The 288,358-nt window shown below is 42.3% G+C and overlaps 3 protein-coding genes across 6 annotated transcripts; 1 reads left to right on the plus strand and 2 right to left on the minus strand.

The window, feature by feature from the left end:
- Positions 1–2,062: 2,062 nt before the first annotated feature.
- ABCC9 (ATP binding cassette subfamily C member 9) lies at positions 2,063–121,778 on the minus strand. 4 transcript variants are annotated; one of them, XM_077807470.1, is made up of 38 exons: positions 121,634–121,778; positions 109,534–109,675; positions 107,763–107,884; positions 106,973–107,139; positions 102,176–102,418; positions 87,541–87,738; positions 82,427–82,582; positions 81,272–81,427; positions 78,198–78,332; positions 76,259–76,421; positions 75,484–75,524; positions 74,675–74,817; positions 70,090–70,198; positions 68,883–68,993; positions 67,791–67,863; positions 66,433–66,538; positions 57,933–57,971; positions 56,215–56,316; positions 54,138–54,222; positions 52,829–52,909; positions 50,115–50,252; positions 49,392–49,517; positions 48,037–48,133; positions 45,211–45,458; positions 43,964–44,112; positions 43,044–43,113; positions 40,180–40,337; positions 35,664–35,756; positions 29,025–29,127; positions 26,523–26,624; positions 13,872–13,992; positions 13,036–13,166; positions 11,485–11,563; positions 8,219–8,327; positions 7,883–7,986; positions 6,885–7,018; positions 6,453–6,515; positions 2,063–2,200 (listed from the first exon to the last, which is right to left on the minus strand). In XM_077807470.1, exons 1-38 carry the CDS (start codon positions 121,776–121,778, stop codon positions 2,063–2,065), a joined length of 4,680 nt encoding a protein of 1,559 aa, XP_077663596.1. The 4 variants fall into 4 exon arrangements, with proteins under 4 accessions (XP_077663596.1, XP_077663595.1, XP_077663593.1 ...); XM_077807469.1 differs by having other exon boundaries at positions 82,427–82,585; XM_077807467.1 differs by having other exon boundaries at positions 82,427–82,591.
- A 40,635-nt stretch (positions 121,779–162,413) lies between these two features.
- Positions 162,414–177,340, plus strand: CMAS (cytidine monophosphate N-acetylneuraminic acid synthetase). The gene is made up of 8 exons (XM_077826380.1): positions 162,414–162,617; positions 164,761–164,903; positions 165,212–165,364; positions 168,329–168,462; positions 170,417–170,511; positions 171,362–171,533; positions 173,337–173,484; positions 174,017–177,340. The coding sequence occupies exons 1-8, from the start codon at positions 162,424–162,426 to the stop codon at positions 174,223–174,225; spliced, it is 1,248 nt and encodes a 415-aa protein (XP_077682506.1). The 5' UTR covers positions 162,414–162,423; the 3' UTR covers positions 174,226–177,340.
- Positions 177,341–188,447: 11,107 nt separating this feature from the next.
- On the minus strand, positions 188,448–200,544 carry LOC144272400 (sulfotransferase 6B1-like). Its single transcript, XM_077830444.1, has 6 exons — positions 200,400–200,544; positions 199,365–199,549; positions 194,816–194,942; positions 191,327–191,421; positions 189,863–190,049; positions 188,448–188,566 (listed from the first exon to the last, which is right to left on the minus strand). Exons 1-6 carry the CDS (start codon positions 200,542–200,544, stop codon positions 188,448–188,450), a joined length of 858 nt encoding a protein of 285 aa, XP_077686570.1.
- Positions 200,545–288,358: the final 87,814 nt, after the last annotated feature.

Genomic DNA, 288,358 nt, shown 5'->3' on the forward strand with positions numbered 1-288,358 from the left:
ACTATTCTCAGTAAGTGCCCAATCAAGAAACACTTAACTGAAGATCTTTGGGAGAGCTTTCCCGGGAACGTTCAAACTAACATGTAAACAATGGCATCGGCCTGCAAAAATCGGAATCATTCATGAACATGTGACTTGCCCAGGTGGTTACAAACTCCATCTTGTTGCTGTGATTTTGCACAGGAGAACAAAGGGGTTTCCGCCCACAAGAGAAATAATATAAAAGGTCCTGGAAACCCCTCCATTTTGTCTTCAGCTGGCTTAATAGATGGCTTCTCCACCCCCAAGAGATGCCTGAAAGAAACTGGAACAAAGACAGTAACTAGAGGGCTGTGAGTGATTGCTGGACCCAGACTAGGAAGGAGTCCAGTCTGTAAAAGAAGCTTATTGGAACATCTCTAACGGTGAGATTTACCTGTATGCAGTTGCTCAATGTATCAGATTTAGACTTGTGTGTTTTGCTTTATTTTGCTTGGTAACTTACTTTGTTCTGTGTTATTACCTGGAACAACTTAAATCCTACTTTTTATACTTAATAAAATCAGTTTTGTTTATTAATTAACTCAGAGTAAGTGATTAATACGTGGGGGAGCAAACAGCTGTGTATATCTCTCAGTATTATAGAGGGCGGACAATTTATGAGTTTATCCTGTATAAGCTTTATACAGAGTAAAACGGATTTATTTGGGGTTTAGGCTCCCAGAAAGACTGAATACTGGGTGCTGGGAAAGTCTCTGTTAACTGAGAAGCCCCTAGGCTAAGTGAATCTTAGTTTCTGTGAACTGCAGGGGGACATGGCCCAGCCTCTTGGTCTATCCTGGAGCTGACTGGTGTGTCTAGGTCAGCAAGACGGGAGCGGAGGGAAGCCTTTTCTGGTAGGGGGTTTATTCTCAGTGATATCCCAGCACATCTAGTGACAGTCTTGAGGGAGTTTCTGTGACCCAACCCGTCACAGGGCCATGATAAGAGAATACCACAAGAAGGTTCAGGTTTATGAATAGCTCCTAATGATTGTCTAATTGCAAGGTCAGGCCTTACATATTAACTGGAATACTTCAGCCAGGCTTCCAAGTCCATAGTTCCCTTAAAATAGAGTCTTTAACATACTGAATGAAATTCATCCCAAGTGCAACCCTACTGAAGCCAATATAATTATACCAGGGATGAGTTTGGCCTTTTGACTTTCAAGAGTCCATAGAACAAACATGGATTTAGGAGCCTAACATGAGGCTTTGAAAATACTGAGCTTCATTTTTACTTTATAACATCCCAGCTCTTCCATTTGACATTGTTTTGCCATTGCCATTAGGAAGAGCAGATTCCTGCCTCATCCTGAGAGTACACCACCCTGTAATGAAAAAAACGCATGTGCATAGGGAAGAGAGTGAGAGCTATTGTAACACGAGGGAAGCTTGCTACAGGCTAAGTATCTTGGATAGGTTTGTGCATGGTAACCACCGCAGCATTTAAAAGACAGCATTGTTCTAACTAGCTCATGTGAATTAAAGTGGAGGAGAGGAGGCTTTCCCTTTTTGGATGCTGCGACATTATGCTTTCAAGGGAAGATTTTTATCCTTGGCTTACAAAGATATTTTGGCAGGCAAAGCTTGTCTGTGGAATGCATCAGATCACACCAAATGTCATGTAGTTATTTTTTTCCTCGGGGAGGATACCCTGGGGGCCCTGTAACTCTCATGATAAATTAAAGCATGTGATCACTGGTTCGAATGTAACACATGCCATTCCTAAAAGCAACAAATGCTTTTGCTCATTACAAGAAAGAAAAATGCAATCGATGACTCCCAAGGAAAATGCCAAACTCCCAAGAAATCAAATTGTTGCAAATGTGTGTGGGGGAAGTTTAATGGCATTTGGTACAGTGACACTTTTATTGCTTTGAGGCATACATGGATTGCAATGGGTTTTATTATTTAAAGATAGACACATGAAGAAAAAAAACCTTTGAAAAGGCTAATGTGATGCTACATTGAATAGAAAATATTTGGATTTCATTTGTTTAAAAATTAGCTATTAAAAATACAGCATGCGATTTAGTGACCCTTCACATGTCAGCCCGGACGAAAGAAGCAAAGATGCCATCTTCTCGAGACAGCAGGTTCTCTGGTGTGTCATTCTCCAAAATATTCCCTCGTTTCATCACAATGACCAGGTCAGCAGTCAAAATAGTGTGAACCCGATGCTGTGGTAAAACAAAAGCATACAGAAATTCTCATTACAATAATAACTTTCATGTAAGACCTGATCCAATGCCCATTAAAGTCAATGGTAGGAGTTCTATTGTCTTCTGTAGGTTTTGGATAAGGCCCTATTCAGCAATTTTAATCCCAAGGGATCTCAAAGGGCTTTATGAACCATGGCCCTAAGCCTGAAAATACATATGCAGATGCTTAACTTTCTGTATGTGAGATGCCCCTTTGACCTCAATAGGACTACTCAGATGTGTAAAGCTAAGCATGTTCATGAGTGTCTGCAAGATTGAGCCCTATGGTGCATGGTGTTGAACAGCTCCTGAGGGGTTTGGAATATACTCAATGCTCATTGACTCAGGAAATTCTCAGCACCCTCCATGATTGGGCTCTATGGAACTGGCCATTTGGAACTAAACTCATGGATGTGGTTCCAGGAATAAGCCCTGCTATATATAGGTACATGATCACTGATATACTCTTGCCTCTTTGGGATGCCTTGATCAAGGACACAGACAAATTATACTCATAGAAAGTACCATTTGTTTTTTCTGTGATCATGCAGATTAGATGAGGCTTTGAGTTTGATGTTTGTATTAAAACCACACACACAGCATGGAATCCAATTTTTGTGCCAGAGAGGGTTGAGGGATGGGTTGATGCTGGTGTGATTTGGACTTGTCATTTCAGGCAAGGCTGAATCTTACACCAGTGGGTCTCAACCAGGGGTACGCAGAGATCTGCCAGGAGGTACATCAACTCATTTAGATATTTGCCTAGTTTTACAACAGGCTACATAAAAAGCACCAGCGAAGTCAATACAAATTAAAATTTCATACAGACAATGACTTATTTATATTGCTCTATATACTATCCATTGAAATCTAAGTATAATATTTACATTCCAATTGATTTATTATAATTATATAGTATAAAATGAGAAAGTCAGCAATGTTTCAGTAATAGTGTGCTGGGGCACTTTTGTATTTCTATGTCTGATTTTGTAAGCAAGTAGTTTTTAAGTGAGGTGTAACTTGGGGGTACACAAGACAAATCAGACTCCTGAAAGGGGTACAGTTGTCTTGAAAGGTTGAGAGCCACTGGCTTATACCACTAATGTGTGTCATCTGGCCGTTTCTAAGGGAACAGCTTGCTTACACTTGGGATGTATCATGTGTCCTGCGCCAAGTCCAAGCGGCAACAGTTGCATTAAGGGAATAAAGAGTTTATGCTTCATTACTTTAAATGCCTGTTTTTGTTTTGTTTTTGTGAATTTAGCACTGGTGCATGAGTGACAATCCTGGAGAATGAATGAACTCTGCCATTTAACCATAGCACACTCAAAATGGTAGTGCAAGTTCTTCCCCATGCTGTCCTACCAGTATAGTTCAACCCCACTCTGGAAGGGCATACTTAGGGGTGAGATCGTAGTTCAGTTTCCAGACTAATTCAGTCCTTGGTCTCTCTTCTGATACTACCAACTAAAGTGTCATTTATGATGAGGACTCATGTCCACCCAGATCTGGACAGACATATGCAACTCATTTCAGATATTATTTTCAAAAGCAATTATTTATTAAGTAGTTAATTATAATTTGTATTACTATGGTATTAGACTGATTATTAAAGATAATTAGTGCCTTCACTCAAGCAGGATTTTGGACTTAAAAAACACAAACACCATTTGAAAGTACCAGAATGCAGCACATGGCCTTTTGTACCTGTCATCTCAGAGCAGCAGAATGATAGCAGAGCTAAGATAATTAAAGAGCTAACGGTAACTACCAGAGAGCCAGAAGTCTTGCGAGCAGTGTGGACTGAGAGAGTCTACTTGTTAGTCTTCACCAAAGTGGTGAACAGGCCATCCTCTTTGAGGAGCAAGTTTGAAGCAGTATCACACTCAGCTAGAACACCATCGGAAAGGACTAACACAATGTCTCCATCCAAGATCTGAGACACTCGGTGCTGAAAAGAAGAACAGGTAGGTGGGGAGAAAAAATAGGAGGAAGGATCAGCCACAAAGGAAGAAAGAACGTGAAGCCAACGGAAGGAAAATGCTTTGTGAAGAACAGGAAAGCCAAATAAGCAAATGCTATTTTTCTTCAAACAGCGATGTGGAAAACAGAAGGCCATAGACAAGTGATATTTTAGTGAGAGAAACAGTATAAATCAGACATGAATTGGAATGACAGTTTTATGAATGGGAATTTGTTTGTTACTGGTGTGTTATGCTTTTATGGATCTGAGGTTCTTAAAGCCCATTATACATGAGCTAGATTAAGTGATTTTCCTACGATATCACAATGACTCACTGCTACAGCTGGAAACAGAACCCAGTAGAGATGACTCCAATCTCACGGGCTAACCACTTGATCACACCCCCGAAAAAGCAAGTGAAACAGCTGTTGAAGCAAAAATTTTTTTCACACACAAAACATCTGACTGCCAACTAAACACATCTCAGGGTTGAATATATTTTGGAGTCATAGAGTTTATGGCCAAAAGGAAGCACCAGATCACGCAGGGCATGTCTACACAACCACTTAATGTATGACAAACTGAGGTGTAAATCTATAGCATTGCAGTGTATCACACGCTAACTGTCCATGTGTGCTCTGCTGCTGCACACTTTATGTTCCCTAGTGAGCACTAATGTACTGGGGTTTATGACAGTATGTCAAAGCGAACTAGGGAATGTTTAGTGCTCATCAACAGGTTCCACATGGACAGTTAGTGCATGGCTGTGATGAAGCAGAGAAACCACCCACCAGCATGGAAAGGGTTAAAGAGAGCCTTTGGGCCAATGCCAGACCTGGAGTGGGGAGAAAAGGAGGGAGCCTGACTCAGTTTGGGGCTGACTGGTGAAGAGGCAGGAGCTGGCTGCCTCCCTGCCTTAAGGGAAGGATCACTAGCTTGCCAGCCAAGGCAGCCACCAGGAACCAAGCACCGTCTTCCTGGCCAAAGGAGAGGGAGAAAGAGGCCTAGGAGCACCTGGCCTGAGAGGAACTGGGTGACTCAAAGTGTGGAGACCTTGTGGGGGTTCCGACCCCGCCAAACTTATGGCTGCCCCTCCCAGAGGAACCTGGGACCGCAGCAGGACTCTGCCCAGGGTCCATGAAGGGGAACTACTAGAGATAAGCCACTACTGCAACTTAGACTATGGGGCCCTGCACCACACGCAAGGGGCAACAGTAGGAAGTAGCCCAGGGCAGTGGATGCAGACTCCCCACCGGGAGAGCCCCGACTTAGGGGTTGATTTACACAGGGCCCTTGGCTGGGACCCAGAGAAGCGGAAAGGCCCAGGTCTCCCTACCCTGTCCTACCTTAAAGACTGAGGCACCTTGATCACAGAAGGAGAGTGCTGGAAGTCCAGTACTCCAACCACTAGGCTGTCTGGCCTTCCAAACCCCCGTTACAATGGCACACTGGCACGCTGTAGATTTATACCCTAGATTGCTGCACGGAAAGTGTGTGTGTACAGACATGCCCATAGTCTGACTTTCTTTTCATCCCAGGGCACTAAACACTACCCTGCCACCTCCACACAAAGCCCAACAACCAGAATTAGACCAAAGTATTACAGCCCAGAAGAGTCACAGGAGGGATCAAGGTACAACAGTGCCTGAGGCTCCTGCAATGGCAGTGGTCTTACATATGTACAGAATCCCTGGCCTATCCATTGGCACCTAGAGCTGATTGAAAAACAAGGGGAGAAGTTACAAACAATTAGCTGAAAACATTTTCTTGGTTGTTGTTGAGATTTGAATATTTTCCACCTCTTCAATTTTTAAAACCACGATAATAAAACAAAGGTGTATGGGAAGAGAATAATCCAATTAGAGACACTACACTGAAAAGCTTTTAAAGTCACAGTTCATGTTACAGTTGTAGAAACTAGCGATGGGTCTAAGCAGCAAATTTCAAATTCGGATTTTGAACTAGCCCCAAACTTTGGTGGTGGTAGAATCCAGTGTTTTAATTTGAGCTGAGTAGCGAGATTAAGCTGAATGGGAAAATTTGTAATGGGATCCAGATTCCAATGCCAAACTCCACTGTAAAGTTCTGGTTGTTCAGATCTGAGGGTTTTCACTTGGCACACCTTACAGATAGAAACTATTTGCAAAACTATGGAACTAGATGCAGGTTTGAGCCTGTGTCTTAGTTTTATTTTCATAGCAATAATTAATTGGTGAAAAGCAAATATGAGGAAAGGAGGGAGGGGCATCTGCTGGAGTCGATACTTACTGCTATCGTTACAACTGTGCGGTCCACAAAGGCAGTCATCACAACCTTCTGCAAAATGTTTTCCTGTCCAGAAAAAGTTTAAACAGTTATTCAGTTCTATTACTCACTATGTGCCCTTCACCATCAAAGACTCAGGACCATACAGTATATTGCATTCTGTCTGTGTGGTAGACGCTCACTGATGTGATGCAACACAGCTTGGTAGCAGGATTCTTCTTTAACCCTTCTCCCCTCACCACAGAAATCAAAATTAAAACCAAAATAACTGAAAAATAACTGAAAGATTAAAAAAACAAGTTATCAGTCTCCCCCGCCTAAGTGTCATGAATGACAGCTAGGGAAGACAGCACCAACTTCTTGGCCTCAACTTCCAATGTGTTTTTGCCTCTTAAAAGGCAAAGCAACTAGCAGCAATGTAACTGATATACTCACTGTGGCCATGTCAATAGAAGCTGTGGCTTCATCCATGATGAGAATGCTGCTCTTGCGAACAAAGGCTCTGGCCAGACAGAAGAGCTGTCTCTGCCCCACACTGAAATTCTCTCCCCCTTCTGTTACTACTGCATCTGTAACATAGTTAGTTTTAAGGATTATGCCATCTAAATGCTGTTGTCTCAGGATTTTATGCAATTGCCCATACAAATGAAAGAGCAAATAAATATCACAAATGACTTTCAATTTACACCATAAAATCTCCATGTAAGAGCTGTTCAAACATCAGTAATACCCCTGAAAAGTACACAGAATATCATCTCTGATGAGTGTTGGAATGCAATGATATGGAGGAAACTGAACGCAGCTGTTGGGACCATCATCATGAGGACAATAGACCATCTCACATGATCATGGAGTAAGGAGTTAACGTGTTTGGGAAGGCCTAGTGTTATGTTTTCATAATATGGACTGTGTATAATTGGTTTTCCTTCATGAACCAGACCTGGAATGCAAAGGGAAATGCTCGATCAGTGACATAATTAGGAGATGCAGCTGTTGGAGCTTCATTTGGCAATCAGAGAGTTGCTGCTGCAAGACTAAAAGCTTTTAACCCTTTGACAATTAGTCCCCCCACCCCACCTGTTGATGTGCCACATCAATATTTCCCTGAATTAAGTAGAAAGCTAAAACATCATTCAGCAGCATAGCATGTACATTATCTCTGGTATACTGTTGGAATATTCATCAGGGCCCAGATCCTGAAAGGTAGGTAGGTATCTAATGTTAAGCATCTAAACACACCTTACAATCTGGGCCCAAGTGCCTGCCTCCATTACAGGGAGGCTCGAAGTATAGAATGCATTGTACAGTACGCTCCCCTTGTCCTACAGAGAGACACTGAAAAGTCAAACTGTTTCTTTGTAGCTATATATGGATATGGCTCTTTTTTAAGGGCTGGAATAGATTCATGGGTACTTGGCCTTGTTCAAACATACCAAGACCTCCTGGCAAAGATTTGACCATGTTCTTCAGCTGAGCAATCTCCAGAGCTTCCCAAAGCCTATCGTCAGTGCATTTGCACTCTGGATCCAAATTAAAGCTGCAGGGGAAAAAGTGACAAAGATCCAGAAATTATTGTTATATGCTAGCATCCTGGCCTATTCCCAGGACACATTGTGGCATTATGTTACTTGAGCTCTCTGAAAAGGTTGTGGAACCAGTAATAGGAATTTAAGGTCCCCGTCCTTGCATATCACCGCATCCCATAGCTACTTCTGTGGTACCCTCTCCCAAGCAACCCTAAAGGTCATACAGTGAGAATGGATACCTACCGAATGGAACCACTGAACAGTATGGGGTCTTGGAGAATAATTGAGAGTCTGGAACGGAGGGTGTGCAAGGGCAGTTTACAAATGTCTATTCCATCAATCACAATCTTCCCTGTTTGAAATGACACACAGAGTGAGGACATCACAAGCATCATACTATTTGTAAGAAGCATATGGAAAGATTAAACATAACTGTCTGAGACTGACTGCATTCCTTCAGCTGTTTATGGCTCTATAAACATGTGGAAGGTGCTCATATATAACACAACCCAGAGGAAAACAGGAGTATTGATGCCCAAACACTGTTCTCTCTCTCTCTCTCTCGCTCTCTCTTTCTCTCTCTCTCTCTCTTTCTTTCTTCTTCTTTTCTTTTTTTTTCTTCTTCCCTTAAAGGACACACTTTGCTTCATGACTGATGATGCCATTAAAAGGATAATTTACTGTGAGCACTCTCGGATCTGCAGCCAAATAGAGGAAGAGAGAACAAAAGCAGCTAATGTAGTTGTCATATTTTGGCCTCTTCTGGGCCCACTGACTTCAGTCTGAGTAGGATTGGGTCCTTTGTTTCAAATTTATGCCAGTTTATTTTGCGCAGTGCATTCAAGTAGCCATAACATGAAATATCAAAGCACACCGAGAACTTTAGAAAGATTTATCTAAATTGAGTGACTTTTTCACAAGAGGTGGCTGAGTAAATGAAGAACATGTCCAGTTTTCAGGCATTTTAATCCCATTAGTGTCAGTTTCCATAGATCAGTGTCCTCTAAGGATAGGGTAAGAGATTAATTACAATGCATATTGTTCAGCTACCATAAGAGTAATGGGAACAATTGCATTAATCACCCTGCAGCCCCGGTAAGTCCTTCCAATAAAGGAAGCTGCATGTAACAGCTGGAATACTCACTAACGTAAAGGAGATTTCATCACCACATCAAGTCAGTAAGTGTGTGGGTTTCACCTGAAAAATTGCCATGTGGTGTGTGAGGTGTGGCAACATTTGGCATTTAGAGAAAAAAAAATTACAGGCCAGATTGTGACCAGCTGCTCTGCCAGTAGGAAAGGATGAGAAGAGCACAAGAAGTCTCTCCCCTTAAGACTATGCACAGGAGCCAGGTACAAGTGCAACTGCTGAGCTTCCCAGAGCACAGGAACTGTGGTGGGCAGGTGTATAGAAGGGACTAAGATGAGGGATGTAGCCATCAGGCTCAGTCCACATTTGCACTGGGAAGCCCCAGCAGGGACACTGCCTCTGTGTGGCACAATTTCTCCTGGAGCTCCTGTGTAGCTCCGTGCTGCTCGCAGCATGAGGATGTGCCTAAACTGAACTTGCTAGCCCTATTGCGAATAATGATTAAACCCAGATCTCACCCAGGCCATGACAAAGGAATGGCAATTCCAAGTGGCCCATCTGTCATTGTCAGTTTTCATCATCTTGTAGTTTGTAAACCATACAAGGCTGTATCCTGCAAGGTGCTGAGTGCTCTGGCCCTGACCCAGAGAAGCAGATAAGCACATGCTTAACTTGACTGCAGTGGGATTACCCACATGCCTGAAGTTCAATGGGGCCAGGATTTCTTCCATACTGTTTAAAATATGATTATCTTACATTTTCACTCAGGCAAAATTAGATCACTGGCCTTCAGCTGTGGCAGCATAAACTTAACTACTTCTGCCTCCCCACATGCAAAGCGGGGAGTCTGGGAAGGAGGAGACAGGACCTTGGGGTGGGGGCGAAAGAGGATTTGGCTTTACTGGTGAGTGGGGGAACATAATCTTGAGGGGAAACCAGGATGATCTGGGGAGGTCTGGGAAGAGAACAGAGGAAATGGGGATGCCTGAGGCCATGTCTACACTACCAGGATCAACGCTGCTGCGATTGATGCAGCGGGGGTTGATTTAGTATGTCTAGTGAAGCCCCACTAAATCGACTGCAGAGCACTCTCTGGTACTCCACCGGAACACGAAGGGTAAGGTAACTCGATGGGAGAGTGTCTTCTGTTGACCCAGCGCGGTGTAGACACCGCAGTAAGTCGACCTAAGCTACGTGAATAACATAGCTGGAGTAGTGTAACTTAAGTCGACTTACCCCTGTAGTGTAGACAAGCCTGAGTGGGACAGGCAGGGAAGAGCAGAGAGGAAATATGGGAAATAGGGAGAGGAAGAAGGGGACATTAGGGCAGGATGCCAAGGAAAAGAGAGAGGGTGGGTGAAAAAAAAGTAAAAGAAGTGAGCTCCCAAAGAGGAACAGAAATCTGGGGATCCTTGGTGGGGAGGAATCACCATGGAATACAGGTGAGTGCAAAGAACTAACAGAATGAGGAAGCAAGATGGACACAGAGGATGAAATCCTGGCTCCACTGAAGTCAATGGGAGCTTTGCCAATGAGTTTAATGAGGCCTGGATTTCAGACAGAGAGCAGAAGAGATGGGAGCAAAGGGACCAGAGACAGTCTAACATGGGAGAGAGGAAGAGAGATGGACAATAGAGAGTTAAAGGGAGACTATGAAAGAATCGAGCAAATATGAGAAGAAAGTCAATGCTTTCCAAAGAAAGAAAAATCAGAGATACAGGAAGAGTGGAGAAATAAGAGAGACAGACAGATAGAAAGGAGATATATGAGAGATGGAGAGGAAAAGATGGACATAAACCAGTGAATTAAACTAAGAGCATCTGATGTATTTATCCTCCCGTATCTGATTGGATTTCACAGGCAGACATTCCAGATATATAATCAGTTCTGGGTGGAAATGATGGAATGCCTTCGGAATAAGAGCACTGCAGGGGCCTCCAAAATCATTGGAATCCTTAGACAGCTTCTATTGTAACAGTGGGGAACCACAATAAAAGAAAAATATCAAGGAACTGCATTTATTGAGCACCTGTTTCTATTTTACTCACATGGAACCACGTTCAGTTATGGCAGATGTCTATTTTGTGGGGAAAAATCTATAGGCACCAGAGAGTTACATATTTTCTCTTCCCATCTAGACACAGTACATTATTCTTTCAGATCATAAAATAGGGACTTAGTACCAGATCCTATGATGAGCTGAGCACTTCCTGCAGAACTGAATGCTGCTGCCAAGAGGTGCTCTGGACTTTGAAGGATTGGGTGTAATACACCTGATCCAAAACAAGTGTTTTGAGAGGACAGAAAGCCTAGACATAAGCCTTAAATCTGCTTGCTTGCTTCTGAAGAACTGGAGTAGGGAATGGGGTAGCAGTTTCACAGATATAATACATGCTAATGGGGATCCTAAGCAACTAACCATCAAATATGTCTACCATTCTGAAGAAAGCCAAAGACAATGATGATTTTCCGCTGCCAGTGCGACCACAGATCCCAACCTGCAAAGCAAAGGAAATTGTTTTGTTCTGAAGTCGATCTTGGGGAGAAGGGAATTGTGAGCAAAACTCACAGACCCAGTAAGGAAATTTGAAATTTAATCCATATTGATAAAAACCCCAAACCAACTTAAAAACTAAGGGATAAACATATTGCTGCACAGGAGTTGGGAGAGGGTTCCACAATGTGCACTCCCACAAGGAGCATTTGTATGAGGGCTGCTACTGATGCTGGGGAGCACAATGATGGGATAATTATGACTGCCTACATTGCTAACAGATCCAGTGGTGATGGGGACATGTATGTAACCATGGTCTCACCCTCTGCTCACCAGTGCATTTCTTAAGGGGACATCAGGAGTTAATGTATGGTTTAAGGACCATGGGTTTAAGGTGCTAGATATGAGCAACGTACTGAGAGCTCAGGGTGTAAATCGGATCAGATGCTTGGCCATGGTGATTCTTGTTCCCACACATACAGGTTAGCCTGCCCACCAAGGCCTTGATTTAGCATTATGCATGCGAGTAGTCCCATTGACTACTCATGTGCTTAAATTTAGAAACATGCTTCAGTTCCTTGCTGCATCAGGGCTCCAGGGACTCCTCTTCTCCCCATCAAAGGCAATTGAAAAAGGCAATATCAAATATTTTATAGCCAATATAAAAGTGAAATATCTAATATCACAATAATTGCTGCTGACAATGCTTCTAGCATTTATAATAATGATTATTATAATATAATTAATAGTTTTTAATATATTATATGGCATTATAATACCATATAATGGTATTTCTATAACACCTTCCACTTCAGGATTTCCAAGTGCTTTACAAATGATCATGAATATTAACATTTGCAAGGTAGGTAAGTCTAAGGGCTTGTCTACATTACCTGCTGGATCGATGGGCAGCGATTGATCCAGCGGGGGTCAATTTATCGTGTCTAGTCTAGACGTGATAAATCGACCACCAAGTGCTCTCCCATCGACTCTGGTACTCCACCAGGGCGAGAGGCGCAGGCGAGAGAGTGTCAGCCGTCAACTTACTGTAGTGAAGACACTGCGGTAAGTAGATCTAAGTACGTCAACTTCAGCTACGCTATTCACGTAGCTGAAGTTGCATAACTTAGATCAATCCCCTCCCCCCCACTCCCTCCCGAGTGTAGACCAGGTCTAACTCATCCTCATTTTACAGATAGAATGTAGTACAGAGCTGTTAAATGACTTGCCCAGAGCCACACAAGAAATCTGTGATGAAGGTGGAAAGACATAGGTTCCCAACTTAGCCCTTTGCTTTCGCCACAAGGCCATCCTTTGGGTGCAGCTAAAAATGTTGGCTCTGTTTGCACAGCTATACATTCAAGTATTTTAGATGCTGTTCTTACTAATGAGCCATCATTAGTAGGGAGTCCTCGTTTCCACAAATGACAGAAGCTGCTATAAAGGTATCAGCCTGAAGTGAGGATGGCACATTACCTTCTGTCCTGGTTTGATGTAAGCCTTGACATGCTTCAGAACAGGCTTCAGGTTATTCTCATACCGGACACACAAATCTTCAATCTTGATTTCCCCCTCTTGTGGCCAGTCTTTCGGGACTTGAGAAGGGTCTGAAATATTTGTAGTAGACAAAGGCAAATGCTATCTTTGAGTCACGCTCATTGCGCTTTCCCCTTTACCATGCATCCATTTGTAAGCACATTTGGAATCCTCTCTTTGTTCTGTTCCAAAGGAGCTAGGGAGGATGGCACCTGCTGAGACTGTGCCCTCCGCTAGTGCTGAAAACTGCAGCACAGAAACATTAGCACTGAGCTTCCTGATCTTGACACACAGGATGAGTGGGTTTGCTTGTGCGGTACTCTCGATGTCATTGAGCGTACACGCAGGTAAACAGTGGTGGATCAGCCACTGGGCCAATGGGGCCTGTGCTCAGAGGCCCAGGACAATTGAGGCACCCTTGCTCCCCGACCCGCTCCAACCACCCAGCACTCCTGCCGGGGAGTCGGATAGGGATGTGGGGGCTTGTTCTGCTCCATCTGCCTCACGCTCCTGCTGGGGAGCAGGGGAAGGCCCCATTTCCCCATCAGGAGCACCGGGGCAGGATGGAGGGGGATGATGCAGGCGGACACATTGGGGAGAAGCCCCCACTTACTCTGGGCCAGGGACCCACAAACCCCTAATCTGCCTCTGTATGTAAATGAGAACAGAATTTGGCCCAAGGTCTCTGTGTTTTTTGCATGATCGTGAATGGAAGAAATGAAATGTGCTTGCTTTTATGGTACCTGCAGAAAATAAAAAGGATTATAGTACAATACCCATAGTGCCTTCGTAGTTCTCAGACTCCATGGTCAGGAAACTGTTCACTTTTTTCACTGCACCCATCTGCACCTCCAAGTCAGCTAAATTTCTTACAACCCAGTTCAAATAGTTGGTTATCTGCATCACATAATGAGAAGGGGAAAAGACCTCAAACACAATTTGTCTGGTAATTGTTACGCTGTTGGATACGGTTTTGATATGTTTGTAGAAGCTTTGGGCCCGATTTACCACAGTGGGCCTGATTTCAATGGAGTTTCTCCAGGCTAAAACTAGTACAGCGGCGTGCTAAATCAGGCCCTTTGTCTCCCTTTTTCCCATCCCACCCTCCGCATTAATGAATCATGTCCCAGTAATGTAGTATTCTGCACTGTTATTCCCATTTTGAGACACAGAAGCACAGAAGCATTTTACCTCCAGCAAACTGGCCATTGATTTGAGGCACCTCGAGTTGTGGGTCCCCAACTTATAGTACCTAAGGCGCCTTAAATTGGACAGCTAAAATTTGAGGAAAACAAAATCAGTGGCTACATCTGAAAATGTTGTTTTTAATAATTTGTCAAAAGCCACACATTAGTGGCAGAGCTAAGAATAATTCAGGATTTCCAGTGCTGGGCTTTAATCACTCAGCCAGAGGTTCTCAACTGGAACTGGTGGAAAAATTAAATTTTTTCCCTCCATTTTTTTTGATGATTTTTTTTTCATTTTTGTCAAATTTTTTCATCAGAATGTTTCAGGTTTTCATCAAAATAAACCAATTTTCATTTTTTTTTTTTGGAAACTGAAAACTGAATTTTTTTTTGGAAGGGGACTGCAATAAAAATCCCACATTTTCAATGAAAATTGAAACTTTTTCATGAAAATTTCCTTACTGTTGAAAAGCCATTTTTTGTCAAAAAATAAGTTTAATTCTTTTTTTTTAAACCAGCTCTGTTATCAACTTTTTTCATACCATAATGCCCGCCTGTAAGAGAAAAATGTTTCAAGCCCCTGCTGCCATAACTTATGGGACCCCTCCACCATCCAGCCATAAAGAAGGGGAATATGGTTGTGAGCTGAGCCCCTGAGAGCTGTTCATGACCCCAACCCATTCATTAGACCATTTTTCCTCTCTTTACCTAAAGCAACATATGGACTGCAGCTCCCTGAGCTGTTTAAGTTGTGGAAGAAAAATATAGAAAGCTGAGGACCATAGAAAATAAAAAGCTTTTCAGTTGAAACTGCAGTGATCCCATTATTTCCAAAAAAACCAGGAGTACTTGTGGCACCTTAGAGACTAACAAACTTATTAGAGCATAAGCTTTCGTGGGCTACAGCCCACTTCATTGGATGCATAGAATGGAACATATAGTAAGAAGATATAAAATATATATATATATATATATATATATATATATATATATACAGAGAAGGTGGAAGTTGCCATACAAACTGTAAGAGGCTAATTAATTAAGATGAGCTATTATCAGCAGGAGAAAAAAACTTTTATAGTGATAATCAAGATGGCCCATTTAGACAGTTGACAAGAGGATGTGAGGATACTTAACCTCAGCCTAGACCAATCATAGAATCATAGAATCATAGAATATCAGGGTTGGAAGGGACCCCTGAAGGTCATCTAGTCCAACCCCCTGCTTGAAGCAGGACCAATTCCCAGTTAAATCATCCCAGCCAGGGCTTTGTCAAGCCTGACCTTAAAAACCTCTAAGGAAGGAGATTCTACCACCTCCCTAGGTAACGCATTCCAGTGTTTCACCACCCTCTTAGTGAAAAAGTTTTTCCTAATATCCAATCTAAACCTCCCCCACTGCAACTTGAGACCATTACTCCTCGTTCTGTCATCTGCTACCATTGAGAACAGTCTAGAGCCATCCTCTTTGGAACCCCCTTTCAGGTAGTTGAAAGCAGCTATCAAATCCCCCCTCATTCTTCTCTTCTGCAGGCTAAACAATCCCAGCTCCCTCAGCCTCTCCTCATAAGTCATGTGTTCCAGACCCCTAATCATTTTTGTTGCCCTTCGCTGGACTCTCTCCAATTTATCCACATCCTTCTTGTAGTTGGGGCCCAAAACTGGACACAGTACTCCAGATGAGGCCTCACCAATGTTGAATAGAGGGGAACGATCACGTCCTTCGATCTGCTCGCTATGCCCCTACTTATACATCCCAAAATGCCATTGGCCTTCTTGGCAACAAGGGCACACTGCTGACTCATATCCAGCTTCTCGTCCACTGTCACCCGTAGGTCCTTTTCCGCAGAACTGCTGCCTAGCCATTCGGTCCCTAGTCTGTAGCGGTGCATTGGATTCTTCCATCCTAAGTGCAGGACCCTGCACTTATCCTTATTGAACCTCATCAGATTTCTTTTGGCCCAAACCTCCAATTTGTCTAGGTCCTTCTGTATCCTATCCCTCCCCTCCAGCGTATCTACCACTCCTCCCAGTTTAGTATCATCCGCCAATTTGCTGAGAGTGCAATCCACACCATCCTCCAGATCATTTATGAAGATATTGAACAAAACCGGCCCCAGGACCGACCCTTGGGGCACTCCACTTGATACCGGCTGCCAACTAGACATGGAGCCATTGATCACTACCCGTTGAGCCCGACAATCTAGCCAGCTTTCTACCCACCTTATAGTGCATTCATCCAGCCCATACTTCCTTAACTTGCTGACAAGAATATTGTGGGAGACCGTGTCAAAAGCTTTGCTAAAGTCAAGAAACAATACATCCACTGCTTTCCCTTCATCCACAGAACCAGTAATCTCATCATAAAAGGCGATTAGATTAGTCAGGCATGACCTTCCCTTGGTGAATCCATGCTGGCTGTTCCTGATCACTTTCCTCTCATGCAAGTGCATCAGGATTGATTCTTTGAGGACCTGCTCCATAATTTTTCCAGGGACTGAGGTGAGGCTGACTGGCCTGTAGTTCCCAGGATCCTCCTTCTTCCCTTTTTTAAAGATTGGCACTACATTAGCCTTCTTCCAGTCATCCGGGACTTCCCCGGTTCGCCACGAGTTTTCAAAGATAATGGCCAATGGTTCTGCAATCACAGCCGCCAATTCCTTCAGCACTCTCGGATGCAACTCGTCCGGCCCCATGGACTTGTGCACGTCCAGCTTTTCTAAATAGTCCCTAACCACCTCTATCTCCACAGCAGTCTGGGAGCTGACCTTGTTAGTGAAGACAGATGCAAAAAAAGCATTGAGTACATTAGCTTTTTCCACATCCTCTGTCACTAGGTTGCCTCCCTCATTCAGTAAGGGGCCCACACTTTCCTTGGCTTTCTTCTTGTTGCCAACATACCTGAAGAAACCCTTCTTGTTACTCTTGACATCTCTCGCTAGCTGCAGCTCCAGGTGCGATTTGGCCCTCCTGATATCATTCCTACATGCCCGAGCAATATTTTTATACTCTTCCCTGGTCATATGTCCAACCTTCCATTTCTTGTAAGCTTCTTTTTTATGTTTAAGATCCGCTAGGATTTCACCATTAAGCCAAGCTGGTCGCCTGCCATATTTACTATTCTTTCGACTCATTGGGATGGTTTGTCCCTGTAACCTCAACAGAGATTCCTTGATTCCAGTCCACACAAGCAGTCCATTTCCTGGACACTACTGTGCTAATAAGTGATGGTCACATAAACACCACCCTATACCAGAAACCTACTGACCGCTATACTTACCTACATGCCTCCAGCTTCCATCCAGGACACACCACACGATCCATTGTCTACAGCCAAGCTCTAAGATACAACCACATTTGCTCCAACCCCTCAGACAGAGACAAACACCTACAAGTTCTCTATCAAACATTCTTACAACTACAACACCCACCTGCTGAAGTGAAAAAACAGATTGACAGAGCCAGAAGGGTACCCAGAAGTCACCTACTACAGGACAGGCCCAACAAAGAAAATAACAGAACGCCACTAGCCATCATCTTCAGCCCCCAACTAAAGCCTCTCCAGCATATCATCAAAGATTTACAACCTATCCTGAAAAATGATCCCTCACTCTCAAAGATCTTGGGAGACAGACCAGCCCTCGCTTACAGACAGCCCCCAACCTGAAGCAAATACTCTCCAGCAACCACACACCACACAACAAAAACACTAACCCAGGAACCTATCCTTGCAACAAAGCCGATGCCAACTCTGTCCACATATTTATTCAAGTGACACCATCATAGGACTTAATCACATTAGCCATGCCATCAGGGGCTCATTCACTGCACATCTATCAATGTGATATATGCCATCATGTGCCAGCAATGCCCCTCTGCCATGTACATTGGCCAGACTGGACAGTCTCTACACAAAAGAATAAATCAACACAAATCTGACATCAGGAATCATAACATTCAGTTTGACCAATGTACATGGCAGAGGGGCATTGCTGGCACATGATGGCATATACATTGGTCAAACTGGACAGTCTCTACGTAAAAGAATAAATGGACACAAATAAGATGTCAAGAATTATAACATTCATAAACCAGTCGGAGAACACTTCAATCTCTCTGGTCACTCGATTACAGACCTAAAAGTCGCAATATTACAATAAAAAGACTTCAAAAACAGACTCCAACGAGAGACTGCTGAATTGGAATTAATTTGCAAACTGGATACAATTAACTTAGGCTTGAATAGAGACTGGGAGTGGATGGGTCATTACACAAAGTAAAACTATTTCCCCATGTTTATTCCCCCCCGCCCCCCGCCCACTGTTCCTCAGACGTTCTTGTCAACTGCTGGAAATGGCCCACCTTGATTATCACTACAAAAGGTTTTCTCCCCCCACCCCTGCTTTCCTGCTGGTATTAGCTCATCTTAAGTGATCACTCTCCTTACAGTGTGTATGGTAACACCCATTGTTTCATGTTCTCTGTGTATATAAATCTCCCCACTGTATTTTCCACTGCATGCATCTGATGAAGTGAGCTGTAGCTCATGAAAGCTTATGCTCAAATAAATTGGTTAGTCTCTAAGGTGCCACAAGTACTCCTTTTCTTTTTGTGAGTATTAGTGTTAGAGTTAACACATTACACACAATACAATATTATGAATTTGCAAAAGCTGTGAGAGAAAGAAGTGACATAACAACAAGTAGTGAGACAAAGTCCACAAACAAGTCCTTGCCTCTGCACTGAAGAGCATTTTACAGTTCTTCCCAACCATAATAGCAACAATATGACAAACCCATTTGACCCTGAATCGCACCCAGAGGTGCTTATCAACATATCTACTGGACCGCATGTAACAGTAGATGTACAAGAGTCTCTATTGAAAATAGCAGATGTTGGTGAAGAACAAATGGAAAGATTTATGAGAAGTGCACTTGATTCGAATGGCACATGTAGCTTCTTCAGTCCAGTCAAGAAATCTGGCATCAAAACATTTGATGACATGGTCAAGAAGACCAAATTTAAGTCTGGCACTGGTAGGGCAATCACAGCGGCTATCAGTCCAGAAATTTTCTGCAGAGCCCTGTCCTTAGCAAGATGCATATTCTTGGTCTCCCAATGGGACCTGTGCCTATATCCCTCTTCCATGCTGATGGAACAAGAAGAACAGACAAAGCTGAGTTAGGGCTGTCACACTGTCTGGAGTGCATGACCGTGAGTGCCAACCTCAGGGCAGACTGTCAAGAAGCAGGGCAGAGAACCCAAACTGATTATATTTTCTATAATTAGATTTCATCAATTCAGTAACAAGTGTGAACTCCTAAAGCTTACCATGGAGTCACAGAGTCCCCTTGGACATTCCAGTCTATCTTGCCACCCAGGCAAGCTGGACTGAATGATAGATGGTTGCTATAAACCAAAGATCACAAAACATTCAGGTTGCTCTCAGTCCCAAGAGACCAATCACTTAGCCCAGATCAGTTTGTACCTTAGAGCACACACCAAAGACAACGCGTATAGCCAATTCTATAGTAAACTATCTAAAGATTTATTAACTGAGAAAAGAAGTGAGATAATTATTACAAGGTTAAAGCAAGCAAACTTATATAGACCAATGAGTTACGGGCTATGGTTTCAAAAGGTGACAGAGTTGTAGTAAACTGTCAGCTCTGAATGTTTTTAGGGGTAACCCAGGTTGACTCTGGGGATCTCTGTCTCTGTTTCATAGGTGCAGCCCTGTGAGAGTCCTTACAGCAAAAGATTAAAACATTTCTTGTTGGCTATTTTTATTTCCTTCTTCCATAATTCAAACTGATGGGATAAGCCCTTTTGCACATAGCCTCTTCCTGGGTGGAAGGGGGCAATTTACAAAGTCTTTGTATTGTGATGTCCCACAATGACCCATTTAGTTCTGATTAAGCCTTCTTGATGGGCAGGAGTTGATCCCTCCTGACTGGGTTCATAGTTTCAGAGCAAACATTTTTACAGTTACAAAGCAAAAACGTATAATATCTTTATCATAGGCTACAAGGTGATATTTAAGTGAGATTAAAGCATGCAGCAATTTACAAACATTTCACATAGTCTAAACACTGAAGATCTTGTTATAAGTTCAATACCCATCTTAACCATACTAACACACAGGTGAAACAGACTGGTTTCCAGCAATGAATTCGTCAGTACTCAGCTGAGGCCTAAAGCCTTGGCAAAAGCTGGCACCTGGTCTGCCAGAGTCACAAGGGCATCAGCTGGAAGCTCAGGCTGAAAGAATCTATGAGCTAGGAGCATGCTACAAGGAAACCATAGTGTATATCACAGATACCATCGCTGTCATACAAATCATGGCTGGAGACAAATTCCACACATTTGATGAATTGGCTGCTGAGTATGTGAGGCAGGTCCTAAAAGGTTTTGACAAAGCTAATTCTGTAATTGAAGTATTTGATGGATATGACAACAGTAACTCTGTGAAACCTGCAGAAAGATGGCACCGGACAGGATCTAAAGTTGGATGCAAGAAATACTAACTGGTGGATGCCCTATTCCTGCATGGAAAAAGTTTCTAAACATGGCATCTGTCATAAATATAAAGGGAAGGGTAAACCCCTTTGAAATCCCTCCTGGCCAGGGGAAAGCTCCTCTCACCTGTAAAGGGTTAAGAAGCTAAAGGTAACCTCGCTGGCACCTGACCAAAATGACCAATGAGGAGACAAGATACTTTCAAAAGCTGGGAGGAGGGAGAGAAACAAAGGGTCTGTGTCTGTCTGTATGCTGGGTCTTGGCCGGGGATAGATCAGGAATGGAGTCTTAGAACTTTTAGTAAGTAATCTAGCTAGGTATGCGTTAGATTATGATTTCTTTAAATGGCTGAGAAAATAATTGTGCTGAATAGAATAACTATTTCTGTCTGTGTATCTTTTTGTAACTTAAGGTTTTGCCTAGAGGGGTTCTCTATGTTTTTGAATCTAATTACCCTGTAAGATATCTACCATCCTGATTTTACAGGGGGGATTTCTTTATTTCTATTTACTTCTATTTTTTATTAAAAGTCTTCTTGTAAGAAACTGAATGCTTTTTCATTGTTCTCAGATCCAAGGGTTTGGGTCTGTGGTCACCTATGCAAATTGGTGAGGCTTTTTATCCAACATTTCCCAGGAAAGGGGGGGGGTGCAAGTGTTGGGAGGATTGTTCATTGTTCTTAAGATCCAAGGGTCTGGGTCTGTAGTCACCTAGGCAAATTGGTGAGGCTTTTTACCAAACCTTGTCCAGGAAGTGGGGTGCAAGGTTTTGGGAAGTATTTTGGGGGGAAGGACGCGTCCAAACAGCTCTTCCCCAGTAACCAGTATTAGTTTGGTGGTGGTAGCGGCCAGTCCAAGGACAACGGGGGGAATATTTTGTACCTTGGGGAAGTTTTTGACCTAAGCTGGTAAAGATAAGCTTAGGAGGTTTTTCATGCAGGTCCCCACATCTGTACCCTAGAGTTCAGAGTGGGGGGGGAACCTTGACAGCATCCAACAAGCAGTCACTTGTAAAATTCCTGTGTGACTATATGGCTCAAAATGCATCTGAGGCTGTAGGAGCATGTTCAACACAGATACTTCTTGCTGGAGGCTTTTCCATCACTGGAAGAGGCGTTGAAGAAGCCCAAGACTTGCGCAGTACTCAAGAGGAAGCAGACACAAGTATGCTTCTGCATGCTATATGTGCCAAAATGGCTTTTGGGTCGCTTGGTATTAAAGGAACTATAGTAATTAGGTCACCTGATACAGATGTTTTGGTCCTTGCTGTTCACTACTTTCCAAAAGTGGAACATACAGATAACATGTGGATTGAAACAGGCACCACGACCAGTCCAACTGACAAGCGTCGCTTCATACCTGTGCATGCAGTTTGTGACACTCTCATGCCAGACTTTTGCAATGTACTTCCTGCTGTACGTGCATTAACAGGATGTGACGCTCTGTCATCCTTATTTGGTATTGAGAAAAAAAAATCTGTGTTAAATGTTGTCAAAACAAAGGGAGCTTACTGCTTAAGAGATCTTGCCACACTGTGAGAGAGTGATGGACAAGCCACAATTTGTGCAGCAAAGAAGTTGGTAGCAATGCTGTATGACCACAGTGAGAAAGAAAGGAGACCCCCAGAGACCTGAATTGCTTGTGCCTCAGTCTAGCCATCATAAAGTACAAGTCACTGGCCAAACTCCCACCATGTGAGGTCAGGTTTGAAGAGCATGTCAAAAGAGCATCTTGGCAAACAAATATTTGGATGTCTTTGCTAATAGGTAAACCACATATTGGCTTATCATTGCAACATGGATGGACAGATGTGGATGATGAACTACTTCCTACAGTCTTCAAGGGCCCAAGGGCATCTGAGCTTTTACAACTCCGTAGCTGTGCCTGTACCAGGAGAGGTTGCTGCACAATCAACTGTGTCTGTTGACAGAACAATCTTCCCTACATAGACCTGTGTATATACCAAGGCAATGAAGACTGTGGTAACTCGTGCACTCTCAGCGCAGATCATATGATGAACAAGATTATGATAATAATGTTGACTAGAAATGTCACCAGTGCTACTACATTTCAATGAGACCTGTACCTATTTATTATTAGATTTTGTTTTACCCTGTAGATTGTTATTGGGATGCTTTAAGGTCACAAAGAAATCTAATTTTATGCCTTGAGATAATACATAGCTATATTAAACTAACAGAGAAATACAAGTATTTCAAAGTGGTCATTTTAACATGTTGATGGTGTCATTTCTTTTTCTTGTTTCTATGGTAATGGCACCATTTGACAGCTCTACATCATACCTCATCTTAAAGAAGACATCATAAGGTTTCAAATGATGTATGATGTGCATGTGTGTACAGAGAATACATTTAATCAATCAAATCTGTGGTGTCTGCTGATCGCCTGCTATAGGAACAGATTGTTGGAGGTACACCACTTCCTATAATATACATGGGTAAAGGGCTTTTTTAGCAATACTGCATATAGTTTTGTATCACTACAATACTACATAGAGTCTTATTTCCTGCAAAGAATGCCAGTAACATACCAATATTGTTCTGTAATACATTATGTTCAGGTAAGATTGCTAATGCAAAAAATAAAAATCAGCAACAGAAATTATAGTTATAAAAGGGAAATAAAACTTAATGTTAAAACTTTGTATTCAATAACACAGCTTTGGAAATTAAAATAAAAATACCAAATCCCTCCAAGATCATCTGGTTTTTTTTTTGGGGGGGGGTATTAAACTTGTTTTTAGAGCTAGTCAGATAAGAAGAATATGTATTGTTCATAGATATGTTTCCAAAAATCTGACTTGCAATTCAGTTTGGCCATATTCAAGCCCTTTTTGTTTGTTTCTCCATCAATATTTAGACAACTAGCTTCTGTTTATGGAGGTGCTATTATTTGTCTGAACGCCTACATTCATGCCTGAGAAAAGAGATTCATTGTTGGCTACATGTTTATGAAGAGGGTGCTGGGCAACAGCAGCTGAGCCAGCGTTCTGGTCACTGTAACTAATTAATTACTCTAGAGTAGACCTCATTACGAAGAGCTGTGCCTAACTGATGGGCTGAGGAAAACGAAGAGGCTAATTAGCCCATCAGGCACAGGAAGGAAGTGAGAGAGGGGAAGCAGAAAGAGTGAGTGTGTATGTACCCGTGAATGCCCATGTGCTGTCTCTCAGAAGTGGAGGCCACTGTAGGTGTAAGGCTGTACAGTGTGTAAGGGTGGTGAAAGCAAATATTGCAAATAAATTGCAGGAGGTGTTTTACCAGTGAAAGATCTCTGAGCCGTTTGTGGGCTTGAACAGAGGCAGGAGCAAGCGAGCCAGGCCACAATGTTATTTGCAAGTTGATTTTTTTTTTTTTTAATTCCCCCATTTACAAAATGTCAGTCATCCAGCCAAGAGTGAGAAAACAATACCATATAATGTAGGTGAATTTATTCTTAACCAAGAATGAATAAATCACAGGCTGCGGTTTATAAAATGGCTGTGTAAGGTTAGGGGGCTAAATCCACACTGAGGTGCTTAAATAAGTAGCTTGACCTCAGCAGGAGCTGCTGAGTGCTAAGTATGTTTGAAAATTAGGCCACTTATTTAGAGGCCTCAATATAGTTTTAGGAACTGAACTTCAGGTGTTCATTTTTATAGTGTTAATTCATAGACAACCCATAGTCTGTGAAATGATCCTATGAACACAGAAAAGTGGGGAAATACTTTGCAGTTTGTTTGCAAAAAGGAAAGAGGGATAAATCTGCCAAATACAAAGTTTGTTATGAATAACAAAATTCCCAGTTCCACTCATTTTCCACTGAACAAGCAGTGTTACAAATAATCAATAGATGGAGTTTAATAGTAAATAATTTGCACTGAAATTCTGAAATAAGTTTTAGTGTCAGTCAAGAGTCTTCAGCGGTATGCAAGAATGACAGAGTAATTCCTAGGAGTAGCATGAAGAAATTCTCTTGCCATTTAGAAACCTAACTCCATGTTCAGCTTTGTAGGCTGGAGGTTTACTGTGTTTACAGAAAATCCTGCTGCTTGGGGAATTACAAACACAGATTTGATATAAAAGCCTGGCATCCAGAGAGCTTGGCATTTCATTTAAATCTGCATCAGGGTTGTGTAACTGCCAGAAACTTGGATGCTTTTATGCGTTGGAGGGGACTGGGTCTATGATTATGAGCTACCAAGGGACAGCAGTATGAGTGCTTTGCTCTCATCCAGTTCCAAATATCATCACATTTGGGCTCCCAAAGAGAAACAAATGAAAACTTGTCAAGAGGGGTAGCCAATGATTGAACCACATCCAAAGTTTTGCAAGTGATGTGCTGGGGCATAAAGAGGGAGGTAACAATGTAGAGATTATTTAAGAGGGTTTTTTTTAAATGTTGTCTCAAACTTTAGTTAACGGCTGACTCTTTCTCATCTGTTTGCAAGCAAACTGCAAATACAAAGTAGCTACAAACCTTGAACGGACATCTCGGAGTTTCCAGATATCTTTGCTAACTAAACAGCATTAGAAGGAATCTTCTGAATGTGCTGTTAACATAACTTATTGGAGCAGATTCTGGGCCACTGATAAGCCCTCTTTGTGCTGATACAGCAATAAAAAGGGATTTAAAGCCATCTTTAAGGCAGCCACTGATAATTCCCCGGCTGACGCTTCAGACTAGCCTACCACCAAGCCCAGTCTTGGTGCTAGACCTATACCCAATTCCTCCCAGCCTCCCTCCCTAGCACTAGTGCTACATAACTGGCACAGTGCAGCCTGCTTTCTACCACCCCATCCATGAGACTCTTCCTCCTCCTCCTGTGGCTTATTTCCTATTACCTCCCTTAATTTATTCAATTATTTTTCTCTCAACAATATAAGAGCACCCATCCTAAGCTCTTGACATACCTTGGGCATCGTTGACAATCTTTTAAAAATACACCTATCAAGAGAACCATCCATCACCCCGATTGAATTAAATAACCAACAATAACATTGCTAAAAAAAATTAATCAACTTCCCCCCTACACACGCCATCAAAATCCCACCCTATTCCTTCCCATTTCCAGCCATCTCTTACCAAGCAAGGAATAAAAGATGGACCTTGTAGTGTGTATTGAAGGCTAACAAACTTTGGTGTCTATGGACCTGGGAAAGGAGTGAGTTTCAAAGATCCAGGGACCTCTTGCTATCCCGCTCAGCAATCTGCACAAACCCACAGCCTTAATCTCCTTCACCAAGACATTTCACAGCTAACTGCTCCATTCCCAACCCTCGAGACTCCGACTCATATTCAGAATTGGATAGATAACAGTACTCAGCATCTGGTTGATCCCAAAAATGTGGAGACATCACCTCTGATTTTGCAAGATCTGTTGGATCATCATTTACAACTGGTTTCACGTTACACAGCCTTAACAACATTGTACAGTGCAAAACAAAGTGCACACAAGGGCCAAGTATGCACTTCTAATTTTCTTTCTATCCTTGGGAACACACGGGGCCTGGGAATTTTTTGGTTTTTAAATTGGCTCACAAGACCTGAAGCAAGTCCAAGTTGTCCTGAACTCACTCAGCTTTGGCCTGAATCCATTATTTGCAAGATTGTTTCTTTCGAGATTAAGGAAGTTGGAAGATAACCATGTATCTATATTTTTAAAACCACCTTAAACCTACTAGATTAGTCTCAAGTGTCTTGATGTTTGTTTTGGTACGTACCGTCAGTGCGTACAGGAGACCCAGTCCCAGAAGTCCAGAATCAGACCCGTGGGTGATGGACGTAACAGCTGCAGTGAGAACTATGCAAGCACCCAAATAGTCCTAAGAAGGAAGGAAGAGAAAAAAAAGACAGATCCTATAATACAAGTTGGATAAAAAATCCAATGACAAAATAAAGCCTTATAATATCACAAAGCATCTTCTATACTTCCCTTGCCCTCAGTTCAGACATTTAAGGTTTCAGAAGGGACCAGTCATTTATAGTGCCCAACATGAGACACTTTGAAGGAGCCTGATATTCAGAGGAAAAGTGATCAGCACTTTCTGGAAAACAGACCCATTTAAGTGCCTCAAATTAGGCACCAAAAAGCAGACATTCAAAATGACTAGTCACTAAAACAACCTTCTTCTTTGAAAAATCCTTTCCATCAAAAAAATGACACTCACAGCACTGACACTCCCATTTGTCCCAACTCCCCAGCAGAGTTTTGATCCCAAACAGGAAGAAGTGCCAGAGACTCCATGAAGTCCACTAGGGACTTTGCTATTGCTATTGGTTGTATGTGGAAGTTGCTCAGTTACTAGAGTGATGGAGACCAGTATAAACCTCACAGATGGATGATGAAATAAAGGAGTTATTTTATATGCATCATTTTAGCCGAAGATTTTACTTGTCCCATTTGGAGGTGAGAATACTTCACCCTAAAGGTGCAGTTTGCGTTCTGTTTTGTAGAACTCTAGCTATTTAAAGATGGATAAAAACCTGATTTTAAAAGAAACCTCAATCCATCCTCTACATTTACTATCCAAATTTTGCATCTAATGTCAGGACTTCAGATAAAAATGATCAACTGTAGATTTCTAGGTACCTGATGTGATTTGTGGACACAGTCAGGTCACTGATACCTAATTTCTATAATTTGCCCCTGCAATTCTCCCATGCATTTCAGAGTCAGCATTTTTTCATCTGATTTTTCTCCTCTTTCCATCCAAGAATCTTTCCCTCTACGATTTGCAACGAATACTGCTCAATTAATCTGCTTGTAGGAAATGCTAAAGTGAAGATGATAGTAGCCTCTAACCCAATCTCTGTAGCAAGAAAGTGCATTAGATATACAGTACGCTTGGGTGTCCATCAGCTGTTGGAATAGGAGCTGTGCAGTCACTCTGAAACCCATACATCTCTGTGTGATAACAATGCCATTGGACACAGCCAAATTAGCTATTTCTTGGCAACACTGCATTCTTCCACATAGTATTTTAAAAATCCCAAAGAGCTGATAGAAGAGATATGTATTTTTGGAGAAGTCCTTGTGGCACTTTAGAGACTAACAAATTTATTTGGACATAAGCTTTCATGGGCTAAAACCCACTTCAGCAGGTCTAACATCAGGAGATTTTTAGAAATTGCAACAGCTTATACCAGGGCTGGATTTTGCCCTTAAACTTCATCTTTCTTTTATTGGGTACAAATGGGGCATCACTGCAGTTCATTGACACTGTACAGGGCTGAACCCTGCGATCTTACTCAGAGCCAGATCCTGTCCAGAGTAGGAAATGGAGCAGAACTGTGCTGCCCCAAGGGAGTCCAAGGAGGCAGAATGCCACATGGAGATCTCAATATGCAGGTGAAGTGTACCTGACACTAAACCATTCCAAGGATGAAGCTTTGGCCCCAGTCTCTGGCACAGAGGGAAAGGACATGGGCCTGCCTACTCCTTGGTCCTTCTTTGAAATGCCGGGTGAGTAGGGAGGGAGCAATAATTCTGCCTGACCCTTGTGAAGACCGTAAACATGGAGGGAGGTTCCTTATGCCCCACTCACTGAGAACTTATATCAAGGCCAAGAATCTGACTCTCTGTTTCGGGGTGTATTGCTGCCAAATCCCCAGCTCTCCCTTACTCAAGGCTCAGTTCTGCCATCTTTACTCAAGTCAAGCAGTATTTTACTCCACAAATGGCCCTATGGACTTTGGAAGGCATCCTGGCAGAATCAGGCTGTGAGGGAGATCCTCAGTCCTGGGTCCATCATTTGGGAAGTGCTTTGGGGTCCTGAGAGATGAAAGGTGACATAAAAACCAAAAGCAGAATTATTGCAAAGTTGGCAAAACTACCAAAGCCCCTTTGAAAATAGTTTCCACTTAGGCAGGGCCTCAGATGTTGCACGGTAGTAGAAGAATTTATTTCTGTGAACAGAGAGTCTTATTTCAAAGTTATGTAGATATTTTCTGTTGCACTCTTTTCAGAACAATCAACATCCCAACACCGAAGTATGAAGGAGCCTTGTATTTTCTTACTTCAAGCCAAGAAAGCCAAAAAATAAATAAAAAACCCTTCTGCTATAACATAAACAACCCTGAGCTATTTTAAGGATCACTGTACACAAAACTGTTATATCTCATTGTGAGATTAATTTAAACTATTATCTAGCCCTGTGCATCAGGCAAAGTCTCTGTTTGCTTCCAAGGTTTCAAAACCATAGCGGGGACTAAACTGTACGTACCGTCCTAACCTCCAGCCATCTGTTGGCAGCTGACAGAAACAAGTAGGCAATGTTGTTTGTGTCCGTCAGTTCCAGCATATGTTGTTTAAACCTGGCTTCATGCCTGCAGACAGCAAAGTGGTTACATTATAACACACACACGCACAAAAGTTTCAATTGTTCTAAAAAACCCGACAGCTTGCTGAACTTATTGTGTCTTTTACCAAACTTAGGACAAAATTCTCCCCTCAGAACCACACCTTACTCACACTAGGCAGTACCTTGTTCTACAAATGGTAGCACTGGGTTGGGTTGTGGGTCAGAGTGCATGTCTGTGAAGCATAGTAAGGGGGAGTGGGAACCCCTTTTACATCCCTGCATAGGTTAACCAGACCAGATGTGAAGCAGTAAGCAGGCATTATTTACCCACAACTACCCGCAAAATCAGGTGGATGGGGAAAGGAAAAGGCAGAGCCTTGGCTCCCCTCTCTCTCCCAAAATGCTAATCAACTGAGATAACCTAACAGCGAGTTACTACACCCTGGAGCAAGGGTGGAACAGAGATTTCATATTTCAGCCAAAATCTGACTGAGAAGCCAACTGCCTGAGTCCTTCAGCACAACCAGTGCCTTTCATGTATTGGGCTGATGGACACACCACCACCATTCAACCCTTTACCTCAGCCATTTCCTCAGACAGCCACAAAATGTCCGAAAAACTGAATAATAAATCATTTCTAAATTACAAAAGCGAATGCGTGTTTCAGCTTCCAGTTGGTTTTCCCTCCTGTGTAATAGTAATGATGTTTAGAAACCAGTAAAATACTCAATAAAAGGCTGGTAGATTATGTAAGCCTCACAACTACTCTTTGGGGGCATGTCCCCACTTGGTGTAAATTGGCCTAGTTCGACTGAATTCAAGGGATTTATCGTGATTTACTACAGCTCATCTGGCCCTTGGTGCTTGCCCAGCCTGGCAGCCATTTCTTGCTTCACATACTACTTAATCAAGTCCTAAGCATTATCACTTAAAGAAATAGCCAAATTTCACTCAACAGCTCATAAACTGTTTTACCACCGCAACCCCTCCAATTTCAAAATAATTGTATTTAAAAGTTCAGGACCTTGCGGTGAGAAGATCATAACATGGATGGCTGAAGGCCATCCTTGATGTTTCCCAGTTGTCCCAGTTTTTTTCTTGGTTATATTTCATATGTTTTGTAGATGTGGTGGGCAAAGAACCTTCTGTCATAGCAGTGAGTGGGAGGGTGAAAATACAGTGAATATTCTGTTAGTGTCTTTCTATTTGGCAGTAACCCCCCTGTTTTCCTAATGGAAACTCTGACACGCTCAATCTGCTTATTTTCATGCAAATCCAACTCATCTTCTGAACATTCCTAGACTTTTATCCTGTCAGATGACGAACAGGAAAGGTCACTGAAATCTCAATCTAATTTAACTGTGGTGCTTTGTGGTAAACTACTTGAGGGAGTTCATTGTTTCATCCCGGTACATAATGAACTCAGAAGGTAGGGGGTGACTAAAAAGATAATAAGTAAACATTAGCTTGCTGAGAAAGCCCTGAGACTCTGGAGATGGAAGGCTGGCTTGACGGGGATAAACAGATGAATGGAATGGAATGGCTTTGATTCTCACCAGGGGCTGTGGAAAATTCGAGTGACCAGATGTGATCCTTCCAACCTGATGCTTCCAGCTTCTCAAGGGCTGCCCCTTGCCCCCTGCCATTCCCAGCCCATTTTGGTTTTCTAAAATAAAAGGACTGATCCTGCCAGGTGCTGAACTCCTCTTGAAAGGCACTAAGCATGCGTACCTTCCATTGATGATAACATGAGGTGAGGGTACTCAGAAATGCTCAGGAGGCACTCAGCACATTGCAGCACTAGGTCCAAATTTTGGGTTAGCAGGTCATCCGGATGGATAAAACTTAGTATTTCATTTTGGATTTAGGGCTTTGGTCGCACTACCTAGCATCTCTTCTGCTGCGAACGCAACAGGACTTTTGCCAGTCCTGCAGCAACCCTCCCCATTTTTCTCCCAATCCACAGCCATGGCAGCAAGAACCTACAGTGAGTGATGGAACAGAGCCAGGAAACACCTCCATTTATTGTGGTGGTTCGAGGATCACTGGTCTCTCCCTGGCTGTGTGCTTGCTTGCCAAGTGCCTGCTCACTTGAAGTTTATAGTGTGGTCTGTTTGGGGGCTGTGTAAGCCTAGCAGCCTGCAAGGCAAGGCTGAGAGCTTTCTAAGGAGGCTCTGGCCTGCCATCCTTTGATCTCAAATCCCTTTAAGCTCTGTTCATGAGGGGGTAGGCTTAACTCAAGGGAAACGTAGCTGCTCAATGTGGAGCTGCAGTCAAAAGAGCTAACTGAACGTCAGGAACCATTAGGAAAGAGATAGACAATAAGACAGAAAATATCAGAATGTCACTATATAAATCTATGGTACACCCATACCTTGAATACTGAGTGCAGTTCTGGTCATCCCATCTCAAAAAAAGATATATTAGAATTGGAAAAAAGTATGGAAAGGGGCAAAAAATGATTAGGGGTATGGAACAGCTTCCATATGAGGAGATATTATTAAAAAGATTGGGACTGTTCGGCTTGGAAAGGAGGCTGAAGGGAGATATTGATAGAGGTCAATAAAAGATGTGGAGAAAGTGAATAGGGAAGTGTTATTTATCCCTTCACATAACACACAAACAAGGGGTCATCCAATGGAATTAATAGACAGCAGTTGTAAAATAAACATAAAGAAGTACTTCTTCACACAATGTATAGTCAACCAGTGGAACTCATTGCCAGGGGATGTTGTGAAGTATAACTGGGTTAAAAAAAGAATTAGATATGTTCATGGAGGATAGGTCCATCAGTGGCTATTAGGCTATATCTACACTGTGCAGCTTACAGCGGTACTGCTGTGCCACTAAAGTCTTGCCACTGTAAGGCACGCAGTGTGGTTGCTCTTTGTCAGCAGGAGACCTCTCTCCCGCCTACAATCTCCCACCAACAAAATTAAAGCACCCTCAACAAGGGGTGGTAGCTTTGTCAGTGGGAGAGAGTGCAGTCCGCATCGTTACTTGTCCACACCGTCACTTGTCATTGGTAAAACTTTTGTCGGTCAGGGGTGTGTTTTTTCATACCCTCAAGCGACAAAAGTTTTACCAATGAAAGTGCAGTGTAGACATACCCTTAGCCAAGATGGCCAGGGACACAATCCCATGCTTTGCGTGTCCCTACATCTCTGACTGCTGGAAGTTGCAACTGGATGACAAAGGGTGGATCACTCAATAAATTGCCCTGTTCTGTTCACTCCTTCTGAAACATCTGGCACCAGTCCCTGTCAGAAGAAAGGATACTGGGCTAGATGGACCATTGGTCTGATCCAGTATCGCCGTTCTTATGTTCACATAGGTTGGAGATCATGGTATTTTGAATCCCACCTACCCAAGTCAGTATTTTGGATGGAGCTCTCCTTAGCTTATCACCTTACCTGGTGGAAACAGATATACTGGGCCAAATTCTGCCTAAAGAATCTCAACTACAATGGAAGTATCTGGGCCAAATTCAGCAGTGATGGAAAAGGTGGTCTAGGTCAGTAGCTCTCAACCTTTGCAGACTGCTGTACCCCTTTCAGGAGTCTGATTTGTCTGGCGTACCCCCAAGTTTCACCACACTTAAAAATTACTTGCTTACAAAATCGGACTTAAAAATACAAAAGTGTCACAGCACACTATTACTGAAAAATGCTGACTTTCTCTTTTTACCATATAATTATAAAATAAATCAATTGGAATATAAATATTGTACTAACGTTTCAGTGTATAGTATTTAGAGCAGTATAAACAAGTCATTGTCTATATGAAATTTTAGTTTGTACTGACTTCACTACTGCATTTTATGTAGCCTGTTGTAAAACTAGGTAAATATCTAGATCAGTTGATGTACCCCCTGGAAGACCTCTGCATACTGACAGGGTTTGTGAACCCCTTGTTGAGAACCATTGGTTTAGGTTACAGATTGGGTCTAATTTGGTCAAAAAGCATGTTTAAGTAGCAATAAATGCAATTGGCACTGATTTGGAATTCCATGGATGTGCAAAATGAGTACAACTTACACTAATTTTGGCAGTCCGTGATAATCAAGTTGGGATTTTGATGGGGTCACTCTGGATTTACACTAGGGCATTTGAGAGTAGAATTTAGCTAAGCACGTTTAATGGAAATTGGAAAACACATATATGCCTTGGAAAGTCTGAACAGTCCTCTTGGAATGAGGTTACATAGTCACTCATTTTCTGTGCCTCTTGTGTATATATTACAGTTTTCTGTCTTAAAAAGAAAAGAGGTCACGTTTCAAACAAAATGATGACATTTTTCTATTTTCCATTGATAAGACCAGTGGCAGTTTGTGTCAATGTCTTGTGCGTGGGAATGACTGCTAACATCATTCAGCTCCTCAAAGTGGCTGTATCTTTTATGATTCTGTGGCTTAATCTCATATGATAATTTAATAATCGTTTCATTATCCAGTCCAGCAGTGACCTTTTCTGCTTTCATGCACATTCTTGATCCCCTAGTGATCCATCTTTTCTTTTATGATTTAACATCTGCTGTTTGTTCTCTTATGATATGACTCACTTCTGGAGCACTTTTGAAGTAAATCCAATTGCAGAGCCAGTGTGCGAAGACATAGCTATCATAAATGTAAGACTTCCTGCCAAGAAAGTCTACAAACCCATAAAATTATCAGAGAGGAGTGATGGTCCAGTGGATAGGGCACTAGTCTGGGACTTAGAAGACCTGGCTTCAGTCCCCTGCACTACTACATACTTCCTTACAAGTCATCTTGTCTCTCTCTGTCTCCATTCCCCATCTGTAAAATGGGTATAATAATGCTTCCCTACCTTGCAGGGGTGTTTAATACATTAAAGAGTGTGAGGTGCTCAGATAATGGGTATCACATAAATACCTAAGGGCTTGTCTACACAGGGACACTCAGGAAAAATAATTTTCAACATTTTTAGTTTAATTCAATTTCAAAGTGAATTAGGCTAAATTGAATTAAGGCCACTTTAATTCTGAGTAAGAGTGTCCATACAAGGTTTTAATTAAGTTTAACTAATCCTCTTTAAATTCACATCTTTTGTTAATTCGGATTAGTTTTCATGAGCGTCCCTGTGTAAAGAAGCCTGTAAGTAACTAGATGGATAGCTCATTCCGTAAAGGGCATGATCCTGCAATGGGAGTTCCGGGTGTACACATAATGCAGGATCAGGACCCAAAATGTGAGCATTCCACGGAAAACAAAGGAATCTTGGCCACACGTGATTTTCTGTTTGAACAAAACCTCTGAAAAGTTTAAGTGTCACACACTGAAAAAACCATCATTCCTAATTCCACAGAAGTCCCACAAGGATTGATACTGCAAATTAGATGGAGGTTTTAAAAATCTCTCCAGGGCACCTAGAGCCATGGATAGTTGCCATTCCATTAGTTGTGTAAATCAAAATAAACAAATAAAATAATATAAATGCTGAGTCCTCCTTTTGCAAGATGATTTAATTATGGCACAGCAAAGACAAATGATATGCCCAGCATCAAACACTGAATTAACAGTAGAGCCCAGCTTGCTCCTCGGTGACCTCACTTATCATGTTAGGCCTGTAGGGTTGCCAACCCTCCTGGTTTCACTGGGACTCGCCTGGAATTGGGCTCTATCTCCCAGAGCCTACTGACACCATAGTGGGAGATTTTAGGGGCTAAAATTCTGGCAGCGCAGTGGGGCTAAGGCAGGCTCCCTGCCTGCCCTGGCTCAGTGCCGCTCCCGGAAGCAGACAGCATGTCCCTGCGGCACCTGGGGGGCTGGGAACTGTGGCCAACGGGAGCTGCACGAGCAGTACCTGCAGGCAGGGGCAGTGCATGGAGCCCCCTGCCCCCGCTAGGGGCCACAGGGATGTGCCGGCTGGGACAGGCAAGGGGCCAGGGTAGGTAGGGAGCCTGCCTTAGCCTTAGCCCCGCTGCACCACTGACTGGGAGCCGCCCAAGGTAAGTGCCACCCAGCAGGAATACACACCCCTCACATCCTCCTGCACCCCAACTCTCTGCCCCAGCCCTGAGCCCCCTCCCAGAGCCAGCACCCCAAACCCCCTCCTGCACCCCAACCCTCTGCCCCAGCCCTGAGCCCCCTCCTGCACCCAAACTCCCTCCCAGATCTTGCACCCTGCACACTCTCCTGCATCCCAACCCCCTGCCCCAGGCTCAGCCCGGATCCCCCTCCCACACTCCGAACCCCTCGGCCCCAGCCCAGAGCCCACACCCCAACCCCTTGCCCCACCCCAGTGAAAGTGAGTGAGGGTGGAGGAGAGTGAGCTACAGAGGGAGGGGGGATGGAGTGAGTGGGGCAGGGCCTCGGAGAAGGGGCTGGCAGGAGCGGAGCCTTGGGGAAGGGGTAGGGCTGGGAGGGGGGCAAGGATGTTTAGATTAGACAGTTGGCAACCCTGTAGGCCTGGTGGTTTTATAAGATGCCAAATAAACCAAGATGGGCTGCTCATTTAAAAAACAAACATCTTGATTTATTTGCAAGACTTGTGCACTGCTCTGAAGGATTAGGCTGTGAAGAGGAAATGCATGTTTACAAACCTAAATGCTCTGATGGTGGTGAGGCCTTCAGCTGTTTCTGAGAAGTGACAGAGTAAAGGTAGTTGGGTGCTGTCATCAAGCTCCTGAAGGTCCCTGTGATCAAGAGAAACAAAACAAGAGGTGTATAAGAAGCAAGAACAGGTTAGGACTAAGAAGCAAATGAAATGCAAACATTTCAATGGATATTTTACTGTAGTTTTTTACTGTACACATTTTTATCAGGACTATACACCAATATATTTATATTAAAGAGGGGCTAGCACAGCAATCTCACATCTGTTAGAATTTTGAGGAAATTCTGGATTTAAGCCATCTTTACCATTCTGGCTTGAGGTCAAATCCAAACCTGGAAGGGATCTGTTTTCTAGTCCTATCTTGTTTCAGCCAAAATTTCACTGTAATGGCTAGTGTCATGATAGTCCCATCGTTCAAGATGGTAGAAATCTTGGAGATTCATGGAATTCTCATGAGAGAAGTTTGTGAGATTCAGATGCCATTGAATCCGAATCCAAACTCTTGCCCTAAGTCTGATTCATCGTTGAACCTGAACCTTGAAACCTTTAGCCTAGCCTAGAAGTAAGCCAGATGTGAATACTGAAGGTAAAGTACATGGGGCTGTTTATCTATAAGAATCCACATCCACTGGCCAATAATTCTTCAGAAATGCCTTACAATGTTTGTTATTACCGCTATATACTGAACATGAAAAACAATGCAGGAGTATAGACTTTTTGTTCTAGCACTGATGCTGCCATTTCAGTTGGGATGTATAGGGCATTTCTACAGAATTAATACCCTCTTCATTAGCCAGGCAGATTTTCTCAATCAGTCATTGAGTAATAATCCACTCAGCTAATCCATTTGAGGATATAGGCCTACAAATCCAATCTCTTGCTACTAGAATGTGTGCTCAAACATAGGGACAAATTTTGTCCTCAGACACACATAAAACTCCCATTGTAGTAAATGGAATAGCATGTGAATGGAAGGACAGACTATGGGTCACAGCATTTGATATTTACCCTCCTTAATAAAATTCTACTGTGTTGGTATATTTTGATATATAATCTATCTCTTACTTACCAGTACTGAATGTTACTCCATGGAGAGATGAATTTGATGCTTGTATTTGGATGATATATATACTGCAGTATGACCAATTTATGATGGAAAATATAAAGTAATTTTTGGGGAATGTAGTGGTAAACATTATACGGGGTGAAAGTGTTATGGGAAATATCAAAAATATTTGTGTTCCTAAAAGTTAATAGAAAAGGAGTACTTGTGGCACCTTAGAGACTAACCAATTTATTTGAGCATAAGCTTTCGTGAGCTACAGCTCACTTCATCGGATGCATACTGTGGAAAGTACAGCAGATCTTTTTATACACACAAACCATGAAAAAATGGGTGTTTACCACTACAAAAGGTTTTCTCTCCCCCCACCCCACTCTCCTGCTGGTAATAGCTTATCTAAAGTGATCACTCTCCTTACAATGTGTATGATAATCAAGTTGGGCCATTTCCAGCACAAATCCAGGTTTTCTTCCCCCCCGCCCCCCCGCCCTACACAAACCCATTCTCCTGTTGGTAATAGCTTATCTAAAGTGATCACTCTCCTTACAATGTGTATGATAATCAAGGTGGGCCATTTCCAGCACAAATCCAGGGTTTAACAAGAATGTCTGGGGGGGGGAAATAAGGAAAAAACAAGGGGAAATAGGTTCCCTTGCATAATGACTTAGCCACTCCCAGTCTCTATTCAAGCCTAAGTTAATTGTATCCAATTTGCAAATGAATTCCAATTCAACAGTCTCTCGCTGGAGTCTGGATTTGAAGTTTTTCTGTTGTAATATCGCAACTTTCATGTCTGTAATCGCGTGACCAGAGAGATTGAAGTGTTCTTCGACTGGTTTATGAATGTTATAATTCTTGACATCTGATTTGAGTCCATTTATTCTTTTACGTAGAGACTGTCCAGTTTGACCAATGTACATGGCAGAGGGGCATTGCTGGCACATGATGGCATATATCACATTGGTGGATGTGCAGGTGAACGAGCCTCTGATAGTGTGGCTGATAGTGTGGTTATTAGGCCCTGTGATGGTGTCCCCTGAATAGATATGTGGGCACAGTTGGCAACGGGCTTTGTTGCAAGGATAGGTTCCTGGGTTAGTGGTTCTGTTGTGTGGTGTGTGGTTGCTGGTGAGTATTTGCTTCAGGTTGGGGGGCTGTCTGTAGGCAAGGACTGGCCTGTCTCCCAAGATTTGTGAGAGTGTTGGGTCATCCTTCAGGATAGGTTGTAGATCCCTAATAATGTGTTGGAGGGGTTTTAGTTGGGGGCTGAAGGTGTTAATGGAGATCTTGTGCCTGGATAGGACTCCAACGTAAGTCCTGTTTGAATACACGCTCAGGCTATTCCTTCATAGTTTGTTTCACATGAATGACTTTTATAGATACAATAGTATTCCTCCAGCCTCATTTCTATTGTAAAGCACAAGAAAACAGATCTTCTAACTTGGGATTAAATGGAGTTCAAAGTATATAATAAAAAATGTCTATTGCTGACCCAAAGTTTCAGAAGTGTGCATGAAAAAGAATGTATAGTTATGTGGATGCCCACCATCTGCACCTGCAATGGCCAGTGAATATGCAAGCGTCAAGAGACTCAGGCACACAGTGTGTGTAACATCTCCCGTGCCTGTGCACAGGAACCAGGAGTGCATGTGGGAAAATTGGGTGCACTCAATATTGAAAATCTGGGCCAGCATGTGGTTTTGCTCCCTTATATAAAACTATGGGAAGAAACCAGAGCTTTGAATTGGACATGCACCATCCCACTTAATCCATTGCTTTATTTTTTTGAGGTAGGAATGGCCGAGTCATATCTTTCTATACTACAATGTTATATATTAATTTGAAACCACTATCACCACTAATTTGCTTGTCATTCTCAGCTAAGAATGCCATTTGAATTTACTGGAATCTTTAAAGAGGCTGGGGCATATCATGGAAAAGCAGTAGCCTCTCTATAGCTAAAGTTGCTATCAAGTTCCATTATAAATTTTTATGGGGGCCTGGTACAAACACACAGTGAGTGACAGCCCTGGCCCAGAAGAGTTTAAATAAGATAAGGCAGACAAAGGGGAAAATGGGCACAGAGAGCTCAAGAGACTACTTCACACTCACACAGCAGGTCAGTGGCAGAGTTAGGAACGGAAGCCAGGTCTCTTTGTCCCCAGTCAAGTGCACTACCCACTAGACCATATGGTCTCCACAATACCTATTTTAGTGCCTTTTACAACTTTGGCTTGGAAAATTGGAAGGGGAAGGGGAATGTTTCTGCAGTGTGTAATGGAAATTCATCAAATTGCTTTTGAATTACAGATCATTATAAATTTACCCTGATTCAAAAATTTGCTTTCAACATTTTCATATTGGTAATTCTCCTTGAAAACTCATGTGCTGCCTAAAACTGAAGAACATAGGTTAAAATTAATCAAAGTTATCATCAGTTTTTGTTGTGGATAATTTTGAGGCCCAGTCCTGCTCCACTGATTTTAGCAGGGGCTATTGGCTCTAAATTATGTCAATAAGAGTGTTTTGCCATTGAAAGAGACTGTTCCAGCTCTGAGTCTGAAATGCCTATGATTATCAACACAACAGGTACAGTATGCACAGTGACAGTTCAAACTTCCCACTACACTTCCCCACTGAGGTGCATAAATCTTGACCTGAAGTGACCATCAGGTCTTCACTTCTGTTCAGCTGTTGGCCATTTTGCTATGACTGACATCAAGGGCTGGAGCTAATCTGTGATTATGGTTTTTGTGACATAGATATCTAGCCACTAAGAAGCAGAGTAAGACAACCAACCAAGCACCTGAGCCCTGATTTGGGAAACTGCTGAAGCACGTGCTTAAAATTAAAGCGTTTTTTTGAGTAAGAATGTTTTCCTAAAATGGGGTTGTAGTCTAGAATTGAAATAATGACTCCAGTGTGAAAAAGTTTCACATTTTATTACCAGTCTCCTGAGCAATTCAATTCTCCAAGCAAGTGTAATTTTAGGAAATTCTCAAAAAGCATACTGACAAGTTTCAGAGTAGCAGCCGCGTTAGTCTGTATCCACAAAAAGAACAAGAGTACTTGTGGCACCTTAGAGACTAACCAATTTATTTGAGCATAAGTATAAGTTTGTTAGTCTCTAAGGTGCCACAAGTACTCTTGTTCTTTTTTCAAAAAGCATAATCTTTAGAGACAGTCAGCATTTTCTGAAATGTATTAAATGTTGCTGAAAAGTGGACAAGGTTTTCTGCGGAAAGTTTTTCCATTTTTCAATCATCTCTATTGCAGGTTAAAAATTTTCAAACATTTAATTGAAAAACAGAAACATTTATCAGTGGAATTTATCAAGGAAATTATTTTCCATTCTTGACTAGCTTTATTTATATTCTAGGATAAATCATAAATACAGGGGTTTTAAAAGAAATGTACATGGCAACTTTCTAATACCTACTTGGAAGCCACTCTGAAGTATTTCTGGATGAAATAAAAGGCTACCCCAAGAGGTACAAGAGCCACAAGGAACCACGGAGTGGCGTACGAGATCATTCCGATAGCCGACAGGCAGAGCAAAGTGGACCGGGTGAGAGACTCCAGAGTAGGGGGAATGTGCTATTCCAGAAATAAGATAAAAACATGTATTAGACCGACCTCAGGAATATGGCAACTATATACTCTCCATGCGTGATGAGTGGGGCTGGTCTGTAGCCATTCTGCTCGCCCTTCCCCACTGGGAATCCCCTTTATGCCAGAGGAATTTCCAAGGGCTTTTTTATTTCTATGAGCCTAGAGCCAGTGTACAGGGACTTCAGTGGAGGCCAGAATTAGGGCCATTGGGACTTGCTGATGCTCAGCATTTCCCAGGATCAAGGAGAAACAGGCAGTCTCTTCCCCTCATTATGAGACAAGAAAGGGAATCTTCTCTGTAAGATCTCAAATAACTTAGTAGAGCTTTGGAGTTCCCTGTTGTTCCATACAGGGTGTCCTGTTCTGAGAACCCTGCAATCACTCTCCTTTGTACATATGCCTCTAGATAAAACATTCACAATCACTTATCATCCAAGCATGTTGGTTCTCAGAAGTAGTGGAAGCTCCGCAAACAACTCTTCTGTTGAAATCTGTCCTTAGTTCACTATTATACACTACAACAGTGGTTCTCAAACTTTTGTACTGGTCACCCCTTTCACACAGCAAGCCTCTGAGTGCAACCCCCCCCGCCCCGCTTATGAATTAAAAACACTTCATAATATATTTAGCACCATTATAAATGCTGGAGGCAATGTGGGTTTGGGATGGAGCTGACAGCTCACGACCCCCCATGTAATAACCTCGCAACCCCCTGAGGGGTCCTGACCCCCACTTTGAGAACCCTTGCACTAAAGCTTTACATAGTCTCATGCAGTTTAAGGCCAGAAGGCACCATTAGGTCTAGTCTGACATTCTGTATATCATAGACTATTAAATTTCACCCAGTTTCCCCTGTATTGAGCCCAATGATTTGAGTTTGGCTAAAGCATAACTTCCAGAAAGCACCCAGTCTTGATTTGAAACACCAAGAGATGGAGAATCCATCACTTTCCTTGTTAGATTATTCCAGCAGTTAATAACCTTCACTGTTAAAAACTTGTGCCTAATCTCTTGTTTGAATTTGTCTGGCTTCAGCTTCCAGCCATTGGTTCTTTTTGTGCCCTTCTCTGCTAGTATTACAGTGTTGCTTGACATTGCCATACACAGAAATAAAATCACTTCCCCACTCCTTCCTTCTCACTTCTCCCCTATTTATGCATCCAAGAATCGCATTAGCTGTTTTTGCCACAGAATCACATTGGCAGTTCACGTTGAGTTGCTTACCCACTGAGCCCTCTATGAGCCCTCTATAAGCCCTTTCCAGAGTCATTGCTTTCCAGGATACAGTTCCCCTCATTCTCCATTCCTTGTTCCTAGATATATAACTTTACATTTGCTGTATTAAAAAGTATTTTGTTTGAATGGGCTCAGTTTACCAAGTGATCAGGATCACTCTGTGACTGCCCTGTTCTCATTATTTACCACTCTGCCAATCTTTGTGTCATTTGCAAGTTTCATCATCAGCGATTTTATCGTTAGTTCTATATCCTTGATGAAAATGGTCAATAGTGTCGGGCCTCATTCTAATCTCTGTAGAAGCCCACTACAAACAGCCCCATTCAGTGATGATTCCCCATTGCAGGGGCGCTGGAACAATTTGTATCATGGGGATGCTGAGAGCCATTGAACCAAACTGTAAACCCTGTATATAATGGAAATCACTTCAAACCAGGGAATGCAGCAGCACCCCCAGGACCACTAGTTCCAGCACCGATGCTCCAGCGACGGCTACTTTTTGAGATGTCAGTTAACCGGTTCTTCAGCATTTAACGTGAACATTATAGATATTGTCTAGTGCTAATTTTTAAGCAGAATGTCATGCAGTACTCAGTCAAATGTCTTACAAAAGTCTATTGCATCTATGCAGTTACTTTTATAAACCAAACTTCTAATCACATTAAAGGATGAAATCAGCTTTGCTAGACAAGAATTATTTTCCATCAAACCTTATTAAGTGGCATTAATTATATTCCTATCTTTTAATTCTTTATCACTTGAATCCAAGGCTTAAATTCAGCCTGAGCCCACCGAAGCAGAGCTCTGGTAAACATTTTCAAACCCGCAGAAGCCCTGGCACCTGCCTCAGGGCAGAAGCCTGAACCCTGGCGCTTCCCTCCCACCACGGGGCTGAAGTCCCTGAGCCCCAGCACCCAACCCCCTGCGGGGCTAAAGACCTTAGACATCCTGCAGCTGAAGACCGGAGCCCAGAATCAGGAGCGGGGCAGCGCCCTGGAAAATAATCTCTGAGAATTTAATCGCTGCTTGAATCTCCTATCAGTTTTTCCATTATTTTGCCCAACATTAATGTCAGGCTAGCCAGCCTATAGTCATGCTGCTAGCCCTTTTTGAATATTAGCACAAAATTAGCAGTATTACATTCTTCTGGAATTCCTTTGGTATTCCAAAATTTATTGAAATTAACCTAATCAAACTAGAAATCTCTTCAGCCCTCTCTTTTAGGACTCTTGAGTGCAAGTTATTTGGGGCTGCAGATTTTAAAATGTTTATGCCTAGTAGATGTTGTTTAGTTAGTAGTGGGCTGAAAGTAGTTAATCATCCTCATGTGATATGAATCCTTCTTTCCAAATATAGAACAGAAGTACTGATTCAATACAAATGGTGTATTTCTTCTCCAAAATGGTGGCATTAATTGGGCAAGACATTATAGAATAAATGGATCAATGTGCTCACCTGATCAATGATATTCGTATCAGCAGAGAAGCGATTTAGAATTAGCCCCAGGGGAGTTGTGTCAAAGAATCTATTGAACAAAACAGAAGCAAAAAACTATGTGAAGAGAAAGTCTGGTTTTGGAGAAATATCAACCTCAGTAAGAACTTAGGGCTACTGTCGAACCCAGTCCCCTAGAACCAGTTAGAAAATATGAAAACTACAATTTAGTCTTATACCTGAATTTGGAATGCCATCTAAATCTTATTTTAACCCCAAACTTTTAAGTCTCCTCTTCCACAACCCCCTGAAAAACTCTCAGTCCCCTTCTCTCAACTCCTCTATCCATCCTCTGGCTCCCTCAACTTGAAAGATTCATTGTAAAGTCCACCCTGCTGTCCTGGGTTAAGTTTCCAACTCCTGGGCTGGACAGGACAGTGTGTAACCTATTCACTCTTTATATGGGAACTGCAGTCACTGCATGCATGCAATCACACCCTGGGCCAACCCACCCTCCGTGCTGGGCTATGTCAAGCTCATGCAGAACCTGTCTCTTTGGAGCATAAGAAATATGGTGTGTGTCCCCCACACACAAACTCCCACCTCTGTGCATTGGAACTGATGCATTTCCACCACACTGGGAACCTTCTGTGGCCCCAAAACCTCTAGATGAATTTCAAACTGTCTGAAAACTTTGTAACTTGAAATTACTTTCAGATGAAAACCACTGGGTATGAAAAGCAGGCAGAATCTGAAATTGTATGTTTTCCAGCCTGAAAGAGGGTAATTTCCTCAGCGTCTCAGCTGGCACTTTCAGATTCTGCGGGACTTGAGGGCTGTAGGGGAATGAGCCATGCTCTTCTCAGCACTAGCTACTGTGTTACACAGCAGGTGTTCTTTGGTAGATTGGCCTCTCAGCAGGAAAATCACTTTTGCTGTACCTGATTGGTCCGAGGATGATCTTATTGAGGAGATTGTGGTGAAGGTTCTTGGCTGCTGTGAGGCCCATCCACTCCACAGTCAGGGATGTGATGAGGCAAAGGACGATCCCTGCTCCACAAAGCATGCTGAACACAGCTACATGATAAGACTAATAATAATAATAAATTAATAATACCATTAATAATAAAAGGAGAAAAAATTAATCTTGGAAATCCCCAAGGCAATGTTCTTCAGAGCTAACATCAGCTGATGTGTCAGACTCCAAAAGACTTCAATAATAATGGAACATGTGCTGCATGTTTAAATTAACGTGATTCTTTTTTTTTTTAAATATTATAAAAGGAGTTTTCAACCTATGGCCCCAATCCTGCAATTCCCTATATTTGGGTGCAGCAGATTTTCAGATTGGGGATTAATTTGGGGGCCTAATTTGTCTCAGGAAGATGCGTAATGAATCAAGTTCACTGCAGCTACTAAAGGTGAATATGCTGCAAGGTCGTGAGTTGAGGATGTTCAGCACGTTGCAGGACTGGGCCCAAGGCTTGTGAATTAGATAGGTGAACAAGTTTGGATAAATGCAAAGGTCCCCAAAACTCAGACTGAAGTAAAACAGAACTTTTCAGGAATTAAGTTTGGATAACGTCAGAAAGAAAAAAAACGTTAATTTCAAGCTCCACTGGAGGTCAGAGGGGCAGCTCCTCAGCTGGTCTAATTGGGTCATAATAATTTAGACCAGCTAAGGATCTGCCCTCTGGATTCTGCCTGGATATGAGAGGTACTGGAAATCTCATGAGAAAACTTTTACTACGTTTTCATAAGCATCTGAACTTTGGGATACTTCTTGAATCCAAATCACTGCCAGATCCTATTTAAATGGCAAAACTTTGGGTTAATTTCTCTGTTAGTATCAACGGGAACTGCTGCGTGATCAGCACTTTTGAAAATCTGGGTATTAATTTAGGTTGCTAAATGTGGATTTAGGAGCCTATTAGGCTCCAATTTTTGAAAATTTGAGTCCAAAGTTCTTCTACACTCAAACAAGTTTTAGTTTTAGTTTGACATTTGGATTAAGATTTATATTGGTTTTTAAATTAGATTAACCAATTCACCCATCTTATTTAACAATTGATGTTATAGTATCTATATTAGCTACATTCCCAATCTAACTGGTTACTAGGTTAACATAGGGTTATTTTTCAATTATTTGAGAATATTTTTGTCTGACAAGCTGTAAATTATGGCCAACCTTGTTTGAGCGTTGAGGGTCTGCGGAATCCCCTGTTTTATTTCCATTCTCCATGGATGTCCATCTTGCCAGCCAGTAATCTATGGCTACAATGACTGAGTGTTTCAAGAGCTTGGAGAAAATCATCAGAAACAGTAAGAAAAATCCTCCAGAGGTAAGATATCTCCAGCAGGTTTTCCACGGCATCTTTGTTCTAAGCCGCATTACTGTTGACATGTTATCATCATCATCTTCCTCCTCTTCTTCCTCTGTGATTCAGAGATTTGACCAAATCAGTTAGATTTTATTCAGTACCACACGGACAATCATTCATGTTGTGAGTGGGGATGGTTGACATTTTTTGAATGTTGACATTTGGATGATAATTTCACATTTTTAATTAAAAAACAGCAACACTTTTAGATATGTTTTGTGACTGTTCTTTCTTTTCTTCCACCAACTCTACAGCTTGTTAACATTTTTTGAATTTTTGAAAATAAGAAAAGGGGAAATGCCCTCACAAAATCATGTTTTTTCCATCCCTTTCAGTTGACTAGCGCTAGTTTTGTTAATAATCCTTAAGGACAGGTCTACACTATGGGGCTAAATTGACCTAAGTTATGCAACTCCAGCTACATGAATAACATAGCTGGAGTCAACGTAGCCTAGGTCAACCACGCTGGGTCGACAGGAGAAACTCTTCTGTCGACTTACCTTACACTGTTTGTTTCGGTGGAGTACCGGATACTCCAGGATAGCAATCTGTAATCGATTTAGTGGGTCTTCACTAGACCTGCTGAATTGAACCCTGATGGATAGATCACCACACCATCGATCCATGGTAAGTGTAGACATGCCCTCAATAAATCATATCTTCAGTATGGAATGCATTCATAGAAATCAGACTAGTTTTAGGATTTCCAAAAGCTTTTCTGGTGTGTTCAGCTTGTCTTTACATTATCAGATGGGGAGTGAAGCTTTTATGGATTGTTTGGGAAGCTACAGACAACTTTGTCAAACATTCCATACAGAAGAGTTGCCTCGTGTTGCTTAGCAGGGCTCTTCCTTAACATTACCTGCAATCACTACAAACTTTATCTTCATAGAAGAGGACACTATCATGTCTAACCACATCACATTGCAACATGAGGTGATGGTTGTGCTCTGTTGTAACATGCTTATGTATCACAATATGCTGCTGTGAAAACATTGCATTGTGGAAATTTGAGACACAACAAGAGTATTGAAGCTCACAGTACTTCTATGCACACTTGAGGGGAATGTAGACCTGGAGTCTTCTGACAGAACTTTCTTTTGACTTGACAGCCCTGAACTGACAGTGTCTGAAGTACTTTAGTAATTCTGAATATTATGGAGAGTCACTAATTTATCTGAAATTTCATATGTTCTGAGGCACAGAGAGTTTAAATACTTTTTCAAGATCATACAGTGAGTGAATGTGAGAACCAGGATAACAAGGAACTAGAGCACAAAGTCCTGTTAAATGTTACCCTTGAAGTTATTAATATGTATTTTACCACCTTAACCAAGTGTTTTGTCTCAGAATTCTGGAGTTGTTGGATGCTGGTGTTCTGTTGGAATGTATAGTCATGTCTCCACAGGGCCTTCAATCCCCATTCTTTATGACTTACTGAAGGAAGAAGATATCTGTACCCAGGTTATAGGACTGGTCTATTGACATGGTATTACTGCTATATCCAAGAACTAGAAGTGTGGGAAGACCTTAGTTTTTCTGCCCTCAAGACCACTGGAGACTGTACATGTTAAAGAAGTGCTATGTTCAGCCTCTGGAGCAAAGCAGTGGAGGGTATCTCTAAACCACCAAGTCATAGTGCCATCATGAGCCTTAGAAAATACCCTATATACCTCAAGTAGCATAGCCAGATGAAACACTCTACAGGGATAAACAGCCCACAAACAGAACTTATTAATTAGATAGTCAATCCAGTCAATAACTCTGCCAGTCTGTGAGTCCTTGACGTAAATCAATACTCCACTAAGCTTATGAAGCATTCAGTTAATCCCTTTATCTCTCTGGCACCATCCCACTGGCTGCCAGAACTGAATATTCCCCTGAGGGGCTCCCCAACATCCCAGAGGTGTTCTTGATAGGTCCTATTGCCAGCAGCCTATAACCCCCCAGGTAACTTTAAAAGTGACTCAGATCTGGATCACTGCCTCAAAAAATGTAGAAATTCGTGGAGACAAAAAGGTAACTTGGATGATGGGGCCACAAATACCTAGACAGATCCAGATCCCAAAATAGCAGACTAGGCTCCAGCTCTAATTTAAAAAAAAAAATCATGTTCTTCTTTAAAAGGATGTGCAAATAACTACAAGCTACTGTCAGGAGCCTGTGGGGGGTATCTCAATAGGCAGAATCAGTGGGGGCATTCATAACCATGTGACAAAACTGGAGCTAGAAGGCTAGATCCTCAGCTGGTGTAAAACAGCATAACAGAGTGACTTCCATGGAGCTACGTCGATTAACACTAGTTGAGGCTCTGGCCCAGAATTTCTCTATATATCTTTTTTTTCCCCATTTCTCTCTTACTATCTCCAGAAAATGCAGCATAGTAAATCTCTAGCTCTCCTCTATCCTTATTCCTGCACATTGTTTGCAAAACTCCATGAAGAATCCATTAAACAGCTCTAATTCTAAATAGCTCAAAGTATTGGACTTTCCACTCCTATTGCCCAAAAGAGTAAATGTCATCAACATCTTCATATCTCGTTGCCAAGAACATTTAGCAATATCTTAAGAGTGTGGCTACATGTGAATGATGCATGTTTATAGTCTACCCAGTGTGAAAAGATATAATGTACCTTCATCCTCATCTTCCAGTTGTGCTTTGGATTCTCTCGGGTACATTGCTCTTCTGAGAGTTTTTCTTTCCAAAGTAGTTTGGTCAGTTTCCATATCCTGTAACATTACATTAACTTGAGAGCCCAACCTACTGTGAGTGTCATTATTTTAGTGTAAGCAAGGTGATGCCAGAGACAATGGAAGTTCATTTGCATCTGAGTCCACAGGAAAAGCAAATTGAGGGAAGCATGAGGAAGACAGGATGGCATCAGCTTCCTGGAGCACAAGCAGCAGGGGAGAAAACATTACTTGGGGATACACTTCAGAAGAATATATTTCAAAGGTTTAATGCACTATAAAAAGAAGGGGAGAGAACCCCTTACCTATCTAACACTTAAGGGACAAAAGAGGAAAGCGCTCTTGAAATCTGTGAAAGGTGAATCCTTCAGCCATATGGGTTGAAGATTCTGAGAAATTGCCTGAAACCGGTATTGTAATCTGTTCAATTTAAGACTCTAAAAAGCATGTTTTACTTTTGTTTTATTTGTAACCATTTCTGTCTCTATTACTCTTGCTTAGTATCACTTAAATCTATGTTCTCCATTAATAAACCTATACTTACTTTTATTATAAACCATCTCAGTGCTGTGTATTAAGGTGAAGAATGTGTCCTCAGCTGGGCTAAGATGTTAGTATGTGTGTAGTGCCTCTCTGGAGATAGCAGACTTAATAATTTGTGTGAGAGTCCACTGAGAGCAGTGGACACTGCAAGGAGATGTCTCGGAGGAACTCAGGACCTGGGGTTCACTAAATGTTACCTGCGAGCACTGTTCCCTCTAAGCTGTGCACGTGTACGCATGCACACAGACCCTAAACCCCGCGCACAAGGCGAAACACCGCGCGCACAAAAATTTGCACAGAAGCACAAAAATTTGCACAGAAGAAATTTTTTGCGCACACAGCCTGTCAAAAATTTGCACAGAAGAAATTTTTTGCGTACGTGGCTTGTCAAAAATTAGAGGGAACATTGCCTGCGAGGCAAGGATTAGACTGGAAGAACCTTGAGGAGTTTGCTGGTGAGGTGGATAGACTGGTATGGCAGAGAGCTGACACAGTTTAAGCTCCAGCAAAACTCTCTCTTGCTGAGACAGAGGGGTAACACAGAAGCCTATGTTTCTGGTCTCCCTGAAGAGCCCAGAACACCGAGTCACTGCACTCAAAATCCTCCCATGAGGTCTACTGATGTGCAGAATTCCACCCATCAATCAACCTGAGAGGAGAATTTCACCATAAGTACATTAGAATGGACTCAGACATGAATCAACATTCAAGATGCTTTGCTACAATGCACCCTCGTCCCACTCTCTGTCATTACCTTTTCTAATTCTTGGTCTTGACGATTCATCAGAGTTTTCCAGTGCTCATACAGTTCAACATCTTTGGTCTGGATGTCCTTCAATGTCCCTTCTCTGAGCACATAACCATCCTTCATAGCTATAATCTAGAAAAGAGGATTATCAATACGTCTACTCAACAACGTGACATAATCACTGCTTTTGGAACAATGCTGAAGATCTCAATGTGAATGAGTTAAAACTCACAACTGGGCTAATTTCAGTGTTCATTGTACCCAATGGCTGCACATTTTATCAATAGCTTTTAAAAGTTATTTTGTCAAGATATATCTTACAATGAAACTATTACAGGAAATAGTTATTTGTGGACATATTGCTTCAAAAGAAAGAGGACAAGGTATAATTAATAATAGAATAATTGTTTGTATAGCACATTTCAATCAAAGATCGTAAGCAGCTTTGATTTATAAGCTATGTGCCAATTACTTGTCCATGGTTAAATGGAAGTAAAGTTCAAATAAAATATTTTTCACTCCATACCAGTCAGTGTTGCAGACCTACAAGTGGAATACAGGGCTAGGACCTCCATGCCCACTGCAAGAACAGATGGTAGGATGGCTCTTAGCAGAACAATCGTTTAAACACTATAGATTCACCTTCAACTATATCCCCACCGAGGGCCCATGGAGGTGACCACAGTCCTTACAATGTGATAAACTGGCAAGTGGTGGCTCCCCTCTTACCCAGTCCGCATGTGGCAGATATTGTAATTTATGTGTCACCAGAATAAGTGTCCTTTTGTCTTCCTGGAGGAACTTCAAGATACCTTCCTGCATCAAGTGATCACTTAAGTGAATGTCCAGTGCAGAGAATGGATCATCCTGCAATTGGATAAAAGAAAAATTGGGGCAGAGAGCTAGGTGTGACATTACACCCTATACTCTTCATAGAAATATGGTTATGATATGAATATGGCATAACTAAGATATACTTTATGCAAGCTGGCTCATGTAAGGTATCATTGGAAAGGTTATAATTTACTGAATGTGATTATCCAATTTGTATGCATGAATCATTTCTGTATCTAAAGTTAGGAATATTGACTATGTAACAGTTGCATCAGACAACAGGCAATCCTCCTGAATGATCCATTTAAGAAGGACAATAGAACTCTGATGATACTAATCTCCCACCTTCCTGAGGTGCTTCCTGGGATGCTGCATTGACACTACAATGTCAGGTGATAATGTCACCTGATGAAAAGTACTCCCTTGGACACTCCTGGTACTTTTCCACTGTAGGGGGTGGGGATAAACAACAAATTATTTTTAAGGGCTGGGAAGGGAGTTGATCTGGTGTCTCTCCTCCATTGCCTACCCAAGAAGAAGGACTGCTGAAAAAACCTGAAGGGACAAAGGAACTAACCTGAAGGGAAAGACAGGGGTGAGTCCAGACTGAGACAGGGGTCCAGTCTGTAAGAAGAAATAACTGGAACTCTGAGCTACAGAAACTCTGCATCCTGCCTAATTCAACATTTAGGGTGAGAAATTACGTTTTGTAACCTTTCAGAGTAGCAGCCGTGTTAGTCTGTATTTGAAAAGGAGTACTAGTGGCACCTTAGAGACTAACCAATTTATTTGAGCATAAGCTTTCGTGAGCTACAGCTCACTTCATCGGATGTAGCTCACGAAAACTTATGCTCAAATAAATTGGTTAGTCTCTAAGGTGCCACTAGTACTCCTTTTCATTTTGTAACCTGTTTCTTTAGTGAATCAAGCTTAGTTTGTGTGTTTTGTTTTGTTTGCTTAGTAATCTATTTTGTTCTGTTTGCTATCTCTTATAATCACTTAAAATCTGTCTTTTGTAGTTAATAAACTTATTTCTTGTTTATAACATTACCCAGTTTGTGCAATTCCTATCTTGGGGGTTGGGGTGGGGGCAATGTGAAGAAGCTGTGCATCTCTCTCTTCACATTGAGGGAGAGGGCAAATTTTATATGAGCTTGTGCTGTGCAGATTTTTCTATACAGTGCAAGACAATATACCTTTGGGTCTGCACTCCAAGAGAGGGGGGCACTTGAGTGCTGGGGCAAGTCCCTTAAGCTGAGTCTTCCTAGAGCTGATCTTAGTGTCTGTATCTTTCTGCAGCTGGGTGTGGTGCTGCCTGGGTGTGTGCTAAAGGAGGCTTAAGAACCTGGCTCAGCAAGACAGGGCAAAGGGGGCCCAGCCTGGTGGAACAGGCAAGCTCAGTGGTATCCCAGTACCTTAGGTGGCATCTTAAAGGGGGGCAACCTGTCACAGTATGTACCAGAGTTTATCTATTTTGTTCTTTTAAACATTTAACCTATTCTAAAAAAAAGCAAACAGCTGAAATTACTAAAGTGCTATCTGTTGCCATAATGCTAATCTGTATCATCTTTAGTGAGAGGGCTAAAGTGGAAAACAATAAGAAAGATAAAACCTTTACTCTTAAGCCTGTAGTAAATCACTCAGATTCTCCTTGTGACTTTTTGGTTTCCCCTCTGAAACACCTGGCACTGGCCACTGTCGTAAGACAGGATACTGGGCTAGATGGATCTTTGGTCTGACCCAGTATGGCTGTTATGTTATGTTCTATTTCTGAGTCAATTTAGTGCTGGTTCCAGACTGACACTCTTGGAAACTAGAGATGGACCTGAACTGGAACACCAGATTTGGAATCCTCCCCCAAAATTTGGGGAAATTCAGATTCAGATTCAAATTTTAGACCTGAGCCTATTTCAACAGCTAACTGATGTCATCTGATACAGCTGAGTACGTGCCAATGCAAGCTTCCTCCAAGCCTGACTCATTAATATGCCTGTAATTCCACCTGGAGAGAGAACCTGGAAGGATGAGAGAGTAGTTCAGACTCCAGTCCTTTGCCTCTCTCCACTGTCTCTACCAGCAAGGATGCCAATTGTGTTGGCAAGTTTTTTATGCAAACACTTTTCCTCTAAGAACTAAGGTGAGTCCACCAATTTTTATTTTGCCTAGGAATCAAACAGCCATCACATGGGTGATGACTTTCAGAAACTGTCAACATACACTGAATTGGGAGTAGTAACAGAGAAGTGAAAGGCCATGTATCCCATTGCTAAACCCTAAGTCCACTTATTCCTCACAAAAGGCTAAATTGTGATACCCTGACTCTTCAAAAAAATCCCATTGATTTCATTGGGATGATGTGTGGTACTCACTGTGAGTATGGGTATCAGAATCCTGTCCAAATCTTTTTACACTGAACTACGTAACAGGGCCTCTTTCACCAACCTCCTAATATATTCTGCTACTGCTTCTGGTCATTGTTTATTTGTTCTTTTTCCTGTCTCTGCATTCTGGATTCAAATGTAGATATAGGTCCCTGTAGGAAAGCTAAATATAAGGGCAACATTTTTATTATGAAGTCTGCATATTTCATATTTAAAAAAAAATCTTACCAAGAAGACAATGTTGGTGTTTTGATAGAGTGCTCGAGCTACACAGATTCTCTGCCGTTGGCCGCCACTTAAGTTAATCCCCTAGTGAATATAACAGGTCATAAAAATGGGTCTTTTGAATAAATGAAATGATTTGTGTATGACAAGACATTGAAAAATGCCAGGTTTTTTTTTAAACCACCCAAAGAAGTTTCCTTAGAATTTTTCTAAGTGTTGGATATAAGGTTAGTCCTGTTGGTAAACAAATACAGTCAGAGAAAGAAACTGTTATTATTAGTGCAATTTCATATAAACTAATCACCAATAACTTAGATGTTATAAAGTTCTTCTCCTAGAAGGGTAGGACTGTCTTTGGCTGTGTGTTTCAAATGATACTGGCATCAAATTATGCCAGGAAAATATGGAAGACTGTGATCAAAAGAGGCTTCTGAATAGCAGCAGGGGAGAACAGCCCCTCTCCACTCTAACCCCTCTACTCTGGTAGATTTAAAAGAATTAAAAAATAAAAATAATGGTGGAGCTATTTAAAAGGTGTTTTATAGGAAAATTGATTGTTTTAGTTTGTCAGTTTAATAATATTTAAGTTTACAGTATCAATATAAGAGCTTGGAAGTAAAACTCCCACTGGATTAAGGTCAGTGGCACAGATCTTGACTTTTTTTCTGTGCTCTTGACACAGGACTTCATTTTTGTTTACACTAAGGGCCATTTTGCCCATTCTAGCCATGTGAAGGGGCTTAGATTGTGTATAAATTACATTTACACCCACTTTAAAGCCCCTTTATCCTTCCAGAGTGCAATAGAGTGGCCACAGTATAAATGAGAATCAGGGTCAGAGCGTAAAATGAACACAGTGGAGTTATATCAGGAGTGAAACCTTCTCTTTGTTTTTCTTGAGTCTGCACAGCATTAGTCTCCTAAATGACTTCATTTTCCATGATGTATCATAAAAAGAATGCAGGGGCTCCACGGCACTTAAGGAAAAAATAAATGCACAGGGCCAGATTCTGACCTGAGAAGCCAACAGAGTTGCTCAGATTTATACCTAGATACCTAAGTTTTGATTCTAGGCTAAGGTGCCTTAGGGAGTACATGATAATGCTGACTAGCATCAGAGCAGCTGGAATTTTTTGATTGCTAGGTTTCATGAATATCTATGATGGCATATAAGTTAATATGGAATTATAATAAATATTAATAAATACAACTATTACTAATGTTTACCAGGCTTGCAGCTCAATACAATCTAGAAATGGGATACCCATCACACAAATCAGGCTGTCATAAAAACTTCCACCTCTTTATTTACCCTCTCTCCAATTTCTGTTTGATCACCAAATGGTAATAGGTCAATGTCCGGCTGCAGAGAGCATGCATCCGTAACAGCTTTGTATCTGCAGAGAAAAAAAGATTATTCTTATGGAAAAGCAACCAGACTGGATAAAACAAAAACCTCCTTCCAAAACTCAGACTTAATCTATTGGTGAAGTTCAAAAGAGTTTAGCTAACTTTAAAAGGGACTCAAGTGAAGCCTTTACAAAAAGCCACCTTTATTAGTGACTTCAATGAAGCTAGGCTAATTTACACCAGCTGAGATTCTGGCCCCCGAATTTGTGGATGCTTATCTGTATTTTGTGAGATCTGCCCATCATTAATTGCTAGCAAGTGAACTGAGTGGCATATCATAGGAAAGCATATGCTGAAATGTGTATTAATGAATTTTTAATAACTTAAAGCAAAGTGCGTGTTGCCAGTAAAAATTCCTAGATTATAGCAATTTGTTTTCCTAAAATCAAGTCACTTTTCCCTCTGCATTTGTTGGCTGACTATTTAAATGAACACAGAAAGTAAGTGTTGGATAAGAGTAGTCAGAACCAGGCACAAAAGAGCTCTGTTTTGATTTTCAGTACCCCTATGCTTCCAGTGGGGCACCAGTTACCACTGGCTTGAGGTAGGCACACAGCAGGTAGGCCTGTCTTCAGCACAGTAATATCAAATGGTATGGTGTTTTGTAATGTGGTGCTCTGATATCCACCAGACCAGGACTGGATTAAGGTATGGACGCAATAGAACCATGCCTAGGTCCCCTGCTCCAGAGTCATATGATGACATCAGAACCTCAGCTTGATTTCAAAAGTAGAAAACATGTTTCTGGTCTCCACAGTTTCCAAGAAAAGCTTGTAAACATGCCCCACATGTAACAGATGCCATGATATTTGTCTAAGGCTTGGTCTATGTTACAGACTTATGTCAGAATAACTGTGTTGCTCAGTTGGAAAGTCCACACCCCTGAGCAATGTAGTTATACTGACCTATCCCCTGGTGTAGCCAAGGCTACGTTGACTGGAGGGCTTCTCCCGCTGACATAGCTACTGCCTCTTGGGGAGGTGGAGTACCTACGCCGACCAGAGAAGCTCTCCCACCAGCGTAGGTAGCATCTTCACAAAGTGCTACAACTGCACCACTGCAGTGCTGTATGTGTAGACGAGCTCTGAGTGTGCAGACAGCCCCCATCAGGAAAAAGGAGCAACAGCCCGTTAGAGCCAAGGAGAAAGCCCCAGACCTGCTGCCAGCGCAGAGTAGTCCTGCTGTTCAGAGAGGGGCCACCCTTCCACTTCTTGGTCAGGGGGAAGAGGTCCTGTTGCTTTTCCCACTCCTGCTCCATGTGTACTCACTGCTGGGATGGTGGCTGTGGAGAGCATCCAGGTTGGGTGTGCCTCAAATTTGGCTTAATCTGGCCCCGCATTTGGCCGTAACCTCAGAGCATTAAGCTACTTCCTCTCGGGACCCAGATGAATAAGCAGCTGCTTTTCTGAAGCAGGAACCCTCTATACCTAACAGCCAGACTATGGCTTTCACCCACCGGTCTACACTGAGGGCAGTGCTGAACTGCAGTGCCCTTTGAGGAGCAATGGAGGCACAATCCCACCCTGATCTCCTCAGTACACAGTGGGAGCACGTAAGCTGCAACGTGCCTTTGGCCAGCCAAATTCAGAAAAATTTACGAAGAGAGCACTTCCTGTGTCCTCAGAGCAGGAACTGCCATTCTCCCTGGCCCTTACAAGGAGTGACCTCCCTACTATGCAAGACCCAGGAACCATAATATATAATAATGGACTTAGAAGCTAAGAGCCCATTCTACCTCCCTTTCTGCCCCACCCATCCTATACCTCTTGCTAGCTCAATACATCAGCAGTTCCCATTGTTACAGTCCACTCCTGGGAGTGAAAGTGTCAGTAATTGCCTCCTATGTCCTCTCCATAAAATCCCTTCAGTGAGTTTAGGGTCTTTTACACCTCTTTATCCACCCCTTTGCTCCCCTCCTCCTCTGTCAGGAAGGGAATCTAGCCCTTAGGTTCCATAACACTAAGAAAATTGATAATTACCTCTGTTTGTTAAAAGGACTTCCAAAGATAATGTTTTCCTCCACCGTAGCATTCAACAGCCATGGCTTCTGTGCTGCATAAGCCACAGAATATCTGTTTCTACTGGAAAAATTAAAACCACACCAATAAAATAGATTATCTTGAAGTGTCTTATGAACAGAGTTAACAATATGCATTAAAAAAAACAGAGGTGAAGGTAATGTACTATAAAAGAAACTGTAACAAAAGAGAAGACAAAAGCTTTAAAGGAAGAGGTTACATCAGAGAAGCATCCACCCTCTATCCTGAAGTAAAGGTCTGTGTTCTAGGTTGTACTATTTAGACACTGCTTTAAATGGCTTGTTACTGGGCCAGAGATGGTATATGGAATGTAAGTCCAATAGCAAACTGCAAATGTCAAAACCACCATTCCGTCCATTGTTAAATATGAGTGTAAATTAAAAGACTAGAAAATGTACCAGAGTGGGATAGTGTTTTCTAACATCAAAACCAGCTACTTGGAAAGTAGTGTAAAAAATGGATGTTACCAGCCCATTTGTCTTATTGCTTTTTAGTATGTTTGTTATTTTAAACTACCGTTTGCTTGCAATACAATTTTTCAGCAGATGCTATTTTTCTTACATGTAGGTCCATGTTAACATTGCAATGGATTGCAATGATACACTAAAGTAGAACAACTCTGTATGAATCAGAAGGAATCACTATGGTCTGTTAAGTAAATATAATGCATACTTTGAAATGTGCCTCAATACATAGTGATATATATAGTGTGTGACTACTTTGCCCTTTACTCTAACTGTTTTGTTTATGTATTCTGGCGGATAAGATTCTGTGATATCAGCCATCTTTCTGAGACTTCTGCAACACTTAGGCAAGCAGATGTGAATTGAGTGATGAAGCGTCCATCTTAACGATCATTGTCTTCGTGTATGTTGCTTCAGATTACAACCTTACTATTAATTTAACATAGTAGGTGTCTGTGATTTGCTGTAGAGAGAGAGAGGGTGCTATGCTATTGGTTAGAAATATGGGTTAGAAGCATTCAGCATCATCCCATAACTTGTAGAAGACCCAGAAATCTGCTCAACTATGTTAATATTTCTCCTTAGGTTATCAGGTATCAGGTAACACAGTGGTTCCCAACCACAAGTATGGGGGCAACTACTGGTATAGTACTTCTGCCATTTGTGACAGGTATTTTTGGCGACATCTCCAAAGTGACTTGAATAGGAACAACACTGGCCCCTTAATGATGAGCTTCCACATAGCGTTGCCGTTCACCCCACATTCACTGTGTGCGCAACTGTGAGACTAGGATTTGGAGCGGCACAGGATTCACTGCTGGTTACAGAACATACAAGCAAATGGGAGGCTGCAGGCTTCAGCGTTACAACTTGACATCTGTGGGCCCCATCCTGCTGGATGCCGAGTGCCCTAAACTCCCAGTGATGTCAACGAAAGTTGAGAGCACTTAACACTTTGCAGGAAAGGCTTAGCGCCTCTCGTGGGCTGGCCTTTAAACAGGTGTTCTGGCATAACTGCCTAAAAACGATTGGGAACCACTGCATTTAACAAAACTGCTAGTTAATCTTTTAGAAAGTTATCACCAATGTGGTGAGGAGACAAGGAAATGACTGAAAAATACAAAGCTGAAGGTTCAAGGAGATTCCGAGGAAACAAATGATTCTGATCAAATACACTGCAAATGGAAATAATACCTTCTGGTTGCTTCACAAGAAGGGTCAGTTTCATTTATGCTGTAAGTTATGGGAAACGATGTTTAGTATTCAGGAAATAGATACAGTAACTTTTTATGTGCACATTTCACATATGGGAAAAATGGGTTGGGTACACATTTGAAAGGCTGAATTCCAACATTGATTTTTCTTTTAAAGGGTAAATACAATAATGCCTCACTTAAAGTCGTCCCGGTTAACATTTTGTTGTTATGTTGCTGATCAATTAGGGAACATGCTCATTTAAAGTTGCGCAATGCTCCCATATAATGTTGTTTGGCAGCTGCCTGCTTTGTCCACTGCTTGCAGGAAGAGCAGCCCGTTGCAGTTAGCTGGTGGGGGCTTGGAACCAGGGTGGACCGGCAGCCCCCCCATCAGCTCCCCACTCCCCTAAGTTCCCTGTGCAGCAGTCGCCAAGCAGGCTACCAATTGCCAGCAGTTCAGCTGTCCCTCCCCCACTGCCATCTGCTGCTCCTGCCCTCTGCCTTGGAGCTGCTCCCGGGAGCCTCCTGCTTGCTGTGCAGGGGAGGGGGGCTAATGTCAGGGTGTCCCCCGCACTCCTTTACCCTATTGGGCCATCTCCACAGAACGGGGCGGGGGAGGGGAGCACGACGGGACTCAGGATGGAAGGAGCTTGCTGGCAGCAGCTGCTGTCTCAACTTGCTGATCTACTTAAAAAGGTAATGTACTTAGAGTGGGGTCAGCATACTGAAAGGGGCAATGACTGTCTCTCTCTCTCTCTCTCACACACACACACGGTGCGTGTCTTTGTCTCTCTCTGCCATGCTGTCTTCCCTCCCTCCATTTGTGCTGCCTTGTAGAGTGTGAGGCTACATTAACAACAACGTGTTAACCTTTGAGGGCTCAGCCAAATGCTAGTTCATCATTTATCAGGAAGGCATTCCCTGGGAAATATCCCACCCTCTTCCACCCTCTAACTTCACCACCTCAACCAAGCTAAGCAACTCCCATTGGCTGCTTCCATGATCAATGATATTAACAGGAACAGGAAGCAGGGAGAGAAGAAACCAGGCAGAGTGCAGTAGAGAAGCCAGGCCGGCTGCATTAAGCAGAAGCAGTTTTTCCCTGAGTACAAGCCTAAACTGATGCAGAGACTTGGGTGTGGACACTAAATTTGGGAGCCTGAGTCTGGGGCCCGATGAAATTATTATGGTAGTGATTTCTGGAATGAGGACCTGTTTGCTGTAATGATTCCTGGGCTGAAGGCTTATTAAAAGGGATATAACCTCTAGTTAATGTGTGTTGACTTCTCCTGGCCCTAAGCTGCTAAACTGACAGCTATTGCTGCTCCACTTGGGGAAATTAAGTTGTGGCACACGTAAGTGGTGTTCTGGGATTGCCTGCACATTTACAGGATCAACAACCAGAGGGTGTTCTGAGGTCACAGATGAAGAACCACTGTTCCCTTTTTGGAAGGGTGGAAGAGCCACAGTTGCTATTTTGGGACCTTGTCTAACCAGAGCTGTCTCTGTATTCAGAAACAGATTCCTATCTTCACTATCATGGAAAAATATTTCCAAGGTACGAGAGAGAGGGAAATAGAGGCCTTTGAGACTAAAAAGAGGGAAGAAGTTAGTCCCACGGAAAAAAGAGAGATTAGAACCTCTCATTTAAAAAAACCCCTCAGATCATCTTCCTTAACAAACAGCGGCGAGTCACAGTAGTGGGAGAAGGACTGAGGAAACACACCCAGCATATACGTCTAGAACTGCCAACAGAAGAATAATTTTTAAAACTTTGGGACCAATGCTATGGTGCTTACTACTAGAGCGAACAGATTGTAATAACTAAATTTCCCATTAGAATCAATGAGATAAGTTGTATGAGTAATGGGACTTTTAAGCCCCCTGTTCAGCAACCCATCCCTCTTCAACTAGGTGCGTAAACACATGCTTAATTTCTACTGACTTCAGTTGGACAAAAGCACATGTTTAAAGTTAAGCATATACTTATGTGCTATGCTGAATCAGGGATTCAATAACGAAGGATTTGATCCTTTACTTTTATACTCATAGAAAGTTTACTTCTCAATGTATCCTAGACTGGACCTTTTTAAACACTAACATATCTCTAACTCTGCCTCTTGTTCTCCTGCAAAACAAATACAGAGGGATGCAAATTAAGGCTACAGCTCTATGATTACAGTGGAAGTATAGAGTTCTCACTTAATCTGCAGGCTCAACAGGGCAATGAAGATTCAGGGCCCCAACCATATGGATGCCCTCCAGCTGCATGAGAAACTTCCACTGAGGACTACCTTCCAGCCTCTCCATATAACCAGGGCAGAACCAGTAGCCATGTTGACACTGGCTATCTACCTATTTATCCCTAAAGGAGGTCTTTATAATACCCATCACGGTGTTATCTAACCTTGTGTGGTAGCCATTAGTAAGGGTTTGCTACCTACTTTAAGTTCGACAACGAAACAAGTACAGTGCGTGGCAGTATTCCAAGTTCTGAAGTGCATGATATTTCCATGAAAAGGGCTTTATTTGGATGCAGGTATTTGTAATCCTTATCTAATTTTGTTCATTTAATGTTTTTTACTCTATTTGAAAAAATATCCACATTTCCCCAGACCGGATCACTGCTAGTTACACCAGAGTTAAGTCTGAAATTATGAAAAGCACTGAATTGATTAGATTGATCAGTCATTTTCCATATGATTACTTTGATTTTGTATGCTAATCTGTTAGCCAAATTTATTTAAAATCAAGGTTTCAAGGGAAAGTTAAAAATAGTCTTAGCTGCAGATTGGACTACTGTCAATAAAAAGGAGTACTTGTGGCACCTTAGAGACTAACAAATTCATTTGAGCATAAGCTTTTGTGAGCTACAGCTCACTTCATTGGATACATAGTGAGCTGTAGCTCATGAAAGCTTATGCTCAAATAAATTTGTTAGTCTCTAAGGTGCACAAGTACTCCTTTTCTTTTTGCGAATACAGACTAACACGGCTGTTACTCTGAAACCTGACTATTGTCAATGTATCCTAGACTGGACCTTTTTAAACACTAACATATCTCTAACTCTGCCTCTTGTTCTCCTGCAAAACAAATACAGAGGGATGCAAATTAAGGCTACAGCTCTATGATTACAGTGGAAGTATAGAGTTCTCACTTAATCTGCAGGCTCAACAGGGCAATGAAGATTCAGGGCCCCAACCATATGGATGCCCTCCAGCTGCATGAGAAACTTCCACTGAGGACTACCTTCCAGCCTCTCCATATAACCAGGGCAGAACCAGTAGCCATGTTGACACTGGCTATCTACCTATTTATCCCTAAAGGAGGTCTTTATAATACCCATCACGGTGTTATCTAACCTTGTGTGGTAGCCATTAGTAAGGGTTTGCTCCAACTTTTGTTTTGTCCCTGTTTTACAGCTGGTTTCTGGGCCCTCACATATTCTTTGCACAGCAGAGGCTTACATACCCTCTACTCTCTGTAGAGCCTATACAGAGGGCAAGGAGCATTCTGCTTAGCTGCTCTCCCCCTCTGCTTGGCTCCTCCATGGCATTTTCTGAGGATTTGGTTCTCTCCACACCACACATCTGTGTGTGGTATGCAAACAGATATGCCTCTGTAAAGTCTGGATGGGAACTTTCCAACTCAGCCCTACAAAAAGGGCTGAACTCTAACAATGATTCTGGATAGCCCCCATGCCCTATTATAGTGGAAGCCTGCCCAGACAGTTACTTATCAGAACAGTTGGAAGCCAGCCTCACACCTCAGGCTTTTGATTGCTGCAAACCCCAGCACATGCAGTGGAAAAGAGCAGCCGTCCCTGGGGCTTACAACCCCAGAACGATGTGGAAGCTGAGCCCCAGAGAAAACCTGGCCCATAACTAGGGCCCTTACCAAATGCACGGCCATGAAAAACAAGTCACGGACCGTGAAATCTTGTCTCCCCCGCATGAACTCTGGTCTTTTGTGTGCTTTTACCCTATACTACACAGATTTCACAGGGGAGACCAGCCTTTCTCAAATGGGGGGTCCTGACCCAAAAGGGAGTTGCAGGGGGTCACAAGGTTATTTTAGGGGGGCGTCATGGTATTGCCACCCTCACTTCTGCGCTGGGTGGCCGGAGAGTGACGACTGCTGGCCGGGCACCCAGCTTTGAAGGCAGTGCCTCCTCAGCGACAGCGCAGAAGTAAGGGTGGCAACACCAGACCAGGCCACGCTTACTGCTGCGCTGCTGCTGGCGGTGGCTCCGCCCTCAGAGCTGGGCTCCCGGCCGGCAGCCGCCGCTCTCCAGCAGCCCAGCTCTGAAGGCAGGGCCGCCACCAGCAGCAGCACAGAAGTAAGGGTAGCAGTACCGCTAATCCCTCCCCCCACACAATAACCTTGAGATCCGCCCCCCCCACCCCACACAACTCCGTTTGGGGTCAGGACCCCTACAATACAACACCCTGAAATTTCAGATTTAAATAGCTGAAATCATGAAATTTACAATTTTTAAAATGACCTATGACCGCGAAATTGACCAAAACGGACCATGAATTTGGTAGCTCCCTTCCCATAAAACCTATCCTGGGCAAGTTCTCTAAAAGGAAGGTGCACAGAAACTCTTTCTCTTTCTTTCCCTAACATACATGCCTAGTTTCATCCCCAGAGGAAGTAGTTACAGCTCTCACTGCTCTCCAAGTTGCACTAGTTTATCCAAGGGCTGATTTTGGCCACAATGGTCCAAAATCTACTTTGACTTGCACCAATATAAATCCAGATGAATTACTTCAGATTTACATCAGTGCAATTGAGGGCAGAATTCAGCCTAGTGGTACTATACCTACATTACTATTGCAGAGGTTTCTAGGGAATTTACCCAGTCTGTATCTCATCCCTTTGCATATTCCTGGATCAGCAGATATAGTAACTCATGTATGCAGAATTACATGGGAAGGAAATTAAGAAAGTAATTAGAACTTTTATTATGATTTTGTAAAATACATCAACAGGATTCATTTAGTCAATACTTCAGGTATCAAAGATGAAATAACTTCCTTAAGATTGCCCAACCTAGATTAAAGTTAGCTCATCTCGAGATGCAGTATTGTAGAACTTGCTTGTTATCAGTAAGAACTGCGACTCATTTGGTATGATTTAACTTTGCTGTCTAGATTTACATAGCGTATCGGAATGTTTATAAGATGACGCTTTTGAGGATGGTTACTGGAATGATGTAAATATGAATTGCTGCCTCCTTTTACCTGCCTCTTACAAAGGAAATGACTAATCTGAAAGGAATATCCTCCTTAAATGTTTTAAATAAATAAATGGCAACCATGCATCCGATGAAATGAGCTGTAGCTCACGAAAGCTTATGCTCAAATAAATTGGTTTGTCTCTAAGGTGCCACAAGTCCTCCTGTTCTTTTTGTGTTATTACTGTAGGTCATGTATTCTAATTGACACCCAACTCTCTACTCCTATTTCTTTAACAAAAGTTATTCTTCCATGGGTTCTAACTATACCAATTATTCCAGTGAGATCACGTGTGTTAGCACAGCAGACAGTGACACACAGCTAAGGAACCAAACCAATTCCACACATCAGAGCCAGTGCTGGGCATAAGCAGACTAAGAAATTGCTTAGGGCTCCGAGCAGCTCAAGGGGGCCCCTATTCACATAATAAAAAGTGATGTTTTTATTATGCCTATTCACTTTTTTTATGCCTATTCACTTTTTTATGCCTATTCACTTTTTATTATGTGTTGGGGGTGGGGGAATATTCCTGCTTAGGGCCCCCAGTGGGCTGGTGCAGCTTCTGCCACACATGGACAGGAAGAGGAGAACTGCCAAGCTTGAAAAAGCTGCTTTTTGGGAAAATGATCAAACAGATAAATATTCAAAGAACGGGCCATGCCATTTTGATCACTGTGGGTGAAAGTCATCCCTCCTTCCACAGACAAAACCCAAGGACGTGAGCTTTGGGTGGGATAGTTGGGGGAACAGAATTCACCTCCAAAATAACAGGCCATGAAGTGGGTTGAAACACATCCCCTCCACATCCACCTTCCCAAACTATGAGCTGCAAGAGTTACAGCTGCCCTACAGAGCTCTCTATACAGGGATTCTCAGACACTAGCTCTGTCTGACTGTGGATCCAGTGTAGGGCCCCCCAGCCTCTCCCATCTGCCCCAGCAGCTTTCTCCTCAGTTGCCTCTTCTCAGCTGGTACAGAGCCCCCCCGCCAACTTAATCACACACACGGGATGTGGGTATCCCATTGTGCTTCCATAGATGTCAGTTCCAAAAAATCCAACCAGGAATATCATCCTCTGCTTACTCTGTGCTGGTGCCCACCACAGGCCCCTGAACAGATCAGATTCTATGAGACTTTGGCATGCCCTCCTCTACATGCTACCTGTAGTACGGGAACGTGAAAACTGTAAATATCAGCCCACTTAGGTTTAGACATTAATCCAAAACTAGAATATGGCTTTGTCCTTTATCTTTGTGAAATACCCCATCCCTTCCATTTATCCTCATTTTCTTTGCTGGAGATGGAGGAATTTTTTCACAACTATTTCATAGGTCTGAGTAGCACCGTGTGAAACGTTATTGGTCAGCAAAGCCATCTGATGAAACACACTTCCAAAGCATGATGCCATTTCAAAGTGTTAAACAATGAATGCAGTTCACAGCTTTTTTCTCCGTTCGAAGATAAGATCAGTAGTCAGTATATAAATGCATATCCCGTACTATGAGAAGATATTTGATTAAAGCATTAGTTAAAAATAAAGATGGGCCAGAGACACGAACTTTATGTCCAGTGCTCTCTGCAAACTTTTCCAACATCTGAGTATGATTGGATCCAGGGTTTAGAATCAGCCTGTTTTAAAATGACAAGGCCATCCACAAATTTTGGATCCAAATCAGGATCTGAACTTTCTTAAATTTGTGTCTATACAGATATGTTTCAAGCCATAACTGGTACTCACCTTAAGGTCTATTCCAACTTTTTGGTGTGGTAAATAATTCAAATACACCCACAAAATTGGAACTATGCATCAACAACCACCACAGCCACAGGATGGAGAAACAAATGCTAAGGACACTTGTATAATAAGCGGAGCTGGTCAAAAAAAATTCACTGAAATTTTGAATTTTCAAAAAATGCATCAGCCTCTAGTAATGCAAAGCCACAAAAATGTAAAGAAGTTTTGAGAAGTGTCTGAAGCAATGCTATTGCCAATGGTGTCACTGTTTGCTAAGGCAAATTATGGACCAATGTACTGGCGTTACGGCAAGTCTGAGATGGAACGGACAGGGAAAGAACGCTCAAAGGATGAAGATCACACACCAGCGGTGAAATCCTGACTCCGCTGAAGTCAATGGTGAAACTCCCATTGGCTTCAGTGGAGCTAGGATTTCACCCCAGATGAATTACACTGTACTGCATAGCACATGTTTTACACATAGAGCCATGGGTGGTGGGTGAACCCCTCATTCAGGGTGGCTAGCCCTCTTCCCACCCCACCCAAGACCCCGCCTCTAACCCACTCCCCCTCACCCAGAGCCAGAATATCCCCGAGACTCCGACTGTGGCCTGAGCCACCCCTGAGCTGCTGGCCAGCCCTAGCCCCAAGCTCCGGGCCACCAGCCCAAGCTGAGCCCCTACCGGCTTCCGTGGAGAGGTGGAGCAAGGGCGAGGACTTGGGATGGAGTGTGGGCTGGGCCATGGCCTGAGGTTGGGAAGGTTTAACCTCCCCGGCTTATTATACCCGCCACCCATGCATAGGGTGATCAATCCTTTCCATTTAGGTCATAAAATAAGGTTAGTGTATTTGAGACTAACTACTCAACTGGTTTTAACTATATTCAGATTCCTTTTCCAACCCTTCCTTCAAGCACCATGCTGTAAATCTGCCACTGGGGCAGGGTGAATTTTTTCAGACTAAGAGCTTATTTGATGAACAATACAGTTTTGATCAGCTCAAGACTATTCATGAATCTGACATGAATAGTTTCAGCCATTCACAAAATGGTTGGAGGAGGAAGAGGAGTGGTGGTAGAGGTGGTAATGATGGTGCTGGTTGCTGTCTCACCTTCCCTTCTTCTCCTAGCACCCCCAATAACATTTAGCCCAGTGGTGAGGGCACTCAGCTGGGATTTCGGACATCTAGGTTTAAATTCACACTCTGGAACAGACCCAAAACAGACTTTCTTGATTCACCAAAAATGCTGAAATATTTCAGATTTGGTTCAACCCAAAGCATTTTTAAAAAAAATTTCAGAACTGCCATGGAACTGCAAAAATCAATTATTTGCCCAGCTCAAGCTCTCACTTTCTGTCGCAAATGAAACATCACTAGCTGCATCACAATAGATCTGGTGTGAATCTACTGGTAAAGGTTTGCAGGGAGGATTTTGGATGATGATTTAACATGCTCTACATTTCTTATTATGAGGTGTCGGTGCTTAAAATTAAAACAGCAATTAGAAGCTATTGGAAACTTACTTGTTCCAGTGAACTTTTCCTTCCAGGGTCTGCATCTCACCGAGTATAGCCAGAAGAAGTGAAGATTTCCCACACCCAACTTGACCCACAATCATTGTCATCTGACCTATAATAATCATAAACCGAATAAAGAAAGGAAAACCAAATGATAGAACACTAATCCAGTTAAAATTAAAAATAGCTCGCTGCAGTTGTTGCTACCCTTTATATTCTGTGAATGACAATTTTGCGCGTGTCCACCTGTGAGCTACTTTTGAAAGGAAAGGTTCAGGCACACAGTATCTCCATGATGTAAGTGTACTGTATAAACCTGCTGGAATATATATAGATTAAAAAAAACAACAACACAGTGATTTATTGAGAGACCCATCTTGGGAACCAAAGTTTTATAGCAATAATTATTAAAATTAATAACAATACCCCAAGTTCCCTTTGTGGGTTTGCACTGCCAAATCGCGCATGTGTGTGTGTGTGTGTGTGTATGTGTGTGTGTAGCGGGTGTATTTTAACACTTCTGGCCCTTTTTAATAACTACTGTTTTAAGGGGTCAGCCTGTTTAAAATTCCTCTCAGTACTGGCCTTAGTTATGCTGTTGTCGGTTTCATTGATGGCCAGGTAGATCTATTATTTTGAAACTGGCAATTCTTTTCATTATTAGCCATATGTTTAAAACAAACACAGGGAAGTGCTTCTTCACATAATGAGCAGTCAACCTGAGGAATTCGTTGCCTGGGGATATTGCGAAGACCAAAACTATAACTGAGTTCAAAACAGGAATTAGGAAAGTTCATGGAGGGTAAGTCCATCAATGTCTATTAGCCAAGATTGTCAGGGATGCAACCCCATGCTCTGGGTGACCCAACGCCTCTGCCTTTCAGATGCTGGGACTGGACAACAGGGGATGGATCACTTGATGATTGCCATGGTCTATTCATTCCCTTTGAAGCATCTGGCATTGGCCACTGTTAGAAGACAGGATACTGGGCTAAATGGATCATTGGTCTGACCCAGTGTGGACATTTTTATTTCTAGCCATTATTTTTTAGTTCTTTGGAGCTATGATATAATTCCTTGAACTAGATTTCTTAACCTTTTACATCCTTCTCTTTACATTTCTTGACACCAATCTGATCACATTTTGGGGGGGGGTAGAGTAGTGGGGGCACACAACCTAACTCGTTCCAAGATGGATCTTGATAAATTTATGCCTGTGACAGCAGGAGACTGGACTCGATGACCCACGAGGTCCCTTCCAGTCCTATGTTTCTTTGTGCTTTGGACTATATATGCAAGGAATTGTCATTACAGCAAATACACAGTCTCACATGTTTAGCATTTAAAGGGCACATTAATCCTACCTGTTGGGATTCTGATGTTTATATTGGATAATGTGGCTAAGCCACTTCCCCATGAAAAATATCCATTGGTAACCTACAAAATAATTTCATATATTAGAAGTGCAAACACCTCAATAAATAATTTACAATTGTCTGTTCTGCATTAAAAAGAAAAGATTGCTTTAAAAAATAAATACACTTTCAAGTACGGTCACGTGAAAAGAAAAAGTCAAGTCAAATTAGGGGAGATGGCAAAACAAAGCAAAGATTGTGAAGGAAAAACAACTCGTACATATATTGTATGAACATCCCTTTATTAAAGGGGTAGTCTTAAGGTAAAACTCATGGGCCCAATCATCTCTTGCAGAGAAAAACCCATACAGCATTAATTTAAGGGAAGAGATTCACTTCCATAAATGGTGATTACAGGTGCTACGTAAGATATGATAGTTTACCAGGGCAGGGATAGTTTGGGTATGTATGATGTCATGGTCTATCAAGGATGGAGCACACAGAGTCTAAACAGGACACTCACAAGGTTTACAGTGGACAAAAGAAAGTGCTCCCAGATAGACACTAGGGGCCATATTTTACGAGGGCTATGGGCTATTCTCCCTCACACAAGAAGGGCATCCATAGACAGAACTTGAACCAAAGGGCATGTTTGAAACCTGTGCATCTATTTAGTATGAATCTAGTCAGAACCTGTGGGAACAGCTAGTGCATGTGCAGACAAAAGCTTTACCCACATCAGCAATGAATGTGGAAAATGACCTTATGGTACAAAAACTTTGAGTTTGGGAGTGGGCTAGCAGGGGGAACCAGAAGAAGAACCTATAGTATACTTGATCATGTAGTTCTTGTTCTTTCAGAATCACAATATCACTTGCTACTGAGAAAAAACAGAGGCATTAAAGGGAACTGATGATTTCCAGCAAATAGTCTGGTATAAGTGTATTTTGAGCACACTTTAATCCAAGTATTTTACACCTGATCTTGCAGTGAAAGATTTGCTTTTGGAAGGACTGCAGGATTTGGGCACTTTGGTACCAGTTTATTCCAGAGCATGAGGCTCCCCTCCATGTGAAGAATGAATCCATGAATTCAAACTACCTTGATTGCAATATCATCTATCTCTAAGGGACGTGGCTGTCTCCTCAGCGGCTGCTCATAGCTGTCCAGCTGATGCCTCAAGGGCTGTTTCCTGTTTATGGCTTTGGTATGCTACATGATAAAGCACAGAAAGAAGAGAAGTTGAAATTCTCATACGACGACGACGTTCAGTTTCCTTTGAAACAAAATAGCCTGTTCCCCTCCCTTCTACCAATCTAGGTCAAGAGAAGAACATGTGAATAGTAACAGGGCATTTCAACTTGTGTTGTAACAAAGGCACAACACCGTGAGGAGCTAAGTGCCTCTCACAAGGGGCTGAACGCCCTCAACTGCCTCTGAAGTCAGTGGAGTTTCTTCAAATCCCCCCATCTTTTATACTATCTAATTTAAACTTCTTGTCAGCATCTGCAGTGCTCTACATAATTCTGCCCCATCCCTCCTTATCCTCCTTTGTTACGTTCAGCGTGGCTCCCTGTGCCCTTCAAATCTATCCAGTCATCCTCCCATTTGCCAGCTTAGCTTCTCAGACAGTCGCCTCTGTAACTTGTTCCACATGGCCACTTAGGCATGATACAACCTTCCTGAGCTTGTCCGCAAAGCTCCTACCCTGTTTCAGTCCCTCTTAAAGACTCACTTTTGCTGGGCTGCTTACAGAGAATCAATCTGACTTCTACATACATTGCTTATTCTTTCCTCTCCCTCCCTCCATAATTTTTGTCTGTCTTTAGATTGTGAGCTCCTCGAAGCAGTGACTGACCCTACTTGAATGTCTGGAAAGAATCGGGCACATCATGGGTGGTAAAGAAAGAAAGAATTCAATCCTCGTAACAATATGAAGGCTACATGGGATATTTAGAACAATAAACTAAGACTGAGAGGGCCAAGTCTGAATGCTACATCTATCAAGTCATTTCTTAAAAGTTTTTCTTTTTAATTAATGCTTAAGTAAGAACAGGGGCCTGCCCCGCTGTAAAAACACATAATGTGAGCCCCTCTCCTGAGGAGCTCACACCCTAAACAGGCAAGATAGGCAAAGGATAGAAAGAAACTGGAAGCACAGAGAGAGAAAATGACGTCCCCAAATTATACAACGAGTGGCAAAGCCAAGTTCAAAACCCAGGTCTCCTGAGTCCCAGGTCAGCATCCGCTCCACTTGGCCATGCTGTCTCCCCATTTTTGTGCTGCCATGTCAGAAAAGAGAACTTACAAGTCCTGTATGCTTCTTACAGGATTCATAGGTCACAGAGCTTTCTGCACTTCTCCAGCTGTCATCTCCAATCTCATCACTTATGAAAAATTCATTCAGCTTCTGTACGCTTAAAAAAAAAAGACAATGAGTGAATGCCAGATTTCAGTGGGTAAGCTGGTAATGATCTATGCTCTGATCACCTGATCAGAATACTCAAACTTCATGATTGGATGGACTACCTCCACTCCCTTTTGGATTGCATAGCATCCTTTTGGCAACTACAGTAATTATTTGCATGGAAAAAAGAACAGTATGAAAGTAGTTAATGCATTTTCAGACTTTATTTTATTGCAATAAGAGCAACTGGAAATGAGGAGAAAAGCTGACACCATGTGACTAACCAGCTCTCTGCAAATCACCAGCAATAGATCTGTGGCTTGCAGAACACTGGTATAAGGGACTATGAGGGACTATGCTATTCTTGATATGTTATTCTTTTAAAAAAAATAATCTGTATAGATACTCATTAGCCTTTTGGGGCTGCCTCAGTCCTCACTTCACCCCAGGGGCATGTAGCAAAGGGGAAAGCCCAACCAACTGGTGAGAGAAGCATGGCTACACAAAGCCCTTTACAGTATATCCAAATCCAGAGTTTATCACCACACAGTGCGACAGGGTCCTCAGGCAGCAGCAGGAAGCTGAGCCAGCTCCATAAGGAATGGACACACTAATCAATGTAACTCTTAGTGTGTGAATGCACTAAAGGAACATGCAATGACATTGACCTACTGCCTTAGAAGGCCTGGGTCAAACATTTATTTCAGCCACAGTCAAAAATCCTTCTGCCACCAGAGCTATGCTAATTCTTAAAGGGAAATAACAGGTCTGGCCAAAGTATAAGCACTTATTCATACCAGGGACAAGCACTTAATCATATCAATTTATATGATTGATGATGGGGGCCATGGAGTGGCCAAGCACACATTCCTTGTGCCTCTGCACTTGGGAGTTTCTAGGTTCATGGGAGAAAGATGATAGGAAATAAATTTTCCAATGGGTGAGGTTTGTTTTGGCAAACAGGGTCTTTCAATAACGTCCTTTGGGGTGGCTAAGGATAGTAAGTGAAACACACACACCATTGGGATATTAGGACAGCACTAAACATAGCACAGAGGGAGGAGGAGTGATGGGGAGGCTAGAGTGATGAAGAAAGGGGCATGAGATTTTCCATGAGTCCAAAATCATTTTAAACCCAGGAAAAATCTCTGATGTATCCCTGCTCCCCGTTCAACAAAAGCAAAACATGGATCATTTAATTTGCTAGTGAACTGAGTGCTGGTGAATGGTGAGGGCGGGCTCAGAAGACTAGTGTCCTGGGGCTTGTTATTTGCTGTTATTGTTACCCACCCAACAGAGGCAGCAGCAACCATACAACCCCTTGCCAGCGTGCCTCAACCTGGACTCGGAGGGGCTATGTATGAGGGTGGGACGTTTAGCTCCGTTTTCAGATCCTGTCGGTGCACGGCATCTCTGTCAGCAAGGGTGTCAATTTGAGCCAGCTGTGGTGGTAGTTTTGTGACACGTACACCTGCGTAACGACACTGAGGCAGCAATTCCTTTCACGTAGGCCACTGCAGAATCAACGGAGGGCAATACATTTCAGCCTCTTCATCAGCAAACTGGAGAGGAATTGCTCAGTCACCCACCACTAGGGGAGCTGTTTTGTCAGGCTATATATTTTGGGAAATGTCATACCTGAATCATGGAAAAGTTTGATAAAATCACATATTTTGTGACTTCTATGATTTTCCATTTGTGCTTCTCCTTGTAGCACAAACGACAGTTTCCTCTTATATCCTGGACAAACCTCATTGAATTAACTTAAACGTATTGAATTAAGTTGAACTATTTTAGGAGTTCTTTGTATTAAAAATGCAAATGTTGATGTATTATTGTGGGATTGTATGTAATGCCTCTGGGGGAAGACATGGCTAATATAATGAGAAGTGTTATGAGCTTCAAAGGACTATTTGAAACAATGGGTTGGACAAGAATGAACTTTTAAAGTTAAGTGGGTTTCCCAGAAAATCTCTTGGAGTTGTTTGCAAATGTACCCCTTGGGTATGCAAGAACTCAGCCTTTTGAATCTTCACCCTGAGGAGGTGACCTTTGTCTGCTGATCACCAGTTAAATGAGGACAAGATCAGAGGGCCAAACTGTATAAAGGAGTAGCCCACAGATTCATGGGAGTGCTTGTTCTGAGCCAATGCTGTCATGAACTTGTAACCACAGAGAAACAGTCTGATGGAGTTTGAAGGGCTGACTCCGACCGGAGCCCTTGTTGGAACTGGGGTGATCTCTGGTCAGCTTATTAGCATTTGCGTAGATTCTTTTTAATATATTTTCTCTGTAATGCTTTCATGTCCAGAATAAATGTTCTTGCTTAGAAAAAGCTGTGTTACCTTGTAACTGTGGGCAATTACACTGCTTATAGCTTCTGAGAAGAAAAGCAAGGCGGGCCTGCTTAGGTAGTCTGACTTATTGGGGAATTCTCCACTCATACCAGTGTCTGATTCTCATACCAGTGCACAGCAGGAGTGACTCCATCGCTGTCCCTGTAACATTAATTACTAGAATGGCTTTCCAGATGAGCAATTGCCCCTCTGTTCATGCCAATGGTCCTTTCCAAAAAGAGACCCAGTGTTATGGATAGAATTCCATTATAAAGCACAGTCACTATTCCACCCCTTGCGATGGGGAGAAATAAGAATGGGCTGCTCTCCCTGAAGTCAAGGGCCAAACCCGTTCACTTTGTTTACCCCCCAGCTTCTCCCTCTCTTCTCCTTCTAGTGTTGCTAGCCAGCTGGGAGCAATTGTGGCTGGCCAGTGCATGATGGGTGAGGATAGGAAGGAAGATAAGAGCTACAATCCAAGTCAGGACAGTCTGGCCTGTAGTCAGGACTTCAAGATTTGCCTCGATTATAATTTTTCCAGCCACTAACTTTATTGACCATTTCCTTGTTCTCATATGATGCAGTAAGATGGAGTGGCTGGTCTGTTTTCTTTATGCCTTTTCACCATTTTGAATGACCAAGTTGAGTCCCCTTCATCCTGTCTCTTTCTCAGAGAAGTGTAAAAGAGATCTCTTTAATATACGAACATAAAAATGGCCGTACTGGGTTAGATCAATGGTCCATCTAGCCCAGTATCCTGTCTTCTGACAGTGGCCTATACCAGAAGCTTCAGAGGGAATGAACAGAAGAGGGCAATTATCCACTGTCATCCAATCCCAGCACCTGGCAGTCAGAGGTTTAGGGACACACAGAGCATGGGGTTGCATCTCTGACCATCTTGGCTAATAGCCACTGATGGAGCCATCTTTCATGAACTTATCTAATTCTTTTTTGAACCCAGTTATACTTTTGGCCTTCACAATATCCCCTCACAATGAGCTCCACGGGTTGACTGTGTACTGTGTGAAGAAGTACTTCCTTTTGTTACTTTTAAATCTGCTGCATAGTTTTCATCAGGTGACCCCTGGTACTTGTGTTACGTGAAAGGGTAAATAATACTTCCTTATTCACTTTCTCCACAATATTCATGATTTTATAGACCTCTATCATATCCCCTTTTAGTTGTCTCTTTTCCAAGCTTAAAAGTCCCAGTCTTTTTAATCTCTCCTCATACAGAAGCTGTTCCATATCCTAATCAGTTTTGTTGCCCTTCTCTGAACTTTTTCCATTTCTAATACATCTTTTTTGAGATGGGGCAACCAGAACTGCATGCAGTATTCAAGGTGTGGGCGTACCATGGCTTCATATAGTGGCATTATGATCTTTTCCGTTTTATTAGCTATCCCTTTCCTAATGGTTTCTAACATTTTCTTCGCTTTTTTGATTGCTGCTGCACATTGAGCAGATGTTTTCAGAGAACTATCCACAGCGACTCCAAGATGTCTTTTGTGAGTAGTAACAGATAATTTAGATCCCATCTTTTCTGTATGTATAGTTGGGATTATGTTTTCTAATGTGCATTACTTTGCATTTATCAACACTAAATTTCATCTGCCATTTTGTCACCCAGTCTTGTGAGATTCTTTTGTAGCTCTTTGCAGTCTATTTGGACTTAACTACCTTGAGTAATATTGTATCATCTGCAAATTTTGCCACCTCACTGCTTACCCTCTTTTCCAGATCATTTATGACTATGTTGAACAGTACTAGTCCCAGTACAGCCCCTTGAGGGACCCTGTTATTTACCTCTCTCCATTTCGAAAACTGACCATTTATTCCTACCCTTTGTTTCCTGTCTTTTAACCAGTTATTGAACCATGAAAGGATCTTCCCTCTTACCCCATGATTGCTTACTTTGCTTAAGAGCTTTTGGTAAGGGACCTTGTCAAAGGCTTTCTGAAAGTCTAAGTACACTGTATCCACTGGATCCCCCTTGTCCACATGCTTGTTGACCCCCCTCCCTGCAAAGAATTTAAATGGACTGGTGAGGCATGATTTCCCTCTATAAAAGCCAAGTTGACTCTTTCCCAACAAATCATGTTCATCTATATGACTGATCATTCAGTTCTTTATTATAGTTTCAACCATACCTTATGATGGCCTTGACTGCAAATCTAACCACGGTGGAGAGCAGGAACAGTGGTGTGACCAGGATGTGAAACAATGACAGTGATGCAAAGGCCTGTGCTGGCTGCAGTGTTGTTTCATTTTGATATTCATAGGTCACAAAGGTCTGTCACATCAAAACAAGGGAAGATTAGTGAAAAGGATGCCATGCTACATAGGCTGGCTCAAAACAGGGGGAAACACACCGATCAAAATATTTTGCCTGAGTAGAGGCTGAGTATGAACTGAATAAGGACCTCGGTGTTTGGTGCATAAACATTTCTTACTGCCCAGCATGAAGGGTAAAGGTATTTCCCCAGTGGATGAGTCATGAAATTCATTTTTGTGCAAAGGGCTAATGCAAACTTATGTCCCACTTAAGTCCAACTTTATGACTTATTTTGAGGATTTAAATTGTCTAGGCCTTGTACTGGGCCCAGAGTGAATTTCACCCATAGACAATGGAACAGCAACACCCCAAAATACAAAGCCCAAAATAAGATATTCTCAAACCTAGTCTGTCCCTTTCCAGTTCAGCCACATTTAGATATTCTGTTTGGTTTCTGCGGGAGACTGAAACTAATGTTGCTTTTTGTTTGCTTCCTCTTTCACAAGTCCAAATCTCAGGTGTTGTAAATTCACATTTGGGAATTGAGATTGATAGTGTAATACTGCTAGGCAGGCAGCAGGGACATACTAATTCACATACAGTTTCTGTGAAAAGTAGGTCCTATATAAACAATCACAGTGTTTTTAATTTATTTTCAGATAAAGGGGAAAAATATTTTCTTACTGCAAGAACAGCTGCTATTGGGATGGCTGCATTCATAAAAACTGTGGAAAGAAATAAAATATGCATTGGACTATTTGAACTGTACAAAAATTATCTTAATATTAATTTGCAATACTTTATACCAAACCCAAGCATAGTCAGTTAAATAATATGTTAGTAGAGGACTTCAACCTCAAACATTGTTTCCTATCATTAAAACTCCCAAAGGAAAACTCCTTAGCAGGAAAAAATTTCCTTCCATTTCTGACTTAGATCTTAAATACACAAACAAACAAACCAAGGAATGTTATAGTTTCTACATTTTAGTGAGTTGAAATAAAATATTTTCATATGAACTGTAAAATTATAACGTATCACAGCAAAAAATTGCTTTGAAAGAACAATTTACTACAAATATTGGGGCCATTTCCCTCACCTCTACCTCATTACAAGGAATGTAATTGATTTTAGTTCGTAATTTATCTCTGTCCCAATCACACCCGCTGATGTTATCTCAGGACTTATTAATGTAAAATCTCATTATTAAGGTTAAAATTTTTTTTTTACAAGTTAAACAATAACAGTAACAAAATCCACCAAATGATGTCAAGCTTCCTGCTGTGTTATTTGTCGTGTCTTTTATTTTCTATCATGTTTCATAACACAATAGCCACTGCCATAAGTACAGGCGTCTTGTTTCAGCTGAAGTCTGAAAAGGAATTTACTATTGAGAGATAAATCCATTATCTAAGAGTTATGTTACAAACGATATTGCCCCTAGAACAGAATTACTTACTGGAAAGAGATGTGTAAAGCGCAAAGGTTTTGAGACTTATGAGCTCCTTGGTTCTTGTTTCCTCTACGCTAGTGCAAAATATGTGCTCCCAGGCATACAACTTTAACAACTTAATGCCTTTCAAGATCTCATTGGTTTTCTTTAATCTCTCAGTAGAATAATCCTTTACATTAAAAAAGTAAGAAATCACAAATTACGAAATTAATATTATTTAAAATTATTTTTATTAAGAATGCTTTTTTCTATCACTTGTGTTCTAAAATTAGCCAAAGTATTGCAACTGGGTTTACTCATGACCTAGGATATACCTCTAAGTACTATACATAATTAAATAGTTTACCATTTCATGTTCCTTGAAGATTTTAGAGACTTTAAAGTCATGAGAAGAAAATAAAAGTGATTTTACATTGAAAAAAATTAAAACTAATATGTCTTGCGGAAAATAACCTGAAGCCTATGTATTTAAATGGAGAATGAAACCTGGGAAGAGATAATACTGAAGAAAAACCTGACAATTAAGATATGAGGGGGAGATGGTAACAGTCTAGGTATTAAGAAAATGTAAACTTAGGGTAAGTATCAAGATAAATTTCCAATGATGATCTTTATTAGACTGTAGCATCATTTCCCATTGATGGAGAGTGTGCAATAGGGACTGATCCAATATGAGTACGGAGGTTATTCAGAAATACAAAAGACTTTTGGGTGGAGTGTTATACAGTAGTTGATGTGATCTATTTCAAAAGGACTTATTCACATGATTTAATATTTCATTTCTATATTTTATCATTTTTATTAATTGCTGAGATTCCATACAGTACATCATTTGAATTAGAAAACAACAGGCTCCATGACATCTAAAGCATAGATGGTCATAGATGTGATCAGGCTATTCAGATGGGGTGAAATTCACCTCTGTAGAAAGAGTCAGCACAAGGTGCATATACCACTTTAAGGCCCAAGTTCAGTACAGTATTTAATCATGTGCTTAAGTGTTTTGCTGACAAGGGATGAACTGCTGAATCAGAACCTAGCCCCAGATCCTCAAAAGGTATTTAGGCTCCTAACTTCCACAGATTTCCATACAAGTTAGGATCCTAAATACATTTGAGGACCAGGGCCTAAGTCCTCATTTTCAAGGCTTAAGAAGGACCTGAGTGGTTCATAAGCTTTGTGCTGGCCCTCAGTGCAGGAGTGAATTTCTTCCATGCAAATTTCACTGAGCAATAAATGGTCTCATGAGTGCCTATCTTGTTAAGGAGCTCCCCATTCTGTACAACTTCAATCACAATTCAGAAGAATTATGCTAAAAGTTAGATATTTCTTTCTCCTTCTTTCCCCAACGCGCTCACTGAACATGCGCAGTGGGGTATCTTTGATGTCATTGTTATAGATGATTATTGGAGAAGAGTGTATTCAAATGATCAGAACTCAGTAGTAATCAGGAATGTCAGCAAGAGTGTAACTCTGTGTATTGGTAACACCAGCTAAAGTGTGTAATATATATTGTATTTAATGCACCTCTTAAAAAACAGTTGAAAATGTTACCATTGTACAGTCACCATTGTATTACATTGAAGTTATTTGTTGGCAACCCAAAAATAAATAAAAATTTAAAAATCAAAATTAATTATGTGGTTAATTTCATTAATAATAAACATTCCCCAAAAATAGTTCTGAGTTTTCTATAATACTTTGTTCTTTTATAGCATCTTTCATCTGAGGATCGCAAATAACTTTGCAAACAACTTGTGAAGTCGGCAAATATTACGACTTTTATTTTACAGATCTGAAAACTGAGGGACAAAAGAGTTAAATGGCTTACCCAAATTTACACAGCAAATTATTTAAAAAACCAGGAATAGAATCCAGAACTCCCAATTCCAGGTTCTCTGCTTTAACTACCGGACCACAGGCATCACTAAAATAAGTTACTTACAAGAGTGCTCTTCTGAGCCTCAGCCAACTTTGTAGCTATGAAATACTGTATTGGAGCGAGCAATACAATAACAGCAGCACCAACCAATGCACTTACTCCAAGTAAGTTATAGAGTAGGATCACGCCCATTATGATCTAAGGAGGAAAAAGACACATAGGAAGAGCAATACATTTCAAGACCCCTACAAGGCGAAAAAAAATCCTCTCAGGCTATATAGTCTAATAATACATAGAATTTGCATTAATTTAAATAAAACCTCACTTCTAATTTACTTTAGAAGTTAAGTTTTGAAATTCTAGGGAAAGTTTCTACAAACCTTTATTATCATTATTTATTTGTATTGTGGCAGCACCTAGCTATCCTAGTCATGGATAAGGACTCCAATGTGCTAGGCACTGTACAAACATAGAATGAAAAGATAGTGCCTGCCCCAAAGAGTCAAGCATGCAGTGACATATTAGCTGTTAAGCCAGTAGTGCTCTGGAGTCAGTGGGCTTGATTCTCATTTGTACAAAAGCCCTTTTACACCACTTAAAGGGGCCTTAAAGTGAGTATAAATTACATTTACATTCAATTTAAGGTACCTTTGCACTGCCAGAGAGAGTCCTACTGTAAAAGAGAATCAGGGCCAGGGGAAGTACTGTTATAAATAAGGGCCACTCATGTCAGAAAGGGCATGCGGGATTGATTCCCTACTTTTATTTGTTTCACCTTTTCAGTTAACTAATGAATTCAATTAACCATGTCTTTCCATTGCATAGTCAAACCACTAACATCCAGTCATGTTTAAGATTTTGCAGAGTATTATTTACATACATAAAAATCCTTTCCTTAGCATAAAGATAAACAAGGTGCCTAGTGGCAACTCGGGCCTGAGGCAAATCCTGCTGTCCTTTCTCAGGGCCCAGTCCGTCCTTTCAGGTGCCTTTGAGGGTGCTCAGCACTTTGTTGGATACACTCAGCTATTTGTAGGCTCAACCCGCAATCTTTATTCAAGACCAGCAGGATATGGTTTGATGATGTTATATTTATGATTAGATTGTAACATCAGCCTCAGCCATAAACTGCCTCGCCCCAGGAGTAGCACTGGAAGTCACTGTTCCTCAGAAACATCCCTCAGGGGTCCAATTCCTCTGCTTCGGGATGAGACGGTACCCATATTCCCCTTCCTGACTGCATTAGGGGGAATCACTTTCTAGCCCATAGTTAGCAAATGTTAATTCCTTGTCTTTTTACAGAGAAAGAAAGAAAGAAAGAAAGAAAGAAAGAAAGAAAGAAAGAAAGAAAGAAAGAAAAGCCAATTGAACTGCTGATGCAGAAATATCTGTTACTCCACCATGTGAATTGTTGATACCAGCAGCTGCCCAATGCTTTGACAATGAAAAAAACTTCAACAATATAATATACACACTTTATCATTTTTACTTTCGTTTTTTTAAGTGCTAGTGTCAGCTACTGGCTTGACAACAGTTCACAGATTTCAAGGCCAGAAGGGGCCATTATGATCATTTAATTTGACTTCCTGCATCACACAGGCCAGAGGAGATCACCCAATAAACTCTGCATCAAACCCATAACTTCTGTGTGAGCAACAGAAGATCTCTGAGAAAGACATCCATATCCCAAGGACATTCATTCAAAGCCTACTGAAGTCAATTAAAATACTGCCAGTTAAGTGTGTTTTCAGTTAGGTCCTGTTGCTCCCTGAGCTGGAGGAACAGCAAAGGAAGTGGCAATAGAAACTTCCTCAGACAGCCCTTTCACCTTCCTGGTGGGATCACCTCCATGGATTAAGAAGATATTTCAGTTTCTATATCTATTCAGTCCTTGTCATTTTCCTGAGATTGATAAAAAGGTGACCATTACGCTACATACAATTTAAGCTACATACAATTGGTCTGAGAGTGACCAGCAGTTCGATTAACAAAGACCAACCGAAAAAACCTTCATATGGTAACCCCCTTTGGACACTTCTAAGACAGCCAATTTGAAGCAGTGATGTATAGGTGAAAATGTCTGTATAGTTACTAATCCCTTATGCCATCCAGGCCCTTTATTGTCTGTTTTTTCAGCATACATTCTCTTTGATGACCCTGCTAAAAATGAACAAATGACAAAAGTGGATGTTCCCTTCATTATTATGGATGACTTATATAGTGTCATGAATTTACAATGTAGATCTAATTTATCAAAGCTTTCATTCCTGTTATTTTTCCTTGACAGCTGTTAATAATGCCTATAAGTTATGACCTACCCATCCCCACTAAGAAGCCCAAGAGTAAATTTTTCAAAAATATCTTAGGAGCCTAAGTCTTATTGAAAGTCAGTGGGACTTAGGCTCCTAAATTGCTTCCTCACATTTGAAAATTCAGCTACCCCAACTCTAATATTTTCTTTCCTTCCTTCTGATTCATCTGTTCTTCTGCTGTACACAACCCAGATTGGATTAGAACCAGATGTTTAGAACTAGAAATTTATGATAACTAGTGTACCTGTTTAGTTCTCAACACTCAAATCAGTGTTCCTTTCTGTCGCTCACCAACCACACTTTCTGACATTATAACACTTGACATACCATACCTTCTTTGCAATACAGGATCACAGAATTAAGGGCCCAGTTCTGACACTCTTCACTCTTGCCCCATGAAACAGCTGCAAATGAATTCTGCAAACCCAGCAATATTTTGGTTCACCATAGCTGCCTGCACAGATTACTTGTGGCAGTTGCGGAACACATATGAGCAGAGAAAGGTAAATATGGGCTGTGGGAAAGACAGGTAATCCACGCTAAAATTCAGACCATTCTCCGGGCTTGTAAATATTACCCAGAAAAATCTCTCCCCACTGGCCTGCAGCGATACTGCTTCATAGCCTTTGGAGGAAACCGTGAACAGCAGTTCTGCCCTTGAGTTCTCCTCCTGGCCACAGCTCTTCATTTGTAACTATAGTCCAATGCTATAATTCCCCCCCTTTTTTTTTGAAAGAGTCTCAAAAATGTACATTGCTTTAAAAATATCTTCTGTTTTCAGGGGGGGGTTCTTCTAAAAATTAGGCCCTTACTTTGATGCTCTACCTGAACGGGCATAGCCCAGAGATTGGGACACAGAAACAAGAACCACATCAGCTGATTTGTTTCGATGGCAACCAAGTTATTGATCTGTCCCAAGGTCATCTCTCCCATTGACAAGTTGGATGTGGAAAGCCTCAGGATCTTATTGTATATCATTGCCTGGAGAGAGGAATAAAGTACAGTATATAAAGTTACAATAGCAACCAGACATTGCAAATGTCAGTAACAGAGATTGTCCATTCCTGCAGCTGCCAAACAGAGAGAGAGATTTTTGAAAATAGAGGTTAAATAGTAGAATTATTGCCTCAATTTTTTGTTACTCCTGCAGCCATTAAAAGCAGTCCCACTGGGCAAAATGTCTCCATGGTGTGACTACACAGACCTCATTCAGCAGCAATGAATTTGGCCTGATGGGACTGCTCTTCTGAGCAAGGGCTGCAGGAGTGGTGCTCCTATGAGAGCAATAACATAACAAAAATGACAGCAGAGTGTAGAGAATAGGGATATGGGATAAGAAGGAATACAGCTTATTTTTGATGAAAAAATATAAATAAAGTTTAACATAAGTTCAGACAAATCTAAAATTAGGAGCAATTACAGTAACTGGCAGGTGGAAACCCTGTCATTATAGAATGAAAAGAAAAATTTCATGAAAAGCTCATGAAAGCTTATGCTCAAATAAATTTGTTGGTCTCTAAGGTGCCACAAGTACTCCTTTTCTTTTTGAGGATACAGACTAACACAGCTGCTACTCTGAAACCTGTCATTATAAAATGAGTTTCTCTCATGTTTTCTATTAAGTTTTCAAGCAGTAAGCAGTAAATAAAGGGAAGCTAGGCTGAAAGTGACCTGGTGGAGAGCATTTCGTATAGCCAAACAGGAGACCTGAGTTCAGGAGAGATTTTGGGACTACACTCCCAGAGCAGAATATAGGGTTTGGAGTAAATCAAAGGTTTTCAATCTACAGCAGAGGCAGTTTAAAACTAGCAGGGTTCAGATCTGCAAAAGCTTTAAGCTCCAGAAGATATTGTGGTACCAATCCTCAACTGTGGTTAAACATCACACAGATAAAGGACAAGATAAATGAAAGAATAAAATGTGAAGCCATTACTAGGGCATTTTACAGCATGCCGATCTCAGAAACAATGTCTTACTCACCAGTAAGGCACCTCGCAGGTTGATGCCGGTTTCTATGGTAACATAGTAGGAAGCCTGCAGAAACGTCCTCTGCAGGATAAGGGCCAGGAAGAGAAGAACTGCTAGGACATAAACATTTCCGAGAAAATCCTGTGAGGAGAGGTATGAATTTGATGTCTCCTTAGACTAAAAAGAAAGAGAGAAAAGAAAAGTTTTTTGGACAACTATATAAAATGTTGGAAAGATGCTCTGTTATTTGGACATTGGAAATCAGAAGATTGTTTTCATGATGGATTAACAATAGGATTAATAATACCGTAGAAAAGCCATGCTACCTATAAAACCACAGTTCTGACTATGTTGCATACTAGGACCACTTGGAACTTCTATGCAACCATAGGGATAGAACCCAGATGTAAAAGTACCCAGGCATTTAACACGTGTGCTGAAGGAGCATTGCTCTTAGCAGAACAGAGACTATGAAAGGCAGTTCTGATTCCAAACTGAGGCCAGCAGTTCAATTACACATCCAGGCAGTTCATTACAATACTTCGCACCACTGATGGAAAAAGCCAGAATACTGAGGTCCAAGATTCTGGCACTCAGGGTCTGGGAGAAGCAGTTCACACCTGCCTTAATGCTGAGTGAATTGGTTGTTGATCTGCTCCTTGGGCCAGAGAACAGGTATAGGGAGATGAGCACCAAATCGGCATGCTCAACACAAAGGCAGTGTTGCCAGCTCTTGAAATTTTATCATGAGTCTTGTGACATTTGGTGCTTTTCTTAGGTTCTTCAAATTCTTCAGTTCTTCAAAATTTTGTGCAAAAATGTGTCTGTAATTTTCAATGAAAAATCAAAACATTTGAAATTTTTTCAACTAGCTCTAGTGGCTCCCTTTTTCTCCCCTTCCTCCAGAGCAGAGATAATTTGCACCAACCTTAGTCCTGGCATGGATCATGTCCCCCTCTGCACCTCTCCAGCTGCATTGGCTGGTGCCCTGGGGAAAGGAAGAGTCAAAGCTCCCCCAGCCTGCCTCCAACCCTCTTCTGTGGGAGGGGAAGTAACATCCCTACAAGGGCTGCTTCCCTCCTCCTCTATACTGTGATCCATGATGTGGGTAGGCCATGCCAGGGAGTAAGGGGGTGCCTTACACCACCTTTTGCCTTGCATGAGCATGCATGTATCACAGAACACACTATGGTCCTACTAGAGGGATTTATTGGGAGGCAGGGAGGAAACTGAGTCTGGCAGCAAGAGTCACAGTGAAAGAATCTGTAGGGTTGAAGCTGAAAAGGAAGGGCAGGGACAAATAGTTTCTTATTCCTCTGTGGAACTTGGTCTAAGTGTTCCATACCTTCGATCCATGGGGCCCAACACTCTGCCCACTGGATGAATGTAGCAGGCACAGGTGACATATTTAGATTTGGCAGATTGCAAGCTTTCCTTTCATAAACACCTCAATGGATCACAGAGCCATGCAGTGGCACAAAAAAAGATGGTTGAATGATATTTTTCACCCAATTTTCTTCAAACCGTTAGCAACACAACTTCAATTTAAAAACAAGCACTAAGGTCTCCTGCGTCTGCTGGATGTGAAACACAGGCCTTTGTCTTCTGGCAGCAATGGGCAAGTCAGGAGTGACAACATTTAGCAGAGAATCAATAACTGCACAACAGGTACTGGCAGGGTTTTATTTTTCTTCTAAGCCCTTGGTTTCATTGAGTGAATATCACTATTCATAGGGGTTGGGTTGACAGTCCTGGAGACTCATGCCTTTTAATTATCCATATCGCAGGTACAGCACAGGCAAACAGCAGTGCAAGCTTTCTTCAACTGTCCCACCAATGCACATCCTAGGAGGTAACAGAGTAGTTTATTCACCTGGCCCATTTTGCCCTTGACTTCTCTGCTGCGTATTTTCCTGGCTGAAGACACCTACCCACTAGAAATAGGAGCTCATTTCACATAGACCACATAGCAGCCGACAGAAGAAAACTTTTATTATCTTGGGATGGTTATTGATATTTTATGTGTTTTTTATGTAATAAATTTCCTTTCAGGAATATAAAACAAGAAATAAAGTCTATACCTACCATCATGCTTTTTTGTGCTGCTCGGTTTCAGCCAGAAGGCAAGTGAAGGTACCAAAATATTGCAAGGAAAGCTGTTCTTGTGGTATTTCTGATCCAGCTGGAAGCAGGATGTACTGGAACTGTTACAAAAAGCCTGTTCTCATGAAATTTCCATCCTGATTTCCAGATGAAAGAGGTTTGGAAAAGTATGAATCCAGACCCTATCTCCAGACCCTTTAAGGTTCTCTCATCAATCATGATTATTGTGCTCTGCTATTAGATTGCTGGCAACAAGTACTCTGCTCTGCCCATGCTGGCTTATTTCAGTCCCCTCACCCACACCCCATTGCATACCCATTCCCCTGACATATGCAGTTTCTCACCAAAAGGGAGGAGGATTTTGTGGGTAAAGCAGTGACTGACCCCCGAAAGATGGGGGTTCAATTCCCAACTCTACCACAAGCTTCCCGTATGACCTTGACCAATCTATTGAGGGCCAGGTTTTCAAATGTATTTAGACATCGAAAGATGCATATAGATGTTTCATGATATTTTCAGAACTGCTTAAGCACATTTGGCACCAAAGTCCCATTGAAGTCAATGACAGTTAGGCACCTAACCTGCTTATACACTTTTGAGAATTCCATTAGGTGCCTATCTACATCTTTAGGAACCTAAATACCTTTGAAAAGTTAGCTCTTAATTTCTGTCTGTGCCTCAGCTCTCTACATGTACAATGGGGATAATAATACTGTCCTACCTCAAGGGGGGATGTGTAGATACACTAATTAATGTTTGTGAAGTTCTCAGATAAGAGGATGATGGGAGGGATAGGAATAAGAGCTTAATTAAAATTGGTAGAGAATTTAAAAGAGAAACAAAATGGCAAGGGCAACGGGGAGTAAGTTTATCAAAATCCATTAATTAAAAGTAACTGCGTTTTGAAAGCAGGCCAAGAGTCACCACGCCAATCTGACTTCTCTGGCAGAAGTTTCAAGTTCTCCATTTATTCTGAGTACCCATTAAATTCACAAACTTCAAAATATGTTTGCCCCAGCCAGCATTAATTAAAATGACAGAAAACGGAGACACTGAAAAGGAGCACAGAGAATGAAAACAGGGGTAAAGACCCTATGGTTTCCCAAATTTAAGAGCTAAAGGTTATCACTTCCAAAGTGAAACACCCCGTTCTTTGATTGTGCAATAAAATCAGAATTTAAGGTTCTGAGGAAGAAAATGTACTTTGACTTTTGTCTCTGTGGCTCTGATCCAATGCATTAAAGTTCAGTGATGACGAAGAGCTTTATTTAGAAGCTCTTCCACTCTTGCAGTGACTGAATGACGGTCTGATGCAAAATGCAAAGTACCAGTCAAAAGCATCATCGTAATTATACAGCCAAGGAGCAAAGTGATGACAATCAAGGGGTATGTTTTAAAGGGAAAATATTATTCCATTACACCTCCATTTTGCCCATCCAAATTCTAAACACAGACTGTGCGAAGTGTGTGGAGATGTTTCCATATTACAAGCAAGATGTAGGAAGATTTCTTCCTTCAGTCTCTTCTACTACCAGTTAATAAGTAATTCTTTTCTTAAAGAAATCTGTCCTTACCTTTCACTAGTTTTCTGGTAGTTGCTATTTGACAGACAGTTGCTATATGATAGGAAATGTTCTACAGAATACATTCATACAGCACTCACAGTGACAACTGAAATTAGATGAGAGCTAGAAGGCAAATTAGACATTTGCCCTTCTATAGCTTTTCAACGGGTATAGTGAAGTACTTTGCACTGCCATAGTCTTCAATCCAAGGATCTCATAATATACACAACAATTAATGGATTATGCTTCAAGCTAATATGAGATTAATAAATACTATTATCCCCTTTTTACCTGTCGGGAAATTAAGGCACACAAGTGTTAAGAGACTGGTTTTTAAATCACCCACCACTGTGAGGGCAATCAGCACCTCTGAAAATCAGGCCCTAAATGGCTTGCCCAAAGTGACAGAGTGAGTCTGTGGCACAGCCAGGCTTAGAACCCAAATTCAAAGCCCGTTAAACTGTCTGCTACAACATTCATGCAAAGAGGGCACACAAGAGGCACAAAGGCCCAGACAAAGTGAATTTGTTTTTAAAATGTGCTAGAATATTTGTGTGTAATTCTTTGCAATGTTTGGGTGTCTCTAGTAATCATCCTTATCTTACCCGCGCTTTCCTAAAATTATTGTATGAGGGCTTGATCTGGATGGGAGCTTGATAGCTACCGAGCTTGGTAAAGCCCTTATCATTTATCGAGATTCATGGAACAGTGTGGCACTGGATATGTACCAGCCCTTAACAGGAGTACTGGTTTACCAAGTCAATAGCTACTAAGTACCTCATTTCCACAGTCTGGACAATGGCTCAACACCATTGCACCAGGCTCCATCGACCAATATACCTCCTTTTGAATGCCACACATTCGTGCAGAAAGGGTATGGACACTAGTGCCAGCTGACCATGCTGAGCTTTGAGTGCCCTTCACTAAACCATTTGGTTGCTTCCTGAACACCTGCTCTGCCTGTTTGCACACATCACTAGGTGCATCTCCCCTCTACAACATGTAAAGGTTTGTAGAATCAAGTCCTTCCACTCCCTTAACTTTCTGTCTCATGCAGAATTCCAGTCATGTGGTCTAACCCTGCAGGTATAGCAGGAATTTCCTCTCCTAGTCCCACAAGCATTTTATCTAATCTCTTCTTACAAGCCTCTAGTAGCTGCCCCTCAGCTACTTAACCAGGAGGTGGGACAGAGCCAGACATCAGCAGAGCAGTATAGGGAAGCTTGCATTGCCACTGCCTCTGCTGTGTTTATACTGTGACAACAGAGCACTTCAACTTCCAAGGCTGATAATCTAGCAGCCCCTTCAACAAACTCCCATTTCACTTGACAGAAATAATGAAAGAAACAAAATGGTAATAATGCGCCAATAAGAATACATAGTCAGAAACACAGACAGCCTCACATATATCAAAAACTGATACCAAACCAATTCTTTTAATTCATGTTGCCAACTTACTTTTCCAGTTGTGTTTGTAGCATTTTGGCTAGTATTTTGGAAGCTCTGGACTATGCCAGAAATGCATAGTGGCCCAGCAAAACCCAACAGGTCAGCCAAGTAACGGAAGGTGCTGCTGAGAAGGATTGGCCGTCCAAAAGCCCTGTACATTGCTAACCATATAGAGGGAATCTGATTCGGCTGGTTTGCCACCTTTTTCTGGAAAACAAAGGAATCAATGCACCAAGAATTAGTCTCACTTGCAGTTAATGGCAGCTTCCATTTTATTGCTCTTACGCCTTGTTGGATGCCCAAGTGTTTCATGGAGGGGTTATAAATTCGATTAGGTAGAAAGACAAGATAGACAGTTCGATCGATTTTCAAATGATCTTCACAACAAACTCACCCCAAAACACATCCATCTTGCTTATTATGTTTTGTCCTCAAAGTCATAACACTATTTTGCTTCTATGAATAGTCAGATGTAGCCACAGACTGCTATTAATCATTGTCATTCGTAGAAGGCCTGATCCATCAAACCCTTGCTCATGATTTAATTGGGGATTGGTCCTGCTTTTGAGCAGGGGGTTAGACTAGATGACCTCCTGAGGTCCCTTCCAACCCTGATATTCTATGATTCTATGATTCTATGTGAGGTCAATAGTTCTTGAAAGAGTAGAGATTATTGACGTGAGTAAGGGGTTGCAGGATCAGACCCAGAAATATATGGGCAACCGTCCTCCAGTATATAATGCACTGAATTGTCCATCTCCTGATGTCTTCAACTCAAAACTGGATGCATTTCTAGAAAATGTTCTTTAGCCATACAGGGGGGAATGGGAACGTGGCTTCAACCGCCCATGATGCAGTTTTATGCCCCCTCCCTGATATCAATGGCAAACAACCCATGTTTTTTCATGCCTTTTTTTGAAAGCCTGGCTTAGCCTCACATACGCCAAGGCCCTCAAAGCAGGGACCCTGCTCAGCTGTGTACTCTTGTTGGGGGCATTACAAACACCTCATGCCTTATCCTGCAGTATTTCCAGAGCCCAGACAGGAGCCACCACGCGGTACATTGTGATGTCATTCAAGCAGCCCTGCTGCAAGCCATAGAATGAAACAATTCCCAGCTGCTGCTGGCAGTCGCGCAGCAGCTGAACATGGTGGAGTTCCATTTCTGATTCCAGGAAACGAGCACTCATGTGTGGGATCACATTGTTAGGCAGCTATGGGATGACAACCAGTGGCTGCAGAACTTTCGAATGTGGAAGACCATTTTCCAGGAAATTTGTGCAGAGCTTTCCCCAGCTCTGAAGTACAGCAACACTAAAAGGAGGCCTTCTCTGACAGTGGAGAAGTGAGTGGCAATCGCTTTGTGGAAGCTTGCAGTGCCAGACTACTACCAGTCAGTTGGGAATCAATTCGGAGTTGGCAAATCCACCGTGGGACCTGTTGTGATCCAAATGTGCAGGGCCATTAATCGACTTCTGCTTAAAAGGGCAGTGACTCTTGGCAATGTGCAGGACATAGTGGATGGTTGTGCCACGATGGGGTTCCCTAACTGCAGTGGGGCGATAGATGGCATGCATGTCCCAATCTTTGCACCAGACCACCTTGCCGAAGAGTACATAAATCAAAAGGGATAGTTTTCAATGGTGTTCCAAGTGTTGGTGGATCACAGGGGGTGTTTCACCAACATCAACATGGGATGATCAGGAAAGGTGCAACCAGGGACTTTCTTTCCAGATTTCAAAATAACCACTGATGATGTTGAAATGCCAACAGTGATCCTGGAAGACCCAGCCTATCCCTTGCTCACATGGCTCATGAAGCTGTATACCAATGTGTCTTTGAAATGTGTCTTTGGACATTTAAAAGGTCGCTGGCATAGTTTGCTTACTAGGTTAGACCTCAGTGAAAACAATATCCCCATTGTTACCACTGTCTGCTGTGTGCTCCATAATATCCCCTCGGCAAAGGAAGAGAAGTTTCTGCAGGGGTGGGATGTGAAGGTGGATAGGCTGGCAGCAAATTTTGAGAAGATAGATACTAAGGCAATAAGAAGAGCCCAGAGAGGAGCTCTGCATCACCGGGAGGCTTTGAAAACCTGTTTCAGTAATGAGTCACAGTAATGTGCGCTGCTTATCTGCATTGTGCCTTCCCATACCATCCCCTTCATTGCACCAGTTTCCCTGAACCTCTCCTTCCCCCCGTCCCCCAAACCCCTATTCTTGGAATAAACAAAGAATATTTCATTCTTGAAATGTTGACTTTTATTTCACAAACATAAAGAAACTGAAAGACCAGGAAAATAATTTAACCTTGGGCAAATGGTGTGATAAAATTGGGAGGAGAGAAACCAAGTCAGCTTGTCTGTGAAAGCACAGAAGTCTTGCTCATCAAAGGTCTTCAAATGGCAGCCTTTTGTTCTTAGTACCTGCCCCTGATGTTGAGTGGAAGGGATACTGCACCTTCCCCCCCCGCCACTGGAACGTTCAGGGGAGGGGGATTGGGAACAGGTTGATGTTTTCAGGCTGTTGTGCAGGGGCTGCAGAGGCAGTCTAGCCTCAAGCTTTTATTCTTGAAGCTCAACCAGACGCCTCAACATGGCTGATTGGTTCTTCATAATCCGCAGCATCCCATCCTGTGTGGCACACTCATACTTCTGGGATGCTCTCCAGCTCTCCACATCCATGCCCAATTTTTCAGACAATGAAATCCTCCAGGCTCTGAGCTCCATATCAGCTGTCCTGGAAGCTGTGGTCAGATGTTCAGCTGTGTGCATGTGTTCTCCCTGTGTGCTGCCCCAGCTCTGTGCAGACAGCTGGCACAGCAGACCTCGAGTGAACCGCCCAGTGACCACAAGATCTGTTAAGGTACGAAGGTGCCAGGACAGGTTTATTGTCGATAAAGCACAGTACTAGCACCTGGCAGACTCTATGAGGATACTAAGACATGTATGCCCATGACAATGGATGCAGCTCAGTGAATGGCAGGACTTTCAGTTCCCCTTTGGCTGGACAAAGATACTTCCTTTGAGAAACATCTTTATACCCTGATACAAACAAGTTAGTATTGCCTCTGACATAGTTAGTTACTGCCCCCTGACGTGGCTAGTTATCACCTTGTACATGTTGGTTCGATCAAAACATCTCTATTATGTACTGTTATCCTGACCTTATCTTTTAGGAGGGGTCAGTGTATTCCTGTTATCCTCAGGGAATGTTTTTGTACCATCCTTGATCAGGATGTTCTGGTACCACTTGATATCAGGATGTGTTTGCGTGAGTACTCTGTAATTAGCACTCCTTAGGAATGTGTATTTCTGCAATATCATCCCGGTTCTTGCCAGATTCTGTGAGCAGGTCCTGCCTCAAACCAGGCCTCTCATTAAAGGGCTTATGTCTCAGGATCTCTTCCCGCTACAGAAGCCTTCATTATCTCATTGAACATGTCACCACGTGTTCTCTTTTTCCACCTTCTAATGTGCTGTAGCCTCTCCGCCAGTGTGGAGGATGTGCTGAAGGCCAAGCTTTCCACTGGGAGGCATGAAAAGTGCAAGGCAACCATTGTCAGTGCATACCCTGGATATCATGCAAGGTTGCTATTGAAAGAAACACTCCCCTTATTACACTCAAGTGCAAGCCAGAACATAATCAGAATCCCTAGCTATTCAATGAACCAGTTTGCTGCTCCAACTACGGTAAGTATGGCCCAGCAGCATGGGCGACGGGCCTTGTGCTGCAACTTGTGGGCAACCTGCGTCGGGAGCACAGATGGGCAGGTGGACATTGCCCCCTCCCCCTAGCAACACGGACATTGCTTTGAGATCAGGGACCAGAATTAAGCCTCTCAAATTTTGGTCTTTGTCCTTGGTGGCTCTCGGGGAGGGGGAGAATGGGGTTTGCAGCCATGGGAGAACACAGGAAGCCCACCCCCCTTCCCTTAATGCTGCTGGTAGCAGTCACCCTGGGCATGCAGATTCTGAGGTCAACGCCAATCTCTGCCACCCAAACCACCAGCGTGCTAGGGAAACTGTGGCTGAGGGACCCGGAAATCACCACAGGTGGGGGAATCACATGCTCTATTGTTTGTGGTATGAGCATTTGTAATGAAAACTTTCCTCGTTTCCCCTAGGTGACCCTAAGTGAAATCAATCTCCTGAAGGTAACAGATGTGGCATGGGAGCAGATGCTGCAAGTGTCTGGTACAGACCTGGTCTTTATGCTGCTGTGCTGTATACTGCAATGATGCCAGCAGATTTAATACAGGAGTGGTGTGGGAAAGTGTCCTACTGTGGTGGAAGAAATAAGGCAGCCCTCCCCAGAAACCTTCTGCAAAGGATTGCAAAGTACCTCCATGGAAGTTTCCTGGAGATCTCCATGGAGGATTCCCGGGCCATCCTTGTGCACCCTCTGCATAGCTGGAGTGGCCATTGGGAAGCAGATGCCCACTGAACTTCACATTTTCTTCATATTAAACATAAAATATAAGAGCATGTAACCCCTACAGTTTGATTGGAATTGCATACTCACCAGAGGTGCCTTCCCCGGCATCAGGCTCGGCCACCATGTTGTCCTGCAAACAGCTGGACTGCTCTGGGATTAAATATGGCTCCTGGCTCTTGAGGAGAATGGATCCCCCACTCTCCTGTCTCCCATTCTCCTCCTCCTCCTACTCTTCCTTGTCCAGAATGTCCTCCTTGTTGTTGCCTGAGGTGGCCTGGGACTCAGACTCCCGGGAGGTATCCATGCTGTGTTTGGGGGTAATGGTGGGATCGCTGATGAGAATTTCATGCAGCTCATTGTAGAAGTGGTATGTCTGTGATGACGTTTGCCTTCTTTGTCTTCTGATACACCTGCCCAAGTTCTTTCATTTTCACATGGCACGGCTGTGTGTCCCTGGTGTAGCCCTTCTCCCCCATGCCCTGCATGATCTTTTCGTAGATGTCTATGTTTCTTCTGCTGGATCAGAGCTGTGCTTCCACAGACTCTTCTCCCCACAGACCAATAAGATGTACCACTTCCTGTGTACTCCCAGCTGGAGCGCGTTTGGGGTGTTGAGTCGCCATGATCAGCTGGGCTGGTGAGCTCTCCATGCTGACCAAACAGGAAGGGGGAATTAAAAAGTTCCCGAGGCTTTAACAGGGGAGGGCCTGTTTCCTGTGTATCTGGCCGCTGTGCAGCAAAGTTGAAAACAATCTCCAGAGCAGTCACAGAGGAGCATTGTGGGATGCCTCCATGCAAGTCTGTCAACTTACACAACCCTGCATCTACACTGCCTCTCTGTCGACCCATCAACATTGAATTAAGCACTATGCCTCTTGCTGAGATGTAGTAATTAAATCGATGTTACAGGTGAATTAGGTCTGTGGAAGGGATCTGGTAGTGTAGACACATGCATTATTAGGTCGCCGTAAGGCAGCTTCTCTCCACCTAAGTTTGTAGTGTAAACTGGACCCAAATGTTGTAAAAAAAAAATCTGGCCCTAGGAGGTTTGGAAGTTCACAGAATGCTGTCTAAGGGTGAAACTCTCCCCTGTGCAGAAGTATAGCACAAGGACTACGCACCATTTGAGTCCCAATTAAGGGCTCAAAATAGGTCTTCAAGATGCATAGATCGTGGGCTGGACTACTTTACTGGAGCTAATTTCACCCTATCATAAGAAGTGGTCCATAATGTAAAAAATGTGTTGAATGTATTCCATATCAGGAGGCAAGCATCGCTGCTGTCTTTTAGCAATAGTACCACCTAATATTCTGTACATTAAATTATTCATTAAAAACCGAACATGTTTTTTGTTGGAACACATCATTTATTGCTCAAAGAGGGGTGGGATCTGAGTTACTACAGAAAATTCTTTCCTGGGTATCTGGCTGGTGAATCTTGCCCATATGCTCAGGGTTTAGCTGATCGCCATATTTGGGGTCGGGAAGGAATTTTCCTCCAGGGCAGATTGGAAGAGGCCCTGGAGGTTTTTCGCCTTCCTCTGTGGCATGGGGCTCGGGTCACTTGCTGGAGGATTCTCTGCTCCTTGAAGTCTTTAAACCACGATTTGAGGACTTCAATAGCTCAGACGTAGGTGGGAGATTTTTTGCAGGAGTGGGTGGGTGGGATTTTGTGGCCTGCGTTGTGCGGGGGGTCGGACTGGATGATCGTGGTGGTCCCTGCTGACCTTAGTACCTATGAATCTATGAATAAGTGTAGAATGGCAATTTTGTACATTTTAGTAATTTTTTAAAGAATTCAATTTTTTTAGCATACTAGTTGCTATTGCCAGTATTACTACAAAATTCACATCACTGCCATCACTACTTGAAATTCGTTCATTTGTACTAGGGCTCAACCCACGATACTAAATCAATTTAATATTCCAATTAAAAGTGACCAATTGTCTTCCTTTGTTTGTCCAGTCTAAGCATTTTAAAGTGATTTAAAAAGACAAAGAGAACTCTTCTCAGACTTATTTCTTCCTCTATTTTATCAGCTTGAAATTGGGTATCACCTAAGGTAAAGCAGGCATCATTCATGCCTTCAATTTGGTTTATAGAAAAATATTCAGAATTAGGTTAATAATTTACACTATTATTACAGTGTTCTATTAAGTCAGGGGTTCTGATCTGAAATTTACTAGCCGAACAAAAAGTCATGGAATTTTTATGTAATTATGATGTCCAAAGTATTGAAGCTCTGTGCTGTTTGGAGCCTAGCTATTTGAGAAACTTCCTCCCTTCTCTATTGTCTGCTACAACAGCTGAGGTCCATAATGGCACTTAAGCAAACAGTTCCTGAATTCAAACGTCTGAGAGATGCTTTACTAAAATTTCCTTTCCCAGTTGGTCCATCAGAGTAAGAGTCTGTCGACACTCACGGTATGTTATAAAGCAATGGTTTTCAATCTGTATTCCATGGACTATGTCTAACGGGTCAGTGAAATTTTGTCGTTACCATAGAACAGTGGTTTTCAATCTGTGTGATCTGTGGATCTCTGGGGGTCCACAGACTAAGTCTAAGATTTCCAAAGTGGTCCGCACCCCCATTCAAACCGTTTTAAGGGTCCGCAAATGAAAAACGGTTGAAAACCTCTGTTATAAAGGCCTCTGGCTGAGGGAATGATCCTACCTTAATCCCTATGTCTTCATTATGAACTGAATGATACACAAGGCATGCATAGCTTGAAAAAATGGACCACATGTGCAAAAGAGAACAACAGCAAAATTTTGTCAAGATATGTGACAATGAGTTCCCACATAGAAGATCTCAGATCAAAAAGGTGGCTGTGAGATTTTGGCTGCATTTCAACATTATGGACTAGGCTATTCTTGATCTGTAGTGAAATCCCCACTGACATCAATGGGAGTTGGAGGACTCATCAAAGGGAATATAGGGCCCTAAAGACATAACCGATGCATGATGTGTGTCATGGCTTGTCTTACAGTATCCAGGGTTAGAATTTGGTGTGGAATACTTTATCTTTTAAACACATTTTAAACACAGCTATAAGATAATGTATTTGAGTTTAAATATCATGCTAGCCAGAAAGGTAACAAAAGATATACCAGTGTGAGTGTCTTTACTAGAGCTGGTTGAAAAATTTCGGAAAAAAAATTCTATCAGAAAATATTTATTCATCTGAATCTAAATGTTCCACTGAAACATGTCAATTATGACAACATTTCATTGTGGAAAAACAACAACAATATGAAGTGTTTTGATTAAGTGGATCTTATCAGAACAGAACATTCTAATTTTTCATTTTGAAACAACTTTTCATTTTCACATTTATTTTATTTTATACAAATTACTGAACTAATTCCCAATTATAATATCAATTACAAATGGCCAGCTACAATATCCATTACCAAAGAGCAACCAATTACCCTTGGAATGCCAATCACCAATGACCAATTATTACCTTACTTTATTATTTTATTTTATAATTTTTTATAATTATATTAAACTCAGTTTTATATAATATAATATAATACAAATTTAACCTATAAATAAAACAACACATAAAAAATAAAAATAATATAAAATAAAATAAAACAGTCAAAATTGAAACTAAACATTTCAGTTGATCTGAAGCAAAAAAACCTGGAAATTTCATTTAATGGAAGATTTCAAAATTTTATCTTTGTTCTAATTCAGAAGAATTCTTTTTCCCAAAATGTCAGAATTTTTCCTGGAATGGAAATTCTGAATTTCAACAAGTTCTAGTTTATATCATCTATGTCTATCTTCTAATATAACTTCATAGTTCTTCATGAAATAATAATAATAATAATAATAATAATATCCAATCTCTTTTAATCAGTGGAACAAAGCACTTTACAAAGCAGAATACCACTATTTCCATTTTGCTAGAGGGAATCACACAAATATTTTTACACATTCTTATAGTGGATTAAAAAAATTAATTCTTCCCATTTGTGCATCATCCAAGCAGAAGAATTAAGTCTGCAAATAGGGTGATGGGCAAGTTAGTTTCTGCCACCTCACAATCTTTATGAACTCAGACAACTGCTGCATATTCAAATGGGATGCAGCCAGAGCCACAGCTTTGTGTTCTGTTAGCTTTTTTAGTAACATATCATCCAGTAACTTCAGTTTGGAAGTTTTACAATCAGGAAATTCAAAATAATACCATGTGATTTAGGTGCCCAACTACACAACTCAAATATGGAATTATGAATAGTGAGTACTCATAGCAACTGACCCATAGCTTGAAATATGTTTGCATAAACTATTTATTAAATATTCTTGAACAGTTAACAAGTACATAAAAAATGAAATCTGTTCAAGGCTAATTTGTGGACACAAAAAGGGCCTACATTTGTGAACTTAAATTCTTCACTGAGAAAAGCTACCCTAGTCCTTAATTAGGCAAAATTCCCGATTACAGGACTCAGTGACAATTTTGCCTGAGTAAAAAATTGAGTAAGGACTTCAAGAATTGGCCCACTGATCTCAAAGGGAATAAGAAAACACTCCAAGTGAAGTTCACAGTCCTGATCCATCACTGTGTCACTGCAATTTTACACTGGCGTAATTCTACTGAGTTCAGAGTAAAACAGGAAAAACGTAACAGTCAGTCAGGCCCCACAAGTCCATATTCCTGTAGTGCTTGAGATATGTGTGATAAGGCCAGAGTTTTTCAGGAAATGGACATTTAAAATTCAACCTGCATCAGCTCTCTAGTTTTATCCTTGGAAAAAGTAACTCACTGCTGGTTTTAATTCCTGTCTTGAACAAAAAGAATAGAAATAAAGATTCATGTAACTGGCTATTTCAAATACACTTTACAACAAGGAACACTACTAGCCTTATGTTCGGTATCTTTCACCAAAGTGTGATAAAATGCTTCAGGAAGGAACAGACTCCTTCATTCTGCATGGGTTTGGAATGCACTGAAGCTCAGCTATATCCAGTTTTAGTAAAAAGAAAAGGAGTACTTGTGGCACCTTAGAGACTAACAAATTTATTTGAGCATAAGCTTTTGTGAGCTACAGCTCACTTCATCGGATGCATTCAGTGGAAAATACAGTGGGGAGATTTATGTACATAGAGAACATGAAACAATGGGTGTTACCATACACACTGTACCGAGAGTGATCACTTAAGGTGAGCTATTACCAGCAGGAGAGCGGGGAAAAAAAAACCTTTTGTAGTGATAATCAAGGTGGGCCATTTCCAGCAGTTGACAAGAACGTCTGAGGAACAGTGGAGATGTTTTAGTTGTGCTACATTGATGACATCTTCATCATCTGGACCGATGGAAAAGAAGCCCTTGAGGAATTCCACCATGATTTCAACAATTTCCATCCCACCATCAACCTCAGCCTAGACCAGTCCACACAAGAGATCCACTTCCTGGACACTACGGTGCTAATAAGTGATGGTCACATAAATACCACCCTATACCAGAAACCTACTGACCGCTATTCCTACCTACATGCCTCCAGCTTTCATCCAGACCACACCACACGATCCATTGTCTACAGCCAAGCTCTATGATACAACCACATTTGCTCCAACCCCTCAGACAGAGACAAACACCTAGAAGATCTCTATCAAGCATTCTTACAACTACAATACCCACCTGCTGAAGTGAAGAAACAGACTGACAGAGCCAGAAGAGTATCCAGAAGTCACCTACTACGGGACAAGCCCAACAAAGAAAATAACAGAACTCCACTAGCCATCACCTTCAGCCCCCAACTAAAACCTCTCCAACGCATCATCAAGGATCTACAACCTATCCTGAAGGACGACCCATCACTCTCACAGATCTTGGGAGACAGGCCAGTCCTTGCTTACAGACAGCCCCCCAACCTGAAGCAAATACTCACCAGCAACCACACACCACACAATAAAAACACTAACCCAGGAACCTATCCTTGCAACAAAGCCCGTTGCCAACTGTGTCCACATATCTATTCAGGGGACACCATCATAGGGCCTAATCATATCAGCCACACTATCAGAGGCTCGTTCACCTGCACATCTACCAATGTGATATATGCCATCATGTGCCAGCCCCCCTGCCATGTACATTGGCCAGACTGGACAGTCTCTTTGTAAAAGAATAAACGGACACAAATCAGACGTCAAGAATTATAACGTTCAAAAACCAGTCGGAGAACACTTCAATCTCTTTGGTCACTCGATTACAGACCTAAAAGTTGCAATTCTTCAACAAAAAAACTTCAAAAACAGACTCCAACGAGAGACTGCTGAATTGGAATTAATTTGCAAACTGGATACAATTAACTTAGGCTTGAATAAAGACTGGGAGTGGATGTGTCATTAAACAAAGTAAAACTATTTCCCCATGTTTATTCTCCCCCTCCCCCCACTGTTCCTCAGACATTCTTGTCAACTGCTGGAAATGGCCCATCTTGATTATCACTACAAAAGGTTCCCCCCCGCCCCCCGCTCTCCTGCTGGTAATAGCTCACCTTAAGTGATCACTCTTGGTACAGTGTGTATGGTAACACCCTTGTTTCATGTTCTCTGTGTATATAAATCTCCCCACTGTATTTTCCACTGAATGCATCCGATGAAGTGAGCTGTACCTCACAAAAGCTTATGCTCAAATAAATTGGTTAGTCTCTAAGGTGCCACAAGTCCTCCTTTTCTTTTTGCTAATACAGACTAACACGGCTGCTACTCTGAAACCAGTTTTAGTAAGGGGCAGCTCAACGTAATCCAATAGATCTCAGGAGCTCTTCTCACCTGGGAAAGATTAATAGCCAATTTCATCCAGTAAAGTATATAATGGCAGCATAAACAATGACATAACATATTTTTTTTTAGATCACAGGTCATGGCACATTTTAACCTAAATCTGCTGCTGTTTTCTAAACCAAGTCTGCACAGAAGCAAAACATTTCCTTTGTGGAAGTGAAACTGCACTAAGCACCACTGGATCGTTGTAAGCCATTTCTCAGATTATATCCATCTGGTTTACTTTAATGTTATCTATGGAGTATCAGTTTGTTTTAGGGTGTAGAAGCACCAGTCACAGCCTGGTTTGGAAACACAGCATGACTGTGGTTGAATCTAAGGCAGTATATAGACTTTAAACAAATTCTGAAACCAAGAGGAGGAAAAGCTAAGTGAAGCAGGTCAAATTTTTAAAATCAAGCTCATTTAATTGTATGCATATATTTGTGCATACTTAATTTATGAATACAGATATTCAATGTGTGCCATGAATCTGATGCTTGTGCAGATCACCAATAAGGCATCTAACTGGCTACATGGCATCCAAATACCTATTTGTGAACACATATCAAGTATCTGCATACATTAGTCCGGCACCCTATGACCGGGTGTAAATTCCACACAGGCACCAGAAGGGTTAAGGGAACCCAAGAGTAACCTCACTGATTGCACCTGGGGAAGGCAGGGGATCGACTTAAAAGAGGAGAGAGCAGGTCAGTTGGGGAACAGACTAGGGGATAGGATGCAATGAGTTCTCTCTCTGGAAAGGGGCCTGACAGACAGGGCCAGATTAACTCTCCTCTGGGCCCGGGGCTATTAGATTTTGTGGGGCCCCTGTACACAAGTCTTTTTCCTGGGAGGGAGTTTGGTGCAGGAGGGGTCTGTGACAGGGGATTGGGATGCAGGAAGGGGTGTGGAGTCTGGGAGGGAGTTTGGTGCAGGAGGGAGCTGGGGCAGGGGTTTGGGGTGCAGAAGGGGGTGTGGGGTCTGGGAGGGAGTTTGGTACAGGAAGGGGCTCCGGGCTGGTGCAGGGTGTTGGGGTGCAGGAGAGGGTAAGGGGTGTGGGCTCTGGGGGGGAGTTTGGATGTAGGCTGGGGTTCTGACCTGGGGCAGGGGGTTGGGGTGCAGGGGGGGTGCGGGGTCTGGGAGGGAGTTTGGGTACAGGATGGGATTCTGAACTGGGGCAGGGGGTTGGGGTGAGGGAGGGGGTGCGAAGTGCAGGCTCCGGCCACGAGGCACTTACCAGAGGCGGCTCCCAGCCGGCAGCACAGCTGGGCTCAGGCAGGCTGCCTGCCTGCCATAGCCCCACGCCACTCCCGGAAGTGGCTGGCTGCTGGCACGTCTCTGCATGCCCCTCAAGGGAAGAGGGGCAGCATGTCTCCATGCGATGCTCACCCCCGCAAGTGCCAACCCCACAGCTCCCATTGGACGGTTCCTGGCCAATGGTATCTGCAGGGATGGTGCTGGGGGTGGGGGCAGGGCACGGAGTCGCCTCCCGCTCCCCCCGCCAGGGGCCGTAGAGACGTGCCAGCATCCAGACGTTTCTGGGAGTGGTGAGGGATCAGGGCAGGTAGCCCGAGTACCCTGGAGATCGCTCCCTATGACATATTTTTGCGGGGCCCCCCTTGAGCCAGGGCCTCGGGCTGCAGACCCTAAAGCCCCTGCCTTAATCTGGCCCTACTGATAGAAGGCTGCAGGGGGAGAGAAGCAGCCAGTCTGCTCCTCGGGTGAGCCTGAAGACTGAGGGAAGATCAGAAGTCGCTGAGGAATAAAGGCCTACCTGAAACCCTAGGAAGGTGGACAACTGTGCCAGACTTAGTCAGTGGGGTGGAGTGAGGCACAGGAGCCTGTGAACAGTTGCAAAAGTATCTCAGTAAAGCACAGGCTCATCTGTGAGGGAGACGGTGGCCAGCTGAACCCAATGGGGTCTGAAGAGTTAGTGGCGTTTATGTTTATGTTGCACTAGTTCAAGGATACTGGCCCCAGAAGCAGTCATACTCTTGAAGGTGATTTGCCCGGATTGTCAGGCCACTTTTAAGGCCAGATTTGGCCAAAGAACACAAGAGGCAAACTGAGGTACTGCAGTGTCACAGCCAGACATTATAGGGCCCACGGAAGCCACAACTCTTCTAGACAGACAAATGTATGTGCACAATTGTGCCCATTATAGAGTCTGGCACTAAATGACAACTCTCTCAGCTGGTACAAATGGGCAGCATTCATTGATGCAGTGCAGTTCTATCCATTTGCACAAGCAGAGAATTTGGCTCTCTGGCTCATTATAAACCAGATACGGTATGCGGATTACTAAAGAAAAGCAGTCTCAAATATATTAAACACAAGCTATTGTACTAAATAAGGACCGTGGGGAAAATATCCATATTTTCTTAAGGCAATTTCTACTACAGGGAAGAGCACTGTTCTGCTGCTGCTATCCAACTCGTTCATGCATTTCCATTCTAAACTGCTGCACGGCATGCAAACCAGTTTACACTGTGTGTTTAGGAAAGTGATTAACACTGATCAACACATGATTTCTATGGACCAAATTTTCCAAAGTGGCTCTTAATGTGTGTTCTCCCGTTTGTATATGTGCACGTGTGCACCTGTGTGTACAAACTGGTGAGACTCACAATCACCTTATCTGCACATGGAAATACCCATCTGTGGGCAGAAATGACTAGGTATTGGAGCAAGCAGAAGGGTGCATGTGCAACTTGGACTGAGCAAGGTTAGGGGCTGCTTTGGGAGTGCTGCTCTCAGGCCACGCTAGGGCAAAGAGTTTCTGTCCAAAACATCCCCTGTCCTTTCCTCTCAGTGCATTTCTGAATGGAAAAGCCAGAATTTAGCCCAAAGTTTCTGAAATCAGTTTATATAACATACATATACTTTAGTAGGTAAAGAATCCACTAATTATGCTCATATCTATGGAAAGGTTAATACATAGTCCTACCTCAGTGCAGGAGACTGGACTAGATGACCTATCGAGGCCCCTTCCAGTCCAAAATACTATGATGCTATGAAAGGGACAGTAACTATTTCACAGTGCACAGTAATAGTCTACAGAAGTTCAGAAGACGTGAAGAAGAGTGTTTCCCGTTGAAACTGGAGAGGATGTTTGTTAATTTAAAACACTGTCATGAGCCCTTAAGACTTAAAGAAAGCTTTGACTTCTAAAATGAAAACTAGCAAGTAATTTGTGCATTAGGGCTTCAGTTCCCAAAGCTTTCAATCTGGCAACTATCCCGAGCCAAGAATTCACTTTAAAAGAAAACAGTACTTTTGGACTGAAACATTATAAGCCAAGTTTCATCTTGGAACAAATTCTTTTAAGTCATAAATTCCTAAAAACAGGGTTTCCTTGTAGAAGTGAAGATACCACATTAACAGTATAAAGTTTGTACAGTACCATGGATATCATTGCTTACCTTTTGCTCTTCATATGCTTCTTTCAGACAAACATAGTTAGTAAGTGCTCGCATTGCTATTGGCAGCTTGCCAATTGCCTTCAGGTCAATCGGTTTCTTGTGAGCTGATATAATAAGTGTATTCATCCACCAGTAAGTTGCCTTTGAGAGCAAATTGACAAATGGCTGAAGAAATCTCACACCCAGATCCTGCAGGTCTTCAGGAGGCTTTACTTTCTGAGGGTTCATGAAGAATACATACCTCTGTAGAGGAAAAATCATAATATGTTCAGCAATTATCTTCTTTCACAGAATTTTTTGTTAAAGTAATAATATATTGTGTAAATTACAGGGCTGTTGCTTAATCACAGTTAACTCATGCGATTAACTTAAAGTTATTAATCGCGATTAAAAAAATGAATTGCAATTAATCGCAGTTTTAATTGCACTGTTAAACAGTAGAATACCAACTGATATTTGTTAAATTTTTGGATGTTTTTCCAAATTTTCATATATATTGTATTCTGTGTTGTAATTGAAATCAAAGTGAACATTATTTTTGATTATCATTTTTACAGTGCAAATATTTGTAAACAAAAGAAATAGTATTTTTCAATTCATATCATTCAAGTACTGTAGTGCAACCTCTTTGTTGTGAAAGTGAAATTTACAAATGTAGTGCAATCTCTTTGTTGTGAAAGTGAAATTTACAAATGTAAATTTGTTTTGTTACATAAGTGCACTCAAAAACAAAACAATGTAAAACTTCAGAGTCTACAATCCTACTTTTTGTTCAACCAATCGGGAAGACAAACAAGTTTATTTACATTTACTGGAGATAATGGTACCCTCTTTTTATTTACAATGTCACCAGAAAGTGAGAACAGGCATTTGCATGGCTCTTTTGTAGCTGGCAATGCAAGGTATTTACGTGCCAGATATGCTATGCCCCTATGCTATGCTATGTGACCAGTTATTGTATGCCCCTTCATGCTTCGGCCACCATTCCAGAGGACATGCTTCCATGCTGATGATGCTTGTTAAAAAAATAATGTGTTAATTAAATTTGTGACTGAACTCCTTGGAGGACAATTGTATGTCCCCTGCTCTGTTTTACCTGCATTTTGCCATATATTTATTGTTATAGCACTCTCGAATGATGACCAGCACATGTTGCTCATTTTAAGAACACTTTCACTGCAGATTTCAAAGAACGCAAAGAAGGTACCAATGTGAGATTTCTAAAGATAGCTACAGCACTTGACCCAGGGTTTAAGACTCTGAAGTGCGTTCCAAAATCTGAGAGGCACTAGGTGTGGAGCATGCTTTCAGAAGTCTTAAAAGAGCAACACTCCAATGCGGAAACTACAGAACCCAAACCACCAAAAAAGAAAATCAACCTTCTTCTGGTGGCATCTGACTCAGATAATGAAAATGAACATGCATCAGTCCGTACTGTTTTGGATTGTTATCAGTCAGAATGCATCATCAGTATGGACACCTGTCCCCTAGAATGGTGGTTGAAGCATGAAGGGACATCTGAATCTTTAGTGTACCTGGCACGTAAATATCTTGCGACACCGGCTACAGCAGTGCCATGAAAATGTCTGGTCTCACTTTCAGGTGACATTGTAAACAAGAATCAGGCAGCAGCATCTCCCTTAAATGTAAACTTGTTTGTCTGAGTGACTGGCTGAACAAGAAGTAGGACTGAGTGGACTTGCAGGCTCTAAAATTTTACATTGTTTTATTTTTGAATGCAGGTTTTTTTGTGCATAAGTCTAAGTTTGTAAGTTCAGCTTTCATGATAAAGAGATTGCATTACGTACTTGTATTAGGTGAATTGAAAAATAATATTTCCTTTGTTTTTTTACAGTGCAAATACTTGTAATCAAAAATAAATAGAAAGTGAGCACTGTACACTTTGTATTCTGTGTTGTAACTGAAATCAATATATTTGAAAATATAGAAAACATCCAAAATATTTAAATAAATGGTATTCTATTTTTGTTTAACAGTGTGATTAATCGCACGATTAATTTTTTTAATTGTGTGATTAATCACGATTAATTTTTTTAATCGCTTGACAGCCCTAGTAAATTCACACATTTGAAATTTTCCCATGGCTGGAGGTATTTCCTCTCTGATTTAGGTCTGTGAATAGGGTGACTTGTGCCGCATGCCAGGGTCTGATTGTGCAGCATTAGCCTGACACATACTAACTCACAGTGTAAGCCCTCCTACCGCACACTACAGGTTCCGTAGTGAGCTTTGATGTACTTTTGTTTGAAACAGGAATAAATCAAAGTGCACTGTGGAACTTTTTGTGTGAGTAGCAGGGTTCACACGGCAAGGTCACAAGCAGCAGGCTAGCTAGTGTGCTATAGAGTCACACCCTGGCTTTCTGTGCACTAGTTTTCTGTGTAGACAAATCTTGAGAGTAACTGACAACATTTTGAGAAAGCTGGGATATAGATACAGGCCTAAACCGTATGGTTCACACCCATCTCTAATTTTAATGTCTAGGAAAAAAACACTATGCCTGGATTACATTTTTCAAAAGAATAAACACATATACTTACATAATACAGAGAATATATATTTTATCTCTATATCTCTGTACCAGGGCCGGGCAAACTTTTTGGCCTAAGGGCCACATCGGGTTTCCAAAATTGTATGGAGGGCTGGTTAGGGGAGGCTGTCTCCCCCCAGACAGCGAGGCGTGGCCTGGCCCCCGCCTCCTATCCGACACCCCCCTGCTTCTCACCCCAACAGCCCGTTGGGACGCCTGCCCCATCCAACCCCCACATCCCCTGACGGCCCCCCCGGAACGCCTACCCCATCCACCACCCCTTGCTCCCTGTCCCCTGACCACCCGCGGACCCCACACCCCTGACTGCCCCCTGCCGCCCCATCCAACCCCCCCTCTCATTCCTGACTTGCCCCCGGGACCCCTGGCCCCATTCAACCCCTCTTTTCCCCGCCCTTTGACCGCCCCGCCCCCTATCCACACCCCCGCCCCCTGACCACCACCCCCAACTCCCCTGCCGGCTATCCAACCCCCCCACCGCTCCCTGCCCCCTAACCGCACTGCCTGGAGCACTGGTGGCTGGCGGCGCTACATCCGTGCCGCCCAGAGCACTGGGTCAGGCCGCGGCTCTGCAACTGCGCTGCCCAGCCGCCCAGAGCACTGTGCTGGCCGCACAGTGCGCTAAGGCTGCGGGGGAGGGGGAGCAGCAGGGGAGGGGCCGGGGACTAGCCTCCCAGGCCAGGAGCTCAGGGGCCAGGCAGGAGGGTCCCACGGGCCAGATGTAGCCCGCAGGCCATAGTTTGCCCACCTCTGCTCTATACAGCATGTGTGCTTCTATCAGTACTTATATAATGTACTAGTTCATATACACACTGACACCTACATCAGTAGTGACACCTAGGCACCGTGGCCTGAACACTCAGCAGTTCCCACTAATTTAAAGTACAGCTTAGCATTTTTGAAAACCAGGCCACGTATTTAGGTTTCTAAATATAAACTAAGGTGCCTAACTTTAGGTACATATGTTTGAAAACTGTGGCCTTAAAGAATACAGGATCGTGGGGTGGAGAGGAAAGCATTTAGGGGCATGAGTTTGGGATGGTCAAATTACTCACACGTGGCCAGAAGTATCAGAATTTTAGTAACATAACACCCAAAGACCCAACTCAGAATTGGGGCTCCATTGTTCTAGGCACTGTACAGAGATATAGTAAAAGACAGTTCCTGCCTCAAAGAGCTTCCAATCTCTATGCAAGCCATCCTAAATCAGTGCCCATACAACCTTTTTACTACACCACACCATTATACCTAGGTTACAGACAAACTAGCTTAAGGAATATTTTAGTGAGTTTTTAAAACTATTTCTTGTATCCCTCCACTTGGGACACCAGGTGCCTTACTTATATAGAGTGTGACTGTATGAAGCTCATAAAGAGAGACAAATTAAAATAAGTAATTACACCAAATAGTTTTGCTATCTACAAAAATGGCACAGTTTTAAAGGCGGCTATATCAGGACCTTTCAGGGCTGCAAGAAAGTGCTGTAGTGTATGTCAGGGGGGAGTAGAGATATCCATGTGATAATTTTCTTTAATTGTGCATCCTCGACCAGCTCACCTGCACTTTGAGGGCAAAATGTAGAAAAATCCTGTCCCCACAAGTGCATTCATGAAGGGACCATTAAGCCTCCATTACTCAACTGGAGAGGAGGATTTTGAGAAGTTACTCATTCCCTTCATAATACAGAGCTCAGCTTCCTTTGCCCTGGAAACTCACTCTAACCTGAGGAGTTCTCCGTAAGCTCAAAAGCTTGTCTCTTCCACCAACAGAAGTTGGTCCAATAAAAGATATTACCTCACCCACCCTGTCTGTCTAAATGCATTGCCAAGCTTACCTTCCCAATGGGCTAAGGACATGTGAAGAAACAAAGAAGAGTGAAAACAATAAATTGGGACTCATGGGCTTCCCAGTACAATTAGCCCCCTAAATCCTAACCAATGAAGCAGAGGAAGGAGAAGAAAACACCAGGTGTTACCCAATGACAGTGGGTGAGAGGGCAATTCCTTCCTGACACTAAGGCCCTGATCTAGCAAACACGTTTAATTTTAATCATGTGACCATTGACTCCAGTGGAACTACTAATATGCTTGAAGTTACACATGTGCTCAGCTGGAGTGAAGGCTAAAGCTGGCAATCCGGGCATGTGAGAAGGAGTCACTTCTATTCCTGTGTTTATCCCAAATACCACTGATGTCTGCCCTGTCAAAGCCTAGTAAAGTGACACATACCCTAACTCGAATGACATTGATCTCCACAGCCATCAGCAGCCCATAGAGAATGACCATAATTCCAGTGATGCAGAAGCGCAGCTGAGAGAGCGGCACACCATCCTCGCAGTATCTGACCAGCTTGATAGTTTTTGTGACAAAGGCCATTATCCAGTAAAGAAAGAGAGCTGTGAAACAAACCAACCAACCCACATCATTTTAAGAAAGTACGTTTTAACTACACCAGTATCACAAGAGTATCACAGTTGACCTAGGCTCTGAGACTCAGGCCGTGAGGTTTCTTTCAGTGTCTCCTGACTGGGACAAACATGGTAAATAGTTGACAGCCATATTCCTTGAGAGCAACCTGACTTCAGTCCTGCTGGAAACAATGGGAGATGGAAGTCATCTTTACTATGAGAAACCTCACTGTCACCTGCAAAGGATGCAGGGAAATGGCTGTCAACTTATCTGAGGGCAGTCTGTGGCCTGAGACCTATTGAAAGTATTGAGAGATAATGACGATTTTGAATGAGTCAAATTCTTCCCAGAAATCATAAGCAGTGTTAAAAAGCCACATTGTAAAACTCATGATAAAATCACAGGAGTTGGCAATTTTCCATTATACTCCAGTCCACCGAGTCAAGTGTGTAATAATGTATCCCAGAGAGAAAAAAAGTAAGCAGAAAATTTCTCCCTGGCTTTTCATGAGTTTCATAAACCTCCTCCGGGTCAGAAAGTTTGTTTTGAAAAATTATGGAACAAACCAGCAGCTTTTTGGAAAACAGCGAAAATAAGATAAGCAACTTACCCAGCAGTAACTTTGGAAAGTTAGACGTTTCGATATTATGGTAATAGACAATAGCTGTGGTGGCAGCCACAAATCCCATCATAGCTGGCAGGAAGAGATGCAAGTGACGAGATTTCATCTGTCTGAAAAGAAACCAGAAATACAGTATAAATGCAACTGGATTTGGTGTCTTTTTTCACTTTCATTTTTTTAAGAGTACATATGAATTGAGAGTTCATGATGGATTGAAGTCCTTTATCCACAGCACTGAGACACTATGGGTGGACGTAATGCAAACTTCCATAACAGCCAGTGACATTTTTTGAATGTCGATTTTTCAATTAAACTTTTTGTTGAAAAAAAAATTTAATTAAAAAAATTGGATGAACGTTATCATTTTTCTTTTGATTTTTTGTTTGTTTGTTTGTTTAGTTTTATGGGGGCTGGACCAGCTATGGAGTGTTTTTTAAAAAAAGTAGAAAAGTTTAAAAAAAAGGTATGAAGTTTTGTATTAGTTTTTGACCAGCTCCAGTAAATAATCAATCGTTATCATCATAATTTCTTCTGGGTCAAAACTGCATGGCTTGTGTGATGGGGTCTACAAAACCTCTGGCTAGACAAGAAAGAGTTAAAGAGCAACTGTGGGTTCAGGTGGCTCCGCCTCACAGGAACCTCTGAAGCATGCCAGACTTGGAGATGGAGCCTTAAAAGGGAGAAGCCCCCAGTGCAGAGGCCCCAAAGTTGGGGCGGTGGAACGACCTCTCACTCTCAGGTTTCAGAGAGAAGCATAGCAGAGAACCAGCTGACTTAGGTGTCTGGGAGCACAGAACAGAAGGATGGCTGGCTGAAGGATTCTGGCAGGACAGAAGGGCAGGTGCTGGTCTTTATTTCTGATAATTAAGTGTTCTTTCCTTCGTTACATGAGGGAACTGGGAATACGGCCTTGACCCAAAGCAGACCCCTCCCAAGAGAGACGGCAGGCTAATGTGGGAAGTAGCACAGGGAAGAAGAAAGTGGTCTGGCAAGACAGATCTCAGCTGCTTGCTACAAGGGTCCCTGGGCTGGAACCCATGGCAGGGGAAGGGACTGAGTTCCCTTACAGCCCTATTAGGGAAACGAGTGTGAAGATCCCAGACACAGGGGATTGGAAGGACTATTGTGCCTTGACCTGATGTGAGGTTCTGGGCCTATTGGGTTAAAACCCGCGTTTACCCTGGAAAGAGTGACACTAAACGTGAGCTGGCCAGATGGCCAAGCCACAGGTGAAGAGGACCACCAGTGGACCTGGACGGCCAGTCGGCAGGACTAGAAAGAGAATAAACAGTGCCATGCTGCACCTAGCCACAAAGCGGTACATCGCTTGGTGAGTCACTTAGTCAGAGAGGTACAAAGGTTCTAGAATATATGATCTAGGATAAATCTAAAAAGTAAACTGTAAAAGGACAGGGGACATAATCACTGGTGATGCCTAAAAGAGAAGAAAGAGCATTGCTACAGCCCTTCGAAATGCTCTGTTACTCTAGTTGAGAGCGCAGTGATGACTTCCTTAGAGACAGAAGATTCTGTATCTATGTGCAATACATTCAGCTATTGTCAGCATTTTCATGCTACAGTAGGTCAAAGGGGGACAATAAAGTGCTAAATAAAACTGCCTCACCTTTATGCCTTTAAAAATTGGGAAGCTTGTTAAGCAGAGCCCCTTCTCTTTAGGAAAATTCTTTACACCTCATTAACAGACCTGTCACTCTATTAATGCAACTAGCTAGACTCTGAAGCAGCCACAGTAACTTACGCATCTGACACTATGCCCTCTGCTATTTCACAGACATGTACGAACAGGAGGGTGAATGTCAGAATCCACCGCAGATTGTGTCCAGGGAAATGCAGCCATGTGTTGTGATGGATCTGGACTTTCGAACTTTGGCTTCCCCAGCCTGCAAAATAAAATTAAAAGAAGAAAACAAGTTCACACAGTAAGTCAGTGGTAGAACTCAGGAGTTCTGGCTCCTACTCCCCATGCCTTGGGGAACAGAGTGGGCAGTACCCCAAAGTGCACTGGGAGGCTGTGACGTAATGCACCCTTGTATTCATACTCCCCACATACCATTGTAATAATCTTTGTACAGAATATATCTTGTGAAAACTAATAGCTTGCTGGTCAATCATATAATGGTGAAATATATGTAGCAAAATTATATGTAAAGTCATAAACAGAAGCTGAAATTACGACTCAAATGTGTTTACTAGACAAGTCTCAGGACTGGGTAAACCTGTTTCTTAAAGACAAAGGACAAGCTGATGCCCCTAGCCAGGTGCCATCAAAACTGATGCGCAATCACCTATAAAGTGGCTATTCTTTGGCAAGGAAGGGGGCAGGAATAAACAGAGCTGCATCTTAGCAAACAACAGCATGGAATGTCTTTCACCAACACACTTTTTGTCTTCATCCTCACAGTGGGCGTGAACTTTATCTAGCGGTAACCCTCGGGAAAATGCAATTTCAAGGGGGGACTGAACTATAAAAGTGAGGGGCAAAAACATCCCGTTATCTTTGCCTATCCATCTCTCTCTTTTCCACCTAAGAACACAGAAGAAACAGCCTATAGACTTTGGGAGCATGTGGTAGGAGTTTCATCTTGAACCTAGTTTGTTAAGTTTAGAAAGGGTTTTTTATCTTTATTTCTCTTGTAACCATTTCTGACTGTAATGCCTTATACTTGTACATTAAAAATCTATCTCTTTGTCATTAAATAAACCTGTTTTATTCTTTAATTAAAACTAATGCAGTGAACTGTGTGGGTAACTCCTTTTATAGCAGCAAACTGTTGTATATAGATCCTCTTAGAGGGGCAATGGACCTAATATATCTGGTCTGTCCAGGAGAGGGCTGGACAGTGCAGAACACACATTTCTGGGGGGAAATCCAGGTTTGGGAGTGTGTTGCGATCACTCTGCAAGTAATAACCTAGGCTGCTGGAAGCCGGACTGTGGCTGGTGTGTTGCTGATGGGCTGTTGGGATCAGAGTTGCTGGACCAGGGCTCTGGCTATACACAGACACTCAGGCTGTGACCTGCATGCTGTTTGTGAGGAGCCCAAGTTAGGAGCTACAGCAGCAAAGCATTGTGAGGCACACCAGGCTGCACAGCAGAGGTGACACAGTCCCTCACTGCTCTGGATTGCACTCCAGAATGTCATGAAGACTGAGATGGAGTCATAGATTCTAAGGCCAGAAGGACCACTGTGATCATCTAGTCTTACTTCTTGTTTAACACAGACCATAGAACTTCCCCAAAATAATTCTTAGAGCAGATCTTACAGAAAACATCCACTCTTGATTTAAAAATTGTCAGTGAGGAGAATCCACCACAACCTTTGGTAAATTGTTGCAATGGTTAATTACCCTCATACTCAAAAATTTATGCTTTATTTCCAGTGTGAATTTGTCTAGCTTCAACTTCCAGCCACTGGATTGTGTTATATGTTTGTCTGTTGGACTGAAGAGCCCCATGTAGGTATGTATAGACTGTAATCAAGTCACCCCTTAACCTTCTCTTTGTTAAGCTAAATAGATGAGCTCCTGGAGTCTATCATGACAAGGCATTCTTGTGGCTATTCTCTTAACCCTCTCCAATTTATCAACATCCTCCATGAACTGTGGGCACAAGAACTGGACACAGTGTTCCAGCACCAAGCGCACCAGTGACAAATTCAGAAATAAAATAACCTCTCTATTACTCACAATTCACCTATTTATGCATCCCAGGATCACATTAGCTTTTTTGGGCACAGCTCATGTTCAGCTGATTATCCACCATGACCCCCAAATCTTTTTCATTCAATGAATAGACTGATAAGTCCTGAATGACCATATCATCTTGTTCCTACTAATCAAAGAATGGGAATGGCAGGAAAGGCAAGAGCAATGGGACAATAAGAAGACACTCAGTAAATTCGCCAAATGCTATAGAATTATCTCTCCCCTCCTGCTCCCCCCCGCCCCCACTCCTTCCCTCACTCTCAAGACCTGGGAAGGATATAATTACCTTAGTCAGACAAAGCTTATTATCCTCATCCAGGCCTGCTGAGGATTATCATATCCTCAATGAGCTCTCAGCAGCTCCAGATCAGTCTCATCCCCCAGCAGAAGTGTCCACAGACTGGGGGAATTGGACTAGGAGAAAGCTGGGCCATCCTGAAGGCCACTCTGTCTGAATGTGAGGATATCCACATGCCCACTGCAATGAAGTAACAGTGAATGTAATCTGCACACAGTACAGTACGCCTGTACGCCTGAGTAGGGCATGGCGGTCAGGAACAAATGCTGCAGGCAGTTCATCTGATATTGCACATCTGCTTTACTGCCATTGCAAATACACCCCTCTCTGCAAACGGAGGGGCTCAGACCTGGAAAGTCTAGTCTTTGTCCCTCACTTCCTTCGTCTGTAAATTAGAGATGCTTATATACCTGACAGAGGCATTCTTAGGCTTACCTTCTTTATGTGTGTAAAGTGCTTTGAGATCCTCAGATGGAAGATGCTATAGAAGTGTGGAGAATTATTAGTGTTAAACAGTGCTTTCTGTTTCACACCAATATCCACTTTTAATAACTTTGTGCAAGACCCTTTTAAATGAAACTGCTTTTAGAAAGAGCGATTTAAAAGAATGAATGACCTTCAGTCACCCTATCAGGCCTGAGAAGGAATGAATGGGATCAAAAGAACGGTTGTACTCCCTTTTGTTATTCAGGGTCTCTGGAAGTCTGTGTCAGTGCAAAGGCCATTACATATAAAAAAGTTGAACATCGTTTGCAGAAGGTATAGGGAGTTCTGCATTGTTTCTGTAGTGGTGAGGAACATGGAGTTGTGCGTGTTAGAACAAAAGATGAGCAAACAGGTTCTGATTAAATAAGAACTAAATTGAAACTGTGGAACTAAGGGCAGGTCTACACTGTGGGGTTAAATCGCCTTGGTTGCTCATTCTAGGGTCCCTGGGATGGAACCCAGTGTAGAGGGTGGGCCTGGGTTCCCCTACCAGCCACTAGGTAGTGGCACAGGATTGTTGGAGATGCCAACCAGACAGCTGGTCTGGAGGGATTTTGTTACTTCAGAAGGGGAGGACTATCTAGTGACCTGGCCGGAGGGCCAAGTCACAAACAGGGAGTACCCTGAGTCATGAAGAGAGAGATGCGGGTCACAGCATGAGTAACTGATGGAAGGGGGTGCCAGACCAGGCAAACACTGATCCCCAGAGGTAGCCACAAGGAGACACCACCAGCAGAGAGTAGAGAACCCCGCGACGGGGCCTAACAGAGCACAACAACACTACACAATACTTTAGGACAAGAATTGAAGACAGAATGTATTTCTGAGCTGGAATTTGGCCAGGACATCTCAGTTAAAAACCTGCCACTTACGAAACATACCATGGAATCTTTAGTGACCAAATTGTGGTTAAGATCTCACTTTTTATATCTCATACACTCAGTGTTAAATCCATCAGCACTGTGCCCTATAATACCAAGCTGGAGCATTGACTCAGTGCTGACTCAAAAGGAAAAGCATCATTCATTGAGACTCCAATGCCATCTTCTTCAGTGCCTAAATATTTTTGAAAAAAATCTCCTCTACCTCCTGATCTGGTCTCTCTCCTTAACTTATGACAGGATCACAACACAATTTTGTGTTCTTCAAACCTCACAATATATGAAAACCAATCAAACTGCTGTTCTTCATAGTAATACAAAAAATAAAACAAAAAAAGTACAATTTGCTTGAACGTAGCCAGTGGCTACCGAAAATATTTAATTAGCACAATGCATTCACAGGTATTAAGGACAGAAAGGACCATTATGATCATCTAGTCAGTCCTCCTGCATAACATAGGATATTAAAATTCATCCAGTATTTCCTGCAATAAGTCCAATAACTTGTGGTTGAACAAGAGCATATCTTTTGAAAAGACTTCCATTCCCGATTTAAAGATTTTAAATGACAGAGAAGATAAAGAAGCAGATCTGCCATTTCCCATGAATTTGGCAGGAGATTCCTTCAAGTTAGACTAATTTTTTGGCAGTTCTGAAGTCTCTCAATCTTATGATGAAGGGTTCTGCAATGTATTTCTTTCATGCAAATTATCATTGTTTGACAGCCCTGCAGAATTTTTTTCAATCTCACTTGCCTCATTAATGACCATCAGTGGTATAAAAACATAGCCCTGGTCTACACTATGAGTTCAGGTCAAATTTAGCAGTGTTAGATCGATTAAACCCTGCACCCGTCCACAAGACGAAGCCATTTTTGTCGACTTAAAGGGCTTTTAAAATCGATTTCTGTACTCCTCCCCGACAAGGGGATTAGCACTGAAATCGACATCGCTGGGTCGAATTTGGGGTAGTGTGAACCCAATTAGACGGGTATTGGACTCCGGGAGCTATCCCAGAGTGCTCCATTGTGACCGCTCTGAACAGCACTCTCAACTCAGATGCACTAGCCAGGTAGATAGAAAAAGCCCCAGGGACTTTTGAATTTCATTTCCTGTTTGGCCTGCGTGGCACAGGTGACCATGCAGAGCTCATCAGGAGAGGTGACCACGGAGTCCCAGAATCGCAAAAGAGCTCCAGCATGGACCGAACGGGAGGTACTGGATCTGATCGTTGTATGGGGAGACAAATCCGTGCTATCAGAACTCCGTTCCAAAAGACGAAATGCCAAAATATTTGAAAAAATCTCCAAGGGCATGGACAGAGGCTATAACAGGGACCCGCAGCACTGCCGTGTGAAACTTAAGGAGCTCAGGCAAGCCTACCAGAAAACCAAAGAGGTAAAGGGCCGCTCCGGTCAGAGCCCCAGACATGCTGCTTTTATGATGAGCTGCATGCAATTCTAGGGGGTGCCCCTACCACTGCCCCACCCCTGTATGTGGACTCCTGCAAGGGGGGAGTCTCACACAACAGGGATGAGGATTTAGGGGATGAGGAAGATGATGATGAGGAGGAGGACGAAACCGTTCTCCCCGACAGCCAGGAACTGTTTATTACCCTGGATCCAATACCCTCCCAACCCGCCCAAGGCGGGCTCCTGGACCTTGAAGGCGGAGAAGGCACCTCTGGTGAGTGTATCTTTATAAATACAATACATGGTTTAAAAGCAAGTGTGTTTAATGATTAATTTTCTCTGAAGACTTGGGATGCATTCGTGGCCAGTACAGCTACTGGAAAAGTCTGTTAACGTGTCTGGGGATGGAGCAGAAATCCTCCAGGGACATCTCAATGAAGCTCTCCTGGATGTACTCCCAAAGCCTTTGCAAAAGGTTTCTGGGGAGGGCAGCCTTATTCCGTCCTCCATGGTAGGACACTTTACCATGCCAGGCCAGTAGCACGTAGCCTGGAATCACTGCAGAACAAAGCATGGCAGTGTATGGTCCCGGTGTTTGCTGGCATTCAAGCAACATCCGTTCTTTATCTCTCTGTGTTAGCCTCAGGAGAGTGATATCATTCATGGTCACCTGGTTGAAACAGGGGAATTTTATTAAGGGGACATTCAGAGGTGGCTGTTCCTGCTGGGCTGTTTGCGGGTGGCTGAAAAGAAATCCTCCCCACAGTTAGCCACGCGGTGGGGGGAGAGGTGAAGCCATCATCCCAGAGAATTGGGTGTGCGGGCGGGGTGGGGCTTAGTTGGGTTTGTGCTGCACATTAACCCGAAAACCGCAGCCCCTCTTTTAAATGCCCAACCCATTTTAAATGGCCAACCCAATGGGTGCTTGGTATGGGAAATGAGGGTGCTGCTGTTTGAAACCATTCCCACATGTTACAAAGGTTAAAGAAGCCAAAAGACCATGGCTGCCTGCAAGCCGAATGTGTGTGATCTCTCACACCAAACCAGCAGGCCCTCAATACAAGAGGCAAAATGCGACCTTATACCAAAAGCACATGTACTATGTAATGTTAACAGCTTGGTTCACCATGAAAAAGTCTACCCATTGTTCTCTAAAATGTGTCTTTTTAAATACTACTCTCCCTTTTTTTTCCTCCCACGGCTGCAAATGTTCCAACGCTCCCCCTAACATCACCGTTCCAGAGGCTAGCGCAGATAAGAAGGTGAAAAAAATGCACTCATGATGAAATGTTCTCTGAGCTCATGCAATCCTCCCGCACTTAAAGAGCTCAGCAAAATACGTAGAGGCAATCAATGTCAGAGTCCAGGAAAGCACAAAATGAACATGAGGACAGGAGGGACACATGAGAGAAGAGGTGGCGTGAGCAAGAGGAGAGGCGGTGGCAGCGTGATGAGAGGAAGCAGGATGCAATGCTGAGGCTACTGGAGGATCACACTGATATGCTCTGGCATATGGCTGAGCTGCAGGAAAGGCCGCAGGAGCATAGACCACCGCTGCAGCCCCTGTGTAACCGCCCACCCTCCTCCCCAAGTTCCATAGCCTCCTCACCCAGACGCCCAAGAACGTGGGGGGAGGGGGGGCCCTCTCTGGGCACCCAACCACCATAGCCCAGAGGACTGCCCAAGCAACAGAAGGCTGGCATTCAATAAGTTTTGAAGTGCAGTGTGGCCTTTTCCTTCCCTCCTCCCCTCCTCCACCACCCTTCCTGGTGCTTCCCTCCTCCTGCACCCCTCCCGGGCTATCTTGGCAGTTATCCCCTATTTGTGTGACAGATTAATAAAGAACGCATGAATTTGAAACCACAATGACTTTATTGCCTCTGCAAGTGGTGATCAAAGGGGGGAGGTTGGTTGGCTTACAGGGAAGTAGAGTGAACCAAGGGGCGGTGGGTTTCATCAAGGAGAAACAAACAGAACTGTCACACCATAGCCTGGCCAGTCATGAAACTGGTTTTCAAAGCTTCTCTGATGCGTACCACGCCCTCCTGTGCTCTTCTAATCGCCCTGGTGTCTGGCTGAGCATAATCAGCGGCCAGGCGATTTGCCTCAACCTCCCACCCCGGCATAAACGTCTCCCCCTTACTCTCACAGATATTGTGGAGCACACAGCAAGCAGTAATAACAATGGGAATATTGGTTTCGCTGAGATCTAACCGAGTAGTAAACTGCGCGAGCGCACTTTTAAATATCCAAATGCACATTCTACCACCATTCTGCACTTGCTCAGCCTGTAGTTGAACAGCTCCTGATTACTGTCCAGGCTGCCTGTGTACGGCTTCATGAGCCATGGCATTAAGGGGTAGGCTGGGTCCACAAGGATAACTATAGGCATTTCAACATCACCAATAGTTATTTTCTGGTCTGGAAAGTAAGTCCCTTGCTGCAGCTGTTCAGACAGACCAGAGTTCCTGAAGATGCAAGCGTCATGTACCTTTCCCAGCCATCCCACATTGATGTTGGTGAAACGTCCCTTGTGATCCGCCAGTGCTTGCAGCACCATTGAAAAGTACACCTTTCAGTTTATGTACTGGCTGCCAAGGTGGTCCGGTCCCAAGATAGGGATATGTGTTCCGTCTATCGCCCCACCACAGTTAGGGAATCCCATTGCAGCAAAACCATTCACTATGACCTGCACATTTCCCAGAGTCACTACCCTTGATAGCAGCAGCTCAATGATTGTGTTGGCTACTTGGATCACAGCAGCCCCCACAGTAGATTTGCCCACTCCAAATTGATTCCCGACTGACCAGTAGCTGTCTGGCATTGCAAGCTTCCAGTGGGCTATTGCCACTCACTTGTGAACTGTGAGAGCTGCTCTCATCTTGGTATTCTTGTGCTTCAGGGCAGGGGAAAGCAAGTCACAAAGTTCCATGAAAGTGCCCTTATGCGTGCGAATCATCCCAGACCTGCAACACTACGCAGTCCCACCAGTCTGTGCTTGTTTCCTGGGCCCTGAATTGGCCTTCCATAGCATGAGCCTGCCCCATTGCCACCAGAATGTCCAAATTGCTGGGGCCTGTACTTTGAGAGAAGTCTGTGTCCATGTCCCATCACTCTCATCACTGCGCTGCTATCGCCTCCTTGCAGGTTCTGGTTCTGAACATACTGCAGGATAATGCGCGAGGTGTTTACAGTGCTCATAACTGCCGTGGTGATCTTAGCGGGCTCCATGCTTGCCATGGTATGGCGTCTGCAGGAGAGCAGAGTTGCAGCGGAAGCGGTGGCTGACGATGGATGCCACGAGAATAGATATTTATAGAGAACAACGAGAGGACCTGCGAGGTGGATTCATGAAAGAAGGAGAGCAGAGTTGCAGCGGAACAAGCAGGAGCCCATGACAGCCAATATGGAAAAACTTGCTATCAACACAAGAGCAGGAGAGCAAAGTTGCAGCGGAAGAGGTGGTTGGATGACCAGTTTTGCAGACCTACTGCACCAGAAAGCATACAAGGAGCGGAAGAAGGGAGGGATCAGCAAGGAAAGCTACCTTATCGAGGTCAAAACATGTAGGGATAAAGTGAGACAGGCTAAAAGTCAAGTAGAGTTGGACCTTGCAAAGGGAATTAAAACCAATAGTAAAAGGTTCTATAGTCATATAAATAAGAAGAAAACAAAGAAAGAAGAAGTGGGACCGCTAAACACTGAGGATGGAATGGAGGTCAAGGATAATCTAGGCATGGCCCAATATCTAAACAAATACTTTGCCTCAGTCTTTAATAAGACTAAAGAGGATCTTAGGGATAATGGTAGCATGACAAATGGGAATGAGGATATGGAGGTAGACATTACCATATTTGAGGTAGAAGCGAAACTCAAACAGCTTAATGGGACTAAATCGGGGGGCCCAGATAATCTTCATCCAAGAATATTAAAGGAATTGGCACATGAAATTGCAAGCCCATTAGCAAGAATTTTTAATGAATCTGTAAACTCAGGGGTTGTACCGTATGATTGGAGAATTGCTAACACAGTTCCTATTTTTAAGAAAGGGGAAAAAAGTGATCCGGGTAATTATAGGCCTGTTAGTTTGACATCTGTAGTATGCAAGGTCTTGGAAAAAATTTTGAAGGAGAAGGTAATTAAGGACATTGAAGTCAATGGTAAATGGGACAAAATACAACATGGTTTTACAAAAGGTAGATCGTGCCAAACAAACCTGATCTCCTTCTTTGAGAAAGTAACAGATTTTTTAGACAAAGGAAACGCAGTGGATCTAATTTACCTAGATTTTAGTAAGGCGTTTGATACCGTGCCACATGGGGAATTATTAGTTAAATTGGATAAGATGGGGATCAATAGGAAAATTGAAAGGTGGATAAGGAATTGGTTAAAGGGGAGACTACAACGGGTGCTACTGAAAGGTGAACTGTCAGGCTGGAAGGAGGTTACCAGTGGAGTTCCTCAAGGATCGGTTTTGGGACCAATCTTATTTAGTCTTTTTATGACTGACCTTGGCACAAAAAGTGGGAGTGTGCTAATAAAGTTTGCGGATGATACAAAGCTGGGAGGTATTGCCAATTTAGAGAAGGACAGGGATATCCTACAGGAGGATCTGGATGACCTTGTAAACTGGAGTAATAGTAATAGGATGAAATTTAATCGTGAGAAGTGTAAGGTCATGCATTTAGGGATTAATATCAAGAATTTTAGTTATAAGCTAGGGACACATCAATTAGAAGTAACGGAGCAGGAAAAGGACCTTGGAGCATTGGTTGATCATAGGATGACTATCAGCTGCCAATGTGATATGGTTGTGAAAAAAGCTAACACGGTCTTGGGATGCATCAGGAGAGGTATTTCCAGTAGGGATAAGGAGGTTTTAGTACCGTTATACAAGGCACTGGTGAGACCTCACCTGGAATACTGTGTGCAGTTCTGGTTTCCCATGTTTAAGAAGGATGAATTCAAACTGGAACAGGTACAGAGAAGGGCTACTAGGATGATCCGAGGAATGGAAAACTTGTCTTATGAAAGGAGACTCAAGGAGCTTGGCTTGTTTAGCCTAACTAAAAGAAGGTTGAGGGGAGATATGATTGCTCTCTATAAACATATCAGAGGGATAAATACTGGAGAGGGAGAGGAATTATTTAAGCTCAGTACCAATGTGGACACAAGAACAAATGGATATAAAACTGGCTACCAGGAAATTTAGACTAGAAATTAGACGAAGGTTTCTAACCATCAGAGGAGTGAAGTTTTGGAATAGCCTTCCAAGGGAAGCAGTGGGGGCAAAAGATCTATCTGGCTTTAAGATTAAACTTGATAAGTTTATAGAGGAGATGGTATGATGGGATAACATGGTTTTGGTAATTAAATATTCATGGTAAATAGGCCCAATGGCCTGTGATGGGATATTAGATGGGGTGAGATCTAAGTTACCCAGGAAAGAATTTTTTGTAGTATCTGGCTGATGAATCTTGCCCATATGCTCAGGGTTTAGCTGATCGCCATATTTGGGGTCGGGAAGGAATTTTCCTCCAGGGCAGATTGGAAGAGGCCCTGGAGGTTTTTCGCCTTCCTCTGTAGCATGGGGCACGGGTCACTTGCTGGAGGATTCTCTGCTCCTTGAAGTCTTTAAACTACGATTTGAGGACTTCAATAGCACAGACATAGGTGAGAGGTTTTTTGCAGGAGTGGTGGGTGAAATTCTGTGGCCTGCGTTGTGCAGGAGGTCAGACTAGATGATCATAATGGTCCCTTCTGTCCTAAATATCTATGAATCTATGAATCTGCTGCCAGCAGCACCAGGACACAACAACAGTGTCAGTGAGCTGAGTGGGCTGCACGCTTGCCGTGGAATGATGAGACAAGAGCAGGAGAGAAGAGTTGCAGCAGAAGCAGTGGATGACAACTGTCATATAGAGGACCTGCAAGGTGGATTCATGGCACCAGGAGAGCAGAGTTGCTGTGGAAGCGGTGGTCCGATGACGACGGTTAGCAGTCCTACTGCACTGTCTGCTGAAAGCAGTATGGCGTCCGCACGGAAAAAAGGCACGAGACGATTGTCTGCTGTTGCCTTCTCGGAGGGAGGGGTGACTGATGACATGTACCCAAGACCACCTGCGACAATGTTTTTGCCCCATCAGGCATTGGGACCTTAACCCAGAACTCCAATGGGTGGCGGAGACTGCGGGAACTGTGGGATAGCTACCCACAGTGCAACACTCCGAAAGTCAACGCTAGCCATGATACTGTGGACGCACTCCGCCGACTTAATGTGCTTAGTGGGGACACACCCAATCGTCTGTATAAAATCGCTTCCTAAAAAATCGACTTCTATAAATTCACCCTAATTCCATAGTGTAGATATACCCACAAATATAAAATCTAAAAGGATAAAGCTCATCAAGCTATTAATGACTCTGTGTACAAGAAGAGCATATAAATTAGGGCCACTGCATTATCAAAATTGTTCAAGGGATGGATTTATCATCTCTTATTTGTGTTTACAAACATTGGCATGAGAATGAATTACCCTTTCTGTAGTGCTTCACATAACTATCATACAGACAGACCCAAGATGTAAATTTTGGAATAGTTCCAAACTCCATCAAAGTTCAAGGACAGACCTTATGTCCTAACTCTTAGAATCTAAAAATAGAGACAGACCCAAGCTGTTCAAACCTGGAGACAAACTTCTCCAAAGGTTGAGATAATTTGGATCTGATTTTCTGGTTAGATTTCATCTTTTAAAGCTCATGTTGTAAAGTTCAGAACGTGTACCCAAAATTCCCATAAATGAAAGAGGGTTGACATTAACTCTTCTGGTTCAGGCCCATCTCTGCATTAACCCCTCTTCAACATGCCCCCTCTTGACAGGATCTCCATTCCGTCTCTTCCTCATGATGCCTAAAGTAATGCAAAATATTTAAGCTGAATGAATTGCACCAGTCCTATAACATAATAAGGCCCCAGGTCTGCAAACATGCATGCGTGCTTGACTTGAAGCATATGCATGATTGTTTTCAGGATTGGGGGCCTATGGCTGTATTACTCACCAATAAACAAAATTGGAAAGGTGATAAATAACAGGAAGACATGGGGAACCAGGTTGAGGGCATCCACGAAGCAGACATTTTTTAGGACTCCAGCACTGATGTCATAGGCAGAAGCGTTGTCATTACCACAAAATGCGACTTTCATTGCTTCCAAACAGCCTGACCGTTGCAAACTAGAGACAAAACACAAGGGGGGGGGGAGAAAAAAAAAAAGTAAAACATCCAAAGTGATCACCAAAGTTTCTTACATTTCTTTTAGCTAAACACAAAATTAAAACAGCATCATTGAGGTCTTTTTAGTTATGACCAGACTAAATAATTCAAAGAGAATAATTTATTAGACGTACGTAAACTCTGATCCTGCAAACTCTTATGCACTTGCTGAAAGTTAACCTAAAGTGTGCATAAGTGTTTCCATGACCAGGGCCTTATTTACTATTAAAAGTATCCACTGAATACATACTGCAAATAAATGTTGGTCTCCATCACATTCATGAACAGCTCATTGCACATATTCAACATTCCAAATACAAAATGGAGATGATCTGGAAACCAAAACATGTTTTAAAACCTTGTTTCCATTTTTCATCAAAAATGTCAATGTGCGTAAAGCTAAGCACATGTGTAATTGTTTGTTGGATTAGAGCTACGGAGTCTCACAAATATCACAGTATGTCTTCTGCAGTCTCACTTCATAGGATTTGTTGTTCCTTAGCTACAGTGTGAGCCCTCTACCTTACTACTCATTACTGTTTATAACAGAATCAAGCAGGACTGAAAATGAAATGCCTCCTTACAGATTTCTTTCCCTCCAGCATATGCACACTAATTTGTTTCTGTAGAATTATTCACAAATGCTTGGTTGCTGACATTGTTAATTCTTTTAAAATATAATTTTTTTTAAAAATAACCCACAGAGTCCCTGATTCAGCCAAGCATATTTGCTTGCACATAAGTACTTCACTATTCAGCAAAGCACATGCCGAGTCCCCATTCAAGTCAATGGGACGTAAGCACGTGCTCATGTGTCTTGCTGAATCGGGATAATAAAAAATTACTCGGACTTCACAAAATGTAAGCAAAAACAAGGTTGGTTCAGTTTGGCGGTTTAACAACAGGCCAAATCCTGCCTGTCTTACTCACACACGTAGGGCTGTTGACTTCAAATGGAATTATTTGTGTGAATAAGGCAAGCATGATTTGGCTCGAGAATCTCCTTAGAATGAACACAAACATAGCATTTTTAAAAAAGAGTACATGCGAGTGTAAACGGACATTGTGAGCCTCAGTGAGACCCGCATTTTAGTTCATGTAATAAAAACAAACAAGGAGCTAAAAGGGTTTTCAAAATTTAATTTGAATAGAAATGGTCATAGTACATAGTACCATTTCATTAAACTTCTAAGAGGTCTTCTGAAAAATGTTTAATAAATTTAATCATTTTTCAAACACAAAATAGCAATGTCCTGGTTGAAGAAAACCAGCAATTGAATGACATAACGGTAATCTGTAGAAAATCTTAAATGCTGTTGCCTAATCTTTATGGAGGGTCAGAAGTTGCATGGGAGTTCTGCTGGGAATTTTCTTCCCTTTCCCACAAGCAATATGACTACATTCTCACACAGCTGACAAGCTGTCATGCTCTGGTTGTTAGATTGAGATTAGAAGGCAGGCAGATCGTGGGTTCTAATGCACATTCAATCACTAACTCTTTGTGGCCGTGAGATCCAATTAGTCGGCTCTAAAAGTGAGTAAAAGGATTGTGACATGAGAAACTGTGTCTCAGAGATCAAATCAGGGAGGGGATATTTGGACTTTTCCTTCACTGGGAAAGAGAGGGATCGTTGGGACCAAAAAATTCCGTAAGAGAGTGGAATGTTAATTGTGTGAAGTGAGTGCCCTCAGCTAGCCTGTATCTATCTACCAGTAGTCTGTATAGTTTTATATCCAATCTCTGCCAGTAGCCAATCTTGGATGTTTCCAAAAAATATGTAAAACAATTGTAATATACATATGTCACACTTCTGGGCAACTGCGTTCATATTTCTCCCTTGTGCTCCACCAAGGGCACCCAATCCAGCCTCCTGGCTCCTCAACCATCACCTCTCTTGGGTAGAGACATGTGTCTCTCTCCCTCCTGACTGGAGTTTTCCAGGCTGCATAGGCCCCTGCCCACATTATGTTATTCCAGAAAGCTAGACTGTCTAAACTTGGCAGTGTCTGCACTTTGCTTTCTCTTTGAAGGCTTATGCACGGCATAACTGCAGAGGTTGCAAGTCACTACACAGCTCTAAGCAAGTACATTTATTCTTAAGGTGGAAGCACTACAGAGGAAATATATAAAACACCATAAAGGTTGCTATGTGCATGCTAAAAGCTTATCAGATGTCACCCATCAGTCTTATGGACCTTAGTAGGCCAAAGTCATTCCAACCCTTTCCAATACGTATTGCCACCCCTGCCCCCACCCTTGCACAGAAGGTCCTGTCCATTTCCTGGATCAGAAAGCAGACTCAGTGTAAACTCAGGCCCTGTGTAAACTCAGTGTAAACTCAGGTTATGTATCCAAAAGGCCTGTCTTTGTCTGTTGGTCTCTGGAGAATCCAGTCTGAACTAGTATATGCGAGCCTCTCCAAGTGGTGGTACTTCTCTGGAGGTGTTAGAACCTGAGAAAATTTACCACATTGTTCTTAGTTCTTGGAGGAGCTGTGGCCCCCTGTGCCCATGGAATTACATACAAGCCCTGGCTCACAATGATACATAAACTTAGTACAGTGAGATCTCCCAAAGATATTGCAGGAAATTGCATATCTGTCTCAGCCTAATTTTGCAACACTATTATAGCAAACCTACAGCCATCTAATACCTTCCCTGGTGTTGTTGCTGCAAACCACAGCCACTTGGCTATCCATGGTGAGAGCAGAGATAGAACTCAGATTCTCCTGCTCCAAAAACGCAGACACATAAAGCCTAAGATTTTCTGTTATTGTATAGGGCCTGTGTCACTCAGTTGAGCCATTCAGGCTCCACCCAGGAAATGGCAATATCATAAATAGACATTAGTAGAGACAGTCAAAATATTTACTGAAAAATTTGAAAGAATTTTTTTTCTATTATATTTGGGAGTTTTTCAAGGAATGTTTTTAATATTTTTTTTTATTTTCCATTTTTTCATTTTTTTCGGAAGTAGGAAAAATGTCAAAAAACACTTTCTCACACTTCCCTCCCCTTTGAAAAAAGGGGATTTTTTTAAAAAAGTCAGATCAGTGGGCATTTTCCCACCTTCTCTCACTTTTTTGCTTTTTGTCCCCTTTTTTTCAATGAAAAGTGTTTGGGGTTTTTTTTTAAAGAAAAAGAACAAGAAGTGGTCTGTTCCCCACTGAAATGAAACAACTATTTTGAAAAATATTTTTGTCGAAATGTTTCAGAAAAAAATTCTCTTTGGTCAAAAAAAAGGCATTTTCTATTAAAAAGAAGTTTTAACAGCACATTTGCAACCAGCTGTAATACTACCGAATGCTCATCACTCTTTTATAAACTCTTTACATTTGTGGCCATGTTGAAAGAGAATTAATCTTATAGGAAATTTTGAGAGTAATCACTTACAAAAGTTTGTACAAACAATTCATTCACAGTGTGAGCTAGATAGATGGGTGTACTGTTCCAAATAAGAAAATGGAACTTCTCTTAGGAAGTGGCAGAGAAAATCTGGGGTTACAGATTGGGTATTATGGGTACTAAACAGGCTAAATAATAAAATAGGAACTCTAACATCTGAGTTTGATGGTCTCAGTCTGGTTCTCAAGTGTTTATGTCACAAAACCCACTGTTTGGCATAAATTAGTACACTTTGTGACCTCAAAGGTACTTGGTTGTGATGTTCATTGATCACACTGCACATATTATTTAATCTTCTCCAGTTGTTTTCCACATTTCTAGAGTTTCAGCTCTGGCGGGGTTTTTAACTGCGTCTATTCAGGTTATTTTCTTAATTTGTTTTACTCCTGGTAACATGTAGTGTTCAGTTCAGCAATCACACAGTGCTTAAGGTGCTTGCAAGAGATCTGCTTTATTTGGTGTCTGCTTCCAATAGACTGTGCATAAAAACAAGAGCTTTATCTCAGCCTTTAAAGGTACAGTTCCCAAAACCACAATGTTTAGCAAAATGTGGCAGTGACAGTGATCAGCAGGCATAACAGCTGCAGTGGCATTAACATCATGGGCACAGGGGATTTTGTGTTTTTCTTTTTAAGAGTTGTACAATATAAATAGAAAGTGTTACCCTATGTTGGAATTCAGCTCTGATTGAGAGTGATGGAGTAATATCTTATGTTTGCTCTTGCACGTCCACCTTCATAGATACTTGCTTTATGGAGTTTCTACTGAAAAGCTACTAGTAGCTGGCTCTAGCCTGAAGAGATGCAAAGATTGCTACATGAAATCATACTGTAAAACACTGGAGCTGCAGGACAGAATTCTCAGCTCCAACTTGCTTCACAAGGACCAGTACACTCACTTAGTCAGTTTGCTACACCAGCTATTGCTGGGTGTGTGTTAGGAAGAAGTGGATGTGTAGGAGTCTTTTGGGATATAACTTCAAACAGAAGGCATTATTTGGTAAATTATCAGTGTTTGGGCAGAACTAGTGGCCCAACTGCTACTTCAAAATAAAATATATAATAAAAATGGCTATATTCAACAGAACACTGAAATAAAGTACGCTGTTTTGAAATTGGACATTCCTTCAAGCCATTCGTGTGATTTCCCATTAAGTAGTATTCTTTAGGATTAGCTGCTGAGATTCTCTAAAATACACCTAAGCATATGACCTTATTTAAAGTTATAAAAAAGCTTATTTTGGTTGCAGATAAAGACAACCGTTGCTCAGTGGCTGGGAGGAAGGGAGCGAATGAATTGCTGTCCTTTGCAAGAACTGTTTTTTTTAAATCAAAAAATCATGAAATACTTTACACAGACTCTACCATCTGATCACACAGTCAGTGACATGTGCCTAACTCTCCTTGAAGTGGATTGAGATTATACATATGCAGCTGGTAAGGATAACTGGATCACACAGAACTCTGAAAAGTTCTAAAGTTTTCACAACACTTATTGTTGCTGACTGTCTCAAACCGCCGAGGACAGTTCCTTCCTTAGAAGCCAGTATTTTGAGGCTACCCAATGTAACCGGCAGATGTGCATTTAAACCACAGTTACATGAGGTTGCTGAGGTTCAATTTGACTGCTACCAAATGTATAATACTAAGTATAGCCAAAGAGAATGCCTCATCTAAGCTGCCACATGTTTCAGGTATGTTCCTGTAGAATTAATTTCTTGTGCTGCTGAATCTACTACACCAAGCCCCCATGCTGTTCTAACTGCACATGGGATACACATAATAGTGCAGCTGCTTTGCTATCAGTTATACCAGGTGTCGTATGTTTCAGAAGAATGCATCTGCTGCACTGCCAGAAGTACTAAGTAGATTCCAGCATTCCAACTTCAGGTAAGGGAATGCATCAGTAAGGTAAAGGAACAAGAGCAAAGGGAGTAATTTGTCAAGTCACTGTTCAGTAAATCAGGTGCATGCTCCCTAGATGTTTCCAGTACATTCATAGTACAACAGGGGTGTTATCACTGCCAGTAATGGCTAAATTATTTGTTTTTAATTAAACATTCTCTTTTAAATATAGGCTGTAAGAAATCTGTCCTTTTAGGCCTATAGTAAACTCTTTTATTTAACTTTTGTTCCTGTGATGCGGTTTCCACCCAACACAAGGCCTGACCAGGCATAATAGGCCAATTAACCGTATATACTGCACCTGGAAGAGAGCCAGGGACTGTCCAGCTGGGGGAGGCTTTTAAAGAGAGGAAGTTGGTGGTAGGAGGAGAGCTGCATGGAGGAGCTCTGCAGTACTCCCTAGAGAGGAAGGGAGCTGGCTAGGTAGAAAGAGGACCTCTGTGGGGAGAGTAGGCCCTGGGCTCCTGCCTTGGACTACAGACTCTAGCAAGAAGCTGACAGGGGTGAAATAACTGCAGGGAGTGGAGGAAGCTCCAGTGGTAAACCCAGAGGTAGGCCAAGAGATAGAGAAGTGTGGTAGGACAGAGCCCAAGAAAACAGCAACAGCGTCAGAGCTTGAGCGGACAGGTTGCTGGGCCCAGGTTTCCTGGGCTGGAACCTGGAGTAATGGGTGTGCCTGGGTTCCCCTACCAGCCAGTTGGAAAGTGGCACTGGCTTGGAGGTAGTTGGTTCCCTATTATGTCCCTCTCTTAGTCAAGTGCTGAGACTGAAGCAATCAACTGTTAGCTGACCAGATGGGCAACACTTCAAAAGACAAAAGGAAATAAGGCTGGAGAGAGGGGTGAAGGCTGGCAGGATTAAAAGGGTGGACCCAAGCCGGTTTCTGGGACGATATGCTTTCAGCTCTCCTTTTATTCATTCTGAAATCTGATGCCTTGTTGGTTTACTTTGATGAAAGTTATCTGGAAGGCAGAGAGACCCTGCAATGCCTAAAAATAAACCTGCAGCCACTAAACATTCAAGATTTTGTTGTAAAACTCCCACTAGCTAGCAAGATGGGCCTCTTTGGTTTTGGACGGTGGTACAAAACTTGATAGTATTGTAGTTAACAGCAATTGCTACAAATGTGATTCAGGATTAAATAGTTGCCATGGATGAAAAGAAGGCTGAGGGAGAAGAAAAGCCAATTCATTACAAAGACATAATAATGAACATGTCATTCTTATCCTAAACTTTGTAATGTACCGTGGAACTTGGTGACTCTGAAAAGAGGCTCCATTTAAGGATCATTGAATGGTGATTCTCAAGGCATGGAGCCAGACATTGAATACCTTTTTCATAAAGGACTGTGAAGATGACAATGAGGAAATGGTGGATAATATTTAAAGACCCCACATATCAAACCACGATGAATGCAAAAGCCCTAGGAATTCTAACTGGGCAACACTTTATACAATGTTTATGAAATCTAAAACTTTTCAAAGAGGGGGAAATACTTCTTTTAAAGTGGCACATAAATGTTGAATATAGTTCTCCATATTCACACATCTTATTTTAACTGGATTATGATTCTGTTCTCTATGAACTGCAAGGCATTTGTAACTATTAAGAAAAGAGTGTTAAATGTGGGCCTAAAGTACTCCTTGTTCCTTGGAGCATGAATCCTTTGAACTTCTATGTCAAAAGTTATATTTCTTTTAATCTTTAACCAAATAGCCAATATGTCTTTACCCCAGGATCAAAATATATCCGTGTATTCATTGCTTTTTCATTTTGTTTTAAACTCTGTTTTCTTCCTTGTCTTGCATATGATGTACATTTTCTGTTTTTTATTATATATACAGGATGAATAGATTAAACAGACAGATATTTTAAAAAGTATTCAATGGTTGATTCTGCTAGCCAGATGATTCATTATAAAAGGCTACACCTTTGCTTGTCATTATAGCATTTCTCAATATTAAGGTGATGGAAAAGCAGAAGAAAAGTCTACGGTGATCTCTAACAAAGAAGGGCAAATCCTGAAATCAATCAGGTTTCATGGGTGTAGCTGTCGGCCTGATCCTGAGTTTTACCATTGATTTCAGTGTGCACAGGATCAATGTGCAGAGAGCAGAGTATTTCCCAGAATCCTTTTCCTTTTCTAACGTAAACTTTTCTTTGTTTGAAAAATTCCCCCCCGCCCACCCCCCCCACACTGCCTGACTCTGCATAACAGAGTCTGAGTTAATCAGAACTGAGATTATCTGTTATTAGTCCTGGTGAGACTAGAAGTAAAGTTCTTACAGTTTGAGATGTATTTGTTTTACCAAAAATGATCCTATATATTATATTTTTCTTATTATTTCAACTAATTTAAAGATATTTGCTAGCCTGATAACCACTGTTCAGATGCTGTTGGGCCCTGAGGGGATAAATTAATTATTCTAGCTACTCTACTGTTTTCAAAGCACTTAGTAATATATACAAAGAGCCTGATTCAAAGTCAATGGAAAGATTTTCATTGACTTTAAGGGGTTTTTGATCAGGCCGCAAATGCACAGAAAATACATTTTTGAATACATTAATGAATGTTCAGGAAAATATAGGAAGCTGAGCTAAACATAAAACTGACACTGAAAAACAATTCACATAAATATTTGCAGTTGTCTCTCAGATACAATTCTCCTGCTTGCTTCTTTTTTTGGAAGGTTCTTACTACAGCAATTTGTGCAGTCTCAAATGCTAGCATGCTACGCTGTCTGCTGTGAAACAAGCTGGGATTTAGACTTCAGACATTAGGATGGGACAATTGTAAAACCAATTTTAAAAAAGAAACATAACCCTATGAACAATAGTGAAAGCATCAGCAGTTGGGAATGTTAAAGTTTGAGCATATTGGTTTGAGAAGGAAAAGTTAAACAGATTTGAACTCTAATCCCTGGGAAAATGCAAAGAGAAGTCTTGTCCCACAGATATAAGGGGAAGGAGAAGGTTAGTGGGAGATAACAGTGGGGGGTGTTGCTGCATGCTCCGTTTCTTTGCTGAATGTTAGATCAAACTCTGTAGCTTACCTTTATATATACACACACAAAATATCAAACCCAGTTTTCCCTTGGTTGTGCTATATGATCAATATCATTCCGATGGCAGGATTCTCCTCCACTTTGTGAAGCAGCTCCAAGCCCTGGAGTGGATTATTTTTAGGCTGATGATGGGAAGATCAGCTGCTGCCTCCTATCGAGTTTCCAAAGTGAACAAACTTTTCTTGTCTTTCTCACACACTCAAGAGGGCAGGAAACTGGGAAGAGACAAGCAAGCAAAAGGCACCAATTTTTAGACCCCTGAAGCTCCAATCCCAGGGCCCCCAGGATTCCTCCAGATTGCATTTATTTTCATTTTCCTGGGCTGAAGTGCTAAAATACAAAGGGGTTGCATCATACGGCACAGATGATCATCAGGTGATTATTCTAAAATAATTAATATGCCCCAGGATGGTCAAAATTCAAAAGGGCATGCATAATGCAGCTTTGGAAAACAGTATTAATATGCTTCAATTTAATATTTTCTTAATAAAGAGCATAGCTCTGCATTTGAGACTGTAATTTTGCACATCATGAGGATATGGGAAAAACTGGATCTACTTGGATCCTACCAAATTTTGGTTTAGAGCTCCCAAATTCTATTGCTAAAATACAGAATAAATCCAGGTTTCAGAGTAACAGCCGTGTTAGTCTGTATTCGCAAAAAGAAAAGGAGTACTTGTGGCACCTTAGAGACTAACCAATTTATTTGAGCATAAGCTTTCGTGAGCTCACGAAAGCTTATGCTCAAATAAATTGGTTAGTCGATTAAGTGAGCTGTAGCTCACGAAAGCTTATGCTCAAATAAATTGGTTAGTCTCTAAGGTGCCACAAGTACTCTTTCACTCTGGAAAGAGATAATCAAAACCTCAGATCCATAGAAGAATACCATGCTTAGTTTCCCTCCATCTACTTATGAACATCAAACCTTCAGCCCCATTGAGTTACTATGACAATTTTCCACCAGGCATTTCCTTGGCATTTCTCTTTTTCTTTTTTTAAAGTCAGAGAAAGTTTTACAAGAAAAATTGTAACATGGGCTTCTGAATTTACATATATCTCCTTTAACAGGATCAAAATAAAACCTCAAAATGTTCTCGTTAGTGTTTAAAATAGTATTGTGATCATGACATTTCCTGGGAGGGCAGATTCTGAGCTAATTTGATATGAAGACATACACGTGTTAATGCACAACAAAAAATTGCTTACATCTTTCATTTCCTATATCACACTCTGTTGAAATGGGAGTCTTTCAGATCTGTTCTTATTGCCCTATCCACTTATTTGCCATTTTGAGATTATGAGAGGGGATATACAATGGGTGGAGAAACTATGTGGTAGCCTCTCTAAAGTAATATTTTTACTAGACCCTTTAAAATGCTTCGGCCAACACCCTCCAGACACTTCAAAAGGTGAAGTTTAGTGCTGGTTTGGAAGTTTTCGATTAAACATTTTTTTTTCCATTGAAAAAGCCAACTTGTTGAAACCAAACTTTTTTTTTTTTTTTTACTGGAAAGGGTCAATTTTACCAAACTTTTCAACTTGAATGAACTTTGAAAAAAGTTCCAAAATTGTCAAAATATTTTGTTTTGGCCTTTTTTTAAATTAAAAATTTTGGTTTTCTAATTTGAAACAACTTTTTGTTTTGAAAGTTAAGCTAATTATTAGGGGAGAGGGTTAATGGTCAGAACTGAAAAGAAACGTTTCAAATGTATTGAAACAAAATATTGACCCACATTTTGTTCCTGATTTTTTTTTTTCAGTTTGTGAAAATTTCCAAGATTTTGACTTTTCGTCCCAATTTGGGCTGGGGAAATATTTTGATATTTTGAGGGATGGGAAAGCCATTTTCTGCCCAGCTCCAGTAAAGTGTTCTGTTCTCAATCATTGCCAAAGTCGGTGCTACTTGTTTTAGACTCAGGAATGGGGGACTAGTTTCAAAGCCGTGCAGGCATTGTCATTTTATTATCATAAACAGCAATCTAAAGAAAAAATCTCTGAAGATCAGTTCAAGACTCTCCACCCCTCCATGCCTGAATGTGTCAGAATAATAATCCCCGTATCAGAACACTCGCTTTCCTACACGGAGACACACATCATGCATGCAGTGAAAATGATTTGAGGTTTTTTCCTTATTTGTGGAGCATTTTAAAACATGCTCTGTTTTAAACACTATCCCCCACGTGGAACTTAGGATGGGGGAGGGAGTTGGAATCAGGAAACAGTAGCATCAAGCTGCCTAAATCCAGGGCTTGTTTTTAGGGGCAGGCGTGGTACAATTGCCTTATGTAATACTGTTCTGAAAAAGAAGGAAAAAAAGCTGCCATTTTCCCATCTCATGTGGGCAGGTTCCCTGTCTCCCCTCACCCCAGCCAATCTGATTCCCCATCCACCTTCCCCTCTCTCCCCACTAGCAGAAGGGACTTACCCGGAGGTAAGGCAGGAGTGTTGGCCGGCGTCTGGCTCCTGGGCATTAATCTTTGGGATGCCAGGTATTTATTACGGCTGTCTGCTAGTGACTCGGTAATGATCAGCCCAGGGGAAGAGACAGACCCAGCAAAGCGAGCGGGCTGCGGCTGCGGCTGCCTGCAGGGCGAGGGAGAAGGAGGCGGATGAGAAGCACACAGACCCTTTATTTTCATTTTTAATGAGCGGTATTACAGCCCGTTTGCGCCCCGGCCCCATTCACCAGCCAGCTGCCCTCGCGGAGGGGCGGCCTGGGGGCACTCCGCAACGCAGCTCCCTCAGTGGAGCCCACGGAGCAGGGGGAGCCCGGCCACCACGCCCTCGGTTTGGCATGCCGCAAAGGGAGCGTGGTCTGGCAGGATCCCCCCCCCCCCCCCGCCCCAGCAGTGAATTGGCGCCAGCTCCTACTAATATTATACCCAGTTGTAAACTCCCTGGTTAGAGCCAATGGGCCAAAGGCAGAGGTGGAGAAGCCACTGGAGCAGCTTGTCTTCATTTCCCCCGTACATCCCCTCTAGCCACATGTGGGGGAGTGAATCGGTGCTGATGTGAATTACACACTGAGCTCCCACCCATGTAACTCGCCCACTGCACCGACTTAATAACGCCACCTCCGTGAGAAGTGTGGCGCTTAGGTCAACGTAGTTAGGTCCATGCAGTGTCGGTGTAAACATGGCATTGCTTACATCGACAGCTGCTGCCGTGCAGAAGCCATCCCAGAATGCCCCACACTGACAGTTAAATTGGTGCAAACGCTCCTAGTGTGGACACACATCACCGACACAAGGAGCATAGTGTAGACATGCAAAAGCAATATAATCACTGTGGTGGCTGTACGTCAACGTAATTTCGGTCCACTTAATTTTGTCGTGTAGGCTTGCCCTGTGTCTACACTACGGGGCAGAGCCATAGTGTAGCCAGCCTAAATGGAAGGAGTTTACTCACTGCTGTAGGAACACCACCTCCGCAAATGACACTAGCTAGGCTGACAGAAGCATTCTTCCATCGACATAGCTCTGTCTATGCTGGGAGTTAGTTCAGCAGAGCTACCCGGGTGTGGACTTTTGATACTCCTGAGCAACACAGTGGCCCACCCACTTAACATCCAGGCCCTCCCACCCCTCAGCCCCAGCTCTGCTCTGGCCCCAGAGCTTGCCCCACTCCGCCCACCTGCCCAGCGCTCCTGCCATGGAAGGAGCAGGGCCCCTGGACCCTCCACTTTTGGCAAGGCTCCGTCACCCCTTGCTCCATCCACATGTGGTTGCTGCTTCCCGAGCCAGCCCCGGAGCTGGGTCCCCCCACCCAGGCGGCTCTAACTGGCTGCGCAAGCTGTCTTACCTGCCCAAGGGGGCTGGTAGCTGAGGAGCAGTCACAGCCCCGGGCACCAGCAGCAGGGGAAGGAGATGGGGAAGTTCCATAGCTGCCCACTCCATGGCACCAGCCAGACTAGCAGCCAGACTGCACTACTCAGCTCCAGCTTCCCACCTCTGACCTGGCCAGGGGGTGGAGTTTCGGGGGGGGGGGAAGAGGAGGAGGTGGAGGGGGTGGAGCTGCCCCTGGAACTGTCCCCGGAACTGCCCCCTTCTGGTTAAAGCACTGCAGTGCCCACCCAACTGTGCCCATGGACTTGGGATTTCTGTGTCAGGATTCACGAATCCCCTGAAACCAGCTCGTGGCCCCATGGCAGGTCCTGGAGCCCCGGTTGAAAACTGCTGTTTTACGTATTTGTTGGAACTGATCTGTGGGGGGGGGGGGGGGAAGGGAGGAGGGAAGAAGAGAGGGGGAGAGAGAGAGAGAGCATTAGAGACAAAATCCAATTTCAAATATTTCCTGCAGCTTTTTTTTTTTTTTAATTTCTTGTTTCTATGGAGAAAATATTGCGGGAAATACGCTATATACAACAAAGGGCACATAGCAATCTAAATAGAGAGGAACTGAATACGGAGCAGCTGTTCTATCCCGGGGCCTCTCCTTCTGCCCCTCCACCCCCACGAACATGATACAGTTCTGTGGTGACCTAGAATCCTATTTTCGACGTCTCCGACTCAAGGAATATTTCCAAAATACCTCTGAACAACATACTAATCCACAGAGGTCTCCCTACCAACACTACAGAAAGAAGGATTCTAGGTGGACTCCTCCTGAAGGTCGAAACAGCAGACTGGACTTCTACATAGAGTGCTTCCGCCGATGTGCACGGGCTGAAATTGTGGAAAAGCAGCATCACTTGCCCCATAACCTCAGCCATGCGGAACGCAATGCTATCCACAGCCTCAGAAACAACTCTGACATCATAATCAAAAAGGCTGACAAAGGAGGTGCTGTTGTCATCATGAATAGGTCGGAATATGAACAAGAGACTGCTCGGCAGCTCTCCAACACGAGTTTCTACAAGCCATTACCCTATGATCCCACTGAGAGTTACCTAAAGCAACTACAGCATTTGCTCAAGAAACTTCCTGAAAAAGCACAAGATCAAATCCGCACAGACACACCCCTGGAACCCCGACCTGGGATATTTTATCTACTACCCAAGATCCATAAACCTGGAACTCCTGGGCGCCCCATCATTTCAGGCATTGGCACCCTGACAGCAGGATTGTCTGGCTATGTAGACTCCCTCCTCAGGCCCTACGCTACCAGCACTCCCAGCTACCTTCGAGACACCACTGACTTCCTGAGGAAACTTCAATCCATCGGTGATCTTCCTGATAACACGATCCTGGCCACTATGGATGTAGAAGCCCTCTACACCAACATTCCACACAAAGATGGACTACAAGCCGTCAGGAACACTATCCCCGATAATGTCACGGCTAACCTGGTGGCTGAACTTTGTGACTTTGTCCTTACCCATAACTATTTCACATTTGGGGACAATGCATACCTTCAGATCAGCGGCACTGCTATGGGTACCCGCATGGCCCCACAGTATGCCAACATTTTTATGGCTGATTTAGAACAACGCTTCCTCAGCTCTCGTCCCCTAAAGCCCCTACTCTACTTGCGCTATATTGATGACATCTTCATCATCTGGACCCATGGAAAAGAAGCCCTTGAGGAATTCCACCATGATTTCAACAATTTCCATCCCACCACCAACCTCAGCCTGGTCCAGTCCACACAAGAGATCCACTTCCTGGACACTACAGTGCTAATAAACAATGGTCACATAAACACCACCCTATACCGGAAACCTACTGACCGCTATTCCTACCTGCATGCCTCCAGCTTTCACCCTGACCACACCACACGATCCATCGTCTACAGCCAAGCTCTGCGATACAACCGCATTTGCTCCAACCCCTCAGACAGAGACAAACACCTACAAGATCTCTGTCAAGCTTTCTTACAACTACAATATCCACCTGCGGAAGTAAAGAAACAGATTGATAGAGCCAGAAGAGTTCCCAGAAGTTACCTACTACAGGACAGGCCTAACAAGGAAAATAACAGAACGCCACTAGCCGTCACCTTCAGCCCCCAACTAAAACCCCTCCAACGCATTATTAAGGATCTACAACCTATCCTAAAGGATGACCCAACACTCTCACAAATCTTGGGAGACAGGCCAGTCCTTGCCTACAGACAGCCCCGCAACCTGAAGCAAATACTCACCAACAACCACATACCACACAACAGAACCACTAACCCAGGAACTTATCCTTGCAACAAAGCCCGTTGCCAATTGTGCCCACATATCTATTCAGGGGACACCATCACAGGGCCTAATAACATCAGCCACACTATCAGAGGCTCGTTCACCTGCACATCCACCAATGTGATTTATGCCATCATGTGCCAGCAATGCCCCTCTGCCATGTACATTGGTCAAACTGGACAGTCTCTACGTAAAAGAATAAATGGACACAAATCAGATGTCAAGAATTATAACATTCATAAACCAGTCGGAGAACACTTCAATCTCTCTGGTCACGCAATCACAGACATGAAGGTCGCTATCTTAAAACAAAAAAACTTCAAATCCAGACTCCAGCGAGAAACTGCTGAATTGGAATTCATTTGCAAATTGGATACTATTAATTTAGGCTTAAATAGAGACTGGGAGTGGCTAAGTCATTATGCAAGGTAGCCTATTTCCTCTTGTTTTTTCCTACCCCCCCCCCCCCCAGATGTTCTGGTTTATCTTGGATTTAAACTTGGAGAGTGGTCAGTTTGGATGAGCTATTACCAGCAGGAGAGTGAGTTTGTGTGTGTATGGGGGTGGGTTTTTGGAGGGGGGTGAGGGAGTGAGAGAACCTGGATTTGTGCAGGAAATGGCCTAACTTCATTATCATGCACATTGTGTAAAGAGTTGTCACTTTGGATGGGCTATCACCAGCAGGAGAGTGAATTTGTGTGGGGGGGTGGAGGGTGAGAAAACCTGGATTTGTGCTGGAAATGGCCTAACCTGACGATTACTTTAGATAAGCTATTACCAGCAGGACAGTGGGGTGGGAGGAGGTATTGTTTCATATTCTCTGTGTATATATAAAGTCTGCTGCAGTTTCCACGGTATGCATCTGATGAAGTGAGCTGTAGCTCACGAAAGCTCATGCTCAAATAAATTGGTTAGTCTCTAAGGTGCCACAAGTACTCCTTTTCTTTTTGTGAATACGGAGAGAATCATGAGAAAATCCCAATCCTCAGAAATCACCAAAAGGAAGTGGCAATGACTAAGAAATAAGACCTTATTTATGTTGGGGATTTGTCCCAATTCCAGCCAGGAATGGACAGCTAATGGTATAGCTGCACCAATGACGCACCTAATGTAACCAGTAAAGTTACTATTTGCATTGTTAAATCTTACCCCTGCTTGAAGATGGGTGCAAAAACTGTGACTTAGAGCAGTTTACCTTGTCTACACTAGTAGTTTGCATTGGTGCAGCAACACTGGTGGATTTCTACTGATGACTAAAATCAGGGCAAATCTGAGCCAAGGCCTAGTGTCCCTGAAAAACCTTCCCTTCCTCTTCATTCCTCACTATAGTTTACAAATCCTAAAACCAATAGAAATGGTTCTATTAATATGAAGATAAAATTATTCCAATAAAGCAGTTTTTAAAAATTCTCCTGCAATATTTACAAATGAAACATTACAGTATCATGCTAATGCATGAGTACCTGAAAGCAAAATTTACTAGAAAGTGACTGTAAACAAAAGTGAAATTGAGTAATCTGGTTTCAGTATCCAAGATCACAGAAATAAAAAAAATAAACAAACTGCATAAATACTGAAAAATTAATTAGACATTTAAAATTCTTTTAAAATTGAAGGTGCTAGGCAAGGACATATATTTGATTTTTAACATGAGGGGAGTTCCTTTAATATTGCAAATTTTTCCAGTTATAAATGTTAAGAACAGTTAAAGGTTTTTAAATCATTCATGTATTCTCTAAGCATTAGAATATTCATCCAAAATAGCATGCATTACCTTTTTTATCCTTTTAAATCTAAACCCTACCAAATGCAATCCACGCAATATCTTTTAAATACATTTATAGCATAGCTGGCATTGCTTTTTTCATTTCTGCTGTATTTATGTCCTGCCTTTTAGACTGTGCTTGGACAATGTTCGGAGTAGGTCCATGCAAGCCCATTGTCCTCTTTTTACACTAGCAAATCAATAACCCCCTCTAGTCTAATTTTACCCTTATCTGGAAAGACAACAGGTAATAACCTTTCAGAGACAGAACTAAGCCCTGATTTTTGATTCCATTGATGTAAATGAATCAAAAAATCACAATGGGGAAAATTTTCAAAATCACCTAAATTACTTAGTAGCTTAAGTCCCATTTTCAGATTTAGGCTCTAGGTCACTTTGGGACTTCTCAGAACTTTACCCTATATCTTTTTGGTTTTTTAAGGCATACAAATAAAATGAACAACATGAGATAATATTACAAGTGCCAGCTGCTGTTACTCTGTAAAGTGACACAGTCTGTATGACTATGACGAAAAATGGAAACAATTTCAAGAATGTAGTTGAGATTACACTTGTTTCCATTAGAACTGGCAGAACACAGCCAAACCCTGCTCCACTGCACTCTACCGTCCTAATGACTGTAACTTTACAACTTGTTTAGAATTTCATATTTTATTACAGAATAAAGTTAAGGAAAGTTGAACCACTAAAACTTAAGGGAATTTCCTTTATTGGAAATGTAGAAATTTGTTGGCATATGTCAGCTCTGAAATTCAACAGTGTAGTGTCCAAAAAGTCGTGCTTTGGTTTGGTATTTCCATGAGTTGTGTCTTATCCTTCAAACAGACAATATTAATGAGGAAACATTAAGAAAATTTATTGATGTCTTATCTTTCTTCATACAAGCCATCTTGTACAATTTTCTTGTTTTTTAACAAAACAAAGTTAACCATGTCGGCAAGGGGCCCAGTACTGTCCTATTGAAGTCAATGATCCAGATCATCAGCTGGTGTAAATCGGCATAATTTTGCTGAAGTCAGTTGAGCTTTGTTGAATAACACCCAAAAAGGAACAAGTGCAATGGGAGCTTTTCTTGAAGTCATGATGCCTGGGCTACCTGCACTCAGGCTGTGTACCTCCATAATGGTGCTGGTGTTATGCGGGGTTCTTTCAAGCTCTTGATAACTTTTACTCTGTGTGAGGTGGTGTCAGGAAATAAATCAGGGGGGACACACGGCCGTCCAACCGATAGATGGCTGGCACAAACAGGACAACACAAGAATGCTTTCACTTAAAACTAAACTTTATGTAGTCTCAAGCACTTACACACGTCTGCAACAGGTTAGTAAAACACCCCCAACCCTCGATAATTACCAAAGCTGAGTGTGGCTCTCGAGTGGCACAGCGGCAGCCCGTCTGCTGCTGGGGACTGCAAGATGTATCCAGAGGGAGAGTCAGAAGAGTCCAACTACCTCAAACTTTCCCCCCTTATTTATACATTAGTAATAGAATGACATGTCCCTTAAAGCAAACTTGTTAAGCAAGCAGTTCCAATGGTCAAGCAAGAGGCTTCCTTCTGATTATTGATTAACCAGGTGTGGGTTTTTCCCAGAGTTTGCACACTTGAGACCCTGTTAGACACATTCCTGAGGGCACTTCCTGCTCTTCTAAGATGCACGTATCAGCAACTTCAACACAATCCTTATCAGAAAGGACACGGGGTCAAGCTGCCCTTTCTGTGGCACCCAAAATCCCCTCCCTTCCTGTCTTGGTCAAGCTGAGGCTGTGACATGGCCAATTTACAGCCTGCTGACTTGGCTGCTTTTAGCAATAAGCCATAGTGGTTTCAGGCACTTTATTGGTTTGCTGACATCTCCCCGTATAGTTCCCCTCCTTAAGGGTCACCTTTCATACAAGGGGGCCTTTACATGGTCGATGCCACACCTTTTCTAGATGCACCTGCGTTGAGATCCAACAAAAGCTCAAGACTCTCAGCCGAGACCAAGCAAATTATCTTCTTGTTGGCATCCCATACTCAGCAAACCAGCATAGCAATCGACAAGCGATTGTTTTAGCCTCATTTCCCATTTGAGGGAGGGGCGACAAGTTCGATATGTTCCTTTCCTGGGGGTAGGAGTGCCAGTGACAGTAACCACTGATTCATCTGTCGAGGGACTTTCAGTTGCTAGATTTTGCACCAGGTCCAGAGTGTAATCAGGCTGGTAACAAAAAACATTACTATTTGGCACCCCAAGATTACTATGATGGGGTGTAGGGCCAAATTCAGGATGCCTGTGCCAATGGGGGACCATCCCAATAACACTTCCCACCAGTGGTGTGACAGGTCTTGGCCAATTCTTGCAAATACCCATTTAATTTCATTGGCATTATGATGCATGGTAACCATGACTCTGCGCCCTTCCTCTTTTGCAGTATGTAGCTGGTTCTGTAAATCAGGGTGTACAAGCAATGTTTGTAAAGCAAGTAAATCCATTCCAAGGGGCACAGGTGTTACAATAGAATACAAAGTATAAGACACTTTTAACTGACTATATTTAAATTCAGGTGCATGAAATTCAAAATCACATCCCCTAATTGCTATATAGCAACCAGCACTCCAACTTCTAATCCAGTTCTACCCAAAGCAGTTCAATACATTTCTTGGGAGCCTTTCTTTAGGCTACCAACCCCTCCTGGTTGCCAGGGAAATCCAATAACCTTCAGTAGTTTACATTGAGATAGTATTAGGGCAGCTATACCTTCACTGGGCCTTTCTTTCCTTACATCCAATTTCATACAACACCCAGGTGCATTCAGCTGGGCTTGCATGCTGGAAGTTGACTAAGAAGTAATAATTGACAAGTCTTATTCTTTTAGTAACCAATGTTTTTACATACCCTTGTTTCCCTTGGTAATTTCACTTTGTGCTTTAAAAACTTTTTATGTCCATCCTTTCATTCCCACCAACAGATAAACCTTGTGTCTCATGCATATTTTGCCTTTAAATGTGCCTTTACCCACCTAAGGATGTTTCCCTGTTAACAGACTGGCTTTTCTGTAAATACAGTTAAAATGGTTGTTCATCCTTTTCTGCCTAATGCAGTATTTCTCTTTTTTTGGTAACACAATACACAACAATGCTAGCAACAAGACAAACAACACAAGACAAAACACAGTATTTGTCACATCAGTAGATCCATGGTATTCTGGGTTGCTCCATACACTGGGAGCTGCTGCCCTCTACTCCCGTGGCAATGGCAATCAGTTCCATCTTCAGTGGAGTCACACTGCTGAATTTCCACCACCACCAGCTACCAGAGGAATCTCCTCATTCTTGAAAGGGGTTTCCATGCTATGCCATTCCCATCTGGATGTCAAAACTCCCTGACAGTCTAGGGCCCGGATACACAGCTCTTGTCTTGTCCCATCTCCTGTGGAGAGGTGGACCATTTTCCCATCCCCTTTCACCTCCTAAAGCCCGCCCTTTCCCTCTGTGCTATAGAAAGCCCTTCAGCAGTGGAGGGATACCATGGGCAGTCATTGATGGATCCAAGCACCCGTGGGAGAAGCATCACCAAAAAGTACTGGAGTAGCTATGGGGTATGGGCAACAGGAAGTAGCCTTGTCAGGAAACCAGCTGTGCCACGAGTACTTTGATTTGTTGTGGGGTACCCTGTGGTTGGAATGGATAGGGATCTCATTTAGGTTTTAATTTTCCAGTGACCCCAGGTCCACTCCTAGCCCATCCCCTCCCAAGCCGCAGATGCCTGACCTTACAAGGGCTTCTGAGAGTGACTGGGGAGGGGGGAGGTACCAAAGAGTTAGTTGAACAATCAAAGGGCAAGTTCCACATGCAGAGAGTCACCATTGGGTGACCGGGCTTAAGGAATGGAACCCAGAAGTCCTGGCTCATAGTTGCCAACTATTGCTAGAAAACATTGCCTCTCATTATATCTTTGTATTGACTACTGTAGTTGAATAGAACTTTCCAAGTGATTCCTAATGCCAACTATAATGCAAAACTGAATTTACACTTACTATGTTTTCTTCTACAATCCTTGATGCCTTCTAGTGTTGAGCTTTGCATTCATTATATTCAGGGCCACAGTGTTCCTCTAAGGAGGAAGTTCTCTAGGTGCTATTTCACTTTAGGTTTCAGGACACAAAAACGAGTTTCCGTTAAAATGAACTGAATAAAAAAGACAGAATGGAAATATTTTAAAATACATTTGGGTATCCATAACTGTGTAATTCAGTTAATGGCAGGTATGTATCCTGAGTAATTTAATTGCCACAATCACAATGAAATGTAGGACTGGAAGGAATGTTGATAGGTCATCTAGCCCTTTCCGCTACACTGAGGCAGAACTAAGTATTATCTAGACCATCCAGGACCGGTGTTCGTCTATGTAACTCTAGTAAAATATAGGGTCTGATTCTCCACTGCCTTGCACTTTGTGTCACCAGTTACATCTGGGCCAGGTGGGTGTACAATGTTCTGATATGTAGCATCGTACACCCACTTTGTATTCACTCTGCACAGGTGCCAATGTGAAAACCAGTGGAGAGTGAAACATAGAGGACCAAAATCTATCCTTTTTTTAGAGTAACAGCCGTGTTAGTCTGTATTCGCAAATACATGCTCAGATAAATTGGTTAGTCTCTAAGGCGCCACAAGTACTCCTTTTCTTTTTATCCTTTTTTTGAAACTGCATTGAATCCAGCAGGGTTCTATGAGCTGAAAGCTAGCACAGAATTTAGCCCAAACTCAGGGGTGAAAGTAAAATGTGTCTCTTGCTGGTACGGGGGGGGGGGGGACCTTCCCCCCCAAAGGGGCGGAGCCTCGGGCGATAAGGGGCGGGGCTGGAGGGGTCAGCATTCCCCAGCCAGCCCGCTCACGCCACCTGGGGCACCAGCCCGGGCCCTTTGAAATCGCAGGCCCCAGGGTAGCTGCTACTTTTGCCCCCCTCCCCCCCCATTGGTGGCCCGGGGGGGCAAAAGGGGCAGGGATGTTAAAGAGCTGCTGCAGCAGTGCTTTAAGCAGGGTCCTTTTGATGCAGCAGCACTTTAAAGGACCCTGCTTAAAGCGCTGCCATGGCAGCGCTTTAACATCTCCCCCCATTTTGCACCCCCCCGTTGGCGGCCCTGTCAGTAGGGACCTGACAAGGCCGCCGACAAGGGGGCGCAAAAGGAGCAGCGACGTTAAAGCACTGCCATGGCAGCAGTACGGGCCGGTACAGGTGGCCACTTTTTACCGCTACGCCATACTGACCCATACCACCTTACTTTCACCCCTGCCCAAAGTTAAAAATGATTGTCCACTCAGTTACATGAGGCTCACACCAGTGTAACTCTTACAAACAGTGTCATAGCTTCTTTTAATACTTCAATTGGGCAAGACCTCAGTATTGCATCTCATCTGAAAGACAGCACTTTGCCCCCAACACCATGCAGAAACCTTGACTCAGAGGGAAAGGTACCACCTACAGAATGTCCAGGACCACTTCCTGAAGCACCTAGGTTTCCCTTGGCTATCTCCTACCCAAATATTGCTTAATCCTGATGGTACTATTGGCACTAAGGACACTGTATCAGGGGATAGCTCACGGGTAATAAATTACTTCAGGGAACTTAGAAGTTATCTTTTCTGAGATCCTTCCTGTCCCATGAGTGAAGGAAGACAGAAGACTGTGGAATTGAACTGCTGGTTAGGCAAGTGGTGTAGGGATGAAGGGTTTTGTGCAACACTGGTCCACTTTCTATGGGGAGAGTGGGCTATGTAGTTTGGATGGCCTCCACCTCAGTAGAACAGGCACCAATCTTCTTGGGGACAGATCAACTAGAGTAGTCAGGAGGGCGTTAAACTAATAACAAAAGGGAGGATAAAAAGAGGGAAGATATGAGCACTCATTTAGTGAAAACTGAGATGTTAGGAACAAAATTAATCAAGGAACCAAAGGACATAACAAGAAGAAATTCTTTAATTGCCTATGCAGCAATGCTAAGAACCTCAGTAACAAACAAGAGAAACTGAAATTGTTCATTTATGAGCATAAATGCCATCTAGTTGGCATTACTGAAACCTGGATGATTTGCAAGATTAGAAGTTAAAATCAATGGTTATGATCTATTTAGGAAGGATCGAGTGGGTAAAAGAGGAGGGGGAGTGACACTCTATGTCAAAAATGGCATTACCTGTTCCTGAGTTACTGATAACTTGCAAGAAAATTATCTTGAATCCTTATGGATCAATACCCTAACAGATAAAGCACAAGATAGGGAACCCAATGGCCATCATCGTACACACTCATTTATAATGCACAGGTTAAAAAAGCTATGTGATCATGGGGGATTTCAGTTTGAGTGACATATGCTAGAGATCTCATGCTGCCAGTACTAAAACATCCTTGGTATATCTAAACATTATAGATAACAATTTCCTAACTCAGAAAGTGTTGCATCCAAGGCAGGGGAATTCTATATTAGACCTCATCCTAACAGGTAAACAGCAACAAATCACAGCACTAAAAATTAATGGTAGCTCAGGTACAAGTGATCATGACTTGATCACATTTATAATGTGCAAGCAGAAAAAATCCAGACCAGTAATATATATACTTGGTGCTTTAAAAGGGTCAATTCCACAAAGCTGAAAACAATTATGAGCCAAATCAGCTGGAAAGAAGAATTTAATCAGAAAAAAATTGAATGATAATTGGAAATTGTTTAAGAATACTTTACTAGCAACAATGCCACAATCAAAAAAGAAAGCTGTATTTTTTTTTTTTTAAAAAGAGCTGGTTTGTAGGGGAAGTGAAGGTAGCATTAAAAATAATATATAACAAATGGAAGGAAGGGGAAGTTGATAGTAATGAATATAGATCAGAAGCTAGGAATTTTGGAACATTAATAAGGGAAACAAAGGGACATCAGGAAAAATGTATGGCTAGCACAGTTAAGGACAGTTAAAAAGGAGATTTTTGAGTATATTAGGAACAAAAATAATCCTAAGAATGGTACTGGCCTTTACTAGATGGAAATGTTAGAATTATCAATAATAATGCAGAAAAGGCAGAAGTGTTCAGTAAATATTTCTATCTGCATTTGGGGAAAAAACATGACGTAGTCATGTCATATGAGGATAACATTCTTTCCATTCCACTAGTATGGCAGGAGGATGTTAAACAGAAACTACTAAAGTTAGACTTTTTTTAAATCAGCAGATCCAGCTACCTTGCATCCAAGTGTTTTAAAAGAGTTGGCTCAGGAGCTTTCTCAACCATTAATGTTGATTTTCAATAAGGCTGGGAACATGGGGGACATTCCAGAAGACTGAAAGAAAGCTAATGTTGTGCCAATATTTTAAAAGGATAAATAGGATGATCCAGGTAATTATAGGCCTGACAGTCTATCATAGAGTCCAAGCAAGATAATGGAGTGGCTGATATGGGTACTTAATACAGAATGAAAGGAGGATAATATAATTAATGCCAATCAACATGAGTTTATGGAAAACAGATCCTGTTCAAACTAACTTGATGTCTTTTCTTAAAGAGATTGCAAGTTTGGTTGATAGAGGTTATAGAGTTAATATAATATACTTAGACTTTTGTAAGGCATTTGACTTGGTACTGCACAACACTTTGATTTAGAAGCTAGAGTGGTATAAAATCAACATGATTCACATTAAATGGGTTAAAATCTGACTAAATGATAGGTCTTAAAATGTAATTGTAAATGGGAAATCATTATTGAGTGGGTGTGTTTCTGGTGGGGTCCCACAGGGATTGTTCTTGACCCTGCACTATTTAGCATTTTGATCAATGACCTGGAAGAAAATATAACATTATCACTGACAGATTTTGCAGATGACACTAAAACTGGAGAAGTGTGTGACACTAAGAGCACCCCAATGCCAGAGAACCAGAGCTTCCCTGGTATCTAGCAGTGATTTTCAGCTGACATGACCATTTCAGTGTACCCCAACTCATCTGTTGTCATAATCTGTATCTAAAAGGGGTCATAGAAAGTATCATATGCAAACTGGTAACATTCTGGGAATTAATATTATTGTATCATGTATGTAGGGATGTTATGTGAAGAATTATCAATATGTGTGGGAAATATGTTCTGAAAAGATGTTTGGCTGACAGGGCTTAAGTCACCCTAGCCTAGACAAAGGAATGTGGTTCTGCTGGCTTGAATGTGTCTCCAATGTACACTGACCAAAGAGAGACATTGCAATTACATTTATAGCAATCAGGCAAACCAGAATGGGGGATGGTCCCTTAACAAGCTCAGGTGCCTCAGATTGGTGAACAGGAGATTAATTTGTTAACACTCTCAGTGGGAGATGAAAAGAAAAGGAGTCCTTGTGGCACCTTAGAGACTAACCAATTTATTTGAGCATGAGCTTTCGTGAGCTACAGCTCACTTCATCAGATGCATACCGTGGAAACTGCAGCAGACTTTATATATACACAGAGAATATGAAACAATACCTCCTCCCACCCCACTGTCCTGCTGGTAATAGCTTATCTAAAGTGAGCATCAGGTTAGGCCATTTCCAGCACAAATCCAGGTTTTCTCACCCTCCACCCCCCACACAAATTCACTCTCCTGCTGGTGATAGCCCATCCAAAGTGACAACTCTTTACACAATGTGCATGATAATGAAGTTAGGCCATTTCCTGCACAAATCCAGGTTCTCTCACTCCCTCACCCCCCTCCAAAAACCCACCCCCATACACACACAGACTCACTCTCCTGCTGGTAATAGCTCATCCAAACTGACCACTCTCCAAGTTTAAAACCAAGTTAAACCAGAACATCTGGGGGGAGGGGGGAGGAAAAAACAAGAGGAAATAGGCTACCTTGCATAATGACTTAGCCACTCCCAGTCTCTATTTAAGCCTAAATTAATAGTATCCAATTTGCAAATGAATTCCAATTCAGCAGTTTCTCGCTGGAGTCTGGATTTGAAGTTTCTTTGTTTTAAGATAGCGACCTTCATGTCTGTGATTGCGTGACCAGAGAGATTGAAGTGTTCTCCGACTGGTTTATGAATGTTATAATTCTTGACATCTGATTTGTGTCCATTTATTCTTTTACGTAGAGACTGCCCAGTTTGACCAATGTACATGGCAGAGGGGCATTGCTGGCACATGATGGCATAAATCACATTGGTGGATGTGCAGGTGAACGAGCCTCTGATAGTGTGGCTGATGTTATTAGGCCCTGTGATGGTGTCCCCTGAATAGATATGTGGGCACAATTGGCAACGGGCTTTGTTGCAAGGATAAGTTCCTGGGTTAGTGGTTCTGTTGTGTGGTATGTGGTTGTTGGTGAGTATTTGCTTCAGGTTGCGGGGCTGTCTGTAGGCAAGGACTGGCCTGTCTCCCAAGATTTGTGAGAGTGTTGGGTCATCCTTTAGGATAGGTTGTAGATCCTTAATAATGCGTTGGAGGGGTTTTAGTTGGGGGCTGAAGGTGACGGCTAGTGGAGTTCTGTTATTTTCTTTGTTAGGCCTGTCCTGTAGTAGGTAACTTCTGGGAACTCTTCTGGCTCTATCAATCTGTTTCTTTACTTCCGCAGGTGGGTATTGTAGTTGTAAGAAAGCTTGACAGAGATCTTGTAGGTGTTTGTCTCTGTCTGAGGGGTTGGAGCAAATGCGGTTGTATCGCAGAGCTTGGCTGTAGACGATGGATCGTGTGGTGTGGTCAGGGTGAAAGCTGGAGGCATGCAGGTAGGAATAGCGGTCAGTAGGTTTCCGGAGATGGGAGCCACAGCTCCAGGAAACTTTCCTGCATCCTGAAGCAAGGACATTACACTTTGGAAGATATGAGCAAGGACAGAAACCATTTTGGCATCCATTACTGGACAGATAGAAGAGGCCAGAGCTCTTGTACATATGAGAAACATAGAACCTTTCAACCAAGGGGGTTGAAAGTCTCTGGAAACTGAATATAGGTGAGAAACCTGCTTGAACACAAGACTCTAGTTTGTTAGGTAAGACTTTAGTCTTAGAAACTTAATTTTACTTTGTTTGTAATCATTTTTATCCCAATTCCTTCCCCTTGATATCACTTTCATATTTTCTCTGTGTAAATAAACTGAATCTTGTTTGATTATATAACCATCTCAGTGCAGTGTTTCAAACCGAAAAGTAAACTCCTCCACCAAATTAAAAGTAGTGTAGTGTCTTTTTTTAAAAAAAACAGTGAACATAATGTTTTATGAGCATTCAAGTGAACAGGACTGGACACGCTAGAAAGAAGTTTTGGGGGAGAACTTGGGGCTGGAAGGGTCATTGAGGTCCCCCTGAGAAAAGTAACTGGGTGGTGAAAGCCAGGGTGAGGCCTGATTGCTTGTATGCTGACTGTTGGTGTCAGGGCTGTGAGCCACAGTAGCGTAGCATGCTAGGCACCCAGAGTTGCAAAGCTGGTGGTGACTGAACTCGTTGCTGGCCTGGATGAACCCCAAAGCATCACAGAGTAGTCTGACAGAGTGCTGGGCCTCAGCAACGGTACCAGCACTCTGATCACTGGATTACCAATTAAATTGCCCCAGAGTAAACTTGAGGGGGAAAACTGTGCCTAACTGAGGGATTGGGATGGGCTGAGGAGAGCCCCAAAGGCTTATTAGCTCAGAAAGTAAAAAAGGGCACAGGAAGGAACTGCTCAGGGTGATCGTCTCTCTGTCTACCTGATAGGTTTTTTGAGAGTCAAATGAGATCTCTCAGAGGGAAGAGACCTCCTGTCTCCCTCCTCCTTAGCTGAGTGAGCTAAGGACTGTATGCTTGTAAATACAGAGATGCACAAGTTTGTAAAGGTGGTGGGGACAACACTGTAAATAAATTGCACAAGGTGTTTGACCACAAGAAGGTCTCCGAGCAGTTTGGGTCTAGAAAGGAGACAGGAGCAGGAGGGTGCCCCTGTCACAAGTGATAAGCAATGAAGAGGATGGGCCACTGAGTCAGAGCTATCTGGATCGCTTGGTAAACGGGGCACAAACAAACAATTTGTGTTTTAATACAGCTCAATGTAAATGTTTACATCTAGGAACAAAGAATGTAGGCCAGGCTTTCAGAATGGGGGACTGTATCCTGAGAAGCAGTGACTCTGAAAAAGATTGGTGGATAATCAGCTGAACATGAGCTCCCATTGCAGTGCTGTGGTCAAAAGGATAATGCATAAAGAGAGATTGTTTTACTTCTGTATTTGGCATTGATGTGACTGCTGCCAGAATACTGTGTCCGGTTCTGGTGTCCACAGTTCAAGAAGGATGTTGATAAATTGGAGAGAGTTCGGAGAAGAGCTACAAGAATTAATAAAGGATTAGAAAACATGCTTTATAGTGATAGATTGAACTACCTGAGTCTATTTAGCTTAACAAAGATAAAGTTAAGGGATGACTTGATTACAGTCTATAAGTACTTACATGGGAAATAAATATTTGATAATGGGCTCTTCAGTCTAGCAGAGAAAGGTATAAAATGATCCAATGGCAGGAAATTGAAGCTAGACAAATTCAGACTGGAAATAAGGCCTACATTTTAATCGTGAGGGTAACTAATCATTGGAACAATTTACCAAGGGTTGTGATTTTCTGTCACTGGCAATTTTAAAATTAAGATTGGATGTTTTTTCTAAAAGATCTGCTCTAAGAATTATTTGGGGGAAGTTCTATTGCCTATGTTATATTGGAGGTCAGACTAATCAGCAGTTCTCAAACTGTGGGTTAGGACCCCAAAGTGGGGGTCCAGAGCTGGCATTAGACTGGCTGGGGCCTGGGGCCCAAGTTCAAGCCCCACTGCCCAGGGCCAAAGCCTGAGCCCCACCACCAGGTTACAGCCCCTCTGCCCAGGCATGAAGCCCTTGGGCTTTGGGGCCCCCCTGCCCAGTGTGGTGGGGTTTGGGCTTTGCCCCACCCCCCCTTGCCAGGAGCAGCAGGGCTCGGGTGGACTCAGGCTTCAGTCCCCCTCTTGGGGCCATTGTGTAGTAATTGTTTTTGTCAGAAGGGGGTCGCGGTGCAATGAAGTTTGAGAATCCCTGGACTAGATTATCACAATTGTCCCTTCTGGCTTTGGAATCTGTGAATCTACTTATCTTGTGAGAGCAGTCAGACCATATCATTATGGGGTTCATATAGATACAGAGAGAATGAGGGCAGTATTATGGTACAAATGGTACAATTCCAAGTCATCTTAATGTGATCGTGTTCAGTATCAGTGACTAGAAAACAAACATACACATTGAGCTAGGAGAAAATAATTGTTCCTATAGTGCAATATTGGGAGATGGGGAGGGTGACATAACAGCGTGAATTGTACAGTGCTCCAAGGCAGACTCTTGGCAGTCATCTAAGATTAATAATACAACTTTAGGGAGACTGACATCATTTTCACCATAATAAAGCAAAGGTTATAAGGAATGTAATGGAAAAATAAGTATACTCTCATCATTGCTGATCTTCTGTTTTACATCTTGTTTCATTAGTGTCATTCTGGGTTGGATTGACAACACTATCTCATCACTAAGGGAGTGAACAGAAAAATGGAATCAACTCTTCCTTACATATGAAACACTGTCATGCTGAGTAAGAAGCAGTCTGGAGATCATTGAACAAACAAATTTGGCCCTATTTGCTGTATGTGAGCCAGTTCACAAAACAATTGCATGTAAGGCTGCATTAGTCTATTACAGTGAATTAGTAGATACCTCCTCCTAACAGTCTCAGAAGAGCCAGGAGCAGATTAGTACATGCTTAGTGTGGGTGTTCAGCCATTTATTTTCTACTAGTTCTATTGCCTGTGTCATATTGGAGCTGGAATTAAAGATGGATTCAGTCTGTAAAATGCATATCCAGATCTGGATTTGAAACAAGCCATAGTTTCAGTGGGTGCTCAGAACTGGAGGTTTAGTTCCCACCTATCTCTAGCTACAATTGACATTGATTACCATGACATAGTACAACAAACTAACAGTCAGACCTTGTCAAAGTGGGACTGAGGTGCTCAAATATTGTGATGGTTGCATAATAAGATCCAGAAAAGAACAAAATGGGGAGGGGGGGGGAAAGGGAGGGAGAGAGAGAGATTGCACCTCACTTTGCTTAGGACTACCCCACGGATGTGCTCACTCCAACAATATATACTGTATTTTTTTTCAGTGTTTCTGTGAAGCCGCATTTCAGGCTATGATTTTTGTCTATTGTTGAATTACATATTAAAGGAGTGGAATATATTTTTTATTTTTTTGAACCATAATTTGACAGTCTGTGATTAGGATAATTTAGCATTGTGCTAGTGGCATCTTTTAAGGTCTGACTCTTGGCCACTTGTAGTCATTAAAGATTGCATGGTGGAGTGCAACTATTGAGGGGGGAGGGATAGCTCAGTGGTTTGAGCAGTGGCCTGCTAGACCCAGGGTTGTGAGTTCAATCCTTGAGGGGGCCATTTACAGATCTGGGGCAAAAACTGGGGATTGGTCTGCTTTAAGCAGGTGGTTGGACTAGATGACCTCCTAAGGTCCCTTCCAACCCTGGTATTCTATGATTACCCACTGTATCTTGGCCAAAATCCAATGTGGTTAATTCTGTTCTTTGTTTCCCTACATTCTCCACTTCATTTTCAATTGGGTATTATATTCTTTTTTGCTTCCTGTTCTGTGTAGTGTTGCTAGGAATTGGGAAATGTTTGCTATGTTTTACAAGAGGCAGTTGCATTTCAGTGATGGACACAGTGTTCTCTACATAGAATCACAGAATCGGAGGACTGGAAGGGACCTTGATAGGTCATCAACTTCAGTCCCCTGCACTAAGGCAGAATGAAGTATTATCTAGACCATCCCTGACAGGTGTTTGTCTAACCTATTCTTAAAAGCCTTCCAATGATGGAGATTCCACAACCTCCCTAGGTAATTTGTTCCAGTGCTTACCTACCCTTACAGTTTTTCCTTCTTGTTCTGTCCTTAGTAGTTAAGGAGAATAATTTATCACCCTCCTCTTTACAACAACCTTTCACATACTTGAAGACGGTTATCATGCTCCCCACCCCAGTCTTCTTTACCAGACTAAACAAACCCATTTTTTTTCAATCTTTCCTCATAGGTCACAGGTTTTCTAGACCTTTTAATCATTTTTGTTGTTCTCCTCTGGAATTTCTCGAATTTAGCCACTTCTTTTCCAAAGTGTGCTGCCCAGAACTGGTCACAGTACTCCAGCTGAGGCCTTATCAGTGTTGAGTAGAATGGAAAATTACTTCTCGTGTCTTGCTTACAACACTCCTACTAATACATCCTAGAACAATGTTCATTATTTTGCATCAGTATTACATTGTTGGCTCATGTTTAGTTTGTGATCCACTAAACACTCAGATCCTTTTCTGCAATTCTCCTTTCTAGGAAGTCATTTCCCATTTTGTATTTGTGCAACTGATTATTTCTTCCAAAGTGTAGTACTTTGCATTTGGCCTTATTGAATTTCACCCTATTTATTTCAGACCATTTCTCCAGTTTATCAAGACCATCTTGAATTCTAATCCTGTCCATCCAAGTGCTTGCAACCCCTCCCAGCTTGGTATCGTCCACAAACTTTATAAGGGTACTCTTTAAGCCATTATCAAAATAATTTATGAAGATATTGAATAGAAGTGATGGTATTAAAAGCCTTACTAAAGTCAAGATATATCATATATACTGCTTCCTCCCATCCACAAGATTTATTACCCTGTCAAAGAAGGATGTTAGGTTGGTTTGACATGATTTGTTCCTGACAAATCCATGTTGACTATTATTTATCACCTCATTATCTAGGGGCTTACAATTGATTGTTAGATTATTTGCTCCATTATCTTTCCCAGTACTGAAGTTAAGCTAACTGGTCTGTAATTCCTTGGGTTGTTCTTATTTCCCTTTCTATTTGTAGGTTCTGTATTTGCCCTTTTCCAGTCCGGTGGGATCTCTTCCATCCTCCACAAGTTCTAAAGATAATTGCTAATGGCTCAGAGAACTCTTCAGCCAGTGCTTTCCTGTGGACAAACATTTGTCACACAATGATCACTCCATATCTGACCTTTCAGTCCTCTTCCTCAAAGGAACCCTGCACAACATCTTCAAAAGGTGAACATAGGAGCTTAAATTCATAATCTTGCTAGACAATAAAAATCATGGACTCAGGACAGATACAGTTTTATGTTTCTTTACAACAATCTGTAATCCACTAACCCTATTTTGTTGTATGACTGCAGAGGTGTAAATGGCCCACTTCATTCTGAATGGTACCTAGCAACATGGGTTAACTGTTATGCTTAACAATCTATTATTATTTAGCTGTGACATTCTGAGTACCTTTCCCAGACCTGAAGAAGAGCTCTGTGTAAGCTTCAAAGCTTGTCTCTGGCACCAACAGAAGTTGGGCCAATAAAAGATATTACCTCACCCACCTTGTCTCTCTCCTATCCTCGGACCAATACAGCTACTACAACACTGCAAACAACAGTGTGAATCATACTGAAAAGCAGTTCCTTTCCCCTGTGACTAATCCCAAAGCTCTCTCTAACTCCATCAGTTCTAGTGTGAGAACCACTTTTGCTAAATTTCCCTTGTAATGAAATGGGAAGATTGTGTGTGCAGATGTGAGTTCTGTATCCGTTTTACTGACACTCAGCAGCTGTCTCAACGCAAATGACCCCTCAGCAAAATGATAGAAAACATCTTTGGGGCTGAGAAAGTTAAACACTGGAGCAGAAGAGAACAGGGAACGTTCTGATGTTATTGGCTATTGCCTAAGCAATGTGGGGGTGGAGTACGGGGGGTAGGGAGAAGAGGAGGAAGTAGATTTTCCCAACAGTGTGCTTTACAAACGTAGTATCAGGAGAATATAATTCCCTTCTGATCTCTTGCGTAGTCTGCAGGGATTCACGTGCTCATAGCGAAGCGATGAAGAGGGCTATTTATATGACCCAGCAAAACTATACTCTGTCTGTGCATGTGCTTTTTATCTAGGGCTTGCTCTGTGGGTCATCATCAGCCGGGGATTAGATGGGAAATAGGAACCAGTCCAAGCAACAGCACTTTATTGTATTCTTTTCCCATCCCTCTTGAGGCCTAAACAAAGGGGGTTACGTGGAAAAGGAGTAGAACAATGGGTGCGCACAACTGAAATCATTGCACTTACAGGGACACTGCTAGCCAGACTATGCCCTGAAATTACCTTCCTTAAAGGATGAGAAATCCCATGCATCCTAACCAGAAAAGAGAAAATACAGCTATGGAAGCATAAAAAATTAATGGGATCTGCAGTTACTGCTCCATAGGTGGTGACTGCAGATGGCTGCTTGGCAACCTACATACAGTAAAAATGAGTTGGTGATTTCAGTTTAGTTCCTAGCAGACAGATTTCCACATCATAGTTGAGACAAAGGGTTTGTCTACACTGCGGTCAGGGCTGTGACGGCGGCACATGTAGACCAGCCTGAGCTAGCTATGATCTAGCTCAGAGGTGGGCAAACTATGGCCCGCAGGCCACATCTGGCCCGCGGGCCCCCTTGCCCAGCCCCTGAGCTCCTGGCCCTGGAGGCTCACCCCCAGCTCCTCCCCCACTGTTCCCCCTCCCCCGCAGCCTCAGCGTGCCGTGCTGCTGGTGTAGTGTATTAAACTGCTCCACGTAGGAATGTGCTACTTGTAGCAGGAACGGGGAGCAATTTACTACACTAGACCGGCACAATGCTCTGGGAGGCCGGGCAAGGCTCTGGGCAGCACGGCTGTAGCGCTGCTAGCCACCGGTGCTCTGTTCTGTGCGGTAAGGGGGCAGGGAGCAAGGCGGGTTGGATAAAGGGCAGGGGAGTTCAGGGTGGTGGTCGGGGGCAGGGGTGTGGATGCGGTCGGGGCGGTCAGAGGACAGGGAATGGGGGCAGAGATTGCGGGGGAGGGGCAGTCAGGAAGGAGGGGGGGTTGCATGGGGTGGTGGGGATAGGGAGTGGGGGGGTGGATGAGACAGGGGTCCTGGGGGGGCCGTCAGGGAGCGAGAATCAATTTCCGAAACCTGATGTGGCCCTCAGGCCAAAAAGTTTGCCTGCCCCTGAGCTAAACCCTGAGCATGTGGGCAAGACACACCAGCCAGACACCCAGGAAAGAATTCTCTGTAGTAACTCAGATCCTACCCCATCTAACATCCCATCACAGGCCATTAGGCATATCTACCGCTAATAGTCAAAGATCAATTAATTGCCAAAATTAGGCTCTCCCATCATACCATCCCCTCCATAAACTTATCAAGCTTAGTCTTGAAGACAGATATGTCTTTTGCCTCCACTGCTCCCCTTGGAAGGCTGTTCCAGAACTTCACTTAGAAACCTTCATCTAATTTCAAGTCTAAACTTCCTGATGGCCAGTTTATATCCATTTGTTCTTGTGTCCACATTGGTAACGAGCTTAAATAATTCCTCTCCCTCCCTAGTATTTATCCCTCTGATATATTTCATAAAACAGATTTTCCATTCCTCGGATTATCCTAGTAGCCCTTCTCTGTACCTGTGCCAGTTTGAATTCATCCTTCTAAACATGGGAGACCAGAACTGCACACACAGTATTCCAGGTGAGATCTCACCAGTGCCTTGTATAACAGTACTAACACCTCCTTATCTCTACTGGAAGTACCTCGTCTGATGCATCCCAAGACCGCATTAGCTTTTTTCACGGCCATATCACATTGGCGGCTCATAGTCATCCTGTGGTCAACCAATACTCCGAGGTCCTTCTCCTCCTCTGTTACTTCAAACTGATGCGTTCCCAGCTCATAACAAAAATTCTTGTTATTAATCCCTAAATGCATGACCTTGCACTTTTCACTATTAAATTTCATCCTATTACTATTACTCCAGTTTACAAGGTCATCCAGATCTTCCTGTATCCCACATCCAGCCCACGACCTCCTGCTGAGGAGTGGGGTCTGGGGCTTGCATCGCTCCTGTGTTCCAGCTGCGGAGCAGGGTTGGGGGCCTCTCCACACGTTCATGCCGCAGCTCTGCGCAGCTCCTGGAAGCAGCAGCATGTCCCCCATCCTGCTCCTATGCTTAGGGCAGTCAGGGGGCTCTGCACGCTGCCCCTGCCCCAGCACTGCACCCTGCAGCTCCCATTGGCCAGGAACTGCAGTCAGTGGGAGCTGCAGGGGTGGCACCTGTAGACGGGGGCAGCATGCAGAGCCGCCTGGCTGCGCCTCTGCGTAGGAGCTGGAGAGGAGATATGCCGCTGCTTCTAGGAGCTGCTTGAGGTAAGCGATGCCCAGAGCCTGCGCCCCGAGCCCCTCCCATTCCCCAACCCCCTGCTCCGGCCATTCTGAACCCCTTGATCCTAACCTAGAGCACCCTCCTGCACCCCAAACCCCTCATCCCGAGCCCCATCCCAGAGCCTGCATCCCCAACAGAAGCCCTCCCCCTTCCCCACCATGCCCCAATCCCTGCCCCAGCCTTGATCCCCCTCCTGCAACCTGAACTCCTCATTTCTGGCCCCACCCTGAGCCCGCACCATCAGCCAGAGCCCTCACCCGCTCCTGTACCCCAACCCCAATTTCATGAGCATTCATGGCCTGCCATACAATTTCCCTACCCAGATGTGGCCCTTGAGACAAAAAGTTTGTCCACCTCTGATATAGAATCTGGCCCTTAGGTTTTATGGAAATTGTGACAGAAAAACTCACTGAGCTTCATCCCCGATGTATTGTAACCAGTGGTGAGCTGGAGCTGGTTCACACTGGTTCGCGTGAACCGGGCCGGGGCTGGGCGGAGGGGTTGGATAAGGAGCAGAGAGTGGCTGGAGGGGGCGGAGGTTCTGGGGGGGCGGTCAAGGGACAGGTAACGGGGAGGGACAGTTGGGTAGGCAGTCGCCTCCCCAGAAAGTCTCAGCCAGGCTGGGGCTCGGCTGGAACAGCCCCCTAGGCCAAGGGGGCCCCGACTCGTGGTGCTAGGGAGGGTGCATGGTGTAGAGCTCAGTGTTATAGAAGGGGGCTGTTGGAGACAGGGCTGGCTCTAGGCACCAGCAAAACAAGAAGGTGATTCGGGCGGCACATTTCTAGGGGCGGCATTCCGGCGCCGGCCATGCCGCCCCTAGAAATGTGCCCCCGCTGCCCCAGCTCGCCTCCGCTCTGCCTCTGCCTGCTCCCCTAAGTGCACTGCCGCTGCTCCGCTTCGCCCCCTTCCCTCCCAGGCTTGCCGTGGGCAAAACAGCTGTTTCACGTAGCAAGTCTGGGAGGGAGGAGAAGCCGAGCGGCAGCACGCTTGGGGGAGGCAGCGGTGGTGGAGCAGAGGTGAGCTGGGGCGGGGAGCGGTTCCTCTACCCCCCACTAGATAAGTTCATGGAGGATAGGTCCATCAATGGCTATTATCCAGGATGGGCAGGGATGGTGTCCCTAGCCTCTGTTTGCCAGAAGCTGGGAATGAGCAACAGGGAATCACTTGATGATTGTCTGTTCTGTTTATTCCCTCTGGGGTACCTGGCATTGGCCACTGTCGGAAGACAAGATACTGAGCTAGATGGATCTTTGGTCTGACCCAACATGGCTGCTCTTATGTTCTTATTCACCTTGAAAGAGGACATGGGGTGTTGCTTGTTATCAAACTCTTTTTTTAGCGGGGGTTAAGTGTGATGGGCAGCCTTTTTTTTTTGGCCAGGCTTGCTAGCAGAGATGGCTATGGGGATGCACTGAATCAACAATTTCCCCACCACCAACACCACCATTTCTCCTCCCTACTATTCTGTTAGGATCCCTTTCTGCCAACATCTCATACTTTTGGGTTTCAGCTGGCCTGGTGGGCAGGAGGATGTATTAACTTTCTGATTCTCTTGTCCCTTCCATTCCCTATACTGCTCAACTTCCTGCCACTGGGGCCCTGTGCATGCATATAATCCTGAGAAACACAACCTAACTCTCATCGTTAGGCCCCAGTCATGAAAATATGTATGCGCCTGCTTAAATTCAGTCTGAGCAGACCCACTGAAGTCATGGGATTACTCACAGTGTATAAAGTTAAGCATGTGAGTTAGTATTTGCAGGATTGAGGCTTTAGTTTGTAAAGTGGATTGGGGTCCTTCCAGGTGAAAACTGCTATTTAAATGTAAGGTAGTTGTTATGATCATTATATAACACCTATCTGTGAAATAGTATAATAGCCTCAATAATGGTATTGAAGGCTAAAGGTCAGCTGCTTTAAAGACATTTCTTTTAAACACACACATTTCAGTGCTCTCTGGTTCCTACTGTATCCATCAGATGGCCAAAAGAACATAAACACAGACTGTCTCCAACTAATTGAATTACTGACACTGCATTTCAACACACTGCCGCTAAGCAACTAGCGCCGTTGCATATTGGTTAGACATAGTCAGTAATACACTGAGAAAGTGTATGTGTGAGCTTTGAATACTATAAATTTGGAGCCCTGGAGCTGTTGCAGCTGGGAGTAGAAATGGGTCATAGGAATTTCTTTGACACATTTTGTTTATTTACAAAGAATGTACAAAGTCCTGTGACTCTGATTGCAGAAGGAATCAAATAGCAGGAAACAGCTTCTTTTTCTCAAACCACCAAGAACATTCTTTTCAGCCAGTACCCCTGGAACAAAAAACTCTCCCAGGTTTCTTCCAGGGTCAGTACCGTGTTTTTATTTGCTCATTCTGGCTCTCTATGTCTCTTCTGCTTTTTGTCTGTTCTGTCTTTCTCCCCCTCCCTTCCCCACATACACCTGTACCCAAAACAATATTCAGCAATGGCTCCAGCATGATTTCTCATATTCCTTTTGTCTTAGCTGGGGGCTTCCCCTACATTTGTGTTCACTGAAGGGTGAGTTTACACTTATCAATTAGATTTAACAAGGTTTCACCCATCTCATCACAATATGCACTACATTCTCTTGTACTTTACATGATTAAGTCTAAAAGAACATAAAGCTGTGAGCCTGAAAAATGCGCATGTGTATGTGCTTCACAACTGCTGTGTGCCCTTGAGAGAGAGAAACTAACCTAGAAGCTTCACATCTTTTGGGTGGAGTTCTGCGAAAGGAATGTGTTTAAGTAATTGGGGCATCTCAGGGATTTGCACTTGTCCTGGGGTCAAGACCAGATGTACTGAGACCCATTTCTGAGAAGGGGTAAGAGACTGTCAGTTCCCAGGAAATGTGCCAGAGAGGCCATAGGAGGAACCAGTTCTGTAGCCTGCTGAGGCTCCAGGAGCTTGAAACACCCATGGATCCAGAGCCTCAGAAGTATGGATTCCCTTCACAGCAGGCCCAGTGAGCAGGGACTGCTTGCTAGGCTCTGTGACAGCTTGAGCTTGGCACTGTATAACAGCTAACAAAGATGGTTCCTGAGGTGTTAATCCCTAAACCAAAGAGTTTACAATCTAAGTAGAAGTACAGTTCCAGACAGAACTTGTTCTACATTTGAGGATCATCTATGGAATATTTCTCTAGGTCCCTGGCTCAAATCCAGCCCAGGTTGGGAGTGTGTGAGACCAAAAGTCATAACCATGGATGAATTGGTGGTCTCAGTCAAGTCCCTTGGGGACAGCTGTCCATTAAAAAAGCAGCATCTTTATGGTCTGATTCACTGGAAGTGTTTCACATTTAGTTGAGAAATGCACCCATTTTCACCCATGTATATTCAAGAGTAAGTTAATTGAAATTGATGGTGTTACTGCAAATTTACATCAGCGTAGTGGATGTCAGCCAATGGGAGCTGCAGGGATGGTGCTGGGGGCTGCAGAGACATGCTAGCAGCTGGCCGCTTCCGGGAATGGCGTGGGGCTATGGCAGGCAGCCTGAGCGCCCCTTTTAGCAGAGCGGAGATCGCTGCCTGTGATTTATGTTTGCGGGGGCCCCCTTGAGCCGGGGTCCTGGGCTGCAGCCCCTTAAACCCCTGCCTTAATCCAGCCCCGTGTACACTGAAGCACTACAGCGGTACAGCTGCAGCTGTGCCACTGTAGCAGTTTGAGTGTAGACATAGCCTAAGGCACATCAGCAAGCTAATCTGAGGGAAGCTTGCAGTGGTACTGCTCGTGCTGCTCCAGCACTGCAGTTAGAGGACTTAAGTCTCCAGGACTGACCCAGCCCATCTCAGTAGCACTGAACTCACTGAAAATGATAAAATAAAAAAAAAAGTACACAGCTAATAGGGAGTACAAATAAATCAGTTGTGCTCATGAAATGGAACATTGGTGGTCCCATGATCATAGGCTGGTATCTTACTTTGTTTCTGCTAGGTGCATTCGGTAAGAAATAAGTTCCCTAGGTCCTCTTCCGTTTCCTAACTCACCAGCGCAAACTGAGGCAGAATTTGTCTTAAATGGCACTTCTCGAAAAGGATTTAGCAGTGTATAGCCTCTGGGTGGAATTTTGCCCCGTTTAAGTCAATGAAAGTTTTGTCATACCAAACTAAGTCCCAAACCCCTAACTCAGGGGTTCTCAAACTTTTCCAGATTGGCCCGGAGCTTAATAAAGAGATCATATTATGGAGACTCCCATTCCTGACAACATAACATGACTGTGGAAAATAAAGCCATTGCTTGCATGGGAAAAATAATACTAGAAAATTGGGTGTTTTTTTCTCGGTATCTTTTAAAGCACTTTAGCAAATGGAAAAAGGAGGAAAGCTAACCTTATGACCAGCCAGCTCTCCACAGACCACAACCAAATGACCCATGGACTAATAGTTCTCATAGACCACAGCCTGGGAACCTCTGCTCTAACTTAAATGAAATGGAAGGCTCAAGGGTCTTTCCTTTCACTGAAGGATATATTCATCATAAAATGATTCCTGTGTGATTAGGCTGCACTCTACTGGAATTCATAACAAATGCAGGAAATAATGAACATGCACTAACAAATACAAAAGGCAACTGCAAGAAAAATACAGAACAGTGTTTCTAAGGGATACAAAGTGCTTTTATCCAAGATATGCAATCATATATTTGTATCACACTGTATCATGCATTACATGAATATAACTTTAAAATATATGCTTTTAAGCGGTTCTTTCTTGGATGCAGGTTTGTAGGATGTTATCCCTTAAAATTCAGGAAAAGTTGTCATGGCATGCGAGAGAGACAAAGGATTTACTTATACCCATTCTGTGGTGCTCCCCGCCTAATACTAAGCCAACAGGCATTTGATTGCTGCAGTTTAATGTTCCCCCAACAATGTTCTTCTACAACAAGAGTGACAACTTGCTGCGGATCAATGTACAACAAGTCAGGCTGCCCCCCCACCCGCCTGCCTGCCTCTTTCCAGTTCTAAAACCTCCTACTTACATTCTGGCTGCATTTTTCCCCACACCTCATCAGTGTCCCCATCAACTCACAAGACCTCCTTGTCAGCCTCCTCCTGGCGCTGGCCAAGAAGGCCATCCACCTGACCAAGAAGCTTGATGGGGATGGGAAAACTCTGCCTCATAGAGCATCAGGGTTGAAAGGGACCTCAGGAGATCATCTAGTCCAACCCCCTGCTCAAAGCAGGACCGATCCCCAATTTTTGCCCCAGATCTGCAGATGGCCCCTTCAAGGATTGAACTCACAATCCTGGGTTTAGCAGGCCACTGCTCAAACCACTGAGCTATCCCTCCCTCCGTCTGTGGGGCTTATTTCTGCTCCCTTATTGTATGACATCTCTGGGCAAAGTGCCTATGGGCATCATCCACTGACTCCTTTGAGGAGCGGCCCTATGACCTTCACACACAGCCCCTTTTTCTCACTTGTTGTCCCCTGTAATCATTTCCCAGCAGGGCTCAATGCTTCCTCCCACACAATTGCAGAGGGGGGACTCTGGTTTTGAGCAGGCCCAGCTTCACATTTCCCAGGATCCATAGTAGGATTAACACTAAGCCAGGCTGGCTCTGAAACTCAGTCCAAAAAGCCATCACTAATGGTAGGCTGACCAGACAGCAAGTGTCAAAAATCAGGACAGGAGGTGTGTGTGGGGGGGTAATAGGTGCCTATGTGAGAAAGAGACCCAAAAATCGGGACTGTCCCTGTAAAATCGGGACATCTGGTCAACCTGTGGGTTTGTTCTTCCTTGAACTCTTCTGAGATGTATTCCCTTCCTCCACCCTGTACTGGACAGGGCACCCCTTGCCCTCCAACCCTACCCTGTGCTGAGCACCAACCCCGCCCCCTCATCCTCTGCAAGGCTTAATTGCCCCCCCCCAGAAGGCTACAGCGCCAGAACTACATTTCCCGGCATGCTCCTGGCTGTGGGGGCCGCCCCGGGGGGCGGGGGCTGACGCGTGGCAGCCGGGGGGGGAGGCGGGGCCGAGGCTCCCCAGAGGAAGATGGATTCGGCCGCTGCTTCAGCCAGCCCCGGACCGGCGGCCCAGGCCGCGCAGCGCCCCCCGCACATGGCTGCATTGGTGCTGGCGCGCGGCGGCAGCAAGGGGATCCCGCTGAAGAACATCAAGCCCCTGGCCGGGGTCCCGCTCATCGGCTGGGTGCTGCGGGCGGCTATCGACGCCGGGGTCTTCCAGAGGTGCGCATGCGCGGGGAGCCCCGCCTCCCTCCCCCCCCCTTTGCAGCCCCATCCCCTCAGGGGGGTTTTAATTAGCGACGTGTCTTGGTTTTAGGTTAACTAAATCATATACTTCTTGAGTGTTTCCACGGTATGCATCTGATGAAGAGAGCTGTAGCTCACGAAAGCTCATGCTCAAATAAATTGGTTAGTCTCTAAGGTGCCACAAGTACTCCATTTCTTTTTTCTTGAGTGTTGTGATTCACATAGTAATATTACTTGTTAAATTTACTGTATATTCATATACTTTGAATGTTATTAATATATTAATGTTAACGGTTACAATTACTCTACATTAATTAATAGACTTCGATTTTCAAATTTAAATTAAGCCACCGCCTCCTGTCCCTTCTGCAGCATCTGAGTGCCGGGGAGCTGAGTTAGCTCCCATGACCAGGAAGTACCCTGAGCCTTGGCTCTTATCCTGCATTTTATGCTGCCTAATGTGGAGATTATAGATACGCCATGATTATAGTGGCCTGCTAATTTTTTTCTTGCTGGCTGCATTCATGAACAGGACAGACACACCCATTTAATCTTTTAACTACAGGAGGTACAGAACTGTTAGACAGAAATGGAATACGTTTTCCAGGTCCCTTTAAATAACTTGAAGGGGAAATGTAAATATGTACAGGAGGAATAGCTCTTTGCTTAATGTAAAGGGCTGTGGGTTTTTTTAAACTGTTTAGTTTGAGATAATTTTATTCCAGAACATGTGGAGATACCTGGAAACTAATATTCACTGCTGTGTAGTGGCTCACACGAGTGTTGTAATTTGTGACCTGGAGCTGCTGTCATCATTATTTTATGTATATATATACACACTGATGATTGAATGGAAAAACTTTTATAAAAGATGAGCACCATTTATTGTGTGTAGTACAGTGAGAAAGATATTAGTATCCCTAAGACAAAACAAGGTTATTTTTTTTTTCTCTCAAGTTTTATTGGATTTGTTACATTTTGGGGTTCTTTAAATTTTAATTCTGATGGCAGTGGTTTCACACTCCGTATGCCTGCATTTTGCAACAGTACACAATTAACCCAACCCTCCTTTTGCAAATATTTATCATTCCTGATAATCTTGCTATATTGGGGCTTATTGTGCCAGAATCTCTGTGGCTGTCATTTGATTAGCAGTCACTCGGGTTGGATTGAACCTATTGCATTTGTTTTACTGTAGTTCCAGAATAAGCTAATTTATAACTGAATCCATGTAAACAGATATGAATGATCATTGCATTAACATCATCATAGCTTCTGAACTATGCAACTATTTCAAATTCAACATTGATTCATCTGAATAGACTGTTACAATGTGCCAAACAAATTAGAACACTCTGAAATAATGCATTTCCTACAGGTATGGAAGCGCAGACATCATAAAGTGTTAGATTACGATACCACTCAGCTTTTGTGGAAAATGGATTTTAATCTAATCTAACTTGGTTGGTTGGTTTCTAGTTTCTTATCCTGCTGGTGACTGCTGTAGTTTTACTAACACAAAATACCTAAACTAGTTTTTTTTCCAGATGCAGGCACTATTAAGATGTGATGATTCTTATAGGTTAGTGAGCATTTGGACACCAGTTACTAGCCTTCACAGCAAGAATAAAAATTGGCCATCACTTTTCATCTCCAAAGAATTGGAGGCAAACTATTTCTTGGTATTCTGTGACAGGTGGTCACAGTTTGATGGCTTCACTTTGATGTCCTTGTGCTTCAAAACCAAGCCTAATACTTCTGTAACTGTATGTGAACCAGTGAGAGTGGCTAGGCTTGTAATTAGTTTGGCTGTCTAATTCAATCAGTGCTTAACTAGAAAAGAGTTTTATCTTGCTAAGTGCTTTCTTATGAGGCATCTACTAAAAAGCAGCATTGACTTTAACTCCCATGATTGTAGTTGCTCCACTGACAATTTAGAAATGGGATGCAGACATCCAATTTAAACATTTGTCTCATTTGGTGATCAGATTTCTACTGTCATGAGTAAGACTAGTAATCAGCCCATTAATGTTATACAGTGCATTTAGAGATTAGTGTTAATTCTTCTCTTGTGTTCTCTCTCTAATCATTCACTCTGTGTGTCTTTGTCTGCCAACAGTGTGTGGGTTTCCACAGATCACGATGAAATTGAGAAAGTGGCAAAGCAGTTTGGTGCGCAAGTCCATCGCAGAAGCTCTGAAGTATCTCAAGACTCTTCTACTTCTTTGGATGCCATCAAAGAGTTTCTTCTTCATCATAAGGGTATATTTGTTGCTATTGATTTAGGTCCCAATGTGTCAGGGTGCTGAATGCCCTTAACTCCCACTGAAATCAGTGAGGAAAGGGGTCTTTAAGAAAAAAATATTAATTAGTAATGCTATAGCAACAATTTTTTTAATGGCTAAAGTGAATCACTTAACCATATAACTTATGTATCTCTCATGGATTTCTTTGGAATTGTATGCGTATGTAAATAATGTTAATAGTCAAGTGGAAATATTTTATTATTTATACGTATTGAATATTTCATACAAAGTTTCTCATTATGTATTTTATTTTTCATTCTTTAGAGGTTGATATTATAGGAAATATTCAGGCAACATCTCCCTGTTTACATCCTGATGATCTTATTAAAGTGGCAAAAATGATCCGAGAGGACGGCTTTGAGTGTGTATTCTCTGTTGTAAGACGGCATCTGTTTAGATGGAGTGAGATAAAAGGAGGTAATATCCTGAAGTTCCTGATTATTACCATGGTTCATAAAGCTTACAGTCTAGCAAGCTTTATGTTCATTATACTTGGAAGTGACATCAAAAGCATACATTTCATAATCAGAGGAACACAAATAGCTTTGTCTTTTTTTAAATAGTGATGTTTTAATGTAGCTGTTAGTCACATTTATATTTTGTTAATGTTCACTCGTTTGTTAGAGATGACCTGAAGCTCAAAGTACAAGTGTCACTAACATATTTAAACATAAAATTACTCTGTCAAAACTCCCTTGGTTTATGTCCCCCCACAGATAATATGTTATGTTATATGTCTATCAGACAGCAAAGGCTTACATCTTCACTAGGAGAAAAAGTAGGTTCTTATCTCATGTTTGCTAACGCATGATAATTAACATGAGGTAAAATCGTAGTGAAGACAAAGTAGTGGTAGTTTTAGTTGATAAAACAAGGGAACCCTAGGCTACCCCATAGTCTTTATCTTAACCTGCTAACTTGTGTTATTTATTTAAATATTTTTCAGTTTTCTACATTTTCAAATAGATTGATTTCAAGTACAACACAGAATACAAAGTGAACAGTGCTCACTTTATATTTTTTATTACAAATATTTGCACTGTAAAAAACAAGAGTATTTTTTAATTCACCTAATCCAAGTACTGCAGTGTAATCTCTTTATCATGAAACTTGAACTTACAAATGTAGAATTATGTACAAAAGAAACCTGCATTCAAAAATAAAACAATGTAAAACTTTAAAGCCTACAAGTCCAATCAGTCCTACTTCTTGGTCAGCCAATTGCTCAGACAAACAAGTTTGTTTACAGTTGCAGAAGATAATGCTGCCTGCTTGTTTACAGTGTCACCTCAAAGTGAGAACAGGTGTTTGCATGGCACTGTTGTAGCTGGCAAGATATTTACGTGCCAGATGTGCTAAAGATTTATATGTCCCTTGATACTTTAACCACTATTCCAGAGGACATGTTCATGGTGATGATGGGTTCTGCTTGAAAATGATCAAAAGCAGTGCGTACTGACATATATTCATTTTCATCATCTTAGTCAGATGCCACCAGCAATAAGTTGATTTTCTTTTTTGGTGGTTTGGGTTCTGTAGTTGCCGCATCAGTGTGTTGCTCTTTTAAGAGTTCTGAAAGCATGCTCCACACCCCGTCCCTCTCAGATTTTGGGAGGCACTTCAGATTCTTAAATCTTGGGCCAAGTGCTGTAGCTATCTTTAGAAATTTCACATTGGTATTTTTTTGCATTTTGTCAAATTTGCAGTGAAGTGTTCTTAAAACGAACAACGTGCTGGGTCATCATCCGAGTCTGCTGTACCATGAAATATATGGCAGAATGTGAGTAAAACAGAGCAGGAGACATACTCTTCTCCCACAAGGAGTTCAGTCACAAATTTAATTAACGCATTATTTTTTAACGAGCATCATCAGCATGGAAGCATGTCCTCTGGAACGATGGCCAAAGCATGAAGAGGCATATAAATCTTTAGCACATCTCGCACGTAAATATCTTGTGACGCCAGCTACAACAGTGCCATGCGAACGCCTGTTCTCACTTTCAGGTGCATTGTAATTAAGAAGCGAGCAGCATTATCTCCCATAAATGTAAACACACTTGTTTCTCCTGGCGATTGGCTGAACAAGAAGTAGGATTGAGTGGACTTGTAGACTGTAAAGTTTTACATTGTTTTGTTCTTGAGTGCAGTATATAACCAAAAAAAACTACATTTGTAAGTTGCACTTTCATGTTAGAGATTGCACTACAGTACTTGTATGAGGTGAATTGAAAAATACTATTTCTTTTGTTTACAAATCTTTTCACTGTAAGAATGATAATCGAAAATAATATAAAATGAGCACTGTACAGTTTGTATTATATGTTGTAATTGAAATAGGTATATTTGAAAATGTAGAAAAACATCCAAAAAGATTTAATACATTTCAATTGGTATTCTATTAACAGCATGATTAATCACAATTAATTTTTTTTAATCGCGATTCATTTTTTTGAGTTAATCGCATGAGTTAACTGCGATTAATTGACAGCCCTACTTAGAATAAAACAAATGATTAGTGAAAAGTATTTATCAGAACAGGAACTCTTGAGTAACATTTTGCAAATTGCTTTTAAAATGTACAATAAAAGCTACAGCTAAATTTTCAAGAGCCATAATACTATCATTTAGTGTACAAGTATCATCATACAGTCAGCTTTGTGTGCTTAATACATGTTCTCAGGCTTTCAGATCTAAGGTGTCATCTCTGTTTCGAGATGCCAGTCCTATACTATGTTGAGCATTCTCAACTCTCATTGCCTTCAGTGAGGGACAAGATTACTTAACATCCCTCCAAGATAGTGTCCTGAGTGCTCCTAAAACTATCTGTCCCCCCCTCCTCCCCCCACGTGGTGCAAGGAATTATTACAGAAGGAATAACATGGCGTGAGGATGTGTGGAAGACATATAAGAAAAAAATACTGTTTTAAGATACATAGATGAATGACTTTTTTCTAATTTCCCTAAAAAGGCAAAAAATACTCGGATTTTTCCATACAAGGTACTAGAAATGGTAATAGGAGAAGAGCAATTTTTCTTTCACAGAGGCAGGGACACTCTAACAGGGTGAGGTGAGGGAAGGGGAAGGGCCATGGGGCAGGTCTGAAGACTTCTAAGATAGATGTATTCTCTGCAAATTTGAATGGGGATCTTTCAGTTTTCTGTACAAGAAATATAGGGCATTCCTACACCTTGGGATCCAAAGTTACCGAGAGGGACAACAGTTCAATGATTCTTACATACCTACCCTTACTGAAACAGGGATCACTAAGTAGCTAGTGACTATTTTGTACCCTTAATTTCCCAGCAGCAAGTTATTTAAACAAGAAAGTGACTCTAAACATAAGCTTTTATTTTTTCATTTTGTCGTGATTTTGTTTACAGTTAACAAAGTGACAACGCCCCAAAACCTGAATCCAGCAAAGCGGCCCCGGCGTCAGGATTGGGATGGAGAACTGTGTGAAAATGGGTCATTTTACTTTGCTAAAAAGCACTTGATTGAAGGAGGCTGCTTACAAGTTAGTGCTTCTATTTTGCAGGGCTTTTTAGAGTAATACTTCTTTTACTCTTTCATTATGGAACTCAAAGCCCTTTGACGCTGGCAGTTGTGAGGCATGTAATTGGCTATAGTAAGTTAAGGGGGGGAAGAAGCAGATGCCAGGCAGAAAGGGTTGAAACCAGGTGTGTTGTAACTTATTATATGTAACCCTTAACTACTGTTTAACCCTCTGGCACTAGTAGGTACAGTTCTTATGATATAGCCTTCTTAAAGAATTTGCACAAGAAGAATGTGTATCCTTAGGCCTATAAAAGTGCAGTATTAGAATTCCTATTGGAACTCCAGGATTCGGTTCTATGACTCTTAATTCAACTGAGTATTCCTTATGCATTGACTTCAGTGGAATTGCTTACTTACGTAAGAATTTTAGGCTCAAGCCCCCAATGTGGCATGTAGATAAAGAGGGCTGTGGCTATATTACCAACTTCCTTGTGACTTTTAGCAAGTACTTAATCTCTCTACCTCAGTTTCCCCATTGGTAAAATGAAGATAATGCTTATCTCACAAGGCTTAATTGACTAACTTTGCAGAGTGCTTTGAATCCTTTAGTTTTAGAAATGCAAAATATTTCCAAAAACTTACAGGACTCAGTCCTGAGTTGTGTTCCACTTCATTTGGAACGGAAAGCAGATGAGTCTCCCGTGCTGGGGGGATCCTTTGAAGTGGGTTAGTTACCAGATGGTGCAGAACTGGTGTATCTGACTCCTACACACCACTCTTCTGTAGCCTGCAACATAAGGGATGTATCTGGGAAGGGGTGTGCTGTAGTCCCACGCTCCTGGAGCTCACAGCCAACTAACACACATTAGTAAAAGCTCCAAGGCTAGTGTAGACCTGGCTCTTGGATGAAGTAGCTGTAATTGGCTCCCCTTGCACAGAAGGTTGTCCCAGCTGAGACTGTTAGCCATGCTGTGTAAGTTTTGTCTTGCAGCCAACTTCATTCAGTGTTGCACTATTATCATGTTAGCTGCAGAGGAAGCAATTAAACATAATAGCTCTTTGGCTTCTTACTAAAGAGATAGTTGAGCCTACTTATTGTCAGCATCCACTTTCTACAATAATATTTTGGCATTATCTGAGATTTTCCACTAAGAGCTGGTCTTTCTGAAGCTGAAAATGAAATCCTTTTTTTTTTATCTTGATTCTTCGATGCTAAGGTGCAGTGTCCAGTCTGCCCATCAGAGTTGTACACAGCAACTATTATTCAGGACATGGTTCCTATGTACTAAACTGGAAATGTACTCTGCAGTAAAGTGAAAAGCCTTTTAGAGCCTTGTGCTGAATAGTGCAACAGAAAAATCAGTGACTTTTTTTCACTTAATATTAATAACTTGCTACTTCTAGAGGGTGCCTTCCATCAGAGGAAGTCAAAATGATTTACAAACATTAAGTATTTCTCATAACAACTCTCTGAGAGGTCAGTAGTCTGAACTCCATTTTACAGATGGGGAAACTGAGGCACAAAAGACTAAGTGACTTGCCCACCATGTTGTAAGAGATCCAGAAATCCTGAGATAAGAGAGCCTGTCTTGCCAGTAAATAGTTGTACTGAGTCAGAGCTAACTGTGCCGCGGTCTCTTTTCCCACTATATGACGTAGTGAAGTCAGTATGGTTTAGTGATGAAAGTCTTTGTGTCTGTTTCCTTGGCTGTAAAATAAGAGTGATAAAATGCTTTACAAAAATGAGTTTGTAAAAGTCTAGGATGAAAAGCACTGTGCAAGTGGAAAGTAGTATTAACAAATGTTTGTTTTTTCCAGCTAAGTAAGTTGATCGCTACTGTATACGGAGTTACAAATATTTAGTCCTCTTCATTTAGTCCTGAAGGGTACACACTTCTGTCTTTAAGTTGCTCTTGTGTTAGCTACTGATATGAAGTATGGGGAATAATACAACTGAAATCAAATTTGTTTAGGGTGGAAAAGTGATCTACTATGAAATGCGTGCTGAACGCAGCGTGGATATAGACATAGACATCGATTGGCCTATTGCAGAGCAAAGAGTGCTGAGGTAAAAAGGAAGGTTTTGAAAGTTCACTGTTATTTATTATAATTGTGATGCATTTTGTCCGTTGATCTTGAATATCAGCCTTTAAGGGTTAGTATGACCAAAATTTGATCGATCTGTTTTTTTTCAGTGTTGATGTTTATTTAAAGAAACAGCTTAGGTCAAAGACATTTGAGTAACTATTTTTCTCCCTATCCCTGCACCACCTTCTAAGGCTGTTGAGATCAGCTGAATTGGCCTTGTTCTCGGTTCTGCGCTTTCAGCCTGGGGGTAGGTGATTCAAAAACCCCATCTTAACATAGCACTTCTTTAGTATGTCCCACTCAGACTCTGTCCAGGGCTTTGTGTAAGATCTGCATGCAGACACCATGCCTACTTCTGTGTTTCTAAAACAGGGCCTACATTAGGATTAGGCACCGCAGACACTACTGTAATGTAAAGGTTAAGTAATACTTTGGTCATTGTATCTGTGACCCCTTTTTCGACATTTTTTTTTCTTAAAATAAGTGCTATAGAACATAACTCGCTGTTCTAAAGAAAATAAAACGGTTGCTATTTAAAAAAAAAAATTAAAATGGACAACATGGGCAACTTGTCTTTCGCCACAGAGCTTTGTTTGTTAGTAAGTTTTTGTTTTTTCAGGTATTGAGAAATACAGATTCATTTATTCTGCATTTATCTTTGGGGGTATATTGTGAAAACTAAGACGTCAGGGAGTCTTTCTTCTTGTGAAAATAACCAAGAATCACAAACTAAGATCCTTTGCTTTGCATTAATGGGTTACTTTTTATTTTAATTATTTTAAATGTAATTCCAAAGAGTTCCATCCTGAAATGATAGCTTCTTTGTCTAGATATGGATATTTTGGTAAAGAGCCGCTAAAGGAAGTGAAGCTACTGGTTTGCAACATTGATGGGTGTCTCACCAATGGTCACATTTATTTGTCAGAAGATCAAAAAGAAATCATCTCTTATGATGTTAGAGATGCTGTTGGGATTTCCTTATTAAAGAAAAGAGGAGTTCAGGTAAGCATCCTTTTTGTTCCTTGTTTAACTTCCACACCGTGAACTTTTAAAAATTAAAATGGAGGTGGGGCAGGGCACTTCTGAGAACAATTTTGATTAAGCCATCTGAGCACCACAATATACTCGGATGGTGGTAACCATAGGATCTCTAGTTCTTGTGTGGTTATGACAAGTTTCTAGATCTCACTCATACTTGTGTTGGCATTTGCGCTAGTTTTCCCAAGACGCGGGGAAGGAATTTGTATAATATTGTGTTGGCACCACTCATGTTGCATGCGCTGCTGATCTGGAGCGCATGCTGAGCAGTAGTCCTTTATCTCAGTAGTTGTGTGGCTCCTACTCACCATAGTATCGAAGTTCCTCATGAACCTTAATGAATTTGTCATCACAAAAGCCCTCTGAGCTACAGAAGCACTATTATCCCCTTGTGATAGATGGGGAGTTGAGACACAAGATTAACTGACTTGCCCAAGGTTACACAAGAAGTGTATAGAGAGAGGAAATTAAGCACAGATCATTGGAGTTCTGGTCTAGTGCTTTTAACCACAAGATCATCCATCCTTCATCTCAGAAGTCCTAAGAGTTCAAGACAAGCGAAAAAACTAAAACCACATTGTTTTAAGTTGCTTTCCTTAATCATTAAATTCTGCCTTAGTGAAGATCTTACACGTGTGTAAGATCTTTAGTTGGTGCAGGATCAGTCCTATAAGTCAAACTTACATTTACTGTACTGCCTGATTGATTCAGCCAGGGAGAACTTCCCAGTGCAGGAACTAAGTAAGATATCTGCATGCTGTTTTATGAGGCCCCTGTTGCAGCTCTTGGGGGACACAACAAAGGTAGGGGTGGGGTGGGATGGGGCGGGGCAGAGACCTAGTAGTTGCTGCTATGGTGATTCTGTGAATCACTGTTGCCTATAGACTGCTTGTCTTGGGCTGCCAAAGTATGTTTGAGTCCATTTCTGTACCCTAGTATTGGGAATTGTGAGGGGGTCCAAAGATGTCACAAAACCCCTGGGTCTGTGAGTTTTGTTCTGCACCTCAGTGTATACCACGGACATATGGTATCTTGCTCTGCGCACAACTCCCATTGATTCTAAATTTAAAATGATGAGTGCAGAGTATTCACTGATCACTTGCAGCACAGACTGGAGAGGAGAATTTTGCCTATACATTTTTTTTTTAAACAAAAACACACGTAAGTAGTTTTAACTTTTGTTTTACCCTACAAAATGCTTTGTTCCTAGCTTTCAAATACAAAGTGTACTTCCAACATTTACTTTCAGTGTTTATGTAGCTCTTTCTTTTAGAATTTTGCTGAAACTCCAGAGCCCTGAGTGCAAATCACAAGAATATTACTAGACGGAGAAATCATGGAAAATATTTCAAATACATGTGTACAAATATTGTGGAAAGATATTTGTATTGCCCTGTGTGGTTTAGATTAGCTGTTGAGACCTTCGGGCATTTGATAGCCAGCACACCACGATTGTGACAACCAATATTTCATTTAACAATGGTGGCATGTGTTGTGTTTAAAGAGAGAAATGAGAATTTGTGTTTTGAGAATTAGAAGGAAACCTATGTATGGATAAATCACTCTTCCTTAATGACTAGAAATGCAAGGTCAATAATGTGTTCTTGCATCCTAATCAGCTCTGTTCTGAGTCCAAAAGAGATACTTCAGCTATGGAATGCTAGTGCCTTTATCAGAGATTTTCTAAAAGCAATTTCCAGTATGATCATTCAAAAGTCACTTTGTGTCTATATATGGAGTTTATTCTAATTTGACTTGATTTTATAGGTATGGCTAATCTCTGAAAGATGTTCCAAGACTATTTCTGCTATGAAATTGGATTGTGAGGTGATAGTGAGTGTGACACACAAACTACGAGTTGTGGAAGACTGGATTAATAAAATGAGTTTATCCTGGAAAGAAGTGGCTTACTTAGGTTAGTTTCTTTTTTTTATAATGAAACTTCATGCAACATACACAGGTCCAGTTAAATAATACATAGTATGGCTTATCTTCAAAGCACTTTGCCCTTAGTTTAATAGGAAAGATTAATAACCAAATTGCTGAAAGCTCTGATTCTACTGTGCAAAGGGTTTTTCAATTAACAGTTAAGAGCCCAATCCTCCAAACACTTGTGTGAAGCTAAACGAGTGCTTGAATAGTTCCATATACTTTAAAGGCACTACTCTTGTGTATAAAGTTATGCATGATCTTAAGTATCTGCAAGATCTGGCCATTAATATTTTTCTCGTCTTGTAGCCACTACCTGTAAATTTTACATCTCTCATTTAGGTTTTGTAAGGGTTGATTGATTCCAGTTTGTGAAGTGCTTTTGATATCCTCGGGTGAAAAATGCTGTAAAAATAAAAATTATTTTTTAAATTTATTAACCAAGTTGCAATTCATCACATTCAAGAGAAAATGCTTAGTTATCTCACTTCAACATATCTAAATTCCCCCTTTGATAGGAAACGAAGAATCCGATGTGGACTGCTTAAAGAAAGCTGGCATGAGTGGTGTTCCTGCAGATGCTTGTGCCACTGCTCAGAAGGCTGCTGGCTATATTTGTAAAAGTAATGGTGGCCGTGGTGCCATTCGGGAGTTTGCAGAACACATATTCCTGCTAATGGAAAAAGTGAATTCACAGGAAAGAAAGCTAAATGATCTGAAGAACTAATGAGGAAAAACCCAATTCCACCCCCTGCCCCCACAGGATAAAGTCTGCCTTTACTTTGCACAATGGCTTGCATTTGTTTGACGTTTCCACAGAGTTAAAAGGGTATTGTCAACAAGTTCAGGTCCCTATATTGGTTTAATTTTAATATAATTATTAATATAAATGCTTTCAGACTTATAAGCATAATGAAAAGGTTTTTGTGTGTGTTTGTGAAACAAAATTGCAGCGTTGTGTTACGGCATGAGAACCACAAAGTAAAACCGGTTATTCTATATTGACTGTCCATGCTGAGTGAAGTGCAAAACATCAGTGGCATAAATGGTGAAAGAGATGTAATTTTAACTCTAGATCCTCTTTCTTACTAACAAAATTTTAGTTCATAAAGAGAAGGAAATTTGGAGTTGGAAATCTCTTCTTCATGACTTTGCCACCTGGGTATAAAATGCTGCTATTCTGAAAGAGCCTGTTCCAATGTTGTTTAAGCATTAGAGTGAGCTTTTAGTGACTGCACAAGGTGTAAGGCAATAGAAAAGCAGTCCTGTGGGGTTTGTTTTGTTTTTAACCTGCTACTAGAGTGAGCTTATTTTGTCTTACAACCATATCTCTTCCAGCATATGCACAAACTTGTGCTTATTAGAACTGATTCACAAAATCATAACTGCTGCTTTCTCATACTATAAGTAGTGCCTAAAATACTGTAAAATGAGTTAATACAATAAAAGCTTTTTTATCTAGCACCCCACCAACCAGCAAGCTCTATAAACCGGCATTTCTGATCTGCACTGAAAGTCTGGTGGATAGTGTGGTTGGTGTGGGGATGGCAGGGGGATGGGATGTGGGAGGGGCTGCGGGGCATGCTCTGGGAGAGAGTTTGGGTCCGGGAGGGGGATTGGGGTCCGGGAAGGGCTCATGGTGCTGGATGGAGGGAGGGGATGCTCACCTCTGGCAGCTCCCCCTAAGCAGCTCCCCATCTCTGCTGTTGCTGGCGGAGGCGTGGCCAGGCTGCTCTGCAGGCACACTACCTCCGTCCCTGTCCCTGACCATTGACTCCGCAGCTCTCAGCCCATTGGCTGGGAACCACAGCCAGAGGGAGCTGTGGCTGGGGTGGGGGGGCAGCGCCTGCAGACAGAGGCAGCGTGCCTGCTTGCAGAGCCATCTGGCTGCACCTCCACCAGGAGCATCAGGGAGGTGAGCCCCCGCGTCCAGCACCTCGAGTCCCTCCCATGCCCCAGCCCTAAGCCCTCCTCCCCCCCGGACCCAAACTCCCCTTCTGAGTCCGTGCCCTGCAGCCCCTCTTACGCCCCTGCCCCACAGCCATCCCCCAGCACTCCAAACCCCTACCTCTGAGTTAACTAGCATTTTTAATTTACCAGCACCCTCCATTTCCCTACCATGCCAGTTAAAGCTTTTATTGTAATGGTATAAAAATATTGCGTGATTAATACAGACTTTTTGTTACTTTTGGCTGAATCCACTAAAATCTCATGCATGGCTTATGATGTCAGATGGGTGAGCACAAAATTTATTTTTTGCTAATCCACCAGACCATGAAATAATGCTTTCTGTGGAGTCTACTCATTTTACAGTATTTGGGCCTAATCCAATTTGGTATTGTACACCTCCTGCAAGGTATTGGTCACTCTTGACTCCTATTGAACGTTATTGGGGATCGATGCTTTGCACCTCTTGCAAATCTGGCACTATGGCCTTAGTCCAGCAAAGCGCTTAGGTACATGCTTAATTTTAAGTATGTGAGTAGTCCTATTGATTTCAGGATTGTGCCTTATATTGTAAAGCTGATGTCACTGGGTCTACTTACATGCTTAAAATTAATCATGTTTTCCAGTGCTTTCTGAACAGGAGGCTAAATTTGCTGGTAACTGGAACTTTTGAGACAGTTCTGTTGCGGAAACTGTTTTTCTCCAAAGGCTGCACTTTCTCATTGTGAATATTCGTGTGGGATCACTGAAAGGAGATGTGTCACCACTTAAAATTTTCAGTATATGAATGTAATTGCTGGAAAAACTATAGTTTGTATCTATATCTCTTGGTATAAATCGTGGCTTTTTTTATATCATGTTAATTTATTGATGATTTATAAATTGGTCTCCTTCACCCCCTCCCCCCCCTTTAAAAATGCCTGGTAATGTATTCATACCTCCATGGATTTGTAAATATAAGGAGTTCTTCAAGAACAGTGCTTAAAAATGCAAATCTGTTTCTAATCTTCTATTTATCAGGGGGTCAAATTCAACCATAGGTTATGCTAAAAAAAAAAAAAAAAATCCCACTAATTTTTAATAGGAGCTGCATGTATATAACTGAAGGCCATATAATAATTATTTACAGTTCGGATAACTTTCAAACGACATGTTAAATTATAGCGGTATCAGTTTTGGAAATTCAGTATGGATGTATTGCCTATCACCTCCTTTTACTGTTCAGTTAATATGGTATATCTAATATTTTTGTTGCTCTTTTATTTTTTATTTACTTTGTTATAACTGGTATAATGCTTAAAACTGACTATTTTTTTTCCAATTTATTTGTTGTAGGGTTCCTTTTGAATTGTTTCCTTATTGCAATAATCACTACAAAATTATAATTGAAGTATTTCTTTGTGGAAAACGTAGAGTTTTGCATAAGATGAGTTACAGGAACTCTGTCAACAGGTATAGGAAAAGCTGGACATATTTTGGACTAAGCAGCAGTCCCTTTGACAGTGTCCCTTTTAACTCATGTAGGCTCAATAGTGGTAAAACTGGCGAAGTTGTACCATTTACGGCCATGACTCAGGAAGGTACTTAAGATGGTGCCTCACTTAAATTAGTCACATGTTTAATTTGCTTGCTTAGTGAAGGTCTATATAGTCATGTTTGAATAAATGTTTATTATGGATGGGTAATTTAAAGCAGGGTGAAGGTCATTGTACTAAATTTGTTTCCTTTCTCCTCTACATTAGAGGCAGCAGACTTAATGTATGAAATTTTTGAATACTTGGAGTTATAAAAACAAAATAGTACTATGTATACACAAGAAATCTGGTATCTCTTTTTGTCTAGTGGGCAGAAGGAATTGGTAGCTGTTAAATAAAATGTTCACATTTCTGCCAAAATACTTCATCATTTTATTTTTGTTGAAAATGTCTTAACATGAGCATCTTGTATACAACATACATAGGAAGTTTACAGCAGCAAGGGTTATCAGAGAAGGTACTTCTAGGGGTAATTTTAAAAAGCCTTATGACTACTTGGGTGTCTGATTTAGGCTCTTACTCAGAAAATACTTAAGCACATGCTTAAAGTTGATGGGACTGCTCCTAGTGCATCAAGTTAAGCATGTGTGTAAGTTGGTGCAGGATCTGAACTTTAGGTGACCTGGGTTCAAATGCTTGCTCTGCCACAGGCGTCTTGTGACTTTGGGCAAGTCACTAAGCCTCTGTGTGCTTCCATTCCTCATCTACAGTTTCCTATATAAGTGTGTGTTGTGAGGATAAATACATTAAGGATTGTGAGACACTTAGGTACCACAGTAACGGCAGCCATGGAAGTATGTTAGATTAATAATGTTGAGATATTTTGTATAGCCATTGAACTTCAAATTAGATGAGGAAAATCCCTGAGCAGTTGTTTCTTGTCATGTAAATTGTCCAAGGTTTTTATTGCAAAGTTTCTTTGGGTAGTAGGGTGTGAAGATGTTTAAAGAATCTTTGACAATGTGGACTTCTCAAGTTTCACCAAACAAATAAAAGATAAGAAGCCTCATGTAATCTATTCATGTATAGATAAAATATGCATGAATATACATTAATTGGTCAACTGGCAGTTAAATAGGCAGGTTTCTTTAACCTTTTAGTATAAAATTATGTATGGGGTTCTATATAGATGAAGAATGAAGTTTCCATGCAAATACTGTACTCTTTCAAATTTGATTATCACAACAATGGAGTATATCCAGTGAAGGTGGATGTTCTTAATGCACAAATTAGAGGGTTTTTTTTTGTTTTTTAATACAAATCTAATAATTTACCCTAATCCTGGGCCTTCATCATGTGTCTCTAAAAGTGGATCTGCACTGCCGAGTGTCCTCCTAACTCGGCTGCTGCCACTCTTTTATATCTGTTTCAGCAATCTGTGCAGGTAAGATTGAACTCTCTGATTTTACTGTGCTTTAAAGGCCAGCCCAGTGGTTCTGTGGTGGCATAACTTCTAAATTGTGCAGAACAGGTTCAGGAATCTGAGGACAGGATACCATTTTCAAATAGTATTCCAACCGTGGATTGGCCTGCAAGAGCAGCGCCATTATTTGTTGATTGATTTCTCTGTAAGTGTGTGTGTGTGTGTGGTGTAAATTGCAGAATACTGTAGCCTACAAGCTAAACACTTTTAAAGCAGTACATGTTGCCATCCACCATTTATTTATACTGAATCTGATCTCTGATTCATCCAGGCCACTATCCTGCCAGTTCAGAGCTATTTCCTGTAGTGCGATCCTAAGAGTGTTTTTTGTCCAGGCCTGTTACTTACACACACACCCTACATCTTTTAGGTGCCCATTCAAGTGATTGACAAAAAAAAGTTTGCATAACAGCAGTGTTCTCCTAACATGGGGGGAGAGAATTATGACCACTACAGGAAGTCTGTAGCAGAGCATAGTATTGAACCCCCGTTTCCTGTGTTTCAGTGCACTGTTTTCCCCACAAGGCTAACCTTGAATTTTGCTGCCATAAATCCTAGATGCTGATGTGGCTAGTAAGTTTTTTTTCAAAGCTTTTAAGATAAAGGATTACATGGTATAACTATTAATAACTAATTGTTGTGTCCCCCTGTGCTGTAGGTAATGTTAATCCCCAGTTTATGGATGGGGAAACTGAAGCAGGGCAGTTATAACTTTCCCATGATTACAGAGGGAGTTGTATCACAGCTGGAATTAGAATTCAGAAGTTCCTGACTCCCAGTCCTCTGCTCAGCCCACAAGACTACACCTCTTCCAATAGCTGCTTCCTGCATTAGCGTAGTACAGAAATAATTTCTAAAGTATTCAAAATGGCACATGAGATCGAGAATCCTAGAAATATAGGGCTGGAAGGGAACTCAAGGGGTCATCTAGTCCAGCTCCCTCATGTTGATTAGTATACATAGACCCTCCTTGTCTGGTGTTTGTATCACCTGTTCTTAAAAACCTGCAAGGATGGGGATTCCACAGCTTCCCTAGGTAAGATGTTTCAGAGCTTAATTACCTTTCTAGTTAATTTTTTATGTAACTTGAATCTCCTTTGCTGCAAATTAAGCCAATTGATTCTAGTACCCTCAGTGGACATGGAGAACATGGAGTCCTCTTTATATCAACTTTTTATATATTTGAAAGCTGTCATCAGGTTCCAACCCCCCACCCCTCAGAATTCTCTGCAGCAGACTAAATATACCTAATATTTTCAGCCTTTCTTCATAGGTCACATTTGCTCTGGACTCTCCAGTTTGTTCAAGTCATTCTTAAAGTGGGCTGCCCAAACTGGATACAATAATCCCACTGAGGCTCACCAGTGCTGACTAGAGCAAAAGAATTACTACATAAAACCTCTGCATGATTTTTGCTGAGCCTAAGATAAAATGTCAGCTAACAAAACTGTGGGTTTGGTTATTTAACTCAGTGATTCTCAACCAGGGGTACGTGTATTCCCTGAGGGTACGCAGAGGTCTTCCAAGGGGTACATCAACTTATCTAGATAGTTGCCTAGTTTTACAACAGGCTACATAAAAAGAACTGGTGAAGTCTACAAACTAAAATTTCATACAATGACTCGTTTATACTGCTCTACGTACTATACACTGAAATGTAAGTATAATATTTATATTTCAATTTATTTTATAGTTATGGTAAAAATGAGAAAGCAATTTTTCAGTAATGGTGTGCTGTGACACTTCTGTATTTTTTATGTCTGATTTTGTAAGCAAGTAGTTTTTAAGTTAGATGAAACTTGGGATACACAAGACAAATCAGACTCCTGAAAGGGGTTACAGTAGTCTGGAAAAGTTGAGAGCTGCTGGTTTAGCTAGTGTTACACATGCTTTCAGATTTTCTCTAGTTTGACCACTAGGTGCCACCACTTATCCACACAGCATAGTTAAGCATCTTCCTGTCGCGAGCGTTAGCATTAATGCAGTATGTGATCGGACAGAAATTGGCTGATCAGCAGGGAGCCTAGAAATCTGTTTGCCACAGAAAAATGTAGAATTTGCTTTTTTACAGAGACTCTTTAGTTTTTTACATCTTGTGAAAAAATTAAAACATATATTTACTAAATTTTACTGAAAGTACCAGTGACACTTATTCAATGCACGCAACCTCTCCCTCTTGTGGTTGATTTTTTAATGCAATTTAAATTTACATAGCTAAACATACGCCAATAAACTGCTTCCAGCATATAGAGGTTACTCAATAGTGTATGGGAATTCATAGAGTCATAGAATAGAATCGTAGAATATCAGGGTTGGAAGGGACCTCAGGAGGTCATCTAGTCCAACCCCCTGCTCAAAGCAGGACCAATCCCCAATTAAATCATCCTAGCCAGAGCTTTGTCAAGCCTGACCTTAAAAACTTCTAAGGAAGGAGATTCTACCACCTCCCTAAGTAACGCATTCCAGTGTTTCACCACCTTCCTAGTGAAAAAGTTTTTCCTAATATCCAACCTAAACCTCCCCCACTGCAACTGGAGACCATTACTCCTTGTCCTGTCATCTTCTACCACTGAGAATAGTCTAGAACCATCCTCTTTGGAACCACCTCTCAGGTAGTTGAAAGCAGCTATCAAATCCTCCCTCATTCTTCTCTTCTGCAGACTAAACAATCCCAGTTCCCTCAGCCTCTCCTCATAAGTCATGTGTTCCAGACCCCTAATCATTTTTGTTGCCCTTCGCTGGACTCTCTCCAATTTATCCACATCCTTCTTGTAGTGTGGGGCCCAAAACTGGACACAGTATTCCAGATGAGGCCTCACCAAATGGTTTAACACATCTCAAATTTCACTTCAGTCTCCAGACGGGAGTAATTAAAGTTATGAAAAGATGCTGAAAACTTTAAAAATCACCCCTAAAGACTATGTCACTGAGTTTGGCAAGGACAAATTGCACGTTGAGGGTAGGTTTCAGACTTGCTTAAAAATTGTAAATATATCATTGTGTTCAACTGATACCTATATATAAGGATAAGATTTTTGTCACAGTGGTCATGGAAGTCATGGATTCCGTGTCTTTCAGAGAGTGACATTTTCTGCTTCAAGTTCAGCCCAGGCCCTGGGGTGGCAGGAACACCCCTGTTCTGAGCCACCGAGGATGGTGGGGGCCAGAGCTGTTAGTGCCTCCCCAGTCAGCCGCCTCCCCTTGCTTTTAGTAAAAGTCACAGAGAGGTTACAAGCATCCGTGATTTTTGTTGTTGTTGTCGCCCACAACCTACCTGTCTGTCTGACTTTTTTACTAAAAATAACCAAGACAAAATCTTAACCTTACCTACATATATTGTGACTAGGGAAGCTGAAGTTCAGCATTTCATTTTAATCATGGAAAACCAAAGACTTTAAAAGCAATGTTTGAATTCTATATTTTGAGAGAAGGCTCTCCTTAGTTAACATAAGTATGGTCTCATTTTGATGCATTATGATTATGCACGTGACTCCTAGTTTATCAAACTGAGAAGATACGCCTACAGATAATTTACATTGTATGGTAGAAGTCACAGCCAAAATATTAAAAATAGGTCCCTAAAGTTTAAGCTCTTTATATCTATGCTTAGGGTACCTACATAAATAGCTTGATTTTTCAAAACTGCAGGATATTTTCCTAGCCTTCAATGAGAGATAGTAAACAACTGGGTGCTCAGCACTCTTGAAAAATCAGGCCACTTATTTAGGCACCTAAATATAGATTTAGGAACATAGCCGTTAGCCGTGTGTGTGTATAAAAATCTTGGTGCACACATTACTCTCAAGCTGTAGGACTGACATCATGTATGTGAGTGAAGTGATAGTCATGGTGCACATCTACTTTTTTAACTGAGCTATCATTCTTGGTAGCGTGGCAGATGATGTACGATTGTCAAGGAGAATGGTCCCTCTTACAGAGATCTTACAAGACATTTAAGCTGAGCCATTTTGTAGGTAGCCAATGTTAATGGCACACTAGCTCATATGCTATTCCACATAGCAAAAACAGGTCATGGATAATTAAGGTATATGTAACAAAATATTGCACCCATTGTGGCATGCTGTATTTTTTATACACTGCTATATTTGTGTTTAAATGCATCTTAGTTATCCTGTGTTAAATACGATTTAAGAAGCACTAGATTAGTGTATTGACAGGTCTTGTTAAGTCTCTTATAACCATAGAGTCACATAATGAAAATCCTAGTCTTCCACAGGAAGGATTTATCTTATTCACTGTTGGCTCATTCAGTGGTATGAAATTTGTCTTTTAGTGTCTTAAACAAAGGAGTTTTAACAGATACTTGTGTCAAACAAGGATGATTTCTCTCACATCTCCTGTTTTGCATTGACTTCATTATGAGAAAAAGTGTAGATAGATACAATACTGTCAAAACATGGTTTAACAAAAGTACACTAGAAAATTTAGCTCTAAGTGACAGCTTAACATGCAAGCAACAATAGAATCTTCCAGTATTGCAAAAAAAGACAGGGTCAAAAATTAATCAGAGCTAATGAGAACCCATCTCAGACACCATCAGAAGGCAAAGAAACGGAAGAGGTGAGTCAATTCACATACTGTGGCAGTAATATGCCAGCCCATAGGGATATCCAGGAGAAAACGTCATGAACCAGCGAAGCGGAAGCTACATTTTCTAGATTAAAAGAGATTTGCTCACTGAAAGTCTACAATTTAAAGACCAAACTATGGCTCTTCAATTCAAATGTTATTTCCACCTTAAATGTAAGGATGAGAACTGGAAATCCACCAAAGCTATGAAAAGACATCCAACTGCCTTCAAAAGCACATGCCTCAGGAAAATACTAGGAATTAAATGGAATGATTTTATAACAAATGTCAAGATTCACTAGAGCATTCAACAGCTTATCTTCAGATTTATCCTGAAAAGAAGACAGAAATATCTGGGACATGTTAGGAATGAAGCCAGAGTGTCTGCCATGGCAGGCTTGCCACTAGGGTGATCAGATGTCCCTTTTTTTAAAGGGACAGTGCCGTTTTTGGGACTTTTTCCTGTATAGGCGCCTATTACCCTCCCACTCCCTGTCCCCTTTTTTCACAGTTGCTATGTGATAACCCTACTTGCTACTGGCAGCTGGAGGAACATGTAAAAGGGCCGACCAAAATAATCCTTCCAGGAAACCATACTTAGAGGAGGGAAACTTATGAGACTCTGCATGTCCTTGGTTAAGAGCGGCCCAGGATAGACAGGGATGTGCACCATCCTTGTGCCTTGTTCGTGTCTTGCACAATGTTTGACAGCACGGGAAGGATTCAGATTGTATATCTGATTATCAGTGGAGAATCTTTTAAAGTCTTTCACTGTCTCTCAGAACTCAGGAAAACACAAACCAATAAATGTTAGCTCTGCCTGGCTAGCATGAGGAACAGACGTGTTAGGGAAGATTGTGGCCATTTTGTGCAGTGGTGGTTAAATATGGTCCTTTAACATTCTTAACCTGCCGACTGATGTGCTGTCAGGTAGTGAAATGGTTGCCTCCTACTGAAATAGACACGTGACTATCAAAGCATACATTCTCTGTAGTTCGCCCAATGCCATTCTCTGACTAAACTCCACCAAGCTCAACGTGGTTATAGGCTCTTCTCTGGAAAAGGGACATAGTATATTGGAGGAGATGTAAAATCAGGGTTACAACCCAGTGTGGTTATTAGAAATCCCACAGAACATTTTACAAAACAAGTGTGCTAACCTCACCCCCATCCTGGCCTAATCAGCCCCATGAGCCAATGGCTCAGAGAAACTTTGTCTCCGACAGCCAGGCCCAATTCCAACATGGATAATTATTTGGCACTTGCAAGAGCTGGTCAAAAATGCAGAAATATTTTCATTGAAATTTCAAATTTTCTGAAAGTTTTGATCGGTCTGTGAACTGAATGAAAAACAGCAAAATGTATGGACACTTTACAAATCTTTAATTGAAATCTTGAAAATGTTCATCCTGCTGTAGTGCCTACCTAAATTTCTCTAGTAATTTCAACTTGTGATTGAGTCACTTCCTGTCTTAAACTGTTGTACGCTACCAGCTGCTGCATTCAACTTCAGAGGTGGCTGCATTTCCCTGGTGAGTAAAATTCTACCTTTTCTATAGTTAAGGTGTGTGGAGATGGAAGGTGGAGTAGTAATGCAAGATATTAATGACCCTCAGAGGAACAGAGATTTTGCTTCCAAGAATAAGCTCTGCGGCAGTGGAGCTCAAGAGGCTAGCAAATCATTAAATTTTTTGTTCTTAATGTTCACTAGTAGCCCATGATCCAAATTGAGAACTAGACAATGTAATTCAATGCCATTCATACTAATGGAATTAACACCCCATACACCAGGTCTGAATTTAGTCCCATAGCTTTAAATACGGTCCTGTTTTGTTTGCTTTTTTTTAAAAAAGCACCACTTTTCCAGTATAACCATATAGAATGCTTCAAAAACAACATCGAAATAATGCGCTTTCTGCTAGTGTATATCAAGATTTATCGAACTGCACTTTCGTGGTTGACATTTATGTATTTTTCCCTCAGCAATTAATTAGTTTTTCTTTCTGACAATAGACAGACAGGCCCTGGTTTTCAAATCAGCATGGGGGTGGTGGAGAGGGAAACCATTTCTCTGCATACTTGACTTTTCCAGTCAGTGGTCCTCACAGTTATCATTTCCAGCTAGTCCCTGTATTTGAGTATTAAATAGCATCCTCTAGCTATGTTCAATTGATATTTTTGCACCCTTTTGTTTGCCCAATTACACTCTCCCCCCCCCCCCCTTAAAAGGTAGGGAGTCTGGAAAAATTAAAAATCTGTGCACAAAACACTCCAGCCTCTTCATTATCTGATCTCTCTTTACCTACTATGGAGCAAGCCTGTGGTGAGAGAAGAAGAAACAAAAGGCATCCAAGGTCACAAGTGTTTCAGGGCTCACTCCCCCCCTTCCACCCCTCCAGGAGCTTTCAGCAAACCAAAGAATAGCAGATGATTTTCTAAATATTATTTGTATAAGAACAATGCTCAGGGCTGCATTTGTGAAATGTATTGGTTGTACACATACAAAGTAAGCAATGCTGAACAATTGCCTGTCGCATCAGCTACGCCGCTTGTGTAAAAAATTTTTTAAAATTTTTTTTATCCTTTTAGCAGAAGCAAAATAAATTAGTATCAACTGTGAAATGAAATGGCTGATGTGAGGTAGGGACATTCCTTTTCACTGTAAATAAGGATAGAAGAGTTCTTTCAGAATTATACACAGGATATGCTTAGGCTACAGATATATTCATCCCCTGGAGCACAAGACTCAAAGCAGAGTTAAGGTGCTTGTCTGCACGAGTTTCTGTTTAGAAAGCTTACGCTATGGTTCTGTTTTCCAAATAGGAGTCAGAACTGGTTGAAAATTTTTTGTCAAAGGCATCTGCTTGAATGAGCACAGAGCACATTCACTCCTCTCTACAACTTTTTCCTATAGACTAGGGTGCAGGCTGGAGGCATGTTGGTTGCATTGTCACTATCTTTGCTGTACATAGATTTGTGCAGCTGATTGTCCTGGTTACAGCTTTGACGCATCTCTGGAGTGCATGCCCCCTCCATTATTAGGCCTCTTGCCTTCACCTGGCCTGGGGTGGAATCCTGTGACTCTCTCTCTCTCAGATGAGCCTCAGGCTACTGCTCCTTTAAACCAACCATGAATACTCAGCCTGTGTGTACTCAGTCTCTGAAAAGCTTCCCTTCAGTAGCTGTGACCAGTGGTTAATGTAGTGACTAGACATATGTCTTAAAATACAATATGGTTTAATCTTAACAGTAAGCACAGCATAAGGGGAAAAAGGATTTAAAAACAATGAAAGGCCTAGATGCTGTTCTGCCTTACCTAAAGCTTACCATCTCCCTGGCAGTTAGGAAGGCTCATGTCCTTTAAACCCATCCTGTGCTGTCTGTGTCAGTGTGTTTCCCTGCAAACAGGTCCTGCAACTCTCTACGCACTCTTTTTCCAGGGAGTCACTTTTTAACTGTTTCTGTCCTTTTGAGCTGTCTGTTCCCAGTCTAGGCAAAACAACTGTGTAACTTTTTGGCTGATGCCTGTAAGTACTGGGTTCACAACTTAATACCATAGGCTTTATTTCTAAAACTCAGCCCTGTTTGCCTGGAGGGGTTTTAGGTAGGCCTATTGTGTTACCTTCCTGCTATTAAACTAGTGCCAATGTGCATACAAAAAGAAAAGGAGTACTTGTGGCACCTTAGTACTCCTTTTTGCGAATACAGACTAACACAGCTGCTACTCTGAAATGTGCATACAGTAAGTATTTTAATATAGTCCTATAATAAACCTTTTCCATGACTTGGTGACATACAGCATTCATGCGTTAATACAGATCAGTGTTCCTAAATTACATAGCAGCCCCATGTCCATCACACTGACATCACCTGTGAGCACCACACAAACATACTAATTGATTTAAAACTGTTATTTTGATGACGAAAAAAGGATGGAAAAACAATGAAGACTGAAGAAAACACTAACCTACTCTTCCTCTTCTGTGCTAAGGGAAACACGATGAGGGAACTGCAGGGACTGTAAGTGGACGAGAAAAATAAGGCTTTGTGAAATATGCCAATACCTGCCTATTAACTATGTCTGTCTGTTAAAATAGGTAACTGAAGCAATTTAGGAGGTTAAAATATTGTCACCGCAGTAAGTGGCTGTATTATTCAGATGCTTCTCAAGACTTTGGACTAAGACTTGGCCAAATAGCCAGTAAAGCAAACAGTCATAAAGCTGAGGTCAGAAAAGCAATAATAGACTGAACCAAAAGAAAAAGCTGCTCCTTTTTCCCCAAGGTGGTCCAATGTACTAGGAGGTTGACAGGTGACTCATGGAAAAAGAGTCTCCTGGGGGAATAAAATGTTCCACATTTACTTTATCACTGTGCAATCGTTTATTTACACAGCTAAAACTGCTGAGTTCTAGTGCACAAGATCTGTAAATTAACACAAGGGAACAAAACATTTTTCATAAGGAAGGCAACAGAAAACATTACCGTTTCCAGAACATATCATGTAAATGTACAAATTGGCATACATTTGACTCGCATTTATGTCACAATCTTTGAGATTGTTCAGTACTTAATTCAAAATAAGTTATTTTTAAGAACTATGTTTCTGAAACTTTGTACAAGACACAAATCTAAAGTGGTGCAATTTATGAACAGGAGGAGCTAAATAGGAAATATTCAGATCAAGAATCCATTAAGAATCCATTTGCTAAGTTTTTGCTTTTACGCCAACTCGGTGCTAGGGTTGAGTTTCAATACATCAAAATTCTGCGAGCTGTTCTTCGGTGATCTCATTCATAAATTACAGAAGTCTCACAAGATCACGTCTTGTGAGTTTCTGCCATCTTGGGTTGAAATCTTGACTGCATTTAAACCAGAACTAGAAAATCAGCCACTTCCAGTTCTGAATATGATCTAGAAACAAAATTGTAAGGGCAGGTTTGGACATGGAAATTTGAATCTGAAACCTAGCACTTTTAAACTATACACCTCTTTACACGGCTAATTCATCTTCAGGTTTTTGTTTTGTTTAAATTGTATTAGGATGTTTCTATCTCCACACCCAATCTTCAAAATTCCAAGGGGCTTGGGGCCATTTCTAACAATTAACAAAGACTTTATTTTTGACTCCTAAAACTACAATTTAGTATTCCCCTTCTTTTTTCTCACACAGTTAAAAAAAAAAATTGGAAACATGTAAAATAATTTTTACAGAAACATTCCTGAGTACCTTTTGGTGTTCAATCAGTACTGTTCCCACACTTAGTTATGTACAATTCTTATGGTCACCTGTAATGTTATAATCAGATTTTTTCTTAATATTTTATTAGGAATTACTACACAGGATCTTTCTGCAAAGTAACTTCAAAAGTACAAACATTGTTTTGACACTATATTAACACATCTCCAGGTTTTTCTGCTCAGTTGTCAACTGACTAGCACTCTTCATTTGATGTCAGCATTCATATATGATACGTTTTGCCAGTTCACTCAATTCCATCTTCTTAGTAAACATTTCCTCAAACATTTTGTTTTCTTTTGGAGTGAAGTGGTTTTTCCAGTCACCAACAGCACCTGGGAGAGTGAGAATGGGAAATGAACAGCTGAGGTTGCTTCGCCATTGGACAGAGAATGATTTACTGTGTTCTCTTAAACAGTCTGGCTTTGTTAGTACAAAAGTTTGCACACATTGTTTTATTATTATTATTTTGCTCCCTTGTCTTAGCATAAAGATGATGCAAATGAGTAACGCTTAGGGTTCAGGTGAGGTTCCGCGTGGAAAGAGGCTGGCTTATCAGGTGCCATATCATAATAACCATTATATCTTCAGACTACTTTATCTTGCTCTAGCTACCTAATTTCCAGTTTAAAGTCACATGCCTACAAAACTGTTTTTTTTCTCTGGGCCAGCTTCCACATTTCCATGCATACCTATAGTGTAGTGGAAATAATAAATAATAATCTCAAAGGACTGTCTGAATAGGAGTAGAAGAGAAGCAGGATCAGTAGTCAGCACTGCTGACTCTCATAATATTTGTGTTTTTCTAAATGCCACAGCTTCTGGAGGCATGCAAGATGGGAGAATCTCAGCTTTCATTTAAAACAAACAACCCTACATTTCTAGCCTTCATGATTGCAGAGCAAAGCTTGAAAATGTGATTCAGGCATCCCTTAAAGGCTCAGAAACACCACAGAAGACAATTATAAAGAATCCAAAATGTACTTTAAAAAAAAAATCTCATTCATTTTAAGCTACTCTTTTGATCCTTGGAGGGCCTAACTCATGATTTTTGAATGCTCGGGGTTGGCAATGCTGAGTGGAGGAACTGGAAGAAGAATATATTACTGGTGATTCATTATCAACAGATTCCCACTCATCCATTTTGATTGTGTCAGCCTATTTCTTTAGCATGTCCACTTTAATAAGACAACAGGTAATATATAAGATAAACACTAACTGCAACCACTCTCAAAAGGAATGTGTTTGTGTGGTTTCTGATAAACTGAGTGACCTTGCCATGCAGTAATGAGGGTACACATTAGCATTTGTGAAGGACAGAGGTAGAGAAATATAGATAAAGAAAGAGACAGTTAAGCTGCATGAATCTTTCCTTTCAGTTCTAAATGCTCATGTAAAACAATATTAGACTTGTAATTTAGACGCTTCCCTGTGTCCAGTGTGGCCAGTCATTACAAACCAAAGAAACTGGAAAGAAAGCATACTAGAAATGGATTCAAGAAGAATTCCTTCGTCACCCTATGGGCATGATCCAAAGCACAAAAAGTCATTGGAAATACACCTAGTGTCCTCAATGAGATTTGGCTCAGGCTTTATATGAGATTTTGTTGGGCCGGTTCCAACCAACGTACCTTTTCGGAATATCAGCTTCCTATTGGATGTGAGTGCACAAACGGTGTGATTTGGGTCACTCTTTTCTTTTTCTACATTGCTTTTCATCTCAGTGAATGACGACTTCTCACAAACCTCTTTGATTTCATTGTCACTGATGTTTACTCCCAGAAATACACTCATTTTCTTCACAACCTTAGGAAGATCCTGAGATATTTGAAGAGTAAGGTATTTGTTTTCTAAGCAGAATATCAGATTTTATTTCTAAACCAAATAAACAAAGATTTTTCCTTCCAAAAGACATTGTTCAAGCAAAACTGTCACATTGGTGTGTACACATGGTATCTATATGGTAGGCCTGATTCATCTCTCGCTTGCACCCATATAAATCAGGAGTAATTCTATTGAAGTCACTGGAGTTACATGTGTGCAAATGATACAAGTGAGAAGATATTCAGGCTCAATGGGTGTACATTCTCATTTAAATGTATTGAAAAAAGTTGCATGGCCAATTTTGGTATCAGTTCAGGAAGGCAGTCAAACATTTCTCTAACTTTCAGCGGGAGTCGTTCTCCTTGCCTTCATTAGGAATATTAACCTGCTTAAAGTTAGGCATATAGTGGAGTATCTAGCTGAACTGGGGTCTGTGGGTAAAATTTTCAGAAGACCTTAAGTGGCTTAGGAGCTAGAACTGGATGGATTTCTATTTCTTCTCCTCCCCCAAAGGAAAATATTGCAAAAGATGAAAAAATACATTTTTATAGAAATTTTCAGAGAAAAATTGGGACTTTTCATCAAAATATCCAAAACCTGACAACCACAGTTTGTTGTCTTGGGCGGGGTGGGGGGGAGGGGAGGGCATTGTTTTTATATTCAAAACTGGAAATTCTTGAGGAGAGCAGACATTTCCCACAAATTTTTTTTGTCAAAAACCCAATTTTGTGGTGTAAAATAGTTAGAATGGAAAAAATTTCACCAGCCTTGTTAGGAGTTCAAATTCCATAGGCTCTGAATGGAACCTATGCTCCTAAATCTTTTCAGCTCTTTTGAAAATTCCGCTCTGTGTTACTAGAAACAGACAGAAGATTCTGGTACAAGAGAAGTTTTTCACAGCCTGGCAGTGTGATCTAGCTGTCTGTGCACAGGAGTAAGAGGCAGGGACTGTATGTTAGTCCTGGTTCTAACCCTGATTCTTGCTGTGGCTTTGTGCAAGTTAATCACTCTGTAACTCAGTTTCTCCATATGTGAAATTAGGATTTACTACCTACCTTACCTATGTTATGAAAATTAAGTAGCTAATACTCGTGAAACCTTTTCAAGATAAAAGTGCAGTACAAATACTAAGTATGTTTGTGTTATGAACTTGTTCTGTCTTGTACCTCTTTCGTTTAATTTGCTCTTTAAATTCCAGTGATACAATTTTGCAACAGCTTTGTTTTGTTTTTGTTTTGTTTTTTGCTGCACGAGATGAGAAATATGTTTACCTTCTTCATGTCTTCATAGAATAAAAATAAGATGTTTCTGTCATTTTTATGCTCTTCCCAGCTTAAGAAATGATCAAACCAGGATCCACAGACAACTGTGAGAAAAACAAAATGGGATTTATATAAACTTCTTTAAGAAATAATTCTAACTATATAGCATACACTAAAACAAATGTTCTCTTCCTCCCGTGCAGTGAGAGTGCACTATACTCCCCTGACTGGTTCAATTCCTTCTGTTTACTGGATCAAACTGAATGCACAAAGTTATTCAACTTCTTTTTTTGCATGCACTTCTGGTTATGGAATTCTGGTGTTCTTTTGAGAAACGCATTTGAAGCTGAACACTGACTACAAATGCAAGGAAATGTGAGTAGTCCCACTGAAATCTATGGCATTATACACTTACAAAAGTTAAGCATGTGAATAAGCATTTGCAGTATTAGTGCCGTCATTTGGGAAGACAGTAATCACTTTACCACAAAATGCAGCCATCTCTGGAGTGAAACACAGTAGCTGTTAATAAGTGCACAGCCATGTGTCAAAAATTTTAGGAGAGGAAGTGAAGAATACCCTATCAATTTAAACTATCGGGGAAAACTGAGGCAGAGTGGATATTAGCCCCCAAACTGGTACTTAGCCACTGCAATGTTGCCAACTCCTATGACTTTATAATGAGTCTCAGGATATGTGCTGGTTTTCTTAAATTGCACCATCACTTTTTGAAATCAAGAGGTTGCAGGAGCACCTCAGCTTTCACTTAAAAAAAAGAAAAGTTTCTGGCCTTTCTGTTTGTAAAGAGGAGATTGAAAATGTTGAGTGAGATCATCCTAAAGGGTTCAGAAACCAGATGACACAAAAGAAGAATCCAACATTTATTATTTTTTTTAAATCATATGATTTTTAAACCAATCTCTTGATTTTTCAGTGGCCAGACTCATGGTGTTTGAGCACTTGGGGTTGGCAATACTGCAATCCCCACTTACTTTGGTGTGTCTAATGCTGCTGGTGGTTCTATGGCCTGTGTAAAGCAGGAGGTTCGACTAATAAACATATTGTTCCCTTCTGACCTTAAAGATGTATGAAATATTACTCCCTTGGGGCTTGTGATCAGCAGGTACAATTTTGCTTCCATTAACAAGTGGCCAAATTAGCTTCAGTAGTGCAGGATCCAGCCTAAGGGGCACAAGCAACAAAACTGTGGCTGACTCCTGTGTATGTGCAGCAGGACAGGGAAAGGACTTCCTTTGCCTTCACCCTTGTCCTGAAGTCAGTGGGACTTCGCACAGGTGCAAGAAGATCTCTTAGCATGTATCTGTAGAAAAACCAAGTTGTGGCTGAACTAATGGTTTTATCCCCACTCCAGGAACACACACAAAGTACTACAAGATAATAGTCCCAGCTATCGACAAGTGGTGGGCTACATTGATTTTTTTTAAATGATCCTTTTTCTTCCATCAGCATTAGGTGCTCAAAACAGATAGTGATAAGGCCCTAGACCCTGCAAATCACTTAAGCATGTGCTCAACTGCTTTTGCTGGGTTGGGAACACAGGAAAGCCTGCTGATGTCAATGGAAAACTACTGACTTCAGTGAGCTTTGGATCAGGCCCCAAATGAGTAGCATTTTGTGTTTCTTTTCAATTTCCTACAGCTGTTTGTTGCTGTATTGATTCTTGTGTAGCATGTGTCCAGCAGAAACAAACTGGTATAAATGAGTAATAAAACACTGAAAATGGGGATGGATAATGGGAACAACGCCACCAGCACAATCTTAACTTCCACATCAGAATCAAAACGGCTACTCATAAAGGACTCATCCATGTCCTTGGGGTTTGGAACTGGCAGCTCAAGATAACCCGCCCGTCACAGGGCAGGGTAGAGTCTGTGGGTGATGGAGACTTCAACAGGTCAAGGCTTACAAATAAAACCTTTGTTTGGATCCAGCCATGCAAAACTATCTACTGGAGTGGGCTGGCAGTGTGGGTTGAAATCAGGATTTGAATTTTGCTGTTTGAACCTATCTATGGCACAAATGTTCCAAAAAGAAGCATCCACATTTATAAAGGGCCCCAGGGAAAAAATACGGGTCATGAATGCAAAATAATAAAAAGAAAAATAATAAAAAATACGCTGATAAATGAAAAACAAAGATAAAATAACAATTTGGAATGAATAAACAGGCTTGATAGCTATAGGGCTCAGAATAACATTCACCTTCACATTCAATAAAGGGAAATGTGTTTTATATGCTCTCTGATATGTCAGTTTAAACACTTGATTTCTTTCTGGTGTGCTCTTAGACGCTAGGGAAAACTCTGCTGAGCATACTCAGAAGAATACCCACGTCTTTAAAAAGGGAGCTTATAAGCACTTTTTCTCCTTTCATTGGAATGGAGGATCCTGTTGCAAATTACCTTATAAGCTGATTTCAAGTCAGAGGGACATTAGTATCTTCAGGTAAGATGTTGTGTGATAGACCCTTTCTTTACCATTTGGTGAAAAAACACTAAATGAACTGTCTCTCCAGATTTTTTTTATCCTAAACCTAAAGGGGAAGCTGGATATTCAAGCTCAGCTGGTCTTGTAGTTAAAGTGGCTGGTCTTCTGGGGGTTGCAAAAACTGGGATAAAGTATTTTTCTGTCAAATCAACAGGGACATTCCTGTTTAGGAGGGACATGTAGCTACCTATGTTTTTGTAAAAGCTGGGATAGTGTTAATTTGCTTTAATATAGAATGGGGATTAGAATCAGCAGGTCAATTTTATTTTGCTTGCTTGTTTTTTGGATGGACCAAGGGTCAGTAACTTGTTTAGGCAAGGGTTGGTCGCAAAATGTTTTTCAGGCATGGGGAAAAAAAAATGCTAATGCCAGTTCTGATAGAGTTTGCTGCCTATGGACTGTTAACTTGTCTGTATGGAGGGCTGACGTGGAGAATTGTGCTTGTTGAACTTTATTTTCAGGATGAATTCTGCTATCAATCTAAGGCCCTGCTCCTGCAGAGTGGCAGCTTGCTGGACCCGTGAGCAGACCCACTGAAGTCAGTGGGAATCATAAGAGTGCAGCAATCAACCCACTCTCCAGGGCTGGGGCTTAAGCAAAGCTTCGCTGACTAAATCATTTACTGTTGACCAGAAGTACATGATGTTTCTGATGTTGCAATAAGGCCATTAAAGAACAGTGTCATTAAAGAGGACAGTAATTAAATTTAAGGGGGCACATGCGGTGTTTCCTATTCCAACTATAGGAAATACTGTAAATACCACACTGAAGGGATAGTAGCTACTGTGGTTAAGTAAACAAATTGTTTTCTTTGATCTCATTTGTACAAAATGTACTGCTGATGTAAAGTAACATGCATGATTTGTGTAAGGGGGGGGGAATGCCCTGTAAATAAGGAATTTTCACACTTATTTATATTTCTCACTTCTTACCATGTGTTATAAGTTTGTAGGCTAGAGAGAGAGAGAGAAAAGATAACACTCATCCTTACCATCTCCCCTTAAGAACAGCTCAAGGAAAATAGTCCATGAATCGATGGTGGGGAGATTTGGGTTATCTCTGTAGTAGTGAAACATAGAAACTGCAATATCTTTTGGATTTCTGATGATGTAGAAGGCCTGTAAAAGAAGACACTATGATTACTAAGGATCACTTTCTTCTTTTAGAGGATCCACTTGCATAGGTGTGAGGTTTTTTTACATGCCTTTTAGATAACGTCAGCCCCAATGTGGTTATGGGTCAGGGTTCTTTTGCTGATCATCTTCCAGTCAAATGTCCTTTACAGTTAAAACAGCATTAAGGTAGAGGAGGGTATTTGTGGGGAAAAATCACTAATTGACGGATTAACAGGCAGTAATGAACCAGTGGCGAAAGCTGGACGTATATGTGCCCCTCCACTAATACAGTATTAGTGGTTGGTACACAATTGCATATGGGTTTCCTATATGTGTGTGAACTGGAATATATGCAAGAGACAGCTTTCATATTAGTTCATGAGTTAATATATGATCTCAATAAATCCCATGAGTTAAACATTTACTACTTGTCATTCTCATATAAGCTGCATATGATCTGTTCCATGAGAACGGTTGCAACTAGAATTGGGCCTGAACCAAAAGCCTGCATCTGAATAACCATGAAGTTTGCGTGTTTGAAATCCAAACTTGGATGCAGAGCTGAATTTTTCCAGTGGCCGCCAATATTGCTATGCGGAAAAGCAAAAACTGTAGGTGAGTGTGTGAGATCTATCAAGACTTGGATTTGTGGCTGAAAACTTACTTTTAGTCCTTTCTTAAGTATGTGCCTTTGGTTTGCATAATTGGTATCCTTGCCTATAACCTTCTTTTGCAAACAATCTATATGTGTCTGAAATTCCACAGTCCTACCAAGTACTTCATCCTAAAGAACATTCCTGAGGAACATTCCAGTCATGTACATTACAGTCAACTTCATGTTTCTGAGAGCAGGGAAAAACTATGAATCTTGAATAGGAATAAAACTCTAGTTTTGCAACACACTAGCTTCAAGAGGATAATTGGAGGCATAGGTTAATGAAACATATAAGCAGATAAGCATGAGCAATGAAACACTATTAGATTAATTATAAAGTGACTCATTAAAAGAAGTGTGATTGTGATAGTAGGGTAGTCATCACATGGCTTTCTTTCACACGTGCGTGTATCCCTTACACTTCATTATGTAATTCTAGCTCCATTGATCATTACACTGAACGGAAATGGTATACAAGGCCTTTCACTCTTGATATATATTTGTGCCTCTCTGACTAAAACTAGATGTATGCAGTGTAGTCATGGCCATGTGGGTCCCAGGATATTAGACACAAGGTGGGTGAGGTAATATCTTTTACTGGACCAACTTCTGTTGGTGAGAGATCAAGCTTTCGAGCCACACACAGCTCATCCTCAAGTTACTTGTCTCTCTTACCAACAGAAGTTCGTGCAATAAAATATATTACCTCACCCACTTTGTCCCACAAAGTAGATGTCATTCTATGATGAAGTCTCATCTGCAAACCCAGAAATTTAAGTTCAGGTTAAGGGGCATATATTGCCCCCATCTGGATATGCAGCATCCATTGATGTCACTGGGAGTTGAGCACATGGTTTAAAGGCAGAATGTAGGTCTAAGTATACTTAGATTAAGAAACTTTTAATTACACGTAGTTAAACTGTTTGCTACTAGCGTTATTTGAGGATGCTCAGGCTCCTGTATGTTTAGTCTTTTAAATCAAGTTATTTGTAGCTGATGCTCAAAGACATCTAAGTGCAAGTGCATTTCCATGCTAGTATATAAGGAAATTTGGCACTTTGATAACTGTGGCCGTTTCAAATCGAGTGTCACAAATGTCTGAAACATAGTCTGAGGACTGTGTTTTGCAGGACAACCGATGTCAGGCAGGTTGTAATGCAAGTGGGGGAGGCATGCTTCAGACCTTTCATTATTTAATTTATACCTTGAACTAGATCAGTGTTGCAGGTCTGATGGCAAGATGTTGGCCCTATGTTATCTCATTATATTTTATGCTAAACAGTACCTGTTTACTGACATGCTATTTTGGAATAAATCTTAACTCAAACAGCTTAATGGGACTAAATCGGGGGGCCCAGATAATCTTCATCCAAGAATATTAAAAGAATTGGCACAAGAAATTGCAAGCCCATTAGCAAGAATTTTTAATGAATCTGTAAACTCAGGGGTTGTACCGTATGATTGGAGGATTGCTAACATAGTTCCTATTTTTAAGAAAGGGAAAAAAAGTGATCCAAGTAATTATAGGCCTGTTAGTTTGACATCTGTAGTATGCAAGGTCTTGGAAAAAAATTTGAAGGAGAAGGTAGTTAAGGACATTGAAGTCAATGGTAAATGGGACAAAATACAACATGGTTTTACAAAAGGTAGATCGTGCCAAACCAACCTGATCTCCTTCTTTGAGAAAGTAACAGATTTTTTAGATAAAGGAAACGCAGTGGATCTAATTTACTTAGATTTTAGTAAGGCGTTTGATACGGTGCCACATGGGGAATTATTAGTTAAATTGGATAAGATGTGCATCAATAGGAATATTGAAAGGTGGATAGGGAATTGGTTAAAGGGGAGACTACAACGGGTCCTACTGAAAGGTGAACTGTCAAGTTGGAGGGAGGTTACCAGTGGAGTTCCTCAGGGATCGGTTTTGGGACCAATCTTATTTAATCTTTTTATTACTGACCTGGGCACAAAAAGTGGGAGTGTGCTAATAAAGTTTGCAGATGATACAAAGCTGGGAGGTATTGCTAATTTAGAGAAGGACAGGGATACCCTACAGGAGGATCTGGATGACCTTGTAAACTGGAGTAATAGGAATAGGATGAAATTTAATAGTGAGAAGTGTAAGGTCATGCATTTAGGGATTAATAACAAGAATTTTAGTTATAAGCTAGGGACGCATCAACTAGAAGTAACGGAGGAGGAAAAGGACCTTGGAGTATTGGTTGATCATAGGATGACTATGAGCTGCCAATGTGATATGGCTGTGAAAAAAGCTAATGTCGTCTTGGGATGCATCAGGAGAGGTATTTCCAGTAGGGATAAGGAGGTTTTAGTACCGTTATATAAGGCACTGGTGAGACCTCACCTGGAGTACTGTGTGCAGTTCTGGTCTCCCATGTTTAAGAAGGATGAATTCAAACTGGAACAGGTACAGAGAAGGGCTACTAGGATGATCCAAGGAATGGAAAACTTGTCTTATGAAAGGAGACTCAGGGAGCTTGGCTTGTTTAGCCTAACTAAAAGAAGGCTGAGGGGAGATATGATTGCTCTCTATAAATATATCAGAGGGATAAATACCAGAGAGGGAGAGGAATTATTTAAACTCAGTACCAATGTGGACACAAGAACAAATGGATATAAACTGGCCACTAGGAAATTTAGATTAGAAATTAGACGAAGGTTTCTAACCATCAGAGGAGTGAAGTTTTGGAATAGCCTTCCGAGGGAAGTAGTGGGGGCAAAAGATCTATCTTGCTTTAAGATTAAACTCGATAAGTTTATGGAGGAGATGGTATGATGGGATAACATGGTTTTGGTAATTAAATATTCATGGTAAATAGGCCCAATGGCCTGTGATGGGTTTTAGATGGGGTAAGATCCAAGTTACCTGGGAAAGAATTTTCTGTAGTATCTGGCTGATGAATCTTGCCCATATGCTCAGGGTTTAGCTGATCGCCATATTTGGGGTCGGGAAGGAATTTTCCTCCAGGGCAGATTGGAAGAGGCCCTGGAGGTTTTTCGCCTTCCTCTGTAGCATGGGGCACGGGTCACTTGCTGGAGGATTCTCTGCTCCTTGAGGTCTTTAAACTACAATTTGAGGACTTCAATAGCACAGATATAGGTGTGAGGTTTTTTTTTTTTGTAGGAGTGGTGGGTGAAATTCTGTGGCCTGCGTTGTGCAGGAGGTCAGACTAGATGATCATAATGGTCCCTTCTGACCTAAATATCTATGAATCTATGAAAAAATCTAATTCTGGTGGAGTAAGTAGAGATGAGTTATTGGCTTTTGCTTAATTGCTGGGAAGTCACTTCCATCATTCATATCTGAAAAACCCAGTGCTTTTGCCATTATGAATCTGTATGATTCTATCATAGGTTATCTGCATCAGTGAAACTTACATATATGTTAATATGTTCTAGCTCAACCAATAAATAGTGATTTAGGAATTACTCCATGAAATTTTAACGCCTGTGTTATGCATGTGGTCAGACTAGATTATAATGAAAATTTTAAACACATCAGATTCAACAAATATTTTACACTATGAAATTTTAAATAACATAAGGCCACCACCAGAATGCTACTCTGGTTAAATTCAGAGTAACCCACTGAAGCTAGAGAGTTATTCCAGATTTACACTGGTGTGTCTGAAAGCAGAATTTGCCACTGTAACTTGATACTGTAAGTACTGTGTGTTTAAAAATGGCTACTTCCAGACAAGATAAAATATATACTTAATTTGAGAGAGTTATAATGCAGCTTATTTTACCTTGCATTGTTTGACCTTAAAATTTGACGGTAACATGTTGTAGTCCAAGTGAGTTGGGATGATTCTCTTGGATGAAAGATTGTTCAGTTCTTCCACTCTGGAGATGTCCCCAAACTCAATAGGTGATGTTAGGGTGACTTTGGGAGTGTAAATCTGCATTATAATTTGTGCAAGCCAGTGAGTGCCTTCAGACAATTATTTTTAAGGAAAAAATGGGGAGAGAGGAGAAAAGGATTTATTACTAGAAAATATACTGATACAGGAAAAGTTTGGAAGTAGCTCACTTGTTTGCAAACTGAAGCTCTGATCCTGCAACACTTAGGCATGTGAGAAATTTTACACCTATGAGCAGTTCTGTTGAGTCCACATATAGAATTAGAGCTGTAGCTGATGTATGAAATACTCAGAACTTTTCCTAGTGGATTTAACACTGATACTAAAACAAACCTTTTTAGAAAATGTGCATATTTTTCAGATAGTTTTATAGAAACTAAAATGTAGTCCTATGCTTCAATTTTCCTAATGAAGCTTGAGCATAAAACTTATATACCCACCACCTAGCTGGCAAACTAACAGGTTAGATTACGTATTTTCAAAAGTAACACTGACTTAATTTTTTTTTGAGGGGGGGGGGGAATGAATTCACAGACAAGCACCATAAAATTACTTAATACAGTTCTGACTAGTTAATGATAACAGTGTAGTAAGTCTTTAGCCAAATCTTTACAGTATGGATTTTACTTACAAGCAAATTACCTATTGATTTCTAGTCATAAAAAGAACCCATCAGCAGGCTCAGACTATTTAAAATTACAAAATCAAAATACACTACACAAATATAGCTGGTTGTTTTTTTTTTACAATTTCACATTTTACGTCTCACTACAGCTCCATAGTTCCAATCTGAATGTAAACATCATCCTCTTTCTGTCTCGCTCTCTCACATACACATCAGGTTTTTCAGTGAGTTTACACCCAGAACGTTCAGCAAACAATTAAGATTCCCCGCAATAAATGCTTAAAGCAGAACTTTACCAGACTTTGGATAGGAAACCAAAAGGACGTCATCTTCTCTAGCATCAAAGGCATCCAAGGATTTTAGAAGATCCGGCGATGACATAGTTGTAAAGGGAATCCCATTGAATCTGTGAATGAGCACTGTCTGACTCTGGGTTGACATATTTGCTAATGTCCTGGATCTCTGTACGTTAGATAACAGCTCAGTGACCAGAGGATTTAGAAGTCACTTGTAAGTCAGATGATTTGCACTGACTAATGAAAATTTAGAATTGAAAACTGCACATTTATATACTTTGTAAAATTCTGTGGAGTCATTTCAGTCCTTTACCTCCTCAGAAAATTAATTATGGCAACTGTAAAATTCTACATAAGTTACCTTGGTTAATCACACAAATACCCTCTATTTCGCTATTATTATATGTTGCAAAGGTTTCCAGATAAACAAATGAGTGACAAAGTATTTTAACAGTGGAAAATAACTAGAACGACAAGTGAATATGCTTACAAAATATGCCTAATATGCTCATTAGCAAATTAGGCCCTGGGGTAAGTGGCTTGTTGCTTCAATATCTAAGAATGTTTCCAGATAAGGAGTATGTATCTTTTAAAATATGCTTTTACATATCTTTTTAAAATGCAGTATTATTTAACTTATGTGAACCCAAATAAATTATTTTGTTTTTTAACATATATACAATGGACTGAATTTTCAAAAGTGACTAAAGGGTCCCCATTTTCAGAAAGTGCTGAGCACCCACTCACAGAAAATCTCACTTCTCAGGTGGTGTCCCAACTTAGACACCTTAAAATCATAGGGACTTGTAGAGCAATTTTCAAAATGACTAATGAAGTTATCTCCACTTACAGGCATTTCCAAGGTGCACGTCACCAAAACTGGAGAACATCAGACTCATGTTAAATATTCCCTTGAATATCACATTTCATAACGAATCATGTTTCAAAATTCTATTGGGTCAAATTCGACCCTTATTGAAGTCAGTGAAAGCTTTGCCATTGACTACAGTGAATGTGATTTCATCTGTTACATCTAACTACGTTTTGGTTCTGTGGTCTTTGTGTACTCAAAGCTAAAATGAAATCACTTAAAACATGGCTGATTAAACAGGAGGAAATTGAACTTCTAACAGAAGTGGATCAACTACTGCCGGTTGTAGTACTGAGCTGTCTCCGCCATTGCCTGCAACAGGAATTCACTGCCAGTTGCCGGATACAGTTAGCATTTCCAAAATACCTCATCAACCATGATTTAAGTTTGCCCTGTGGGTAATTTTGGAAAGAGAGGCTGTTCTGTCTGCTCATTGGTTTGGTGGTTTTCAATGGCTCCATTATTAAGCTAATGAGTGTATTTTTTGTTTCTACAACTGTGCAGCTTTTAGGCAGAAGCTACTTTTATGGAAACTTTCACACAGTCTGGATTCTTTAACTGGAAAGAGGCTTGAGACAAATTTGAAAGGCACTAAGCTGCTTTGTGTCACCAGGAAGCAGCTGATGTTCCTCAAAAGACCACAAGATGCATCGGTGGCATGCTAGATTCACAGTAGTTTCAGAAAAAGGATGAAAGCAGGAAGATCCTAAAGGAAAAACTAAGTAGCATATGTTATCTTGTCAGACAAGGACTTACGCTGCAAGGCTATTATGCTGAGCAAGCTGAAAATGTGCCCTGAAGGGGAGAGGTGGACTGCAATCCTGATATTTCAAAGTGACTGAAAAAGGGTCAAGACAAATTCACAAGTCCAGGTTTTCAAAAATGATATAATGGAAACAGCGGGTCTTAAAATGGTGAGGGATATTTCTGGGAAGATTTTGGATAAGTGGTATACAATTATGGTAAATGAAGCAACAGACTTCTCCAACAAAGAACAAGTGGTTTTATGTTTGCAGTATGTGGATGATGAGTTAAATGGATTGTACAATGTAGCCTATACATCACCGGAGGTAAGCATATGTAATTAAAGTTGTTGTTGCATGTAAGTGTGAATATCAACAGCTGTTCCAGACAATGCTGCAATGGTGCTGTTAGTATGGCAGGCTTAGTATTCGGTGTAGCAAACAGATTGCAACAGGAGGAACCTCGAGCTACTATACTCATTGCTATGAGCCTGCTTTGAATTTGGGGTGCCAGGACTATTACAAATAGCACTCTCCTAAGAGACACGCTTGAAATTGTTTAGGAAATCACAAAATTAATTTAAAAATTCACCTAAATGAGATGCTATATTTTGGACATAAAACATCAAGTGTGAAGTACATCACCATGTCCTCTGTCCAGTGAGACTGACTCTGTGCAAAAACATTGGCTTTAGTTTCTGAGAACTACCTTGCACTGTGTGCAACTTGGAAAGCTGCAAATCACGTACGAAAGACCCTATAATGAGAACTTGAATTGGGGGCATAACAGCAAAAATGGGAAAAATTAACTTCCTCTTTAGTATTGAACTAGCTCAAAAATTTCTAAACATGGCAGACAATCTCTTCAAAACTCTGCAAGGCTTGGACATTTTCAGCAACAGAAGATTCATAGATTCAAGACTCGAAGGGACCATTGTGATCATCTAGTCTGATCTCCTGTATAAACCAGGCCATAGAACTTCCCTGAAATAATTCCTAGAGCAGATCTTTTTGGAAAAACTTCCAGTCTTGATTTTAAAATTGCCAGTTAATGAAGAATCCATCACGACTCATGGTAAATTGTTCCAATGGTTAATTACCCTCACTGGTAAAAATATGTACCTTTTTTTCCCTTCTGAATTTGTCTAGCTTCAATTTCCATCTACTGGATCATGTTATACCTCTGTGTGCTAGATTGCAGAACCCATATATTATTCAAATGTAAATTTTTAATATAATTTTCATAATGTGAGAAAAGAAATTTAGCTTCTATTCCAAACTGGGTGTTTCCTTTTTATCAGTGCAATCCCTAACTTTTTTTGGAGGGGGGCACTAAAGCACCCCCTCCCAAACCCCTAATTTTCTACAATAAACCATGTATAAAAGGTAAATTGTGAGGAATTAAGATATAAATGGAATATTGTTTTACATATCAAAATGTGGTAGGCAATTTAACTGACTACGTAGAAAGTGATTGTTATAGTAAATGGTTTGTTTCCAAACACAAACGCTTAGACAGTTAGAGTAAAGCTGTAATCTAGTTACAATATTTAAATAGTGTATAAATAGCAACATCAATGGTTCCCAGCCTTTTGGGGCAACTCTACCAGATTACTAAGACTTCAGCTGTGCCAGCAAGCTCCTGCTTCTTCTATTTACTACCCACTTCATCTGGGCATGCTCTAATTCACAAAGGACCTTGGGCTGTTTTGAAACCCTGTCTCATAATTGCAAAACTGGGGGGTAGAAGAGCTTGAGTTGTATTGTGGTTTGGAAGGCAGAAGACTGAATGTAAGGCAGGAGCAGTGAGTCAGAAGAAATAAACATAAAATTTGGTGTCCTACACATATCAGATGCTACAACACATTCTCCTACATTTGCTGCCAGCTCCATCAATATGAAGAAGGGGTTGGGAGTGAAGAGCAAAAGGGAACCCTGGTGGGAACCCCACCTCCTGGGGAAGACCAACAATTATCCTATACTGCCCTCTGGGGTCTCTCCTAGAGCAAATCCAATTGAGAGTAACCCCTTCCACTTGTGCTGAGGTTGTCAGCTGAGTCCACCAAGTGTCTGAGGTACCCAAGACAGCTGATAATTGTCCACACTGAAATAATTAAAACTGACCCTCATCCATGTCCAGGAAGTAGGTCAACTAGTGCAATCTCTGTGCCACACCCAGGGTAGTATCTGAATTCACAAAGGTCAAAGAACAATTTAAAAAAAAATAAGTAAGTAACTTTGCCCCCATACTCACTCTATCTAGAATAGGGAATTTCTAGGAAATACTGCAGTGATGTTTTTGTTACGAAGGCCAGATTTTTTTAAAGTGACTTTATTTTTGCATATCTCAATTTTTGGGTGCCCAACATGATACCTTTATAGAGAACTGTTATTATTATTATTATATGTATTGTGGTAGTGCCTAGGAGTCATGGACCAGGACCCCATTGTGTAAGGAGCTGTACAAGCACAGAACACAGTGCCTGCCCCAAAGGGCTTACAATCTAGGTAATAATTCTGATTATGAATATGATGATACCAATTTACACCGCTTTCATTTCCTGTAATGAATCTTGAGGTGTATAGTGCTTTGTAAAGAACAAGAGTAGCTTGTAGATATAAAATTGCACTGAAGAAAAATTAGGGGACAAATATGTTAACATAAGAGTCTGTGGGATACTCTGCCTGGGCAGACATTTATCCCTTGGGTTTCAAAAAGTTTACATTCAAACTGAATATTAAAAATTAGAGCTGAATGGGAAATCGTTTTTCCATCCTGCAAAAATTTAAAATATGTCAACAAATTCCCCATTCTGAACTGACAAAAGTTGACATCTCAGATGTTCACAAACCAAAAATGTTTGTTTATTTCAATAATTTTGAAACATTTTGATTTCAACACTTTTCCATTTTTAATTTTTTCTAATGAGAATTCGCTTAAATTTCTAAATACGACATCATTTCCAACTGGAAAACTGGAAAATATCAATGTTTCACTCTGACAATTTTGCCTTTCTTTTGTACAATTTTTGTTTGAGTCAGTTAGTTGAAACTGACCCTTTCCCACAAACAGTTTCAGTTTTGATGAGTAAGCTTTTTCTGAGGAAAAAGTTGTTTTGTTGAAAAATTCCCAACCAGCTGATCATGCTGTCTGGAGTGACTCAAGACTGCATGTGCCTACCTGAGGGCAGAATGTCAAAACCAGGGAAGACACCACACAGTGGTGTGATGTTCTATAATTAGATTTCACCAACCCAGTACATATGTGAAGTCCTGGGTCACCATATCAGTCTTACCATAGTCACAGACAGTCCCCTCAGGCTCTCCAGTGTATCTTCCATCCAAGCAAGCTGGATTTAGTGATAAATGGTCACTTATGCCCAAAATCACAAAATATTTAGGTTGCTTCCAGTCCCCAGAGACCAGTCACTTACCCCAGATCATTTGGTATCCTAGATCTTACACCAAAAACAACGCCTGTAGGTTATTACAGGATTGGCTTTCTAACGGTTTTATTAACTAGGAAAAAGGAATAAGAGTTATTTACAGGTTAGAGCAAGCAAACACAGACACACAAATGAGTTGCAATCTAAATCCTAAGAGTGACAGAGTTGTACTGATCTGTCAACATCTTTGAGAGCAAACCTCAGGAGAACGTGGGGTGGAGGACCTCTTGCTTCAGTTTAGAGTCTCCTGCCCTCTGAGAGTTCAATAGCTAAGAGAAGAAAATAATTCTTCTGTCCCTGTTTTATCTTTTACCTTTGGCCTTCTAGTCCCTGAGACAAGCTCCCTTGCACATAACATTTCCATGGTGTGATAGGGCCATTCACCAATCATTTGTGGTGTGATGTTTCTTAATGGTCTGCTTAATCTTGATAGGCCTCTTAATGGGCAGGGAGGGGGCGATTCCTGTGGCTAGGTTCACAGGTTCAGAGCAAACATTTTCAAATTTATAAAACAAAATTTACATATTTCCTTAGAACATGGAATAATAACATTACAACTGAGATTAATGCATGCAACAATTTACAAGCATCTCATAGAGTCAAAAATTGAAATACATTCTTATAAGACATATACCTATTTTAAACAAAACTAACACATGGGTGAGCGGGTTTGGTTTCCAGCTATGAGTTTGTCAGTTCTTAGCGAACACCTAGGGCCTTGGCCGGAGCTGGCACTTGGTTTACCAGTGTCACCCCCCTCAAAGCAAAACTGGTGTAGGAAGGGGTATCACTGACTGTGGTGGGATGTGCTCCTACACTAGCCCTGCAAGAGCTGAATTTGGCCAGGTGGGCCCAATCAGCTAATTAGGCTTCAAATAGGGAAGTTTTAGGCTGGAGGCAGCTAAAGAGAGAAGCTCATTTGTGAGGGACAGGCAGGGCTTCCACAAAAGACAGGAAATTAGAAGCAGAGGGAGCTGCAGAGATGAGTTACCTAACGTCCCTCTTTGAGAGGAGGGAGTGAAGAGACCGGCAAACTCAGAGGACTGGGGAGGCCCAGAACGTGTGGTGGAAGCAGCTCCAGGAAAGGCAGCAGCATACAGGGAACGGACCTTGGCTGATGTGTAGAGAGGGTCCCTGAGTCAGAACCCAGGAGTAGAGGGTGGGCCCGGGTTCCCCTGTCAGCCACTGCAGAAGTGGCACCGTCAGGCAGTGAAGTGGAAGACTGCCTGAGACTGCTGAAGGGCAGGAACTCTGATGTGATTTCCCTTTCCAGGGGGGAGTGTAATAGTGATCTGGCTGGAGGGCTGAGTCAAGAAGAGGACGCTGCGGCTCCTGAAAGCGAGAGCGGGGCTGCAAAGGAGAAACTGCTGGGGTGTAACCACTGGAAGGGGTGGTAGCCAGACCGAGCTAATTCTCAGAACTGGTAGGAGGCAGCGCCATCCAGCAGTAAGTAGAGCAACCCCGTGACATCTGGTGGAGAATGTGGGCATGATGGTCACCCAACAGAAGGGGTCAGTAATGGACTGTGCCTGACAAGAATCCCTAGGTGAGGGGCAGAGAGAGACTGTAAGGAGGTTGAACCCCGCCACAAGAGGCCACCAGAGAGGAATAACCCCTAAGGGAAGAAGAAAACGGAAATGCCCACAGTACAGACTTTGCCGAGGGAAGTTGTCCCTTACTAGGGTGGATGCCAGAATTGCCGCTCCCACAGAGGGGAGCTGAGAAGCAACAGGGGTGGATCCATACTATGTGGTGACAGATATTGGAGAACCAGCAAAGACTGTGGGAAGCCCAAGTGTATTTACAAGACTGTGGGATGGGGGTAGCTGGTCAACAGCAGCAGCTGTACAGAATCCTGCAGAAAAGAAGCAGGAGTCGTCATAAGGCCAGGAACGGGAAAGGTGATCCGGAAGTAGGAAGCCACAGACCCAACCCCAAAGGTGCTATGGCTGTGGGAGCAGAGGACACCTGAAGAGGGAGTGCCTCTATATGGAGGGAAGCAAAGAGCTTTACCAGGAGGCAAGGACTGAGGCAAGGGCCCAGGGAGCACCCCCCAGTTAGCGATTGGGTCGGAGAAGGATCTGCTTTTGGTGTGGGGGAAAAGGGCCATAAAAAGAGTCATTGCTCCCAAAGGGGAAAGAAAGAGCCAGGAAATGGGCAAAGGTCCAAGGCAAAAGAAAAGAAGAGCCAGGGCCAATAAGGAGCTCATAAGAAAGGTGGAGAAGCCCAACAGGCAGGTAAAGAAACCTGAGGTGAAACTGGGAGGAGGAGAAAGTTTCTGCATTAATTACTTTCCTCCCTGGGGCTCTAACACAAAGATGAGCCAGAAAACAGTGGTGACTCCTGCATCACAACAGGAGATGTCCACAGCTTTTTGACTTAGCATGCTGGAGATGGGAGCAATTGCTCCCATCTACCTCTTCCTGGATCTGTTTCTGTATTTCCCCTTTAGCACAATATGCCTTGCTAGGAGTAGGGTGGGGCCCTGAAATGTCAATGGAATGTACAATCCTGTCAGTTAAACCTGGCCTTTGGAAAATGTTTGTGGTGCTTTAAAAGGGCTTACATTTCCTGCTTCTGGGAAGGGTTTAGACCCTCACACATCCTCAATGCTTTTCAAAGGAATCTCTTCCCTATTCTCCCTGACGAAATCAGTTAAAGGGGCAGTAAATGTTCCCCCATTAGCACAACAAATCATATTCACTGCCATCTCCCTTTCATGGACATCTTTTAATCTATTGATATGTACAGTTTGTACAGCTCCCCTGCCGTTGGGCTTCTGTACACTGAGTGACTTCATTCACTCTATCACCTCATAAGGCCCTTCACAACAATCCTGCATTTTGTTTTTCCTCACTGGAATTAACACTAACCCCAAATCACCAATATCAAATTATCTTTCTTCAGCATGCTCATCATACCAAGTATTTTGTGATTCCTGGCTTCTTTCAAGGTTCTGTTGCACCAGATCCATCATAGCCTGTAAATTCTCTTTGAAAGGAGTGACATACTTCCCTACAAGTTACTTGCAAAATCAAACACATTAGTCTCTGCATTACAGACCTAGAAATCAAGCTGTTTTCCACAAAATGTTCTGCAGTTTCCTTCAGCGTTGCAGCTGATGTTCTCTTACAGTTGTGCAAATCAATTATTGTAGAGTGAGGAAAAGGGATATAGCTGAGTGATAAAAGCAAAAAAACCCCAAAAGTTAATGGAAGGAAAAGAGCCTATTTATTTCTGTACAGTCACTATCCCACTTGGATTCTTGAAATAAAAAATATAGATGATGAATATGAATATCAAAATATAGATTAAAAAGTTCTCCATATTTCAGGGATTCTTGGAGTCAAGGTTTTGTTTGAATTGGAAAGTATAAATAGAAATCCAAACTTGCACAATTTTAGGGATGTTTAGATCTGGGCTTCTGCTTAAAATCCATTTATTAAAAAGAAAATGTCCTTCACTCTCTCATAGGAGTAAGCAAGGGCTTAATTCTGGACCCACTTCTGTGGTCTTGACCCAGGAGGAAAGCTCCCACTGACTTCCATGGGAACAGTTTTGCTCAAGTGAGGATGGCAGATTTTGGACTGTTTAGTACTACACAATTTAATAGGTTTTACTGACAATGGGTTATCTCTTGAGTTGTTTAAAACTGGCCTGAACTGAACACTACAATGTAATATAAGGGGAAAAAACCCTGCAACATCAGGAGAATTAAAATGACTGAATACTCCATGAGGGTCTTTCCCATTTTATATTTTAGATTCTCTGACCATCTAATGCACTCTGACTTGCTCTGAATAGCATTATGCTTATTGGGACAATTGTCTTCTCAGTTCTGCCTCAGCAACCTCATTGTCTTCATTTGGCCCATTGCACTTGAACAGTGTAAAGAAAGATGGAGAAGTAAACTGATCCCCTAAGCAAAGCTATTTCTGTGGATTTGCCCCCAAGTCTTAATAGTAAATTTGTTTTTTGGAGGATGCTGCAGCTGCTACCTAGTAGATCAATCATTTGACTTTCATTAGATTTGATAGCTATAAATGCTTCTAGATGCAGAGTTCCCTTACAAATGAAATGCCACCCAATAGTCTAGGCTTAGGATAATTGCCTGAGTCAGCACACAAGAAGCCCTAAGAGGAGATAAATATTTCAGTTGGCGAGGTATTCTTGAGAAATGAGAAAGAGGAGAAAAATAAATCTTGGAAAACAAATACTTGCCAGAAATAGATACTTCTGTATATAACAAAACAAGAAATCTCTACACTGAGCTCAGACGCTGAAAAATGGTTCCCCTTTTCTTGAAAGTTATTTTTATTACTAATTTACTTCTTAAAATTCAGTGAAACCTATGCAGGAGACCAGCTTTACAAGGCAAACCTCTAAAATAAGGGCTTGATCCAAAGCTAGTTGAAGTCCATTGGGCATTGGATCATGCTCTACCTGATGCTAATTCTGCTGCACTTTTATTAGAAGATCGTTTCCTTTAAACAACTGACATGTCATTCAATTGAGTGCTCAGCTAAAATGGGTTTCATTTTTCCTTCATAACGTAACACCTTACCATTAAAAAAAGTACAAAATCCAAACTTCCAAAGCCACGCAAATACACATTTGAGACCACTTTGTTTTCTTCATTACATGCCAAATTCTGCAGTCCTTATCCCAGTAACATTCCTATTGAAATGGATGAGAATTTTGACTGAATAAGGATTGCATAATAATAAGGATCTTATTCCAAATTTAAGTCTCCCTAAATTTTGGAGTACATTTCTTTTATGAAATTATGAGCCAGTGAGCCTAATTTCAGTACCAGACAAACTGGTAGAAAGAACAGAGTTATCATACACACACAATTTGTTGCAGAAGAGTCAACACAACTTTTGTAAAGGGAAGTCATGGCTCACCAATCTGTTAAATTCTTTGTGGGTGGCAACAAGCATGTGGGTAAGAGTGATACAGTCAATATAGTTTAATTGTCAAAGGCTTTCTGAAGGTCCCAGGTCCCTCACCAAAGGCTCTAAAGGAAACTAAGTAGTCACAAGATATCTGGGAAGGTCCTCCGTTAAAAGATAGGAAACAAAGGGCAGGAATAAATGGTCAGCTCTCACAAAGGAGAGAGGAAAAGCATCGGATCCCCCAAGATCTGTACTAGGACCTGTGCTGTTCAACATTAATGACCTGGAAAAGGGAGTGAACAGTGAAGTGGCCAAGCTTACACATAATATGAAATTATTCAAGGTAGTTAAATCCAAAGCAGACTGCAGAGAGTTACAGGGGGATTTCACAAAACTGTGTGACTGGGCAACAAAATGGCAGATGAAATTCAACTTTGAGAAGTATAGAGTAATGCATATCGTAAATGTTCATCCCAACTGTACACATATAATGATGGATTCTAAACTAGCTGTTACCACTCAAGAAAGAGCTCTTGGCGTCATTGTGAATATTTCTCTGAAAACTTCAGCTCAAGTGACAGCAATGGTCAAAAAGGCTAACAGAATATTAGGAATTATTAGGAAAGGGATGGAAAATATCATAATGCCACTATATAAATCCATGGTGCACGCACACTTTGAATACTGCATGCAGTTCTGGTTGACACATCTCAAAATCGGTATGATGGAAATGGAAATGTTTCAGAGAAGGGCAGCAAAGATGATCAAGGGTATGGAATGGCTTCCATACCAGGAGAGATTAGGACTGCTCAGTTTAGAAAAGAGAGAACTATAGGCCTCTATCATATCCCACCCCTTAAAGTCATGAATGGTGTGGAAAAAGTAAATAAAGTATTATTTCCCACAATACAAAACCCAGGGATAATCTGATAAAAGTAATAGGCAGCAGGTTTAATACAAAAGAGAGGAAATACTTTTTTGTACAATGCACAATTAACCTGTGGGACTCATTGCCATGGGTGGTTGTGATGGCCAAAATAACACCTGGGTTCAAAAAAGAACTAAATAAGTTCATAGAAGATAGGTCTATCAATGGCTATTGGCCAAGATGGTTAGGATGTGACCCCATGCTCAGTTAAACCTCTGACTGCCAGAAGCTGGGAGTGGAAGACAAGGGTAGATCACTTCAAAATTATCCTGTTCTGAACACTCTCCCTGAAGCTCCGGTACTGGCCACCGTTGAAGACAGGATATTAAGCTAGATTGACCATTGGTCTAACCCAGTACAGCAGCTCTTAAGTTCTGTTGGAAGAACTCAGAAATGTAAGAAGGGTAATAACTCCAGTACTTATGTTATAACACGATACTTACAAAATCACAAACAGAGGGATAGATAAGTAGTAGTAATATTTAGTACTTACTGTGTTCAAAATATTTTGCAAACATTGAAGTTACTGAGAAATGGAGGTGCTCAGGATTTGGTCCATTATCTAATCAACCTTTGTAATGCCCTTAGAAGGTAGGTAAGCAAGTATTGTTAGATTTTTAAAAAAAAATTATTATTGTTGTTGTTATTTCTGTTGGTAGTTAGAGCTGCTAGGAAAATTTTCATCCAAACAGTTTTCTGTCAGAAAATACTGTTTTGATTAAACTGAATTTTTTTGTGAAATCATATTGATTTTGAATACATTTCCCAGGAAAAATATTTTCAATTATTTTGAAATGAAATTTAAAACAAAAATTTTGTTTCACTTGTACATTACATCCACATTACTGCTAACATGTCATGAATTAATAGTACAAAATGAGATTATGATATAATATTTGACTATATTTTATTTTTAAAATAATTAAGGGCAGCTACTACTTAGTACAGATTAAAACATCTTATATTATTTTCTTATTCAAAGTGTCTCCTGTTTGTTCTGATGAAACAGTTTGACACTTTGAACAAAAAACAATTAGCACTCAGTGTACTAATTAGAGGAGTAGCTGTTTTCAATATCCTTGTGTTAGCGTGGAATCATTTTTCTAGGATAATGAAAACAGCTCCTCCTCCAGTTAATACAGAATATGCATATTTTTTCTTGTACTAGCTAACTTGTTTCACTTAAGGCACTAAATGGTCATTAAAGGCAATGTTAATTAGAAGTTTCCATCATAATTAACCTTGGCTAGATTTCAACCATCAATTTAGATATGAAAAACCTTGTATTCTATTATTAATCCCTAAACTACTCAGCCCCCAGGGTGACCTTTTCACAATCACCTTTATTGCTTATGAATTATTCATTTCTACTCGGACTTTTATGTTGTCTGTAATAAGTTAAATCTCTCTCGGCTTTCAGAAGCCTGCTGCATTAGAATCTCCACTGCGGAAAGGGAAAAAAATCCAGTCTATACACTGAAGGATCTTTTAGTAAAATCAGTCCTTTCCATGGGATATAACAACATACTACAGTCCATGTTCTGTATTTCAGGCACTTAGCTCTTACTGATTTCAAGAGGAGTTGTGTATGTGGATCAAGGTCTTGCCATGATCCAAAGGTCTGAACTGCTGAAAGGCACTGCATAGAAGTGTCCCTCTTCACGTGATACTTTTTGCCTTAGTTCAACACTTAGCAGGAATAAAAGTGAGGAAAGACAAAGGGAATTAGTGTAGTCAGCGGACCTTTTTAGTATAGCAGCTACTATTCCATGTCCCTTTCCCTCTCCATTTCCTTCACTAATGTATCCAAGGGGCTGATGTGACTAACAGACTCTGATCGCTGAAATGGTCATTCTATATCCGTAGTAATGGTTGAAAACAGTTATTTGACAAGTGAATGTTATGTTTGGGCCCACCCATTTCACAAGAGGTTAGTTTAATGTGTGTGGGCCTGTTTCTGTGGCTCTTGCTCTGTTTACTCATTCCTTACTCTCATGAACTCCTTCTGGCTTCAATAGGCATTTGACTGAGTAAGGACCACAGGAATTGTCCCCAAACTGTAACAGGTCCATTTAATCCTATTGCAAAAGCTATGCTTTGATCTTAATCTGCAGTGATGAAACCACTGCCATGGCAGTCTCTGCAGTTACACAGAGAAAGCAAGTCAGAGGTTAGAAAACCATCCCTTCCTATCCCCATGAATGAAAATAGTCATCTGCTCTGAATGTGGAAAGGTGACTTCAAGTTTTACTAAATCCAGATTTGCAAAGGTACCTGTGGGATCTTGATGTTCAATTCTTGTTAATTTTAATTGGAATTAGGTGTCTCAATTCCTTAAGGTGGTTTTTGACAGATCTTAGCCATCATTTTTAACAGTAAGATGTTGAAGGGCCCTAAAAATTGTAACTAGAAATGTTTTTTTATTAAATTGTTATTCTGTTGTATGGGGGTGTCCACACCGCACAAGGCAGAGCAGATTGTTAGGTTAATTTACCTGATAGGCTACACCTGGAGAAAGCCAGGGATTGAAAGTCTGATTGATGATGGAGCCCTGCTGAGAAGGAACAGGCAAAACTGCTATAAAGCCAGGAAGTTGGCAGCAGAAAAGGGCTACAGGGGAAGTAGTCCACAGTTACTCCCTGAGTTTGGGCTGGTAAACTCAGAGGGGGAGCCACAAGATATAGGAAGGAGTCTAAGGAAATAGTAACAGTATCTAGGAGTAAGCACACTATAGTTGGTAAACATAGGGCCCCTGGTCTGGAACCCAGAATAGATTGCAGGCTCAGGTTCCCCTACCAGCCACTGAGAGAAGTGGCACAGGCTGGGCAGTGAAGGGAAGACTGCCATTTTGGATGGAGAGACTGACTTGGGATAAGCTATGAAGAAAGAGCACCTTGAGTGAATGAGTGAAAGAGAGAGAGAAAAGACAATATGAGCTGCAGAAGGGGGCGCTGGAACTGGAAGGACTTAATTCCCCAAGAAGCCAGGAGGAGGTGCCCTAGCGATGAGTGTACCCTGTGACATATGGGTTACTGTAGGTTATAGGAATAGGGTAGTATCCCAACTTGTGAACCCTAGAGTGGTGCTTACCATATTCTATGTTTTAGAGCAGCACTTCTCAAACTTTAGTAACCTGAGGACCTCCATTTTGATTTTAAAACTTTTGCAGACCCCTAAGCTGGCTTCTAATTTTCCCTGGGGATTTTCAACCTCCGCTCAGCCCCAGACCCTGCCCCACTCCACCCCTGCGCCTCCTCTTCCCTGCCTCTTTCTGCCCCTTCCCCCTCGCGTACCCTGTCCCCACTCCTCCCCCTCCCTTCCATTGCCTCCTGCACACCACAGAACAGCTGTTCAGCGGTGTGCAGGAGGTGCTGGGAGGGAGAGGAAGGAGTCGATCAGTGGAGCCAGTGGCCCCAAACATGACTTCTGGACCCCTGGAGTACCTTCCTGGATCCCTGTTTGAGAACTGCTGCTTTAGAGTTTAGTATCCTCCAAAAAACAGTCAGAGCAGTGTTATGTATGTAGCTAGGCCCCGTATGTCTGTGGTTAGCAAACCGTTATTGTGGCCTCAGCTATGTCTATGTGTTTTCTTCATGCTATTGTTGTACTGTCTGGTTTCTATTGTCATCAACTCCTTACTTCATTTTCCCCTGAATATTATTCTAGTTAATTCCCTACTCTAAATGCATTTCTGCATGGATTATCATATACAGAAGGGCTTAGAGAAATTATGTAAACCAAACCCATTTTTTTCTTAATGGAAGAGAGGAAAAATTTCTTGACGGAAATAACTGAAAAAAAGAAGCTGCATTGTGATGGAAGGAGGGAGAGAAAAGTATGGACAGTAAAGGAGGAAGGGAAGAGAATAATATGCGGTTGAAGGAGATACATGCAGAGATTAAGTGCACTGAGAAAACAGAACATGAGAGCAGATGTGGAAGAGAAGAGGTTTCTTTTGTTTTTGTTTTTTTTAAGGGACCTTGTAGATACAACAACTGGCAACAGGAATCACCCTGGTCAAGTAGACAGGGTACTGGACTAGGAGACTGAAAACCTCATTCCTATTCCTGTCTCTGACGCTGACCTGCTGTGTGACATTGAACAAGTCTCTTCACCTCTCCGTTTGTGTTTCCATTCTCAGCATTTATCCACCTTGTCTTCAGAAGAGGGACTGTCACTTACTAATTGTTTGTACAGTGCCTAACATAATGGGGTTCTAGTCTTATCTGAGTCCTCTATGCACTGCTGTAATTGAAATAAGGACTGGAAAAGACTTTAGGAGATTTACCAGGAGAGAAGAATACAGGCAGAGCTGGGCAGGTGGAATGAGTCAGAGGACTGAGGTAGGATTAGAATGTTCCCATGGGCACAGATAGGACTTGCAAAATGTCACATAAACAAAAATACAGAAATTTGCTCAACTCTAGCCTCAAGAGGGTCATTTTCAATGATTTATGGAGTCTGATCTGTGATTTCCATTAACTGTATTGAAATTCATGCAACTAAGTCCCCTAATAGGAATTCCAACAGCTGTATCTAACAATTCAGGTAACTTACACATCTTTGTGTATTTTTATTTGCTTGACCTACTAGAAATTGCTAACTCTCCCGTAGGTAGGTGTTGCCCCACAGGGCATAACACTTGAATGTAAATTCTGTGAGCCAGAATCATCCCAGGTATAACTTCATTGTAAGTAGTGGAATTGCACCAGGGTTGAATTGGCCCCAAAAGCAGTAAAAGTCTTATTTATATAGCTATTTCAGGTAGCTGTGTATTATGTAAAACAGGATAACTGATTGCATTACTGACATTGCAATAAAGAATGATCAAGTAGAGGGATATTTGTGTTTAACTGTAGTAATAGCTTTGTCCACCCTTATTAATACAAAGCATTTTGTACTCAAACTACACTGGGATTTTTTTCTGTTTATATGAATAAACAAGGAATCTGATTTCTAGTTCCTGCATTAGCTGCTCAGCTGATTAATTCAGCCCAGCTCTACTAAATTCAGTAGAACAATGTTGATTTATAGTGGCTGAATATCTGAACATTTGCTTTCACTGACTTTAGGTGTGTGGGTTTTTTGGCTAGTTGGGTGCCCTTTTTCACTTCTTGGAAAAAGTGTTATAATATATTTGTAACTCCATAATTCTGAGCCAAAAGTTGTTGGCTGATTAGCTCATGGCTGCGATGAAGTTAATCTCTAAACAATGACCACATTAAAAGAAAAAATGGGACAGGGTGTGGGTCAAGAGGAAAGCACAAGAAATATCCAGAATGGCAGGCAACGTACTTTATGCTGACGCCTCAGAATTGTATTTTGCTGGCTCATCATTATGTTGTATGCTATCATTGACATTAATTAGTGCACATAAGATATATTTAGTAACACATTACTGGATGCAATTTAATTATTATTACTGTACCCTAACTATCATTCATCAATACCCATTAGTTTATGGTAACTCTTTACTGTCCCTGAGTAAAATATTGCCCTGTCTGTAACTTGGATGAAGAGAAGTATGTTTTCACCTATATGCTGGTTCAATTTCACACCTGAATACATGTGCTTTCTTGAGTCATCCTCCTGCAATATTTTAGAAACAGGCATTTATACACTTGCTCCTGTGAGGATGATTTGAAAAGAAAAAAGTCACCAACAGCCTATGCAAACTCCCCCCCCCCCCCAAAAAAAAAATCTGTATCATGCTTTGATATGGAAGTAAACACATTCAAGTCATCTTATAGTAATTGATATGAACTTCTGTTGAAGACCCTGCTCTTACAAACAGGACATACATAGTCCCCTTGAAGTTCCATTCATGCTTAAGTGTTTTGCTAGATTATGGCCTAAGTGAACATCAAAGTTTATTAACCAAGAGGTAAATCTCAGTTTATATTAAAACAAAGGGACAATACATCCTGATGTTCCTCAAAACATTATGTTCAATATAGCATTGCATATATTTTTGAATATATTCATCAGAAATACCTGGAAACGTCACTATTGTGAAGATTTAATTTTATGATGGTAGCTTTCTCCAAAGTAACTTTCTAAATAGAGTATAAAGTGGGAGATCAGGGAGAAAACTGTTCTTGACATTTGATCCAGAAAAGAGGCACAGATTTGCATACTCCGTTGGATTTCTTGAAACATGCATTAAGTGAAAATATGCAGTGATGGTGTAGCTGTGTTGGTCCCAGGTAGGGTGACCATATTTCCCAAAGGGAAAATGGGACACGGTGCGGGGCTGGCCCGAGGCCCCCCCACTGCCTCCAACCAATTGCCTGAGGGACCCTCCCCCTTGCAGGGCTAACCCCAGCCGTTCTCCCAACCCCTTCCCCCACAAGACAGTTGCTGGTAGCCCAAGCCCACCCACCCTCTGCATTAGGCAGTCATTGGTCTCTTGAACCTTGCTGGTCCCCCCTCGAGGCTGTTGCTGGTCACTCGAACCCTGCCAGCCACCCGTGTGCTGGAACCTTTCCTATCCCCCGCACCCGTGCCTCCCCCTGTGCAGGGCTGGCATCTCCGCTTGCCCTTCCCTGCACTTTCCTCCACAATGCACCCCAGCCCACTTTTTTTGACAAACGTGGGCATTTGTCCCGTTTGCTCTTGCCAACTGATCAAATTGGCCAGAGCAAACGTGACAAATGCCCACTTTTGCCCCCCCCCCAAAGTCAGGACAGGGCTTAAAAAAGGGACTACCCCGGCCAAAATGGGATGTATGGTCACCCTAGCCCAGGATATTAGCGAGGCAAGGTGGATAAGGCAATATCTTTCATTGGACCAACTTCTGTTGGTGACAAAGTCAAGTTCTCGAGCTTCCACTGAGCTCTTCTTCAGATGTGGGAAACTTAAGTGAAAATAGTTATTGATTCCTGAGAAGGAAACCAAGCAAGCGTACCAATTTCTCACATATATACCTTCAGCTACTCGTTACTGGATTTTTATCTTGGGTAGGATGATAGTGCAACGGGGGCAGGGGGTTTGTCTGCACAGGTGAACAAAGGATTAATAATAAAAGAAAATGAAAGCTACATGAGAAAGTCCAGCAGCAGGACCCACAAGGGAGAGGGTTAGAATTCATAAAACCATAGAAGATTAGGTTTGGAAGAGACCTCAGGAGGTCATCTAGTCCAACCCCCTGCTCAAAGCAGGACCAACTCCAACTAAATCATCCCAGCCAGGGCTTTGTCAAACCAGGCCTTAAAAACCTCTAATGATGGAGATTCCACCACCTCTATAGGTAACCCATTCCAGTGCTTCACCACCCTCCTAGTGAAATAGTTTTTCCTAATATGCAACCTAGACCCCCCCACTGCAACTTGAGACCATTGCTCCTTGTTCTGGCATCTGCCACCACTGAGAACAGCTTAGCTCCATCCTATTTGGAACCCCCCTTCAGGTATTTGAAGGCTGCTATCAAATCCCCCCTCACTCTTCTCTTCTGCAGACTAAATAAGCCCAGTTCCCTCAGCTTCTCCTCATAAGTCATGTGCCCCAGGCTTCTAATCATTTTCGTTGCCCTCCGCTGGACTCTCTACAATTTGTCCACATCCCTTCTGTAGTGGAGGGCTGAAAACTGGATGCAGTACTCCAGATGTGGCCTCACCTGTGCCGAATAGAGGGGAATAATCACTTCACTCGATCTGTTGGCAATGCAGCCCAATATGCTGTTAGCCTTCTTGGCAACAAGGCCACACTGTTGAATCATATCCAGCTTCTCGTCCACTATAATCCTCAGGTCCTTTTCTGCAGAACTGCCACTTAGCTAGCTGGTCCATAGCCTGTAGCGGTGCATAGGATTCTTCCATCCTAAGTGCAGGACTCTGCACTTGTCCTTGTTGAACCTCCTCAGATTTCTTTTGGCCCAATCCTCCAATTTGTCTAGGTCACCCTGGGCCCTATCCCTACTCTCCAGCCTATTTACCTTTCTCACAAGCTTAGTGTCATCTGCAAACTTGCTGAGGGTGCAATCCATCCCATCATCCAGATAATTAACGAAGATGTTGAACAAAATCTGCCCCAGGACTGACCCCTGGGGCACTCCACTTGATACTGGCTGCCAACTAGACAGCAAGCCGCTGATCACTACCCATTGGGTCTGACAATCTAGCCAGTTTTCTATCCACCTTATAGTCCATTCATCCAATCCATACGTCTTTAACTTGCTGGCAAGAATACTGTGGGAGACCATATAAAAAGCTTTGCTATAGTTAAGGAATATCATGTCCATCATTTCCCCCATATCCACAGAGCCATTTAGCTCATCATAGAAGGCAATCAGGTTGGTCAGGCATGACTTGCCCCTGGTGAATCCATGTTGACTGTTCCTGATCACATTCCTCTTGTCCACCGTGCTTTAAAATGGAGTCCTTGAGGACCTGCTCCATGATTTTTCCAGGGAGTGAGGTGAGGCTGACCTATCTGTCACTTCCCCGGATTCTCCTTCATCCCTTTTTTAAAGATGGGCACTATATATGCCTTTTTCCAATAGTCTGCGACCTCCCCAGGTCACCACAAGTTTTCAAAGATAATGGCCAATGGCTCTGCAATCACATCAGCCAACTCCTTCAGCACCTTCAGATGCATTGCATCCAGCCCCATGGACTTGTGCATGTCCAACTTTTCTAAATAGTCCTTAACCTGTTCTTTCACCACTGAGGGCTGCTTACCTCCTCCCCATACTGTGCTGCCCAGTGCAGCAGTTTGGGAGCTGATCTTGTCTGTGAAGAATTCCCACACTCTAGGAGATCCACAGGAAACTGTAGGAGAGGAGCTAGTCCCCAGGGGTAGGCCCTGGAAAAGGGACAAGGCTCCAGGGAAGCAACCTTGGGAGTTGGTGTTACACAACAGGAACAAGGAGCATGGGAGAACCTAGTGGGGCTTAAAAGCACTAGCCTGGCTGGGCAGAGATTACTTTAACTGGGCTTGATTTGTTTTGGATTTTCTGTGTTCTGCTGGGGGAAGTCTGGGAGACTGCTACTCTGAAAGAAGAGTGGGACTACAGAGCACCCCAGGATGGACAGATGATGCTGTGTGGGACACTTGTTGTACAGGATATTGGTACCCCAGAAGGCATGAGACTTTAAAGTGACCTGGCTAGAGGGCTGAGTCATGAGAAGGAGCAGATCACCATAGGCACCATAAATGGAGAAGATGAAAAGTATCTCAGATGCCATGAGGACAGTAGGATGTTCAGCTCTTCTCTACAGTCCTAGAGAGCACTCCAATGTCAGAGCCTTTTATGGTGAAGTTAAGTGGGCTGACTCCCTGATGAGTGGGGGCAGGGCCTAGCTCCTGGCCAGTCAGACTCTAGAGTCTTGGAGGAGGGACTTGAGACACTTCCTCTTGAGCAGCTCCACTCAAGTGTGGTGTGGGACGGAGGAGTGCAGTTTGCAGACTGCGGGTGTTCAGCTCTGTTGCCACACATCTGTTCTGGGATGATAGCTTGCTTTAACTCGCCCAGTCCCTGCTCTACCCAATTTTCCCTCTCTGACTGGTTGATGACGAGCGAGCTCTTGGGATCTGCAAGGAGTAAGCTTCCTCTCTGCATCTGCAAAGCATCTCCCTACATTCTGAGGGTACTGAGCAACTTCTACCACCCCCACATGCTGCTGCATCTGTAACCAGAGACTTAGGCAGGCAGTATTGGTAGCAGGAGCTACTCTGAGTTGTCTGTCAGCAGGGAGCAGATAAAGGTTTTTCAGGGGCTGGAGAGAACTTACTCCCTGCAGATCCAAGAGTTGGCACCCAGGCTTACCTGTGAGGGGGATGATGATGATGTATGTATTTAGATGGAATAAGGGGCCCAAATATTTTAACATAAACAGTGTTAAACAAGGATGAGGGTGTGGTATACGGAGACCTCAGCCTGCTTATTACCATGGCAAACATACTATTAAAAATTCTTTTAACCTTCGTTTAGTAAAGATAAGGAAAATGAGTTAAAGCATTTGAAATGTGAAGTATTAAGTAAGGCTTTCATCTCAGCCACAGTCCTTGTTCTCTTTCTCTTTAGCTGGAGAGAGATTTTAGACAGAGACCCCCCCACACACATCTTTCCTTCTTTGACTGTCTCAGAGACCCCAAAGATGGTAATAGCTGTTCTTTGGGGGGTAAAGAGAAGAAGTTAGTTGAGATTAGATGAAGCTGTTGCTGCTGCTGTTGAAGTCTGTCCCATTTTATTTCAGATGGTGGTTGGAATTGAGCTGGAACTGGTAGGGGTGGGGAAGTCATCTGGATCACTCTCTCTCTCTGACCCAGTTGGTCAGGATGTCCTTCAGGATTAGGATGAAGAAGGTCTGGGGTCCCAGGAGATGGTGGGAGTGGCAGCCATGATGGTGAAGCTCACTCCACTAACCTCTGTCTGTCCTCCCCCAACCTCACCCCCTCAGTGTTTTTCTTTTGGATTTCAGAAAGGGAGTGGTGGGTAGAATAGCTCATTCCCTCATTATTTTGTCCACCAATTAGACCTGTCATAGATCGCCGGTTCCACATCTGCTATTTTTACCAAGCATGATTTTTAATATAGTCCTTGAATTATATCAGCATGACTTTTTGTTTGGACTAATTTAGTCTCTGTTTTGTTCTTTTGCACCTGTTGATAACATTCTCTGATGAAAAGAAATTGACCTACTTTCTGTGGTAAATTCCTAAGCAGGCAAAAGTTATAGATTGTTACAACACTACCTCTTAGGCTCCTAAGCACTTTAGAAAAGGTGTGTCATTATCCCCATTTTATACACGAGTCCTAGGGAGGTGAAGTGACTCACCCAAGGTCATGCTGCAAGATCATACCAGAGCCATGAATTGAACCTACGTCTCCTGAGTTTTGGTCCAGTTCTCTAGCCACTACACGACACTGTCCCTGCTAAATAAATTATACATTGCATGATGGTATAAGAGGAGAAGAAGAGAAAGGGGGTTAATCATAAACACTATCAAGTCCTTCCTGATCTGTAAGAGCATGAGGAGGATGAAGATGGGGTGGTGGTGGCATCCATCTCCTCCAAATATTAAAAGCTTGATATACAGGATAAGAAATTATGCTGATTGGAAAGGAACGTCATGGAAGTCCCATTGCTTGAATCACCAAATACTGGACTGAATGAATTATTAGAACAGCAGCCACAGGGACTGGCATAAAGAAAGATGTGTCTCTCTCCACCCCTTCCTTGCCAGTCTTTTACCCTTTGTTGATGTCCCTCTCAAAATGGCTGCAGATCTTACACATGTGCACTTCTAGTTCTCCCCCACTCCCCAGATTTACTTATGTGGTTGCACCTTGACTAGAGCATATGCTGTAGGAACCGTCTGTCCTAGTAGGAGGAGGGAATGACCTAATTTCTAGGGTTCTATTACATTTCAATCAATTGAACAGATAATTTAATAGTGGGATTTACACAGTACTAATGCTGGGTTTTAAAAATGTTGTTCTAAAATGAAGCCTAAATTTTCATGAAGGGAGAGATCATATTCCATGTATCCAAGCTGTCATTTCATTTAATCGGTGTTTCTTCCTAAGGGCACCCAAATACTCATTTCCATAGCCAAGTCAATTCTCTCAAGAACTGCCAGAGGTGTCTGGTTTTTAAATAATTTATTTTCTTGGCTACCATTATAGCCCTTAAAATACATTTACTTATGTTACAGCCCAGGTTCCTCCCAAATGAAAATACAATATTACTTAAAATGTCTGGTATAACAAAGGATCATATGGACAGAGATGTTCTGTTGAAGACATCTTCCTAAAATCAATTGCTTTTACTGCATTCCCAGATTGTAAATACAAATGTGGCACCTCCAGCATTTATAATACAGAGCTGTGTGAAAAATGAAAAACATCACTTACAGATAATTTAATCAAAAATATTATGAAGTTAATCAAATAAATTATGCAGTGACTGACTATTATTCAGCCAGCTCTAGTTATTAACTTAAATGCCAGCAGCAGCTATGTCTCGCTGCAGTCGAACTCATCTGGAGGACTTATATGGCAAATCGGCTGTAGCATTAAACTCGAGAGGCTCATCTCAAATCCCTTGATCTCTCTGTTTTATGAACGTTGGTGAAATATAGATATGGATCCAGATTTTGTAGCTCAGGCCCTTACTCAGCTGTAGGTCAACGGGAGTTTGCCTGAATAAAAACTGAGAGTCCAATCTGGCAAAGACGGATGTATATGTTGGGACTGCACTCCTGTTTAAAGCTGGGGCCTCAGTCTCTGCAGGATTTGCTTGTTAAAGAAAGTAAGATGGGGCTGTCATAAAGGGTTTATCAGCACAAGTTTGCTCAGAAATGAGAAGCCCTTAGGGTGTTAAGGTGATCCCAAGACGGTGTCAATAAATCCTTTATACAATAGCACACTACACCATGTATACAGTATGTCCCACAATTTACAAACAACTATTTTGCAAATATTTAGAGAATTTGAACATTTGTATTGGCAATTTTTTGTAGCCATCCACTTGAAAACCAGGTGCCTTAGTTGTCATGAGTCCAACTGTACGGACTTTAAATTGAGAGGGAAAGAAAGCTATCAGTCACACATTTTAAACCTCAAAAATAGCTTTTCTGTACAAAATAATACCTAGATCTTGTATAGCACTTTTCATCAGTACATTTCAAAGCAATTTACAAGAAGGTCAGTAACATTATCTCCATTTTGATATAATGAATTTAAGGACATATATTTGGTAAACTGCCATTATTAGCTTATAATCTTTTTGGGGGCAGGGAATATCTTACTATCTCTGCACAATGTAGTGAGACCTGATCCTATTTGGGGCCTTCAACTGTGGTATTCCCAGAATATTAAATAATAGTATTTTCTGTATATCACTTAGATTTTCCTTTTCCTTTATTTAATTTTCTAGTTAATTTTAATGTTGAATCTAGTGTTCATGAAAAGAGCAGGAATGACAACTCTGAAATCTTCTTTTTAGCTAAAGGACATACATAACAACTTTTCTTCATTACACTGTAGCCTGGCTTTGACGCATTTATCTAAAAACTGAATCCTCTCTATCCATTCATTAACCCCCTAAACCATCCATTCACCCACAATTGCATTTAAATAATTCTTCCCAGTCTGTCACTAGCTAGGCTCAGATTGTTTATCTATACACTGTCCCCAAAGATGTTTTCTATTCTCTCCATTTAGGAATTTTTTCCATGCTTTTCAACCAGGGTTTTCTGGCCACATGGTCAAAATGTCACTTGCAACTTTTTCTAGTTTTCAAAATCGGTGTTTAAAGAATTTTTTTTGCTCACTTTGCTGCAATACATAAAATCCTCCTTTGTATATCCAGCAGCTAACAACATTATAGCTTCATAATAATCTCTGCAGCCAAAGGCTACTTCAGTATTTTGCAAGTAGGGATTAAAATAATTGGTATGACAATTCTATTGCTTTGTGTACTGTTGTGATCATGGATAGAGATGTTAAAGGCATTTCAAGTTGTCTGGCTTTACATCAATTTTTAATGCTAGGTAGACCGCACAATTAGTGGATTTATATATTTAATTTTCTCTTTGAAGAATAGCTTTTAAACTGCTTTTAATTCTGTGCATCTGGGTAATAAATTATTCATGCAACACCTGAAATTAACTACTATGTTCCCAAATAAGTGCAAACAAATATGTTTTGCAAATAAAATAAATCCTATTTAGTTATTAGAACAATAGAAATTAGAGCTGGGAAAGACCTATTAAATTTTCTTGTCCATCCTATTAGGAATGTTGAAGGATTGTTTTTACCTTTCATATATCAGTTTTTCTTGATGGTCAGCTCAAATGATCCTGTTTGTTTTCCAGTTTAATTTAACATACCAAGAGAGAGAAGGAGACTTTGGATGAACATCTGAAGTTTGGAGGTCTTAACAAAACAACCCTCCAAAGTCCATGGGAGCTGCTGAGAGCTCATTACTCTTGAAAAATGAGTGGTGAAATGCTGGTCCATTGAACTCAATGGCAAAAATTACATTGATTCCCATGGGCCAGCATTTCACCCCATGTGCCCAAATATGGGGGTTTGAGCTTCATTTTAGTCTCACATTTAAAAAAAAAAAATCTTGACCTGTGAGTCCTGCCACAGCTCTCTCACAGCAATGAGGGCTGGCTTCAAAGTCCAGAAGTTCTGTTAACAGTTAGCAGATACCACTGGCTTGAGCCCCCACCCAGAAACCTGGAAAAACTAAATATCTCCCTGGGAGTCCTTAGTAGGCAAAATTCCCCACTTGTCAGTCTGTGTACAAAACAAGTAAAATTTTACTTGGGGTTGGGGGAAAGAGGTCACAGAATATATTTGGGAAAGCCAGGGTGCTCTGTGTGTGTGTGTGTGTGTGTGTGTGTGAGACAGAGAGAGAGAGAGAGAGAGACTCCCACCCACACCCTGGGAGTGTCTTAGATGACTGAGTTTATTCATGATTTGAGCATCCAGTAAAGTACTATGTCCCTGCAATAACTACTTCCCTCTGACACTACACCCCTCCCTGTTTGTTGCATGGGGTTGGTGGAGTCCAGAGTTTGGGCAGGTCAGTCTCCAGCCCCTATGGGAAGTGCTGCTGGTTCTGCTCCATGGTCTTTACCACTTAACCCATCTGTAGCTTTATTGGTTGCTGGATAGAGAGGTCCTCACTGGAGTTCCTCAGCTTTGCTGGTTCCCTCTGCAGCTTCAGGTAAAAAGCCATCTCTGCTGTATCCTGCCTCCATGCCACCTCTTGTTTGAGAAAGCTGCCTCTGCACCCTTTCTGTGCAAAGTGTTCAGGGATCAGTGTCACATAGCATCTGGCGCAGAGCCCTTATGACCTGGGACCCCACCAGGAGACATGAGCCCCTTTCCTTCCTAACAAGAGACAGTGCGGCAGCTCTTGCAGAGGACTAGCTGGGTTAGTCAGTGGCACCTCCAGAGGAGACGAGGCAAATGGCTCCCTTGAGACTGGAGACAGAGAATGAGAAGAAAAGAAACTTGGATGACTGCTACTTGCTGCCCAGCCATGAGTGGGGTTTGGTGCATGGGCAAGGTGGTACAATCAAGGGACTGTAACCTGTGGGACAGTCTCACTGGCAGAAAGAAGGGAGTTAGACTGCTGCTACAGTTACTGGACATGGTGTGTGTGTGTGTGTGCAATGGTATTTTAATCTTTATTTGCATATATATATTCTGTTGCTGTGTGTTCCCGAGTTGGTCATTGTGTTCCTTTCCCCTAATACAGCTTTCCTTATTTGTGCACAATCTAAGTGCTTAATAGTGTGGAAGTTCTGCCTGTTATGGACATCTAGAGAGGGTGTATTCAGTTTTCCCAGGTTTCTCCGGGATGTGGGGGAGGCTCACGCTAGTGTAGTTATTTGTCCGGGGGGGGCGGCCTACTTATGCTGAATCTGGCCCTTTTTGCTTCCATTAACCACCTGGCAGAAGGGTTACACCAACATATAGTCTCTCGCTAACTGTGGGATAGAGTTCAGCCATGTTCGTGTCCTTGTTGGTGATGCCCTATTTCAATGCAATAGAAAAGGTAAGCAGACTTTGTGCCATGCACGACTAGCAGCTGAGATAAATAACACAAACCACCCCTGTCATAAAAATAAAGGGAAGGGTAACCACCTTTCTGTATACAGTGTTATAAAATCCCTCCTGGCCAGAGACAAAACCCTTTCACCTGTAAAGGGTTAAGAAGCTAAGATAACCTCGCTGGCACCTGACCAAAATGACCAATGAGGAGACAAGATGCTTTCAAATCGGGAAGGGGGGGGAACAAAGGGTTCATCTGTCTGTGTGGTGCTTTTGGTTCAAAATGATCTCTGGTTCAAAAAAATCCCACCTGTGCCACCATGTCAAGGTTCCTTCCCCATTCTGAACTCTAGGGTACAGATGTGGGGACCTGCATGAAAGACCCCCTAAGCTTATTCTTACCAGCTTAGGTTAAAAACTTCCTCAAGGTACAAATCTTGCCTTGTCCTTGAACCGTATGCTGCCACCACCAAGCGTTTTAAACAAAGAACAGGGAAAGAGCCCACTTGGAGACGTCTTCCCCCAAAATATCCCCCCAAGCCATACACCCCCTTTCCTGGGAAAGGCTTGATAAAAATCCTCACCAATTTGTACAGGTGAACACAGACCCAAACCCTTGGATCTTAAGAACAATGAAAAATCAATCAGGTTCTTAAAAGAAGAATTTTAATTAAAGAAAAGATAAAAGAATCACCTCTGTAAAATCAGGATGGTAAATACCTTACAAGGTAATCAGATTCAAAACATAGAGAACCTCTCTAGGCAAAACCTTAAGTTACAAAAAGACACAAAAACAGGAATATACATTCCATCCAGCACAGCTTATTTTACCAGCCATTAAACAAAAGGAAATCTAATGCATTTCTAGCTGGATTACTTACTAACTTAACAGAAGTTCTGAGGCTGCCTTCCTGAGCTGTTCCCAGCAAAAGCATCACACAGACAGAAAAACCCTTTGTTCCACCCCCCTCCAGATTTGAAAGTATCTTGTCCTCACATTGGTCATTTGGGTCAGGTGCCAGCGAGGTTACCTTAGCGTCTTAACCCTTTACAGGTGAAAGGGTTTTGCCTCTGGCCAGGAGGGATTTTATAGCACTGGGGACAGAAAGGTGGTTACCCTTTCCTTTATTTTTATGACAACCCCCAAACATCCAGGAGGTTTGTGATGGTTGATTTATGTTCTGCTATTTTGAACACAATTTATTGTAAATAAAGCTAATGGAACTGGAAACTCAGTAAACTCTATTCTGAATGTGATTTCTGCTGCCATCAGTCAGGAAGTTACACATTATGCACACTGTCACTTGATTTTGTAGATCCCTAGAGTATCACAAAATGGCTCACTCTAGAGAATCACGTATGATATCCATCTGTAAATAATGAACCGCTTATTTTTCAGAACAATAATCCTTATCTCAACTTCCACCTTCTGTATTTGCTTCTTAGCTCAACTCAGAATGACAGTTCCCTCTTTTCCTCTCCATATTCGCAGAGCCAGGTGTTTTTCCAGCTGAGGCAGCTCAGGAAGGCTTGTTTCCTGTGGAATTCATCTTTCTTTCTACTGGACTTGCTGCCAATTCATGTGAACAGTTTTCTTCCCCATCCTCTTGCAGAGACTGGATTTGTGGCCTCTCCAATGTTTTCTGCACCTGTTGATGAAGCAGGAACATAGGATCTGGTGTCAAACCCAAACTCTGATCCCCACACAGCAATTCACTAGGCTGCTGTAACAATCCAGATTGCTAATAAATTGTTCTAGCTGCTGCTGCAACAGATGTTGTTCCCACCTCTTTGTTGGCTGGTGGTTGCTGGCACTACTGCCTGCCAAGAGCTAACTCAAATGGCATCTCACTCTGCAAGCAGGAATAGTCCTACAAACATGATCTGGCTGGATAAAGTTAAGTGTTAACTTTTGAAAATGAGACTTAGGCTCCTAGGTGACTTAGATGTTTTAGAAAACTTTATCCCATGACTGGCTTTCAACTAGTGGGGAACCTTGACAAATTGCATTATTATTTTGTGGGTCAAGGACTGACTGTCTTTTTGTTCTGTTTGTACAGCAACTAGCACAATGTGTCCTGATCTGTGACTGGGGTTTCTAGCTGCTACCACAATACAAATAATGATGCACACCACATTACATGTGTGGTAATGCATGGAATACTATTCTCTCTGGCATAAGGCTTTAAAGATGACCTACAAAATAGGAAACACATTGTTCTTGTACTTTACTCTTTTTTATGATGTACAAGGACTGTCTCAATGATTGTTTTGATTTTTAAATGCCTGTGTTTTATATTCAAATGTTGTGTTTTATATTCAAATGATCAGTTCCTAGCTTCCCTCTTTCCTGGAGCTCACTTGAACAAGTACTTTGGACCTAAATGTCACACTAGGCTGTAACCTGAGCTGCAGCTTCTCCTCCCAAAATCTGAGGGGATGAGTGCGAAGGGGATGCTTTGTTTTTAGAGTCTTTAGGGGCTTCTCTATGCTAGAAAACTTTATGGCTGTAATTCTGGTAAAAATGCCGGAATCCTGCTTGTACTGTGAATTCCATGACTACTAATGCCAAGGGAGCTGCACCTATGGTAAGTGTATTGCAGTGAAATTTGCTAGTGTAGATTCAACCAGATGGGGAAACAATGAATTACAGCTCAGCTGATATCACAATTTGACCATGTCAAGATCCTCAGGCAAAAAATAGGGAAATGAGGAGTTGATGTTTCCAGTGCAGTATTGCCAGTCTCCAAACATTCAAAAATCATGAGATATGAAAAATAACTGAGTTTTAAAAATGTGTCTGCTGGTGTTTTAGCCTTTTTGATTCATATTTTCAAGCTTTTGTCTGCAACCAGGAGGTAAGAAACTTTTTTTTTTAATGAAAGCTGAGATACTGATGTATTCGCAAAAAGAAAAGGAGTATTTGTGGCACCTTAGAGACTAACCAATTTATTTGAGCATAAGCTTTCGTGAGCTACAGCTCACTTCATCGGATGCATACTGTGGAAACTGCAGAAGACATTATATACACAGAGACCATGAAACAATACCTCCTCCCACCCCACTCTCCTGCTGGTAATAGCTTATCTAAAGTGATCACTCTCCTTACAATGTGTATGATAATCAAGTTGGGCCATTTCCAAGTCCAAATCAAGTTGGGCCACATCTGATTTGTGTCCATTTATTCTTTTACGTAGAGACTGTCCAGTTTGATATTTCCCTATTTCCTATTGCCCCGGGGAAGTGGCCCAGGGAATTTGAAGCAGCTCTGGTGAGAAATTAAGGAGAGTCAGTGGGAGGCTGCTAGCTAAAGGGTCCCTGGGTCGGGACCTGGTGGATCTGAGTCTCACTCCCCACTGGGGAAGTGGTTAGATTCTAGAACTGAGATTCTCCTGGGAAAGGGGAAAAACACTAACAGTGACATGGCCAGAGGGCTGAGTCAGGAAGAGGATGCTGTAGTACTTGGACTGAGATGCGTCTGCAGAGGCATGGAGGAAAACAGACAAGGCACCATCAGGGAAGGGTGCACTGGCTAGCAGAGCTAATCCCCATGACGGCCAGCTGAAGGCACCACAGTGGTGAGGGTCTCCTGTGATATGTGGTGGAGAATGCGGGCATTCCCTTTCCCCTCAGGGAAGGGGATTGAGTGAGCAACTCAGATTGTTTGACAGCTACCCCGATACAAGGGGAATGGGAAAGACTATAGTAGAGACACGTGGGGCAAAGGGACAATGAAGCTGCTATGAGCAGAGACCTTTTTGGCAGAAGGCATGTGTAGCTTCTCAGGCTGGACTTCACAGTTGATGCTCGCACTGAAGAGGGTTGAAGAGCAACCAAAGGGGATCCAGACCCTAATGAGGTAGATCCTGGAGAATCAGCAGCTACAGTGGGAAGCACAGAGATACCTGCAGGAATGCCTGAGGCAGCTGCCTGAAAAGCAACACTGTTTGTTTGCTCAAGATCCTCCAGGAGGTGAGCAGAGGCCAGGAAGCCTGGGGCAAGAAGTGAGGCCCCAGGGTCAGGAGGCTAGAAGCCCAAGCAGGGCTTCACTTGGGAGATGTGGGGACACTTTGAGGGAGAGAGAGAGAGAGAGAAAGAGTGCCATTATTGGGAAGAAAGGAAGTCTAGCCCCAAGGGAAAGAAAGATGGAAAATCCCAGGGTCCCCGAGCTGTGAAAAGAACAGGAAGGGGAGATGCTTGTTTCACCTGTGGGGAACTAGGGCCTGTGAAGAGGCAGTGCTCTCACAGGCAGGACCTGAGCCAGGAGAAGGGTAAGGGATCCAGAACGGACCAGAAAGAGGTGCCAGATACCCAGAGGGGGTGCACCAAGGTGATGGAGAAGGCCAAAGGGGGGACAAAGAGGAGAGAAATGAGAGCGAAGGAAGAGACCCTTAAATGTCTAGCTGAAGGATGTGGGGACTTGTACAGATACCAATCGGGGGAGCTGGGAACTCAGAGCATAGGAGAAGGGGTGCTGTGAGAGCCAGGAAAGCAAGGGCCTGAGCTAGGGGAGAAACTGAAAACCACTGAGCTGGCCTTGCAAGTACCGCAAGGGGACACAGAAGCGCAGAAAGGAAAATTCAGGGACACCATGGAGGAGCAGGGCAAATTGCTTCACCTAGTGGTGAACCTTAGTCAGGAGAAGGACATCCCATGAACCCAGCTGTGAGGGAAGCTGTGAGGGAAGCAGGGGAGGTAATGCCTACTCTCCAGGTGGTGATCTTGAGGAGGAGGGTGTGTGATGGGGCATTCACCCACACAGCCAGAGAAAGGATTAAAAGCAGCCTAGGGAGGCTGTGCAGGGAGCAAGCAATAGTAGAGGGTCTGTGAGAAACAGCCAATCAGCATCCAGTAGGTTGATATAAAAGGAAGCTGCAGGACAGAGTAGTTCAGTTGTTGCAGGGAGCCCAAGGGAGAGGACTGGGTTCCTAGAGGGCTGCAGGAGGGCAGCACCTCAGACAGGGCAGCTGCTAACAGGTACCGAGGGAGCTAGAGAGAGAGAGAGAGCTCTTGATTGGCTGCTGGGACTTGCAGGCTCAAGGCCCTGGGAAGAGGGTGAGAAGTTGGGAGAGGCAGCAGGGCTAGCTACAGGGTCCCTGGGCCAGGACACAGAGTAGTGGGTGGACATGGGTCCCCCCTGCCCAACTCGCCAGTGTGGAGGTGGCTAGACTCTAGAACTGATAGAGCTCACCTGCCCTCCCCTGGCCCCAGAAAGGGGTAAAACACTAACAGTGACACGACTGGAGGGCTGAGTCAGGAAAAGGATGCTGCAGCACTTGGACTGAGATGGGTCTGCAGAGGCAGTGGTAACAACAGGAGAGGCACCAGTCGGAGTGGGCACACCAGCTAGCAAAGCTAGTCCCCATGACAGCCAGCAAGAGGCACCGCAGTGGTGACGGAACCCCTTTTCCCTGCCTTAGATGAGTGATAAAGGAAATAGGGGCATGTGTCGCTTGAGAGATCCAGCATGCCTCACGTTGTATACTATCGGCTGTGTCAATAGCAGACCACAGAGTCTCCTTGTCATGGAGACTGTCAGCAGATGGGTGGGAGATGAGTGTGGTTTGTGAGTTTAATGAAGTCTAGTGTTAGATGGCATTGCATGGAGAAGGGTAAAGGGATTATAAAAGGATAGATGGGATTCCTTCTCTGGAGGAGGCGAAGTATTTGAGTGTAGGGCAGTGCAGCTCCTGTTCAGTACAGTGCAAAGGGAGAGTGCAAGAATGTGTCATGGTATATTGGGGCATTGCTGAAAGAGGCTGGAGTTACGGTTTCATGTATCTTAACTTTTCAATGCCTGGGTTTCAGAAATTTTGAGTTTTGCTGAACTCTGTGTTCTGGGAGGGCACGAAATATTACCCAGCAACCTTAACTCTCCATTAACAAAGTCTCTGGTCAGTGAATGTTAGAGAAGCACTTCTGCAGTTTTCCTCCCCAGTTCTGTGCCTTTAAATTAGCTATGGTGCATGCATCATCGAAGAAGGTGTTCCATCCTTCATCTAAATTTCCAGGCACTTAACCACTCCCTACCAAAAAGGATACCAAATCGCATGTCATTTTATAACCTAGTGCAGTCCAGGAATAAACTCTGGCTCACAACTGTCTCCTGGAGGAAGGATGGCCTAGCAACAAGGTACTGGGCTGGAATTCAACAGACTTAAGTTCAATTTCTGCCTCAGCCACAGACTTTCTGTGGGACCTTGGTCAGGTAGCTTAATCTCCCTATGCCTTGGTTCTCCTCAGTAAAATGGGGCTAATTCTTCCCTGTCTTACTGTAATGCTTGTGATGTGCTCAGATACGACAGTGGTGAGGGCTATATGAGTACCTAGACAGATGCAGTTGAGATATAATGCCTTCTCCTTCCCTATCATGTACTAAAAAGCAACCCGGAGTCATGTGACCAAAAAAGGCTGGCAACTACCATGCCGTAGCTCAGTCACAGAATTTACAAACCCAATGGTCTCCTAGTGCAACTCCCAGGGTTTGTGTTTCAGATCACTGGGGGGAAGGGAAGGGGAAGGAAGGGTATTGGTAAAAAAAAAAAAAACACCTTAAGAGCAGGGTGGTTTATTTCCAGGTCTGCCACTTCATCTGTGAGCCTCTGTTTCCCCTCCCACTCTTCTTCTTACATCTTGTCTGTTTAGATTAATTCTCTTCAGGCAGGCACCGTCTCTTGCTATGCATTTGTACAGTGGTTCCTGAGGGGCAGCTCCATCACCTCATCCCAAGATCCCGGCAGACACTGAGGACGGAAGAATGTGGGGTTGATGAACAGGAGGGCTTCTTTTTTTCCCCCCACACTACCTCTGCCATTTCACCCCATGTTTTCCTTCCTGGAGTTCCACCGCACCCACCATCCATTCTCATTTATCCCTCTCCCCTCGCTGTGACCTTACTCCTTTGCCCCCAATCCCCCTCCCATCCCAGCAAGCATTTACATATTTCATTTATTTTATTTTCACAAATAGCTTGATTACATTTCCCCAAAACTAAAAAAAAAAAAAAAAACAAACCCTGACAGACAGATTTTTGGGAAAATGCCAACAGCACATTTCCAGATTTCTGCCCTACGTCAAATAAAATCAGCCACTAGCTGGGTGTCGGCTGGGATCGGTGGCTATGGCATATCCCTTTAAGACAGCATGATAGAAAGCCTTTTGATAGCTAGTCTATCTGCATGTGCACAGTGTAATCAGTTTGGGGTATGAGCTCTGGAATGTTAGGCACACTCCTAAATAGACAGCTAAACTTTCTTGAATACCATTTTCAATTTGATTCCCCCAAAGGGGTAGTGTATTCCATACACGGGGGAGGGGGTGGAGGGGTAACTTTCAAGTGACTAAGACTCTTGTGCCAGGATCAGAGCCTGGATTTGATCCCCAGTTCTGGGCAAAAACACATTGCTAGAAGCTGAACCTTAAGAAAAGGTTGGTTGTTGTTGTTTTTTTTTACTGAGGCTGGTGCTGGATCTCAGGAATCCCTGGGTAAAATGATGCCAAATCTGGACCATTCACCTTACCATGCGACCCCAGAGGCACACAGAGTTTCAAATCAATCCAAGTAACTGTGCAGATTGTAGAGCACTCAGACTCCTGCTTTAAGTAGTTCTAAGCCCGGTGGCATTCCACTATAATACCCTGCACATTGCTGTAGTTGAGACTTCAGCCTTGACCCTGGAATGTGTGGGCAGCAATTTGTCCAAAATCCAATGGGTTGAGTGATGGTGTGTTTTTAAACGTCTCTCAGCTGGAAATCACTCCTTGCATCTCTTATTACTGGCCTTTCACAAAGGGCATAGGAAAGGGAACACAGGAGAAAAACAAAGAGGTAAGATATGGAAATAACTGGAACCTTCTGCCTCCACTCTTAGTTTAGCCTCTCCTCCTTGTCTTGGATTAGTCTTTCCTCCTTTCTTCTCTGCTCTGTTCTCTACGTCATCCACCCTCAGCAGACAATCAAATAAAAATTCAAACAACGATCCGTTAAAACATTTGTAGCTCGTTAATTGGTACCCTGGTTGGCAGACTTAGCAGCCAGGCCGAAGGCTGAACTGGTGACGTCTGGCCCGCAGCACTGTATCCTGTCACGTCCAGAGGTCGGGTGTGTTGAGGCAGATTGGAGGAGGGCTGTGCCCCATGCTATGCTAGTCTTAGGATAAATATCTCTTCAGTTTCCAGAGATGTCATTCTGGTATCATCCACTAGCACTACATTCACAAAAAGTAAATTGTCTGACAGCTGCTTCTTCTTATATAAACAAATACAAGTGAGTCTTAAATGAAAAGTCAAAATGATTCATGTTTTAATTTAGCTGTGTTTGTATCATTTAAAAACTCCCCGGCATCAGTATTGATCTCTGAAATCTCGTTTATAAAGGGGGGGTGGGAGAAAACAGTCAGACCCAGTTTGTGGAATGTGATTGATTGAAACACTTTAGTATTTTCATTTCCTACTCCACCCTCTTTGCCCTCTCTACACAAACAGACCACATACCAATTGTGTTAATAGGGAACAGACAGGAAGCTAAAAAAATTCAAATTAGAAACAAAACATCAAGTTTTTAAAAGGGAGGGTAATTAATGATTAGAGCAGCTTCCCAAGTGAAGTGATAAATTCATCATCACTTATAGCTTTTAAAGTGAGGTAGGATGTCTTTCTAAAAGATCTACTCTACTCTGAACACAAATTATTGAACCCCAAAGTGTTCTCTTACATGGTAGGAAAGAATAATTCTGCAGGAATTGCTGATGCAAATCTATGGCCTGTGTCATGCTGAAGATCAGCCTAGAAGATTACAATCCCTGCCAGCCTGAAAAATTGATGAATGGAAATTCAGAGAAGAAACAGAACACATTAACAACTATTAGCAGAAAAGACCTTGAATGTTCTACACACATTAGCCACATCACAGCTTTAATGAAAATGATTTGGGCAGTTCCTGTCATTGATTCTCCTTTCAGCAACTCCTTCGTTTCATAATTTTACTGAACGTGATGTACAAGTAGTGTGAGATTTAGAACCTGTATCCTGACAATAGAGCTACTGCAGGCATGCAGTTTAATGGGGTGGTGACTAGGCAGTGAATGATTATAATAAGGAACACAAGCTGTGTTGGGCTGTGGGGAACAGATTGGCACAAGAGCAGTACTAAATGCGGAGCTCTACAGTCTGAACTCAAGATAAAAGGGAATTTTATTTCTCTCTGTTGCAGTCGGATGCATCTACATTAATCAGAAAAATGCATCTTGTGTCCCTCGTGTTCTGTAACTAGGTTTATTATTTTCAAGTTGAAACTTATTTTTACATTCTGAGAAAAAACAACCTCAGCATAACTTTGTAGATCAATGACAAAAGTAAAGGAAGTTCTGGTTTTCAGAAGAAATATAAACCTACAACCTTTAGGCCATTAAGATCCAGTGGCAATCCAGGCCTTAGAGTCCAGGCCATATTTCAATTTATATAATAACATGCAATCTGTGCATATTTCACCTGTGGTTTCAATTCAATACGGGATACTTCATTTCCTGTCATAAACTGTCATGTAATGCTGCTGTATGCTGTTAAACAGATGTCACATTGCATCCCATTGATGGGTGATATGTTGCCAACTTTCTACTTGCACAAAACCGAACACCCTTGCCCAGCCCCTCTTCTGAGGCCCAGCCCATGCACCACACCTTCTCCGAGGCCCTGCCTCCACTCACTCCATGCTCCCTCTGTCGCTTGCTCTCCCCACCTTCACTCACTTGCTCATTTTCACTGGGCTGGCTCAGGCGGCTGGGGTTCAGGAGGGGGTGAGGGCTCTGCCCGGGGTTGCAGGCTCCAGGGTGGGGCCAGAAATGAGGAGTTCAGAGTGCGGGAGGGGGCTGAGACAGTGGGTTGGGATGTGAAAGGGGGTGAGGGCTCTGGTTGGGGGTGCGGGCTCTGGCATGGGGCCAGGGATGAGGGGTTTGGGGTGCAGAAGGGGGCTTTGGGCTAGGGGATGGAGCCGAGGGGTTTGGAGTATGGGAGGGGGCTCCAGGCTGAGGCAGGGGGTTGGGGTGTGGGAGGGGATGAGGCTCTGGGCTGGGGGTGCAGCTCTGGGGAGGGCCCAGTAATGAGGGGTTCAGGTATGGGAGGGGGCTCCGGGCTGACACAAGGGATTGGGGTGTATGGGGGGTAAGGGCTCTGGGTTGGGGGGCAGGCTCTGATGTGGGGCTGGGGCTGAGGGATTTGGAGTGCAGGAAGGGGCTCCGGGCTGGGGCTGAGGGGTTCGGAATGTGGGAGGGCACTCTGGGCTGGAGCAGGGGTTAGGATGCGGGGGTGTGTGATGGATTTCTCGTATCTGAACTGATTATTTTCATTACTAATCAAAAGCTAAATCTACTTTCTATCATCTGAGAGTCAATGAGCATGCTAGATATAGAGAATTGAATACTTTTATGTTCCCTTGTCGATTTCAAAATATTTAATATGATTCAAATAGAGAATATGGGTCAGCCATTCTAACAAACTGCAGACAAACGGTGTAGAGTAAATGAACCTTTCATATTTTCATCCACTATGTGATGAGATATTATTCAGAAAACTGAGTGCAATTAAAATCTTCATGTAATTAGTACACAAGAATGCAGCTGCAACTTTCTTTGGTAAACAACCAGGACAACCTGAATGTTCCAATTGAGATGTTTCCTCCATGATACTTATCAATTTGCTACCGCGTCTATAACAGTTTTCATCCTCCGTAAGGATTATGAGAACAGAAAATGAAATGGATGGGCCAAAATTCTGTAACCAAGAAGACTGCACCTTCCCCGCTGAGCTACTTGTACTGACATTGACTTCATTCAAATATGAGGGTATTCCATAATATTTCAGGAGGTACTGCATCCCTTGCAGGCTTGCATTCTCCCAGTCCCAGCAGCCCAACATCTCCTATTGTCCTCAGAGCTGCTAGAAAAAGTTTGATCTATCTGTTTCTTTCATTCTCAAGTCTGCTCTGAGGTCTAATCACCGTTGACAAAGGTTTTCAAAAATGGATTCCTAAATGTTGGTTCCTAAATCCACTCTGTAGCACCTAATTAAGTAGCCTGATTTTCAGAAGTAATAAGCATTCAGCAGCTCCCATTGACTTTATTAGCATTGAATTTGGCCCTATGATTCTATGAATAAAATATTTCTAATCATGTTTTCAGCAAGATTGAAAATTAAGAACTGACCCACAGAAGAACAAGACTGTACACTCCCTTTAAAAAAAAAAGTGGGGGCAGTATAAGAGCACCTATGTTGCTCTGTTGCCTTAAAATGTTTCATGCTGTTATCCTTTTTACAAAAACACTGAATAAGCACATTGCCTATTTCATTAGCTCCTCCCACTTCCAAAGACACGGTAGGTATTTAGTAGATTTGATTTGAGGTGTAACTTCAAACTAAATATGGAAACTGGTTGAAAAATCAGTGAGAAATTTTTAATGAAAATTGTCATGGGTTTTTTTTCTTTGTCCAAACTTGAAATCTCAAGTGTTAGACCCTGGAAATTAATTAAACTGTAATTAATACCAGACATAGGATGAAAGCTGTGTCTTTGGGCCTCATAGACAATCTGAGGTATGGTGTAATGTTCACACTGTGATCTCTCCAACTTAGTGAGCTGACTGACCAGTCTTCATCCAGCAGTAGCACCAGAGCTCTAACGGTTCACCATGAAATTTGCCTGATCTGGTGTTTCATTATGAATTCTAAACTGGGGCAGATATAGCCTACTGATTCAATGGGCGTACTATACTGTGGTCAAGGGAGGCACCAGCCACCTGCAGCAGCACCCTCCACCCCAGGTCCACAGTGAGGAAGGAAGGCCCCAGGAGGGAGGGGGGAACAAATCCACCCTGCACTCACCCTTTTCCTTCCCCCTTCTTCCCCAAAGCAGCTCCTGTCTCATGGGGCTGGGCCTGGGTTCCCAATCTAGACATTACTATCTGGCACACGGGACCACAGCACGGCTCAGGATTGGTTCCCTTGATTTCCACGATTTCTGTGTGTACAATTGAGCCCATGAGCAAGTTCTCAGCCTGCAGTCCTGTGTAGCCTTATTTTTGTTGCACTGAACAGTCCCTTTACAAAAGATTCCATCCCATTTGACTTTGTAGAATCCTCTGTGGTTGCAAACCAAACACACCAAGCTGAGCAGAGCTTCATGCACAAAATATTTCAACAAAGAACAGTCCTGGAGGAAACTAGACGGAGCATGGCATGAATTGTTTCCTCCTTCAGTTCTGCCATCACTGGCCTAGTCCACACTGTGTGAATTTTGTTATCTCTAAACACAACTCTTGATAATTGGGTAAGCCAAGACTGAGCAGAATTTAGCTGGGAAACCAATGTTCATCATCATATCAACTATGTTATTAAATGCTCAGTAATGAGGTTAGCTGTGCATGGCTTTCCCTGGTCTGTGTCCTTGGCTAAACTGTTTTCAGTCTTCTATCAGCTAATATGTTTGTTGACAACCATTGTCAGGCATGGTAGACTGTAATAGACCAGAACAGTTCTGGGACTGATGTTCAAACTTGACAAGTCTTTCCATTGGTCCTGTACTGGAAAAGAAGGGGGGACGTAGATCAGGCTACAAATTGCTGAAGCTGTTTGGTATCCCAAGTAGCCCCTTGTTTGTTTGTTTGTTTGTTTGCTAGCTTGCTTTAAGGGCAGCCCAGAATTATCTTGGCATCTGAGATGAAGAGCCTTAGTATCCGCAATCTTCTGTCAGCGTACTGTACTCAAGGAGGGGAAAAAAACCCTTGAACTGAAGCTAAGTTCTGAAGGCATCTTTCTCTCTAAGAAGCGCTGTCTGCATGAAATCAATTGCTATGCCATTAACTATATAGAAGTGCTCAAGGGCCAATAATGGAATAATGCATTAACAGCCACCACTTGTATGTTGTGATGAATCATTTTAGCTGTTTGATGCACTGCTGGAGGAGTCATTTTCCTTGCAAAAGTACAGAGTAAGGATCTATAGAAAATGTATGCTCCCATTGTCAAAGGTTTGCCTTCTTTAAACCAAAATGTATCCCCATGTCTTCTATTGAACTGAATGGATTATGAAATGAATCATTTTACAGGCATGCCAAAGTGTGCTTTGAAATTACAAGGAAGTCGCAGTTGAGATTTTTTTTCTGTTTCTCAGTAGTTTTAACTGCAATAGCAAATTGCCTTCCGCCCCCCCAACTAAAGTTCCCTGCAGTTTCAGCTAGTTGTAAGCTTCTTTATTTGCTGACCTATCCTGTTGTGCAGGGTTATTGTAAGTGTAGTTACACTGGTAAAAAGGGCTGCTATTTTTGATCCCAGAAATTGAAGCATTTAGCCCAAGGGAGGAGAAATGACGTGACTGTGGATGCTAAGCCTCCAAAGGTTCTGTGTGTTGATACAGCTTCAGGGTATGTTGCAGCTGCAGCCCTTTATTCATGCAAAAATATGGCCAAATCCTGGCAGTGAATTGCAGCAAAGGGGCATTACCCATGTGACTGGTAGTAGTGTAAGCACCGTGAGTAAACTAGGTTCGCTCACCACATGTATGTGCATGAAAGGGCTAAGGAATGGGTGAAACCTTGGCTTTGCCTCCAACCAGCTGTCCAGTATAGCTGCACAGAATATACACTGTCTGATATAGACGTGTAGAACAAGGGACAAAACAGTAGAGCCTTGTGTGGATACAGCATTTGTATCCACATCTGATCCGCAAACATGGTCAGCGGATATCTGCGTCTGTAGAGGAAGAGAGCTGCAGATATAAAGCGCATATCCATAGATTTGCAGGGCCCTACGAAACAGAATATAGCTTGAGACAAAGTCAGAGTTTGCTTTTTGGTCAGCCCCTATGGCAGCACAACATCAACACTCTCTGCTTCTTGCTCCGGGCAAAGCCATGATCTAGCCCATGGGTCGGCAAACTTTCAGAAGGGGTGTGCCGAGTTGTCATTTATTCACTCTAACTTAAGGTTTCGCGTGCCAGTCATACATTTTAACATTTTTAGAAGGTCTCTCTCTATACATCTATAATATAGAACTAAACTATTGTTGTATGTAAAATAAATAAGGTTTTTAAAATGTTTAAGAAGCTTCATTTAAAATTAAATTAAAATGCAGATCTTATCAGTTTAATGTGATCCTTGCCCTTGCTTTTCCTTGCTGAGTTTTCCAATGTCTGACACATATTTGGATACTTCAAGCTGCATACAGGCTTCTGAGGGATCAGTTGTTAACTGGCTCCAAGAGGGACAGAGGACAGATTTCATGTGTGAAAATACCTGTTCACACAGGTATGTGGATCCAAATGCTGAAAGCATTGCAAACGCAATTTTCTTCAAACAGTTAAATTTCACTGACAGGGACATCCAGCAGGTCAGAATAGAGGTCCCATGATCTCTCTCAGTAGCTTCAAGTGCACTCCACAAATCTCCAAACTTTGATGCCCACAGTTCTGAGCTTTTTAACTGAATGAGTTGCATTTTGAACTCTTCAACATCCATCCACTGAAATACAGACAAATCCAAGTCACTTTCTTTGAACTTTTTAGGTTTAATTAGAAAAGAAAGCATTGGGCCAAATTGCTGGAAATCTTGAAATCTGTCAGAAAATTCTGATTCCAGTTCTTGCATGTACATTCCAATCTCATCGACACTGACAGTGCAACGTGTCGATAGCTCTTTTATGTGTTGGAAGTAGCGGAAAGTCAAAGTTTGAATATCCCAAGAAAAAAATGCTAGTTTTACAACAAATGCCTTCCAGGCTTCATAAAGATCCAGAACCATTTGCCCTGCACCCTGGAGACAGAGGCTGAGTTTGTTAGGTGAGCGGTGATGTTCGTTAGAAACCTGAGTTTACACATACATTTGTCATCATCCAGTTCGTGGTAGTTTTGTCCTTTTTCCGACAAAAAGGCCTTGATTGCATCAAAACAGTTTACGAAGCGCACCAAAACCTTGCCACGACTTAGCCACCGAATGTTGCTGTTAAATGGAAAGTTGTTATAAGCACTGTCCGTCTCTTCTAGCAGTGCTTGAAACTGTCTGTGAGTCAAAGCAGATCAAGCAACAAGGAAATTCACAATTTGCACCACTTATTCATAGGGCCGCCCAGAGGGGGTGGAGGGGGGGAAGTGGAGCAATTTGCCCCCGGGTCCCACCCACAAGAGTTTTCAGGGGCCCCACGAAAGTTTTCGGCGGCAGTGGGGTCCTTCAGTGCTGCCGAACACACCCGGAGTGAAGGACCCGCCGCCGCTTCTTCCGCTCCAAGTCTTCAGCGGCAATTCAGCGGCAGGTCCTTCACTCCGGGTGTATTCGGTGGCACTGAAGAACCCCCCTGCTGCCAAAGTGCCCCTGAAAACTCTCGTGGGGGCCCCTGTGGGGCCCGGGGCCTGGGGCAAATTGCCCCACTTCCCCCGCCTCTGGGAAGCCCTGTGAATAAGTGGTGCAAATTGTGAATTTCCTTGAAGACCTGGAGCAGAAGGACCCCCGCCGCCAAAGACCCCAGGCCCCCTGAATCCCCTGGGCGGCCCTGCTTATTCATCACATTATTAAGCTCTGAATTAGAAATTTTAGCACACAGGTTTTCTTGATGGATGATACAGTGAAATTTGACTATCGGGTGGACAATTTGATCTTCAAGTAACTTTACAAATCCCTTCTGTTTTCCGACCATAGCAGGAGCACCATCTGTTGTCACACAAAATATTTTTCTGATGTCAACCCCTCATTCTTCAAAATGGTTTACAAAACTTTCCACTATATCTTCCCCCTTTGTTGTGCCATGCAGGGGTTTTAGGCAACAAATTTCCTCTTGGATTTCATCGGAAGCACAATATCTTGCAACACCTGCCAAACGTGGAACGTCATTTATATCCATGCTTTCCTCAACTGCAATGCTAAACACTGCTGTGTCTTTTAATGCAGTCGTCTGCTTTTCGTTAATGTTTTCTGCCATTTCACTTATGTGTCTCTCAACTGTTCTGGCAGAGACAGGCAGTTCTTTTATTCTGGATAAAGATACAATCCAGTTTGGCAAATCATTGAATAAAACCTCCGAACTGCTGAGAAAAACTTCTTTTATACATTCCCCATCTATAAACAGCTTTCCATTTTTTGCAGTTGTGGCAAATTGCTGGCACTACTATGATGGGTCTCGCGCTTTCTCTTCTTCGGTGGCAGTTCACGGCACTGTTTCTTGCCCCTGAACTTGGGTATTAACTGCCCCACTAGTGTCCTAGAGGAGGGAAGTAGAGCGGGAGGGACCCAGGCCTGCCCTCTACTCCAGGTCCCAGCCCAGGGGCCCTAGGGATAGCAGTAAACCACTAGAACTCACGGTTCCTTCCCCTGGGCTACTTCCCTCTCCTGCCCTTCAGCTTGTGGGGCTTCCTGCCCTCCCTCTGCACAAACCAGGTGTCCCTTTACCTAGGGTCTTAGTCTTCTTAGCCCACCGCAGCACTTCTCCAGACTCTGCTCTGTTTCCCTCCAAACTGCTCTCTGCTCCAACACCAATCCACTCTGCTTCAGCTCCTCCTCTTGTCTGATTGAAACGGGGGTTTTATCATGTGACTGGCTTTTAATTGGCTTCAGGTGCTTTAATGAATTTATAGCAAACTTTCTTCCCTCTACAGGGAATAAGGCTCCCTTCTAACACTCTCCTGCTGCCCTCTGGCCATGCTGTATCACACAATGCACTGTGCAATCTTGTAACTTCCTTCTGTGGCTTGATTTTTACTTAGACTTAAGCATTTAAAAACACTGCTTTGCTTCTCATATCCTGCTACTGCCTTTTTGATCGATTCAGTCTTGTCTGCTTCGTCAAGAAAGGTTTTCTCGTGCTTTGTTTGAAAATGTCCTTGAACACTTGATGTGTGACAAACAACACTTTCACAACAGAAAGCACAGACTGCACGGTCCTTCTTTTGAATCCAGATATGTCTGTCCAAGAAGGCTGAAATGAATGGACATCTAACTTTGACAAAATGTCAGCTCCTAAGAAAGCAAACGTACCCCTCAACTTACAGTGGGGGAAAAAATTGTGACAGACGGCACGCACAACGTCAAATGCCATGCGCTGTTTCACGTGGCATGATAGTGATGTAAGCAGCAAATCAGGACTCAAAAATATCCCAGTACAGGGGCGCTGGAACAATTTTTAAGGTGGGGGTGCTGAGCTGCGAACCCTCTTGCACCCCTCACTGCCCCAGGTTGGGGCCAAAGGGCCACAGCTGGGGGCAGCTGCAAAGCCTTGGGCCGAGGCCAGGAGCAGAGCCCCAGGCAGGCAGCCGGGACCCTGGGCCGGCAGCGGAGCCCCCCAGACCGGTGACTGGGACCCAGGGCCAGCAGCAGGCTGAGCAGGGCCGGTGGATGGAAGCCCCTGGACCAGTGGCCAGGACCTGGGCCTGGCAGCAGGCTGAACAGGACCGGCGGACGGGACCCCGGCTGGCAGGGGCCTGGCGGATGGTATCCCAGGCCGGCAGCGGAGCCCCCGGAACTGGTGGCCAGGACCCAGGCAGTGTGAGTGCCACGGAAAATCAGCTTGTGCGCCGCCTCTGGCACACGTGCCATAGGTTGCCTGCTACTGATCTAGCCCATGAGTAGTGGCATCCTAATTTACAGGTGGGGAGACAGAGGTGACTTGCCCAGGATCACACAGGGAGTTGGTGGCAGAGGTGGGGAAGGGGGGAAGGAAGCTGCAATTCCCAGTCCCAAGCCACTAAATAAGTCTGCCTCTCCCATGCTTCCTTTCCTACCTTAGGTAGGAAAACACACCTAATCTGCAAACGTAGTCCCTATTGCTGCATAATTTTTACTAAATAAAGTCTCACAAGCTAACAAAGAAGCTACCAAAATAAAAATGAACGGGGGGTGGGATGGGAAGAGGGGGAAGGAAATGACTTGCTGTTGCTCAGTGTTTCATACATTGCTCAGAATCAATACTAAAGCTGATTGAACCATTCGTGGCAGACCTAGCCTCTTTTCTAATAGTAAGATTTTTCCTGATCCAAACTTTGATTTCTGCAAATGTTTTCATTATTGTCTTCTATTCAGCCTATTGGTTTTTTTGAATGATTGAACTCTTTAGTTCAGCTATTCACTGATTGTTATTTGTGGCGTCTGACTCATCACCTCAGCCACATGGGCTAAAACTAGAAAATAATGAATAACACAGATGGCACATTTGCTATGAATTTTCAGATGTGTAATATTAGGGGCTGAAATTTGTTAAACTTTAGGCATTTGCCAACATTTTCATGAATATCCACAGGTTATCTAAATACTCGTGAGTAACCAATTTTACGACACTAAATAATGGGGAGCCAAATTTGCCTTTTTAATGAGAAATCGGTTGTATTATTCTTTATTCATTTCTAAATTATTCTGTTTTTAAGATGTTTGAATCAAATAATCGAGAATAATTTCCAGATGTCACAATTGTCCATAATGTCTTGCAACCTGCAGACTGTTTCCTCATCGACTATATCTGAAAGGTCTGTGATATAATACTGTGTGCATGTGCATGCATATAACCCTATCATATTAGTAACACAACCAAGGAATTTATAATACCTTATGGCCTGATTTTTTTTTAAAAGTCTGAGCACACGTAGCTCCCAATAATAATATAATACCGAACTCTAATATAATGATTATCAGTAAATCTCAACACACTTTACAAAGGAGAACAGTACCATTATCCCCATTTTACAGTTGGGGACACCGAGGCACAGAACTTCTGGGTCCACAGTCCTTCTAAAAGTCATGCCATAATTCTATTCCGTATTAAAGCTGCTATAGTCTTCATTTCCTTATGTGAGCTGTTTGCTTGCTTTTGGCATTGCTCCATGGAACTAGGCTGATCAGTTTCACTTTTTGCACCTTGGGCCCTAGCATGCTGCATTGTTGCCGTATCAAATGCTGCACAGAAACATGTAGTTGTTTTTCAAAGATCTGTTCTCACTGAAGCCTAGAGTGGAAACATCCTTTTAATATCAGGGTTTTTTAAAAGCTTTTCAGTATCACGCCACTATATAATTTTATATACCATTTGTCATAAACACCGCATACATGAGTAACACTGTTAGAAAATTAAACTAAAGGTAGAGGGAGAAAGTAAAAGCTTTAGGCAAAGAAGAAAATCTGCAATTTGAAAGTTGATGAAGTAGAAGAACTAGAGAGAGGCCGCTCCAAACAGCGGGAGCTGCAGAGGGCCAACAGTGGCAAGACTGCATAAAGAGATGAAGAGGAAAGAGGGGGATGGATGGATGGAGCAAGGCTGCCCTGGGCGCTGAAAAGGAGGCTCGTTTCAAAGCGGATTTGGAAACACCTGAGAAGCGAGCTGAGCTATTTGAGTTTGGGTTTACATGACATATATGGGGATATGGCTACATAATATTCCTTAAGGAATGATTTCTGGACAATTGAGACAACCCCTACATTTGGGTTTAAACTATCAGGCAGTGTTCTCTTTAAAACTCAGCCTCAAAGAACAGAATGAAAACTTCATCCTCGGGTCCACCAGCATTGGTAGAAGCCTTTTTTCTCTTCCTCCTCTCTTAGCATGCCTGATTCTCATTTACCCTGAGGCCCTTCACACCCTACTGGCACTGTAAAGGGGCCCTGGAGTTGGCGTAAATTACATGAACTGTCACAGTAAGGCCAATTTATATTTTCAGAGCAGTGTGAAGGGGCTTTAGAGTAAATGAGAATCAGTCCCACTATATATAATAAAGCCTTTAAACCTAATTTAAACATAGGCATCAGGTCTGTGTTTCCTGCCATGTAAATGAGATGCTAGAGGCAATGTACATTATGACTGTCACTCTTGGCTTGTGATGCCAGGAGCAGTTCTTTATAACGATGAGGTGAAATCTATTATAGTAAAAGACAATTGTGCACAGTTTTATAGCCAAATTAAGGCAATATGCTGCAGCAACTGGTTTGCTGCCCCCTAGGGTTTGTAGAACAAATTTCATTAGGAGAGTCCAAACGGCTGCGGGGGAAAGACTTTAGAAGATAACCTGCATTTTTATCTGCAGACACAGAAAAGGGACTGAGGAGCATTTTGAAAAGTGCCTTTAATTAATAAGCCCCTCAGCAGGAAAGGGGCATTACAATTCCTGCCATAAAGTTTTGATTTAGAGCTGCCACTGTGTCTTGCCTTGTCTTGTCTCACCTGTGGGATCTGATCTGGTAGGGGTGCCCAGAGCAAGCCTAATGCCATCCAACACTGGGTGTGGAGGTAGGGATAGAGGCAGATGAGCCTCCCGTATCTCTAGCCCACTGGTTAGGGCATTTGCCTGCTAAGTGGAACACCCTGGTTCAAGTCTCCCCTCTGCCTGATAAGGTGAAGAAGGGATCTGATGAGGGGTTTCCCCACCTCTTGGATGAGTGATTGTAGTCACTGGACTATGGGATATTCTGTTGTGAGGCTCTCTTGATGTCATTACTTGTTGAAGCTTTGTATAAATAATTACATATGTATGGGTCAAGAGAGAGAGTCAGGATAACTGTAAATCCGGTGGTTAAAGTAACTTTGTGGATCTGACCTATAGTGCATGAAAGAAGAAGGATAGTCCAGTGGTTGGAGTTCTAGCCACAGACTTGGGTTTAATTAATTCTCTGCTCTACTGTAGACTTCCTGTGTGACCTGGGGCAAGTCACTTAGTCTCTCTGTGCCTCAATTTCCTATCTGTAAAATGAGGATAGTAGTACTTCCCTGGTGCCTGGGGGCGCTAAAGATAAATGCCTTGCGGATCGTGAGGTGCTCAGATTCTGCCGGAAGGGAGGCTAGATAAATACCTAAGATAAGTACCTGGTATTCTGTAAAAGTAACAGAGCTGCTTTCTGATCTCTTCACACTAGATTTTGTGTTTGTTTCAGTTGATAGACTTGGACAGCTTGGTAATTGGAAACCAGAAGATGTAAAGGTTAAAGTGACAACACTTCCAGCTCCTTGGATTTATTTGTCATGTCATGTCTAGAAGCTCGTTTAGGCTTTGTGGTGACAATCTCCTTGCTAATTTGACACCACATGACTAGACAGAACAGTTTCAGTGAACGGCCTTGGAGAAGCATGGTTCTTCACTCCTAGGTTGACAGTTTAAACAAAGTTTAAAAGCTACTGAGGTGTAGCTTAATCACTGATCTCCAAGAAAAGAATCTCAAAAGGGAAAAACCTTTAAGTCAACTTCATGAGCCTTTTATCATGAAGACAGGAGTCCTCAAAATATATTGTCCCCTTTAATCTTTTATCTTTGTCTCCATGGATGGCCTCTCATTACTTCACATACCTTAATTGTTCTTTTCCAACAAAGAGTGGCTCCCAGCAGCTAATTATATTTTGTTTCCTGAGGGGTGAGCATCAGAAAACTTGAATTTTCCCCCACTATATACCTACTCAAACATCTTTGGATTGGAAGCATTTTAAAATCAGGCTCACATGCTATTTCTAGTATTTTCTGGGGTTTCTTTCTTTCTTTCTTTCTTTCTTTCTTTCTTTCTTTCTTTCTTTCTTTCTTTCTTTCTTTCTTTCCTTTTTCTGGCTGAGCCAAAAATCAGATTTGTGTAAACCCATTCCAGTCAGTTGGGTTTAGACATAGAGATTAAGGGTCCAATCCTGAAAGTGACGACTATCTGCAATGTCTATTGACTTAACCCTTCACAGGAAGTGGTGGGAGTTCTTTGGCTCAACTGGTAACATTTTTCAAAGATTGAAATGTTAACTATTTCAATTTTCAATGGAAAAAATCTGGATGCTCTCCAAAGTGGGAGAAAATGCCTCCGTTCACTTGACCCAGTCCAGTGTGAAAACAGGGCCAATGAACAGAAAGCAAATCAATGCTGCCACTCTGCACTAGCCCTGCAACCCATATCAGGCACTGAGCTCCTTGGCAAATGCCTGCTTCTCCCGTAGTCTAATCAATGCATGCTCATTTGCCCAGCCTATGGATTGTCAATGGCCATTATTTTTCCAGGATCATCCTGATTTTGATGGGGCCCGAATGCCCTGAAAGAGCTGTGATACAGTTTTTGGGCAGCACATCACTGTAAGAGTGAGGAAGCCAGGATGCCATGTCACTGTGCTGGGATATAACACATCACAATGTTGTGTTTGCAACTTCCCGGCATTGCAAATGCATTAAGGCTTTATACACGTTTATTCTGTCGGATACTTCAAAAGTTACACCGAACCATCCCAAAATGTTCTCTTTGGTAGTATTGTACTTCTGATAGGTAGCTCTTCCAAGAGTACTGTTTTAACACAGAGGGTCAGTATCCCAGTAGTAAATACAAGGATTAAAGAGAAGACATGATAGATGTGGAGAACAGTTATTTCATTATCTACATGTTTCCCGGTTGTATTAAAGAACATACTTCTCTGGCATTTGTGTCAGGGAATGGGTGCTTCACTGACAACATTAATACTTTGTCATCACTGCAGGTGAACTTTATCTATTTAATTACTGGGAAGGAAAAGATCTTATTCTTTCTGGTGTACTTCAGGCAGACGAATACAATGTTGATTTAGAAGAGAAAGATAATCATTCTACTGAGGGCATGCAAATAGGTAAATGTAATTGTATATTAATAAACAGGTGGCTCCAAAATTAATCTGAAGACCAAATTGAAGCACACCAAGAACTGAATGCATAATGAGATGTTAAACCTCATGAGAGATTGGAGTTGTTTTAAGGTGGTACTTCAATGAAAATCTCCCCTTCCCTTTCCGCACTTTAGGGCAAAAAAGATTTTTTTTTCTCTGTGCAGTTCTCTTGTACCTGTCCAGTACTCTGTATGTCAGATCCTCATCTGGTGTAAATCAATCCTTTCTGTGCACAGATACTAGAGCAACCCCACTAAAATCAGCAGAGTTGCTCCAGAATTACACTGGTGTAACTAAGGGTCAGACTGTAGCCTAAAACCTGTAGTGATGTCAATGAAAGTACTGCAGGCAGAATAAATGCAGCATATGGAATACAGAAATCCACTGGACAGACCAGAAAGGAGAATTTTGGCCCAGTACACTGTTAGGTTCAGGAGTATTGGGATAACTCAGTGGTTTGAGCATTGGCCTGCTAAACCCAGGGTTGTGAGTTCAATCCTTGAGGGGGCCATTTAGGGATCTGGGGCAAAAATTGGGGATTGGTCCTGCTTTGAGCAGGGGGTTGGACTAGATGACCTCTTGAGGTCCCTTCCAACCTGATATTCTATTATTCTATTGTGATTGGATGCTGTCCAAAATGGTTATAATTTATTGGTATAATTTTGTTCATGAGTAAATCTGGAGAGGTAAAGTAAGCAAATATTTCATTCAGGAAGCAAAGGAACTGGCAATGCCGCTTGCTATTTTGATTCCCCTTTTAGCCACAAAGGTTGGATTTCTGTCCCTCCAATAAGAAAAGGAGTACTTGTGGCACCTTAGAGACTAACCAATTTATTTGAGCATAAGCTTTCGTGAGCTACAGCTCACTTCATCGGATGCATACTGTGGAAAGTGTAGAAGATCTTTTTATACACACAAAGCATGTAAAAATACCTCCCCCCACCCCACTCTCCTGCTGGTAATAGCTTATCTAAAGTGATCACTCTCCTTACAATGTGTATGATAATCAAGTTGGGCCATTTCCAGCACAAATCCAGGTTTTCTCACCCACCCCACCCCCCGCCACACACAGAAACCCACTCTCCTGCTGGTAATAGCTTATCTAAAGTGACCACTCTCCTTACAATGTGTATGATAATCAAGGTGGGCCATTTCCATCATACACATTGTAAGGAGAGTGGTCACTTTAGATAAGCTATTACCAGCAGGAGAGTGGGGTGGGGGGAGGTATTTTTTCATGCTTTGTGTGTATAAAGAGATCTTCTACACTTTCCACAGTATGCATCCGATGAAGTGAGCTGTAGCTCACGAAAGCTTATGCTCAAATAAATTGGTTAGTCTCTAAGGTGCCACAAGTACTCCTTTTCTTTTTGCGAATACAGACTAACACGGCTGTTACTCTGAAACCTGTCCCTCCAATAAATCTTGTGCTGAAAGCTTTTATTGCAGGTTTCTACTGACTTCCCAGGATGAGCAGGATTTCCTTTTCCCCTATTAAGGACAACCCCATATACATACATGTACATAGCATAACAAATTAGTTGCAGAAATAATGAAGATGGCTGTTTATAGACTATTTGAATTTATAAAGGCCTGCTAATTGCTTTTCCAAACACCTCGCTGATGGGAAGCTTCTTGGTGACAAAACTTTTCTGGACTTTGTGTTTGTTGTTAGAGTTGAGTTTTCATTTTGGAATAACTGAGTTTAAATGTTTTGTTTTTAAAGTGAGTTTATTGAAATAGATGGGGCAGAGGTGTATTTTTAAATACACAAAGAGGAATGGAGTGTCTGATTCCCATTTGTGCCTTTTGAAATCTTCCTCTTAAATGTCATTTTTATGCTTCCATATAAAATATTTACTCCAGGCTATTCAACGATTAATCTGAGCACCTGAATGGTGAAGATCTGGAAAGCTGTTACCTTTGGGGGGCGGGGGTTAATTTATACCCAAGGCTGTTACAAATGGTAGCTGACTGATTTGCCTTAAAAGCCATAGACCTTATTTCAGATTTCTCTGGGGAGGAGGGGCTGGGGGTGGGGGGGGGCTGATCCTATGAGTACTGAGGGCCTCAAGTCTCATTGCAACTTGCTAAATTAAGGCTAAACATATTATGCATAAAGACTGAGCCACCCATTCTCCAACGTCTATTCACAAAAACTCAGCATTGAAGGAAATTGCACAAGTGAATATTTATGAATCATCTGTTTTACATAGGTATCCCATTTTTGGAAATAGCACTAGCATTACTGACTTTTGAATTTTCAGAAAGATGAGGGCAGGACACTGGACAGTTTAGCTGATTGGTAATGGGATGAGGCCCTCTTCACATTTAGGTCAGTGACTCAAATCCACTTTAAGTAATTAATATTTACAGGGGTGAAATCCTGGGCCCATTGAAGTCAACAGGACTTTTGTCACTAACTTCAGTGAGCCCAGGACTTTACCCCTGTACTTTGGGATAAGAAAATCATACAATCAATTATTTGTTGGGTGGAGAAGGGTACATTCCTTGCCCTTCTCTGCTGTCACTATCCAACCACGAATCTAACTTTACATTAGCAGCAAAATGTGGCTGCAAATATTAGTGATTTGATTTGCCTTTCAAGTACTGCTCTATTGACAGTGGCACATGTCCCTAATGTTGTCCCAGCCCTGCCACCCACTGGAATTCCATACAGGAATATAGGTTCTCACTAGCAGATCCCATGCAGGATCTGAGTTGATATTGTTAGTTTTTATTATTTATTTCAGAACCCTACTTCCAGAAGACTGCAGGGAGCCAACAGAAGTTTCCCAAGATTCCCTCAGTATAGCCCATCTATCAGAGCTTATCTAAAATAATCACAGAGACCACAATTTAAACAACCGATTCTTTATTAACTAGGGAATTAGGAATAGGATAGGCAAGAAGGGAATGGGGAAGGAGGATTAATAATACTGAACAGATATTATAACCATGCACTCTTTCACATGGGAATTACAAAAGGGTAACTGATGGCTGCTCACTTTACCATGTCTAGATGCTGCTGAGACCCGGATTCGATGGATGACCCACCGGACCATGACCACCACTGGAATAGCCACCGCACCGGAGAATGACGATGAGGAATCAGGTAAGGGCCTAACTAACTTCCCACCCTAACCCCTTTGCAACATCCTGTCTGTGAGTAAGAGCCCTAGCCACCCGAGGTAGAAACCCCATGGATAGAGGTATGCTTCCCTTGAAACAATAAACCCCAACAATAAAGCAGATCTTTTCCCATTCAATTAGAACTGAGCTGTTATCTAGGCAGATAACTGGTATCTGATCTCTTGTAATGAGGTAAGAGCGCAGGAAGAAGAACCCTTTCCCGCTCTTTCTCAGCCTATATAATCCCTCCCGTTGCCTAGCAATAAGCCACTAGATTTCCCGCCTTTTCTCTCCCAAAGGGAACGAGAAGGCTGTCTAACATGACAGACTACTTGTCCTTTGCAAACCAAAACGGCGGACAGTACATGGAACCATATTAAACACCATTACCAAGTATCATGTCATAATTTGATTAGGGTGGAACTCACAGTATTAGTAACCTGTGTTCTCTCCTGGGTAATGCTTAATCAACTGATCCTGAAGCATTGACTATTTTCTCTGTCTAATTTATGAATACATATTAAAAATTATAATAATTTACTCAAGTGTCTGATGGGGGGAATGTTCTATCACACATTGCATGATGTGGGAACAGATAACAGAGTCTCTTTGTAAATGACCCATGCCAGTGTAGTCAATGCAAAATCATTGATTTTTCCATTTGGGAGTTATTTGCATTTCTTAGTTATAGGACCCTGTATATTGTATGGCTTATATGGATTTTGCTATAATCCTGCAAACACATAAATATCGTATATGCACAAAATAGTGTGTGTGTTGCAGTGTAATTATATTGCATAATGAGCAACCAAGAGTGGCAAACAGTGACATAGGAACATACAGACCTGAATGAGAGAGGACCTATTCCTAAGTGACGTGAGTCATTATTAGTAAGTGGAGGTGATCCTCTAGTCCCACTTTCCAGCACCGTTTAGGGGACCTCGATATCAGATGGTCATTGAGGCTTGAGTGTTCTAGGGTGATTGGCATACTGACCAGTGTGTAGAGTAGTGCCATTTGTGGCAGAGAAAATACAGGACTTGGTTTAAGCTAAGATATAATATGGATTCTTTATTGAGGCTGCTGGACACAAGTATACCTTGTTGTTCTCTGAGCAGAATATGGCCAATTGGCACAGTCGGAGAAGGATGCAGGCACAACTGCTCCTATGCCGTAACTGCTCTGTGGATAAGCAGAGCACTGAGTCTGCCAAGTGGTCAGTCTGGCACTTATCACAAGTGGTACGTTTATTACAAACTTTAAATAGTGAGATGTAATTACAGGTTGCACTCTATTGGGAGCAGCACGTTGTTGCTCTTTGTATTTTTTAATATTTTCCCATGCAGTCCATCTGAGCCCAAGCACCCAATTTCTTCTCATTACAAGACAGTGCAAGAAATTCTCATTTAGCTGCATTGCAGCAGTTTTACCACACAGCAGAGCAGTTAGTAGGAACTGTTTTCTCCACCATCAGCACCTCTAAGATGGTTGCAAGGTCGGTTTGCATATTAACTTTATGGGGCGTTTTACACAGCCTGACACAGCCCCAACAAACATGGCTACAGAAAGGGACACAGGCTACATCAGCAACCACATCTGCAGTACTACAAATCCCAGAAGCCTTTTTGTGAGTCATTAATTCTTTCTATAGTGCTAATGCCAAACTAAGTCCTGTCTTTTGGTGGAGATGGGGACTTATGCTTCTCCCAGTGATCTCCACCTAAGAGAAGCAGGGTAAGGAGCACCTATTCCAGGCAGCAGTAGTAAATGGCCACAGACCGGAGTGCCAAGAAGTGGCGCTGTGATCAGTACAATGGAAAGGAAAAGGGAAGAGGTCTAGTGAGGGCACACAATATTTCCAAAAGGTATAAATTAAGAAGAGGGTGGGGAATGTAACAATATTGTGGGAAGCTAAGTGCCCTCTGATGTACATAGTCTTTCAAAAATGTTACTTGTCACAGGAAAACAGATCCTAGTTGAACAGCGGAGTTGTTTCTATGAAAATTCTTGTAACTAGTGCCTAGATACTAAGGTGGATGAGTGCATTAGAAACTCAAAGATAATGTATTGGTGGCCTAGGAGTTCTTCCTAGCAGTTTCCCAATGGTCTGTCTTGAAAACCCCGCTGAAGTCTCCTGCACCCAGGTATTTTTAGGAACTATATGAAATAACTTTTTTTTAAAAAAACACTTTTGCACAAGAAAAAAAAAAGAAATTCTTCTCTCCTGGCTTGCTGAATTCAGGTGTTAACAGTGAATCTAGGGCTTCATTTATCATTTTTGTTTGAAAATGCAGCTGTTGAAACTGTGTGGAGCTAGAACTAGATTTAAATAGGAAGAGTAGGATATTGTGGCTGAGGACTGGTTCTTAATTCAAGGATCTGTCTTCTCCTTTGTCAAACTTGGGTTATTGATATTCAAGACACACAGGGGCTTTTTCAATCTATTCTCTGGAGATGGAAGTGTTTTGTGATCAAGAGCAAATGAGATGATCTGGTCAAAAAAGAAGAAAAATCATATTTTTTTCTATTTTTTTTCTTTTAAAAAAATCTTAATGTAAACCAGCTCTATAGCTGTCTCAAAAGTGAGGAAATGATTCTTGTGAATTTTTTGTCAATCCGTCCTTTTTTTAAAAAAAAATATTAATTTGTATAGCTAAAGCAATTGGAGACTCTGGGTGGTGGATTATAGGATGGAAACTAACTGTGTGTTCATTGATCTATTTTGTATGAATGAATAAATTTTGTACATGCCCTTATATCAATGGTAAGAGGCCCATTAAATAGATTATTGAAATATGTATTTGAAACGTAGTAACATAGATAAAGAATGTAGAGATCTAGAATGATTTCCCATTCCCTCAGCAATCCTTCACCTTGTGGCCCAAGAGAGCGTCTCATTGAATCAAGAAATAATGCAAAAATGTAGTGCAAAATTCCAAATTAATTGCACACCTTGTGTCTCCAAACCTTGCTATTTCTACAACATGGGGGGTTGTCATAAATATAAAGGGAAGGGTAAACCCCTTTAAAATCCCTCCTGGCCAGAGGAAAAATCCTCTTACCTGTAAAGGGTTAAGAAGCTAAAGGTAACCTCGGTGGCACCTGACCAAAATGACCAATGAGGAGACAAGATACTTTCAAAGGCTGGGAGGAGGGAGGAAAAACAAAGGGTCTGTGTCTGTCTGTATGATGCTTTGGCCGGGGACAGAACAGGAATGGAGTCTTAGAACTCAGTAAGTAATCTAGCTAGGTATGTGTTAGATTATGATTTCTTTAAATGGCTGAGAAAATAGCTGTGCTGAATAGAATGAATATTCCTGTCTGTGTGTCTTTTTTGTAACTTAAGGTTTTGCCTAGAGGGATTCTCTATGTTTTGAATCTAATTACCCTGTAAGGTATCTACCATCCTGATTTTACAGAGGTGATTCCTTTACTTCTATTAAAAGTCTTCTTGTAAGAAAACTGAATGCTTTTTCATTGTTCTAAGATCCAAAGGTTTGGGTCTGTGGTCACCTGTGCAAATTGGTGAGGATTTTTACCAAACCTTCCCCAGAAAGTGGGGTGCAAGGGTTGGGAGGATTTTGGGGGGAAAGACGTGTCCAAACTATGTTTCCCAGTAAACCCAGATAAAGTTTGGTGGTGGCAGTGGAAATCCCAGGGTAAAATAATTTTGTACCTGGGGAAGTTTTAACCTAAGCTGGTAAAAGTAAGCTTAGGAGGTTTTCATGCAGGTCCCCACATCTGTACCCTAGAGTTCAGAGTGGGGAAGGAACCTTGACAGGGCTACAATTTAATTATGGATCTTTATACAGGGACTGCTGTCAAGGAGACTGCTCATCTCTGCAGGAAGCATTTCAAATTAAAAAAAAAAGAAAAAATCTGTGAGCAAGTGGAAAAAGGACACTCGGATTCCTGCAAAGCTTCTCAAATGCCAATTAAAAAGATTAAATAAAATGAAATGCAATTTTGAGCTATTATTCCAGAGATCACATCCACAAATTATAAAGCACTGTTGCCACCAGAAAGCTAGCAAAAGTTGTATGTCTAATGGATGAACATTAAGACATTTGTGCTTTGTGAGGCAACTGTAATATAGGAAACATAATGTAGCCTTTGAGGAGAAGATTATGTTGGGCAAAAACACGCACCAATTAAAAAAAGTTATTGAATGCAGGCGAAAGGTGTTGGACTGACAATCTTGGCAACTGAAGTCCAAAGTTTATTCACTGAACAAATACAGCATGACTACTGGCCATCCTCATGCTGCTGTGTCCTGACCCAAGGAGGATCATGTCTGTGAGGGAGTCAGTCGAACATCTGGCCCCTCTGCTGGCATTTTCAGAGCAAATGTGAGTAAGAGTTAGTTGTGGCGGTAGCAACATAACTCCACATTGTAGAAACATGAACTCATTTTCCATAGGCCGCTGTGTGTGGTGGTGGTGGTAGTGGTATCCATTGATAAATTGCTGAAACACATGATAAAGTTCGTTTATTGTCACCTTTTAGTGCCTCACCTGCATTCTTCTCAGTAAACCCATCTTCACTGGGGCACATTCAAATACGTTAAGTCAGTGATTAGCTCCAAATAGCCACCTTTTAAAAGAATCAACCTCCTTTTCCCTCTAAATATGGAATTCCTCCTCAAATTATCCACTCATGTCCCCTTCAAAAAAAGAAATGTCCAGGACAAGCAATATTCAGGTCTTCAGCTGGGACACATTAAAGGTCTGATATCTCATATCCTAGCAGGAATAGAAATAAAAGCTTATGCCACTGCTGGACAGGAGAGATTCTCATCTTCTCAATGGGATGCAGTATACCATGGATCCCCCCCGCCAATTTACAGTACCACTGAGCATTATAGTATCTAAATGCAGGATTTGCTTCTAACCCCAGAAGGTCCCTAAGATATCGGACTTTGAATTTGTGACATTTTTATGTATAGAAACTATATTGTATTTTAAATCATTTTTAGAGGTTTGAAAATGTGTTGGTAGACTCGGAGTCCAGCTTCTCTGGTGTAAATTGGTGCACTATTGACTTTAGTAGACTATACTAATTTACACCAGCTGGGATCTGGCCCTATAGTAACTAATACACCTGGATTTTCAGGTAGAGAGGTCCCAATTACATTCTTTTTTTTTTTTTTAAAAAAAAGCACTCTAAATTTGTTTTCCTGTAAAATATGTGGTATATATCGTATGTGCTGGTGGAATACAAGGGTTTGTCAGCATGCATCAGGATGAGTTGTATGGTTTAGTTATATTGTCACCAGACGTGAGTATTGTGGCCAGAGGTGAAAGTAAGCTGGTAGGGTCCGGTACGGCATACCAGCGAGAGCCGGTACGCCGGGCCAGACTGAACCGGCTTCCCCAGGCTGGCGATTTAAAGCAGCAGCCAGAGCCCTGGGCCCTTTAAATCGCCTCCCAAGCCCCGCTGCCAGAGCCCTGGTGTAGCGGCAGCAGGGCTCCGGTGGTGATTTAAAGGGCCTGGGGCTCCTGGCCGCTGCTACTGCAGCGGAGCCCTGGGCCCTTTAAATCATCACTCGAGCCCCAGGGTAGTGGTGGCAGCCAGGAGCCCCTGGGGCTCCGTCAGCGATTTACAGGGCCTGGAGCTCTGCTGTGGTAGCGGCAGCCAGAGCCCCAGGCCCTTTAAATCGCCCCTGAGCCCCAGTGTTCCCAGCAGCAGAGGCTCCACAGTGATTTAAAGCTCCAGGGGTGATTTAAAGGCCCCGGGGCTCCCAGCTGCTGCTACCACAGCCGGAGCCCCGGGGCCTTTAAATCTTGATTTAAAGGGCCTGGGTATTTAAAGGCCCCGCCTCTTCTGGTCGAGGCCACGCCCCCTGCTCAGGACTCCAGTGTACCCGTAAGTCCTTTAAGTTACTTTCACCCCTGGTTGTGGCTATAACAAACTCATGCCAATGAAACGTGCGTGTGTGTGTGCCCACGCACACACATACTCTGATTAAAATTAAATAGGTTTTATACATCTACTGTTATTTCCAGGAATTTTTTATAACACTAAATTGGCATGCGGATGTATGCTGTGAATAAGTGATGTTTTGGTATTAAGTATTAGTTGAACAAACAAAAGATGAGATGTTTGTATTTGTGTTGGAGGTAACTTTTCAGGAATGGGCATATCAAGAATGCTGAAATTATCATGATACTGAAGTTGTATGTGAAATCTAAGACCTTACTTTATAGGTAGGGGAAATTTAGAGTACTTTGTCAGCAATATATGACAATTCCTAATAGGGATGGCTTTTAAACATTCAGAATTAGCCAGCTGAATTAAGTTATTGTACATATGTCTTTTATAACACATCTTTATAGATTGGAAGCTGTTCAGGTTATGTCTTCCATTCTCTGGCAGTAAGCCATGTAAATTTATGGCTCTATATAAATGATTGATAGTACTCTCGTATATTGCGTAAATAAAACATACAATAAATTTTATATTGCTCAATATCAATTTGTTGAAAACACATCCTTCCTAACAAAGCTCTCAGAATGATTTGAAACAAGATTACCACATTAAATATTTGGATTTATGTAAGTGTATTGTTATTTTTTACATTATGTCTATTCAGCCTGAAGAGTGGATTAGATGTGTGGGGTTCTATTTACTTATTACATCAGTGAGAAATCAGAAGATATGTGGCAGAATACCAACCTCTGAGCAGGGTTTATAACCAGCCATGAATTTAATACTTGATTTCAGATTAGGTTGGAAAGAATCCTTTTTACTGTAAAAGGTGGAGTAATTGCAAAATTCTCAAGATACAGTGGGTCAGATCCTCAGGTGGTGTGAACCAACACCACTTATGCACACACATTCTCATTGATGTAGTTCTAAGTATAGATTGAGGGCTGTATAGTATATGCTCTATTATGGAACTTGTCTAAGACATCAAACATGCCAGGGGGTGTGTCGTTGTTTGGATGACTAAATACATAATCAGAAGCAGCATCTGTTTTGTAGGAAAAGCAAATTTGGTTCATTTTGGCGTTTCCCTTTTTTACATATATGAATATTAAGTAGGTGTGTGCGGTAATTTTTTCGTTCTTGTGACCCTTTACATATTAGTTTCTAAACTTTTTAAAAAAATGATGGGCCAACTCCTCTGCTGGTGCGAATCAGCAGGGTTCTGGACTGATATTGTTTAACATAGACATTAATTTCACAGGTATGCTAGTTTAAATTTCAGGGTCAAATTCTGGCCTCCTTCTACAGGTCATGGCTTGGTATTAGGGAAAATGATGGATGCATTTTACCATAACTATTCCCTGCCCTGAAGGCTTCTCATTTGCTTGGAGAGCCTTGCTAGACAGATAAATGTGTGATGCTCCAGGATCCCAGTCATGCTCCTTTTGTGGTCTTTACTGTGAGCCTTTTGGGCTGATGCGGGTGCCCTACCCAAGTTTGGTCAAGGGATTGCACTGAAAATCTACATCTTTCCTCCATGTAATTGTCTAACCAGCAAACAAGTGAGGGCACAGCTATGATTTTTATATGGTGTCCTGAACTCAGTGGTACCATAATTATATTCTCAGACATCGTGCTAATGGGTGCAATAGAAAACCCAAAGATAGATAAAGGGGCCAGATCCTCAGCTTGGTTTCAGTGGAGCTGTGCTAATTCATATTAAGTGATTCTATGACTTGGTTTGTACACTCTGATTAGCATTGTACACCCACCTGGCACTGGTTTAAATGACCACACAAGGTGCTGGACAACAGAGAATCTGGCCCAATATATTAGTGGATTAAAGAAGAAATTATTGGAAATGCAGGGGATAAATAGGTAGAGAGAGAGAGAGAGAGAGAGAGAGAATTTTTTAAGTGTCTACAAAGCAGTCTAAATTTACTCATAAAATTTTACATTATATATATAGAGAGAACAGTGCAGATTCAATGCAACTTCTGAATAATTAGTATGGAGACTATTTATCCACAAAATTGTTTTGTAACAATACAGTCTGCATGAATCAGCATTATATATTTAGGACCATATACTGTAATTACTCATTGCCTTAAGATAAATTGAATCAAATATATAATTATGGCTCACCAGCATGAACAGGTACAAAGTAAAAATGATGCTGGACATTTCCTCCTGTAATCCTGGATACAGAGGTATTGTGGCTTCCTGGCCTAGAATGTCAAGCTGGGAGGAATCGGCTTGCCCTAATGTACCTGTCTGTGGGAATATTTGCCTCATATTCCTCCTATCACTGGTGAAGGTTTCCCTCGTGCACAATATAAGGCAGTCAGATTCAGTTTGGGCTGAGTCTCAGGTGTGGGAGATGAGGATCTTTGGTCCAATAGGTCCCTATTTTCTGGAGCTCAGTAAGTGAGACATCAGCCATAGTCCCATCATTCTTTTTACCTGCATAACTGACATGGGTCATTTTACAAAAGAACATTCCTCACCCCTATCTTCTCATACACTAGGATACAGAAGCAATCTCATGCATGCCTCAACACCCTTTCCCTGGAGCTACAGAAAATGAGGAGTGGAAAATGATGCACCCTTTCACTACAGTGTCGCAAATGTTTCATTATAACATTTATACTCAGGTCTGTATCAATATTTCTGCCTCTGATTCATAAATGGAGTAGTGATATTCATGTACTCATTAATGGTGCAATTTTTCTTGCCATGTTTCGTTAGAAGCCTTATTATCTACACAATTATTTTTGCCCCTCTTGAACTTTTTCTGTTTCGTCATGCATGTTTGACTTGATTTGCTCCCCATCTCTATTCCGTGAACTGCATTTCATGATGATGAAACTTTGCTTTGTCAATGTGAGAGTGTCCTTGCCATCGGCATGTCAGCAACATTCATTCTTGATGACATCCTGAAATGAGACTGAAGAGAGAGAGAGAGTGGTTTTTTTTAAGCAGGCTGAAAAGCTAATAATTAATGACACCTGCATTAAGTTAGTTCTTAAATAACATTTCTTTTTAGAAGCTTAGATGCCTGGCACTGAGAAGAGGGCAATCTATTCATTCTCAACCTCGTGGATGGATTTTAATAGAAAAGACAAGTTATTTGTTCATACCAAGCATCTGTAAGCCCTTAAAAAAAAACAGCAAAAAAACAGGCCCTAGTTGTGATATTTTTCTGTTTTTACACTAGTCATTAAGGGCCTATGATGAGTTCTATTCAATAAATGCTTTTTTTATTTCTAGGCGAGCCAGTTTTCTGTCTTTCTCCTGTGTTATGACCTTATACCTCTTCAGAGAGTGGCAAACTCTTTGCCAACAATGGGATAATTGTGTGGAAGTGAAAGTTAATCTGTCACACCACTCCATTCAAGTACCCTGAGCCACAGGTACAACAATATGGATTTATTCACTTTTTCTGTAGTCATTCATTGTTCAGAATATAGTTGTGCATTGCCTGGACAATCATGGATTACAGGTTTTTTGGGGAGCAAGCACGAAACCCCTTTTCCCCAACTCTCTCAGGTTTCATCCTACATTGACAGAGTAGCATATTATGAAAACCATGTTAGAAGTAATCATTAAGTTTGATAACTGGCTAATAAGGAAGATATGCAGATCTGTGGATAATTACATATTGTAATGCTTTTTGCTCTCTGGTGAGCATAATCTTGTTTGGTTCTTATATAACTCAGTGTGATATCTGTGGTGCTATATTAGCACTTTTCAAATATTAACTAATCCTGATAGGCAGGAAGGGAATGGGCAGATGAGTGAATAATTTGCAACTAATAATTTATCTGATGAATGTAACCTCTTTCTGTTTATGGATATTCAATGAGTAGAATGTGGAGTCCCCTAATTTAGGCAAGGGTTTGTATATATGCTGCATAATAGCAGAATTCGCCTCAGGAGGCATTGACAGACACACAGCTCCTCCTTGCTCTGGGGGTACAAACAGTGTTACTTATACCAGCAGCAAAGCATGATGCTCACCACAACAACTCAGTTCCATTGGACAATGAGTAAGGGTTGTGGTGCTAAGGCCCAACCCTTTTCCTGCCTGGAGTTGGCAGCCTCTTGCTGCTGTACAGCTGGACCCAAGCTCTGGGTAGCCCGCCCGAGGGTGTACTCTCCCTTGTGGTGACAGGTAGCCAAGTCACCATTTAACCCTTATTTGTTATTTGAAATAAGTCAGAGACTTATTTATTTTTCTAAGGCTGTGGGTTGATCGTGCTGAATGCTCTGCGCACATTTGTTTTGTGCTCTCCCTACGTTGCTAGTTGGGGTTAATCGGATAAGTCATTAGATGTGTTTCCACACAAAATATTCACCCTGTGCATTCTTTTACTAAATCTCCATTACACAGATGGGGAAAACTGAGGCAGATATAATTACTGATTTGCATGAGGACAAAGCAGTCTGTTTGAAGGCTAGGATTAGAACTCAGGAGTTTGTCTCCCAGTCATTTGCTTAGACCATATTGTCTCTGTATTGCAGGAATTGATGTTGTGTTGTGTTTAGTTTATATATGCACAACACATTGCAACCCTATACATATATTTAAAGTTCACATTGATAATGCTATATTGGCGGAAACAGTTTCCTGGTAGATCAGTTGATAGTAGGAGATTTCCAGTATCTCAAGCTGCATCCAAACGAGAAATTGAAACCAATGTGTCTGGGTTGTTCATATTAGAGACTCCTGTTTTGTACCCATCTCTTGTGATAGAAAATATTCTGATGGATAGTGATCCAGTTCCCAGTGGACTAGGGATCTGATCCTGCTGCCCCTTGAAGTTAGTGGGAACGGGCCCTCAATGAATACCTACAAATGATGAATGATCCTTGAGAATCCGAGTTGTGACCTGAGTTAGGTCAATCCTGTCAAGTTGAGCTGGCTGGAAGTTTTCTAAGGGAACATTTTTCATTAGAAAATACCTATTTGTCAAAATGGAGCTGGGTGTCTGAGTACGTCTACATAGCCCACAGAAGTGAGCCTCCCAGCCCGGGTCGACAGAATCATAGAGCCATAGGGTGAGAAGGGACCACAAGGGTCATCCAATCTAACCCCCGGCCAAGAAGCAGGATTTGTTGTGTCTTTAAAGTGCTATCTACACAGCTATTTTTAAGCTGCATCTCAGGCTGGAGCTCATGCTCTGAAGCCTATGCAGGGATAGGGTGGGCTTCAGCGCCTGAGCTCCAACATGAGTCACAGTTTCAAAAGCACTGTCTACACATCTATTTTTAGAGCGCCAATGCGAACCTTGCTAGCTGGAGTCTGTCCACCTGGCCTGGGAGACTTGCTTCCATGGGCTGTGAAAACCTACCCTCAGTGCTTCTAGGCTTTCCACTCCTTGGCAGGGAGCCTGGTAGCTCAGGAAACCCTGGGAGCCCCAGAATGAATTGGGTTTGTCAGGATTCGTGACCTCATTGTAGCCCAGCAGGCAGGAACCAGCTCTCTGGGCACCTAGTCAATTTTGGTTTGAAAAAGTCAAAACAAAATGTTTAGACTTTTCAAAACAAAACTTCCTGACTCTCCCCATTCCATAGGAAATTTAGAAAGTGCCAGTTTTCATTGTGATGCAGAATTACAACTATGGAATTCCCTGTGGAATTCTGGGTTCTTACCAGCCTTACTGTAGAGCTATCCCAGTCTTAGCATCAGTGGATAAAGTTCCATTAATTTAAGAGTTTAAACCCAAACTGAACTACCGCTATCCTCCCTACATACTACCCCCTTAAAAACCATGTAGGTGTTTCTTTAATTTCACAGCAAGAGTATAGACTAGGTAGGGAGGCTATAAGGTTATAAGGTTTCCAAGGTCTAGTAGATGCTTCTGTTTATTGACAGCGAGTGAGCTGTGAGTCCATGAAGTGAGATAAGGAAATGCCAGTCAATTACTGCACATTACTTCATGAATAATGTAATTTCATCCCCCTGCACAGAGCGTTAAAATGCCTTTTGATATAATCACCGCACAGCTGAGACCAGGATCTTCTACGGTTGGTTTGTTGCTCTCTGGAAAGGGAGAGCTCCATCAGAGAGGATTGTGGTTCTAGTAATAAATAAATGCAATAAAAAGGAAAAATATTTTCTTTTAATAGCCATTTTTAAAAATTTAATCTTCCCACTTGCTGGCGGTAGCATAAAGTGTTGTGTAATGAAAATAAAGGATGGGTTAGATGTTTTTTAAAGACACTACCCAGCTGCTGGTGGAAAAGAGATGTTTAGAATAGATTGGGGCTGTTTTACTGCTTATTCTTACAGCCATTACAAAAATAAAGCATAATGGAGCTAACTAAATCTGTCAGTATTTTTAATTAAATAGATAGAGGACAAAATACAAGAAAATATTCTTTAGAGAATAGACTTGAACTGTCAGAGGGAAAGAGGGAGACTAGCAGACTTAACAGGTCTTTTCCATTGCAGATGGCTTCTGATTCTGTTGTGGAAGTATAACATTGTATAAGGGGACATGCTGGATACATTGTATATGAGAGGGCATGCCAAAACATGTTACAAAGTATCTGAGGGAGCACACCTAGGGACAGTTAGCTTTTGAATGGAGAAGCAATTAAGATAGAGCCAGCACGTCTAAGAAGCAGGCATCAGAATGGAAGGTGTGAAGAGCAATTAGTTAAGTTAACTGGAAGCTGTTAAAGGAGATTGTTAAGGGTGGCAGGTAATTGAAGATACGTGACTGGTCTCAGGGATCTTGAAGGGTGGTGACTAAAATCTTTTTCTTCTTTTGTCTGTAACTTCTCTGTAACTTGTTCTCCAAAAAACTGTATAAATTAAAAGACACAAGCCCCACTTGGGGGACTCACTTCTAAATGTATTAGCAGAGCAGCTTTGCTAATAAAACAGAGTGGTCTGATAAATTGTGAGTCTGAGTCAAACTTTGACAATTTGGAGGTTCCACCGAGATGGCAAGCGGCTTCACTGAGGCTGTGTGATCCCTGACTGCCTTGCAGGACGATTGTGGCAGCCGGCACCTGGATGCTTAGTCCAAGCGATCCTCCACAAGACAGAAAGGTACACAGCAGCAGCGCAGTCTACGCCATTGAACTTGTTGGTTCCCACTCTGTTCAGGTAGGGGTCTTTGGATCCAGCTTCTGGAATCAGACGTCTCAGGTAATTATTATTTTTGTGCTTTAACCGGTTTCAGGACTGTCTTGTCTTTGTGTCTATCCATCTTCCCCGTGGTGCGTGTGTGAATCTGGGAGCCATCTCTGTCCGGAGACTGGCTGACCAAGGGGTCCCCGTCCCCACGGTCTGAATAAGTGGAATCTGCACAGCTGCAGCCGCAGCACACCTTGGGTATAACCCCTGGTGTGAAAGCAAGGGCAGTTGAGGCAGTAGCCTGTGGGCTCCTTTCTGTGTGTTGCACCGGGTACCGCTCTGCTGAGCCCGAATTTCCTTCCTGTGTGAGTGCTGTGTGAAGTCCTCCTGGATGGGTAATCAGAAGTCTAAGGTAGAACAGTTCCCTAAGGGAACTCCAGCTTATTTTATGTATTTTAGGAGGGGTTCGGACTCTTGTAGGTTTCTTGAAAAATGGTCCAAATTAGCTCTAGAGAACCCCAAATTACAGTGGCCACTGTTAGGTTCTTGGGACAAGGATTGAGTGGACGCTTTAAAAAGCAAACTCATCCTCCCAAAAACCAAATTGGAGAGAGGAGAAGTAGACTGCTTCATGCAGTGGTGGGAAGAGGCAAATCGTAGATGGACTGAGTCAAAACTCACCTTTCTTAAAAATTCTATCAAAAAACTAACAGTTCAATTGAATGCAGTCTCTCCCACCACTAGTCCGAGCGCTCCCCTTTGCCCAGTCCTGTGCAATGATCCGGATCAAACCTGACCCCCACCATACTCCTGCGCAAATAAGAAATCAGAAAAGGAAAAATCTTCAGTGACTACAGATAATGAAAGTGAAGAAGATACCCTCATTGGCTTCGCAGCTCTGCAAAATATTATGAAGAAGAAATCCAAAGCAGACTGCAAAGATTCTCTTGACATCTCTTCTTGGAAAAGAGAACCTGATGGGAGGTTAATGAGAGACTCTGATCAAACTGTTGTGGCACCCTTACGAGTCCTTAAGATGGGAGAAAGTGAGTCCATATGGGATTATAAGCCCTGGACTCATACGGAACTTTTATCTATAGTTAAAAGTTTTCCCAAACCACAGGAAAACTCTGTCAAATTTGCTGAGGAGTTTCTGTTAATCTGTGAAACCTATGAACCCTCTGAGACAGATCTCCTCCAACTGTGTAAATTGTTAGCTCCTGCCAGTTATTATGAAAAATGGATGGCTGCCGCAGACTGGCCAGCTGAGGCACGCCACTCAACCATAAAAAGTACTGGCCCAGATTTGGCATACAGAGACCAGTGTATGGCTCTTTGGAAGTGCCTGCATCAAGCAGGCCAGGTCAGGCTTGACAAAGCCCTGGCTGGGATGATTTAATTGGGGATGGGTCCTGCTTTTGAGCAGGGGGTTGGACTAGATGACCTACTGAGATCCCTTCCAACCCTGATATTCTATGATTCTAAGCCATTCCCAAAGTGTGGTCTCCTAAAACAAACTGGACAGCAATACGTTGCTGTAAGCAAGGGCAAGGAGAAAGCCCAGGCGACTATAGGTCCCGGCTAACTGATATTTTCCTACAACATTCAGGAATACAAGAGCCCGATGTAAATGGGCAGGGGGCCTTGGCACATGCATTTGTTGATGGTCTTCTCCTTGCCACAGGCAGCATGTTAAAACGAATAAGTGTGGGATGGGAGACTGAAACCATGGACAAATTGCTGGCAGTAGCAGAGCATTGCCACCGCACTTTAAAAGGAAAGGAGGAACAGTCCTCCCAAAAGTTAATGGCTCTGCAGATACAGCATTATTCAGGACTAAGCAGACCACACCGGGGACAGGGACGGGGTTGCGGGAGGGGGCGGGGGGCTGGATTAACTGTGGTTTGTAACTACTGTAAACAGCCTGGACACTGGAAAAAAGAGTGTCCAAGACGACCTAATAATTGTATGGGAAATCAAGTGAACCCCCCGCTGGTTCCTCCAGCTGATCCCCAACCCTATTTTTCACCCCAACAATGACGGGATGCTGGGGAACCTCACAAAGTTTTAGCTCCCTTATTACCTCTGTCCCCTACTGGAGAATGTGTCCTGACTGTAAATGATCTCTCTCTCCCTTTCCTTGTTGATACTGGAGCTTCTCTTTCTACAATCCGCACCACTGACTTGCCTGAGGTTCCCTGATCTGGAAAATCTGTGTCTGCTGTTGGCATTACAGGGATCCCTACCTCTTTTCTCCTCTCAAAACCTTTGTCTGTTCAGGTCGGTCCCCTCTCTGAGGAGCATGCATTCCTCCTCTCTGATTCCACCCCTGCAAACCTTCTAGGACAGGACTTGCTATGCAAACTTGGCTGTTCTATTTATTGCTCCCCAGATGGTGTCTATCTGCAAATCCCTCAGTCTTCCTTATGTGATTCTGTAGCCTCCCTGCTGTCTGAAACTTCCCTCTCCACTCCGGTCCCTTGCTGTCCCTTAACTCCGTCCCTAGAGCACCTAATCTCTCAGGTTCCTTCCTCCCTATGGCCATCTCACCCATCTGAAGTGGGCTGATTAAATACTGACCCAGTTCGGATTACTGTAGACAATTCCAAACCTCTGCCTCGCTTGTCTCAGGATCCTTTGAATCCTGAGGCAGAGGCTGGGATTGCTCCAGTTATATCTGCATTAAAAGAACAAGGAATTATTGTCCCTTGTCCCAGGCCCGTAACACCCCTGTTCTCCCAGTTCAAAAGGCTGATGGCAAATTGTGGCGATTTGTTCAAGACCTTCGAGCTATTAACCGTATTGTCATACCTTCTTTTTCAGTGGTTCCTAACCCTGCTACAATACTAGCGTCTATTCCTCCAAATGCAACCCACTTTACTGTTGTAGATTTGTGCTCCACTTTCTTCTCTGTCCCAGTTCACTCTGAATCCCAGTATCTCTTTGCCTTCTCCTACAAGGGTCAGCAATATACATGGACTACCCTTCCCCAGGTGTATACAGAGAGTCCATCCTATTTTTCTCAAGCCCTAGCCAGGGATCTCGCTGATCTGGTTTTCCCATCAGGATCCACACTGATCCAATATGTGGATGACTTACTCCTGTGCTCCCCCTCTCTGTCTGCCTCAGAAACTGATTCACTAACACTTCTCACAGCTTTAGCAAACAAGGGTCATAAGGCTTCTCGCACAAAATTGCAGCTCTGTCAAACCTCTGTCACATACCTAGGCTTCCTTCTCTCCCAGGGCTCCCGTACACTCTATCCAGCCCGGGTACAAGCCATCCTTAGCTTTCCCCAGCCTTGCTCTCCACGCCAGGTCAGAAAATTCTTAGGCATGACAGGGTTCTGTAGGCAATGGATTGCCCAATGTGCTTCTCTGGCTAAACCACTCCAAGAACTCACTCGATCCTCTGTATCTAACCCCATGCCATGGCCACTTGAAGCAAATGCTGCTTTCATCTCCCTTAAGCAGAATTTAGCCTCTGCCCCTGCCTTAGGGTTACCTAACTATGACAAGCCTTTTACCCTTTTCTGTCACGAACAATCTGCTTGTGCCCTCGGGGTTCTTACTCAGGAGCACGGTGACAGAAATCGCCCGGTGGCTTATTTTTCTGCAACCTTGGACCCTGTAGCCCAGGGTTTACCCCCTTGCCTACGTGCTGTAGCTGCTGCAGCGCGCCTGGTCAAGATGTCTGAGTCCCTTGTCCTCCGCTCTCCTCTCACTCTCATGGTTCCCCATTCTGTGGAAACTCTCCTTCTGCAACGCAACACTGCTCACCACTCCTCTGCTCGCCTCACTAGGTATGAACTTTTGCTGCTTTCAGCCTCACATATCACTATTAAGCGCTGCTCCCGGTTAAACCCTGCTACCCTCCTTCCTTTACCTAGTGATGGTGAACCCCATGACTGCCTTGCAACTGTCTCCACTATCACTGTCCCGCGCCCCAACCTTTCAGATGTACCTCTCCCTAACTCTGACCTGGTATTATTCACTGATGGGTCCTGTTATAGAAATGACCAAGGCCACCTTCTTGCAGGGTACGCTGTGGTCTCTCTCTCCGAGACCATAGAAGCTGTGCCCTTACCCTCTGTGACCTCTGCCCAGGTGGCTGAACTGATTGCTCTAACCCGTGCCTGCTTTCTAGCTGAGGGGCTCTCTGCCACTATTTTTACTGATTCTCGGTATGCCTTTGAGGTTGTGCATGACTTTGGCACCCTCTGGCAGGCTCGAGGTTTTCTTACCTCTACTGGTACCCCTATCAAGAATGGCCCCTACATTACCGCCCTCCTGTATGCAGTTTTACTACCGTCTGCCTTGGCAATTGTTAAGTGTACTGGCCACTCAGCGGCAGACACTGAGGTGGCAAAAGGTAATGCACTTGCTGATGCTGCTGCAAAACATGCCGCCACTATAAAACCTTCACCAGAAGCGTTTCTTGGTCCCCTCTCTGTCTCTGTAACGCCACATCCCTGTCTCATCTCGCTCAGCTCCAGGATTCTGCCCCAGAAACAGAGAAAGACTCCTGGAGTGCTTTGGGTTGCTCTTTGCATTCTGATTCCCTTTGGCGATCGCCCACCGGTACCTTTGTAGCCCCCCTCTCACTCTACCCGTCTCTAGCCGCCCTGCTACATGGTGTTTCGCATGTCAGCAAGGAGGGGATGGTCTCTGCTATGAGTAAGGCAGAGTGGTGGGCTCCCCATTTCAGCTCCTTTGCAACCCGCCACTGTGCCGCTTGTGTTACTTGTCAAAGCCACAATGTAGGCAAATCTGTAAAAGTAACACAAGGGTTCCGGGGTTTGCCTCAAGCACCTTTCCTACACTGGCAACTTGATTTTGTACAAATGCCAAAGTGTCAGAAATATGAATTCATTTTAGTTATAATATGTCTGTTTTTCGGGTTGGATTGAAGCCTTTCCCTGTCGCAAAGCTGATTCATTATCCGTTGCAAAATGTCTGTTAAACCACATTATCCCTACCAAGGGAATTCCTGCCACTTTGTCTAGTGACCGAGGAACACATTTTACTGGAAAAATTGTTCAACATCTAAACCAGGTATTACATGTCACCCACCTGTTGCACTGCCCTTACCATCCACAGAGTGCAGGGGCAGTTGAAAGGCGAAATGGTGTGCTTAAAAATAAGCTGGCAAAAATCTGTAGTTCCACAGGGTTAAACTGGCCAGCTGCTTTACCACTGGCCCCTATGGAAATTCGGTTATCCCCATCCCAGAGACACAAATTGAGTCCATTTGAAATCATCATGGGACGCCCTATGCGAACAATGGCTACTATTACCCCAGCCCCAGACCTAAACCTAACTCACAGCATGCTCCTCCAGTACTGCAAAGGGTTAATGCAAGCTGTGAGCTCCTTCCATTCGCAGGTGCGAGCAGCTTGGCCCACGGAACCCACCTCTGCTGCCCGTCACACTCTTGAGCCTGGTGATTGGGTCTACCTGCGGCACCACCTTCGGAAGCACGCCTTGGAACCCCGGTGGAAGGGTCCATACCAGGTACTGCTCACCACCCAGACAGCAGTGAAATTATCCGGCATCGCTGCATGGATCCACGCCTCACAGTGTAAGCCAGCGCCACCTCAAGGGGACCAAGCACCTCTGCAAGACCACGCAGAACCAGCTTCAACCCCAGAAGACAAAGAGGAACAGCCTGCAATACCTTACAATCTGCGCTCTCGTAAGGGTTGCCAGAAGCAGAGGGTAAGCAGACAGCAGGACCCAACAAACAAGAAGCAGTAGTGAGCCTAGCGCCTGCTGCCTGGTGGATGTAAAACCGTGACTGCTGTTCCCTCGAAAGGGGTTGTCGGAACCAGAAAGGGTCCTGCTTCCAACATGTGTCCTTTGAGAAGCTTAATCCTCAGCTACTGTGTCCTGAGGGTCTGGGGAATCCAGAGTGACAGTGACAATTGTTTCATCCAACAACAGGTGCAGATAGCCCAGATCCTGAATATTTCTAATTGCTGGGTCTGCAGCCACATCCCAGCTCGCTCACAAGCTAGTATCCCCACCATGGCAATCCCTTTGAATTCCCCAGAGCTTGCTGGAGAACCCTATCCACTTAAAAGGACATGGAAGGAAAATGACACTTGGGGGCTGGGAAAAACATATGTTTCTAAACTTATAAGTGTGGTGAAAGGAAAGGGCCACTGGTGCTGGGTGTGTAATGGGACAGGGCTGAATCTAGGGAGGAGCAGCTGTCTCCAATACATTGTGTCCCATGGTGTATGGGACTATTCAAACAAGGTTGGAGAATGGCGAACCGGGTATGGAAAGATAAACTTCCTCTCAACCTGGGACCAAACCAAAGATTCAATCTCTTGCTCCCCCTACAGCCTCCCTGAGAAAAACAGCACCATCTACAAATGTCATGTGAATGCTACCTCTTCTCCCAGTGAAAATCATCCTGTGCCCTTTGGGGGATACTATTCCTCCTTCGTAAATTCTTACATGTCAAAGGGTTGCAGTCAACCCTTCCCAGCTTTAATGGGACATCATTGGGTTTGTGGGGAAAATGCTTACACTGTGTTACCAGCAAATTGGTCAGGTATCTGTTATCCTGCTCAGCTTTTCCCACAATTCCGGGTGCTTCAATCCCTCCCACGAAATCGCCTCCGTAATTTCAGGCGAAAAAGGAGGGACTTGCCAGATGCTAAATGGTATGTGGATAACATAAGCCCCCTAACTTGGGAAGAAGCTGTTGACATTTCTTCAGTCCCAGTAGGGGGGGTAATCCACCATGCAAAAAGGCTTTTAAGGTTACAAGCGGTGGTTGAGATCATGGCCAATGAAACAGGAGAGAGCTTAAAAGATCTAGCCAAAGAAGCAGGAGAAAGTCCTGCCAAAGAAGTCCGACAAGTGGCCCTCCAAAACCGTCGGGCATTAGATATAATACTGGCAGCCAAAGGAGGGACCTGTGCTCTAATTGGAACAGAATGCTGTGTATACATACCTGATAATGCTAATGAGGTAATAAATCGTGCTAGCCATCTGGAGCAAATCGCATACCTTCCCCACGAAGAACCAAGTTCCTTGTGGAAATGGATAAGTAACTTATTCAATTTCTCTAGTCTGGGAAACTGGTTGTTTCAAGGAATCCTGACTATCCTATTTGGAATTCTAATAATCTGTGTATTTTCAATTGATTTCTTGTTGTATCCAAAACTGCACAAGACACACCATCCATCAGGTTACCCCTAAGCAGAGTGCTAATCTAATGTTGTTAAATGTCACCAGTGAAAGTAATGAAAAAGAACGATTGATGCATGGAATCCAGTAAGTCATTGGTCATGGGCGTAGCCTTGACCAAAAGGGGGGATTGTGGAAGTATAACATTGTATAAGGGGACATGCTGGATACATTGTATATGAGAGGGCATGCCAAAACATGTTACAAAGTATCTGAGGGAGCACACGTAGGGACAGTTAGCTTTTGAATGGAGAAGCAATTAAGATAGAGCCAGCACGTCTAAGAAGCAGGCATCAGAATGGAAGGTGTGAAGGGCAATTAGTTAAGTTAACTGGAAGCTGTTAAAGGAGATTGTTAAGGGTGGCAGGTAATTGAAGATATGTGACTGGTCTCAGGGATCTTGAAGGGTGGTGACTAAAATCTTTTTCTTCTTTTGTCTGTAACTTCTCTGTAACTTGTTCTCCAAAAAACTGTATAAATTGAAAGACACAAGCCCCACTCGGGGGGGTCACTTCTAAATGTATTAGCAGAGCAGCTTTGCTAATAAAACAGAGTGGTCTGATAAATTGTGAGTCTGAGTCAAACTTTGACACTGTTATGCAGTTGGAATGCATACTTGTTTATGTACAGTCTTTCCAGATAAGAGATCGACCTATACACAGATGAAAATGCTCATGGCATCACTGACAAAAGTTATTCAGGCACTTTAGAAAAATTAGATAGACCACAGGTCTGATGCAATATGACAAATCCTATGCCTGTATACACACATGGTTATTACTGGGCAAAATTCTGGCTGCTATAACTCAGAATACTCCTGCAGTTGAGAGAGCTGAAGATTTGACCCATGAATAACTCTTTGTGGATAATAGTTGTCTGTTAATTATGTAACACTAAAGTCTATCATCTTGAACCTTGTATCATCATTTACAGCTGTGCAAAGTGTGTATGTAATGATACCACCTTAGAATAGCAGCACTTTACACTCACATGGCTATAAGTGACTACATAAGGCAGTGGAGAATTGGGTGCACCTGACTGAACACCCAGTCCTGCTCCATTGACGTCTATAGCAAAATTCCTACTGAATTCAGTGGTGCAGGAGCTGGGCCTAAATGAATAGTTATGTATCTGCAGTGTGGGTGTTCCTTGCATTTTATACAGAGAGGAGAAGGGATTTGGCTGCTTAACACTTTTTAAGAATCATGGGTTCCTCCTCAGGCTAAGGCAGATATATAGCCCCCATTACCATAGTGAATTCATCCTCGCAACACTTCTGTGTTCAGATGGGGAAGTGTGGAACAGGCAAACTAAGGCCCAGATCCACAAAGGTAGTCAGGTTCCTGCCTTCCATTGATTTTAATGTGATTTGTTCAATGTCACCCAGGAAGCCTCCAGAGTAGCAGAGACTTAAAGTCCCAAGCTAGCCCCTAACCCTTTTTTAACACCCACATTAAAGAGATTCCCTTTTCAACATCCCCTGTTGCTAGTTTGTGTATTTTCCCCCTCTAATGTTGAGGCTAGAATACTCAGTTCCATGCAAATTAGTTGAAATGACAATAAATCTAGACGAACGCCACAGTAAAATAAAAATAACCATGCATTGAAAACTGTGTCTCCTACAATCAATTTGAATTCTTTGAGGGATTGAACAAAGTAGTAACTTTATAGGAGGACCAGTAGATATAAGAATTGCCCTGACTCTCAAAGATTCTGTGACAGTCCGTTAAATAAATTAAAAAGTCACAGGGTGAACGGTAAATTATTGTAATGGGTTCAAAACTGGTTCAGAGAGAGAGAGAGAGAGAAGATAAAGGGGTAGGGACAAATTATTTTCAGCACGGAAGAAGGTACGTAATAATGGACTGCCTGAGTAGTCGCACTGGGCTAGTGCTGCTTAATATATTTCATGTAATTAATCTGGAAAGGTGGAGGGGTGAAGAGTAAAATTATTCAGGCTCTGATTCTCCACTACTCAGCATGGATTGTTTTCTTAATTGATAGCACGTTATAGATACTAATTACAAAGTTGATCAAGTACCTGTGTTAAGTGTACACTGTATAATGTAAAAAATTGAGGTATGTAAACAGAAACAGAGGCTCTCTCTAGGGGGCCTTATTTTGCTTCCACAAAAATCCATGGAAGTTTTGGCATGGTCTTATTGGACCAGGCCTCAGATATTTAATTCCTTATTCATACACGTAATACCATTGACGTCAGCTGTTGTGGTTAAAGCAAGCATGGTGTGCCAATGCTATGGAAGTTTTTTTCCATAGGCAAATGGAAAGCTGGCATTTTTATATCTGGTTAAATGCTATTAGTCTTGTTGTTACCTCATTTTCCCAACAATCTGCTTCATCTGCCTGTTCTGTCCTGTCGAATACAAACTCTCTAGGCCAGAGACTTTTTTGGTTAAATGTCTGAATGGCACCTAGCACAACAGGGCCCTGCTCCTTGATTGGAGTTCTTAAGTGTGACCATAAGACAAATGAATAACTAGTGTATTCTTCAAGAAAATGGTGTGGTCACTTTGAGTGCTGAACACCATAACTACTATGGCATTTCCCCCTCTGCATTGTAACTACATTGTCATTAATATATACACCAAACCCAGTGCTTTCAACTCCCCACCCATGTAAAATAGTGTGAAAGGCTTATAAAAGGTTTATAAAAATAAGTCACCTAAAGCATGTGGGTTTCACTAAAAGAGAACTGGCATCTAACAATATAGCCTGGGGCAAATTCTGCTCTAGAGCAAAAAGATAGAAAGTTCAGTGGAGACCTAGCATATCTAGATGTATCTATCATCTCTGATGCTACTTGGCATGCTAAAAATAGTGCAAGGAGCAGCAAGGGCTAGCCTCCCCAAGTCGATGACAGATAGGGCAAGTATGTCTCCTTGAGCTGGGAATCACACACCCTGGTGCCAAGTGTAGATATACCCTTAACCAGCACAAATGGTATACAGATCTATGGAAAAACAACAAAGCCTGCACACAACTCCCTGCCCTAGTTCCTCACCATGCCACGGGCCCTTGGGGATTTGGTCAGTGACTTTATGTCTCTTGATGATTACAAGCTCAGCTCTTTGAACTGGTTCTTCAGCAGTAGTTACCTCTTTGTCTTAGGGTACTTGCATTTGAATGGGAGACCCTCCAGGTTAACAACCTTTGATTGTTCTGTAGTGTTAGCCTCCTTCTTACTAGGTACAAGAATTTCTAGTCCCATGGGAGTTCTGCACCAAAAGATTAAATTCTACACACAATATTTTAAAATTCTGCAAATTTATGCATATTTTATTTGTCAAAATAACACAATGTAATTACGCTAGTTTCAATTATTTTGGCAATTTATTTCAAAATATTGGTCAGCAAGTATGTCTGTAACAATACAGACAACAAAAAAGATTTCCCCAGGGGAAGAGAGTTAAAGAAACCTCTACACCAACCCAGTTGCTGTTTCTGTTATGCTTTTGTCAGGTGCCTCAGTCTGGGTGTGTCACGCTGGGCACATCTTGGGGGTAAAACTCTGTCTCTAGGGTCTTTTAGTCAATTCTTGAAGTTTTTGCCCTGCCCCCTTAAGAGTTCCCAAATAGAGGACACTGCCTGAGGGGAGGGGGATCTGGAGCAGTCTGTGTGTCCTGGGATGGATATTTAGGGGGATGCTGGAGGGGGCTGCGTGTGGCCCCCCCTCCAGAGCCCAGCCATAGGCTCTGCTCTGGCAGCTTTGTTACTGCCAATGGTGGGGTGGGACAATTTAAAGGTTCAGCCGCCCTCGGAACAGCTTAAGTCATGCCCCCCCTTACCCAAAGTCTCCCCTCCCAGAAAGCAGCAGCTCCTTCCTGCAGCTCCCAGCTGTTTCTCCTGCGTCTCCACATGGGGTGCAGCTCACTGGCTCCAGCAGTTGCCATACAGGGGGAGGGCCCAGCAAACCCGCAGCCCTCCTTCACAGGCAAGCTGGGAAGTTGGGCTCTGACAGGTGGAGTGGCCAGCAGCTCTGCAGTGCCAATTCTGGGGCAAAAATCGAAATTGTGCACAGAATATTAATTCTGAGAAAATTCTGCATTGTGCAGTTGTAACCCACACACCTCCTGGGTATGATGTTCTGTCCCATCTAGTGGCACTGAGACCACTTAGAGTTAATGAGTCTGCTCTACAACCTTAGCTAAGAGCCATGTGGCTTTTAGCTCATGCAGTACAGGCTCATGCACTAAGCTCCAGAGGTCCCAGGTTTGATCTCGCCCACCGATGACCGGGGGCTGATGGTGTTACACAGTGGCACAGAATTCCTCCAGGAGTAAATTTCTCCTGACACCTTCCTGGAGGTTTTAGCACAAGATGAAGGTAAAAGGCAAATGTGTAGGCATAGCACAGTCTCACACTCAAACCAAAATGGAGTTTGTAGTTGTATATAGCTATATATACACTAATCTGTCATGCCCAAGTTTCATGTTTATATGTAGAAATAATCTCAAAGTAAAACTCCATAACCATCTAATTACATCTGATTTCATGTTAAGAGTTCCCTGGGAAATTGTGGGCTTCAGAGAGAAGCCATAATTAACTCCAGATTTTGTCAAAATTGGGCCTCAGCTCATTAAAAAGGTTTGTCTAAAACTTTCAATTAACGTGGGCTAAGTTTTGTAGTGAAGTTTTATAGTAAATCAGGTATGTCTCTGGGTTGTAGAATGAGAGCTTTGCATGTCTCTAAAAGGGCAGTAATTCAGCACTTGAGATGCTTTGCATTTGCCATGCAGTGTTGCTTTTTTAGTCCTTTTTTATTGTCTATGCATGTGCTTGTTTGAGAGCCATGGTTCAAAATAAAGGTGCAGTATGACACTGAAGCATATGAGAGTTGACAGTAGATTGTAACAACTCCTTCAGAGTTGCTGCAGGCTATTGTGTTCTGACATAGCTCGGCTTTTGTAAAGGTGCATTCAAGCATTTCAAAAGCATATATTTATTTGCTGGAGTATAAGAGCACAAACTGTCATGGTCCATCATCTTGATACAAATATGGAATTTCACTAAATGCCATGGTGTGTTTTTGTTTTAAGAAAAAAGGGACTATTTATTAGTGATAGTTGATGGTTGAACCACACAGGTGCAAATAAGTTTCATCCATGTAAACTTTTACCTGAACTTCTTTGGTTCAGAACGCAGGCTGGGAATCTCATAGCAGAGATGATTTCTTTTTTGTTAGTAGTTCAGCTTCCAGCCAGATCAGCAATACTGTGAATTTATATTTGCATATTCAATATTTGCCGCCAAAAATCACAAAATGGCCTCAAATGAGAAAATATAAAAACTAATCAAAAAGTTTGTAATCTTTGGCTCTACATTTTAAATAAAGGTTTGGGTTGATTTTTATTTCACCCACCTGTCAGTGTTCAGATGTAGATACAGTGAGAGTTCTGGCTTGGCCCATTATGGAGGAGTCCTGATCAGAACGTTTGGGCCTGGGTTTGGGACATATCTCTCTCACTCCCACACACACAGTTCGGAGTGAGTTTGTATGCAGGGATCCAATTCAGGTCCTCTCTAAAGGATCTCATTCTCTAAGATTTATTATGGCTCCGGCACCTCAAGCGAACCTCAGTTAGGATTAGGTTAAATTTCATGTGCAAGTGAAGGATCTATGCCTTAAGGCTGACTTATACTAAACCTGATGGTCACAGTTTCAGGGGAACTAAATCTTTATTCCTCCTATGTTGCGCACCAAGGGCCGGTACTCTAGACTTCTGGCTCCCAGTCATTTATCTGTCTTGGGTGGAGACCTGTTTCATTCTCTCCTAACTGGGCATTTGAAGGCTGCACAGTTTCCTCCCTTACACTGTGATATCCCCAGTAAGCCAGATAGCCTGGAAGACCAGCACCTGCACTTTCTCTCTGAGCGCTATGACCCATGCATTGCCTGTAATTATAAGTCGCAGAGCTTCTTCTAAGCAAGCATACTTATTCTTAAGGTAAAAGCATTACAGAAAAAAAAAACATTTAAACAATAAAAGAACCGCCATGCATGCTAAAATGCTTGTTTGAGGGAGCCCTACATCACTTTCCCATACCTTGATTGGTGGCAGATCCTTGTTCTCCCCAATATGGTGGAGGAAGTGGGGGGCAAGACTTGAACCAGTGGTCTCCCATATCCCAGCTACATACCTTAATCACCAGTCTAAAAGTTGGGAGGAAAGTGGTCCTCTTCTTCCTCCCACCTCCACCTGATTAGCCCCAAGCCATTTTGTGTGAGCTCTGAGTCCACTTACTTGATTGGGCCCTGCAGGCGTGTTATGTAGAACACCTGTCTTCCCCTCATTTGGGCATCCCTTTGCGGCTTACGCATGCAGATGCCTAGAGTGAGTTTTTGTAGAGCACATGCACAGAGTTAGCAACATAGGTACCTAGGGAATTTCTGCTGCAAAAGTTTAGATGCCAAGTGAGTTGAGAGGGTTTGTCAGCAGCTGCATGGGGGTATTGTGACTCCCTGCCTGATTCTGGGATTTAGGAACCTACATGCATTTGTTAACAGTCCTTTATCTATTCAGCTTTGTTCCATGAGAAAATGCACCATGGAATGTTTCACTGGATGTTGGAAACTCTTGAGAATTGAAGCAAAACAAGAAAAATTCTCATAACACCCCTGGGAACAGAAGCCATCTACTTTCATGCAGTTCTCGTGCCTATACATTTCACAAACAGGTAATGTATACAAGAGTTACCTCTCTTAGTACAGAGGCATAAACTGAATACACTTAAATAAAACATACCTGGCCTTCACAATAAATGCAGCATGAGGTTTGAAATGATCTGTAAAAGGATTTCACACACACACACACACACACACACACCCAACCAGTACTGCAGTGTAAGTTGTTTGTTTACACCATAAACTAACTAGTAGATAAAAACAAATAAAAAAGCTTGCATTACACTCTCTTCAACAGTCTAATTCCACAAAGAGAGTGAAGTCTAGGGCCCAATTTTAATGGCCAGTTTGACAGACTAAAACAAAACCCAAATAGAAACCCTCCAACAATAATTCGGCAAACCAATCAATGTGCACAGTAACTCCACCAATAGGGGCTGCAGAACTAAGAGGACAATTCTTCCTCCTTACTCAACATCCAAAAAACCCCACATCATCAGACAGCTGAATCTCAATCAAAGCAGCACCCACTCCCCAAACCAAAGCAATAGGAGATTAAAAATTCAAAAACCAGGCAAGATATAACATCAAACCTAAATTCTCTACAACCCTAATCTCTAGCCCAGTGGAATAAACAACCTCACATACAACAGTGATGCTCGGAGCAGTAAACCAAAACTTAATGTGGGTCACTCGAGAACAGAGAAGCGAACAATAACCTGTGCTGCTAGCAGGTGTTTTGGTAAACTAATCTACTAGGCATGAAAGGGAAATGTGCAAAATTTAGGCAGCCTTCTTCCAAATATAGCATTGGTTTGCATGAGCCAGTTGTGACTAGAGACACACACATACACCGCACATAGCAAACTCAGAGGAAGAGCTATACAGCCCAAGTGATAAAATTGAGCTTGGAACAGATGCTTTCTGCTCCCAAGTCCAAAAGACATGGGGCCAAAAAGCTCATTTCCCAAATGACCTGAAATGACAAAAGAGTTTCTATTAAAATTCAATTTGGGGGAAAAAACTGCACACCCCTCAGAGAAATGAAAGACTTGGTTTTGTGTTGTAGCAACGTGCCATGGAATCAGAAATAGGAAATGAGAAGCTTTATCTTGGGTCATCTGTGCAACAAGGTGCTAAATGTAGCGAGACAGTTTGGACTATTTGAAAGTTAGGTAACCTGTGTTCTAGTCCCAGCTTTACCACTGACCCTTTGTGTGATCTTGAGCAAATCATTTAACCTTTGTGAGCCTCAAGTTCTTCATTTATTAAATACAGAGACTAACCTATCCTTTGGGGGCAAAGGGGTCATACAATTGTCCCAGACAGCTACAGGAGAACTCCCCCTGTGCCATCCTGTGAATCCCTTAATGGCAAAAACCTAGTGTTGCAGCTCTTTACCTCCCTCCCCTTGAAGCTTCCAGTCTACAGGAAGTGGGTTGAGTAAAAAGGGAAATGCTTTACTTTAGCTATTCCCAGCTGCCAGAATGGCCCCTCGGCCCAAATTAGACAGTGTTGAAGCAGTTTTTACTTATGCTGGGGGCCTACCTTGTCCCCAGCTGAACCCAGAATAGAGGAAGCCCGGAAGTGGTGTAAAGTCACCTTTCCCTTCACTTCTATTCTAATGCTGAGCTGAGGGAACCCTGTTTGCAAAAGAATTACCAAAATAATCTAGTAACTACAGACTACCCTAGACTTTGAATGTTGCTGTCAGAGCGAAGGCCATAAAACTTCTGGAAAAGAAGGTTGGACATATATATATTCCTGCATTTATTTTCATGTCAGATTTCTGCAGACAGTAGCCAGCTGTATCTCACATGAGGATTTGGCCATCTATGGTTGCATCCACTCTACTACGAAGAGCAAGGGAATTAAAACCACCACCACCACCAGCACCACTGCTTGCGATAGGCAGGAGCGAAGTACTCATCACATGAATCCCTCGCTTTTCAGTTCTCCCTTTAGAGAAGGGGGAAGAAATCCTTTGCATTCCCCCCAGGACTCTGGAGACCTAGATGCTTCTGCATAGCAGATATCTACTTTACTATCCAGTTTGCATGACAGATTCACAGAATCAACAGATGTGTCTTGCAGAACAGATCTGAGCTTCATCAGTCATGGACCTGAAACTCAGAGGCAGGGACTTCTTTCAGTCTCATAATCTCAAATGAGAACAGCTACACCGAGGAGAGGGGAAAGCCTAGGGCTGGAGGAAAAGTTTTTCATCCTCTGCTCTTAAAGGTCTGGCACCTCCAATGGCAGAGTCATTACAGATGGCTCAGATGCTCTAAATAAAGAAAAAGATACATACCATAAGAGTAACTGGAGCAGGCTGCTCTTTACACATGAAGGGCAGAAAAAACAGCTCTTGATGCAGTCATGGAAAAAGAGTTGATACAACCTTTAATAGCCAGCCAGCTCCCCCCCGCTCTCCTGCTGGTAATAGCTCATCTTAAGTGATCTCTCTCCTTACAATGTGTATGATAACACCCATTTTTTCATGTTCTGTGTGTTTATAAATCTCCTCACTGTATTTTCCACTGAATACATCCGATGAAGTGAGCTGTAGCTCACGAAAGCTTATGCTCAAATAAATCGGCTAGTCTCTAAGGTGCCACAAGTACTCCTTTTCTTTTTGCGAATACAGACTAACACAGCTGCTACTCTGAAACCTGACAAAAATGATAGGACATTAAACAGCAATGTATACACTCTAGACCATGGCAGGAGACTTCTGAGGTGTATGAAATAGCATAGGCCAATCTCACGAAATAAAAGCCTTAGCCGAGGCCCAGTGAAGTCAATAGGGCTCTTTGCAGTAACTTCACTGAGATCAGACCCCATCAGAGTTTAAATAAAAGTGAATCAGGCATTCTAAAAGCTCATCTGGTAGTATAATAAATGGCGCCATGTGTTTAGCTTCACAGAAAAGTCTGACAGTCCCAACCAGGCATTATTAGAAGAGTGCAACATAATTCTATTTGACCAATGAACAGGTGTGGCTAACGGGACTTTAGAGGGGGAACCTGAGGTGGGGGCTAGATATGCTTAATCTTCCTTAAACTTAAAGCCAAAACCACCCCCTGATAAAAACAAAACAACAGCAAAGGAAAGGAAAGAGCTTCAAGGAGTAAAAAGATAATGCAGGCAGAAGTCAAGCAAGTGAGTGGGGGCTATCCAGTTTATTGCACCCAATACAGCATGTATGATTACCTGCCCTGTGGGCAGTGGTGTATGTGTGCCCTCGGTGCAAGGAGCTCCTGGCCCTCAGAGACTGTGTACAGGCTTTGGAGACCAGAGTGGCTGAACTGGAGGAGCTAAGAGAGACAGAGAGGTACATAAATGAGACTTTCCAGGACACAGTAGAACAGTCCCATCCCTGGTCTGACAGCCTCTGTGTTGCTGAGGAGGATGCACGTCTCAAAGAAGGAGAACATCCAACTGGAGCAGAGGGAAACGATCCCATATTTGGGACCCTCCTTCCAGATAATGTGGTATCCTCTCGCATTGAGGATACCTCTCCAGGGGAGGGAATTCCAATTATTAGGAAGAGACAGGTACTAGTTATGGGGGATTCAGTCATTAGAAACATAGATAGCTGGGTTTGTGATGACCGGCAGAACCGCATGGTGACTTCCCTGGTGCGAAGGTTGTGGATCTCTTGAGACATCTACATAGACCAGGGGTGGGCAAACTATGGTCCGCAGGCCAGATCCGGCCCGTCAGGGATTTGGATCTGGCCCGCGGGATTGCCCCCCATGGCCGGCACCACGTCCCTGTGGACCCAGGGGCGGGGGGGAGGGGGGAGGCAAAGGGTTCTGTGCGTTGCCCTTGCCTCCAGGCACCACCCCCTGCAGCTCCCATTGACCGGGAATGGGGAACCATGGCCAATGGAAGCCTTGGGGGAGATACCTGGAGGCGTGGCTAGGGCAGCTCGAGGAGCCCTGTGCCCCCGTCCTCTCCCAGAGGCGGCACAGGGATGTGGTGCCAGCCACTTCCCAGAGTGGCGCAGTGTGGAGCCAGGGCAGGCAGGCAGGTAGGGAGCCTGCCCCGGCCCTGCACACAATTTCCCCACCCCGATGTGTCCCTCGGCCCAAAAAGTTTGCCCACCCCTGATATAGACTTATGTGTAGTGCTGGGGAGGAGCCGGTAGTTGTGGTACATGTAGGTACCAATGACATAGGGAAGGATAGGAGAGAGGTCCCGGAGGCCAAATTTAGGCTGCTAGGTAAGAGATTGAAGTCCAGGACCTCCATGGTAGCATTCTCTGAAATGCTTCCAGTTCTACATGCAGGGCCAGTTAGACAGGCCGAACTGCAGGGTCTCAGTGTGTGGAGGAGACGATGGTGTAGGGAACTGGGGAAACTTTTCGGAAAAGGGGAGCTTATACAGGGAGGATGGGCTCCACCTAAACCAAAATGGAACCAGATTGCTGGCACTTAACATTAAAAAGGCCGTAGAACAGTTTTTAAACTATGGGCTGGGGGAAAGCCGACAGGTGTGGAGGAGCACATGGTTCGGATGTCCCTTAGGGGAGGATCTATTAATTCAGATTCTCTATGTCCTAGTAAGGAGGAGTGGCTGGAAGATGATAAACTACAGGTAGGATCTGATGAGAAACAGTCAAATGAAAAAAAGTCCGATTCAGTTATATGAAGTAATGGCAGACAGCTAAAAAGTGACACATTTTTAAAGTGCTTATATACCAATGCAAGAAGTCTAAATCATAAGATGGGTGAACTAGAGTGCTTCATATTAAATGAGGATATTGATAGAATAGGCATCACAGAAACTTGGTGGAATGAGGATAATCAATGGATCAATGAGACACAGTAATACCAGGGTACAAAATATATCGGAAGGACAGAACAGGTCATGCTGGTGGGGGAGTGGCACTATATATGTGAAAGAAAGTGTAGAATCAAATGAAGTAAAATGAACCAAACTGTACCATAGAATCTCTATGGATAGTAATTCCATGCTCTGATAATAAGAATATAGCAGTGGGCTACATTACTGGCCACCCGACCAGGATGGTGATAGCGACTGAAATGCTCAGGGAGATTAGAGAGATTATTAAAATAAAAAACTCAGTAATAATGGGGGATTTCAACTATCCCTATATTGACTGGGTACATGTCACCTCAGGACGGGATGAAGAGATAAAGTTTCTTGACACCTTAAAGGGCTGCTTCTTAGACCAGCTAGTCCTGGAACCCACCAGCGGAGAGGCAATTCTTGATTTAGTCCTAAGTGGAGCACAGGATCTGGTCCAATAGGTGAATATAGCTGGACCACTTAGTAATAGTGACCATAATATCATTAAATTTAACATTGCTGTGGCAAGGAAAACACCACAGCAGCCCAACACTGTAGCATTTAATTTCAGAAAGGGAAACTACACAAAAACGAGGAGGTTAGTTAAACAGAAATTAGAAGGTACAGCACCAAACGTGAAATCCCTGCAAGCTGCATGGAAACTTTCTAAAGACACCATAATAGAGGCTCAACTGAAAGGTACACCCAAATTAAAAAACATAGCAAGAAAACCAAAAAAGTGCCACTGTGGCTAAACAATAAAGTAAAGGAAGCAGTGAGGCAAAAAGGCATCCTTTAAAACTTGGAAGTTAAATTCTAGTGAGGAAAATAGAAAGGAGCATAAACCGGCAAAGGAAGTGTAAAAATATAATTAAGAAGGGCAAAAAAGAATTTGAAGAACAGCTATTCAAAGACTCAAAAAGTAATAGCAAATTTTTTTAAAAGTACATCAGAAGCAGGAAGCCTGCTAAACAACTAGTGGGGCCACTGGACAATCAAGATGCTAAGGGGGCACTCAAGGATGATAAGGCCATTGCGGAGAAACTAAATGAATTATTTGCATCGGTCTTCACAGCTGAGGACATGAGGGAGATTCCCAAACCTGAGCCATTCTTTTTAGGTGACAAATCTGAGGCAGTGTCCCAGATAGAGGTGTCATTAGAGGAGGTTTTGGAACAAATTGATAAACTAAACAGTAATAAGTGACCAGGACCAGATGGTATTCACCCAGGACTTCTGAAGAAACTCAAATGTAAAATTGCAGAACTATAGTCGGTAACCTATCATTTAAATCAGTTTCTGTACCAAATGATTGGAGGATAGCTAATGTGAAGCCAATTTTTAAAAAGGGCTCCAGAGGTGATCCCAGCAATTACAGGCCGTTAAGCCTGACTGCAGTACCGGGCAAACTGGTTGAAACTATAGTCAAGAACAAAATTGTCAGATACATCGATGAACATAATTTGTTGGGGAAGAATCAACATGGTTTTTGTAAAGGGAAATCATGCCTCACCAATCTACTAGAATTCTTTGAGGGGGTCCAAGTATAGCCTCAAGGTTTTCTGATGCAGCTTCACAAAGAAGAGTAACCCAATGCCTTTGTCCACAATCAAATTCTCACAAGACGAATGAAGAGGATATTCAGGGTGGGGTGAGGTAGGGTGTTCCCTCTCTTCACCCCCCCTCCCCAGTTTGTTGTATTCAGGGCATTGCCTCACTGCCATGTTGCACTTGGCCATCTGTGCTCCACGCAGACAGTTTGCTATCTAACTTTGTGTGCCCAGGGCTATGGCTTGTGATCCAAATGAAGAGAAGAACCAGTTGGTCACATGGATTCAAATCTGTACCAGGAGTTAGAATCAAAGATAAGCATTGGGCACAGAGAGAGGAGTGATTGATTGTTGATCCTACTCACTGATCAAGTAGAAGCCAAATGCAGCCAGAGAGGTGTTCTAGAATGGGCAAGGCACCATGTACTCAGTACCTGAGACCAGTCAACTGATAAAGGGTGGAGAGGGGAACACTCCCTGCATATGAATGCATACCCAAAAGTCATCAGAGGAGATCAGCTGACAAGGCAGCAAACGTGCCAAATAGCCAGACATCTGCCTTATGGCTACCACAAGTAGAGTTTCAATTTTTGTGGGTTTTTTAATGAAGTTCAAATTGGGCAAATTTTTCCCACCAACTACAACCAAATGTTAGAAACCTGGGTGCTTATGAATTAATATTTAGGTATTTGAGTGGAATTAGTCTGATTTTTCAGAAGTGCTGAGGACTTGCAGCTCCTAATCGTGCCGAAATGTAGATTTAAAAGCTTAACTTCAAAACATCCAGCTTTGAAAATGTCGGCCTATGAGAACAATGTTCGAGACTGGATGGATAAGTAAATATAACACAAATTAGTCTTCACAGATTACTCTTTGTGGATATTATTATAAGAAAATCAAAATGGGTACCCTCCCACAACATGTGCTCTATAATATTGCACCAGAATTGCAAGATTCAGATGTGAGAAAATTCTGATATAGGACATCAAACCGTTCCAGCCTATGATTAGATTAAAGGCCAAGGCCCCGATCCTGAAATGCGCTCTGCATGGGTGGACTCCTGTATTCACACAGAGTATCACTGACTTCTGCAGGACTCTGTGCAGGCTCTGGGGTTCATCCATGCAGATCTCATTGCAGGATCAGGGCATACATATGGAAAGTTACCCAAAATTGATTTAATAGGAGGTACCTAAGGCTAAAGTGGGTTATTTACCGCTGATCAAAACACACACATGTATACACACCCACCCACTCCATGATGTACCTAATAGACTTTTTGTACATGTAAATGGCGTATCAACAAAAGAAAGTAATTTGGCAAGTGTTGAAAAAGATCAGTATGGGTAGCGAAGATTTGCATTAGCCACACAAACATATCAGTTACTATGAAGACATAGCACCCCTTGCTGAACTTATCTTGCCCATAGAGGATGCAGCAGTACCTTAGACAAAATAATTATTCAAAAATTGATTAGTCTCATGGAGCAAATGTACAATGAGTAGAACATAAAACTCCCAGCATTAAAGCCCCAATAGGGGACAACATGGATTTGTACTCAGCGAGACAGGTAACTAATTAACCACTCAGTACTTGGAAGAAAGCTTGCACTTTTAAGATTTCTTTCCATAGGCAGAGTAGAACAAAATGATAAGGAAACTGATATTCTAATTCTGCATATCCAACATCCAGACTTCTTTCCTATGTATGTTCAATGTGTACAATACCCTTTCTACTTCTTGAGGGTAAATGATAGCTATGAAAGTTTTTGTTGCAAATGAGATGAGGTTGGTGTCATCCTTCAGCTGCAAACATTAGAAAGTAGGTTATTTATTCACAAACCAATTCTCCTGCTTGAATGATGAAATACTGCAGTAAATCCCTGTGAACGGAAAGCCAGTACTTAAACTGCTCATATCTAAAGTTAGCAAAAATCTGCAGATAGCACTGCAAATGTAGACCATAGACAACTTTTTTTACATAGAAAAAGCTCACCCAAAATGTGTGTTAGTCCAGTGATCCACACTATGCCAAACCATTAAAACAAATGAGAATTGGAACCTTTACTAAAATGGCTTTGCTCTTTTTAATCAAAGAGATGGAAACCGCAGGTAGCAATATTTACAATTCTTAGTAGTGAGGATAGCTTTTCTGTTTGTCTAAAGTGCCTATTAAAATCCTATTGTCATTCTGATATCTTGATAAGAGAACACTACGGTACAAAAAGCATTAGCAAACTAGATGCTGAGTATTTTACAGACACAATCATTCAGTAAGCTCAGCAAAAAAAAAGGTATTGCACTTCCACAGAAAATCTGAAAACAATATTTAAACCCACCAGAAAGTACCATGTATTGCTAAAACAAGAATACCAGGGCTGGTCAGTGGTCCAATGGGAACAATTTTTAAATTTCAAAACTAGACCAAAACACACATCAGCAGAGGGTGTTAACACAATTCAGCAATATTTCCCATCAAGAAATTACAGGGATTGAGGTAAAGTTTCAACTGTTGTGTCCTCTTTGTGATTGGGCAACAGTTTCTGTTAACAGCATCCTACTTGGGGCTGGATTGTGATCTTTGGGGC

Source organism: Eretmochelys imbricata, chromosome 1 (genome assembly GCF_965152235.1).
Source record: "Eretmochelys imbricata isolate rEreImb1 chromosome 1, rEreImb1.hap1, whole genome shotgun sequence".
Lineage (NCBI taxonomy): Eukaryota > Metazoa > Chordata > Testudines > Cheloniidae > Eretmochelys > Eretmochelys imbricata.

Excerpts from the sequence above, each read along its gene's own strand:
- ABCC9 (XM_077807467.1), bottom strand. The coding sequence starts at position 121,778 with ATGAAAGTCGCATTTTGTGGTAATGACAACGCTTCTGCCTATGACATC. Across the intron at positions 56,317-57,932 it reads TCTTGTGAAGCAACCAGAAG|TAGAAACAGATATTCTGTGG; the intron begins GTATTATTTCCA and ends TAATTTTTCCAG. Across the intron at positions 6,516-6,884 it reads CTTCTATTGACATGGCCACA|GAAAACATTTTGCAGAAGGT; the intron begins GTGAGTATATCA and ends TTTTCTGGACAG.
- CMAS (XM_077826380.1), top strand. The coding sequence starts at position 162,424 with ATGGATTCGGCCGCTGCTTCAGCCAGCCCCGGACCGGCGGCCCAGGCC. Across the intron at positions 168,463-170,416 it reads TTGAAGGAGGCTGCTTACAA|GGTGGAAAAGTGATCTACTA; the intron begins GTTAGTGCTTCT and ends AAATTTGTTTAG. Across the intron at positions 171,534-173,336 it reads TAAAGAAAAGAGGAGTTCAG|GTATGGCTAATCTCTGAAAG; the intron begins GTAAGCATCCTT and ends TTGATTTTATAG.
- LOC144272400 (XM_077830444.1), bottom strand. The coding sequence starts at position 200,544 with ATGTCAACCCAGAGTCAGACAGTGCTCATTCACAGATTCAATGGGATT. Across the intron at positions 190,050-191,326 it reads TCTATGAAGACATGAAGAAG|GATCTTCCTAAGGTTGTGAA; the intron begins GTAAACATATTT and ends CAAATATCTCAG. Across the intron at positions 188,567-189,862 it reads GAAGCTGATATTCCGAAAAG|GTGCTGTTGGTGACTGGAAA; the intron begins GTACGTTGGTTG and ends TCACTCTCCCAG.